The sequence below is a fragment of the Clarias gariepinus genome, chromosome 3, assembly GCF_024256425.1.
Source record: "Clarias gariepinus isolate MV-2021 ecotype Netherlands chromosome 3, CGAR_prim_01v2, whole genome shotgun sequence".
In the NCBI taxonomy this organism is placed as follows: Eukaryota; Metazoa; Chordata; class Actinopteri; order Siluriformes; family Clariidae; genus Clarias; species Clarias gariepinus.
The window spans coordinates 32,479,080-32,699,501 of record NC_071102.1 but is presented as its reverse complement, the minus strand read 5'-3'; the positions used below and the strand labels follow the sequence as shown (position 1 = coordinate 32,699,501).

At 37.8% G+C, this 220,422-nt stretch overlaps 1 protein-coding gene across 2 annotated transcripts; it reads left to right on the top strand.

The window, feature by feature from the left end:
- The first annotated feature begins 57,956 nt into the window (after positions 1 to 57,956).
- On the top strand, positions 57,957 to 200,028 carry olfm2a (olfactomedin 2a). 2 transcript variants are annotated; one of them, XM_053491269.1, is made up of 6 exons: positions 57,957 to 58,431; positions 168,625 to 168,774; positions 176,415 to 176,570; positions 185,472 to 185,691; positions 193,639 to 193,745; positions 198,942 to 200,028. In XM_053491269.1, exons 1-6 carry the CDS (start codon positions 58,375 to 58,377, stop codon positions 199,614 to 199,616), a joined length of 1,365 nt encoding a protein of 454 aa, XP_053347244.1. In that variant the 5' UTR covers positions 57,957 to 58,374; the 3' UTR covers positions 199,617 to 200,028. The 2 variants fall into 2 exon arrangements, with proteins under 2 accessions (XP_053347244.1, XP_053347243.1); XM_053491268.1 differs by lacking the exon at positions 57,957 to 58,431 and adding an exon at positions 140,727 to 141,091.
- The last annotated feature ends 20,394 nt before the right edge of the window (positions 200,029 to 220,422 follow it).

The window sequence follows — 220,422 nt, the reverse complement described above, 5'->3', positions numbered from 1 at the left end:
TTGGATACGATCGAGGTAGAACGTTTTCTCAGTCTGCCGGAGCCTTGACTGGTCTGTATGCTTCGTGTCTGAAACGCTGGTCTTTCAAGAACTCCGTTAATGTCTTTTCCAAACATGTGGAAATGGCTTGGCGTGAGATCAGGACCACCAAGGGCGAAGTGGCGATGACTCCCAGGCGAGTTCCTGTAATGTGCAGGTGGTGGTGGTGGTGGTGAATGATTGTGTGTACAGTTCCCACATGATTCAGGTGTTCCACTCACCAAATGTTCAGTGGAACGACTGCAGTGGTATCCGAGCCACTTTGGTTCGGATCGTCATTCACGGACATTTTTGAAAATGTTTGCACCATTTAAATGTTTTCCTGCAGCTAAGAGACTCATCACCGTACTGTGCTTGTGGTCTCCTGTAAACAACAATCGCGTTTATGTCTTCATTCACTAGAAATTTCATTACAACGCCCCCTCCTGAAACCAAAATAATAGTTAAAGTGAATTTCTTTCAAAGATTAGGAACTTTAGGAGATTAGGAACCGTAATCTATCTAAGTAACACTTACTAGTAGGGAACTGGCGAAATATTATAAATGACTGTGTGGTATGAGTTATTGTCACCCAAAAGTTCATTCTTTTCCAGTAACACATCTTAAAGTGATTTATCCCTCCCTGCAACACAGCGGTCCACCAATTATGCACTTTTATGCTGTAATGAAGAAGCTAAAAACATTCGTTCACTTAGCAGGCTCTCATTTAATCTCTGCTTAAGATAAAAATTTAATTTTTAAATAGCTTATACAGGAAATTTTATGCAAATTGGCAGAAAACTGACTAACATCAAGCACTGACGCTGGAGATTAAATGTAAATTAAACGCTGAAATGGTGCATTAATGTCCCGTGATTTGCCTTGCATCAGAGCTGGGGAAAGGGTTCAACGTTATTAAATAATTTTAGCATGGAAAGTTACAGCACTTGAAAGAATTATGTTTCTCCCTTTTTTTCAGCTCGTCTTGTACACGTTGTAAACGCATCGATTCGGGACGTTTCTGTAATGCGACCCCTTGTTCACGGATCATGCTTGGATTTTTGTTCACATCCTTCGCCAAATGATTGTGTAAAAAAAAAAAAAAAAAAAGTACATTACTGTGGTGCTACACATTTTGTCGTTGTTTTTTGTATTAGTATTACTAGTGTTTTTTTACGAGGGCTGTACCAAAAGTAATGCAAAAGCGACCATAATGTTCATATTAACATAGGCTCTAAAGTTTTCTTAGTATACCTGCTTCATGTCTGAAACGCTGGCCTCCCAGGAACCCCTTTAATGGATCATGTGGAAATAGTGACATAGGTTTTTCACATTGCACATTTTGGTAGAGTAACACAGCGCGGTCTCCATCACGAGCCATGCATTTGCACCGGCATTGAACCCGACTCTCAAATCCTCTTTGAAAATCCCATTAGGCCCAGTTGATGGTCTCCCAGTGCGCTACAGAACGCTTTATAATGATGACACCATCGATGTGCACAGATAGATGAAGACGGGGAAACCAACATCAAAGACAAACCACTTTTGCATTACTTTTAGTACAACCCTTGTAATTTTTACTATTTGTGCCATGTCCTGAGAGGACAAGACGGAGAGACGAGGAAGAAGAGGAGCTCGATGGTGCTCAGCAAACATCTGAGAGCTTATTCTGGTGCTAATCCTTGCTTTAACATAACATTCAGTATCTTATTTGATATCAGTCCGGGGCATGGCATTGGGTGAAGTGGAAGCGTTTAGCCTTTTATGATGACAGCCTTGGATATATTTCCCCAACTCTTCCAGTCTTCATTGTATGTATAGTATGTGGGGTACTAATTTGATATCCTGTACAGTTATTTGAATAAGAAATAATTGCTTTCTAAATGAGAAAAAAATGTGTATGTAAAATGTATTTGTAAAAATCAATAAGTGGAAAATAAACGAAAAAAAAAAAAGTCAGGAAAAAGGAACAGATTTTTTTGGGTGGATGGTTTGGGGAGATAAGGGGGAGAGGTATTTGGAAGAGGATCAGAGACTGTGATATTTTCTCTAAAGACAAGAGACAAGTCTGTGTCTTCATTAACTGCTACCGCACTCGTTTTCTCTTTCTGTTCTTTCCCTCTTCCCTTTTTTTTTTGCTTCTCCGTGTGCTTGTAATCAGCATCACTTCCCACCTTGCAGATGTAATCAACTCTGATTCACTCCCTAGTTTATTTATTTCAATTAACTTTTGTTTCTGTCCCCAGGAGAGCGACAGAGAAGAGAGGGAGTCAGACATACAGACTAGTGTGTGTGTGTGTGTGTGTGTGTGTGTGTCTGAGGAGTATGTGTTCATGCGTGGGTAATGAAAGAGCTCTGGATTAGAAATTGAGCCAGTAAGAATTAACCATACCTGTGGAGAAACATGATGAAATATGGAAGGGAATTAAATCTTCCTCCTACAGCCTGTCTGGCTGTCTCTCTGCCACACACACACTCTCGCACACATGCGCCTGTCTTATCCTTTTGAGGACCTTAACACAATTATTATGTCAGCTTATTAATGCTATTCTGCACCTAAATCTAAATCTAACCTTCAACTCAGCAAGCCAAAGGAAATATTTCAGCTCTTTACAGTTGAACTCTCAGGTAAAAAGCGTGTCCGAGCCTTTCAAGATGTTTGAAGGTGTGAATCAGAGGGAGACTCGATTCGATGCGATTTGATTCAGAAGCACTAAGGTTTATCGTCTGATTTTTCAGCTTTTTGAAATATCACATATTTAACAAACACTGAGATGCTGTGTAACTGGTGTTGCTGATTGTTTAAACGTCATGGCTTGTACAAAGTGATAATGCTCCTCTCCATGCTCCAGTCCAGTTTTTGCATATTGCACCAACCACAAATAAACTCAAAAGAAAAGGACGAAGAAGAAGAAGAAGCCAAGATCATACATCAAACAAGAGTATTTTGCAAGTTATTTGTAAAAGATGAAAATGGTTTGTATTTTTTGCCAAAAACTTTTTTTAAGAATGAGTATTTTTAAGAAATGTATAAATTTTTATAATTAATTGCCATAAATGTACCCAGATAATCATTAAAGTGTGAATTATATCTGTCATTAATTTAACAAATCACATTGACCAACAAAAGACTGATTAAATTGCATAATCACACAACTTTATTAAAAACTAGCATCAGTACCCGTCCTTTACGGTAAATAGTTTGTAGAAATAATAAAAAGGTTAAAGCTAATAATAAGCTGATCAGCATGTGGCACATACTTTAACTGATCATAACCTTCCTTTTACTTAGACTTTTGATTTAATTGGCAATGTTTAGTTTTCATAGTGTACGTGCCATTTTTTGAGTTAAGCCATGTTGTGTCGCGTTTTCGTGTTTGTGTAATGCAGATTGTGGTAGAATAGGTGCATTACATGGTACCATACAGTACATACATGATGAACTCGTTGGGTGACACATACTACCATGACCACCTTTAGCGAAAAATTATATATTTATCCAAAAAAGGGCAAGATGATGTGACATAATCTGGCAAAAAAATTGCTCATAAATTTTCTTCTACTAAATGTTTATTTCATTTATGGTGCAGGTTTAACTTAAGGCAAATACCGAAGGACTGGCAAAGGTTTATAAAATTCTGTTTGGCCAGTTTTGCATGACCCCGTGACAAAATCTGGCTGGACAGACATACAGACATACAGACATAAAAAAAAAATTGTGGTTTGATTGTGGTAGCTTACAGTAGGTGCATTACATGGTACATACATGATGAACTCATTGGGTGACACATACGTACAGCCACGACCACCTTGACTGTGAAGTTTATCATGCAGAGCATGAGTATAATGAACTTCTACAAATGAACTATTTTTTAATGAACTTTAAAAGATACCAATTCAATTTAGCTTATCGAGACTACAGTAGCTTCATTTAAGTCTTAGGGAATGCATTTGTGCAAGAAACGAGGGTTGTCGAAGTTGGCCCAAATTATTCAATTCAATTCAATTCACATTGACATTTATTAATTGACATTGCCGCAAAGCAGCTTTACACAATCAAAAAATTATTTAGGTTTGTATGAAATGTGAATGTGTATAAATCAAAATGATAAGATTGTCCCTTTTCTACAATTATCTACATTGTCCTCGCCTTCTGGGTGTACTTCACTTGTAGGTTTGTGTGTAACCACCACCAGTGGTGTCACTCATCACTTAAGTAGAAGTATAGATACTAGGGTTTAAAATGACTTCTTTAGAAGTTGAAGTATCAACTCAAGCTTTTTACTCAAGTAAAAGTGTAAACGTACTGGTTTCAAAACTACTTAAAGTATAATAGTAAAAGTAATGTGAGGGGAAAAAAGCATTAAGGATAAAAGCTTAGGCTGTGCCACGGGCCTACTGTATATACTGCACTAACACCTCATAAAAAAAAGAAAAATGTGTTGTTGTTTTTTGTTGTGTTTTTTAACGGCCATAGTGATTTGGGATACTGTATATGGCAATTGAAAAATAATGCTTTTTAGTACAATGCAAATACATTAAAGAACCATATATGTGTACTACTGAGCATTAACATGTTTTATGGAGAAGAAGATATTGTGGCGGGGGCGGGGTTTCGCTTGGGAACCATCATGCTTTGCGGGATGGGGCTGTTATGTGTTCACCTTGTTGGGAAAAGGTGTTTGGGTTAGTGGTTTCGGCCAGGGGTGTGTGTGTGTGTGTTAGATATGTGTGTTTTAGTCTTCTCATGTGTTATTGTTGCGAGATTGTGCTACAACATAATAAAGTACTCCCAGCCATTTGCATTGGGCAGCAAATAAGCTCACTCGTCTCTCCACCATCCTTTGCGGCGATAAAAATATGATACAATATGATAACTAGTTGCCATTACTTTTGCATTAAAAGTATTTTAATGGTGCAAAAAGTCAAACTTTAGAGGCATGTCATCGGTAACCTTTATAGGAATGTAAATGTACATCCAAGCTTAGCTGCAGGAATCTGTGAGGGCAACATACAAGAAAATGAGTGTACCCAGGGCAGGCTTAGTAACAATTACCCTTGTGTGGTTGTCTACAATAAACATTAATGCTGTCAGAATGAATGATTAATCCAAGTGATTAATAAAAAAATATATATATTACATAAAACGGAGTTTAAATAAGTTGATTAAATTCATGCACAAATTGGGAAAACACGCCATTGGTTGTGCTCTGCTGTATCCGCATTCGTCACAGATAGGGGGCGGAGCTACACAAACGGCGGCAGTTTTCATACCGACTTTCTGCTGGTAGGACGCGTTGATGATTGCTCTGTTTTATTAACTAGGTTTGGAAAGATTTTTAAGCATAAAACTAAAACTTTATACTATACACGAGTTATTACTTCGGTTTGTGAGCTTCTAGTACATGTTATTTGTAAAAAACAAATTGAGAAGAATGTGTATTAGGCTGCTTGTAAACTTTAAACCACTGTTTATTTCATTTAAGACTGTCATACATCATTAATGATCTGCAATAAAACCAACGTATGGTGCTGTTTATCCCAGGTATGTGTTTGTCATGTCATTTGTACATTGTTAGCCGAACCGAGTTTAGCATTAGCACGTGCTGCAGACTCACATATGCTAATTTAATTGCTAATGTTTTGCATCATTTCAGACATGTGCTTTCCCACTTTTGTCTTTTTTTTTTTACCAGAATATGTAAAATTTGGTCACTTGAGTGCATAGTTTCAATGATGTTTTATATTTTTATTTAGAATCTTGTCCACTATACTGTATGTTCATGACCACTTTGACAAAATAGAATTGCAGCAGTGTTCATACTTGCTCTCTGCTGACTGTCACATCATTAATGATCTGCAATATACCCAACTTATGATGCTGTTTATCCCAGGCCAATAAAGGAAGCATCCACCTGACTCGCAGTGTCGATTAATCCACCATCACCCACACAGTCACATATCTATCTATCTATCTATCTATCATTCCTGGTACCTTCCTTGCTGGTGCTTGGTTGTGACATTTCGCAATGGTATGTTTATACTTCTCATCCAACCACAATCAAATTTGCTCTATCCAGATGGCGCGATTTATCCGGATGTTTGTTTGTTTTTTTGTATGACAAGCTGAAATAAAATAGAAGTAACGAGGCTATTTTTAAAATGTAAGGAGTAGAAGTAAAAAGTCGGCTGAAAAATAATTACTCAGTAAAGTATAGATACCCAAAATTTCTACTTAAGTTAACGAAGTATTTGTACTTCGTTACTTGACACCTCTGACCACCACCCATTGTAATGTACTTACATACACCTCATATAAAAACATGTAGACAGACTTGGCTTAAATCAAAATCCAAATCAAGTTAAAACCATCCCTTTAATTAGAATCAAATTTCCCCTGAACTGCTGATTACCGAAACAGTTATTAAATCCTGCTGGATGGGATATGTGCCTATAGAAAGTGATGCTGTATTCCTGTCATCACCTTCTCATCGGTACACATTGCTTCCAAATCTTTAAGCTAATACCGCCATAAATGTCATCACACTCATCAACTTATAGATCTCCAACTAGCCGAGCAAAGTCTCTTACTCGAGGCTGTATAGCTGCACTCAATTCTGGAACTTATTGTCCAGCAAGTTCATCCTCCTAGATCTACTGTAGGCACAATTTTTAATTAATCTGATGATGTTGACACTGTTTTTCTTTTAAGTTAAGATCACAAATCTTGACACCAGATTTGTAACCTTAACTTGCAGTAAGACAGCCAGCCGCTAAATTTTCATAGAATGCTAGACACATTCGCTCATAAGTGCCAAGATTGCAAAGTGCACCAAATACATTTTAAACTTAATATACTGTATATAATGTGTTCCAGTTTTTTAAAATATATATATTTTTAATTTTGTGTTTAATGTTTCAGATTTTAAAATTAACACGGGGTTCAGAGAGTTCGACAGAAAAGTTCTTAGCCACCCCAGCACACACCCCCACGTTAAACTCCTCAAGGTTAGCGCCTGAGCAAAAAGGTTGCATTTTCCTGCTCTTTTGGCTTTCTTCAACTCAATCAAATTTTTAACTCTACCCTAATCTCGGGGGTTGGAAAGGTCATGGCGCGTGACGGATGCTGAATAGAGATGAAGCTGTAGTGCCTCTCGTTTAAGGGGAACGATACACCTACACACCCAGCCTGAATGAGAAGCAGCGATAGTGTGGATTAACTGCGTCCTTTGACTTATTTTTCTCCTTCTTCTTCTTCTTTAAGTGCTGATTTTGAATTTTAGAGGAGCTTGATGTGCTTGTCGTTGGGGAGGTTTAGGCTCACTGTTCGCTTATGTGCTCTGTTTAGTGAATTTCATTTCCTTTGTTTGGCATTTTCATGCTCTACTTGTAAAGATGTTCTCGCTAATTAGCTCAGGGTTCGATCAAGGAAGGAAGAGTAAACAGTTTTTCAGTTTCCAGAGATGCCATCGCCCCAGGTTTTAACGCGCTGTACTTGGACGGGTCTCGGGCGAGCCGTCTCCACTACACCTACTGTATGCTGAGCTAATGCACTCGAGCCTCTCGTGTTCCTGAAGAGCTCCACTTGCTTTTGTCTCTCTCCATCTACACCTCCGCAGGCTGCGTATACACTCCATCTCCATTCCACCTTCCTTTTCCATCACCTTATTTTCCCTCTGTATATCAGTGACAGTGATCCTAACCGAGCCGAACGTGTTACCATGGCACAAGGAGAAACGGGTGAATTAAACAGACATGCAAGCCAGATAAAAAGAGGGAAGATATCCACAGTCTTTTTTTTTAAACTACAACTTCTTTTCTCTTTTAAGCTGCTACATCGCTATCAATAATGCAGAAGGTTTTTATTTTTTCCCGTTTTGAACCCTGGTTGTATTGTGAACGCAAGTCAGCGCAGTATCTCACAGCCTGTTGGACGGCTGAAGCCTCGGTGGTGCACATTAAACTCACCGCTGCTCATTAACTCCTAACAGGGCTCGCAAATGACTTCATCATTAGTGGTTTTATGGCGTGAGTCTTAAAGCATTTACGAGAAAGGCATAAACTAACCGGAAAACAGGGTCATTATTTATGCAGGTGAGGTTTTTTTTTTTCAATTTAACACAGCATATAAACATAGCAAATGTGTCAAAACTATATGGCATCGCATTAAACCAGAATCATATTAGTGACTTAATAAGCCAAATGGTCTTTTATGTGGATTAGGTGAAAACTACCTAATATGTATGACCAAACTTAATTTAATTTAAATGAAAACAATAATATCTGTTTATTGACTTCGACTTTGCATTGCAATCCATTTTCAGCACTGTGTTGGAGTCGTGTCCAGCTGAATTGCAATCGCTGTCTAATCACAAGCCTTAAGCTGTCACAACTTGAGGTTGGGAATAGTGTATGGCCACGTCATCATCAAAGAAAAACTTCATAGATGTGATAACCTGGTCATTTAGTGCATTCAGATCATCAGCTGACTTTATTTTAATGCCACCTAGACCTGAGCACCTGATGGAACTTTAGATCATAACATGGTTTGCAGAGGCTTGTACAGTGGCCACTATGAATCATGGGTGCATCGCTTCCCTTATTAAAATTACTTACCTAAATTAGATTAATTCAACTGCATAATCGGTTTAATTAAACTGCTTTATTCTATAATATTGTAGCGTTTTTCACCGCTAAGCAGGCACTTGGAGAGACGGGTGAGCTTCCTTGCTGCCCAATGCAAATGGCTGGGAGTAGTTTATTATCCAACATCACGTAATAACAACAATAGCACATTTAATCACTGTATAACCACACATCTAACACACACACACCCCTGGCCGAAACCACTAACCCAAACACCTTTTCCCAAGAGGGTGAACACAAAACAATCCCTCCCGCAAAGCATGATGGTAGCCAATCAAAACCCCGACCACGCCACAATATATTTCAATGTTAACATAAGTACAGGTGAAAGATTGCTACAAGCTACTTGCCTTAAAGAGGAAGTTTTCAAGTCTGTCTTTAATGACAATTATGGTGCACTTAAAATAAATCATAAATCTTGGTTTCAATTAAGAAAAAAAAGTGAGATTTTAAAATTCAAGATTTTAATTATTTATGCGCTTCTTATCCTGACACACCATCGCTTTGGCATAGGGTCAATCCGAACTCATCACATGATCATTTTCCATTGCTAGTATACACAGCTGTTTAGTCCCAGTCCTGTTCTCATTACATTGTGCGTGGAAATTACATTGTGCGTTTCTACTGACGATTTCTTATTTATTTATTTTAACAGCAGCTTCCCTAAGCATTTAAATAATATCCTTTCTTTCGTTCATGATGTTAATGGTTCAGCTCTATCTTTCTAGGTTTAATAATAATTGTTGTTTAATGTTTTCTTTGCTTGATGCAGGCCAATAACTGGGCCCTTCTGAAATGCTAACTTTTAATTTGGCAATACAATACACTGTATGTTTTTTACATTGACTCCACATCATGGGAGAGAGCCTGAGATGAATGCAAGTGCATGTCAGAATTTTAATCAAACTGGTGCAGGTAAACAGAGAGTCCAAAACGTGAGGCAGAGTCAAAATCAGGGCCAGCCGAAGAGTCAGGCGATCTGTGAACAGAGCATCAAAGGCAAACCCGAAATGATAAAAAAAAAAAAAAAAAAATGGAGATATAAAGAGCAAACATGAACGAGAGTATGTAACACAAAATATAAAGCTGGTAAGGCAAGGTGAGGTTAAGGCAAACTGAGTGCTACTTTGCAAAATTGTCTCCTTGGAATTATATGGTTGTATCTGCATTCTGATGAGTTTTGAGATATAGATACAAAGATTTTCATAGCAAAAACTGTTTCATGCCTTTTTATTTTCCAAAAATGCATCGCACTTAAAAGAACATGTCACATTATGTTAAAACATTGTCACAGAGTAAGAAAATGTAAATAACTCTTAAGGTCAGATAGAAACTTATAATTTCAAGGGAATAAAATGGTGAGAGTCTGTACTGTATATAAACAGTGTAAGTGTGATTGGAAATAAGCATGCATTGATTAGTATTTGGGTCTATGTGAATGTGGTGAAGTAGTGGATTCCGATGTGATACTCAACTATGCATGCTACTGTAAATACTCTGCTTTTTTGCTAGAAATGTCAAAGATCATGTATTCAGTAAGTTCCTTAAATCTCATTATGTTTTACTCACATATAAAAAGATTCTCTAATAACTCGACATTCTAAGCTTTGCCTTTTTTTTTACTGCCTCCCACAGCTTTCAAAAAGCATTTCGATCATGTCCAGAAATACTGGAATTTCTGTTACTGAACATTTTAAAATAAGTAAAAAAAAAAAAAAACAAGCAAAAATGAGAACCCAAAATATCCTCACTCGATTATTAGACATTCACATTAAGATAGATCATTCACATTTAATTGAAGCAATTAATGTGTAATTTAATCACCAAGTCATGAAAGATAACAGTGATGATACTACAACTAATATTAGTCTTCTGATTATAAACAAACTGTTTGTAGACTGATGTAAATTAATGTGGAGAGTCCTGAGCGTGATGATCTCCCCCACTGACGGCATTAACGATCCGATCTGAGATCGGCTTAGATACATAATTTACATGTGGGTAATTGGGGTTAAGGTAGGAGCCACAATGCTATCAGAATTATTCCTAAAAAACAAAAAAAAATATTTAAAGAACAAAGAAAAACAAAGGCAATTGAAGCAAATAAAACCAGGGGATACTAGTTAATTATCTGTTCAAAAGGCATTTTCTGTGCTTCATCCCTGCTGGTACTGTAGAGTGTGTATTTTCGAGTTGTTCAATGTTAGCCCGAGTGAGAGAGAGTGAGAGAGATCACTGATGAAGCAAACATTGACTTAATCTATTGGATAAAGTAGTTAGCAGGAAGAGAAGATGTGCTCAGGGAAGCGAGCAGGTAATCATCTCCAACACAAAAGGATTATCAAATTTTATACCTCTGCCATGTTGAATTTTACATTCTGGTTATTAAGAAGGTACTGGATCATTTTTTAAAAATCTTTACCATCAACCTTGGGAATAATCTTTCAGTCTGGTTGAATATGTTCACATGGAGCAATTCCGATTTTTTTTTTTTTTTTTTTTTTTACAGCTGTCTGAATGCACAAATCTGAAGGATTTCAGATCTGAGTCACTTTCGCATGTGCTCCTAGATCGGATAAATATCTGAAATGTAGTCATGTGACTTCAATGAGAACGATTAGATTGGAATTCATGCAACCTTTTGGCTCAGTGCTCGCTGATGTCATCAGTCAGCACCGGGAGCGTGGGGAATAATTCATAGCAGCGCTAGCAACAGCTGCTAAAACAGCTAAAGCAAGGCATTTTTTTTGCAAAAATTGCATCTATTAATTGAAAGAAATAAGCAGTTTCTTAAATGTGTGTTTTAACCCAGATAACGTGAGCAAAGACGCATCGATGTGCGCACGTGCCGTTTCAGAGGACACACTCGTCCACAATAGAGTCAGATAAAAGCCACAAGAGGTGGAAAAAGTAATAAAATTTTGTACTCAAGTGAAGGTACTGTTACTTTAGTGAAATTTTACTGAAGTACAAGTAAAGTTACCAAAGTGCAATTTTTTAAACAAGTTAATTTTTTACTCAGTAACAAATATGATTTAAAATGTAGCAAAGTATAATACTTCAAACCAAACATACTTAAGTAAAAGTAAAATTACATACTTTAAAAACTACTTTAAAGAGCAAAAGTACACAAAAAACTACTCAATTACAGTAACACGAATAAATGTAATTTGTTACTTTCCTAAAAATGCTGTACTGCATCTGGACTGACATGACATGTAAATCTGATCTGACCAAAGACTCAGAACTTAACAATGTCACTTGCAATGTGAACGTGGGCTTAAACTTTCCAGATCATGCTGGTATAGAAAAAAAATCAACTTTACCTGTATAGTATAATATTCCTATAACATCCTATAACAGCACATCCTATCCTAACATCCTACAGTACAGTATGTCCGACACACAGTCTCCTGCTGCACATAATGTACCAGATAATGTTTTGGAGCAGCTATGATATTTTTACACCTTCTATACGGATTTTATACGACTACACTTTCTCGCACTAGGCAGCATTGTTACGAGAAAAGATTTGGACTTTTAACACTCTGCCCTTTGATTTAAGTGAAAGATCTGTGTATTTCTGCACAGCACGAAAACTGCAGCTTGGCCTCAGTGCTCCGTCATCCTGCAGCCCGAAACGCATCACACACATCACTCAAATCAATTTAAACACACGAGGGGATCCCCAGCAGGGATGTCTCGCTGTCTCTGTGTTTTTCTCTCTGTCTCTGTGTGGTTCTTGTCTACTGGACAAGACAACGTGATGAGAATAATGACAGTCGACTTGGCCTTCACTCTTCTGTAGTGGCTCCTTACTGTGCTCTTCCTGTCTTTTTTGGCTGAAATCTTTTTTTTTTTCTGCTGGTGTTTTCCCATCTTTCACTGCTCTGTGTGTAGAAGGGCATAAGGAAGGTAAAAAATTCCCTGCTTAACAACTTCCATATTAATCTTAAATAGTGGTGTAGTGGGATTTCGCTTTTGCTTCATCTTGACCTAAAGCCTTTTTTTAGTGGCACTTTAGTGCTTCGTTTCATCCATCTCTCTGAACTCACCAATAGCATACTTTCTGCTCAGCTTACAGACCTTTAGCTTTCCTGCTAACACCACAGTCCGTACCATGACACTTATCTGCATCGTTTCCTGTAACCCTGTAGCCGTAACATCCCTCTAATTGTGTTAAAGTATGCAAAGGTATGATCAGAAGTGCATGCTGTTACACTGCTGTAGGATTAGCAGGAATTAAAGTGGGATATCGGATACCGATCCATTTGTAAAAACATTAAACATACATCTATTGGGGTTTGTCTCCTTAATTCTAGGGGTTGGATCATTTAATACACAAGATCTGGCACAGGTTTTTACATCGGATGCCCTTCCTGTACTACCCTTCATTTTTTCTAACCAGACTTGGTACCTGCACTGCATTAACAGTAGCAGTTGGGTTGTATGAAGCGTAGGGTTCAGGGTCTTGCCCAGGTGATGCATCGGTGGTGGCACCGCCTGACCCCCCCCGACAAGCAACCCAGAGCCTCAACCACCTAACCTATTACTGCACATCAGTGGTTAGACTGTGGAATTAAAATACTAAGACTGAAATACTGTATGTCCACCTGAGACACTTGCATGTTTTCCTCCATGTTTGACTTATTCAGTTACTCTTACTTGTATCCTAATTGGTCAGCTTGACATCACCCTGCACTTTTCTGATCCAAAAATAGGCTGCACTTTGTTTTACCTTTTTCAAACTTCCTGCTGTGATGGAAAGACCTCGGCGGTGAGGCTTTTAAAACAAAATACATGTACAAACCACGCTGACAGTAAAAGAAAAATGAAAAAATAACCTAGTGTAAAGCGGACATTAGAAAACATTGCAAAAAAAATAAAACCTCTAAAAAACAACGAGTTACAACCTAACTATGCAGTTTTTGTTACACTGTGCCAGGAGCCATAAGGTTGCACAAATAGCATTCGATTATTACACAGATTAAAGTGGGCGGAGCTTAAGCATAGAAAAAAGTTGCACCAAGTCAAGACATAAGACAGGGAAAAGTCTAAAGGAAAATGCTAAAGATAGTAATTATCTGAATTATCAGCACATCTGTGTAAATGCTAAAACTGACAAATTCTACATTTATATATTTACCTGAAGTAGCAAAAGGACCATCATGTGGTTGACTTTTTTATTATTATTATTATGTTCTTCCAAATTGCTTTGGTCTTGCCCCGTCATACTCGATCCTGACTCAGACTCTATTAGCTTTGCTCTTTGTTACAGTGATCTTGAGCTGAATTAGTACTGCATTAGTGTTCAACGTGATAACCAATAATTTCACTAAATATTTTTTTTGTCATTATTTACACATTGAATAAACAAACAACAACAAAAAAAATCCCTGCTTTTTGTCCTTTTTATGTTTTTAGTATATTTGCAAGGGGTTAAATGAGAAAATTCGATTTTTTTTCTCATATAAAAAGACCCCCTTGTTGCTCAGCTCTGCTGGAGGGGTGTGGCTTAGCAGGTTCTCGTTTACATAGACACTGAAACAGTGTGTTGGGAAAAGGAGTGAAACAGAAGGAGGTACAGGAAGTGCATTATCGAGGGGTTATTTCAGCTTGAACACAACTCACACGCGCCACGTACACACACACACACACACACACATTGGTTGAGCTCTTGAACCTGTGTTTGCTTTTTAAAGAAATAGTAAAATATGAGACATTTAAGGCAGAGGTTTTCAATTTCAGAGTCGAGACCCCATGAGGGATCTCTATAGATACAGATTTTAAACCAATCGCTTTTTTAGATCTAAACATAACTTGATTTATGGCATATCTCAAAGGGATAATTAAAACTAAGCTGCCATTAGCCTTCATTTGCATGTTTATTATTGAAATTTCATTTAATTAGGAGCTCCTCTTGTGCTCATTTTACGGAGATGCAACATGTTCAACATGCTGTCATCCAGATCACTTTCTTTATACCAGGCAGTGGCAGCATGCAGAGCAGCCTTTTCAAATAAAAAGAAGTATATTTCTGGATTGGCACAGTAAAGGTTTCAGAGGGTTGGGGGATATGACAATTTATAGACCCGTAAAATGGAATGACTGGATTTAAAAAAAGGCTGAAAACGAAAAAATATTATCTAGGACTTGTCGTAGGAATTGTCGGCTGGGAGTTATTGCTACATCCTTGTACAGTCCTGACCTCGCTCCAAGCCATTTGTACATGTTTGTGCCAATATAGGAGTTCCATTGTTTCAGACATGAAGCCCAGACAGATAGTCCAATCATGGCTTTGGCATACTCTGGCATGTACAGTAAAATAGTAAAACACTTGAAATAGTACATTAGTGTAGCAGGGCTTATATAGAGAAATCAAGTTTTTACTCTTAACATGTATTCTGTTATTTTATATAATAATACAAGTCCGGGTTTGGCTTGAACGCCCGTTGTAGTAACAGACCAATGAATCGACATATAAAGAAAGTGAAAAAAAAAACCTCTAGCAAGCCTGTTATTAGAAATAGTTGTTTTTCTTTGTAGTTATTTATTATATTAAATATTGTACATTACTGTATATCAAGCTTAAAAAATACTGTGCGCTATGCCACTACTGTGAACATTACAGTAAGAAATGTATGTTATATCTTTAACAGTGTGTCATTTCAGTCTAAGAGCAAAGCAGAAGAAAATACTGTTATGCTATCAAAAGCAATGAGAAAATTATTCCATCGATCCCATCTAGTTCTTGATGCGTCTACATTTGTCAGGCACAGATATCCTTCTAGCTCACATTTACTATCAGCTAATCAATAGCTAGTAAAGCTTCACTCAACACCCAACACTCCACACACACACACACACACACACACAGACACACACAGACATGCGCTAATGTGGTGCTTTATACTAGATGCAATTTAACACAGTGGCTTTTCATAAGGGATGTAAAGCACTTTATAACTGCATGGTCACATCATTCAGGATGGAGGTGAAGCCCAAGACACAGAGCAGCAAGGAGGGGAAAAAAAAACAAGCTTCAGCTTTAGGATCCACTGGGAGATTTAAAATACACACAAACTCGTTCGATTTACATGATTCACACAAAGCTCTGTAAGCAGAGAGATTTGCATTGAATGACTACCAAGCTGGATGGTAGAGTTTATTGACGTCCATCGTCAGGATCTCACCAATCTTTACTCCGTTTAAGATGACTCGCTGTATCCTTGTACTCACAGGGATGACCGCTCAAATTATTGAATGGGACTTAAAAAACAAACAAACTACAATCTATGACATCATTGGTTTCAAGGTGGAGCCTAATTTTTTTTTTTTACATCACATTACATTCACGGCATTTGGCAGACACCCTTATCCAGAGCGACTTACATTTTATCTCATTATACACTCAACAAAAAAAGAAACGCCCCTTTTTCAGGACTGTGTTTTTCAACAATAATGTTGTAAAAATCCAAATAACTTTACAGATCTTCATTGTAAAGGGTTTAAACAATGTTTTCCATGCGTAATCAATTAACCATAATCAATTAATTAACATGCACCTGTGGAATGGTCGTTAAGACCTTAACAGCTTACAGAAAGTAGGCATTTAAGGTCACAGATCTAAAAACGCAGGACACTAAAGAGACTTGTCTACCAACTGTGAAAAACACCCAAAGAACTGAGGACTGCTGATGTGGCTAGGGCAATAAATCGCCATGTCCGCACTGTGAGACGCCTAAGACAGCGCTACAGGGAGACAGGAAGGACAGCTGATCATCCTCGCAGTGGAAGACCACGTGTAACAACACCTGCACAGGATCGGTACATCCGAATATCACACCTGCGTGACAGGTACAGGATGGCCACAACAACTGCCCGAGTCACACCAGGAACACACAATCCCTCCATCAGTGTTCAGACTGTCCGCAATAGGCAGTCCATGAGGAGGAGATGCACTGCAGTACTTCAAGCAGCTGGTGGCCACACCAGATACTGACTGGTACTTCTGGAGCCTCCCTTCATTCAGGGACACATTGGGAAACATTTCCAGTTTATGTCTTATGGTGTTGACTCTTTTAGTGTTCATACAAATATTTACACATTAAGTTTACTGAAAGTCAGAGGACGTTTCCTTTTTTGTTGAGTATATATCTGAGCAGTTGAGAGTTAAAGGCCTGGCTCAAGGGCCCAATAGTGGCAACTTGGTGGTTCCGGAGTTTGAACCTGGAACTTTCTGATCTAGAGTCCAATGCACTTCTTACTACTTATGTAGTTTTGTTTTTTTTAGTCCCATTTAATGCCTTAACCATTGAGCTATCCCTGACCCTTATAGCACTGGGCCTCATCATAGAGCAGAGACTTGTTTTAGGTAACTAGGTTTAATTGGGGCGGCACAATGGTGTAGCGGTTAGCAATGTCGACCTGCGATGGACTGGCACCCTGTCCAAGTTTTTACACAAAGCAGCTCATACAAATGTCCTTAGGGACATTATTTACAAATAACAAACAAAAAGGTTATTTGGTTGCTGCCCATGCTACCCACCCCAATTCTTACCTAAGCATAAAAGAGTAGGTCACAGATAGAACTGGATTTTTTAACTGAACTGGATCTTAATGTAAACTATATAATCATACAACATTAGAATGTAAAAATAATGATAATATTTTAAATCAGCAATGATGGTTTTGACTTTAGGAACATAACTGTAAGGTTTTACGATAATGTATTATGTAAATTTCCCCATGCCTCTATGTCCATAAAACAACTGCTCATTGCACTCTTATTTTTTATATAATAATACTTCCTATAGCCTGTTTGCAGATGAATATACATACAAATAGCTGGAAAATGCAAATGTATTTCCTATCGTCTGTCTGTCTGTCCCTGGGTCTCTCTGTGACTTACATGTTAATGACTGGTTCTTTTGATGTACTGGATGTACTGGATGTACTATACATGACACAAGGCACCTGGGCAGAATCTTAAATATTCTCTCTCTCGTCAGCGCTACCCAAAACACTAGTGCAGCTGATGAAAAAAGTTAGATTTCTCTGGATGTCAATGTTAACAATTCACAGATTTTAAATATAGTTTAGCAGAAGTACATCAGTTCTGTCCACTTAGGTGTTTCTGTATGTTGCCTATGCTACGGCCCAGCCTGGTACAACAGACATCTTTGATAAAAGAAAATATCAAAAATTTGGTGCACAGGTTTTAATTTATTTGGGGTTTTCCCAAATCAACACAAGGTCAAAATTATACATACTTCATACATACTCTCACCTTTAGCAAATCCTTTTGGTAAACCCTTGTTAGTTTTTTGGCACAGACCTGACGTTTACACATGCCCCATAGATACTGTTATGTCCTGAACACTCACTTTTGTCCACAATTCAATCATCTAGTTGTCAATTTAAGTTACTCCTCTTCCTCCTTCTTCAGAATCATTCCATCCACTTTGTGCAATGGCCCAGATCCAGTTTCAGCAAAGCAGCCCCAAAGCATGATAATACCACCACCATGCTCAACAGCTGGTGCAGTGTTCTTGGGGTTAAATACCTCACCTTCACACCTCTAAACATACCTTTAATCAAAACTTTAGTCCAGAATTTGGCTTTTTCCTTTGCCCATGTGGTCAGCTGCAAACAGTCAAGCTAAGGCAGGGGCTTCTTTCTTGAACAGCAGGCTTTTAGTCTATGGCAATGTTGGTTGACTATAGTCAGTGACAGTGGTGCTGCAGCAGCTTCCAGTTCATGTCAGGGTGGTGCCTTGGGGGTTCCTGTAGTAACAGTGCTTTGCAAAATTATTCATACCCCACATGGTCACGCTAAAACCACAATTGTAAATTTATTTAATTGAGATTTTATGTAATTCACCAACACAGATTGGCACATGATTGAAGCAGAAAGAAAATGATAAATGCTTTCCCAATTTTTTTACAAAAAAAAAAAAAAAAAGTCTGGTATGCATTTGTATTCAGCCCCTTTAACTTTAATACCCCTAACTAAAATCTAATGGAACCAATTGCCTTCAGAAGACTCCTAATTAGTAAATAGAGTCCACCTGTGTGTAATTCATTCTTAGTATAAATACAGCTGGTCTGTGAAGCCTTCAGAGGTTTGTTAGAGAAGGGTAGTGAACAAACAGCATCATAAAGCCCAAGGAACACATCAGGCAGGTTAGCAGAATGTTGTAGAGAAGTTAAAAGCAAGGTTAGGTTATAAAAAAATATTTCAAGCTTTGGATTGTTGAATCCATTATCCCAAAATCGAATGAATGTGGCATAGCTTCAAACCTCCTAAGATGGCCAGCTACCTAAACTGACAGGCCGAGCAAGGAGAGCATGAATCAGAGAAGCCACCAAGAGGTCCATGATGCTGTAATTCTGGAGGATTTGGAGAGATCCACAGCTCAGGTGGAAGAATCTGTTCACAGGACAATTATTAGTCGTGCAATCCACAAATCTGGTCTTTATGGAGGAGTTGCAAGATACAAGCTATTGTTTAAACTAACACTGCATGGTGGTGGCAGCATCATGTTGTGGGGATGTACAATGCTGGTAGAGACATACCCCAAAAGATTTGCAGCTGTAGTAGTGATTCGGAGGCCTGAACACAAATGCATACAGTAGGTAGACAACAAGAACGCCTATTACCGTCGTGCTCACCGCTATGGGAAAACGGATCAACCAAAATAAATCAGTTGCATTTTAAAGTCATTAGTGAAATGACCGCAAGGTGGCGCAAAGTGACATTTTTCACTCTACGCAGTTTTAAATATAATTAAGTCATAAAAAAAGTCTTCACAATATGTTGTATCGAAGAAATACTGAGAATTTGAGAACTTTATACAAAAAAAATTAAAAATCTGACCCGGAGATATTAATATTTATTGTATTATAATGAGCCAAAAAATCAAACATTAGTTAAATGTTGTTTGAACAGACAATCAAGTTCACTAGCTGATAATTTTATTTCTACAAAGAATGAACTGTTATATAGCCTATCTCTGTTTGTATCTGTTTATTGTTATTTTAAAAAATACATTCAAAAATACATCAAACTTTAAATATAGAAATAACTGGTAAAATAGACTTTCAGAATAAAACATTACAATAACTCAAAAAAGATGCCGTGTCGTTTCTGTAAACACATTGTTGCGTTGCTCATGTTGGGTCAAATGAGATGTAGTGAGTCATTTACAAATGAACACCTGGTTGGGTTATTTTGACCCAACAACTGGTTTATTCTTTATTCTCTGGTTTCTCCAAATGGCAGCCTGCAAAATGTTTAAAATATTACTGTTATTGTGTCACAAGAGTAGTCTTTGGGGATTTGAGCTTCAGGAAATCTCCCGGCGCTCTGCGCACAACACTGGCACAACGCAGCCTTGGAAAGAATTTCTAAACATGGGCTATAATTTAATTTAAATGATGTTTGGGTTCGGGATTTGGTACAGTATCTGTAACGGGTTCAAATCTATTTGCACGGGTGGCACCATGTACAGTAGCATATTTTTCAGATATTTATTTGTGAAATAAATGTAAAAACCATTTACAGTGGGCCAAAAAGTGTTTAGTTAGCCACCAATTGTGCAAGTTCTACAAAAATCTAGAAAATCACATTGTAGGATTTAAAATATATATATATACTGTACTTGCAAATTATGGTGGAAAATAAATATTTGGTCAATAACAAAATTTTATCTCAATACTTTGGTATATATGCTTTGTTGGCAACAACAGAGGTCAAATGTTTTCACAAGTTTTTCACACTGTTGCTGGTATTTTGGCCCATTCCTCCACACAGATCTCCTCCAGTGCAGTGATGTTTTGAGGCTGTAGCTGAGCAACATAGACTTTCAACTTTCTTCAAAGATTTTCTATGGGGTTGAGATCTGGAGACTGGCTGGGCCACTCTAGGACCTTGAAATGCTTCTTATGAAGACACTCCTTCGTTGCCTGGTGCGTTTGGGATCATGGTCATGCTGAAAGACCCAGCCATGGTTCATCTTCAATGCCCTTACTGATGGCAGGAGGTTTTCACTCAAAACCTCATGATACATGGCCCCATTCATTCTTTTCTTTACATGGTCCCGGTCCCTTTACAGAAAAACACCCTCAAAGCACGATGTTTCCACCCCCATGCTTCGCAGTAGGTAAGGTGTTTTTTGGATGCAACTCTGCATTCTTTCTCCTCCAAACACGAAGTTCTATTTTGGTTTCATCTGAGCATATGACATTCTCCCAATCCTCTTCTGCATAATCCAAATGCTCTCTAGCAAACTTTAGACGGGCCTGGACATGTACTGGCTTAAACCAGGGGACACGTCTGGCACTGCAGGATTTAAGGCCCTGGCGGCGCAGTGTGGTACTGATGGTAGCCTTTACAGTATTACTTTGGTCCCAGCTCTCTGCAGGTCCTTCACTACAGTAGGTCCCCCCGTGTGGTTCTGGGATTTTTGCTCAAAGTTCTTGTGATCATTTTGACCCCACAAGGTGAGATCTTGCATGGAGCCCCAGATCGAGGGAGATTATCAGTGGTCTGGTATGTCTTCCATTTTCTAATAATTGCTCCCACAGTTTTCTTCATACCAAGCTGCTTACCTATTGCAGATTCAGTCTTCCCAGTCTGGTGCAGGTCTACAGTTTTGTTTCTGGTGTCCTTTGACAGCTCTTTGGTCTTGGCCATAGTGGAGTTTGCAGTGTGACTGTTTGAGGTTGTAGACAGGTGTCTTGTATACTGATAAGTTTAAACAGATGGCACTAATACAGGTACTGTAACAAGTGGAGGATGGAGGAGTCTCTTAAGGAAAAAGTTACAGGTCTGTGGAGGTCAGAAATCTTGCTTGTTTGTAGGTGACCAAATACTTATTTCATCAAGGAATTTACCAATTTATTCATTCAAAATCCTACAGTGTGATTTAAAAAAAAATTTTTTTTTTCTTATTTTGTCTCTCATAGTTGAGGTATACCTATGATGAAAATTACAGGCCTCTCATCTTTTTAACTGGGAGAACTTGCACAATTGGTGGCTGACTAAATACTTTTTCGCCCCACTGTGTTGTTTTGCCACGTTGTAAATACATTTACTTTTGTGGTTGTAATGTGACAAAATGTGGGAAAGTTTAAGGGGTATGAATACTTTCGCTTGGCACTGTATATGTAATGAAGTTATATTTAACACAGTTGTTACCATAGGAAGGATAATTTAGTCAAAACCTGTCATTTGTCTTGGATCAAAAGGATTACGTAAAGGACTTTGTATTTTTTTTTTTTTTTGTCATCTCATCTTTTTAAAGACTGTATGATTCATATAGCCGCCAAAATAATGATGTACTTTTGATAGAACAGCTGTCTATGCCATATGGTTGAGAGCTGGTAAAAAGGAAGCTCTTCCTACGTGATCATGACAGACAAGTATTTTGAATTTCTGAACCTCTTTAGCTGAATGTCATATATAATGAAAGGATTAGGGCAGCTGTTTTAGGAGCAACAATTGTGAAAGATCATGCTGCATTCAAGAAAGCAAAATTGGCCATGTTCTTTTGTGTAGGATAGATGGCACTACCCTTGCCTTTTTCCTGTCAATCAGAGAGAAACCTGTCAATCATGGGTTTCTGTGAGCTAGTATAAGAACGTTGAACAGCTTTTTCCTGATCAATTAGCATGTATGAACACTTCTAAAAGAAGTATATATAGCACAAAGAATATTGTTATAGACAACTCCGTGTGCCTGCAGGCAATAACTGTGACTCAACTCTATAAAAACTCAGCTAATACCATTCTTTATGATTCACTGTTATTTACTTAAGTCATATGTAGAATTGCAAAAAAAAAAAAAAGACTTTAGATGTTTTCACAGTCACAATTTGGCAAAATGTGTGAAATTCAGACAATGGCATTTATCTCATTTTGCTATAAAAATATACCAACAAAAGTCATTCTTTATTCCATTATGAGTTTGCAGCAAACTAATCTCAAGAAATGATGGTACATACTAACTACTCTAAAACACCGTTGTATTTCTTTGCCATGCTAACTCAAGTGACTCTGTAGGGGGTTATAATCAGTACTACAACAAAAACATGACCAGACTTTAATCCACCTTTTACAGATAATGCAAACCTAAGTTTTGTAGTCGAGCATCATTATGACACCACTGTGTTTGCGTTGCATTTATTTATATTCATGCTGCTCCATTCTACATAGTTGCTAAAATTCCTCATTTATAATTCTTCTTCATTTGTATTAGTGATTATGTTAAATTTGTGTGCACACTGTGCAGAGAGAAAATAAAAAAGTTTTTAAAAAATGTAAGCACTGGGAACGGAGCCAGTATGAAGGATTGTGAGTGCTACAGCAAAGATGTGATAGTTTTACTGAGTTGTTTACCTCAGCGATGTGGAGTGTTGTGGTGGCTAGGGTTCATGGAGATGGTGGAGAACCTGGAGGAGGTGTGCTGCTCAGGATTCACAAATAGGCTTTATGCATAATAATGAACTTATGTTTTTGTTGTTGTGATTTTTAGTTTCCTACTCTGTATTCTGTTTTTTTTTTAATCCTGTCTTTCCTGCATTTCAAATTTTCCAAAGTTTCTAGTCACACACTTCCATGAAAATACAATATTATAATATTATAATACAATATACAATATTTTGCCATTTTAATATTTTAAATTAATTATAATACAGGGCCCGTATTCACAAAGCTTCTTAAGCCTAAAAGTTGTTCCTAGTGACAAAATTCTAAGAAAATTCTTAGAATTATGACATTTTCTTAGAATTTTCCCTTAAATTTAGAATTAAATCTTGGTTAAGATAAAAATGATTCACGAAACATCTTAGCCCTAAAAACAGCTCCTACGGTAAAAATTGTTAAGAGTAATAATAATAATAATAATAGATTTTATAGAGTAGAGAGGAGGACTTTTAAGAGTCTTAAGAGTTTCTGTAGCAGAGGACAAAATGGTGGAAAGAAGAAATATTCTCCAAATACTGAACATAAAGATAAAAGAAAACCCTGCTTTTTTGTCCAATTTGATTTTCTTGTTGTTTTACTTCCTTACATCTCTCTTGGATTGTTCGCTACATAATCTCCGAAAGCGCAACTTAAAACATGCAATCATGTAAAATGGTAAAAGGTCCGCCATGTTGCTCCCATCAATCTGAAATAATAAAATAATAATAAAACCAGTTTGGTAAATAAATGTAAGAACTTTAATATAGTAACTACTGTGTGGAAATTAGTTGCTTCTAAAGTAGACATATTTTCAACATATGGCTGTTTTAATTAACTTTAATATATTTAGTCTATACAAACATTATGATATCATGTATTTTATTTTCACAAAGAGTGTACTGTATTTCAAGACCTTTGCAGAGGTCAGAGGTTATTTTTTTTATCAACCAATCACAGTCCTTGAATTGCTGCATCATCCCTAGCAACGGGGTTAACCACACCCCCTCACTAAGGGGGTATAAAAATAAAGGTTTTTGTACTTTCCTTACTCAAAGTTGCTTTAAGAAGTTTTCTAAATCACTTTTAGTCTAAGACTCCCAGCTAGGACATTTTAGGCTAAGATAGGAGCTCTCTGAAAGAATTCTAAGAAGCTTTGTGAATACGGGCCCAGATTTACTTTTTCAAAAAAATACAGATTATATTTACTTACAACCTTATCATTAGAATTCATATAAAATTTGCTTTGTAAAGTAATGTAGCAAACAGCTTAGTAAAATGAGATCTCCATTTTGTCAGTTTTGAGGAAAAAAGTATTTTTTATAGTATAGCCTTTTGAAATACCCAACCCTTATTTACCAATTCCACACAATCATTATTTTTCTATTATTATTATTATTATTATTATTATTTTATCATTAAGTGTTTTCCTCCTCTTGTACCACAGCGATTGATCGGTGCTTGTGTCTCTGACCAACCTAAAAAGTCTCAAAGCATGCAAAACGTGGCACTTGTTACAGCATTCTAATGAATGTTTATTCTATGTAAATATGCACTGTATGTCCACTGGAGAAAGTTCACAGAAAAATTACTACAAATAAGTTACATCTGACTGTTTTTTTCCCCTTTTTATTTCTGCTGAAGTGTGGAATTACCTGGAAACGTCTGAAGTGAGCAAGACTTTCACACACCTCCAGGACCTATCTTTACCTATGCCTGTTCTTGACATACCTCAGTTTTCCATTTAACATAAAAAAAAACACAAACAGAAACACATACGCCGAGCTGCTGGAGGGCTCTGCCGGACTGCACGCAATCGATCGATAGAGAAGAGAAGGTTTCCGATGCATAATAACATCCGAGTCTGATTTCTGATTGAAGCATTCACCAGGTCTCAGAGACCCGCGGCACAGAATCAGCTGCCAATATCCATCCTGCTGATCAGACGCTGCGCTATTTAAAGACACAGTCTGATAGCAGATTAGTCTGGCTCTACTCAGACCTTTTCTCACATCCAGTTTTTGTGTACTCCTGTTTCTTAGATGATGCGTTTCTTTCAAACAGATTCCAGTCACAGAGGGAGGCAGAACATGAATAGACACGGCCATAGAAATATTCACATATGTGAACGTCAGAGGAATAATTGGAGAAGATGTTTTGTTTTGTATGTAAAAGACAGTGAGAGAGAAAGAGAGATGAGATTCAAGCGGAATTAAATCTCAGAGAAAATGAGGCACGAGGTGTTTCTCGAGAGACTGACTCACAAAAGCCTCAGCTATGTTTGAGGAAAATAGAAGATAATTACAGTGGTCAGTGCCACTTTCACCGGTCTCTCTACATACACATCATATTCTGGGCACATACACACTCGTACATACACACACACACACACACACACACTGATAAACCTAAATTGCTTGGATTTTTGAGCAGTTGTTTCTAGCCTGTGAGCGGTGAATATGCATCACTCAGGACAATGCAAACGAGCAAGACGAATCACTTTCCCATCCCTTTATCATGCAGGAACTCGTTCTCTTTGAGTGCAGATTGCAGCCCATTTGGCCCGAGAACAACTTCGCTTGTTGTTGTCTTTGTTATGCTGCAGAGAAACTTGAAATGAGTTTGCAGAGCCTCATTTTAAAATGTCAGACTAGACATTTGCAGCAGGGATCGTGTATGTATCATTTTCGCATAGCGGTGTAAGGGGTGGGAGTGCAAGATTGGCGGTTCAAAAAGTTTTAGTGCGAATAACAGTTTTTTCGTGAATTAAAAGCGTGAAGAAATCCGAGATAAGTCATTTATTCTGTTAGTATAGCGCTTTTAATGATGGACGTTATTGCAAACGCAATCCGCTCACCAGTGTGTTAGTTAGAGGTTAAAGGCAACAGTGATGAAGGAAATCTCATTATGACATGAGATGACATGGAAAGAAACGTAGTATAAACAGACAGGAAGCAGACAAGATGGACCCCATCCACTTATGGTTGACATCAGATAAGAATATTTGAAATTATTAGCCCTCTAATTTGCTGTTCAAACACACTGCCTGGCCTAAGAACAGTTATTTCAGAAGGGTAAAATTTTTGGCTGGCATTATGAAAAGAAAACAACTAACATGATTTAAAATGGCTGGAAATGGGTTATGAACTGTCTAACACATTAGGACTGTACTGAACCGACATCTTGATGGAAGAAATGCAGGCTGAAAAATGTGATAAAAAAAGAGATGGTAAAAATCATAAAGTTATGTCTGAAAAAATAGTACAATGTATATTATATTAATGTAATATTATAAATATTAGCATATTATTATCATACATATAATGATATGCATGATATGTATACATTAGATTAGATAAGATTTAACTTTATTGTCATTGTGCAAAGAGCATGTACTGTATATAGTCAATGAAATGGAGTTAGCACCTATACTGGAAGTGCATACGTGGACTATTTACAATAAACAACAAATGTAGTAAATGAGGGTATGAAAGTGCACAAGTGCAGTAGGTAATAAGGATATGGTATATACATAAATTGTACAGCAGATAAGATATGTGTAGGAGATAATGTGCTCAAATAACATGATATACACATACATTGTATGTAAATATACAGTATGAAAGTCTGTATGGTACTGTATATACGGAATAAAGATGGTAGTGGAATATACAGTAGTGCAACAATAAACATAATTGATGCATGGTGCAAAGATGCATAGGGAATAAAGCAGTGCAATATAGATAGACGTAAGTGACAGAGCAGTGCAAAAGTTGTGAACCTGCCATTTCTTTATATGCTATCAAACTGTGAACATACAATTGAAAAACACATGCATTGCCTAAAGGTACTGCTTAAAAATGTATTGTTTGTGTAACAACCTCAGCAGCAACCTCATTTCCTCTCTCGTCTGCCCCATCTACTCAGCATTTAGCATCACTAGTATACTAATCCCCGGCCTGATCATCTATCATCATCTCACTGGTTTATGCTTCAAATTAGGAGCCTTATAGTTTAAGAAATAACAAGTTTAAGTTATTCCCCAAACTACATAAAAAAATTTAAGAAAGCCTGGCTCTTTAAAGGTAAAATGTGAAGAAATGAGCGGTGTCTCGAAACTTTTGCATAGTACTGCATCATTTGGAACAAATTAGTAAAATGTTGCAAAAGTTACTACCAGCCAGTCAGAGCTGCAGTTTTTACTTAACGTATGGGAACCTGTTTATATTTTGGGAATTTAATAACAACCGTGTGTACATATTAAAAAGAAACCCTTACTGTATATGCACATCTCTTATTGCTCCCATCTCTTACGGCTTTTGAGGACTACAAAATATGCATACTGGACATACTGTACTGCACTGTAACGTATATGTTGTGTTCAAGTTACCAATCTGTCATAAATTAAATACTAAGATGTGTAGACATTTAAAACATTAAACTGTTACACATGGTAAGATTGTCATACAGCTCTATGTTTATGAATACAGTTGTTAGAAAGCGCAAGTCTACAGTATGCAGATGAGATTATCCCCTGAAGCATTTGAAATGTTCACTGCTCAAGTTTGGACAGTTTGGAAAAAAGCCAGACTTCTAGGTATTGCTGGAGAGTCAGATACATTTACAAGAAGAAAGTCAGACTAGGCTGACATTCAAATGAACAACCACAGACCACAGGCTTCAGCATACAATGGATGCCTTGAAGTTGCTGTGAATAGCTCTTGAAAAGCTTATCGTGTCACAACGCTGCCAAGTTTGTTTTTCAGTCAGAAATCCTTCAAATGTAAGGTTATGTGGTTGCATTGTGGGTGATGGATGTTTTGGAGACCGTTAAAGCCATAACAATGAAAACATTTACCACATTCAAGCATAAATTTATGAGGTTGTGCTCATGATGTAGTACTGTACAGTGGGTAGGGAAAGGATTCTGACCCCCCCTAAATTTTTCACTTTTTGTTATATTGTAGCCATTTGCTAAATCATTTAAGTTTCCTTTTTTTCCTCATTAATGTACACACCCTATTTACACAGAAAAACACAGAATTGTTGACATTTTTGCAGATTTATTAAAATAGAAAAACTGAAATATCACATGGGCCTACTGTAAGTGTTCAGACCCTTTGCTGTGACACTCATATATTTAACTTCATTTGAGTCCAGCTGTGTTTAATTATACTGATTGGACTTGATTAGGAAAGCCACACACCTATATAAGACCTTACAGCTCACAATGCATGTCAGAGCAATTAAGAGTCATGAGATCCAAGGAACTGACTGAAGAGCTTAGAGACAGAATTATGGCAAGGCACAGATCTGGCCAAGGTTACAAAAACATTTCTGCTGCACTTATGGTTCCTAAGAGCACAGTGACCTCCATAATCCTTAAATGGAAGACGTTTGGGACGACCAGAACCCTTCCTAGAGCTGTCTGTCCCAACCATACTGAGCTATCGGGGAAGAAGAGCCTTGGTGAAAAAGGTAAAGGAGAACCCAAAGATCACTGTGGCTGAGCTCTCGGGATGCAGTCAGGAGATGGGAGAAAGCTGTAGAAAGTCAACCATCACTGCAGCCCTCCACCTGTTGGGGCTTCATGGCAGAGTGGCCAAACAGAAGCCTCTCCTACTTATTTAATGACATTAAGGACAGATGCAATTTTGTCAAACAGATTGAAAGCATTCTGAATAGAGATTCTGACTAAACTGTTTACACGGACAGTGTAAGTGCAAGACACATTACCAAACACCTGAAGGACTCCAAGATGGTGTGAAATAAGATTCTATGGTCTGATGAGACCAAGATAAAACTTTGTGGCTTTAATTCCAGCGGGATGTGTAGAGAAAACCAGGCACTGTCCCAGTAGTGAAGCATAGTGGTGGCAGCATCATGCTGTGGGGGTGTTTTTCAGCTGCAGGGACAGGACGACTGGTTGCAATCGCGGGAAAAATGAACGCGGCCAAGTGCAGAGAAATCCTGGACGAAAAACTTCTTTGAAGTGCTCAGGAGCACCATCCTTACCATCCAACCTGACAGAACTGCAGAGGATCTGCAAGGAGGAATGGCAGAGGATCCCTAAATGGGGTTTGTGTCCAAACTGGAAGTAGTCATGTATTGCAGGAAATTGTTTAAAAATTGCATCAGGGTAATTTCATTATTAGACATTAATGTAAACGTGTGTGTCAAAGTTCATCTACAGGAACATGAAGGCTGTTAAGGGGAACGGAACCTTGTGCGAATCGATCTAATGACGCTGTACAACGTGATCGAACAAGCAAGGTAAGTGAGGAGTATGATGTAGAATGAAAAAAAAAAACAAATCTGAAAACTCTCCCTTCTGATCGTCTATTGATCCCTCCGTCAGTCCGCGCCAACCTGACTGTGCGACAGCAGCCGGTCTCCATGACAACAGCCTTTCAGGCATACGTCCTGCTTCTCTTGTGTGCTCATGTTTATGCTAACCTTTATTTTAACACCTCCTTTTCTCCCTAAAGAGAGGGCTAGCATTTATTCAGCAAACACCCATATGGCTTCATCTCAGTAATAATTTACATTTTTTTTTGTTCCTCCAGAGATTCTATGCCTGCTTTAGGTGTGGACATAAAAGAAAGCATAACTAGACAGCACGTTCCGCAAACATGTTCCAGATTGCATTGCACAGTCGCAACATTCATCTCTCTTTGACTACCTCTCTGCTGTAACTCTCTCAACTGTCCAGTAATCCTCTTACACACACACACACACACACACACACACACACACACACACGAAGTAATCAGCAGCATGACAGCGGGTAACTGCAGATATCGCTCATGCTTTGTTTGCCAATAGAGACGTTGCGTGTAAATAAAGCCCATGCCACAGCTCCTCTCTTCATCCCCTCTCTATTTTGCTCTCGCACCCAATTTTTTTATCTCCTCATCTTTTCCACCTCATCCCCTCTCTCTACATCCCTCTTGTTATCGCTCCTTTTCCTCCTTGATGATTTCTACACCATCTCTCGGACTCTAAAACCCGCCATATTGATCGACCTGGGAAGCAGAGGTAGGAGATAAATAGAACTCTCTGGCCATGAAAAGGTTTTTTTTTACTCATATGGATAGATAGAGGGATAGAGAGTCATTTTCTCGGTCTGACAGCCTTGCTCAAGTTTTATTCCCACTAGACTGATGTGCTCAGGTCGGTTCAGTGTACCTACACCTGGTGATTAACTGGAATGGAGAGTCAACACAGAGGAAAGGTTACCAAAACTCTACCCTTTGACAAAATGCAAGAATTTTAATGCGTGTTAGATGTTGCACCACGTTTAAGTTGTAATTCTCTATGCAAGTGTCTATGGAGTGTGACATGGCAAAAAAAAAAAAAAAAAAAAGTCCAGCCAACCTTAATTCACTTTGCAAACAAAATGCAAAATGATTTTGTGGCGCGCTCAAACATAGCCCAAGTTACACCCGACAAACTTTTCTAATATCATAAAATGACAGATGAACCAACTGACGATTACACAAGCATTGTAGATGCTACCTGACACTCTCTGGAAGCCCCGCCTTCATTTTCCAGCTCACCTTAATAATGACTTGCCTGTTTGTTTTTTCTTTTATTAAGCTGAAAGGTGAAATAAACCAGGCACTGTGAAGTACAAGGGGTCCACATCAAAGCAGGACTTTTGATTGCGCAGAATAACAGAACACAGTTGTTGTTGCTTTCTCGACAAGGTGTCACCAAAGCGGACCATACGGTCCACACATACAAGCTTGGAACAGGTTTTGGCACCTAAGCCTGGCATCCTTCCTGACTGCATCCAGTGGCTGGGGTTTGGACACTGGCTGGGAATCGAACCCGGGCCTTCCACATGGCTGGTGGCCTACCACTGAGTCACAAGTGCCCTTGGATAACAGAGCACAGTCATAAGAGTAAAAACTCCCAGCACTTCACTAGTGCTTGGATAGCATCATGGTAGAAAGTTTTCTCAATATACCAGGACCATGATCAGACCGTCTGCTTCACATTTGAAACGCTGGCCTCCCAGGAACTCTTTTAGTGGCCTAATTAGGTGTAAATGGCTAGGACTGAGGTCAGAACTGTATGGAGGATGTGGCAATAACAGACACGCGTTGGCACAAATTATACAGTGAAGAATCAGGCATTGAATTGAGCCACCTTGTTCAGGATCATCATTAATAGACATACTGTAGCGTCTTCTTTAAAACCGTTGCACCAGTTAAATGGGAGTCTCATCACCATACTGTGCTTTCTGTAAATGTCAAATTCACCAGAAATTTCATCACAAGTCTGAGCTTGACTTGAACATATTCGTATATTGAACATTTGGTTCTTGGATTTTTAATCCATGCTGTTGATCTAATTATATATGGAACCTTATTAAATTGCGCCCCTACTCTCTTTCTCCCTGTTGTAACCTACTTTGCATTTGTATTGCTCTTCTTTGAGCATTGTGTTTTGTCTGACTGCTGTAAGAAAACCATTAAAGGTTAATTGAAATATCTCTGTATCAATGTTCCATCCATCCATTCATCCATCCATTCACTTATTTATCCATCCATCTCTCAGACAATGGTGGCTGAAACCAACAAAAGCTTCATTGGGGTTTAAACTGCCGCACTGCCAAGTTGCCCCTGTGCAGCCTTGAGCAAGCTCTTCAAGAGGCACTGTATCATACCTGACCCTGGCTTTTACCCCAGCTTCCTACCACTCGGCGAAATGTGAAGAAAAGACTTTCACTGGTATTTGTGACAAGTAAAGGTATTTGTGACAAGTAAAGGTATTTGTGACAAGTAAAGACTTCTTTGTCTTTTCCATCCAATGATATGGAGCAGAAGCTCTGCAGAGCTGTCACCCAAATTTCAATCCCAGTTCTTACAGAATAATTTAATGGTTTGTTTTCAGAATAGCACAAGAAACATTCACCCATCTTTTACAGGAGAGCCCTTTAAATTGTTTTTATATAAAACATTTAAAAGTAAACCAGGGAATGAACCTGCTAAAGAAAGATCACACACAAAACCTTGCATGTATGCATATACCCTAATGTACAGTATATGCAAACCAATTTTTGTTGTTATTGAAAATACTCTTTCCATTTGGATTGAACACCATCTCATATATCTGTGCTTCTCAAAATGGGGTTTGTGATGCATAGCCAGGGAGTCCACTAATTAGTGTGTTCACAGTGGTCACAAATCGTTAGCTAAATGAGTATGGTTATTATTGAGTTCTTAGACTTGCTTGTCCCTTTAAACTGAACAGCTTTAATCCAGGTTTCCTCATCTCCAGTTGCCTTGCCTTGCACAATTTGTAGTTATCCCCACTGCTAACACACCTGCTCGATGTAATCAACTTGATTCTAATCCCATATTGAGTTAGGGTGCTGTTACGAACCTTTGGTGTAATCTAAAACTCTAATACATGTGGGGCTAAGTTGTATCAATGTTTTGCATCAGCTCAGGGATAGAAACCTTTATTACTCCAATAAATAGGGAAAATGTTCAGCTTTCGTTACTACATCCTTAACATTTGTTATATTCTCTTATTTACAATCATTCACCTTAAAACACCATTTTTAGTAATTTAATGAAAAAAACAAAAAAAACAAATACATCAATTGCATTAATCTTCCATCACCGATTTGATGACTCGAAGAACCTCCATTCCTGTTTCTTCTTTCAAAAAGATCAAAGTTTTGAATATCAGATGACATCTCTTACAGACATTTTTCACTCGAACGGTGGTAAAAGCTGTTTAAAAGCCTTTGCGGTATGGATGCCCCATTTGCCATTATTTTCTTTCCGTTAATGATGAGCCAGAGATGGAGATAATGATCCTCACAGAGCTACTTTGCATAAAAAGACGAAGTACATACAGGATCTTCATTCTAATTGACCCAAAAGCCCAGACTGATTCTTTTACAAATAAAAGGAAAGGTTGTTTCTTTAACCTGAATAACTTATGGTTTGCAATATTGTGGTACAGGTCATCCGGATAGTTTCTTCATATAGTTTCTAGTTGCTGCACTCCTCTTCATTTCTGTCAAAATCACAGCCGGGTTGATATTCAGTACAACAGTACTCATGTGATATTGCTTAACCATACAAGAATTATTATGGTTTATTAAGTGACTGCACTGAAAGTAATAGTAACAAATGCATTTATGGCAGCAATACTTAATCAATAAAAACACTGGGAGATTTACTGTTTGTCACAACCTCAGATCCATTCCTAAAAAAGAAAAAAAAATGGATTCTTTAATGATTCTTTGGTAAAGACAACTTAAATAGTAAGATAATAGGTTGGGTTCCCACCTTGCCCTTGTGGACGTGACAAGCAGGAATTTTTTACCACCATTATTTTTAATTAAGGTTTTATTACTATTAATTGTAATATTTTGTAATATAATTGTAATTATTGTAATAAATAAACCTAGAGGTGTCATGCATCAAATTTCTTGATTGCACAATTCCATGGCATTGTTATATAGTTTTCTTTTTTATACTAATTTATTAAATCCACAGAGGGGTATGTGAATTTATTTGCCAATTTCAATATATAAATCTATTACATGCCTGGAAATAGTTTAGTGCTGTAGTGTTTATTTTATTTGACAAATAAAATAACTTAAAGATAGCAAAATACACTAATGTTACATACATACATACATACATAGTTTGTGACTACACACTGTATATCTTGCATATACTCAGTAGACACAGGGTAATGTAAGAGCTGACCAAAAGTTACTTGTGAAATGTTAAGGACAAAAACTACAGGATATTTAGAAAGAATATAAATAAAGCATATAAATCACAAGTATTATTATGAAGGAAAATCTACGATGCTAAAAATACTTTACAAATGAAAACTCTGAAGATGTACATGATTTACACATTTATTACATTCATACTGTTGATATGTCGTGAACTGAGACTGATTATTCATAGCTCACTCTGCGGTTAACATGGCCACAGGTGTGTATCAGCTCGTACCATCTCTGCTTGACTTCTACAGCCACTCCGGTGGTCTACTCTTTCAGCTGATACTACACAGCGCTCTTCATTTGGAATGAACCAAATACCCCAAACAGAGAGGGATGTCTGTGTGCACCATTCTGACTTCTAATGTGAATATAAAATAAAGCACCTTTGGCTTCAAAATGCTATTTTTAAAGCTAATTAAACTCGCCTACTGTGGAATTATAATTTACCAATTTCTACAGCATTTTAATCTATTATATACTGTATATATAATCTGTTAATAGATAATATTATAGATAGATAAAGATAATATATAATAATATTGTAATGCAATCTAATAAGCCTTCATTCAATTTATGCTCATATCACACTTGACCATAATGACACAGTGTTAAACATCTGGGTTGAAAATAAGTCTTATCAGTCTCACTTAAGATATTGAATATAAAAAAAAAAAAAAAAAGCATTATTATAACATGGTAAGATTGTGGTCTCAAGCGAGAAACACTGATAAATACAATGTCCATGTCATAATTTAGAAGATATTTCAGTCTGTAGCCTGCTACAGGAATGCACCCTGTGTCATCAGAAATTTTGTGACCTGTAGAAATGAAAGTCTCGCTGGATGGTGCAGCACAAAACAACTTCAACCAAAACACCAGAGATTGTCTTTGATTTTAGAAGGACAGTAACTCCACAGTGAAAAAGAGTAAAGGTAGTTTTTTTTTTCTTTCTCGTAACTATGTTGTGTTATTCTGCGCAAATCAAAAATCCTGGTTTGACTCGACTACTTGTTAATTATTAATAAACAAAAGATCACTGATGAGTGAAAGACAATGCTGTTTTTTTTTTTTTTACTTTAAAATGAGTGTGCAGCCGAGGATAAAGAAATGCAGCTAAAATTCACAGGTTAAATACATGTTCTGCAGTGTGATACTTGTTTTTATAATATGTGACTGATCTTTTAACAAAACCAAATGAGACCATGCCCACACCCAGACTCTAATCCAAATAAAGATAGGCAAGCAGATATTTAAGGCAATAAACAGATAGATGTTCATAAATCAAAATCCAAACACGCTGTCACTATCCATTTTTATTTCCGCGAATTTCATCAGCTTTAACGTTTTTACTCTGAGAAGCTTCCCAGACGCTAATCAGACACGTTCTCACCAGACCTGGATTAGACTGTGATCTGTGGCCTGCTGTGCAGTGTGAGGGCAGAGGGAAAGGTGTGATGTGCAGTCAGTCTGCTCCCACCCTTTTCTATAAGTGAAGTAAATCATGGCTGATAGCCCTTGGAGTGCTGCGGGCACTGAAGCGGCGCGTTCTCACGCTCACTCTCTTTCTCTTTCGCTCAGATTTTCAAACCCATATCTGTATTGGGAAAAACAAACCGGAAAAGCAATTTGCTTTTGTCACACAAATGCACGCTTGGCTACGCTAAACAAGCACTGCAGCTTTGGCAGACAGAGCTTGTGTCTCTTTTGTCTAATGCAGGACTTAAAGAAACGGTGAGGTTTGTGGACGGCAGAGGTGCCAACTTTTACAGGTTATCTGTAGACTTTGCTGTAGTAGTGTGGAACGTGGTATCCTGCTACAGTATCATTGTGGACGGACCAAACACCTGATGGAAAAGCTGATTTACTTAAGGGGAATAGAGCACAGGATGTGAAAGACACACATTTGCATTTGGTGTAATTAGGTAATATTTGTCAATTCACAAGCAACAAACATAAAGCAAGAAGGAGGAACTTCTCTGTTTGCAAAAGAAAATGAAAGAACTGCTCTATAACAGGCAAAAAAATGATATCTTAGGAAGTAAAAATATTTTAAATATGGATATACTGTACAGTATGTAACTGCTGATTAAGATTAGATATGATCACAACAAACCAGATATGAAATTATTAATATTATTTCTAATCAGATTTTACCAAAAATTATAAGCAGAAAGCTTTTTTTATTGTGTATTTTCATTTCGTACAGTTTTAGTGGCATACAGTATACAGCAAGAGTTTATTTTTCATATGTATTTTTTCCTTTCTTTCTTTTATTATCAATTTTTTACTACTTTTTATTGTGTTAATACAATAATAACAGGTGCAATAACATTTTTGATCCATCACAAAATTACAGAAAAATATTTGCATGCCCAAAAAGAAAGAAATACATTGTATAGGAAAAAAAACCCCAGACAAAAACAATGAGTTTTGCGTGCAAAAAAGAAGCAGAGGCAAAACAGTCAAAGTCCTCAGATGAACTGTGTGTGGTTTCTAAAGGATGCTCAGTAAAACTTAGCTAATCTCCTTATAAAAAACTGCACAAATTGTACCGGACACTAAAGGGTCCTCAAAGTCTTGTCACACCACATATTGACTTTGTTACTTTAATCACTGTTTCCTGGGCGTTAGAGTAATTTTGCACTTTTGCACAGTACTATATGGAAAGAAATTAGCCATACTTAAGATATATAACCTGTCACAGATACACCGCCGAGCCAAATAATGATGAATCACTAGCTAAATGTTCCAGATCAGGGTGAATGTAGGGAAACTTCTGTCATTAGATATTACCGACTTTTATCCAGCGCCAGCTGTTCTCTAGCACTTTCAAGGACAATGAACTGGCAGAATTGCGATAAGGTGACACTTAAATAGATCACATCATGTAAGATTTAATGTTAAAAGCTATTATTTATAAAACAGAAACATTGTTTAAGCAGAATATCGAACATATAGTTTATGTTGGGTTATTTAACATGTCAGTTTCAGAAAGATTTTTCTTCTTACCTTGCCATCTTGTGACTTGTCACTCTGCTATCTGTGCAATGATTGGAGTCGCTATGCACGCTATGCATGCCCGGTTTAACCTTGGCATGTACAGTACCAGAACTACTACATCATGTACAATATGTTGAATATTTCTCGTGTTAAATTTACTGAAAACATTCTTAAAGATTATGCTACCTGAGATAAAATGGTCGATACACAAGCAGCAGTGATCACCAGCAAGAGCTCATCTTTGATCAGGATTAGTCTCGTGTCCATGCTGGGTGCAAATCTCTTTTCTATTTGTGAGTGGGTTACAGTATTCCTGTGCAAAACAACTGTTTGGCAGTGGAAAGCCATAGACAAAATGGCAGCTGGTGTGGTTTGGGTCTGATGTCACAGACGAGAGCTCTATGGAGAAGGTGAGAACACGTTGTGCTTTGCTGCATATAGCAACAGGGGTGCCATCTTGTGAGGTATGTGGTCCATGTGCCTGTGTTTAGTGTGCTACGGTGTGCACCTGGATACCTGCTGTTTTGTTTTGGCTTAAAATCCATTTTAATTACACACAGTGTAAATTATCTCACTTTTTGGACTGAGTGTGTACACCTTGCGTGTGTTTAAAAGGTATAAATCCAAACCTAAAACCTAGTGGATGCACAATCTGCTCTTTCACATGCTAGAAAACAGAAAGCACACACACACACACACACACACACACACACACACAGAGGTAAGATGGTGCTCCTGTTCCTGGCCCAAACATTTAACATTGTGCTTACTGTACTCATAGTGAGTCATAAGCAGTGGGTCTTATCAGTCACATTAGTGACAAAAAAACAACAATTACTTAAAGCTTGGATTAAAAAACCTTTGGTTAGAGTGAAAAAAAACAACAACAACATATTCCATTCATTTTAAATGTTGCTGTGACCTACAGTAATTTAGCAGTTTTTGAAACAGCAGCATTGACCTACAGGTATCAACGTGATCAGCATGGCATGTAAACACAATGCTACCCAAAATTCAACACAGTATGGCGAGAACGTCACTTTCTTTATTCAGGAGTTCAGCTACTGTACATAAAGTTTTTTGCATATTAAGGACCGGGTGATTTATTTAAGCTTATTAAATACTTAGCACTTCTATGTTAATGTGACCGCAAGTTGACATATATACTTTGTAGATGTTCTTGCATCTCAAACTTTTAAACCTCTAATCCACGGCAGGGAGGAATAACAAAGTAGAAAGTCATCAGCAGAATGGGGAACATACTTCTTTCTTCGGGTTTAATTTGTATGTAGCGCCTGTATCAGGGCCGCATGGAACAGTGCGTAATGTTAGCATGTTAATTTCGAACGCACGTGCCTGTAGGCCAGGAATGCTTTATGCTGTCATATTTGATTAGCACCATGAACTCTGAATTGATGCAGTAAACTTGGTGATCTCTCGCCGTTCTGAGCTGATGTCTCTCGCCTTGTAGCTACTTAGCATCTGTTAGGATGAGATGCCTATAGCTAAATAATCAATCAATAAATGTAATGGGATAATCCACAGAGGTCCAATACAGAAGCTCTTCAGCAACCCAAATGTGCAACTTGATGTTTTTGGTTTAGACTGACATGGAGTTTTTTTTTTTTTTTTCATGGTTTGAGGTCCCCTTTGTCTTGTCATTGGTTTGAGCCGTATTGGCTTAAACCATACTTAAAAAATGTTCTTGTGACTAAACTTCCTGGTTTGAATCGACACCTGTAGGATCATGAAATAGCTTTTCTGTTCTCAAACACTTGTCTGGATTATTATAAGAACCTTACGTTTCTAAGTACTAACGTATGTACTACTGTTATATATGTTTGTTTTTTTTGAATCAGTACAAAAAAAATTCTGATTTTTACGCGACAAAATTAAATGTTACAGAAAAATATTTGTAGCACATTTTAGTAGCGACCACTTTTTAAAATGGAAGCTGCCGGGTTTTGCATGCAAAAAAGAAACAGGTGCAGCAATCAAAGTCCTCAGAAGAACTGAGCGTGGTTTTTCAGGATGCTCAGTAAAACTTGGTAGTTAATTTTTGTATAAAACTACATAATTTTTTATATATATATATATATAATTTTGAGGAAAATAAAGGTTTCTTAAAGCAATGCCACACTAAATATACTCACTTTCTTTAATTAGTATCTATTGGGCTCCTTGTTTTGAAGGCATCTTTGCTCTGCAGCTTTTATTTGCATGTGTGTAAGACCTTTGCACAGTACTGTATATTAATGCACCATGATACTGTACAGATTTGTCTTTTGCAAGTATTTTTTTTTTCTATTTATTGCTGGGTCTGAACAATCCACCAGTTGTTGAATAGCGGTCTCTCTCTCTCTCTCTCTCTCGTCTTGCTAGGATTATCTTGTTAGCTATGCTGGCAGCTCCGAGACAGAGATCTTGGAGTTCATGTGTGTTTGTGTGTGTGTTTGATAAAATCTCTCTTGGCTGTGTTGTAAAATATCGAGCTGTTGAATGACTGGACCTCTGTGTTTAGTAAACCAGGATCGTGTGAGTGACTTTTTAAAGCATGTGAGAGAAGAAATTGTGAAGGGATGTAGCAGGGGCAGCTACAGTCTGCAGAGAGAGAGAGAGAGAGAGAGAGAGAGAGAGAGAGAGAGAGACTAAAATGATAGAAATTATATAAAAAAAAAGACAGCTGAGGAGAATGTCAATGAGACTCTGTGTGTGTGTGTGTGTGTGTGTGTGGCATGTGTGAAAATGTTCTCCATGATGCTCTCCATTTCTCTCAGCCAGCAGGGGGAAAGCATCGTAATGACTCTTTAATTACCACAGCTTTATCTCTGGGGTAAAAGAGAAACTAAAAAAAAAAAAAAACTGAGCACATCATCCTTTTTTCCCTTTTCTTCCTTTTTTCAGAGGGCTAATTCTGTGCGTTTAGAAGCAGGTCTGTGGATTGTGCCGACGGATCTAAAGTGATTGTTCTGCTGCAGAGCCGTAATTAAGCCGTCAGTGACAGTTCGGAGTATTTAACTTCATAATGAGGCAGAATGTTTGCAGTTCAGTGCTGAGCAGCTAAGCTTCTGTAATCACTCCTATCTGCCTAATTATGTAAAACTATTCCTTTATCCTATGGCCCTGGTCCCTTCTCTGGCTCAAACCACACGCAGACACACACACACACACACACACACACACACGCACACACACACACATGCGTTGGCCATTAAAAAAAATGCTTCCATATAAATTTAATTTTGGGGGATTTTCATTTCGAATTTAAATAAATTTTAAAAATCCATGAACTTTCACTAGTTTTTCATTTAGACTTTCTATTTACTCATACTGTATATATTTAACTGTGATGTTTTTTTTTTCATTTTTATTGATTTCATTTGTCCTTTATATATATATTTAATGTTCATATTTTTTAGTTATACTTACAATAAAAAACAGCTTCTTTTATTATTTATCATTTTTGCTCACTATTATTTATATAAAGATTATTTATAAATTTATTAAAAAAAAAAAAAAAGAAGTGTTTGATCTAATGAACTAGACTGATATGGTTGGATTTCATGTCACTGTGCTCGATGAAATCGTTAAAGCCAGCTCCTAATTAAAAACTTCAGAACTTTCAATATTGGTTAAGTCGTGGCAAATCTGCTGAAGTGAGACTGTGTGAGATAAAAAGGTCCTAGTTCAATTTTCCTGTAATTACTTTTACATGTTTTTCAGTACTGTGCAAAAGTCTGGAGACCTCTTATTTTTCATATTTTGTTTCCAAAAAAAACCAAAAAACAGTCTTTTATTTTCAGTCATCTGACCTATTTATTCTCAGGTGTAGATGTACACTGGTGATGTTGAATGCTGAGTGGTTGGAACAGACGGGAGTATCTCGTATCTTTTGTAAGATTGTATCTTTAGACACTTTGAATCCTGTCAGTAAAAAATATGTTCTCATTTCTTTAATTTAATCTCAATCATTTAATGAAATTAAATATGAAAAGTTGAAGGGGCTAAAGACTTTCACACAGTACCGTGTGCAAAACACTTTTAGGAGCTGTGATTGATTATATGAATGATTGCATTTTTGGTAATGTATCTTTTTGTCTATCAAAGTACCATACATTTCTGTTTTTGTCTTCGTTCCTTGAACCAGGGTGGAGCACTGGTGTGGAACAAGCACACACATACTCAACACGCACATGCACGGCTGCTCTGTCTAGTCTCAATAGGTTATAAATGGCATTGCCTGGCTGACCCGAACAGCTTTTCAGCGAAACAGCTCAATATCAGCTAAAAAATGAACAACTGGAAGCATGCGAGTGGAGCTTTGCAGCAGAACGAGCTCGAGTCACTTCAGGGGATTTCAGGTCTCAGAGACTCAGTGCTGCATTTATGAATTTTACACACAGTGACTTACAAATGAAGCAGAATATTGTCCATAGCATTGCTGGCGGAACTATTCTCTGGATAGTCTCAGTTTTCCCCTTTCACCATCTGATCATTTTTATCACTTTAACTGGACACCCACTGAACGCGTAGTCTTCTCAACCATCCCAAAGTTATGCCCTTCTTTTACCAAGAACTCTCACCAAGTGTTAAGGAATATTTTAACAGCCTAATATCCTTGTATCCATTTTGCTCATCCTGTGCATGATAGGAGGGAGGGGTTGGTGCCCAAACCAGAGAACTCAGGGGACACCCTGCACGGGCTGATAACCAATCATACACTAGAGGCAATTAACAAATGACAAATCATCTTAAATGTATGTGTTTGGATTGTGAATAAACTTAAGCACAGGGAGCACATGCAAACTACACAAACACACACACACACATACACGAGGTAAAACATGACCTTGCTAACATCAAAGCTACAGTGCTGCTAAATATACACGAAAAAAGTATAAAAAAAAAAGAAAAACAAAAACAAATAGGCTAAAAATTAAAATCACATCCCAGTCAGTGATTAAAGTATTAGAATTATTATTAATATTACATTGACACCATCAGTCAAGTTAAATTTAATATTTATGTTTTTATGATTTCCGGGAAATTCCCTTTAAAAATATCAGCTATGTAAATGTCCAGATTTTGTGTCTAGTGCATTATGTAGGGTGTACAATCCCTTGTTCCACACACCAAGTAGTGCCCTTTATCAGTGGTTACAGAGGGATTTGTGAGTCAGCCGTACATTAGTAAGAATAATTAACATTTATTAGGACACCTATGATGCTAAGTAATACATACAGTATGGTCAAAAGTCCCAGTGCTGTTACTGTCCATTATCACCACTAATGAAGAGCCTCTCGTCCATCACGTTACTCGGTCGGAACTGAATAAAACCTGTTGTATAATGGGTTTTATACACTTTATAATATTCTGAAAATGTAAAAAGCAGAAAACTTGCTGGAGAACAAAAATGAGAGTTCAAGATATTTATCAGTTATATCCATAAATGCTGTTATGTTACATGTGTTTCATAATTTCCACACTTTTTATACACATTTGTAAATGTTTTTAGCAGAGCACAAAATCATTAGATTCGCCCTTATGTTCGCCCAGATTCGCCCTTCTAACACTAGAATCAACACTAGAGTCATAAAAAACCCAAGCTGGTTCTAAACCCTTACACAGAGAGCAAAAAAAAAAAAAAACAGTCCAGAGTATGGGTTCTCCTACAGTATATAAAGGCATAAATCAGGCAACAAGCAATATAAAAAATAGATGAATACATCTCTGTAGGTATATCATAATTTAGCTGTAATGTAATTGCGAGAGGACGGTTCGGGTTGCATCTGCTGGGAAATTTAAGCTCTGCATTAAATGTAACCTTTTGCCTGGGGGGAGACATTTAAAAAGAAGAAGCACTTCAGGAAAAAAAAAATATATATTTGTATACATCCTCTTTTCTGGTATACTTTTGCTTGTCACTTACACACAATGAAGCTTGCAGTACTGCATAAGTTATTAAAGCTACAGGCTGTACATCAACATTGGTGAATCCCTGCGAAACATTTTAAGAAACGTTTTAAAGCTTAACACTCAACGCTGATTGCCCTGATTTGTCACTGAACTACCATCAGCCTGTAGAGTTTCACATTTCCACTGCTGTTAAGTTGCTGGTTCAGTGCATGAGCTAATCATCAGGCTCTTCATGAGGGTAATTAGGAGCGTAGAGCAGAAGGAACCGAGCCAGCAGGGCACATTTTCAAGAAATAACCGCGCAATACAGGTACATTTTGTAGAACAAGGTACCAACAATGCAAATGTACCTTCAAGAGGTCCAATTATGCAGCTTGAATGATTTGTTTTTCTGCTTGTCTAATGTAAAAAAAAAGAAAAATGAAAAGCAGAACCCTGGGAGTATAACCTTAGTAATAAGTCTTATAAACTGGATGGAAACAGAAAAATATATTCTCTATTACAATGAAATAATTGTAAATAAAATATGACAATGCGGTTGTATTCTTAAATCAGATTGGTTAAAAGATGATTTTTTTTTTCTCTCTGTCACTATCCAGTTTAGGGATGGTTCGCACAGAAACAGGATGCAATGCTCTATACAGATAACATACGTACAGTCCACTGTCTGGCCAAAAACAGTCACCATTTCAAAAGAGTCAAATTATTGGGTTGCATCAAGCAAAGAAAACAACTAAGGAGATTTAAAACAACCCTTCAATACATTATTAAGCGAGTGCTGAACTCTACTTTGTGGAAGAAATGGGGTCAGAAAAGAAATGTGAATGGAGCTCACTTAAACACTTAGTTAAGTTGAATGTAAAAAAACAACAGTAAAAGCCATAGCTAATGAAAGTAAGAGCATTTTCATGCAAACACAATATCGTGAGAACTTACAGTACAGGATTGGGACTAAAAAGCTCAGTGTCCATAAGAAAACTACTTGTTAGTAATACTCATCAGGAAAAGACTCCAGTTTGCTAGGGAGCATAAAGATTAGACATTGAAGCAATGGAAAAAGGCCATGTGGCCAGATTGACCCTATTCCAGAGCGAAGGGTGCGTGCATAAAGCGATCATGCATAGTGGCCAGCCTCTAAGTGTTATTATCTGCGATTGCTTTAGTTGGTCAGGTCCAGACTCAGAAACGTTATGAGGCAATAAAATAAAGTCAGCTGACTACCTGAATGTACGAACTGAGTTTTTCTTCCATGATTGCACAGGCATCTTTGAGGACTCAAAATTTGTTCTGGGAGCATGAGGACAACCAAAGTTGTGTGCGGACCACATGGACTGCTTTGGCGACCCCTCGAAGGGAAGTAAAAGACTAACAACAACAACAAGTGTATAATATTCACCAATGGACACTGTACAATGTAAGAAACAAACAAACAGACAAAACTCCAGAGGATAATTTCAGGGTGGACCCAGGCCAAAAAAAAAACTGTTTTAGGAAACTAAATTCCGCAGCAGAAACATAAAAAAAATCCCCCCAAAACAAAGCAAATGTACCTCACATACTGTATATCCATAACCACAACCTGAGACCAGAAATGCCACACCCAAAATAAATGCCAGCCACACCCGCAGTACAACTGATATTTAAGAATGTAATATATCCAAAGTATAAACAGTGTAACTGTTCACAATTCACAGCAACCAGGCAGCCAACGGAGAGAGACGATCTCAGATAAAGTCATAGTCTAACACAGGCCCAATTTAAAAAACCAAAGATCACACAAAAAATACAGAACAAATCCAAACAAGCAGGTATAATATTATATGTGCTCTCTATCAGTTTATTAACTACTGTATGTTTGATTCTGTGGAACATCCATGAGACAGGTTTTTTCCTGTCAACATTTATAAGACTAAAAAAAAATGTTATGTCATGTTACTGAGGACGTTATGTCATGAGTTGAGGTTTTCTTATGCTGGATAAATAACAGCCACCACCTACACCTGCCACTTTTTTTTTTTTTTATCTGTTTACTATTTATTTTTCCTGTTGAAAATGATGATCTTCAAGGTTCATTGGTTTATGTATTCTGAGATGCTCCTCTGTTTATCACTGTCTTTCCGTTTGGCTGTTCTCCTTTAAACCCTAACAACAACAAGGTGTTTCAGGCTGCAGAACTTCTGCTCACTGGATGTTTCTTTCTGAAAGAACTCTAACATTTTTTCAAAGGGTAAATCCCAGGAGATCAGCAGTTCCTGAACTAGTCAAACCAATGCATCCGGTCCTAACAACCATGCCACGGTTAAAGTCACTAAAGTTACATGTTTCTCTCTACATGATATTTGATATAAACTGAAGCTCTGGAGGTGATTTTACACAGTGTGCTACTGCTACATGATTAGATGCTTAGATAATTACATAAATGAGCAGGGTGGACAGTTTGACAGCAAAATGTTGACAAAATTTTTATTTTGAAACCTGTCATATAACCGTATTTTAGAAGCTTAAACTTCCAGGTTTTAAGCAAACAATGAGACATAGCCATCACTTTTTTTTTTTTTTTTTAGCAAAAGCCGGTTAATAGCATCACTTCTTTCTATGCTTTTTTCCCTCTTGCCGCTACTAATACAGTACCAGCACCGGCTTTGCTGCATTTGGGAGTCATCATGACACACTTTAAAAAATATATATTTTCATTATTTCAATATAATTAAGCAGAGAAATAAAGCTTATTATACCACTTAAAAGATGCATGAGCGATTTGTGTACAAGATGCATGCAGTATGTGGAAAGCTGTCACATCCTCTTTGTTTGCTGCTGTCTGTTCTATTCTCTTGTTATAACCTTAACCCCTGATGGATATGAGGGTGATTAATGCACAAATAATGTAAAGAGAAGTTTTTGCATTGCTCTTAATGTTTCTGATGATCTTCATCAATCTTTGTAATTAAAAGGGTTTTGTGTGCAACAAGACTCAACAGTTTTCCCCTTGATCTAATTTGCTGCTGCTGCAAAATCGCAAAGAATGAGTTTGAGTATATTTTGTATCAAAACTTAAACAACAAATTGTTAATACGAAATTGCATACTGTACTTGCATGACTATACACACAACTGCAGGCAGATTTTTACTGCGACAAAACTGTGGAAGATGTAGTTATAGAGTTTTTGCTTTTTTAAATATATAACCAAAACTATTTTGACATAAATTAGGGCAATTGTATTTTAAGCACCCTTGTGATTAAAAAAAATAAAATACTCAGTTTAAAATACAAAAAAAAAAAAAAAAAATTGTTTTTCTCAAAATGAAAAAAATGGAATTATCTCATTATGCCATCAAACTGTTTAAATGTTCCAAGAGTTTTACCATCGGTTACAGAGGGATTTGAGATTCAGCCTCGTGTTAGAAGCTAGTTAAGTTTTTATCTTTGTATTTAGCCATAAATAAAACACAGAGGCCATTCTGAACGACTAAGTTCTTTAAGTTGCAGGAAAATATGCTGTACTGTATGTGAATATATGCTTGACTACAGTGATAAAGTCAGGATCATCAGCATCTTTGCAGTAATTTCATAATCTATAAAACATTTCATTGTGGCAGATCTAATTACATGCATTTACATTAGTTAAATAAGATCAATTTATCTAATCATGCAATTACTGTATGTCTATACAGTAAACTGTATAATTATGTACTTAATGTACAATATCCACCTGAGAAAGGTTAAATGATTGTATGAAAACATCAGAACTATTTTTCATTCAAGGCAATAAAACATATATCTGCTTAGAATTCAAGTTATGCTCACTTCTTCTGTAGATTTTCTTTGGAAAACAGATTTCATTTTATCTCAGCGGGATTCTGCTGATAAAATAAAGTCAGATAAATTTATGGATGTTTGCAGTGTTGGTGATAGAATCTAGACGGTGATCCTGACTTTCCCTGATTGTATTTATTGTTAATGTCAGTTCAGAAAAAAAATACTTTTAATAATTTATATCAGCTAAAAGTTTCTTTAATTCAGGGACTAAAAACATAATTATGATAATTATTAATTATGAGAACAAAACTTTGCATTCCTTAAGGTTTCTATTAGAAAAAAAAAAGATTCTTGTAATATTAAAAGTTTCAAATCTTGATATACAATTAACATTAAAAAACATTACTTGGACTAAAAAGAGGAAATTAGAAATGTGGCAGTAATTAAACCAAAATTTTTTTTTTAGTTTTTATAAAAACTCCGACAGTTTAGGCACATTTTTTTTGTCCAGTAACAGCATAAGACAGTCATAATGGTCATTGCTGTCATTTGCTGTCACAGTGTATCTTAGGATAAATTGACGGAATTTGACCATGTTAATTTCTACTTATGATAATAAATGAGCATTTTGTTAAATTTTTGGTTGCTAGGAACATAACCCAATTTATTATGTTTTCATTAAGCGAATTCAAACAATATTTAACATTTTCCTCAATAGCACAAGCACTGAACCTTCCTGGACTGCATCTGACCATGCACTACATGTGCAAGCTCCCAAAGGTGTTTGATTCCGTTCTAATGCCGGCCATCAAGCAACCACTCTTTCATAGCTTGTCTTCCTGGCACTCACACTCAGGACTGTCGTCATGGCAATGCATTCCTCCTCACCAATCCTCCACCCCCCCCACAATGCCCCTCAAAGGGGCTAGTGCCAGCGCTGCATGTGTCTGAACAGGACACAAAACCCCAATCAGACCCCTGCTGCATGGCACCATTGAGATGTCCTTCTTAAAATAGCCTGCAGAGAGAAAGAAGGGATGGAAGGATGCAGGAAGGAAGGGAAAAAAAGACATTTAGTGACCTTAAGTCCTGTATCTGTTAACCTGTTTAACATTCCTGATAATGCGCATGAGATTTTATTATGGCAATAGTCTGTGTTCTTTGTTACGTGCGGTTGATTTGTGAGATTGTGATATCACGAGAGGGGAATAATGGGAGTTTAAGTAATCTATAGTGCAGTACTCGAATGAGAACCAGCTAAACGATGTCATCAAGAGCACTTCATGACCTTGGCATCATAAAACTATATCTGGGTGAAGAGCTTTTATGAAATATGAGGCATCTCACTCTTCTGGTGAAGAAAGCTCTCGGGGTACTGTAATCCACTTTTATGCTGTAGTTATACTAGGGCTGCATGTCAAGCAAACAAAAACTTCCTCTATCAACCGTATTTGTTTAAATAAAGCGTAATAATTAAAAGAGGAGATTTCATTAAAAAAAGGATCACATAACAGAAAGCAGGTACATGCTCTCATTAGGAAATTTAGATAACTTAAATTTGCTAATAAAAATCCAACCCAATACCCCAACCATGGTACTCAGTTATACAATTACTGGCCATTTCATTTGGTTCAAATCCCTGTTAACATACATATCTAAACAGGCAATCGTGTAGTAGTAACTAGACATGGTCAATAAAAGCTGCTGGAAATCAAACCAAGCATCAGAATGGGAAAGAAAGGTGATTTAAGTGATTTCTAAAGTGGCATGGTTGTTGGTGCCAGATGGGCTGGTCTAAATAATTCTGAAACTGCTGATCCACTGGGATTTTCACCCGTAACCATCTTTAGGGTTTATGGGGAATAATCTATAAAAGAGAAAATATCCAGTGAGGGCAGTTCCCTGGGTGAAAATGCCTTGTTGATGCCTGAGGACAGCGGGGAATGGGCTCGTTCGAGCTGATAGAAAGGCAACACTCAAGTAACATCTGGTAAGAACATCTTTGAACACTCTGAACAGTAAACTAAGGCTCCATCTCTGAATGCATGGGCTTACCAAAATTGGTGAGTAAAAGAGTGGAAAAATATTGCCTGATCTGATGAGTCTAAATTTCTGCTGCAACATTAAGTTGGTAGGGGCAGAATTTGGCGTAAACAACATGAAAGCATGTTGTATCAATGGTTCATGAAACAATTTGGGCCCCTGACTAATTGGGCATGGTTTAAGTGCCACAGCCTACTGTACTCAATCTGGCACCAGATTCAAATCCTATAAAGCACCTATGGGAAGTGGTAAAACACTGAAGATTCGCATCATACAGTAGGTGTGCAGCATCATGTGATCATGTCACTATGGGCCGAAATCTCCAAGGAATGTTTCCAGCACCTTGATGGATCTATGCCAAGAAGAATTAAGGGGGAAAAAAAAAGTCTAACCCTACTAGCAAGGTATTCCTAATGAAGTGGCTGATGGGGGTATGTGTACTGTATGTACTGTGTAAGTGTACTGTATGTACTGTACATTTTCATTGAAAGTGCATGTACTGAGTAAAAATATGTACTGTACATGTACATTTCATTTCAGCTGGGCATGATCTGTAAAAATAATAACCCCTTGGATTTTGGGTGGATGCCAGACATTAACTAATCATGTTACAGTATATTAAGTGCATTGCTATAAAAGGCCATATGAACGTTCCAGATATAATGGCAAAAAGAAGATGCTCATAATGATGGAAAATCACAGTTTCTATTCTGTAAAATAAAATTTAAACCTCTTTTTTCTTATTCTGTTGTCAGAATGAGGACAAATCGATAAAAAATATAAAGTGAATCAAAAAGGGCAATCATAAAAGCGGCAGAGGTCAGACAATTGGCTGACAATGTTAACTAATCTACACAGGAACAGGAAAAAAAAAGCAGGGTCAAAAACTTAATATCTCAAATATCTCCCCAAGCATTAGGCTTTGTAATGACTGATTGAAACAAACACAGAATTTATAACTTATAACAAAAAAAGAACAGAATAAGTTAAATATACAGACTAATCAGAGGGAAACTTAAAACAGGTGAGTGTGATCCTAGATACATACATGTAAATGTTAATGTGAATGATGTTAGTTGTTGCACTTTGTTTAAGGAGACTATCTGTAACACCTGTGGCACTTTATTGTTGAAAAAAAAAAACATTAGGAATGAGGAAACATCAGGAATGATCCAGTTTTTTTTTTTTTTTTTTTTTTACAAAGACAGCTGATAGACAATAAAATATTAATAACAGACATTCATTTGACATTTGGGCAGATATATTGTTAATCCTAACAACTACCCTACTTTGACTATTAATTGATATATAAGTTCTCCAGCACTTTCAGTAGCCGTTAAGGTCTAGACTCTTTGGTGTCCAGTTTCTGTGTGAAAATTATACCTCATGCTCCCAAAACCACTCTTTTATAATCTGAGTCCTGGAATATGCCATCAGGGAAGAAAAACTTATGTAATAACCTGGTCCTTCCGTACATTCAAGTCATCAGCTGTCTTCATTTTATTACCACATAACGTTGCTGAGCCTAGACCTGACCAACTGAAGCAACCCCAGATCAAAACACTATCTCCAGAGGCTTGTACAGCAGCCACATGCATGATAAGTGCATCGCTTCATACACTTCACTTCTTACTCTGACATGCCTATTGCTCTGGAATAGAATTAATCTGAGCTCATCGGACCACATGACCTTTTCCCATTGTTCCAAAGTTCAATCTTAATGCTTTTCCATTAATTTGATGGTACAGGACTATTCTTAAAATAATGCATTGAACAGTTCTTACCCCAATTCCAGTAATTTCAACTCCTTAGTTGGTTTCTTTGCTTAATGCAGGACAATAATATGACCCTCCTGAAACACAGGAACATCTTTTTAATGACCACAGGACACGGGTTGTTTAAGAAATTAAAAGGTTACTCACTGCACCTAAAAAAAAAAATCTTGGTGGAACATATTAATTACTGCAGCAACGATCAAGTCAAAAGCTCTATTGCATTTCCTGATGTTGACAATTCAAATGTTGACTATTTTTCGACTGGAGTATTCGCAAAGTAACCAAATATCTTTCATATATGATTGGCATGTGTATTATTATTATTATTATTATTATTATTAATAATAATAATTCTTTCTGAATTGAATTGAGGGCATTTATCACTCAGCTACTGTATATGAAAGGAGCATTGACACACCTTACACAAATTTCTTCATTTAATATTGCATGCCATCTGATCTGATTGTAAAATGTAAGCATGAAATTTCCATTAGCTTAAACAATCTTGAAACGCTCACTTTTACACAGTTAGACTGTCAAAATTAATATCAACACTATATACAAGTATAGCATGTACAGTTTGTTAAACAGTAGCAATAGAAATAACAGTGATAATAAATCAATTTTGCCAATCCAGCAACTTTTTATTATGACCAATTTACAGTATACAAATATTTTCATAAAACCGGTACATGTGACTTAGAGGCATAGATAAGGTTCTTTATCAGTTTGTTAGTTTTTTTTTTTTCTTCAAATAATACGAACAGGGGTGAAAGGTAACTTAATACATTTACTTCATCACTGTCCTTAAGTGCATTTTTTATGTATCTTATGTCTAATCTGTATTACTTTGGTAGTTTTATTAAAGGATACTTTTGTGTCTACTCCGCTACATCCTACAGCAAATATCTGTACATACTTTTTATTTTACTACAGTTCTGCATGGTCGCAGGCAGCAATTAAAACAGCATTTTAACAGATGGGAAATGCAGATAGTAATACTTAAAAAAAAATTTTTACAATGACTTAAAGCTACTGAGCTAGAACAAGTTCAGTACTTTTGAAAATAGTCTGAAAGCCTAAGAGTCGCTCTGAATAAGAACATCTGCCAAATGACCCCATAATTAAAATTTTACTTTTGACCGTTTTCACCCACTCACTGTCTATACCGCTTAATCCTGTGTTCAGGGTCGCAGGGGGCCTGGAGCCTATCCCAGAAAACTTGATGACATTCAGTTTTCCACCAGGTTTTAACTTTAATCAGCTTTATTAGACTGTGCTCCCATAACTGTTTTTATTATGCTTACAGTATATGGTGCAATATTTTTCTTTTTATATTTATATATTTTTAGGAAAAACAACAGATAAAAAAAAAATTCAAGTTATCTTACCATGCTTTTCTTTTGCTAAAACTTGTTTAATTGAATTTTATTTTTGCACTAGCTCAAAAATGAGCCCTTCTCCTTAACTCAACTTTCTTCTCTATTAATACTTTTTTTTTTCTTGGAAATTGAATAACGTCGGTCGGCTTAGTTCTGCTTTTTATTAACACCTCATCTGGACACCTGCATAATGTACATCATGATGCTCTTTACAGAAAAATATTATATATGGATGTATACATAAAAATTGGCCAAAAAATTGGGGCGGGGGAGGGGCACAAACAAAATTCAAATTAAACTTATAATAATCGCCTGTAAATAACCATATGAAATGCTGAAAAAGCACTGAGTGTAAGCTCGGCCGCGATCACTTGACTTCTGCTTAATCAGAAGGTCAGGTTGATCTGGTCCAAGCTCTTTAACTTTTTTCTTTCTTCGCCCGATCACCTTGCGAAGGGGTAGTTTAGCAAAGAAATTACAGAGTGTTCTCTCATATTTAGCTTACTTCCACGTCAATCATTATTTATTACATTCATTAACAATAAGCTGACCGTTAATAAGACTCGTTGAGAATGGTCCAATCACATGAGCCCAAATATTTAAAAACAATATTAATTTGCTAAGAACAAAAGTGGGAGGGTTCGGGGCGCACAGTGCTGCGCTGCAGGGATGATTTTAAAAAGTTCAATTCAAGCTTAGCCGCAAATCCCATGTTTTTCAAAATTTTTATGGGCCTACACGAACACAAATGAACGTAATACAGTTTATATTTTATTTTATTGTAAATAAATTATATTAAGAAATACAGCGGAATATTGTGACTGAATGACTTTATTCCATTATTAAAATGAATAATTATTATGTTAAATAATTACAAGTAGCATTCTTCTCTGCCTAACTTTAGGGGGCGGCGCCCCAGCGCCCCTTATTGACTGACCGCCACTGGTCATATGCACATATATGGGAAAAGCTTGTAAAGTATTTTAGGTAGCGATAATTTCAGAGTTCAATTCCACAGCACTTTTTGTATTGCATACACCAAACTGCATAAAAGCATCTGCATAACAAAAAGCTGCAATACTAAATGTAAATATGTATTTTAATGTGCTGCATTCGTCTGTAATTTATCTTGTCACACTATTTGCGCAATCCTTTGGCTCTGTATTGTCTTGCAGGCCTGATATTCAATGCCACTGTATAGAGGTACATGAATTGAATCATAATGAAGTTGACAAGAATCATCTCGAATGCACACAACCACAGAGAGCAAGACCAAGTGAGCAGTGGTGTCTTGCAGTGCTGGCTGTATAAAAGGAGAACAGACTCCACCTTCAGGGAGCTGGAGAAGAAAGAACTGATACTTCATCTCCATGTCCTCTTCAGACGGTGCAGCCAAGTGTGCAAAAACAGAGACAGAGGCAGAGGAGACAGCAGAGGGGGAAAGAGATGGAGAGAATAGAGCCATGCTGTTTGGCTCTGTGCCTAGAAGAATACACAATACTTTTTCTCCAGTTTTTTTTTTCAGCGAGTGAGCCTGTGCGATGAAGCAACAGATCTAAAATATGCAGAATAAGTGAATTCGGTGTGTGTCTGTGTGTGAGTGTGTGTGTGTTCTCTTGTAGGCCTTGACCACTGTGAAAACCCATTTCAGGGATGCGGTAGATTTGTAAAATACTGCAGCTAATCCTAATACATGAATATTTCTGAAGACTTTCCTGTGAGTTCTATCTCTTCCCTTATACGCAGGTTACCAGCCCTGGTCATGAATTACACTCTGCCCTACACATTTTCTTCTGCCCTAACACACATAATCCAATTAATCAGATAATTACCGGGTCTTGATGATTTGAAGTTGGTATGTTAGACCTGGAAAAATACCAAAAATGCAAGACAAAGTGTTCTCCAGGAAAATGGTTGGGAACCTGTGATCTAACCTAATAGTTTATAATAGCTGTTTCTTCAGCAGTCATTTTATCCAAGTGCAGGTTGAAGTGGAACAGTAGACTATCCCAAAATACCAGGTGCAGGGCAGAAATTCATCCTTTTATGAGGAAACTGTCCATCATAAGGCATCACAAACAGTTTAGAGTGGTCTGTCTACCTAAGTGAATGTTTTTGCAAGGTCAGACAAAGAACATCAGTACAGATGTTAGGATCGAACCATGGAGAACCAGAAATCACAGAAAGGATCCACCTCATGGAGATGTGGCTTATGTTGGGGAGGTGGTGGCTCAGTGATCATGGCTTTGGATTACTCCTTGAAGGTTGTGAGATCCATGTTGACGTCTTAAGCTGTAAATGTAAATTGCTTTGGAAAGAAAGATCAAGCAAAGGTCATGACTGGATCTGTGAAATTTCCATTCAATACCAGAGATGCAGGTGTCAGCTGAATAAACAGATTTTATTTAATTACTGATTAATTAGTTTAAACATTTTAGTATTTTAAGCATTTTAAGGCTTTGGCTATTGATCAAAAAGTTGCAATCTCGAATCCCAGAACCAACAAACTTCCACTGTTTAAAAATGTATATTTATAGCATTTGGAAGATGCATTGTAGTCCCCATCCAACCCATACCCTCACACAAGTATGAGTAAGTTATGGTCTAACAATGTTGATACAACAAGTAGAAAACATAATTTAAAGCTTGGGGAAATCACAGTGCTTGTAGAAAAGTGGGTCAAGTGACTCAGCTATTCAGATCACACTAGCAAGTTTATTCCACCACCTGGGCCCACCGGATGCGAGTCTTGTTAGAGGTCTTTCCTTTAGGTTGGAAGAATTTATAAAGCAAGCATTATGGTGTAAAATGGACTTGATTGGAGGGATAGCAGCACAATGTGGGAGAACTTGGGCATACATATTTAAAATAAGTTGTAGTGTAAACCTGCTAGAGGTGAGGTGCAGGACTGTGACAAAGGATTAAACACTGTAAGGTCTTTTAGCTAGTAATTATAATTTTAAGCTACTTAATTTTACGAGCTCACCTTAAATAATGCAATTTTTTATAGTCTTGTACTATCCTGAGTATTAAACCTTTGTGAGTATGTTTTCATGAGTGTTATTTATTTATTCATTCATTCATTCATCTTGTTGTTATTCATTCATTCACTTATCCTGTACCAGGGGTCCGGAGCTAATCCCAGGAAACTTTTGTCACGAGTTGGGAATGCCAGTTAGTCTAATCCGCATGTCTTTGGACTCTGGGAGGAAACCAGAGTGCCTGGAAGAAACCCACCATGCACAGAGAGAACATGCAAACTCTACCTACACAGACCACTGCCACTTCCCTCAACCCTTGAAGTGCAAGGCCACAGTGCTAACCACTACACCATCGTGCCCCTTAGTCATTATATCCTAAACAGAATGCCAATTCAACCCAGGAATTTTGCCATGACCTGTTACAAAATATACAAAACGGGTTGTATTAGTGTTTTGAAACTTAGCTCATGGTTTTCAGAGATTAGTTTTTCTATATTTAAACCCTTTTTCTTAGAATTGAGATAGATTTGGAGAATCTCCTGGAAATAACAGATATAAGGTGGGAATCGGTTTATTTGGACACCAGTCCATCGCAGGAATTTTCTCATTGGCAGGCTTATCAAACTATATTTTCATGTTTTTGATCTTGGCTTATGGTTTTTCACAGTTTGGCTTATTGTCTGTTTACTTCTGAACATTTGAAATAAAACGTGCTCTTAAATCCGGTCTCCATATATACTATTACAGTCATTACTGTACTGTTGTAGGTATTTTAACCATGTCCATTTCATTTACTATTGTACAGCTAATTAAGTAATGTTATTATCTGGCCATTCATTTTAATTAGGGTTTATTAGCTGTTGCCTCACCTTAGAGTACCTTTGCTCCATTGTGCACCCACAAGTCAAAAAAAAACAAAAAAAAAACAGCACAGCCTACTAACTGAATGAAGCTGTTAAATCATTTCAGATTTTGCAGTTATATTAAAAAGATGGCAGGTTGTGCCAAATGTATGAGTCGCACTTAGCATACATGAATGCTTGTGAGGTGAAATTGTAAGGAAGTGAACTCACTACATCAGGTGATAATGCCTGCTGAGCATAATTCAACAGAACGTGCTGGGTGGATAGGGCCAGCTGTTATTTTATTCAGAATTCAGAATGCATTTAGAATGCTCATAAATCCAGATGGTTAAAAAAAAAGGATGATCAGAGACCAACCACAAACAACACACATACACACTCTTGGGTCACTTTTTTTCTGTCTCACTCCCTCTGCATTGCTTGCACACTCAATATTTCTCTCTTCGATATTTCTCTCTCCAGCTCTCCCAGCCCTGATGTGTTTGGTGTTGGCTGAACAAATGTATGTAACAGTAGAGCAATAAATGGCTGAGAGGGAAGTAGGGCAGTCTGTGTGGAGTCATTACCAGCGGACTGATGTCATCTTTATACAAATACCAATGGGATGAAAATTAATTCTCATTTACAAGCATTAAAAAATATGGTACATTTTTATTCTTTTTTGCACAAGTGGGAGAAAAAAACTTACATTTACAACTTACACTTTATTCATTTTTACACACAAATCATCTATGTTCACATGTAATGTTTGGACATCGATCATTTATTTGGATGTTTTATGATTTATGTTTACAAATGATTCATTTGCTTTTGCATTTTTTTAAATAAATGATTCAGTCATGGTTAGGTGTGATTTTTACACATTCATTTATTTTTTGTTTGGTGACTCATGTTTATGTTTATCATGCTTATAAAAGCTGTATGCATTTGATTAATTTATTTTCACACTTTTTGAACACAAATCATGTATCGAGTATGTAAAATTAAGGTTTACAATATGCACACAATTTTTAATTTTTTTTTCATATATGTTTATTCATTTTATTCACATTATAAATACATACATACTTAAACATTATACGTTATACATGATATACAGTATATTTGTGTCTGTGTTTGGGGGGATTCACCTTCTCTGGGTACCCTGGTTTGCCCCAAAGTCCAAAGACATGTGTTGTAGGTTGAATGGAGTTTTTAAGTCACCCACGGGAATATTATTTAGTCTGCAAGTGTATATAGATAGATATACTGTAGATATACACACAAGCAATTGTAAGGAGCAATTAAGAGGAGAGAGTGTGTTGTTTAAGATGGCATAACATTATCAGATATATTGCTTTTCTCACGGAAAGTGCTTCTGTGACAGGTTTTTCAATGCCCCCCCACCAAATAAATAAATAAATAAATTCCCAACAGTGTCTGACTGATGGTACTTACTGTAGTTAATAACCTACTAACCCACTGTAAGGATCTATCCAATGATCTATCCAAGCACTTTTGGAAGTCGCTCTGGGTAAGAGTGTCTGCCAAATGTGTAAATGTGTAACTTTATCCTGTATACAGAATGCCAGGGAGCCTGAAGACTATTCCAGGAGACTTAGGACACAAGATGGGGTACTCTCTGGAGGGGGTACACACACACACACACACACACACATACAAACTCACATACTCATTATGGGCTATTTGGGAACGGCAATTAGCCTAACCTGCATGTCTCTGGCCTGTGGGAGGAAACCGGAGTACCTGGAGAAAACCCACCAAGCATGGGGAGAACATGCAAATTCTGTCCACATAGAGATGGGAATCGAGCCTGGACTGGAATCGAACCCAGAACCTGGAGGTGCTAATCACTAAGCCCTGTGTTAATGCTTATTTTATTCAATTTCATTTAATTACATTTTTGTTTTATATGGATAATTATATATACTGTATATATTTCTTACACTTGGTTGGTCTTTGTGTGTGTGTGTGTGTGTGTGTGTGTGTGTGTCTGTGCCTGTGTGTGAAATTCTTCTGTAATCATTACAAATTTGCAGTTTTGTATGTAGGACAACAATTTATTTGGATTTTCCTGATTTTCTCCCTTAAGTGACAGATGAGACAATCGAGCATGAAGCTTTCACGTGTGACGGGTCATTCATCAAAGTCATCCCTCTCTCTCTCTCTCTCTCTCTCTCACACACACACACACACTCTTTTTACACACACACACACACACACACACATTCGTGTCATGCTATAAGCTCAGTGCTCACCTCTCTTCTGCGACTCCAGTAGTCTATTCCATCTCTCTCTCCCTCTGTCCTCCTCCTCCTCCTCTTATTCATCCTGCGCTTCTCCTTCGTCACACTTCTACTTGACCGTAAAACGGGAAGCGCCTGAAGCGCGCGCGCGCCAGCACTGACCTTTCCGCTGGCGGGCTTCACGTAGAAGACAGAGGGGGAAAAACACACACACACACACACACACACACTTACACACACCACATACTGAGCGAGAGAGTGAGAGAAACAGAGAGAGAGAGAGAGAGAGCGCGCGCATAGAATCGAGAAGGCATCACGCGTCGCGCTAACGAGACGGACTCGAGTCTCGCGCACGCACCGCGCCACCGGTGATGAGGATTGTCGCGCGCCGGATCGTGCACAGAAACCGGGCTGTGTCAGAACCGGGGGCTCGCTGAGGCGATCAGAGGGAGAGGAGGAGAGGAGAGGAAGCAGAGGAAGGAGAGGAGAGAAGAGGAGCGAGCTGCCGCCTGGGGGAAGAATGAACCTCTTCAGTGCCATGTTCCTCCTGCTGATGTTAGCCTCTCTGCCGTGTGAGGTAAATCGCGTGTGCATTCTATTAGTATTATTATCATGGAAAAAATATATATTCTTTAAATAGAAACCAACTTATAGTAATAACCTAATGCATCCTTGCTTTTGATCACTGCACATGTTTTACTCCAGGCTTTTCTTTTCATTATTACGCACGAGCGCATGCGGTTTCTGAGCACAGCCCGCCTTCTCCTCTGCTCCTCAAGGAGATTTGCATGATCACAGTTATTACTCTTCATTATGATTTTGTGCGACATGCGTCTCTCTGACGTGCTGTCCTGCAGGAAGTTACAGCAGGCTGACAAACACAAACAGACGAAGATGTTCTGGTCTGGTTTCGGTCTGGTCTTGGTCTTGCTCTGGTGCTAAAGGTGAAAGAAGTGTGTGCAGAAAGAACTGTGTGGGAGAACATGTGTCTGACCTCATGCACGAGCCGCCATCCTGCTTTTTGTGCTGGTTTATCTTTGTTTTAGAGTGGCTTTGACGGGAATCGATATTTGTGCTTTTTAATTGAAGTGCTGGATTCGTCTACTGGGATTTCATTCATTCATTCATTCATTCATTCATTCATTCATTCAGTCATTCATTCATTCAGTGTTAGACTCTGAGATATGCTCACTGGTGATGCACACCATTCCTCAAAATCAAGGCTCAGTTGATTTAAGGACATTTTGCTGCTTTCCAGTTGCATTAAATATTTATTAGGGACTTTTTGTTTTTTAATGAAATAAAACTCACCTTTAGTTAAAAAAATATTTCTATAGTCTAAGAATGAATCTGTACATTCCTGAATACAAACAAACTGTACTTTTAGTTGTTGGTTGCACCACACGTATGGGTCTGTTCAGTCTGCATTTTTTGTATGATGGTAAATGTGAAATAGCATACCTTTAAAATAATAAGTAAAGTACATTCATCATCCCAAAAATCTGAGAGCACTTAGTGAAAATGCTTCTTTTGTGCATTCTTCTGTAATTGAATGCAACAAATTTTATTACATATGATACTGATTTGATTTAACAACAGCGTGCAGTCAAGCTGGCATGGACGCCACAAGTTTGTGCAAGACCTTGTGATCCATATCAGACCAAATCCATCATAGTGTCTTCTACACACCTGCTACAATAGATGAGATGAGGCATAAAGAAAATCTGATCTTTTGTACAGAGATCACAAATTTGCTTACATTTAAGTATTGACCTATGAATAGTTTAGAGTCTTCAATATTACTTTATCGAATTTTCAATTTTTAATGGGTCAGACATTTCAAAAGCATTCTGTTTGGACCCTAAAAATGCAAAGAATGCTCAGGTTGATAGCACAACCACAACAGTGATTTAATAAAAAATAAAATTTGGAACCTTTAATTCAGCAATATACAGAAAAGAGTGTTTTAATGAAAAGCAGCACAAACCATCCCAAGTGTAGTTATTAAAAATAATAACACATGGCACATCTTTATTTGAAATAGGCAACAGAAAATCCACATTATACTTTGCCAGCTAGGATTTGATTTGCTTCGATTTCAATTGGATTCTGGTGATTATTTAGTAATAATGCCTCTAGCACAAAAACTATAAACTATAAACACTCATTAAATGACCATATGTTACAAGACTACATTTCCATTTCCATTATTTTCAATCATTCATTCTGGCAAACTTTCACTATACTTTTATTTTATACTTCTTGATATCTTTATAATTCCACTCATCTACCAAAGTTAAAATGTCTCATACAACAGTTCTGAGTAATACTGATGATGCATTACATAATACGTATGCATTTCATGATTGGTGATAATAGAGCACAACAGCACTAGGACACCCAACTATATGTATCGTTCCAGGGTGTCGGTTTTCATCTCCACAGAACTGAAAAGAGGTGAGAGCAGCTGCCTGCCAAAACCCACATTCAACACCATTTATAAAATGTTATGTCATCCTAATCAACACTTTTCTTAATAGTTGCTTCTCAGTCCTTCCGTTTTGTCCATGTTGTTGTATTTTTACCTAAGCTGAATCCAAAATCAAGGTCAAGGGCACCACTAGATGTGTGCAATAATGGATTGTACACCCTACACAGCACACTACCCTTTCATTTAACACTTTTTGGGATTTAACCCCAAACCCTAGCAATTCAGACATTCTAAAGAGGAATAAGTGAAAATATAAAGTCAATCTCATATGTTTCTCAGGACCGTCCACCCCCTCCATGGTTTATTCTTCTTATCTTGTGGCTACATACTGTAGTATCAGAAAGAATTTATAACTTCTTTAACCCCTCTTAATTAAACTAACTATGTTCTATAAATGTCAGTCACCAGCTCCACCAGTCGCGTTTAGTTCATGCATTCTCAGAAGCAATTGTGTTGGTGAAGCAAAATAACTGGATAAATAAACAAACAAATTTGAATCTGTTGATATTAAATGGCGTTTGTGAAATTATGGTATAAAAGCAATATGAGGTAGTGCTGTTGTACTGAATATAAGCACGGCTGTGATACAGAAGTACTGAAGATATTACTTATCATGAGATATCCCTCTCATAATATTGCTTAATTATACATCAGTGTTTGGTCAGAAACTGTTGAATAGTTTTCTATAACAGCAGCTCTGACGTATGTTCTGGGTACAACATTTAAATAAATGCACTCATCCTGATTTAATTCTTACAGTAGCATATCTCATCTACATGGACTTGTTTAATGTGCACTTGTCATAATCTAAAACTGATAATAGACAGACATAAGAGGGTACAGTAAGTAAGGAGTCTCCAGCGTCAGCACTTTGTCACAGTCAGAACGTTTTGAGAAAATCTTCAAGACAGGTAAATTTCTGGGTTCTGGTTAACTTTAAAAGCTGCTAAAAAGTGACTACAGGAACTCACTTATCTTATGGCGACATGTGCAACTACAAACGGATAAAATCTATCCATGAATAAAAAAAAATTGTAATTCCATGGGAGATTGTTGTTGTATAAGTGTAAATAGAAGGTGCTATTAAGGACTTGCAGTTAAGGGAAAATAACGCATTTCATAGTTCTGCTTGATCCACACACACTGCCATTGATTATTTTTGTATAAAAGCACACCCTTAAGTGAAATAATAAATGTAGGAAAATGGAATGCATTTATGCATACACTTATACACTAAAGCCACCCAATAGCTCATTTTATAAAATGGCCACAACTGCCAGGTAAATGGAGGAAACAAAACAACAACAACAAAAAAATGAAAATCAATAATAATAATAATAATAATAAACAGGCACAGAATTCTTTGCAATATATACATCAGGGAACAATGACTCATAATTCACTGTAATGGAATCCTTTCTTGTTTAACTGGAATTACAATCTTCATTACAATCCTCTAAAGCACTTTAGATAGTGCTCTCAAAAGCAGTTCTCTGAGTACAAATTTCACGATCAACATTCAGGCCTTTTACTGTTTTGTATATGCAGTACAAAGATCCACAGGTCAGAGATGATGCTCAGGGGGTTTAGAGCTCAGCTTCACAAACTCATCACTAACACCATCATTCCTGTTCCGTTAATAAAATAAACACGACAAGCATTACAGAGAAAAGAAAATTAGGAGATGTTGTTTTCTTTAAACACCAAATGCAAGAATTCAAAAACATAGTCTTTTTAATTTATTTAAACTCTCGCACTTACTTTGTAGAGATAATGAAGTATAAAAATAGTAATTTAAAAGACATTAACAAAAAATAGTATTTTATTTATTTATCTATCAAAATATATTATTTCCCTTTTGTTATAGAAAATATTGAAACATCTTACTTATTCTAACTCTCATATCTGATCCATTGTTTTTCGATGCTGTTTTGTTTTTTTGTAAAACAATGCTGAAGGCATCTAAAATATGCAATAATCTCCTTTTAACAGTTTATATTGGTTAATTTTTGATGCTGGCAACTCTAAATGACACTAAACCTCTCTGTAGCAGAGGTAAGGTTTGGTCTTTCTTTCCTGGGATAGTCTTCATGAGAGCCAGTTTCATTATGGTGCTTGATGGGTTTTGCAGATGCACTTGACAGTACGGTTCTTGGAAGAACAGCTGACCTTCAATTGACTGGTATTGTTGTTGCTTAATTACCATAAGTGAAAATTCATGGTAAATAAAAAATAAAATAAACAACATTGCACAGTATAAAGCCTGGAAAAACAAAGAAAAAAATAAAGCTGAACCTTTTCCCAATATAAATGGATCAGTTTTAAATTTAGTGTTTTTATCTGAAGGTCTGATTTTTCCCCCTTTTTCCCTTCCTGTTCCACTTTCCTTTTGTGTTCCTTTTACTACTTTTAATTTGCTGTACTGGCCATGTACAATTCTTCCCCAGCTCACTAAACTCATTATTTTCCAGCCTGTAAGTGGAAATCCCACTTTGGTCATTTGCTAGTTGAATTAAGTTCCATTCAAATGTGCATTTCTTTTTTTCTGAAACCTGCAAAACCTGCATGTAGCGCTGTTTTAACACGTTTCTATTCTCCCTGTAAAAATGTTCATCAACCAACTGAATGATCTTACTTAGAAATGCTCTTTTAACAGTTAAAAGTAACACACACACACACACTTTATGTATTGGTTCTAGCATGCAGAGACGTGACGGCTGGTGATTTCTGCTTTGACTGAACGGCGTGTGCTTAGTGTTAGGCTTGCGTGTCATGGCTATATTATCGTCCCTACATGATATAACAGTTAATATATCCAGTGACATTTACTCTGACTATATTATTGTACCAGACTTGACAAGCATTATGCACTTGGCACAGTGTGCACTAGTTTAAGCTACACTATATGGCCAACATTATGTGAACACCAGACTATCACATCTACATGTAAGCCTCAAACAGTTACCACGACTTCAGAAGTACACAGTTGTATGGAATGTCTTTGTATGCTGTAGTATTATAATTCTATAATTCTATTAATATTATTCCCGTTGCTGGAACTGGACCCAAACCTGTTCTAGCATGACAGTGCCCCTGTGACCAAACTAGCCCCATGGAGTGTTAAGTTTGGACTGGAAGAGCTCCTGCAGAGAGCCCTAACCAGACCACCTGTAAAAACGCTATATTATTAGCCATAGATTTTGGATACTTCAAGTGTCTACGTACTTTTGACAACATAGTGTATCACACAAAAATATACCAAAATATGAAACACATCTAAATTGTTTAGTTGTGTTTCAAAACCTCCTGATATATTTTACAATACTAAAAACTTTTTTGTTCTTTATCACCTTCTTTATCATTTGTTTGTTTTTTAGGTACAGTACAATCTGCAGTTTAAAACTTAAATTTGGCCATCGTGCCTAGTGTGAAAGTGCCCTTACACTCTTAGGGATTCTCACTTTTAGAGATCAGAGCTGAATGTAGCTTTTACATCAGCGATTGTGTTCACACTTCACCTGTTTTGGAATAAAACAGACTCTGGTGGGGTGGTCCTGTTAGTGCGTTTCACTTAAACAAGTGTAAATGCTGCCAACCCGAACCTCGGTGGCGCACCAAGCATGTGAACTGAGATTGCATCAAACAGTGGATCTCAATCCGCTTCAAAAGGAAATCTGGTGTGGTTCGATTAAAATGTGAATGCATCACGGACCAAATACTGTATATGTAAACGCACTGAGTACAAGTCTGCTTTGCTAGCGTTATCTGATATTGATTACCGTCCTTCAGAACTTTCACTAGTCAATTCTGTATCCGTGACACCCGATGTAGAGGAGGCAGACATTCGGACGGACAGGAAGTGAGGAAAAAGTCCTAGCTACGTTAGTTAGCATGGCGCTGAAGGAGTTTCAAAAGCTGGCGAGATTAAAAAAGAAAATAAATTAAATGCCATTAATAAATTTAGCACTGCCAAATTAAATGTTAAATTTAATGAGCGTCCAAGGACATTCACTATGGACGCAAGAGCACAGGAGCACAGGTGATAGCCCAGCAGGGCTGCGTTCAATAACAAGAGCGTGTGTGAAGTGTTCTGGAATGTATGACAGTTGAAGGGTTTAATGAAATGTCTATTTTTTGAGTGCTCTCGTTATTGAACGCAACCCTGCCATACTATCATGTGAAAGCATGCTGGAGAGGGAGAACCTACTGTATCAAAGGATTAAAGATCACTGTTTGCCTTTCATGTATTTATTTATCGTAAATTTACTGGGGGATAGTCGCCATTGGCACATCAAATGACCCGAACTACAAGATTGTAAATGTACCTTTATATATAGGGAGTAAGACAAAAACCTAAACCTGCCATATTTTACATATTTATATTTGTCAACTTGTTAAAATGTAAACAGTGAAATTATTTGGCTTTAGAGGAAATTCTGGCTGTTGTGTATCCCATCACTCTCTGCACATCACAGCTGCCAGTGATAATTCCTTGTTGCTGTGTGTTTGTTCATGTGACGTGTGCTTTGTTGTGGTACATGACTCGTCTCTGTCTGTTTCGTGCCATTGTTCAGCTCCATGTGTCTCGATTACTCTCAGTTCTTCTCTTTGTGAGTTTTGGTATTTAATCCCTTTTGTCTCTTTGCTCCATTGTGAAGTATATCATTGCTTGACTTTATTTTACTCAGTTCCGGTTTTAAATTTGCTTGCTTTCTGGTTAGACATTGGCGTATAATATTTGCAGATGTGCCTGTTTTAACCTTGCTTCATGTTCTGGATTAAAATCAAAATCAAACCTTTTAGTACGTTGATCTTAATGATAGGAATCAGTAACCATTCCATAATCCATTGTCATGTTGACTAAACCAGTCGCGATCGATTAATAATCGGTTTAACCGCACAGTTTAATGCTTCTTGCACTTGTTCTGTTTCCTGAAAATCAATCCCACCTCCATTCAGTATTACTACTATTACCCAGAGTTCATTGCACACACGTACAGCAGCTAGAATTACTCTCATAAGCATCTATTATCAAATGTATTAACTTTATAAACATGACACAGCTTTCACTGTACCTATATTCCATAATACATACCCTCTTCATGTTAAGATTTTTCTTCATTGGTGGTTTATTTCTATAATTATTCCTAAAAACAAAGTGCACCCACATCCAAAAGAGGCCTTTATTCCAGGAAAATTTTACAACAGGTCACCTTGAGATACATCGTCTGCCTTTTTATCCAATCATGCTGTGAGCACACACAGTTATCCGCATTATGCTGTACACTCCTGCATTCCTTGGAATTTACACGGAAAAAACATGCAATATGGCATTTTAACAATTTTTAACAATTGAAATTTATAGCAATTTTTTTAATAAATGATGTTTTGTTTTATTTTATTTAATTTTGAGGTCACATATAAGCATTGATTTCATGGCCAGAAATTTTTTATGTATTTATTTAGATATTAATTTAGAAATCTTCATGGGATGGGTTTGGCCGAACAGCAGCATCCAAGTCTTACTGTACTCCAAGTGCAATGCAAAGCATCAGATACAGTGGTGTAAAGCACGCTGTCACTGCACTTTAGAGCAGTGAAGATGTGTTCTCTGGAGTGACGAATCATGCTTCTCTGTCTGGCAATCCGATAACTGAGTCTGGGTTTGGCACTTGCCAGGAGAACGGTACTTGTCTGACTTCATTGTGCCAAGAGTAAAATTTGGTGGAGTGGGGATTATGATGTGGGGTTGTGTATCAGGGGTTGGGCACGGCCTGTTGGTTTCAGTGAAAGGAGCTCTTAATGCTTCAGCATACCAAGACATTGTAGACAATTTCATACTCCCAACCTTTTGGAAACAGTTTGGGGATGAACCCTTCCTCTTCCAACATGACCGCGCACCAGTGCACAAAACAAGGTCCATAAAGACATGGATGAGCGAGTTTGGTGTAGAAGCAAATGACTAGGCTGCACAGAATCCTGACCTCAACCCAATAAAAAAACCTTTGGGATGAATTAGAGCAGAGACTGCAAGCCAGGCCTTCTTGTCCAATATCAATGTCTGACCTCACAAATGTGATTCCGAAAAAATGGTCAAAAATTTCTATAAACACGCTCCTAAACTTTGTGGAAAGCCTCCCCAGAAGAGTTGAAGCAGCTGTATCTGCAAAGTTTGGGCCGACATCATATTAAACCTTATGAATTAAGAATTGGATGTTACCCAAGTTCATATGCATGTGAAGGCAGGTTAGTAAGTACCCTTGTCAATATAGTGTATATGTTTGCATTTGAAGTGGTAAAATGTTTCTGTTCCTCTACAACCCTACATCTATTACCAAATAACTGTAATAAATGTAGCAAAGCATCCTGTTGTTGTAGGAGCAAATTATTTGCGAAGTTTGTTTAGAATTGTAAAAAACTCTCTGAAAAAAAAAAAGAGATACTTATAGAATCACATTATAAATGTAATCACGCTTAAGTATTGTGATAATATCGTATTGGGTGGTCCCTGTTGATTCCCATCTCTATGAGTTAGTTATGCTAATGTGTTGTTTCTACAGTAGCATAGTGTTATACTGTAGCTTCTGTGGCTACACTGAGTCTTTGGTCAGTGCTTTCTTTTGCTTGCTTCTGGCTTACAGTCATCATGTGCATACTGATAGCATGCAAATGTATGATTATAGAGGAGATCAAGATCATTGTTTTAATGTTTTGTCATATTTGCAGTAAAATGTGTCCATGTCATTTTGTGCAATAATTAGCATAAAGTGTCGGGGTTAATGTCATGAGTTCAGACATAACCTTATGGTAACTCATACTTTGCATACACTGACTCGTAAAAGTAAATAGTAATTTTTTCAACACCATATAACCTTCCACAAGCACAGTCTAGTGCAGTTCATTATGTTCATTTTTATTTTGGAGAAAGGCCAGCTAGGATTCGACTTCAGATGATTTAGCCAGGGTTTAGAGTTTACAGCAAATGAATTGACTATGGTGCAGTGTTGTGGTCAGTTTGTTTTGGGATTTAGGAGAATTTATAGTTTAATCTGACTATAAATTCAGAAGTAGAAGTAAACCTTGAACCTGGTAGCACTAAATAAAGTGCTGAAGTCTTTCGGAGGTGGAACTGCTTCACAGTTTCCAGTAAAACAGTGTATACAGTGTATTTGGTAGGATGAAGGAACTTTTGGCAAGGCTATCTTTCTCCCATGTCCATGTGGTTGAACTCTTGATCGCTTTAAAATCCCAGAAACTGGCTCAAAATGTGTGTTTCGTGCTTGAGATGGAATGGTTAATCTATCCAGGGTGTATTCCCATCTCTTCCCGGTGATGAGGGTAGAAAAATCTGAGAGTCTTGAAAATCTGGTATTTTTGGCCTTCAGCTAAAATTTAAGTGTGTTTTCTTCATATTTGTGTAATTTTAGATATTTGATTAGTAGGGGTGGGAATCCCCAGGGACCACCCAATACGATATTATCATTATTTCTAGGTGCCGAGTCAATCTGGATTGCAGTTCTGTAAGCATCACAATTTTATAAATACAATAAATCCCCAGCATATAAACGAGTCTTATTCCGAGAGCATGTTCGTAAGTCCAATTTGTTCGTAAGTCTAAAAAACATTGTCCAGGTACTCGGATACTAACACAAATTACTATACACAGTATAAAACTAACATGTTCCATGATCTTGTCCTTGTTTTTTAGAATCGTGCCAAGGGTTGAATTATTTACGTTAAATAACCAGTAATGTTTATCTTTTCACCTCACTCCATTCTCTCAATTATTTTCACTTTGGTCTCCCTCGTTATTGCTTGCCACTTCTTAACAGTACCAGCTTCATCACCGCTTCATTTACGCTCGCTTCCAACCATTTTGGGATGCACGCTGCATGTACCTGTCAATGTACGCCAGACATGTGATCTAACGCGTCCATAACTTGAATGCTTATATGCAGGGGACTTACTGTATACTGTATATAACTCAATGTGTGTGTGTTTTTTTTTTTTTTTTTAAGATTTCGTTACAAATTAATAAACTTAGGAAATTATTTGCTCATACTGCACAGGATTCATACTGCATTCGCACATGTTCAATCATGAAAGTTAGATCACATGTCCGGCGTAGGTTGTCACATGCATGCAGCGTGCATTTCAGGATCTCCGGAAGCAAGCGTAAAAGCAGTGGTGATGAAGTACTGCTAAAAAGCACCAAGAAATAACTATGGAGACAAAAGTGGAAATAATTGAAAGAATGGAGCGAGGTGAAAAGATGTCAGACATTGCTCACTCTTTCAACATGAATCGTTCAATCACTGATTCTAATAAACAAGAACAGAATTATTAAAGATGTTTTTTACAGTTTATAGGCAGTTGTCATATGGAATTTTAAAGAAATTGGACTTACGAATGAGCTTAAGCTGGGGACTTACTGTGTGGAGGAAGTGCAGCATATTACCACCTCAAATGCAAGAATACATAAAAAAAAAAATAATAATAATAATAAATAAAAATAAATATTTTTCCTCTCCCTCTAATGTTTGCTATTCATTTGAATGTAGATTTGGTTGATGTATACCTATAGCAATTTCAGATCATTAAAACTGGACCGTTTTAAACTATGAAGTCTTTAAAAAAAATTTTTTTTCAATGCAGCAATTCACACATATATGTAGACCATTCAGTGATACATCGAATCAATCAGTGCATCCAATGGGCTTTATCAGCATGTGTGTACCGTATTGTTTATTCCCACTCCAGACCATGCTGCTTATGTCAAAAAGACCCCCTATGGGTAGATAATTGTAAATGAAAAAACACTGTCTATGCAGAGATTGCAATGAAACATGCAAGATGTTAATATAAATCCATAGTTATATTTTAAAAATGCACCCAAATATGTTGAGTTTGTTATAATTATTATTTGTGTCTGTATGTTTAGACTGCAAAGCACAGTCTAGTGCAGTTCATTATGTTCATTTTTATTTTGGAGAAAGGCCAGCTAGGATTCGACTTCAGATGATTTAGACAGAGTTTAGAGTTTACAGCAAATGAATTGACTATGGTGCAGTGTTGTGGTCAGTTTGTTTTGGGATTTAGGGAGAATTTACATATTATCATCTTGAAGCATGATAATATGTTGGTCAGTATTGGTCAGACTGAGAGTGGGCTATAAAAGAGACAAATAGATAGGCATGTTAACAAAGTAATAGTAGGTCAAGTTAAAGACGTGGTCAAACCGGGACTTCGTCGTGTTTGATCCTTACCTAGTCATGTTTTTGCTCTTAAACCTGTTAAAATAAATCCTACAAAGTATTTATAATGTATTAACAGCTCTAGCTTTCTTGCTCGAAAGTGTAAAACATGGTTTCTTACATTTTATTATATTATAAAACTCTGGGTGTCTCTTTACTTTTTGGACGTCTGTGTCATGCCTATCATATCAGCAGAACTGAGAGAGTAATTAGATTTCAGAGCAGAGATTGATTTGGATTATGCTTCAGCAGTCTATTTTGTTTTCCCTGTGTAGTTTAAGTTTCCAGCTGGCTTTTAGCTCAGAGAATATTTCCCAGAAAAATCGAACAGGCTACTCTGAATTTTTAAAAGGAACTGTTTTCCATATATGGCAATGTGAGGGTGTTTATTTATGCGAATGAGTGTGGTTATGTACAAGAACATCAAATAAAAAAAAAAATAAAATAAATAAATAAATTCTTTGTCCACACAAATACATGCTGACGAAGCATGCCAAACCTGCAGAAGTCTATCCCATCTAGTGATGGGAAGTTTGGATCATTTTTAGTGACTCGGTTCTTTAAATTTCTTTTTTGGGTCATTTAGTTCATTTTGTTCTTTTGATCAGAAATAAAATACATATATACCCAAATTTTGGCTATAGTTCTAGTAATTTAGATATTACAATGCAGCTAATGACATATTATGATAAGCAGAATGAGCAGCTGACCTTTTATATATTTTGTTCCAAATCGTTAATTTTTTTGTCCACATGACTCGTAGACGCTATGAGGTGCATTAGACAGGAAACACAGGATCCACATCTGCCTTCTGGTGTCCCACAGGGCTCAGTACTTGGTCCTCTTCTGTTCTCCCTCTCTCTTAGTAAGGACATATTATCGCATGGCTTTTCATATTATTGTTATGCAGATGACACACAACTTATTCTCTCCTTTCCACCCGGAGACTCTCAGCATTTCTGGCAAACATCTCACCCTGCATGGCAGCTCATCAGCTGAGTTTACCCAGTCTGAGTAAAACCGAACTGCTGTTCATCCCTGGTCATTCATCCCCCGGTCAAGAACTTGTGAGCTCCCTGGACAACAGTCAGATCACTCTTTCAGCCCCTGCCCCCAATCTTGGGGTAACTGTGGACAATCATCTGTCATTTTCTCCATACATTGCTAACCTTACTTGCTCTTGTTGATTTCTTATTTACAACATCAGAATAATGTATTTGTTCAGTCCCTTGTTATTTCAAGACTGGACTACTGCAACTCACTTCTGGAAGGTCTGCCTCTGTCCACCATTCGCCTTCTGCAGCTGATCGAGAATGCAACTGCACATCTTGCTTTCAACCTTCCCAAGTTCTCCCACGCCACCTCACTCCTCCGTTCCCTGCACTGGCTTCCTGTAGCTGCCCGCATCAAACTTTTTGTAGGCCTGATGCTCGCTAAAAACAGCTCAGTACTTCGTCTCTCTAATCACACCATGCACCACACCTCATTACCTCTAATCCTCGCCTCATCCCACCATCTCTCAGATATTGAGGAAGCCATTCATCCAGACTCTTTTCTGTTCTGGCACCTAGGTGGTGTATGGAACATCCTCTAGATGTCCATATGTAGACATATCTGTTTCTTCAATACTTGGCCTCCCTACCCCACAAAAAGAAAAACTTCTCAACTATGTTTGATGGCATTTAGTAACCTAGTTACCCAGTGTAAGTAGCTATCCAATGACAAAAACATACGTTTTGTAAGTCGCTCTGGATAAGACCATCTGCCGAATGCCTAAATGGCAATGGAAACAGAATTAAACAGTTCTTTTTATGAGTCTTTAGTCCGAGTCATTTGTTCTTTTAAATCTATTGCACTGCATAGCGCCTATGAGAGTCATGTGACAAAAGAACAAACAATTTGGACCAGAACACTCAAAGGTAACTACTCATTTCTGTTTTCTGTATTTACTCTTTGGACATTTTGCAATGCTTTGCAAATGCGGCCCAGTTGAAAATGAGCAAATTATTCTCTGAGACTACTCGTTCTTCTGAGTCATGTCAAAGGCTTGTTCAAAAAGAACTAATCGTTTGTGAACGACTCATCACTAGATACATCTAAATGAGTACAACAACTTTACTTACTAACTGCTAATATTACAACAGGCTACTTGTTGCTATTATATGTGTGTATTCTCTGTATTATATGTGTCTGTTTTATAGTTTTTTTACAGGGATTACACATTTTTATGAACATTATTTAAAACTTTACTATCAATACTGTAGTCAAAAGGGAGATAATATCACTTTATAAGTCAAAACAACAACAACAAAGCTTTAAAGGGAAATAACCGGCTGTGCAGCGCTACTGCTCAAAAGCTCACAAACACTATTCTCTAGGTTCATCTTATTTTGTTCCTTTTAATGGACTAGAGATGGGGAAAAATTCATTGATTTAGTTAGGAATCGCGCAGCTTCTGTGTGCTAATTCATGGTTCACAATACTGAGTACAAAATAGATTTTCAACTGATCTACTTTATTTATATTAGAGAAAAGAAGGTTTTAAAAAAGCCTTAAATTTAATAAAATCAGAACAATGTATTATCGTATTGAGATATTTATAAAATAGTGAAACATAATCGCAATATTATCGTCAGGTGGAGACAAATTATTACCTATTAACTTAATGAAGGGTCTTCAAGTCAAACCGTGCTGTGATTAAATTTCTGGTAAATAAAGCGTAAACCTGAATGACATTTACAAAAGATTTGCACTCATACTGTACAAGCACCGTACGTTGATGAGACTCTTAGCTGCAGGTAAACATTTGAATGATAAACTCTGTGAATGACTGATCCTGGCTGAGGTGGCCAGCGACGGATAACTTGTTGCAAACTAATTCAAACTTATAGCCACACTCCATACGGTCTTAACTCCAAGCCATTTTGACAGTTTTAGATATTTATGTTCATATATTATGAAACACTGGTATAGTGCATTGGTGTAGCCTGGGATTATATACAGTACATATATGTTCTGTTATTCTGCACAATCAAAAGACTCTCTTTGACTTGAACGCCCCTCGCCCTTATCGGTTTCTTGCCCAACGGTGCTATTTAATTCTCAAATTTAATTGGTCAGAAGGTTTTTAACTCTTTTTGTTTTTATTATAACAGCAGCTATGACAGTTGTTCTGACAAATTACATGCTTGTTCCATTGTCGCTATGGAAACGTGTATGGTTGTATGATACTACACATAATCTAAGTCTAATAATAAACAAATTGTTCATTTTATTTTAAAACATTAAACCTGTACATATGATAATTTAGTGATTAGTATTAATGAGAGAGGCTCTAGCTTTTCTAATGTGGGAATATCTTAAGGTGTTTAAACTTCTTTTTTTTGCTTTGTCTTATTAGTAAAAAAATTTTGCAAGTATTTACATTCAACTATTGAAAAGAAGACTGTGTCTAAATAACAGTGCTATAATGCTGACAAAAAATAATAAGGATCTGTATTAGACTGTCTCCTTGACTCACTCAGGAACACATTAAAAATGTGCACAAGCCAAGCCAAGCCAAGCCACTTGGCCCAAAACAAACACACATTCTAACTAACTGTCAAACACACACATGCACTGGCCACAGCCTGTACACCATCCACTATAAAATATTCAATGCACTTTAGCTAGACAGATGCACTTGCTCGTTCCTGACATGTGTTTGTTAAGTACCCACAATGCCCCGAGGTCCTGGCAGCCAGTGATACACACCGGCACATGCTCGACCTTGGCACACCGCTTTGCTAATGGGATTGCATCACATCACGCACCACACATCATCCTTTCTGAAATAGGGTCGTTTGTGTGCGTAATAGGGAATAAGCAATCCCAGATGTGCCTTAAACTTTGATTATTATTAGAAGTCTACTAAAAGAGGATAAGTGAAGGATACACTCGCAATTAAGTGCCCGAAAAACAGCAAGGGAGAAATAAGCGGCTGTAATTACGCTCGGCGAGAACGAAGAGATTAAAGCCAGAACGCGGGCTAGTGACAATAACGGCTCCAGAAATTGAAAGCTTGTTTTTAATTGAAAGCTCATGGCATTGAACTAATTACTGTGATGTACGTTTAGTATGTACCTTAAATATGCTCCGGATTTAATTGTATCACAATACCTTAATAATATTGTGTTCTTGATTCTGATTGGCCATTGAAAAGAAAAGCAAATCTTAGGTTTGTAGTAATTCCCATGCTTTTATCAATTATTACTCTTCCTGTAGAAACAGCGCTGCATAAAAGGATTTAAAAAGGGTGTAGTGACTGACGTTCATGTGTTTATTTAAAATTCTTAGAAGGAGACTCAGTTATTTCAGAATTCTGTACAGAAAACTTAACATTTATTTATTTATTTATTTATTTATTGGAGATTGGGGTAAAAAACTTTACTATCACTGTTCTTTTGTGTGGCAGTTCGGGCATAAACACACTGACTCCAAAATCATTGTTTTGAATTTATGTTTTATTTATTTATTTGCATTTGAGGTGGCACAATGTTGCAGTTCCTCTATAATAAATGAATACCTTCAATATAGGTAGTAATATATCTGTAGATTATAGCTGCACAATTTAATATACATTTAAAAAAAAAAAATCACTTAGCGATTATTTTGACACATCACGATTGTGATTTAAACTGTGATTTATAATTATTAAATGTACTATTTTGTATCCAAATTAAGTTATCTAGTATCTAATATCTATCTATTGACAAACTCTACATAAAATCTTGATTACACGGTTATTACCTGTAATAAATTGCAGCGTTTTGCTATCAATATCCTGTCCATATCTTGACTTGTACTTTTATGCGATTAATTGTGCAGCACTACTGTAAATTGATAAACAGTATGACATTTAGAGGAAATATGAAATTTGTTGCTATAGAAAAAAATATCATTTTCAGAGTGTTATTGTTGATTACTAGTTTCCTGTCACAGCATGTCCTGACTTCTTTCATTCTTACTCACTGTATATAACAGACAAACCTTACCTACAGTCGTGCTGATGGCACGTGCCATTTCCTCAGTTACCTCCGATGAGCCTCTTGATTGATTATCCGAAGAAGCTGTGGTATGTTTTTCATTGCTGAGATGATGTGGCAGATTGTCTCGTGTCTCTGAGAGGTGTTTAACGAGAGAGCATTTCATTGCTTTTATCAAATCCGCTGCTAATGATCAGGATTGGCAAGCAGTCAAAGATGCACGCGTACTCGCGCTAAACAGATACATAACAAGAGGCATTAATCTGAGCTGACACTGTCGGAAACAATGGCAAACGTCAAACGGAAATCTGTGCCTAGTCACCAGCTCCGTCAGCGCAATTAGACGCCGTGTTGGAGGCAAACTCGGCGGCAGAACACAGCATGGGGTGGTTGTGGTGGTGGGGGTGGTGCAGGAGGGTGTTTGAAAAGGGTGCGTACGTTCGCTTCATCCGTCTTGTCACAGCCAAGCCAAACCTTCAACCCAGGAAGTGGAGCGTCTCCTTGGCACTTCCTGCCCGTTCAGATGGTCGAGAGCTCCGATTCAAACACTCTCACATTCAGTTTTCTTTTCACTGACTCACAGAGGGTGTACAAAACGGACCAGGATGCCGCAGAAGCCTAAGGAAGGTGCGGATTCTGGAACATGCGAGGAAACAAAATAATTCCAGCTGTTTACTGAGCCTTTACATTTAATTATCCAACCTTGTGTATGCTGGAGGTGCTAATTGGTTGTCAGCATGAAAACAAAACCTTGTAAATAAAATAAATAAATAAATAATAATACAAAACACTTTTCCTCTTAGCAGAGTTGTAAGTAGGTTGAAATTAAATGGTTTAAAAAGCTCTGTTTAATGAGAATGGTTAAGGCTTATAATAAGAGAACAAGGACAGCAAGGATGTGGGCCTCAGCGGAGACCTCGCTGTTCAAGACAAGGTCACAGCCGTCCTTCACCAGTCACTTTTACCTGGCCCTGTTACAATAGAAGAACCTCAATCCAAAATGAATGCAATGAATTGACAAAAAAGGAAAGTGTAAAATGACTTGAAATTAAAAAAAATCTTTTACATGCACCAAAAAGAAGGGTACTCATGCTGACTCATGATGAATTCTGAACAAGCTGAATGTTTGCTTTGATTAGTGCTTAACATATCGACGTCGAAAAAACGTTGAAATTATTTTACAGAGATCCAGCATGGATGGATTCCGCTTGTTGTCTTTAATTTAAAACAAAAGCAAGCAGGTTTTTGGAAAAATACAAATAAAATGCGGCAAAATTATTGATGAAAACAAGAGAAAAATTGTTAATACTAATACAAGCAAGAAACTTACAGAAAATAATTCGTAACCAGGTAACATACATAACATACTGTACAAATACTGTGCCTAAAGTGCCTAAAGATAGAATTAAAAAAAATTCTTTGCTACCTCATTTCCCCTCTCGTCTGTTCCAATCACTCAGCATTCAGCATTAGCAGTATACTAATCACTGATCATCTGTTATCATCTGTACCAGTTTCTCACTGGTTCATGCTTTATGTTAGATGATTGTTATGCTTGCATGATTCATGTCACTTACCTAACAAAAACATTCCTCTTAAACTGCTCAGTCGAAAAACAAAAAAAGTCCTTCATGAAGCCCGGAGAACTCTTCTTCTTCAAGATTTCATTAACAAATGCAAGAAAGTCTGGCTCTTTACGAGAAAAAAATGAAGACATGATGGGTAGATATGCTCTGCTAGCTTTTAAAAATAACCTGATACAAATTATGTTTCATTGTCCATAATGTTGCCAAATAAATATCTTTACAACATTTTGTCAACAAAAACTTACCTACTGGAGAGGCTTCATAAGCCCAAAATATTTTTTTCCACAACAGGCCTGGATGTGTATTTGAGGTCATTGTCCTGCTTGAACACTCAATTTTGTCCAGCTTTCACCATCTTGCTGATGATTTAGGAATATAATGAAGAATTCTGAGGTAGTTCACCATCTTCTTCTGCGTCATGATTTTATCTGCTTTGTGAAGTGCAGAAAATCCACTGGTAGCAAAACAGCCCCAAGGCATGATGCTACCACCACCATAATTAGCAGCTGGTACAGTGTTCTTGCAGTTTACTCCTCCAAACATACCTCTTTTCAAAATCTTTCTACAAAAAGATTTTTTCCTTGTCTGAGTGTTGCAACCTGTAGTCGAGCTTGAATGTGTTGATTTTGTAAGGCTTGCTTGGCGGGAGTGCCACTGGTGTTTAAGCAGCCTCCAGTTCATGGCAATTCTGTGCCTTGTTGGTTCCTGGGTTGTTCTTGATCATCAGAACCAATTTACTCTCAGCTTGAGGGGACATATTGGATCGTCTTCCAGACAAACACCTTCTAAAAAACTTATATTAACATATATCTTTATGAACTGATCTTGGATGAAATAGCTCCAAGAGATGTTCCTGACTTGTGTATCATCCTCTTTCTCAGATCTGCACTGAACTCCTTTGACCTGCCCATTGTAATTTGTGTTGGTCAATCCAATCAGTGCTGTCAAACAAACCCTTATTCATGTTCACATGGTGAAGCTGAAAAGCTGAGAAGTTCAGAGACCTTGGGCTTGGCAAATTTAAAGACATTTCAAGACTTTCAGCACCACTGCATTAATAATCTACGTGTGTTTACAGTATGTATGTTTTCAACCCTTCGCTCACATATACTGTAACACCCTGAGTTTTCTTCTTTTAAAGATTTATGTTGTACAATCATGTGGCCCCAGAAAATGACAAGTTCAAGGTAATTGTTGAAAGCGCAGTATTGCCATGACATTCATGTTCACAGTGAGTGTATGTAAATAAAGTTTTAGCACAATCCCCCTCTTAAGAGGCGTGTCTCTGGAGCGAACAATCAAGTACAGGATGTGAGAAGGTTTTAATTCATTACCAAGCACATTATAATTTCCCTTTCAGAGCAAAGCGCAGAAAAAAAACTCACTTGGCTGTGAAAGCAGTATACAGTAAGCTCTGCCCATTCTAATTCTGATGAATATTAGAGCCATTTGGACGCCAGTCAGATCAGACCTGTGCAGACTCCTCTGCCGACTCGGACATCAAGGACTCAGCATGTCTGATGACACGGAGCATACTCAGCCGCTCACCAGCTCTCACTTCCAAACAGGAAATTACAGAAGTGAAAAGGTGTAGGACTGAAGGCGTAAATCTCACCGTCACGGCTCAGAGCACGCACCGGAGCTGTCAGACCTGCTGCTGTGCCTCAGCTCTCTCTAAAATACTATGACCTTCCCTTTAGCTTGGGAATGAGTAGATGAGAGAGATTCCTTTTTTAATAGAAGTAGTGCAGAACACTTTGTTGTTTTCCCAGAAAAAAAAGTGTTTCTGGTCAAGGAGCCTCAACTGCTATGGGTTTTCACAAGTTAGTACATTTGAAGTGCTGGGCCCGAGCCTGGATAAATTGGGCAGGGTTGAGTCAGGAAGGGCACACAGCATAAAACCTTTGGCAAGTTAAATATGCAGACCCAGTGATGTGCTGCAGCCTCTCGTAATGGGAGCAGCCGGTAGAAAAATAAATAACAAACAAGAATTAGCAACCTAATCCATCCCTTCCAAAATGTGTTAAAGTAAAATTGCTTAATAATTAACTTTAATTAATTAATAATTTATTTTACTTTAACATAGAGAAAAAAAAACCTTAGGTAAATATTAAATACCTTAACCCATCACAAAAAGCAGATACAAATACTAATTTTATAAAAATGTAAGTTTTTCTCTTTTGGTCTTTCGGCTGCTCCCGGCAAGGGGTCACCACTAGTGATGCGCGGGTCGGGTATTTTTTCAACCCGCGGGTCCCGCTTTTATGAAATTATTTGACCCGCCCCAGCCCGCCCCGCACCACTGTATCTATTTTTACAATGATGTAAATTCCCGACCTCAATTTCTCCTGCACCTCGTCTTCCATCTTCACTTTTATTTCTTTGTTTTTGTTGTGACTGGCAGCGGTAGCTGCTTGGCGCTTTCGTGACTTGTCACGTGACGTAACCTTATTAAAGAACCTAATAAAATAATATGAAAATAATTATTCCCGAATATTTAATATAGGCTATAGGGAATTGCACGCAACATACATGGCTTTTTTATTTAATTTTGTTTTTAATGACTTGCCCCAACCCGCCCCGCAAATAAAGTGACAATTTCTTTACCCGCCCTAAACCGACCTGCGGGTTGCATCACTAGTCACCACAGCAGAACATCCAGTCTGCACAATAACTGCAGAAAATAGTGAGTAATGCTAGCACCAAGATAGCAAGCAGACAATAGTGAGTACTGTTAGCAACAAGCTAGCCAGCAGACAATGGTGAGTTATGCTAGCAACAAGCTAGCAAGCAGACAGTGGTGAGTACTGTTAGCAACAAGCTAGCAAGCAGACAATGGTGAGTTATGCTAGCAACAAGCTAGCAAGCACACAATAGTGAATACTGTTAGCAGCAATTTAGCCAGTAGACAATAGTGAGTAGTGCTAGCAACAAGCTAGCAAGCAGACAATAGTCAGTACTGTTGCAGTGTTCTGTTATTCTGCACAATCAATTTGTTATTGACATTGACACCCTGTAGTTGCATGTGTATCTTTAAACCATATTGGGGGCCAAATAAATAATAATATAATTTTTTGAGCTTAAATAAAGTCCTACTAACAGTGAACATTATCTTTTGTTAATGATAATAATAATAATACAAAAGAAATCCTTTCGTTTATTTTTTCATGCAACTTTTTATTCTTCTTAAAATTCTCAAATTTTAAAAACACAAATTTCATAGTGTAACAAAATAAAAAAAAGCACTTGTGTACCATGCACGCATACACACACTTAATCTTACAATCCCTTGAACATACCCACGAAGACACCCACATTAACACACACACACACTCCAGAATTGGACGGTGAACACTGATGAGCTACAAAATTTTGCAGCTTGAGAACATGGACGGGAATGAGAGTGTGGCCGGTCAGCGGAAGGAAAGCACGGGTGACATTGTAATCATGTCACTGGCAGCACATGAGACAAAATAACGAGCAGCGGGAGATGACTTAGCTCCAGTCGCACCCCCACCGTTCAGGTGTGCCCATTACCATAGAGCTGTAATGCATTCCAATCAATGCGCGGGTAATAAGACGGTTAGATCTATGGCTCAATGATCACAGTGAAAAGCGCAGCAGGCATGGGGACGAGGCTGATTAGAGTCAGCTGATTGGTCTGTATTGTGTGTGTCATGTTAGAGATGGAGATACTGTAGTTGTGTTCATGAAGGGAGAATTGGGTGAGTTGTAGCCGTGTGTGTGTGTGTGTATGCACGTGTGCATGTGTGTGTGCGTGCGTCACAATATTCCTAACAAAATGCTTTACTGACGCATGAAAGTTCATGTAAATTAACTGATGAATTTTTCTGTCTTCAACATCGTATTAATGAGAAACCCAGCATAGAAACAGCATAGTGACATTGGTCCACACATTGGAAAGATCCAGAATGTAACTGAGTTATGTTAGCTTAGGCTAACTTACTAGATTTATTTTAAATATTTTGAATGTCATCTGGCATGATTATGACTCTGGGATCACAAACTAATGATCTAAATGCTGATTGTTAGCTCATTGTTTACAGTACAAACAAAATTCGGCATTTGTGGTGCCTTCCCTTACAAAAAAAAATTGCAGTATATGGGGAAAAACTGCAGTTTTACTGCAGTTTTTGTGAAGTACAATGCAGTACAATGCACTTGGAATGCAGTACAATGCAGCTGGAATGCAGTTCAATGCAGTTGTATTGAAATATGATTCTGTAACGGTATCCATTATAAAACAAATAACTTCAGTTTCTGGGATAAAAAGTGCAGTTATACGGCAGTTTTGTGAAGTACGATAAAGTACTATTTATTCAGTACTAATTCAGTTAAATGCAGTTGGAATACAGTTGTATTAAAATATGATTCTTTAACTTTGTAGTAATTAAACAGTTTATTGCTAAAATAATCTTATATTAAGGTAATTACCTGCAGTAACTGCAGTCATCCTGCAATGAAGTCCTGCAGACCTGTACTGCAGTAGCTGTTGACCTAACTATGTTATTATTATTATCTTTATTTGGTTATTTGGTATTATTTGGTTCATATTTCTTTAACCAAACAATAAACATAATATTGTTATTATTATTATTATTATTATTATTATTATTATTATTATTTGTTTATTGTTTGGTTTAAGAAATATAGGATCCTACTAAATGCCTCAATTCATCTAAAGTGAAGTGATGTGTGTCTCAATCGTTTGTCATTCTGAATCCTTGGTTTATTAAAGAATTCCAGGGTTATCTTATTTTCAGGCACAGGCAAACAGAAAACAGTTGGAAGCAGGTAGAAGCAAATAGAGTGTGTGCAAGGAAAACAATAACGTCTTCCTCTTATACTTTTCCATTGTGAAACTGAGACACATTTGCGACATATCAGAATTAATTCGTGATGACATTTCAAAGTTCATCCAAGAAAACTTGCCCATTTGAAAGAATCTAGAAGTGGGGGGTGTTGTGGAGGAGGAACACAGCCAAACCTGAGCGATGGCCCTGTCACATCATTCAGTTAAAAGGTGAGTGGGACCTTAAGTAACTTTTATTATTTTACAACATGAAATATTATAAATATATATATATATATGTATATATATATATATATATATATATATATATATATATATATAATTTTTTGTTTTAAGTTATTTAGGTAGTTATTGTATTGCATTATCCTAAATGTGTGCATGTTTTCTAATGTTAACTGCTATACCGTTAGCATGCTAGGTTAACCTGAGGTAGCCCGCTGCTAGCATTGGATTTAGTTCATCAGTAAATGTATAGCCTAGTTTAACTATAGACCATATAAGTGAAAGTTGATTTCTTAATGTGCAACACTACAGAATATGAGAGATATCAAGAAGCAAATAAAATGATTTGGCTGTAAACGTTGTGTGTTTGTTTCTGTAGTCGTCCGTCAGCCCTTACTACCGCGATAAAGTTACTTTTGGCATTTGGAAGCGGTCTTTTAGAGAACGTCGACAATTTTCTGTTTAAATGAAAAGTGATACTTGTTAATACTTAAGATACTTACCTGGTTACGTGCCCCAGTTATTCTAATTTCTTATTAAATATACAAATGCTACGCGTCATTACATACTGCTTTTGTTTATTATTAATTAGATAATATAAATTGAGTATTGTGAATTAATTTGTAAGTACTATATATATTTTTTTATTAAATCATTATTTCTTCAATAGCTTTTTGGTCGTGTGACCATGTGACCCCGAACTAGTACCAAAATAATCTCATTAAAGCCCCACACAAAAAAATTAAAAAAAACAACAACAACAACAATGATATTTCTTCATTAGCTTTTAGGTCATGTGACCTAATGACCCCAAACTGGTACCAAAGTATTCAGATCTGAGACCCCCAAAAGTACAACTGATTTTATCCCAAGACATGTGTTTATTTATTTTTATTTAATTTTAATAAAAATAAAAAAAGCTATGTCTTCAATAGCTTCTAGGTCATGTGACCTGGTGACCCCAAACTGGTATCAAAATTATTTTGATAAGTTTATATGTAATAATTGCAAATTAATTCACAATACTCAATTAATATTATCTATTAATTCAACTATTATTAATAAATAAACAAAAACAGCACGCAATGATGCATAGCATATATATATATATATATATATATATATATATATATATATATAGTGGTGTGAAAAACTATTTGCCCCCTTCCTGATTTCTTATTCTTTTGCATGTTTGTCACACTTAAATGTTTCTGATCATCAAACACATTTAACTATTAGTCAAAGATAACACAAGTAAACACAAAATGCAGTTTTTAAATGATGGTTTTCATTATTTAGGGAGAAAAAAAATCCAAACTTACATGGCCCTGTGTGAAAAAGTAATTGCCCCCTGAACCTAATAACTGGTTGGGCCACCCTTAGCAGCAATAACTGCAATCAAGCGTTTGCGATAACTTGCAACGAGTCTTTTACAGCGCTCTGGAGGAATTTTGGCCCACTCATCTTTGCAGAATTGTTGTAATTCAGCTTTATTTGAGAGTTTTCTAGCATGAATCGCCTTTTTAAGGTCATGCCACAACATCTCAATAGGATTCAGGTCAGGACTTTGACTAGGCCACTCCAAAGTCTTCATTTTGTTTTTCTTCAGCCATTCAGAGGTGGATTTGCTGGTGTGTTTTGGGTCATTGTCCTGCTGCAGCACCCAGGATCGCTTCAGCTTGAGTTGACGAACAGATGGCCGGACATTCTCCTTCAGGATTTTTTGGTAGACAGTAGAATTCATGGTTCCATCCATCACAGCAAGCCTTCCAGGTCCTGAAGCAGCAAAACAACCCCAGACCATCACACTACCACCACCATATTTTACTGTTGGTATGATGTTCTTTTTCTGAAATGCTGTGTTACTTTTACGGCAGATGTAACGGGACACGCACCTTCCAAAAAGTTCAACTTTTGTCTCGTCGGTCCACAAGGTATTTTCCCAAAAGTCTTGGCAATTATTAAGATGTTTTTTAGCAAAATTGAGACGAGCCTTAATGTTCTTTTTGCTTAAAAGTGGTTTGCACCTTGGAAATCTGCCATGCAGGCCGTTTTTGCCCAGTCTCTTTCTTATGGTGGAGTCGTGAACACTGACCTTAATTGAGGCAAGTGAGGCCTGCAGTTCTTTAAATGTTGTCCTGGGGTCTTTTGTGGCCTCTCGGATGAGTTGTCTCTGCGTTCTTGGGGTAATTTTGGTCGGCCGGCCACTCCTGGGAAGGTTCACTACTGTTCCATGTTTTTGCCATTTGTGGATAATGGCTCTCACTGTGGTTCGCTGGAGTCCCAAGACTTTGGAAATGGCTTTATAACCTTTACCAGCCTGATAGATCTCAATTACTTTTGTTCTAATTTTTTTCTGAATTTCTTTGGATCTTGGCATAATGTCTAGCTTTTGAGGTGCTTTTGGTCTACTTCTCTGTGTCAGGTAGCTCCTATTTAAGTGATTTCTTGATTGAAACAGGTGTGGCAGTAATCAGGCCTGGGGGTGACTACAGAAATTGAACTCTTAACTGTGATAAACCACAGTTTATTATTTTTTAACAAGGGGGGCAATTACTTCTTCACACAGGGCCATGTAGATTTGGAGTTTTTTTTTCTCCCTTAATAACGTAACCTTCATTTAAAAACTGCATTTTGTGTTCAATTATGTTATCTTTGACTAATAGTTAACGGTTTTTGATGAGCAGAAACATTTAAGTGTGACAAACATGCAAAAGAATAAGAAATCAGGAAGGGGGCAAATAGTTTTTCACACCACTGTATATATATATATATATATATATATATATATATATATATATATATATAATAAGAAATTAGAATAACTGGGGCACATAGCCAGGTAAGTAACAAGTATCACTTTTCATTTGGACAGAAAATTGTCGACGGTCCCTAAAATGCCGCTTCCAAATGTCTGTTGAATGTCTGAATATCAAACTAACTTCACTGCGGTGCCCTTACACAAGAGAGAAGATCGAGAGGAGAGCGGTGTTCCTCTTCAGGTTCTCTTATCACCTCAGAGCAGACTGTGGGAAAAGGGAAGGGGGAGAAGGCCAAGCGGTCAGCATTAGACCCTGGGGAGACTTGACTCCTGGTAGGAAAAATAGTTTTTCTCGTCCCTTTATTTTTCTTCAATAAAAACTAATTTTAAGTTTGCGACAAGGTTTTTAGTCATAAGCATTTGCTTTATTTGTTGTCTTTTGTTAATAGAATCCGCAAAAGCCTTAAACTCTGCACATGACACTAAGGGGACCCGTCCAGCCGAACAAACAGCAGCCGTTATAGGTGAGTAAATTGAATTAATATTTTAATAATATTTTATCATTCCACATATAAGCAACCCGAAGTTCCAGGCCACTGCCTCAGAAAAAAATTATAATAATAAACTTAGGGAGAAATCACAAATATAAGTCTGAATCTCTAAACTAAAGTCCAACGGCAGATTTATTAAATTCACATTACATTCTGAAATCTTAATTAATTAACAGGGTCGCTATCAAAAACAGCAAACTCAAGCCATTATTTAGCAATAGTTTAGGATATGATGACAGAAACAGATCGTTTCTCAGTAAAACATGTAAGATTGAGTATATATAGAATGATTCCGTTTTAATTATTTAACTATGTTTTCTACACAACTCTTAATGGATATTTGTCTTGCTTTCAAGAATGCCTTTAAAGTGAAGGAAGGGGAGGTAAAAGTATTTATTCAAATAAAGTTGAAGAATAAGGAGGCATCAAACCTCTTCTGGCTTCAGGCTGCAGACCTTAAGCCTTGTAATATATTTACATACTCGACCAGTCATACACTGATTGACAGCAGTGTCGCCTAGCAGCAGAACTGTTGAACAGTAATATTGTTACAGTAAGTGTAAAACTGCTTTATGGTCTGTTTTTTTTTTGTTGTTGTTGTTTTTAGCATGTATGTTGTTTTAAGTGTGTTGCTTTATTGATTTTTTTAAACTTAATTAATAAAATGAATTGCAATAATTTTGTTGTAATGCAGTTGTTATACACTAAATTACACATTTTGATTATAGAAATACTCTAAGTAATTCTTCCTCTTCATTTAAATTGTGTATACCCGTATATTTTATTTGCAGTACAATTACTATTTTAACTGCAGTAGCTGTTTAATATTAACTGTAGTATTGCTGTATTGCTGCATTATATTGCAGGATTACTGCAGTAAAAGATACAAAATGAAGTGTTTTCGTGTCTAAATCACTGCATTTCCTGGATATGTACTGCATATGTAGAAATTTGACACATGAAAACTGCAGTTAATTTTTTTGTAAGGGTTGTGAGCACTTTGCCATGAATATCTTAACAAAAGCATGTCTGTGGGGTTTTTACTGTCAGAACCTGTAAAGCTTATAGAAGTTACTTTAACTGAGTGTTTAAAGTAAGAGGTTGTGACTGGCTCCTTTTTAAATCTTTTAATTTTTAATAGTGAACTTCTTACAGAACATTCATAGAATATTTTGGACTGAAACCGCTCTACAGCAACAGCAGCGGAATTGCTTAGCAACAAGCAATAGTGAGTAATGCAAGAAGCTAGCAATCAGACGATGAGTAATGCTTGCAACAAGCTAGCCCGCTGACAATAGTGGGTAATGCTTGCAACAAGCTAGCCAGCAGACAATAGTGGGTAATGCTTGCAACAAGCTAGCCTGCCGACAGTAGTGAGTAATGTTAGCAACAAGCTAACAAGCAGACAATAGTGAGTAATGTTAGCAACAATAGCAAGCATACAATGGCGAGTAATGCTGGCAACAAGCTTACAAGCAAAAAAAAAAAAAGAGTAATGCTGGCAACAAGCTAGCAAGAAGTGAGTACTATAAGCAATAAGCTGTCCTGCAAACACAAGTGAGTTATACTAGCACAAAATTGTGACAATAGTGAATAATGTTAGCTACAGTACAAGCTAACTAGCAAACAATGGTAAGTAATGCTTGCAACAACCTAGCCTGCTGAAAGTAGTGAGTGAAGTTAGCAACAAGCTACCAAGCAGACAATAGTGAGTAATTCTAGCAACATGCTAGCCAGCAGACAATAGTGAGTAATGCTGTCAACATGCTAGCCTACAGACAAAAGTGAGTAGCCTAATGCTAGCAAAAAGTTAGCAAGCAGACAATAGTGAGTACTGTTAGCAACAAGCTATGCCGCAGACAGTAGTGAGTCCTGTTGGCAACAAACTAGCTAGTTACTGTACATTTGGGATAAATCTAATGTTGAAGACTAAACAGAGTTTTTTTTTAAACTTGATTAACTGAGTGTGTTTCTGTATAAACTGATCTAAAGCTTATACTGTTTTAAATTTATTATAAATCAGAGAAGGGGAGTGTGCACTGGTCAGAGTATGAGCACCATGTTAATCTGACATCACTTTAGGGAACAGGGAAAGATCTGGTATTTGCGAAGGCCCTCAGGTTATGGGTTGAAATTTCATGTTGTGGGGTAGGGGTGTCCCAATCAGGGCTTTTGGGGCAAAAATCACAAAGCTCAAATAAATTTAAGATATGAGAAAGTATATAAAATTAATATACAAACATTTATTTATTGGGTGGCAACATATGCAACATATTCAGTTCACGTATTATTTCATGTTGATTAGAAACTGAAATAAAATAAAACTGCCTATGCTTAACTAAAAAGTAAACACTTTCCATTCCTTAACTAGCATCAAGGGGCCCTCACACACACTGAAATGCAAATCAAAAATGTAAGTGTTCTACTGAACTCACTCGTTATAACAACTGCACCGAACGTTTTTTTTTAAACACACACATCAGTAACTTTGTATTCAATAAGCCAATCATGGCTACTCTAAATTAAGCAGTGAGGGCAGGCATTTCTTCATAAATATCAGAATTTCTGCATTTTTAAAATACAGTCTTTTTCTTTTATCCACAATGTGTGCGGCCATGGTGAATAGTCTCTTACTGTCAACCTAGATGCATGGAGCGGTGAGGTAAACCCAGGCTGCCAGCGATGGGAATCGCTTTTAATTTCTCTCATTATTATTTTTGTGGTAATGATTTTATACTTTTTACTCTTGGCAAAGTAAGGCTCTAGCTTTTTCTACAGGTGGTTGAGTGAGGATCGACAAGATTTAGCTGCTGCATTTGTGGATAACATTTCATACTCAAATGATTAAAGCTGTGTTGCTCTTAAGTGGCGAGTAAGGTTTGTTGTGTGAGAGCTTTTGGCAGACGTTCCCCAACATGATGTGCACATTGCAAACGTCTTTTAAAGAGACTCGGTAATATTCCCAGACTGGAGATGTGCCTGTCGACTTGTGAATTTAGCGTAATTTGGTTTATGTGATCGGCATGTTGAGAGACAAACGATCTGTAAAAAAAAAAAAAAAAAAAGAATTGGACAATTATGACTGGAGCATCTTTATTGTATGGTTTTTATTTTTAACAAGTTGTACGTGGGAAACAGCAAAAGTGTACTGCCCCATGAAGAAGTCTGGTGGTGATAGCATTGCTACTCTAATACCTTTTGCTAAATAGTGGGAGGGTGAGCTGGCCATAAAAGGGTCAGTAGGCTGGGATGGGTCGATCATGATGCTGGTGTACTTATAACTGCAGTCTTTGTTCTCGAAGATACCCTTATGATCTTCACATACAGTAAGCCCTGCTTTGTAAGGGAAGAGAGTCAGGTTAGTGGAAAAGCATTCACACCTGAAGAAAATGTGGATAATTACTGACTGTGTATTGCTGTGAGTAAGGTTGTTATTTCCAGTTCCCCTATTTAAATATATTAAAATAATCGTTAATTGCAGCCGTACGTATAAGCTGTTTTCACAATATGATGTGTGGTCCGGTGGTCTGAAATGGTGCTGTTACCATAGCGGACAGTAAGCCAGCAGGTCAGAACGCTCTCTGATGTCCCCATGATGATGAGGGTCGGGGATAGAAGGAGGAAGGTTTGAGGTGAATTATAACAGAAAGTAGTTGTACTTGATTATTTTATCACCATTGCTGATGTATGCATTCATCTGCATAATACTGATAATACTGAGCTACATTATTATATTACTACATTATTTAAAAAATTATCAAGAAGTATCCATGATGCTCTTTTTTGTAATTAAACTATCAGAGAGGACACCCTAGATTCACCTATGCCTCCTACGGGCTCAATGCTGACCATTAAGATGGGACTCACCTGTCACCACCCCACACACTAATATCACAATACCTCAGTGCCAATCTGATTAATATTGGGATTTTGTAAGTATCAATATATTATAAATATCCCAATACAATCTGCCCTTTTTTTTAGATTTTGTTACAATTTTAAGACCTTGAAACCTTAAAAAGTACAAAAAAAGTGGTCATAGCTTGAGTTTTATTTCTTAGTTTTAAAAAAAAAGCTAAACATTTTTTTACTGGGCAGCATGTATTTCTATCATCCGTCATAATTATTATATCTAAACAAACTTAGCATAAAAACTCACTCCTACCACATGGGATGTCAGTGTAAGTAGAGTGTACCAGCTTTAAGATTATAAACAACGGTGACGTTTTGCCGCCTCAAATGCCTCCAATGTCTTGAGCCTGCGTTGAGCAACTGCGAGCACAGCAAAGTCAGCTTTTTGTGAGGGTGTGCAGCTTCTAATGCGGGCACTCGCTACTTCTAAAGCACATGTTTCGAGACTAATTAGCACATGTGGTGTTAAGCGTGTGGGTTTTGAGACTAATTTGTTGAGAGTTTGGAGAAAAAGGCAGATTGGAGGCTTTTTAATGCGCGCAACTTTTAATAATGTAACAATGTAACACCATAAACATGCATCTGTTGCACAGAAGCTTGTGTACTCGGCAAAGAATCGGTTATATCCAACGTGATTAGTCATGGCTGATCAAGCTAAAAACCAGCTAATTTCATTCACTGGCTGATCGATTGCTGCATTTCTGTTATAAATGTAATCAATCATCCAAAATCAATCAAAACGATTTCAACAAAGTCTATGTGGTGATATATGTATCGGCATACAAAACAATTGCGATAACTGAAATTATATTTCCCCATTTCTACTGGCCACAACAGAAAGGCCCCAGAATATCCAGTGCACCACACCTAACCACCCACAGGGCACAGCAGACAAAAATCCAAAGGCCCCTGACCCAGTCTCCAAACTAATCATATTCCGATCACCATGGGATGCACAGACAAACAAATCAGATCAACAAAGACCCCAACTGAAGGAGTTTCTGCCCACGTCCTGGTTCCTGCCCACTCACAATGTCCATGCTGAGACACGCCCAGAGGGGCCTGAACCACCCTGGTGCCACAAGAAGAACCTAAATCCTGGGTGGTTTTAAGGATATTATTATTTTATTATTGTTATAGGTGATCCTGTATAGTTTATGAGTGTGTGTTAGCTATGAGTTGGAATAAGTCATACCAGCTGGAAAAAAGAAAAAAAAAAACAAAGAAGAAGAAGACTTGTAAGGAAAATGTGGAAGTCGAGAATGTTTGGTTGTGTCCAAGTACAAACAGCGTTCAACATGCCTCTGGCGAGGCTGCATGGTGCTTTTTCAGTTAGCGTTCACTGCTAATCTGCTGACAAAGCTAATACAAAGCCTATACAAAAAACAAGTTATTTTCATATTTTCCACCCTGAGTTTATTATTAGAATACATGTAATGTGATGTAAGTTATATATTTGTGATATTACCCTTTCTTTCTTCTTCTAACTGAAAACACTAGAAGGATGCTCCATGCCCACGAGCAAAACTTTGACCAAAATAAGCAGCCTTTTACTTGCTATCAACAAAACAGGGTAGGAATAACATCAAGGAAAAATCAGTATCAGAGGAGGTCAGTACAGCATGACAGAAAACACAAGACATAGATTTTTTTTAATATCATTTGTGTTGATATGTCTGTTTAATGGGTCTGCTTGTCACTGAGTTAAGTATAATATGTCCCTGTTCCTAAAATGAGTTCGACATTTTTCATCTAGTTTATCTTAGATAACTGTCATATCTCCGCTGCCTTACTGGCATTGCACCAGACTTTTTTACAGGTAGTCATCTGTCCATAATGCCCTTTCTGGGGTAAGCCCCGTCCCGATAGATCTGTATCAAATATATCTTGCTTTACATAAACAAACCCCAGGGGACAACCCTGCTGGGAAGGAGGCATATCTGACAGTTGGATAGGGAATTCATGTGGCTACGGATGGAGACTTGGCTGAGATCTGCTTAGGCTCAGCCCCCATCAGCCAAAGTAGAAGGAAAAAGGATGAAAAGAAAAACCCAACTGGACAGAAGCCACAGGCATCGATTACTTCACTCACTCTCACCAATAACTAGCCGCAATAAATGCTGAGATCACTTTGTGTCGAGTTTAAACGTTAAGTGTTATAGACAATATTATCTGAATTCACGCAGTGGACCTCGTTTTATTTCTTGCAGCTGTAGATCTTTAAATTGAAACACGCACTTTAAATTGTACAACCCACATTTTAAAGGATTTTATTTTTTCCCCCTGCCAGTTCTCTATGTGCATATGTGTGTGTGTGTGTGGGGGCGGGGGGTTTGGGAGAAAGATAGTAATATGGAAATTGGAGGAAACGCTCCATTAAAGATCATAAATGTTAATACAATGTTAGAGATGCAGCAAAGTAGCATAGTAGTTAGCCCCGTGGCATCGCACCACCAGGGTCGAGGGTTCGCGTCTCGCCTTTGTGTCTGTGTGCATGGAGTTTGCGTGTTCCTTGCACAGCCCAAAGACATGCAGATTAAATTAATTGCCATTTTCAAATTGATTGTAGTTCATGAGTGAGTGCATGCACCGTCCTAGTGCCCCGAGTCCCCTGTGATTGGCTCCAGGCCTCCTGCGACCCTGTACTGCATAAGCAGTATAGAGAATGAAAGTAAGTGAATGGGCTAGATTGGACATAATCGTATTGTTGCCGTATGTGCTGTAAAATACAGTAATCACACACAGTTGAAGTATTTTAATGCAGACAAAGCAAAAAAAAAAATGCTAGACGGAATAAAATTGCTGTTCTTGGTTTTATTTCATTGTTGCTCTAAAAAAAACAAATGCTTAACGTAAACAGGCATTTTACAGATTACTTGCTTTAGTAACAGAGAGAGAAAAATATATAGTCGAATCCTTTAAGCTTGTTTAATGAATGGATTCCTTCAGATCTGTTCAGTTGCAGCATCACGTCTAAGACGACAATCAGCATAAACAGTCTGAAGAAGCACATAATCGCCGCTATTTTGTGTTATTTGATAAAGTGCTTGCTCGTTCGTGTTTAGAAGAATGATTTTCCGGGTGTTATACAGGAGATCCTGTGCTAGATTGATTAAAACGCAGTTGCATTTGGGGGTGGGGGTGGCGAGGGGTTAAAATATAACACGCAGAGAGTATTGCAACATGCCCTTTTTTCTTGCTTGTTTTGCAACTCTGACTTCATCATGCGCATGCAGTGCAGATGTTCTCTACTCTTAAAGTTTACTCCATGTCCATTAAAAAAAAAAAAACATGCACGCACAGTATGAGTCATTCAATCTTGCTGGAGATAGTTGTGCAAAAAAAAAAAAAATTCTTTCGTGTCAGATATGTAGATAGAAAAAAAAGAGAAGAAAGTGTTTTTCCAATGTTAGTTTTTCTCTCGTATGTATAAATAAGTCGGTGCAAATGTGTTCACTCATCTTTAAATTAACTGTTTCACTTTTCATAAGAGTTGTTTCATAGTAACCATAGTCCATCCAATAGTAATCATAACAAATATTACTTTAAAAAAACAAACAAAAAAAATCAACCAAGCAACAAACAGTACAAATAATCGTTCAATAATCATCAATCAGTTAGAATTCATGTTTCTGCATGCCCACTAGTCATCTACAGTACTGTAATCACAGTATTTTAACAAACTGTATAACGAATATATAAGCCACATAAATGTAAGCAGTCGACAAGGGTCATATGGTCTGATGAGTCCAGATTTACCCTGTTGCAGAGTGATTTATGCATCAGGGTAAGAAGAGAGGCCGATGAAGTGATGCTTCCTTCATACATAGTTCCTACCGTACAAGCCTTTGGTGGCAGTGTTATGATGTCAGGTCTAGGTTCAGCAATGTTATATACCCAAAAAATAAGTCAGCTGAGGACCTGAATGTTCTAAATGACCAGGTTTTTCCATCAGTGGATTTTCCATTTGTGAATCTTTGGGATGTGCTGAAGAAAACTTTATGCAGTGGTCCAACTCTCCCATCATCAATACAAGATGTTGGAGAATATTCATGTGACTCTGGAGGGTTAAACATTGCATAAGATTATCGAAACAATATAACGGCGTAAATCAAACTGTAATCAAACCAAAAGGCGAACCAACTAGATATTAGAGTGGGTGACTTTTTTTTTTTGGTTAGGCAGTGTATTACATAGTCAGTATATTATAGTCTTTATTTAATCGGTTTGGTCCTTGAATATTGGATACTTACTGTGGACAATGTCTTGTTTGTAAACAAATGTACATTGTTTTTATTTATGTGTGTCCTTTGGAATGTCATCAAGAGCTGGAATTAAATCCATTGTGTGTGTGAACATACTTGGCCAATAAACCTGATTCTGATGATAAGCCTTTTTGGAAATAAAAATTTTGGCTTCAGTATGCAGGTATAATTGATTTAAAATGAAGCAAACCAATGCATGTTTTTTTTGTGAAAAATATAGCATCTGTGATTTAAATGATTAATATAATTTAACTTAACATAAATAATGGTAAAAGTGTGTTAGCATTCCCTTATTGTCAACCTGCTGTCCTGTTGAAAGCAATTCTGAGCACATTTCTTAAATTTTTGTGATAATTCTGAAGAGGGTTTGGTACTTACAATAACTACTGAAAATTCTAAGCTTTAAATTGCACTCCATTATTCAGTATAAACATGTTAAGCAAAAGCGTTTACAGTAGGACTCTGATTGGACAGTGATTGCATTTCAATGTGACATGGCTGCAACCCAGTACTGACTGTGAAATACAATGCAAAGCAACAAGGAATTGCATTAAGTTGCCATGCAAAGCTGATGGCAACTTAATGCAAAGCTGATGGTACAATTCTTAAAAAAGGATAACGAAATAATACGGCCCAATGCAAAGGTTTTACTTTTTACTATGGCGCATTATACTCATGTCACAATCCAGCAGGAACCCTAACGTTGCATTGACTGTTGTAATATAGCTGTTGAACTTTTGCGATATATATATCAGGATAGCATTGCTTTTAGAAAATGTGAATGATTTTAATTATCAACAGTGTGATAACATTGAATGAACAACCTGAACACAACATTTCAAATGCAACGTGAGGAGAAACTAATTTTACCCTTTTATCTGGGGCATTCATGCCGATTAACATCTATCTGCACAATGTCTAACCACATCCATGCTCTCTTAGGTTTCGAACAAGGTTAACAGTTCTGATTAGAGATTGGTGCAGATCTCTATGGTGTATCTTATACCTCAAATTTCTTAGTGTTGAACTGTTACTGTACCTCTCTGTTTTATTTTCATTCGGAATTTTTACCATGAGGTACATCTTAGCTTCAAAATTACTCCACAGTAATATATGTTTGTGACACTTGTTATGTTTGTGCATTTGCTAGCATCAACAGCATGCCCCCTAATAGTCCAGTGGCGCTCTCATTACAGTGACTTGAGTTTGTATCTCGCTCAGGCCATGGCTTGGTATTGAGACGTTGTGTTAGAGGCATTCGTTGAATAACTAGATATAATTAAACTAGTTTCTGACATCATTACCTCAAAAACAACTTAATACTCATATTTTCTCAATGTCCATAACGTTGTCAAATTAACATTACAACAATGTTTTGACAGCCAAAAAGTCCTGGTGGCTAATGAAAACCAATCCCTTATACATAAATGCATCCCTGATATGATTGTTTTATTTTATCTGGTCTGAAATCTTCTCCACATATTGCAGATTACTACTAAAGCACTCCCAACACTGGACATCTCTATCTGACCTTCATTGTGCCTGCGTGTTAAATTATTGCTTACTGCTTTTTTCACTCTGCTAGATCTGAAAGCTCTGAGTCATCCAGATAGGGACACTTCAGGATTTGTTTTTGCTCAGCGTTATCAAGAAGATGAATCTACATTTGTACTTGGGTTTATGTTCGCTGAGAAAAAGCATTATACTAAAGCAGTCATTGACTTGGATAGTCATTGATTTTTGTTATGCTGCTATTTACACTACTGTGGTGAAACAACGAATCACGACACAGCTAGTTACCGTAAAATTGTGCCATGTACTTATGTTCTGGTTTCTGTATTTTGTCCTAACTCTACTCCTTCATCTGTGATCAGTTATTTCCTTAACTGTGTTAGCACTTTTTTTGATTCGTTTGCTAACTTACTTTCTGAAGTTTCAATGTCATTTCGCGAGGTCTTGCCAGCTAACCTCGTGCCTTGTTCTTTTGTTTTGTGTTATGTGCTGCAGCAATTGCAGCTTTTTTTTTGCAAAATGTCCCTTGCGCCATGAATGAATTTGAAATTAGACTGAATTATATTGTCCAATGTCGTTTTGCAACATTCTGCTATTCTGGTTGACTACCTACTGCAGTTTGTTTGGACTTGTGATTGTTCATCTGACTTCTAAATAAGCTCATGGGTACTTTGTCTGCCTGCACTCTCACCTTTGCTTTGACATCTGACTATGGCTCCTGGGTGCAAAAAAACATGCACTTTAAATCAGGTATGGAATCACCATTTACTACAACAATATTATCACGATACCTAGGTGCGATTCGATTAATATTACTATTCTGTAAGTATCAAGATTTTATAAATATTCCAATTCAATATTCCAATTCTTTCCAAATTTGCTTTATTTTTCATTTTTCCTTAAAAAAAAAAGCTAATAATACAAATCAAGTCAAGTAGGCTTTTATTGTCATTCCAACCATATACAGTTCAGTACACAGTGAAACGAAACAACGTTCCTCCATGACCAAGGTGATACATACAACATAAATTACCAACACAACATAAATTACCAACACAACATAAATTACCAACGCACTTTACCGGAACCAGCTAGCTAACTAATAGATGTAATTAACTGACTGGCTCAGATACAGTATGACAGATTTACATTTTTAAGTTAACCTAAAACTATCTATTCCTATACAAAAAAGAGACAACAATAGACAACAGACAACAAAGTGCAGATGCAAATGTGCAAACAAAGAGCTACAGAGTGACAAACACAACAATGTAACACTATACAGTACTTTTTTTTAGTGATGAGGTATGAGTTGAGGTAGTGGAAAGAGAAACAGTAAACATTTGACATTCCTGAAGTAGCAGCAACGATTAAAAAAAATATTGTGTGCAAATAGCAAGTAAAATAAAATATTGTGCAAATATTGCAAAGAGCAGATCAGTTAGGTCAGTATGAACAGTTGTGAGATGGTTGTAGATCAGAGTGTTTGTGCATGTGTGTGTTTATCAGTCCAGTCCTGATGTTATTTAGTTTATCTGAATGATTTGTGTGTGTGTGTGTGTGTGTGTGTGTGTTTATCAGTCCATTCCTTTGTATTAAGGAGACGGATGGCTGGTGGGTAAAAACTGTCACATAATCTGGATGTGTGTGCCCGAATGCTTCGCTACCTTTTTCCAGATTTGCAGGAGGGTGAAGAGTGAGTGTGAGGGGTGTGTCCGATCAGCCACAATGCTGGTGGCTTTGCCAATGCGTAGTGTGTGGTGTAGATGTCTTCGATAGAGGGGAGAGAGACGCAGATGATCTTCTCAGCTGTCCTCACATGCGCCATTTGCAGCTTTTAATGCCGGCCTTGAGACTAATTAGCACACAAGGTAGTGCGCAATATGTTTCTGTCCCACTACTCAGAATTTCGTGCCCTCATTTATATCCAAGGCTGATCGGTCATGGCTAATCAAGCTGAAAATTAGCCAGTTCCAGTCACTATTATAAATATATTAAATCATTTAAAAATTCATTTTGGAGTTAATGTAGTGATACATAAATCAGCACACAAAAGAGTCATGATTCATAACTGTATCAATTTACCCCCATTTCTCCTTATAAAATATTGTGTAACCAGTTGAGTACTAACCTAACTTATTCATAATGCCGATTATTAATATATATATATATATATATGGCTTAGATTCCTATTCATGGTATTAGTGTTGTGCAATGTCATGCAAAAATGTCTTTTTAGTAGTTCCTATTATAACTCCCACTTATCCTGTACAGGGGCCTATCCTAGGAGACTTGGGGTCCATTGCGGGGAACACACACACTACAGACAAGTTTTGAACACCAATTACTGTAGCCTAATCTGCATGTCTTTGTACTGTGGAAGGAAACAGGAGTACCCTGAGGAAACCCACCACGCACGGGGAGAACATGCAATCTCCTTCACAGTGTTGCCGTGCTAATCATTATGCCACCTTGTCACCTGATAGTGTAATATTTGAGCAAATTTCCATTAAAAAATTTTATGATCCACTTACATTGGATTACAATCTCATGAAACAAAGATTTTATGATTTTTTTTACCAAGTAAAATAATTTTACTGTGAGCTCTGGATTTATCCAGTCTGCAGAATCTTGCTAATGTGTTCACCCGGAGGCTACTTTGGCCTGAGCCGACATCAGGCACACACCCACACACACACACACACACAAACACATAGATGGGAGTGTCTCTGTCCTGCCCATCCATGCTGAGCTGTGAGTGACCATCAGTGCTGTGCATGTCCGTGTATTTTTTCCCTAAAGGCACCCTAACAGGCTTGCTATCCTCAGCTGACTTTCTCTAAAGATGGTGTTTCGTGGATGTGAGCAGTTTGTAAGTGTCCAGAGTGTTACATTGGAACAGCATTGCTCGTGCTCCCGCGAGACCCAGTGAGTCGAGTCTCTTTGCTTCTCTACACACTCTATATCGTTACAAATGATTACCAGAAATTCGAGCAGGCGATGGGTCGTACCTCACTGGATTCCGTCTCTGATTTCCCAAACCGTGGTTAATCAGAGCGTCTCGTTCAGTCAGCGTGCCTTTCATCGTTTTCTGTCTTTTCCTTTATCTTTCTCAATCTCTTTCTTCTTTTATCTTTCCTTATCTTTTTCTCAGTGGGCCTCATTTATCAGTCATGTAGTAAAGCTGTGTGTGGTTTATTTTTTTTTATTATTTTTTTGAAAACCACACCGAACTAAACATTCCCAGCAGGGTTGATTTATTTCCACATCTGTTCATATTAGCCAGAAATGAGCAAACAGGATTCTTACAGCTGAATTATGATTAGACACACCCACAAAACTCCATAAAATGAAAAACTTTCAGAACAATGAGAACAACAAAAATGAAAAGTAAAACATGAAAAATGCACCTCCTATAGAGCATTGCATTTTTGATATTTGATATCTTGTGTCTTGTCCTTTGCAACGAGGGGAACAGTACAAGTCTGGATAACTTCCCGCAGGCCCCACAACTCCAAAAGCGTTGGATTAAATCCATCCAAGTAACACGAATAACAGGTGGAGTGGTCCTTGCAAGGATAGTGCTGCAAGATCCTATTTGATGTTCTTCTTCCACTTTGAGCTTTATGCTTACCACTTGAACAAGACAGCATACTAAATTGAAAAGGCTTACAACTTCAGCTATTTAACTATATGTGCAACTTTAACGCATTCCTGATGTGCTGAACAATAAAGAGGTTTGTGTGGTATCATATTTCCTGGACGGAATCACTATGTTTTGACAATAATATCCTTCCTCTTAGAAGACTAGGAGCGCTTTGGAGCCATGTTGCACATACAGTATCGGCTCCTAGCAGGCTCCTGATTTTCAAAAAAGTTGGGACATGTTTGCCATGGTGTAGCATCGCCTCTTCTTTTCAAAACAGTTTGAAGATGTCTGGGCATTGAGGTTATGAGTTTCTGGTGTTTAGGTGTTGGAATTTGGTCCCGTTCTTGCCTGATATACTGTAGGTTTCCAGCTGCTAAGGAGTTTGTGGTTGTCTTTGATGTATTTTTCATTCAATGATGTGGCAAATGTTCTCTATACGTGAAAGATCTGGACTGCAGGCAGGCCACTCTTCTACTACGAAGCCATGCTGTTGTAATAGCTGCAGTACGTGGTTTTAGATTGTCCTGCTGAAATACACAAGGCCTTCCCTGAAATAGACATTGTCTAAAATCTTTATATACCTTTCAGCATTTATAGTGCCTTCCAAAACATGCAAGCTGCCCATACTGTATGCACTTATGCACCTCTATAAAATCAGAGATGCTGGCTTTTAAACTGATAACATTCTGGAAGGTCTCCCTCCTCTTTATCCGAGAGGACACGGCATCTGTGATTTCCAACATTCCAAGAATGTCAAATTTGAACTCACCTGACCATAGGACACTTTTCCACTTTGAAACAGTCCATTTTAAATGAGCCTTGGCCCACAGGACACAATGGTGCTTCTGAACCGTGGTTACATATGGTTTCCTTTTTTAACAGGATAGAGCTTTAGTTTGTGTCTGCAGACGGAACGACGGATTGTGTTTAACGACAGTGGATTCTGGAGGTATTCCTGGGCCCATTTTATAATGTCAATGAAACAATCCAACTCATGCCGGTGAGTGATGCAGTGTCATATGAGGGCCCGAAGACCACGGGCATCCAACAAAGGCCTTGTCCCTTACACACAGAGATTTCTCCAGTCACTGAATCTTTTGATGATGTTATGCACTGTAGATAATAAGATTTGCAATTTGACATTGAGGAACTTTTAAAAAGTATTCCAGAAAAGTATTTTTTTTTTAAAGTGTTCCAGAATCTTTTTGCGCACCTCTTTAAAAATCGGAGAGCATTTGCCTATGTTTACTTCTGAGAGATAGCTAATCATGTTACAGATCTGATGCCAGATGTTCTCCCAGCTGAATCTTTTCAAAATTTCTTGCTTTTTTAGTCTTTTGTTGCGCCGTCCTAACCTTTTTTTTTTTTTTTTTAGACCTGTAGCAGACATCAAATATGAACTGAGCTCATTTAGTAAATAAAAATGTCGATTTTCAAAAAAAATGTTCTTTATGTTCCATTTTGAATAAAATATTGGATCATGTGATTTGAAAGTCTTTTAGTCTTCACAGACGCCCATGATTGACCGTACAGCTGTGATTAATGTGAGAGCACCAAGTGCCTCCCATCCCACCCCACTGAGAGAGCTCGTCCAGTCAGCTCTCCCTAGGCCCCCAGCTGCGAGAGGATACAGCATCTTTGAATTGAACTAGCGATAGTAGGGCGAGCACATTACCACTTCGCCACTAATCAGATAAAATAAAAAGTAAAAAATGTTCATAAAGTGGGCTTTTAAAAAAATCCCTCCCTGAATGTTATTACTGACAACACAGAGTAACCTAATAGAGATGCAGTAGGGGGTTTGCTTTTCTGTGTGGCAAGTTTCCTTTATGTCATATGTCACAAAATGAGGGTTTCACTTCTGAGAGTGGCATGTTGCCATTATGCCAGTCATGAAAAACAGTACACGACACTGGTTGCATGTTGTATTCTAAATTCTCCCCTCTTTCAAAAGCCAATCAGCTGTACATTACCCTGCTGGTACATGATTTATAGTTTAGCATGATTAATAGTTTGTGATGCTGAAAAACTCCATCAAAGGATTTATCAAAAACAGCAAAATGGGCAAACAGCAAAAGAGTAGCTCACCCATAGTGACTACAACAGATAGATAAGTAAACTCCTTCGACTTTTATTAATTGTAATTCTTTTATGGAAAAAAATATATAAAACAAACATTTTTCCAAACTAGATTTTTTAGCGATTTGTGATTAAAATGCTCCTCTAAATGCTTCATAAATAAATGAGTTTGTATACAACTTAATAAATGAGCCGCGGTATCAGCTAGTCTTTTTGTCTGCCTTTTGCTGTCACTACAGTACATGTTTTTTTGTTTTTGTGTGTGTGTGTGTGTGTGTGTGTGTGTGTGTGTTTTGGCCTGAATAACAGCCCTACCGTATCAGATTGTCTCGCTGTCTTGCTGCAGGCTGCTGGGTTTCCCCGCTCTGACTCTGAGTGCTGGTGACAGTCGTCTGCCCTGCTGTATGATCCGTGACCTCCTCTGCTCCATTAAAGCTTCAACACAGACACACTGGGCAGATTGCACACGGGGCATTCACAACCCACTGCAATCCCTCCTTAAACAGATAATTGTGCTTTTCCCATAAACTTTTAGCTTCCTGCCTAGTATTTTTTTCTCCTCTACTATAGTGCTGTTGAATTCTGGATTTTTCTGTTTGATCACAAGGTGTTGATTAATTTTATTTTATTATTATTTTTTATACCAACACCTCTGGCTGTAATTTCAGTTACAGGTTTATTTTAATGTGGTTATATAAAGATCATTGAATTTGGTGACAGACTATTTTTGGTGGTTTTATTTGAGCTAAATTGAGTGGCTATTTCTGTTTAATTTGATGTTGTTGGCGATGTTTTGGGTCATTTGATTTAGTTGGGATTACTATACTTGAGTTAATTTGAGATAAAGTAGGTAGCTATATTTGAGGAGTTAGGTTGGGTGGTTATAGTTAAAATAATTTATTGTGTCGTGAGTGGCTATCGTCTGTAATTTAATTAGATTTGGATGACTATTTGAGTTAACTTGGGTGGATATGTTTAGGTTTAATGTGCATGAATATACAGTATTTGAGTTAATTTGAGTTAATGTGGGTGGCTGTATTTAAGTTCATTTGAGTCAGTGTGGATGTTTATATCTAAATTAATTTAAGTAAACATGGATGTATATATTTGAATTAATTCGAGTTTATCTGAGTGGCTATATGTGAAGCAATTTGAGATAATTTTGGTGTCTACCTTTGAGTTAATGTAATTCTAGTTAATGTAAGTGGCTATATTTGGTTGGCTATATCATTTTATTTGGGTGGCTACATTTAAAATTTAAGTAACATTATTTCAGTCACATTGAGTCACATTTAATCAGACTCATCACCTTGTTGGATTTTTGAATAGCAAAAATATGGGAATGGTTGCCTGGTGCTTATTCAAGACTTACATCATCTACATCTGCTATTAAAAAATTGCAACATAATATAGCTAAAAATTCAGTTTGTTTAAACAGACCTCCGTCTCAGCCAAACGCCGCACAGATGAATTGTTCTGAAAGACCCACTGAAGCACTTCTATCACCTGTATTACCATAACCATGAATAACAAATAGGCATTAGCTCCCCAGTGTACAGGGTGGGAAACCTCTGACATGCAGTATTTACACAGAGGTTCCTACACTGTACACAGAGAAAATAATCACAGTGATCAATATGTAGCAAGCTGGAGCTCAGAGGAGCAACAGTGAACACAACTGTGGGAACTGTTCGGGAAAATAACCCGATTTCCACCTAAAATTTCCCACTTTAAGATTTAAACAATGTGATTCATCGTTACAAGTGACATTCATGCATGCTGACATTTCTCTGTAACGTAACAAGCTACTGTATGCTTAAGTACAGTTGAAAGAAAGTCAAGAAGATGCCTTTGTTTCTGGGGATGTTTAAAAAATGTCTTAACAAGACAATGTGATAACAAGATATTTAAATTGGGATTTATGTAATTTTGCATATTTATATTGAAGTGAAATGTGGAATAAATGATAATGCTGAGGATAACTTAAACACGACTTTTTATTTTCTTTTACTACCTTTTGCTTTTCAGCGATTTTATCTTACTATGCTTATGGACACACACACACACACACACACACACATTCTTGGCGCTGTGCTGTTTTTAGCTCTCTTTCTCATCCCTCCTGTCTTTATCCTTTCCGGGGCTCTCTGAAACACAGAACACTCATTAGACAAATCCTGTACAGGTGTAGATCTCTACCCATCACCTTTACCAGCTTCGCCCAACATTCGCTCTGCCACGCCTTTACTGTATCTTCACAAAACATATAAAACAATTTCTGACATGCTCTTTTTGGAAAGCAATTGTTATACAGGCAAATAGAAATACCTATTTCTGAAAACACTTCATAATTATAATACCTAATAACAAGCACAGCCCACTTGTTTTTTTTTTTCTTTTTTTTTTTAAAGGCTCAGGTTACCATTGTTTGCATATTCTTGTTAAAAATCATCTGGATGAATCCTGAAGTAAACAAAATGAAATGAAACCAGACGCAAATTCTTTGCACATTCAACAATTTTATCGGCATTCAAACGAACATATTAATTCATTCCGACTCAGGCTTTACTTTTGTTTATTTAGGGAAACTGTATCAACTGACTTCATTAGAAATTCCAGCTGGTTTCGGTTCCTTTATTTGTAATGAAACTATAATTAACATATCTTACATGCTTGATTATATTGCTGCTATTTGAAAATACTAATGTCTTTGTGTTTTTCCTCAACTGTAACTTCAAGGGCTCCATTCTTTTATGACCTGGTGTGTGTGTGTGTGTGTGTGTGTGTGTGTGTGTGTGTGTTAGAGGAGAGGAAATACTTTCATTTTATGATCGTAGAGGTGCACATGACGGCAGTATGATCACTGAATTGTGATGAGTGTAGCACGGCGATGGAGGGGTCATGCAGGGGTGAGAAGGACTTTCTGGCAAGATAGCGATATAAATACGGTCTGTCTGCCTGATATGTTATTTCAGTATACCCCCCACCAACCCCCCCATCCCCCGGCCCCTACCTTGCCTGGTTTCCTGAACGACCTTGGATAAATCTTTTATGAGCTCAGCAAAGTGGATTTTCTGCATAGGAGATTGGAATGTAAATATGACAGAAGAGCCTACGGTTCTGCGCCCCTTCTTGGGATGCAAAACACGTGTAAACATTCCGAAACAGGGTGTGCAGTCCAAACTTTGTTTGGATGAAACTGCAAATCTAACACAACACACACTCAGATTTTTATTACTTGTTATTATTATTATTATTATTATTCAAAAGAGTTCAGTAGGGGGCTGTTCCCTTTTTCTGCCACAAGATTGTACATTTTAATTTAAATGATGTCACAGCTAGGCATGTGTGGAAGTCTAGCGGGCACAATTAGTCATACAGTATGTCTTAGCGGATGACATATTCTCCCGTCCTTGTCAATCACAGTAAAACTATGCTGGTGTGAGCTCATGCTTGTAGAAGAGGGCAGATAGCACCTTTCTAGAAAAAAAAATCTTAAAGCACCTGTGCTCTGTGGAAACCTAAATCATTGTGTTTGTTAAAAAGGCCCATAGCACCCTTGAAGAACAATTTTAAGAAGCTCTGACATAATTATTCTCTGTAAGGAGAGTGGCTTCTGTGTCAGTCAGTAAATAATTTTATGCTTGCCATGCCCCCATAAACCCTCAAACATACAGGTGTTTAACCTATGTGCATGTGAGACCTAGTAAGGGGTTTGGTTTCTGTCCCTGTTAATCTGAAAGAAGGGATCATGACCTTTGTTTCAGCAAGTCTTAATAGAAGTAGACATAGTCTAAATGCATGTGGGTAATAATGAGGGGCGTGGTCCCAGTCATCACAGTTTATCCCAGTTTCAGGGAAAGAGGCGTGGCCTCGGGAACATGTCAGACCCAGTAGACAAACTGTGGCTGCAAGTGGATCTGTCGGTCATAGTGATGGAGGCGTGGCCACCAGTTTGCTCAGTGCATATCCGCATTCAGGTTGTATTAAAACTTCTGTTGGCCGCGTCTTATCAGCGCTTTTCATTCACGGCTTCTGTCTCCCCAGTCACCGCTGTGCAGGTGTGAATGTGTTACATCAGTTCATCTGTAACTGCAGTGTGAGCAAAAACTGATGCCTCACTTGTGATTTGCACTAAAAAAGAGCAGTGCGCAGTGATTTGTTTTTTCGTGGTCTGAGGGTGTACCTGGTGCAGGAACAATCCACGGAAGAGCGTAAACGGAAGCATCTAGATATCTGCATTCATCATTTGGAAAGTTTCTTAAACAGAATTATTATTGGTGATGAGACATGGAAACATCCCCAGTCGCCCAGCAAGAAAAGGTTTAAAAGTCACCTGCAAAATTCCTCAAGGAAATAAAGACAGCGGTGCATTCATGGCTCGCAGCTCAGCCTAAAACATTTTCAATGAGTCAATACGAAAGCCTGTTGACAGATGATTTATTGAAAAGAAGAGAGAGTATATCGAAAAATGATACGTTTGTGATTTGAAAAAGTTAATTAAAATAAATTGTACAGCCAGAGTAATGATAAGTTTGGACTCATCGTCATAATTTTAGCTACTCATCCTTTTTTGAAGGTTTTTTAAGAACCTTGCGCTACCTGTCTGAAACGAAGTACTTTAATGTTTAATGTATTACCAGACCTTTGAAAAAGAACCACCAATTTAATCAACAAAACTATTGAACAAATGACCTTAGACTCTTTCTACGGCACAAAATAGAGGTCTTTTTTTTTTTTTTTTCTGTACAGAAAACATGTTATAATTCTTGTCCAGTATAATTACACAGAGTGTAAGCTACACATGCAGGTGTGCTGTCATATTTCTTTAACTTCTGCCAGAAGAAATATTGCAATCAAAGCCACAGAGGGTTCACACATTAGCCTTTAAACTAACAGTCTTTTTGACAATCTCTTTCTAATGTCAGAGCGCATTACGTGGCCCACTGCGAATAAACACGGCCATCTGTCGGTGATGAGGTGCGAGCTGTAGCGCTCTCAACAGATCGAGTGTGTGCCGACAGTAAATGAGACAGTCTGCTATCCTGACACGCGGCAAATCGAAAGCGAGCTCCGAGGTGATAGGCTCCACCAGAACAAGGGCACTTAGATTTCCACCTTTTCGTTTACTTACTTATTTATTTATTTATTTATTTATTTGTTTTTTATATCTCCTCGTACCTGTTCTCACCCCGTTTTTATTTCCTGCAGGACATTCCCCCCCCCGAGGAGGTTTAAGTGTGACTGCGGTCCCTCCCCTGCAGTAAAGATAACTCTGGCAAATGTATTTCTTACGCAACTCACGAATAGAGAGGGAGGAAAAAAGCAGGAAAAAAGAGTGGTATACAAAAAACTGAGAGAAGCAAGAAAGATGCATGTATTATCCACATATGCGTGCTGTTATATTTTGTGGCATTTGTGTGCATTTGTGATGGAAAGACAGCTATGGGGAGATGTTATAGCCCCTCAGACAGGTCATTGATGAGTCTCTCTCTCTCTCTCCCTCCTCTTTCTCTCCTCCTCTTTCTCTCCTCCTCTCTCTCTCCGGGTAGCATTCAAAAACAGCCGGCTGAGAGAAGCGCGAAGAGCCTCACAGCAGCGCATATCAAGCGAGCTCACCCTGGGAATGTCATTTAAAAGGCAAATAGGTGCTCTGTCAGTACCAACTGATATTCTCCGAGATAACAAGCTGCTTACATTTTTATTAGGAACACACAGTCCCCAGTGCTACAATAAACATATGCCATGCTCCAATCAACTACATAGATACAGGCGCTTCCGAGATAAAACCTGTCCGATTTGAAAAGGAACTCTCCTCTGAGTTCAGCCTCTGAGTTGTGATCATTATTAAACTACTGTATATATCAATAACTTTACATTTTTTTTTAACAGTGGTGCTTAAATGTCCAACATGCCTCCCTTTTGCATGGCCAAAATCCATTTATTGTTATGCCACTTTATGTTACAGTATGTTATGTTATAATGAATGAAAGGATGAATGAATGTTTAAAAGGATGATTATGCAATACTTTATTTTAATCCCTAAGCAATAAAAAACAATATTGATAATAATTATTTTTATTTATTTATTTGTTAGTAATAAAATCATCATGTTGTTCTGTTCTTGGATTTATTTACTTTCGTATAAAATAGTTTGGCAAAAATTATGCCTGCGAGTGGCAAAGTGCTTGTCCTATCATCTGGAGATTGTGAGTTTGAAACCCGGGTAATGCTGCACTTAGCACTCTCACATCCATCAAGACTCTACAGCCAATCACTGACGTCTGTGAGTTCACGCAAGCGGACACAGTGAATAGGGTGTCTTACGCCGCTGCCAACAGTGCATGAGTAAGCAGTTCAAAATGATGAGGTTGGTGCCTACCTGTAGCTCGGAGGGAACACGTGCTAGACTTTGCCCTTCCTGATCTAGCCTTTGCACTCCCTTATTGGTGGCCTTAATGTGGGAGAGCGGGTGGGAATTGGCTACAACTAAATTGGGAAGAAAATCAGGAAAAATCATAAAAATAATGGTCTGATAATGGGGTGTTGCACAGCCAGCGTTCCCAGGTTAGACTTCATATTCACTGTTATCATCCATGACCAGAATAAAGCAGCTACTGGAAATCCATGAATTAATTAATGAAAGATTCATGCAGTTTTGTCCTTCAATCTGGTAGAATCTGAAATGATTCAGTACAAAGCCCACAGTGAGTGAATTCCTTTGTACATTTTGTTTCAGTATTAATAATGATGTTTTAAAGTGAGCATGCTGTCCTGTCCTTCATTCTGGCAACAACAACATGCCTGTTTTTGTCTCAAGCCTGTAATGCTTCGACCTCTTATTCACTGCCTGGACAAAAGAAGAAGTTGCACACTAACACTTTTTTTTTTTTAAAGCATTTTGCTCTGAGTACGGCATGCAATGTGTGGGTATGGTGTGAATGATTCTTCAGAACCACTCTTTCACAATATGAATCCTGGAATACGCCTGTGCCATCAGGGAAGAAACAGGAATGCATAGATGTGATATCCTGGTCATTCAGTACATTCAGGTCATCGGCTGGCTTCAGGTTATTGCCGCATAACATTACTGAGTCTAGACCTAAACAACTTAAGCAAGTCCAGATCATAACACTCCAGAGGCTTGTACAGTGGCCACCACTTACCCTGATGTGCCTAATGCTCTGAAATGGGGTCAGTCTTAACTTATCAGCACATGACACTTTTCCATTTCTCCAATTCTAAATATTTATGCTACATACCAAACCTTTTTTCTTGATTGGTCTCACTAACAAGTGATTTCCTTATGGACACACACACACACACACACACACAGACACAGACACAGATACACACACACAGTTTCTCATCATATTGTGTGCATATGGAAATGCCCTGACATTCACTATTAAACAATGAATGTTTAAAATGTTTGGAACCCTAACAAGAGTAATTCTTGTAATTTAGCAAACTAAAGTATCTCAATCCTGTTTGTCAGTCAGTCTCGTTCATTTCACTTCATTCCTTTTCACACCATTACTTACAGCTGGCATGCAGCCTGGAGTCCACAGACATAAGCAGTTCTAAGTTATATTGCATAAGGTGCAAATGAACTCTCATAAGAGCAATTATATTAGACAAGTTGGGGATCTGCTTACTAACCAGTTTCTCTGATATTGCTTATACACGCACTTGCATATGCTTCTTCTGGGTGTTCTTCTGAGCAGGAAGAATTAATCAGTGTCATGAGTAAGTCAGGGGTGGCATGATGAAACCACAAAGCGCAGGGTGCAAGCAGTTATTTTTTAAGACTAATGGTAATTTATATACAAATACATAATGCTGGCGACATGCAGTTATGTTCAAGTACTGACAATAAATAGTTCCTAGTATGATAATAAATGTTACAGTATGTGTAGTGTGTGAGAAATATATCAGAGAGAGTGAGTGAGAAAGAGAAAGATTGTTATTGTACCTATCAGTGTCTCACACTAATGAAGAATGGGTGAATAATAAGAACCACATTTCTATATCACTTTGATTTACCTCTCTTTAATGCATGGATTAAAGTTCTCCATCACCACAATGAATTTTCATTACATTTATCTTTTAGAGGTGATTTTTTAAAACATTATTTGCCTTACGATTCTTCCTGGAGGTGGAATTAGTGGTGCTGAAGTTAGAGGTGAAACCAGGAGGTTTCCAGTCAGCAGCCATGGTGCATGATGGTGTCACTCAGACACAGATTGTACAGTACTGATGGATCATTCATGACCGATTCGTTCTTTTTGAATGAGTCTTCAACATGACATAGAAGAACGAGTAGTCTCAGAGTAATTCATTCATTTTCTACTGGGCGCACATGCACAAAGCATCGCAAAACCACCGTAGGTTATGTACAGAAAACCGAAATGAGCGGTTACCTCTCGACTCTTTTGGTCCGAATCATTCGTTCTTTTATCGTGCAACTTCCATAGAAGCTATGCAGTGCAACAGATCCAAAAGACTGAATGACTCGAACAACTTGGACTAGAAGACTCATCATACTTATTATATGTCCTTAGCTGCATTGTAATATATTAATTACTGAAAATATAGCCAACATATGTGTATGTAGACATATTGGGGGTCTGTTTATTGAAAATGTAACATTTTATTTTATTTCTGATCAAAAGAATGAAATGAACTAAATGATTAAAAAAAAAGATTTGTTCTTTTTGATGAATGAGATTCAAAGAACCGAGTAACTAAAATGATCCAAACTTCCCATCACTAACAGATTGCACATGATTTGTTGAGTAATTGCGTGTGCTATGTGTATTATATTCAAAGTGCGGTACAACATAGATTGTGCTGCCTTGTTGATAAGCTACTGTGCAAGTACGAACAGATAGTGTTATGTTTAAAAGACAAAGACAGACAATTTGTGCTGGAAATATGGTGTGTGCAATGTTCTTCAGCAAGGCATTATAAATTTTATAACCTGCAGGAGGAAGAGTGTTATACTATGTCCTGTGAATCTTTCACAGCCTGAAAAGTCTTCTGCCACAAAAGAAAACACGTTCAGTATGCCCCCAATATGTATTCATTCATCTCTTTCGCAACTTTAGGAAACTATAGGAGCTATCTGTAACTACATACCCCAGTCAACCACTAGATACAGACCAATCATGGAAAAACGGTATCACTGCAATACTATAGGTCAAATACACTGCCTGGCTAAAAAAAAAAAGTGTCTTTTATTTTCTGCAGTTAGTTAGTTTTATACTGTGTATAGCCAATTGTGGTTAGTTTCCTAGTAACCATACTGTGTTTGTTGGACTTACGAACAAATTGGAGCTCTCGGAATGAAACTCATGTGTACTGTACTTGTAACGGGAAAGCTTTTGTAAAAATCCACAGACCGATACAAGTTGACAGATAAAGTTGATTATTATAATTATTTTTTTTTTTTTTATTATGACACCTTCTGTTTGTTGCTACCCATTTTTTAAGTGTTTAAAAATATTAGAACATGCGACAGACAGGGTTTTCTTGCTGCTCAGGTACAGTCTAATCAAACTGTTTGATTAATTATTCAAATATTTGAATCTTGGTTTGAGCCCTGAGAATAACCTTTAAAGACTGCATTTGTTGATGATAAAGTTTAACCAGCATAAAGCCTGAAACATACTTAAAAGAATCAGACATCAAACAACAAATCACAATCCAGTTTCAAAAGACAGAAGTGCTGGAACCAATAATAAACTCTAGTTAACTGAAGGAAAGAAAGCCAAAAAAAAAAGAGACTTATGATCCAAATCTCACAGAGGCGGTAGTGTCATGGCTTGGGCTTGCATGGCTGCCTCTGGAATGGGTTCACTAATATTTATTGAGGAAGTAACTTATGATGGTGTGAGCTTGAAAAGGCTCACAAAAGAAAAAGGCAACAACTTAATGATGCAGTTATTGTAAGCAAATTATACGCCACCAGACGCACTTTAGAGATTTAAGATCTGGTTCAATACTTTTGCCAACATGAAAAAAACAAATGGTCCCCCTCAAAAAGTGCTAAATTCTGCATTATTTAACACATCTTGAAACAACTTGTTAGAAAATTAAGCGAAATATCTGATTTCATTAGTGTATGGCCAAAACAATAGATTTGGCCTCGCTGTTCCGAGACAATCAGAGGAGACCCTTGTTATGAAAGCTAGAGTTAGCTCCAGTTGATTCATTTGTTTGTACATGAATCGACCCAAGAGTGCTTATATTTAGTATAACTGCAGTGAGATGATTCACTGTTTGTGTCTCTCTGATCATCAGTGAAAATGAGAGATAAAACATTTTTTTCATGATTATACCTTTTGGCTTAAAATATGAAAGCTTGTCAGACAAACATAAAAAGAAAGAAGCAAACCCAGCAGGAACCTCGCCATTGGTTGATCGTTGTACTGTAGTTGTAATGACTCTGCGTGGATGTCCACGTTGTTTTTGAAAGTTAAAATGACTTTGAGAAAATTACAGTATGTTGAGATCACACTGAATGAACAATTCAAACAATACACAACCAAATTTTAACATTTATTCTGAGCGCTTTTGCCAATTAACACCCATTCGCACAGCATCCGAACACTCCCTTAAGTTTCTAACAAGATTTAAAATTCTGATAAGATATTGAAATGGAGGCAACAGCAATGGTGTTTGTGGCATTTCTTGTAATGGCGCAGATTTACTAGGGTAGGTTTACCAGCGGTAATCACACAGTGCTCTCATTGCTGTGATAGAGTTCCAGTCCTGCTCGGGACATCGATTGTTCACTGTCATGACGGTCATTTTCTATTATCATGCTCACAGACTGATTTATTGAAACCGTTGAGGCCGGCTCATTTCACACGCACACACATACACAATAGCGGATTACAATTTATACATTCACGTACACACTGGAAATATTGTATATAATTGTAAATATTGGCATCTGGTGCACTGCAGTGTTTATTTTTTGTACAATACACGTGAACTACTTTGAATCTGAAGTAGAACTGTTCGTATTTGCGAAAATGTTCATAAATCGGGGACTACCGGTACTCCTGCTTGTCGATATCTAACTAGCTTCCACACAAAACTGTTGTGTGTTACTAGTGTCACCTAGTGAATGTAAAAATCGAAAGAATTAGCTGTATATTAAAATGTCAAGATGTATTTGGTTTTGATTAACTTGAGAAAAAAAAACATGAGATAAAATACATTAGTATTATTGTACTGTACAGTAGTATGATATTGCCATGCAAGTAATCTGAGTGGCTTCTTTGTTTTAGCCTTTTTTTCTGGCCCTGAAATTGGCCTCCACCCACAACTGAAACTGAGAAAAAAAAAAAAAAAAGCAGATGTTTCCACTTTTTTTTTCTCTAAAAAGAAATCTCCTCAGGCAAATATAATTTAAGGACATGGTGTCAGTTGTCAATATTTTGATTGAACTTAAACCACCAAAAGAAAAATCCTCTTTTAATGTTTTTTTTTCCCACAAAAAGGGTGACTCAAGGACACTTTTCTTTTCTGCAATTCACTTACTTTTTTTTTTTACTTTACTGCTTTTACTTTACTTTAATGTAACATCAGTTTAATGCTTTTACTTTACTTTAATGTAACATCAGTAAATGAGTAGGGCCACAGTAGTAGCCAAACAAATAATGGGAATCTGGAGAATGACATGAGACTATGCTTTGTTGCTATAGGTGATGTAATGGCCCAAAAATCAAGAGAGGAGCAACAGAGAGAGAATGTACATCTGTATGTTTATGTGTGTGTGTGTGTGTGTGTGTGTCTGATGGAGAGAGGCAGCGCTAAGGATGAATGACGAGATTGTGATCCAAGCTGACATTTTTTTCCGAGATGGCGCATCGCCTGCATTGTGAGCTCGGTCCTCTGTGGCGTGTGCTTCTGTAAATACATCGCAGAGATGCACAGCGGCTAGGTGAAGGATGGGCTGGGGGAGATGGAGCGATTCCTGAGAGGGACAGAAATAGAGAGAGAGAGAGAGAGAGAGAAAGAGAGAGATAGGGAGAGGGAATAAATATTGGTTTAAATAGCTACTGTATCTTAGCACTGCTGAATATAAACAAAATACATTATGGTGCTGTTTGCATTTTGCAGATGAGCTCTGTGGTAGATTTCATTCAGTGTTACGCACATCAGTATAACAGATGATGCGTCATTATAAATGAATTAATAATAAAAATGGCCAATACAATTTGCTGTGCTTTGGATCTGGGACGGATTCAGCCTGAGAAACAATGCGAGCGCACAGTCAGACTCTGAGACCCACTGTGCAGCATCTGTGCAGACCTTACCTTGCATTTTACAACATGGACCTGTCAGGTGCCAAAACATTCCAGCAACTAGACGTAGAGAGATTATTCCTCACTATGTTTAAATATTTAACTAGAAAAATTCTGGGTAGTGGTGGCCCACGTCGCTAAGGCACTAGGTTGGTGTTTTGGGGATCATACTACCCAGCCACTGCATTCTGGTTGTGTCAGGAAGAGCATCCGGTGTAAAACCCGTGACAAGTTGTGTGTGGAATGGATGATTCACTGTGGCCAATCCTTTCTAGGAGCAGCCGAAAGAAAGTACTGAGTAAAAAACTGCTGAATTCTCAACTGGCCATTAAGGTATTATTGATTAATTTCCCAGAAACAGCAGCTCTGAGGTTAGTCTAGCTGCAAATTACTGGTTCATATTAATGTGTTCATAAAGCTCATCTATATCATCTATTTTAGGACCCAAAATTGAACTCTTTTCATAATGCGGATGAACTCATACAGCCACTCTGATTTGAAGCGTAGCCGTGGAAGCATGGAACTTCCTTAAAGATAGCTGAATAGGGATTGAGTCTGACACAGAATTAATGGAAGGAGTCTCCAGTTTTGGTACTTTGTAACAGTCATAGAGAGCCTGTTTTTGTCCTTTTTTTAATATATGGTGTAAACAATCTTATACGTTTTTAACTGGTTGAATATTTGAATCTGATTAGAAGGTGTGCATAACTTTTTTTATAGCACAATTGGCTGTAACACATTAATGTTAATGTGCTACTTCTAGTCTATTGTCGTATTTATAGTAATGGCTTATAAAGTATGTAAAAAAAAATTTTTACATATGAGAGCGCACAGTGTTAAAGAACCGGGAAGTTTAGTATGCTTTCCAGTGCAGGCTTAGGGGTTAGCGGTTAGCGGTGTGGCAACAGACTGCGAGAGTAATTGTGCACAATTTCGGGAAGACTCTTCCTGTTCAGAAATAAAGCAGTCTTGTGCTGGTCTTACAAAAAAAAAAAAAAAGTATATATAGTACTTAAATTACTTTTTTTCTTTGCAATTAACATACTTTTTCCTTTCAATAAAAACTGCAGGTTAGCAGGTTAGAGAGCCGAGGCATTATGGAAAATTAGGTGAAAAGTGTACAAGAGTTGATGTGGTGATGGTTTTGATCAGGCCAGATATTCCGATATTAGCATTTGCTTAATTTTAGACCAGCCAATCAGAATCTGATGGGGATGTACATTCTGACTTTTTTTGTTTGGCTCCTTTTGATGCTCTCTATGTCCCTCAATGCATATGTGTCATCTGTTCTTGTGTTTAGCAGTGAGTATATTATTACATTTATATATATTATATTTTAATATATTATCATATTCAGCTGTTTATATTGTTATTTTTTTATCAGAATAAGGTAAATGTTGCATGCACACACACACAGACAAAAAAATAGACTACAGTACTGTCTGATTAGAGACAGGCTTGTACAGTTCTAATTGTGATATAGCTTATGTATTACAGTAGTTAATTAAACATGATGCGTTGTTTCTAGCTGTTACACACATGCCAAGAGCACTAAAACCTTAGACAACAATAAATTCTACCCTGTATTTCATTTCAAACTATTTCAACCTATCCAACAAACTCTGTGACATTTACCCTACACTAATAAAATAATAAGGATATAAACTAATGCATGTAATGATTAAATACTGGAGTTGGCTGAGTATCCAAAATGTTTTACTTATTTCATTTATTATTCATAACATTCTGAATACGTGGAACAGCTTTTATGTTATTCCACAGGAAGGCTTCTAAAATAAGGAAGGCTACTTTTTTGTTACAATAGTTGAAAGTCCTGTGTAGGCAGCACTTTTTTTTGCATTTAATTGCATTACATGTCTTGGCTAATGAAATGAGAATGGTGTGAGAGAATCGTGATTTCAGTTCTCATGGAGAAAAATCGCGATTCACATTTTAGCAAGAATCGTGCAGCCCTTCTGCTTTCTATTATTACTGCAGTAACCAGCTTGGATAGTGTTCATGGAAGTGCTGTAAATTAAGTTCTAGGATTAAAACTTTCTCAATGCTGTCGGGCTGTTGAAAGATCAGGGAGATAATGTTCAAGTATTTATCGAGCGATTTGTACTGAAATTGAAGATTTGATTAGTTTCGCCTTCTGCCATACCACAAACCTAACCTGTGTGACTTTAATACCTGACTTGATATGAAAGGTCATGTATTTGGCAGCACGGGAACATACATTAAGCAGTTGATTACTTTTTAATATGTAAAAAGTAAAACAATAAATGTAAAGAAGTAAAGTATACTGTGTAGTACTTGTTCCAATGATTACATCATAAAATTTATTAAAAAATTTGTTTTATCCAGTTCAAGTTTAATATAAACTTGTGGAACATCTGCAAAAACTAATCTCTAATCTCCGAGCTGCTCTTAGAGCTGCTGGTAAATAAATTTCACTTTAACGCTTTTTGACCAGTTGGAATTAAGAATTCAAAAGACCCCATTAATATAATTTAACAACAGCCCTTAGATTTCTATTATTATCCCTTTTCTTTTGACTTCCCGTGCAGGGAAACAGATCAGATGTTTTTGTCTCTGGTAATCAGACACACACACGCGCGCGCACATGCACAGACACACGCACGCACTGGAGATGTGCTTGACAGAGATGAGATTAGAAAAGGTTAGAGTATTCCTTTAACCCGCTGATGAGGAGAGACATGTGATAGCAAGATAGCGAGGAGGATTTTATGGAAAGCAGAGAGAGAGGGAGAGAGAAAACAAGGCGAGGTTGAGAACAGATACCTGTGATAGTGAGAGGAGGAAAGAAGATGTAAGAGGTGATACTGATCAAGAATGATAGGAAGGAGAGAGAATGAGAAAAAAAAGAGATGGAGGGAAAGAAGAGCGAGTGAGGATGAGTGGCTGACAGAACGTGAGAAAGCGAGCTGCTCTTAGACAGAGAGGCCGAGTAACTCACACTTGTCAGACATGTTTTTCTACTCGGCTTGCTGAGGATCGATTGCAGCGCTCGGCCAGGTATGTGTGTCGATGGCGCTGAGACAGTTCCGAACAAGGCTTTATGGGAAGTGAGTGACAGGAACACAGCAGTGCCTCCAAGTCAGAGCTCAGAAGCTGATTGTAGAAGGTGCATGGTTTGAGGTATGATATATATATCAAAGAGAAGATTACGTCCCACTATAGTGCTGTGGAATTCTCAAATCTCATTGGTCAAAAAGTGTTTTTTTTTTCTCAATCAGTCGTTATATAGGATATTAATGCACTCATTGTAATATACTGTATGACTGTTTCTACAGTAGCATCTTATTCACAGGAACTTGCTCAACGTTTCAAATAATCACATACAAAGATGTGTCATTTTTAACAAATGATGTGTGGAAGGAGTCTCCAGTGTCAGTGCTTAGAAATCGTCTTTCACATTGTAACAAGAAGTTTCCACAACTTTAGGGGGAAAAAAAATACTGGGGCTTGTTAAGCAGTGACTCTTAAGGGACGGAACCAAAACACTGCAACCGATAGAGCAATAAATCATATGGGAATCTGCCATATAATCAATAGTAATTATTGATAGTATTAAAAGTATTTTATTTATAGTAATAAAAGTAATGCTATTAATGTTTCATCAATCATGCATCAATATGTGTAATAGTTGAAATTTCTGTTGAAATGTCCTTCATGCATTGCTCGAGGGTTCACTCGCTCATTCTCTACACAGCTCATCCTGTTCAGGGTCACGGGAAGCAGGAAGGAGTCTATCAGCACGCTGGATGGAGCAGAATCACACACACTTACACGCTGTGGGGAGTCTGAAAACACAGTGTAGCCTAATCTGCATGTCATTGAAATGAGGGAGAAAATCATAGTACCAGTATGAACCCCACCAAGCACGGGGAGAGCATGCAAGCTCCACACATAAAGACCTGAGCCAGTACTCAAACCCTCAACCCTAGAGCTACGAGACCCCTGGGCTAACCACTAGGCCACCGTGATGACTGCTTGACAGTTTCACTTAGATAATTATGCATTTTTAGCTTTTGTATAGATTATTCTACTTGGATCACTCTGGGGGATGCTTAATAGCGTCTCATAAAAATAAATACCTGTTCTGCACAAGGAAATAAAAAAGGTCCCAGGAACTCTTACCTAGGAGAACAAATATATATATAAAATAAATGTCTTGTCTAAACATTGTTCAGAACTCGCTCTTTCAATGATATCTTTACATTTCATCCAAATAAGGATGAGCTCCCTGTTGAGTCTGGTTCCACCAAAACAATGTTTTTTTCCTATTACTATTTAAAATATTTTGATGTGTACTGTATATGGATGTATGGTCCCAGGTCCTGTATGCTGTGTGAGTGTGTGCGGGAGTATTGTATTGGCCTTAACAGCTTTATGAGTCAATCCGATAAAAAAACTGTTTTTTAAACATGGTCAGCTGACCTCCTTGCATCACCAGAATTCCCCTCGTGATTTAGATAGCAAAAACAGATTATAAGGTATATAACGCCGTATAAAAAAAACATTATGTGGCAGCGCTACATTTTTTAAAGGATGGTATCATGAAGAAACCAGAGCCACTTTAAGTTTTCATTTATAGCCGCTGGTGCCAAGAGGAATTATAAATTATGGTTAAGTGAGGTGTAATATTTAAATTTGTATGTAAAAACATGTATTTTTTAGATGTATTGGTGGTTTTTATGTGCAAAAATATAAATATAGTGTTGGAAATTGGTAATGTTGGTAATATCTTTTGGGTGGCTAAAATAACTGTGCTGAAGTGGTGTAAGTGAACTTTACCCTGCTTGGGTCATTTTAAGACAAAACTTAATCAGTTTTACAGTACTTCTTCGATTTCTCATGTGTGATTATCGAACAGGGAGTGTAGTGTATTTGACTGATGAAAAAAGGAGAACTTAAAGGCACAAAAATAGGTGTGAGATACGTACAAAATGCTATATATACAGTGGAACCCCGGATTATAAACAATTCGTTCCGGAAGCCGGCTCGTATTCCAAAACACTCAATGAAAGCAAATTTCATTTTTCAATATGAAATAATGGAAACTCTAATTATTTGTTCCACCATCCCCCCCCCCTAAAAAAACCCCATAAAAATAACCAATACAAAATATAAAGTAAAAATAAAACAAATTAACCTGCAGTTTATCTTTAAAATAAATAAATAAATAAATAAAATCCTGATTTCCATTTATGCACGCAGGCGCTGTGTGTGTGTGTGTGTGTGTGTGTGTGTCTTTGTGTATGTGTGTGAATCTATCGTAGGAGGAGACTCTTCTCACACAGTAAACTTTTCTCCTCACACACACATACACAGACATTAATGGAAAGACTGTTTTATCTGAAAAATTTGCAAGGAACATCGCTAATTACATGTGAGTGCGTACTAACAGACTGTAAAGTCACTGCTGTAAAGTAAGACAAGCAAACAAATGGACCTGCACTTTACCTTACAAAAGAATCGTGACAGAGCAGTGTTTCTGTAAAGAGCAAAGAGAGTGTGCACGGGTGGTTAGACACCAAGCCAGTTCACACTCTCTCTCTATCGCCTTTAGTGTGTGTGTGTGTGTGTTTGTGTGTGTAACACCCTATCCCCTCCCCACACTAAGGACGAGAGAGAGAGAGAGAGTGTGTGTGTGAACTGGCAGGGTGTCAAATTATGCACGCGCGCACAGACATAACAAATATATATAAAATATGTTTTACACACACACATGGTCACAAGTATAAAACCTGTGCCAAGTTAGACGACCTCTTGACTGGAGCAGCCAAAGGACTAAAAACAACAACCATGCTGCTTTAATTTATGCAACCATACCTTGTTTGGTTTTATGATTTCTTTCTCTCTCTCTCTCTCTCTCTCATATATTCTTTTTAAAGAAAGCAGATTTAATACTTTAATTAAATAGCTCCCTTAATATCAGAAACTTAAGAGTTTGGCCTTGTCTCCGTCCATGCACATCTATTCAGATTTTAAATATCAAGTACCTGCAGAACGTCTTCTGCTTTGAAACTTGGGCATGAATGTTCTTTCTCTTGTCAATTTCTTTTACATTGAGCTTGTCTATTCATTAAAAAAATTTTTTTAATGAGGTCCAAAAAAACTGAGCTAATTTAGCCACGAGGACTACAGAAGACTGTAGAAGAAGCACTTAGCTAGCGTTTTACCTACAAGGTCACAGTACAATGCTACTTTACAGTATTAATGGTTTTAATTAATTTAGTTTAACCGGTAATTAATATACCTACGTTATTATAATTAAATGGCAAACGAACAGCTTTACATTTACTTTAATACTTTTCCCGCTGCAGTTTGGCCTAGCTACAATTTTTAATCTATTGTGAGGAGGAATGAGGTGCACAATGTACAGTACTGTGCCAAGGTCTACACAGTATTGTACCTCGCATTTCTTCACATTTTGCTCTCAAAGAGAGAGACTGTTTTGTATTTTAAATGTAGTCCAGGCTTCCTGATGGACTTTTTGAAACAGACGAGAGGGGAAATGAGGTTGCTGCTGACGTCGAAAAAATTCTTCTTTGCGGACTTGGCAGCCTGTCACAGTAAACTATTTGCTTTTAATAGGAAAAAATGAGGGGGGTTAAGACTTCTCTTTTTTTCACTTTATTTCTTTGCAATACAGTATTACAAATGCAAATACTGCTGTTACAGTGTACATACACATTACAAACAACAAAAAACCTGAAGCTTTGTTTTCCTACTTATCTTCTTTTTCCGACTGTCTTTATGTACTGTAAGAGGTGTAATGTGTGAAAGCGTTCCGTGTTGTGAGACAGCGCCCCCTGCTGGTGATGATTCATTGTTCATTATATGTCAAAATGCTTGCTTTGTGATATCAGGTTCAGCTTAAGTTCATGCTAACATGGAATAAGAAATAATCGTGTCAAGTAGAGTCTTCTAATAAGAGCGGCATTAAAATACATCAACATCAGCAGACACTACTGTATACACCAGCATTTAACAGCTGTGTCTATGCCTGACGCTTCCACAGCATGTCTCCATGCCCTTTCAGTATGTCAGGTGCATTAATAAAAGAAATATGTCCTTCATTGTTACAGAACAGTGCCCTGATAGTTCTCATCCCGAACAAAAATCCATTTTCATGTTGGTTAGGAAAGATCCGAGCCGTGCACACCGCTAGCACACTGATACGCCGCGTAACAGGACAGACGCTGCCGTTAAATCTGCACGGCCATTAAGAGAACGAGCTGAGCACTGCCCGTGAGATGGCCTGCTGACAGCGATGTCTTAATGAGACGAAGTGGAGTGAATACTTGTGTTCTCTCCTGCATTAATGGAGCAAGCACTTCCTTCAGGGAGGAATCATTTCTTATTTTTCCCCTTGTGCCCTGGTGGACGGAATCGTAATCGTAATTGAAGAAGAAGCTCATTGTTATGGACTGTGCGTCTCCACGTTGACTGACTGAGCTTCGAACAAAGAAGAGGCGGTTAAATTTGTGTCCTTACAAGCGGTTGGTTTCCTTGCCGGTTTGTCCTTTGTGTGTGTCCTTGAGTACAAGATAAAGAAGAAGGACAGAAGATGACAAAACCAGTGTGCATTTGTGACTGTGAAATTATTATTATTATTATTATTATTATTATTACAATTCCTTTGTTTCAACAGCTTACAGTTCATTTTTCCCCAAGCATTCTTTTTGCTTTTCTTCTTTTTTTTTTTAAGTAATCACTGCAGGGATCGTGCCTGAAGGATAAAGAAAAGAGAACTGAAGGGTGAAGGTAGATGTCTTCAATACCTTACTATTCACATTCTCAGGTATCTCATGCAGCCATTTCTACAAGAAAATGATCCTTTTTTCCACTTTTTTCAAAAGAATTTCCAGTTAGCTGTATGCTTTCCGAACATTCCTTTTTCTACTCAGAGCTGCTTTTCCTGTGTTTTTTTTCAGCGTTTGTCATATATTCCTATATAACACTTGCACATGTTTCTATAACATTGCTGCTGCAATGTTTTTGCTTGTAGAAACCTGAAGACCTGAAGAAGGGTTCAGGTCCAGACTCAGGCTGGGACGCTCCAGGACTTTCATAGAATTGTTCTGAAGCCACTCCTGTGTTTTCTTGGTGGTGCGCTTTAGCTCATTACCTAATCCCAGCAGAAAAACGTGCCCACAGGTTTGATTGTAGGGATGGTTTTAATAAGGTCATGTACAGTACCTTTTTTCTTAAGTCCAAAAAGTTCAATCTTTGCGGCATTCGAACAGAAGATTCTGTTTCTCATGGCCTGACCCTCCTTCAGGTGCTTTTTTTTTTTTTTTTTCAGGGGCAAACTCCCAGATGGCTATCAAGTGACTTTTAGTGAGCTTCTGTCTAGCCACTGTATAGGCCTGATTGGTGGAGTAGTGCAGGTTGTCCTTCTGTAAGTCTCTCCCATCTCTAGAACAGAACTCAGGATCCCATTTATAGTGACCTTTGGGTTCTTGGTCTGACCGAGGACCTTCAGTCCTGATTACTGAGTTTGACTGGGCAGCCAGATCTGGGAAGACTGTTTGTTCTAAATCTCTTCCACTGGAAAACAATGGATACTACTTTGCTTTTGGGTACTTTAAATGCTGTAGACATCCTTTTCAGGATCTACATGAATGTCTTGACACAGTCCTGCCTACAACAGGACTACAGGAAGTTCTCTTAACCTTGTGCTTTGTTTTACTATGATATGCACAATGTACTGTAATGTGAGACCTTACACAGACATACAGTAGTATGACTTTCCTAATTACTGTATGTCCACACAGAGGAGCTGTCCAAGGTGCCAAGGTATCCATTCTCCTCATAACAAAGCTGTCCAATGTAAAGATGTGCTGCTTTCAGCCCACCATCACTATATACAGTATAGTCTAATTTAAATTCAAATTTTATTTGTCATACACAGTACGATATGCAGTGAAATGCTTATGGTGGTTATATAGTGTCACTATATACAGTATAGTATATACAGTATAGTATATAAAAAAAGTCATGTGGCCCGCATGTGTTTCTTGTGTCACAGCTGAGCCAATGGTTATTATCCCTCGCACGTTGCGGAATTGTGGGTAATCGTCTCCTATGCGTTTGTATGTGTGTTCGCGCAGGTGTGGGTGTGTGTGTGTGTGTCTGTGTGTGTGTGATCGTTCGTGTGGTGCTTTGCGAGTGTGCTCACTCGCACGGGGCTGTGTATGTGAAAGTCGTCCTACACTACAGCCCCCTCCCCGCCTTCCTTCTTTCTTCTCTCTGGTCTCAATCACTATCCCAGGGCCTTAGTACTATGACATCAGACCTATGTCGTCATAGTGTGTGAAAGGCCTAATTGTTTTCCTAAGGATTTTTTCCTTGGAATGGGGGTTCTAACATGCTCAAAAACTCATAAGAATTGACAGACAGGTTGGAATCTCCTGCCATTATAAAGCCGACCTCACACAAGATTTTGCAGCAGAGCTCAAACACACTTATGGACACAAATGCATGCAAAACCCGGTAGACGTTTAGGCCTTATTGAGTTAAACAACTTTGACATTGCATGTCATGGGCTCAAATCAACAGGAATTCGGTTATTTTATTTGCCAAAACGACCTGAAGGAATTTGATATACTCCTTTTAGGAAATTCATACGATCGCCATCAAACCAGCGGGTGGCGATGGGACAGGGTGCTTGGGCCACTCATCATTGCTTGCAACTATATTTTGTTTTATTCTTACTTCATATTTTGTATTAATAGTTTTTATATGTATATTTTTGGGTTGTAAAAGGAATTATCGGAGTTTCGATCATTTTACTTTGATATACGAGTGTTTTGATATATAAGCACCCTTCTGGAACAAATTATGCTTGCAAAGCAAGGTTCCATTGTATACTGTATATATACAGTATACAATGGAACCTTGCTTTGCAAGCATAATTTGAGTTTATCTCCATTCACCTATGAACTACTGTAGTCCAACTAGGGGCTGTGGAGGCCAATGGTGACCATTGTATTTATTCCCATTTTGTACGTCCGTGGTAGGACCTCCGCCCAACATTTACACACTATAAGCCATTTGGCTGGAAACGGCAATTAGCCTGGTCCGCATGTCTTTAGACTGTGGAAGGAAACAGATAACCGGAAGAAAATCCATCTAGCACGGGAAGAACATGCAAACCCCATGCACACAGACCCGATACGGGAACTGATGCCAGGACCTGGAGTTTTAATGCTACAGTGCGCTAACCATTAAGCCACCGTGCTGCCATTAAGTGAGGAAGAGAGAGAGAGAGAGAGAGAGAAAGAGCAAACAACACATCAGAGTTTTTATCAGTTTATTTAATAACATTTAAAGGTCCCATATTTCACTATTTCTTTATCAAGTTAGCACTGGTCTTAGATGTTCTCTAAAAAATGTTTTGTTAATGCACCAGCTGAAATAACCCTCAGATAATATTTTTTTTTTTTACCTCAACCTTCCTTTATTTCACTTCTCCTCCAAACACATTATGAACTACTCTTGAGCCATGCCCCCAGAGATCAACAGAGCTGAGCCAAATTTCAGGGGAGGGATTTTGAGCCTCATCTGACTGTCTAAAAATGCCTAAAAAGTGCCCTTTAATGTGCTGGAAGATCTTTTAACTTGTGTTATAGATGCTGTAAACATTTGTTCCCTCACTATCCCTCCTTTTTTTCCCCTCTCCTAAAGTTAATAAGGCAATAAAAGCAGTTGTTATGGTACTGAGAAACCAGGAGGCACAAATTCCCCTGTCCTGAAGATCCTGAAGAAAAATCTTAATAAATAAACCCTCTCCATAAATAAACATCACAAAAAAAGATATCATCAATCCTACTGTTCATGCATATTAGCTTTAGATTATACAGAGTCCTGAGTCATGAATGAGTGATTACTACAGTATAGCAGCGGTTCCCATTAATATGCAACATCAAATGCCTTTGGGTCAGCCAAAGTTTGTCTAGATTACTCTTGAAAAGTCATAATGTCACCTAGATGCATACATGTAGTGTTTAAATTCAGCACGGTTAATAAAAGCTTATATCGTTCCAAGATGCTCTAGTTATGTCTGACAGTCTTAGGGCATTTTATTTGTCTGGATTTAATCGAATTATGTCTACACGCATACATTTATCCAGTTCGTGCTTAGCCTAGGGAAAGGCACAGCTTAGTCTCAGCAGGATTCTCCTCCTGCATAAACAAGAGTAAAATTAGAAAAAAATAAAGGAATAAAAATACTCTTACAGCATGTAATCTTGTGTCTCTGCATAACCAGGTAGCTGATGTTATTACTGCCATCAAAATTACACTCTCTCTTTAACATCCTGCTCGACATAAGCCAAATTTGGGTTTAAAATGAATAAACACAGCCTCTACATCCAGAACTTGTAGAAAGTTACTGCAGTGTGCACACGAGTTTTTATGCCGCATCCATTTTTTTTATTCCCTCACAAGCGAATTTCCCGAATTAAGTAGCCACTCTGAGGATGTGTTGTGATGTATCCCTTCCCAAGCCGTGCGAGTAATTATAGCAACCCCGCATTAAATTATACAGCCTGCATCCACATTCATATCCCGCACAAAAGGAGGCAGGCGAAGAAGCTCGACAAGAGAGACAGAGAGCTCGCTTAGAGAAGCAAAGCCGTCTTCTTGTTAGCGCCACGTGCCTTCAGGGGTGTCATTGTGTGTCCTGACATATCACAAGAGCATTAATTAAGAAGGCTTTTTTAATGCACATTTTTTTTTTAAATGTAGTTGTAACTCATTCTTTTTCTGTGTATACCATGCTCTTTTTCTAAGCCTCTTCATGTCTATCTGAGAAATGTAATAATAAAATCACGTCTGTATAAAAATTTAAATGATTAAAATGGCTTTTAACAATCTTTAAAATTTCATGATGGGGATCTAAGGTGAGGCAAGACATATTTTAGTTTTTTATTATATTCCACGGTCAATTTAAAAAAATTAATAAATAAATGTGTGAAAGGATGTGAAAATTTGTCTCTCTGTTTAATTTAGGAGACAACAGCGTAAATAATTCATTGCAGTGAAGGCTGTTTGCTTAGGTGTTTGTTTAATAAATTCGACATCTTTTCATGCCATGCATTAGATACACTATTTTGTAAAGACTTCAATATTATTTAACGGTTTTCAAAATGCCGAGGGTTCTAATCTCACCTCCTGACTGTACGTGTGCAGAGTGCATGCTCTCCCAGGGTTTGGTGGGTTTCCTATGGGTTCTTCAGTTTCCTACTGTACATTACAGTTACACAGTTACCATTTAGTGTTTTATTACTCTTGCACTATGACTAATTATACAGTATGTTTTTTATGTAAAAATTTTAAACTAAGGGTAACCATAGTGGCATAGATTAATTGATCATAGGTCAATTAATCGGTTGATTAAAACAAAGAAAAAAAAACTGCTTATGCGGAAGTGCTGCTGGTGTGTGTCTATGTGAGAGGATTCAGACATCAAACTGTCCATTTGTGTCTGAGTGTGTCTGTGAAGTAGGAGGGGTCTGTGTCTGTGTGTGTGTGTGTCTGTGTCTGTGTGTGTGTGACACAAAAAGCAGGCTGAGCCTTGAGCAAAGAGAAAAAAAAATAATCCTCTAATGAGACTTGCTTTTGCTTTACACGCGCGGTGTACACACACGCATACAGACACAAAATAAAATATGTTTTACGCACACGCACGTGGTCACAGTGTTATAGTAAACTGTACCGCGTGCACAGATGTTGATTATACTGTACCAGTAAGAGACGCGCAGTAAAACCCAGCAGGCGAGATGATTACCCACAATTCTGCAGCTCAAGAGAGAGCAAAACCGTTGGCTCAGTTGTGATCACGTGACGCTCGGCGCCAAAACAGGAAGCGCATGCGTGATACATGATACTCGGTACTCGTTCTTGTTCGTTTTTTAAATAAAAATTTATTTCAAATTGTGCTCGTCTTGCGGAACACTCACAAACCGTGCGAATGAACTCCTGCTATCCGTTATCACCCAAATGAGGATGTGTTTCCTGTTGAGTATGGTTCTTCTCAAGGTTTCTACCTATTGCCATCTGTCATCCTCATTAGCTTATCAAGGACAGTCTGATCAATTTGATTCATGCACATTTACTTACATTTTATACATATTACTGTAATGTTTCTTTGATTGAAAATGATTGAAAATGATTATTGTTAAAAATGCTATACTAATAAACTTGGAGTCTATTTACAGAATGCGGCAAAAAGAAAACTGAAATGAAACGAACAGTATTACCTTTTTGTTTCTCTAAGAAACTAAACTAATTTACCACAGTGTAAGCATTCAAAGTGTGTGTGCACCGTCTTGCTGTAGACAGTGTTCATATCGTTCACGTTCATATTCTCGACGCAGATTCCCAGAACAACGGGTGCTGCAGACTCCTGCAAAAGAAGATGATTTGCTCTCGTAGCGCAGACACAGTTCTTGGCGGATCTTCACAGCTGAACCTTTAACATTTCCCACTATTACTGTAGGTATCAGGTAGTGTAAGAATTGGGGAATGGGACAGGTATAGGATGAAATTTGTTCTACCGGTCTCCATTCACGACGATGTTTGTATAGTTGGTTAAAATTAAATAAAATTCAGTTCATCTTATTGCCTAGTTGGTGCTGAAAAAAGGATATATTTTTAAAATTCTGACCCCATATATACAGTATATTTAACTGCACTCAAATTTAAAAAATGTTCAATGACATCTGTTGAATTTTGAAATAAATCACTATTTTTACGTGATTCTGTGGAATGCGCAGAATGAAGGTGGTAGATCACGTTTATTAAGTAGATTTCAATCGCACACTCATAAGTGTATTAAACCTCCATCTGTTGAATTTTGTTGATTTTATTCAAGGTTGATTTTTTTAATGATCTAAAGGCGTTTTCTTAAAAACCAAAAGTAGGATATCTTCTCTTCCCGTGGGCCGATTGCGATGAAACAACTTACCTCAAGCTTAGCCTAATACACCTGTGAAAACCCTATTAAAATTTGTTCAGTAGTTTTAACATGATGCTTGTACAAACAGACAAAAATTTCAAAGTTAATCTTGATGTGTTCACATTAGCTTACAGTATGTTCCCCCAAATACAATTTATATATAAAACAGAGTTTGTAATATAAAGCTGGATTTAATAGTTAGCGCTTCATAGAATTCAGTCTGGCTCTGTATAATATTCTCTGGTAATTATCTTTTTTTTTTTTTTTTTTTTAGAAATGGACTGCTGGATGATTATGAATGTCAGTTAAAGCTTTATTATCCTAGTTCTCTGGCAAATGTGGACATGTATTAGCTTGTCCATAGTAGTTAGCCCTTTCTTCTAAAGAACTTGAGACTCTTCTGTGTCTCTTATAGTATACTGTACACTACTCCTGACATACTCCTCTTCATGTGCCTAACGACCCAAAGCAGTGATTACTTCAAAAATGCACACCTTTAGGGAGGAATACCTGTAGTCCATAAATGCTGGGATAGATGAAATATTAGTAACTGAAACAAAAGGTCCTTATCTACAGCAAGTAGTTTCACTTCAGTGGTCATGTGACTGAAAGACGTGGCACGATTGGCTTGTCAGGATGCATCGTGTTTTGCTATGTAACACTATGTAACGCTATGTTCCATGTTGTTGTCTGCAAGGTGTTCTAATAACCGTTAATTACGCTAACTGTCTGAATTCCAAATGGCTCTCCAACCCCTAACCAAGGGCCCTACTTTGTGTGTGATGATGGATTCTACACCCTACACTACATAGCATACTAGCATTCCATTTAATGTGATTTGAAAATCAACCCCAGAACATGAAAGCTAATGGAGCGGATATTCAAAAGCAGAATAGGTGAAAATATTAAGAAAAACCTATGAGACTTAACTGGCTATCCATAATAATTACAAAAATACGATTTTAACCTATTATTTATACTGTCTTTACTATTATTTACAGTTTTCATTTAAGCTGTTGGTAACTAAATGTCATTTTCTATCTCTATTAGTCGTTGTTAGTTAGTTCTGCCAGGCGTAGAAGGATATGTGCTGGCGGAGCAAAATAACTGGTTAAATAAAGAAACAAATCATAATTAGTTGGTACTTTAATAAATGGTGATTGCAGATCTGTTCTATAAAAGCAATATCACATGCAAGGTCGTGCTGTAATGCAGGATATACCACGGCTGTGCCCTTGTGCCTACAACCGCATCAAAGCCCTGCTATATCCAGCAATGCAGCACTCCCTCTCGTATGAATCATTATTTATAAAATAAATTAGTAAAATTATTTGCCAAAATGAGCCCTGCAAAGGTTTTGCTGTCAAACTGTTTACGTATTACTTTTCTGAGGCAGAGACTTGCTCAAAAGTTCTACAGTGTCAATTTGGTGGCTAGGGTTTGAACATGAGACTTTCTGATTTGTTGTCCATAACCTTAACCACTAATATATGCCTGCCTCATTACTTGATATTCCCTGACTTTAAACATATACACCTACCTGTTCATTAACTCAAAATTACAGAAAATATACTAAAATTTACGTGTCAATGGTACCATTTTGCCACTTCACACACTGCCTCTCCATCATGTGGCACCCTAGGAGGAATTTTTAGTTATTAAAATTTTGTGGCAGCATTGATTTGGCAGCCTTATGGACAGTGAGACACTACTGGTTTTTGAAAGGTAGAATTACATAGATGAATTGACGTTGGATTGACATTGACTACATGACGTTGGGACAACTAGCTCTTTCCTTTCACTGTGGACCTTTTGCATAAATTATATCAATGACTATAATTTTGTGAGTCAAATTGTTACCGTGAAGTATTTTTAAAATGCAAATGGGGATTGCATAGTCAAGTGCATGTGCAAGTAGGCTGTCTGTATAATTAAACCCTAACACATTAGCAGGTGAAACAGTGCATCAGGATAAATGTATATTATAATTATAAGGAAATAATACATGTATATATATACTTTGGAAAAAAAAAAGTTGAATATAAAACTGTTTAAGATTCTATTTTTTTCAATAAAACATTTCACCTCGGAACAGGAACTACAGTACATCCCTCTGTATAGCTCTGACCTCACTCCAAACCATCCACATGTCTGGGCTGTTAAAGGTGATCCTGGGAGGCCAGTGTTTCAGATGTAACGATGCAAACAGTCTGATCATGGCTCTGATGTACAGAGAAAACTTTCTACCTTAATGTTATCCAAGCACTAGATAAAACCCTGGGATAAGTGCATTAATGTAGCAGTGGGATTATATAGAGAAATAAAGGGAGTTTTTACTCTCATAACTGTGTACAATTATTCTTTAACACCCATTATACTGTAAGTACTTATATAGAATATGCTTAGTAAAGACTGCGTGTTAGTGTTTCAAAGAGTTAAAACAGTTTCGAGTATCCATTTAGAGCTTTCAAACCATACACGGATGGATGAGATATGAAGCCAAAGATGGTGTTTCATAACAACTGTTTTATCCTTGGGAAAAAGAAAAAAAGAAAACATGTTTACACTCGACATAATTACATAATAATCTTATTACGTGTTACTCTGAGTTTATAGCTGTGATTTACACCTCGCTCACACCAGCTTTCACACTTTCTCAGTAATAACACAATATGGGGTTCATTTTCTGCTGTTCATAGTCCAACTACTGTATATAACAGTCCAAAATAAAGGTACACCCCATGAAAGATCCACAAGGCTGTTATGCATTGTGGTGTAAGACTAATCATTTACAAATACAGGTTTCGTATCACCAGCGTGCTGGATTTATAATGGAGCTGCGTTTTTTAAAAGGACCAAATCCATCGCAGCTGATAGCTTTCTCTCCATTTTGAATAGAGAGGTGTGTGTTTTTTACAACCAAAAAATAATCGACCAGGCCAAATCTCCAAGAGTGGAGCAGGAGCCGAGTCATGTCGGGGGGAAAACCAATTAAACAAATGGATTTCTTTTGTATCTGCTTCTCACTTGGGATGAAGACGCACACTTTGCTGTCTAAAGCAGGACTGAATGTGTGTGTGTGTGTGTGTGTGTGTGTTTTTCTGTTTAACACACAAAAGCCTGTTTTATTAAGAAGATTTGGGGAGGTTGGTGTCAGGCGTCACTGTTGAATTAGCTGGGGGATGTAATTAGGTGGTTAGGGTACATAGGGTAATAATAAGTTGTGAGATGAATGTGAGAGTGGTGATTAGTTTCGCGGCAGTGGCACGGTGCGGTTTTGACCGTCTTTGCATCTTCAGAAAAAGACAGAAAAACAGATTGAGGATGTAGTTTGAATCGCTAGTTTGTCTAACCAACCCAAATCTTAACTGACAATATTCTGTAAAAAAGAGCACAGAGGGAAAGACATACTGTATCTTAGATTTAGTTAATTATCTCACCTGAATACTGTAGATTCCCCCACAAGTAACCCTGCTTTAATCAGAACTTATACTGAGCATACTGAACATCCTGTAAACACCCTTATGCAATATCACACAAGAGAGAATGCTGTTGTGCTGGAATATCAGCATGGCAATACAACAACTACTACTACTACTACTACTACTACTACGACTGATAATAATAATAATAATAATAATAATATGACCGTGTGAGATTGAAGCAATTTAAAGGGAAAACATAAAGCTGATGCTGACGCCTGCTTTTTTTAATGAAGTACAGTAAAACCTTCAATTACGAGTAGCCTGGTCTCTAAACGTTTTGCAAGACGAGCAAAATTTTTAAATAATTTTTTACTTGATAAACGAGCGAGGTCTTGAAATACGGAAAGTAGGCGTAATCACCCCACTGGTGGGATTGTGGTTAATCGTCTCCCATGCTCAGTCATCCTACACAGTAGCTCTCCTTCTTCTCTCCTCTGATTGTCCTACACCAGCCACAACTTTTTCAAGGGTAAAGTGCAAGTTAATGTGTTTAATTTTTACATTATATTTTGTATTAATCATTTTTATATGAATATTTTTGAGTTGTGGGGAACAAATCATCTAAGTTTCCATTATTTCTTATGGGGAAATTTGCTTTGATATATATGTGCTTTGGATTGTACGCACACTTCATGAAAAAATTATGATCGCAATCCAAGCTTTAACTGTAATACATTAATGTGCAAAAGTCTCGAGCTCCAACCTCATTGCATTAAATTAATGTAGAATTAAATAAATGAGAACAAATGTTTTACTGCTACAGGCCGCGAAGTGCCTTAAGATACAATTTCAAAATTGTTTGTTTATGTAACAACCTCAACAGAAACCTCATTTCCCCTCTTGTCTGTTTCAACCATTCAGCATCACCAGTATACTAAACACCGGCCTGATCATTTGTCATCCATTCTCACTGGTTAAAGCCATCTAAAGTTAGATGGGTTTTAAGCTTTAATGATTTATAGGTCACTGTGCGGCTTAACAAACAAAAAACATTCCTCCGTAACAGGAACTGAACTGAAAATGAGACTGTAAGTACTTCAGGAAGTCTGGAGAACTATTCCTCAAGACTACATTAAAATATAAAAATATGATAAATGAATATAAAATGTCATGCAACTTAATTGCAAAAATATACTATAAATAATGATTTCATATTTCCATTAATGTAAATATTGGAATCACATTTAACACAGCAGCTTAAACAATTTGATTTATTTGTATTGGTTTTCCTTCATGGCATACTATTTACTGATGTTTAAATGAATTTCAACCACATGTGAATATTTTTTCACATCATTCAGAGAAAAAAAGAGGGCTGATGTGATGTGGCAGCAGTACACCTCTACCTCAAAGTGTTTTCATCCTCACATACAGTATCACGCATGGCCACCCAGAAATCCCGCAGCTGCTTTGCTTGTGTGACAGTGGTTGAATTGCATTGTGGGTGATCCCTACAGGAATATCGAGTAGCAGCTGTGTGCTGCGCGGACTGTTTTTATCGAGAGCAGCAGTCTGCAAAAATCACTGGCTAAGAGCTGGAGTTAAAAGATAGCAACGTGTGTGTGTGCGTGTGTGTGTGTGTGTGTGTGTGTGTGTGTGTGTGAGATGAAAAATCCCCTACTGTTCGCTCTACTTTATATATAAAGCACTGGCTATTATAAAAAAGAACGAAAGCTGTCAGGAGTCTGAGTCGGTGGTTCATGCTAGCTTAGATTCTTGCTAGCTTTTCTTCTTCAGCTAAATTAGCATGTGTGATGTGGTGCAGTGGAAACTGAACGATTCTTAATAATCTATAATAATATTGTTCTATATTTCTTCATACATTCTTCAAATATTTTCTATATTGTGTATTTTTGTTGTACAGTTATTTTTTTTTACTTTAGTTTTTATATTTTATTTTATTCTTTCCTAGTTTTATTTACCCTATATTTTAATTTTCATATTTATTTCCTTTACTATTCATAGTCTTCTATTTAAGGTCACGAGCAGTTGTCTAAGCATTTCACTGCATATCGTACTGTGTATGACTGTGTATGGGACAAAAAAAAATTGAATTTGATTTTGAATTTGATTTGATTTAATAGAAAAATAGGAAAAAAGTTTTCTGTATATCTGAAAAAGAAAAGACAGCAACTTCATCCACCTAGGAACCTCAGTAGTCCAATGGTGACCACTGTATTTATTCTCTTGCACCTCCAGTTCCTGGGTTTGATTCCCATGTCAGGTCTGTGTGCATGGAGATTCCATGTTCTCCCTGTGCTTGGTGGGTTTTTTTCAGTTTCCCTCCAACAGTCCAAAAACAGATTAGGCCAGTTGGTGTTTCCAAATAGCCTGTAGTGTGGGAATGTTCACAGGAGATCCTGCCATTGTTTTTGGGATGTGGGAGGAACCTGAAGAAAACCCACCAGGCACAGGGAAACCATGCAAACACCAAGCACACAGCCCTGACACAGGAATCGAACCCAGGACCTGGAGAGGCAAGGCGACAGTGCTAACCACTAAGTCACCATACCACCATAAAGAGCAACTACTGTACCTAAGCAATAGATGGCTCCAGGATGCACTATGGAAATAAGGCAAAGACAGTGTGATGCTCTGGGCAATGTTTTCATGAATAAACCCCGGAGCCTGGCATTCATCTGGATATTATTTTGTATAACCAAGTTAAACCAAAAATTGTTGCAGACTAGGTATGCGCTCTGCAAAATCATTCAGGAATGTTGATGAGGAACAAGACAAAGAATTAAGTTGACAAAAGGTGCTGACTCGGCCTTCAGATTCCAGAGATCTCAATCTGATCGAGCATCTGTGGAATGTGCTGGAATAACAAGTCTGATCTATGGAGGCCCCAGCTCGCATCTTACAGGACTTAAAGGATCTGGACACTTGACCTAAAGGATGCCTTTAGATGTCTTGTGTGTTCCATGCCTGGATGGTTTAGAGAGGAACCTACACAATAGTAGACAGGTGATTTTATTGTTATGGCTGTTCGTGTAATTCTGCAGTCAAGAATGAAATACGTGTCTTTGCGAAGTCGTCGGAATAAAAATGACATGAAACAAGCATAAGTCTTGGAAAGCAAGGAAAAAAAAGTGATGAAAGAAAGTGACCAAAAGGCCAAAACAAGCAAGTTTGTTTTTCACCTGTGAAAGTGAGTTGTCAGGACGTATCTGAGCTGTTAGGAAGAAAACCCACTGTAGTACCTGCAGTCGTCCAATCGAAGATGACGGAGATGTCAAAACACAAACTCAAAGACTGATCTCATATTTTGACAGTCTCAGGTTACAATATAAAGAACTCTCTCCCTCTCTCTTTCTCTCTGTCTCTTTCTCTCTCTCTCACACACACACACAAACACACACACACACACACACACACTCCCTCTGGGATCTGAATGGAGGAAATTAAAAGGGGGGGGGGGGTAAACAAAAACAAATAAATAGACAAATACATGTAGTTGACTGTTAAACTATATCAGTGGATTGCAGTGTTGGCTCCAAATGAATAAATGATGGCATAAACACCATCTGCTTGTCCTAAAGCCTTTTTATTTCTCCAACCTGCCCGCTGCGGTCACAAGTTTGCATTGGAACTATCCATGTATGCATGTTTTTTTTGTTGTTGTTGTTGTTTTTTTACCACCATGGAAGGACATGTCTAGCAAATATGGATAAAGACAAAATAAACAAAACAAATAAATCCTACTTATACAATCGGTTATTAAAATAATCCAAGTTGTTAATATGCAAAGTGACAAAGTGACATTTCACTTAAGATTTGATCATTTATTCATTTTTCTATACCACTTATTTTGGACATGGGGGTTCTGGAGTCTATCCCAGGTGACTTATAGAACGAAATGGGGTACACCCTGGACGGTGTGACAATCCATTACCGTGAACACGTACACACACTTAGGCGCTTATTCACACACTACGGGCAGTTTGGGAACACTGGTTATCCTAATCTGCATGTCTTTGGACTATAGGAGGAAACCGGAGTATCTGGAGGAAACCAACCAATCACGGGTAGTACATGCAAACTACATGCACACAGACTCAAGGAAGGAATCAATCTTAGACCCTGGAGGTGCAAGGCAACAATGCTAACGACTTAAACCACTGTGCCACCAAGATATGATTACATGTATCATACTGTACCATAAAGAGACAAATCTAAACTGAAAAATTAATGCTTCCTTCAAGATGTGTTGGGGGGAAAAAAATTGGTAATTAAGCCTGAGCTCTATCATATTGTTGTCATTAAACAACAATTTTTAATGTTCTTATTGTAGCATGAACTCTGGCTGTTCAATCTGTAAAAGCGCCCAACAAACACCAATGCGCTGCCCACAGCAGATACAAGATTTAAAAATGTATTTAGCGTATCTTACTGAATTTTTTTTGACCCGCTTTAACATTTTTTAAATATAATTGAAATACTTTTGCTTGTGCAGAATAACAGAACAGAGTCATGAGTGTAAAACCCCCCTTTATTTTTCTATATCATTCCCTGCTACACTAATGCACTCATCCCAGTATCTCAGCTGACCATGATCAGACTGCGTCCATCATGTCTGAAACGCTGGCCTCCCAGGAACTCCTTTAATGGCCCAAACATGTGAAAATGACATGAAGTGTGGGGAGAACTATATGGATTATGTGGCAATAACTTCCAGCTGAGTCTCTGTAACATGCAAGTGGTGTTGGTGAATGATTGTGTGTACGGTTCCCATAGACAGATGCGTCATTTAAGGACGAACTGACTTCTTTAAAACGTTTGGACCATTCAAAATGCATATTTTTAATCACCAGTTAAACACTCAGCCATTTAAATGATTATACTGTACATTTATTATTGTGGTTCTTTTGGGGGGGGGGGGAAACTTGCTGAATAGTTCTTTAAGTGGTAATTTAATTGTAAAAAGAATTGCAAAGACAAAAATAAACGAAAAATATTTTCACAGCATCAGTCGAAATAGTTTTGGTACGTGATCGTTTCAAGGCTAGAGACATGTTTAAAAGATACAAAGCGCATCTTTAATTCTAATGCAACATAAACATTAATCAATAGCACCAAGGTCTTTTCATCGCTTTAGGCAGACCTGACGAGTAACGTGTAGAGATTGAACGTGACTGACGTAGACGGTGTTTGTCCGGGGCGTGTCCGTAATGACAACATATCCATGTCTGTTTGTTGTAGAATCGTATTGCTCTTTGCTGCCACCTAGAGGTTACTGTGTGTGGTGTTCTCAGGTCGGTTGAAGTTCATCCAATAGAAACTGATTAAAAATGCATTTTAAAGCCGAAGCCCTGGAGACCTGCACCACAATTGAATCTTTAATAGATGCTTATGATTAAGTGGATGAGCACTTGGTGAAACAGAACATTCGATCATTTCGGGCCTTAAACTGTACTTGGATCTGTGTGTTTGTATGTTACAATTAGCATGTGAGTAAATGAATATGCGATGACTGTAGCTTGAAATAGCAGATTGAAGGGCCTGCAGGGTGTGTGCACGTGTGTGTGTGTGTGTGTGTGTGTGGGACACAATCTGCCATTTTGCCATGGCTACAGCTCACACAGCCAAGCCGAGCCGAGCGTGGTGGAGCACACAGCCGTGGCTCTGCATACAGATGTAGCTACAACACACCCACCATGCGGCTCGTCGCTCAGATCAGCCCTCCAGCACACACTCCGCCGCTTAATGAAGTATAGACAGCTATAATTACACCCCGTTCGCTCAGAACCGGGACAGTTATTTATTTATTTCTTTTTTTTTTTTTTTTACGAATGCGTATTTGATCAGTGCTGAGGCTGATCATGTTTACAGACTGCATGGTTTTCCATAAGGGTGTGTATTTGCTCTTTAATATGTATTTGTTGCACATGAGTGCCCTCTGGTGGATAGAGAAGGAACATCTGCTTTGCACCTTTACAATGTGAAACCTCATTACCTTTAACAACCTTGTAATAAATTCAGCACAAAAGAGAACAAGTTTTACAGCCATTTCATGAGTTATTATAAAGGAAATGTCGTTTACTTCTTGTAAAATAGGGGGTTGGTCATTAAACCATGTATGAGGAACACTATCCCTATCAGGGATACAAACCCAATTAAGGGCTTTAATTAAGGTGTTTAGACAGAGATTAGGAGCAAATTAATTATCATTTTGGTTTCCTGTCTGTGCATTCCACACCTCTTTCTTTGACAAAGATGTTACTATATTTTAAAAGGGAAAAACAAACAAAACAAAAGAAAGAAACCAAGGTGATTGCTGACACTACCTACATTTGGTTAGGAACTGTGCAATTAATTGTCCATTATTAAAATCTAAAAACAAAGTGGTGAACCCTCTTGAAAAGATGTGGTCAGATATATATATATATATTTTTTTTTTTTTGAATGATCATAATTGCCGATCAATTATACATTTGGTGAAATACATAAACTGTGAAAAAAACCTACAGCAGAACTAAATGGCTATGTGTAATAGAAAATGTCAGAGCATTTGCACATGCATAGAGAACTGAAGGGATTGGGGGATTCTGAAAACAAAAAAAATCCAATCTTCGTCTTTCCAGTTTGGTCCTGAGTGGATCTTGATGTGTTCTTATGCTGTTATAGATCGTCCACCTTACCACATTTGTAACTACAGAGTGCTTGAGTCCCGTGAGCCTTTCTGTCAGCTCAAACGAGTCTAGCCATTTTCCTCTGACCTCCCTGATCAACACAGCATTCACGCCCACTGCTATGTGAGAAAATCCCCGAAGATCAGCCGATACTGAAATACTCAAACATCCTGTCTGGCAAAAACACTACTGAACAGTAAAGGTCGCTTAGATCACATATTTCTTACACTGATATTTGATGTGAATAATTACTTAAATTCTTAATCTGTATCTGCATGATGTTATGCATTGTGTTCCTTTTATAAAAGGTAATTTCTACCTTTGTCTTGGCTAACAGTTAAATAAAAACAAATCCAAATGCAGGTTAAATATGGCTAAAGCCTTAATAGCTAAGTGAGACTTGCTGGATAGCTACAGTACATGTCTATGAGAAATGGACCACAGAATAAAGGACTGAGTTTGTAAGAAAGCAGCTGCCACAAAATGTCTGCTGTGCTCAGTCGAAAGTTTTCTGTGGTAACCGATCATGTTTGTTTTGCATAATATTACTCTGTAGCTTACGTGTCTGTAACTACACTACAAGAAGGTGCGCTTGCAATTTAGGTAGTTTGCGAATAACAGACAGTAGCCTTGCTTTTACATGAGGAGAGAAAGAGAGGAGCAGTATCTTCGTGGCTTTATTTTTTGTTTTATTTTTGGTGTAACTTAAACTAAGATTTTTTTTATCATTAATTAATGGTTAATCGATTATTGACATTGTTAACATGTTCGACTATCAGTTAGGAAAAATATACAAAAAAATGCGGTTTTAATGACAAAAAAAAGAAATGAATAACAGGAAAGAGAAGGTAAGAACAACAGAAGTAAGGCCTGAAACATGGTGCACATGAGAACACAAATGATAAAAATTGGCTCAGTCAGCAACAATGTGCGTCTCAGGGAAATATACTTAACTGTTGCGTTCTGTTGGAGGTGATCAAACTCAGTCCACAAGGTGGCGATATAAACAACTATTATTATTATTATTATTATTATTATTATTATTATATTGTATAGTTATTATAAACAATCAGATTGTTTTCAAAGTTAGGGAAGTTAACCCAAGCAGTTGGAGTCAGTGTTCTTGTGTTGTTTCATGCTATATCGCCCCTAGTGGCAACAGTGAGACTGCAGCTTGTGATTGCATCGTGTTAGGATTTCTCAGGTGACAAACTCATGAGTGCAATGACGCGCATACCCGGCCTCGTGTAGTTTGAAATGTATGCGTTTACATACTTGTAGGAACCATGTTTTAGGCATAAGTAATTAACCCAGTGATTATTCCCTGGGGGTTCATGTTACCATTTGATTTTACCTCAGGTGACGAGTCTGAGACAAAATTATGTGATGCTGATAATCATTTTTGTTTTCCCTAAAAATAGATTGACTATTACATTATAATGCAATTTTAATTATACATGGTTGTTTGAAAGGCAAAGCTCTGTCTAGACTAGCTCTTTCTTTAAATAAGTTTAGACACCCCTAACGTACAGTTTCTTAATCTGCATTGCTGTAAAATTCTATAAAATCTACAGATTATTTGTGATGTGCTTTAGTAGGTTTTCCATCAGCGATATTATTTACTTTTCAGAATAAGAAATGCATGCTGTGCTGTGATGCTTTTGGAAATCCTGTTTGCTGCCAAGCAACAGTTGCTGAGACATAACTTATTGAGGGTATCTGTTGATAGCAGCAGTACTGCATTCTTGCCACTGGATGGCAATGTCACTCCAGATCACAGAAGAAAAATAGACAATCAGTCTAATCCTCAACATTAGATCCATCTCAGCTTCTGAAGGAACCTGCAATACAAGACTTTTTCCCCCTCCGTCTCATCCTCAGGGACTAGAGTATTGTAAGACTGGATGAGTATCAGTTGTCGGCTTTGAGTTCATCTTGATTGCGAACGATGTCAAATCATAAGTAAGAACCATCAGGAGAGAAACGTCATTCATCATCTGACGAGAATAATAACTGGCAAACACAAAGCCTTTAATTTTAGGCTTTTAAAAAATGTCCAAGAGCAGAAGAAAATTAGATCTGTTCAGGCATTGATTAATAATTCACTGTTGTTCATCACAGCAGTGTGCCAAAAGAGCTAGAAAGAGTGTTGATTTATGCGAAAATTATCTGCTCATTATATAGCAGCAAGAATACTTAAAAAAAAAAAATCAAAGTTAATTATTCTGACCAAGTTGCTGAACTTCGAGACGAAAGTTTAGCCATTTGAGACAATTTCTTAAGAAACCTCAATGATACACTGAAGGTGACTATAGCATGGTTTATTATTATTATTATTATTATTATTATTATTACTAGTAGTATTAGTAGTAGTAGTAGTATTAATGCCAGGCACTTCAGATTGGGACAAAAACAAAGACAAAAAAGGACGTACATTTTATCCACAAGCACTATATATACAGTGTATTTTTTAACAAAGTGATTAAGTAAAGAAATTATGATAATTTTTGGGGCTAGATTGCTGTCTGATTGGATGATGTTTCCGAAAGCTCTTGTTTGCCTGGAATGAAAAAAAGCTGAAAGCCACGCTAATAATTAGAAAACCCAGTTGATTAAACGAGTGTAAACAGGTGCGGCTTCTGGCTGGCTTTACACAAAATTGCTGCGTTTTGCCCTGCAACATCTCTTTTCTTTTTTTACATTACTTTGTCAGTGATTGCTAGTGTGATTCACTCCACCTGTGTCAATGAAAAAACTTTTAGAATTTGCACCATTAAAAAAATAGCCAGTTTGGGACTTGTTAGACAGGACGTGTAAAACTCTTCCCAGGGATTAGGCTGAGCTCAGGATCGAACCCTGGAGCTTTGAGGCAGGGTGCTCATCATATCCCCCTAATTTGCACGGTATCCTGATTTCATTGTGTTATTGCTGGTCTAACACAACTACATCACAAACTATTATGATTTTCTACTGCTTTATAAAATATTTGTACGATTAATCAAATATAGAAGAAGCACTAGAGTTCAGATTTTCTAATTAAGCAAACATGTTACCACTCAAGCGCTACTGCTATTGAGATACTTCTCAGTTGTTGAACTTGGATTATGATGTAAAGCATTATATACTGTACAGTTATGACCATGACTCGATGTTATACCTGTTAGAAAAGCAAATCTTTTTTCGCCATATTTGTAGTGCGAGCACTTTATACATTACTATGTAGTACCATAAAAATTCTTCTTGTGGAATAAAACACTAGTGATTTAATTATGGTAAAATAGACTTTTGAACAACTCTGCCCAACTGAAAAACGTGCCCTTGATCCTTTCTTGATTCCCTAAATCTAAAGAAATTCACAGTTATACCAAATAGCTAGAAACAACCGAGTGCTTATAAAGAGCCAATAACATCACCTACCAATTGAAGAGGAAGCATGGCTCTTAGTTAAATTCTTATATTGATATTGATATGTAGTTGTTAAACTCCGCCCCATGGACACGCCCCCTGATTAGATCAGCCTGTAGTCCCTTTTCACTTTACCTGATTCTGAACATAGTAAATAGAATTAGCGCTTAATTGAGGTTTGTTAAGTATTCCAGTGTTTTATCCGTCACGCTCGGTTCCATTTAAATGAACACGTCTGGAGTCACTCATGCGAGCGTGACAGTCTGTTTCCTGTGAGAGACCGACCCGAATGTGTGAGCCAGATCAGGTGAAGGGAGAAAGCGGAGAAGAGGGCAGGATGCTCATACCAAGGCTTCTGCACCGCACTGCTTCTCCGGATTATGGAATAATTACAGAGTTGTCAGGTGCGAGTGTATGATGGATAAACTGTCCAGAGGGAGTGAAGCGCACGTGCGTTAATACTCAGAGGGATATCTATCTATCTATCTATCTATCTATCTATCTATCTATCTATACTCTTAACTCTGATACACATTAAAATACAGATGTTGCTCATGACAAGCTAAATACAGCAGTAGCCCTAATTCCACTCTATACAGCTGTGAGTGAGACATATCCAGGCTTAAATCAGGCCTAATTGTTGCTGAAGATCCGAGAGATGCGTTTCTCTCTCAGACTCCTTGCTAAAAAAAAAATAACAGAATGAGATGAGTATAGGATGTGTGCATGAAGCGGCTAGAGAGAGCGGAGAAAGAAGGGAGGGAGGGGATGAGAGCGAGGGAGCGAGATAGGGAGGCAGCCAATGCGCAGCTCTGCATCTTGAAAGAGAGAGAAAGGGAGAGAGGGTGGAGGAGAGAGAGAGAGAGAAAGGCATTCACTCTTAGACATCAGGAGCTGGCTGGACTGACCGAGTGTGATGCCACTGGATCTCGCTGCTGCATTTGCGCGACCAGCCTGTTGTTGAGAGGTCGTCCGGCAAGTGTGCGAGTGTATCGTGCGCACGAGTGTATCGAGTCACTCCCGAGAGTGTGTGTGCGTGAGTGTGTGTGAGCCCCCTGGAGAGGGGCTCGGAAGGTTGGGCTGGGGGGCGGTAAGGCCAGGTGGCTGTGAGCACCATGAGCGTGCCACTGCTGAAGATCGGAGCGGTGCTCAGCACCATGGCCATGGTCACCAACTGGATGTCTCAGACGCTGCCATCGCTCGTAGGACTCAACGGCACCACCGTGTCCCGCGCTGGAACCTCGGAGAGGATCGTCAGCGTGCGTAACCTTACCCTTTCCTCACACACCTCCTCTCCATCTGTTGAGCTTAAGTTAAGTGTTTTAGAGCTTAGGGCTGATTAGAGATGTGTATAATTTTTGCTTAAGAGAGATTAAGCTATGAGACCAGAGCTGGTTAGATGTGGCTGATTGCCAGTGATGCTCAGGTGGAGATGATTTCAGGCGAACAGATGCTACAGATCTCTGGAGATCCTGCTGAGAGGGGATCCTATCACTTTGTTTGTTAGTAGAGATGTATCGTAAAGGCTTGTGCAATTTCTGACACATTGCCATGATGTCTGGTCACATCATTTACTTTGAATAATATAAATGTAGGTTTGCATTGACAAACTCCTTTTTCCTTAACTCTTTAATGTACTTTTTGTAAACGATAATAATGAGGCACTACTCTCCTTGTTTTTTTTTACTTGATTTTGCATTTCTAGTGAAACAATTTGTTAAAACATGCCCCGTGATGTCATTGTCTACCCAAGTCATTGCTAGCTGCGAGTAACATTTAGGGGCGGGGCTTATAGCTGCATCGTTATACTAGTGATGAAAACAATAAGAAATGAAACAGGGTGAGAATGCCTGACTTTGCTCAAAAGAAAACTCCAATCTAGCATTTCTTATAGATTCATATCAAAAAGGTCAACAACTTAAGTGTCTACCAATGTCTGTAACATGCAACGTCATAACTGATAGTAAGAGTTTTTTCATACCTGCATTGTTGAATCTGGTTGAATCGACCATGGGGCCAGTTTTCTCCCATGGTGCCGGTTGACTTGGCAGGTGTTAATGCAGCTATCAAACTCAGGGGGCGGACCAAAACAACCCACACAGCGATACTGTAGGTGTAGCAAATCATCTCTGGCGTGGTTCGTTTTTGGTGGAAATTTGATCTGACCGCGATTCAGACCGGCTACGAGGAGTACCCCGAGAGTTTGAAAAGGCAGGTGCACTTTGCATGTCTTGTGTGCTTATAGAACATGTCTTTGGGTAAACAAGTTGAAGTTTATCATGTCCTTTTACGTGCTCAATAGTCACTCTCTTGTTCTGCTCAAGCACGTACCTTTTTCACGCACAGTTATAAGCAAATGCCATTGTACCATTGTTCTTCATGTTGCAGAATCTTTGTCCCATAGTTACTTACTCATTACCCAGACTCATTTCACCAATGAGCAGAAAGATGTCATTACATCACTACTGGAGAAGCATTTTGGTGAAAAAAATTAACTTATAATACATATAATACATACATATAATAACGTTACATTACAGAAGGCTTTGTTTGTCCTACGTTTTCCTGCTCTGCACACTAAGCATGAAGTTTGTCACCTCAAATGTAGGTACAATAATTGGGGCCAAATTCCACAACCATCGTTCCGTGCAGAAATGCATTCCAAATTCAGCTGAGACTCATATGATGCTACTGCAAGTCCACTGAACTAAATCAAGTTGGTGTCTTTCAAGGTTATACCATATTTAGTATAAATCAAAAAAAAAAATTTCTCTTCCTGGAACTAGCTGTATGGATTACCAGAACTTGATTTAGCTTGGTGGGACTGAAGAAGCTTAATATGAGTCTCAGCGGAATTTGGAATGAATTTTTGCCTGATTACTTCACGCTCAGTGCGCAGAACAAGAAAATTTATAACAACCAAACCATGTAGTAATTTTAAACCAGTTGTTTAAATTCTCAATGGCAGTATGAGAGGCACTACAGAAACTTGGTGACCATGGGACCATGGTGATGTTATAGTTTCCAAGTAACTCTTATGGAAGCACCACTCTGCTGTTTTATGTAAATTTATGTTTTATAAAACCTTTATACGTGCATAATTTTCATTTTTGAATTCAAATTTTATTTGTTACACCCAACCATACATACTATTATATGCAGTGAAATGCTTATCATAAATATCCGTGACACGAAAAAACAGAAAAATGACACTTAAAATTAATATATTGATCTAAAAAATACAATTAAACTAACAAAAAAAATTAAGATGAAAATTAAGTTACAAAATAAAATAGAATTTAAATAGAAATTTAAATTATACATGAGAAAAATGTAGAAAATAAATGTAAAAAATTTGAAAAGTATAAAAATGTAACAAAGTAGTGTGGGTATATCAGCCGCGTTGTGATTTGAACCACGATGTAGGAGATGATAAGAGGTGTCTGTTATCAGTAGTGTCATTTTAATGTCATTTTTAAAGGGATGATTGTGTTGTTTTGCTTTTTTCTATCACAATCAAAGAACCTTAAATGCACCCTGCTCTGTATTTCTGTTCATTTATGTATTTAGCCTCAATATGGTGCCTTTAAAGGAGAAAGAAAAGAAAAGACAGAAGAAGAATTGTGTCCTGGGGTTACTCGGGCTGACTGGCATCTCCCGGTCAGCCTCAATCAAATTAAAGAAAGAGGCTGCAGTGCTGGAAATGTAAGCAAATTTTCTGAGAGCTCAGAATATCCTAAAAGGTTCTTAAGTGGATGCTGGCTACAGACTCACCAGCACAAAGTGCACAAGTGTGTAGAAGGGTGCGTCTGCGTGTATGTGTGCGTCTGTGTGTCTGTGAAAGAGCGAGACACGCACAATGTAAAGTCAGTGTGAGCGAGGTGAGTGCCTTTGACATTTCCAGGATCATTAAAGGTGAGTCATGGTGTTTGGTGTCTATGGTAAAGAGTGCTTTCTGTGAGCATCTGCCCCTCTCTAAATGCCCCCGGCTTATGAGAGGAGCAGCTAGATAAGGGGGGGAAATTGACTATTAATCTAGGAGTCCATCACAGTCCATTTCCCTTTCTCATCCATCAGGGGGAAGGAACACCATCCTTGTATCTCTTAACATCATCACAAGATCAAGCCAAGAATTTCGACACTGACTGATTATGAAAGTGGATAAATTATGACCATGAACAAAATATACGATTCCTTTTGACTCGTTCTTGAATCTGATTGTGCGGAAGGTGTTATGATGTTTATTTAGCATTTATGAACGGATGGGCCAGTTTAGCAAACTAAGAACTGTCATCTTTAGATTTCACAGGAGTTTATGCTTTTTATTATTAACATTACGAGAAAATCACTGATGATCATGTGACAAGGCAATAGGTGGCTGTTTGTTTTCTGTGTAAGCTGCGTGACTCAGAGCTACAATTACGGTGTCAGCTGTAAACGACACTGAGACACAACAACAACAAGTGACATTTAGATTAAGATTTTTTTTTCTTGTTGTGATATGCAAATTAGAAATGATAAAACACAAAGTAAAATAGAACTATTAGTTCGGGTTAACATCCCAGACTAATCCTACTGCATGGGTTGTTCATCATCCCAGGAAATGTCTACTCTCACAACTTCACTTCCTGCCTGTGTTTAGCTGCCTTGTTAGCCAACACAGAGTCCAATGTTCCTTTTAGAACAACTGGATTGCACAATCCTCAAGATCATAGTCGCTTGCTATTGTTTATGCATGCCCAATTAACCCAGTCCTGGATATTAAAATGCCAGCAAACAAGCAAGTTAAACCGTAACTATGCTAATCAGAATAAGGAATGAATGAATAAACATATCAGATCTTTGTCCAAGCTTCATATCTGACCATCTCCTCCATCGACGTTTCAATACTTCAGTCCTACTGGACACGTCTTATAATATCTCACATCTTTAAAAAAAAGCCTGACAGGCCACGTCCACAAGCTTTGATGTCAGCAATCACTACATAGGCTCGCAAGAGATCGCTTGCTGCTAGCTTGGAAGTCTTACTAATGAGACAGATTACGAGATTAAGTCATACCAAATCAGGAGTTTTATGTAACATTCCAACACCAAAACGATTTGCATCGACCTCGTGCTTCACTTTCAGCTACACTGACTGCATACATAGCGCAGAACTCCAAATCCTTGTCTTATCTCGGAAAGAATAAATTGGACACTTAAAAAAAAAAAAAAATGTTTATTGACTGCCTTAAGAATTGCCTTTCGGGAACATTCATAATGCACTGAATCGAAGCTGTTTCTTTTCCCACAGTTACCCACTTTGGGGTTGTTCAAAAAAGCAAAGGATTGAATTACATATGGGTATTAATTGCTTTTGGATATGTTTCATCATATTTCCAATAAAAAACATTAAAATTAGTTCTTCCTTTTGGGTTTTCCTTGTGCCACCAGGGCAGTTTTGGCCCTTTATGGTGTGACACCTGTCGGTGGATCCTTTATATGCTGTGGGTTGTGGGGTGAAGCCTCCATGGATTGTGTCTGATCAAATTAAGAGATAGATGGGTAGTTTGGAGACCAGGTTGGCAGCCTTGGGCTTTTTGCGTACATGGCAGTCTCTGGTGTGCCGGGTGTTCTGGTGTCTTTCACTGGTGACCAATATTTCGCAATTTGGGCTGCATTGGCTTTCCTGTGGGATCAGATCAGACAAGCTAGCTTTTGGTGAGCATGGGTGAGCCTTGGGTGCCTATGATCTTGTGACCAGTTGACTGTGATATAATTAATAATCAATGTTATTGTTTTAATGTTAACTTTATGACTGATCAATGTATATTTAGTAGTATAGTTGCTACAGTATGTTGCTGTTGTGTCTGTCTCTGCCAAATTACTCTCATAGCAACACTAACGGTGACTTGGCTGTGAACACGGGTAATACCCATGATGGAAATCTGATCTGCTGATATTCCTTTTTCATTTGCATAAAGTTAAGAAATCCTTGACTTTTTGTACCTGTTTCTTCAGAAAAGCTGATTTTCTTCATATCCCCCTTTTTTTTAGCTCACACTGTCACACTTTAATGATGAATAAATTTTGGTGTTTTCACCTCAGTATAGGGAAATGTGTTGAGGTATGTGTTGTAATCGCACATTCTCGAGGTGATGCACAACAACACAATGTCTGTATCGTCTTCGTGTTACTGGTCCAGATATTTATATCTCTATCTTTAGTTAAACATGAAGTAGGCATCACCTAAACCAGCAAGGGTTCCCATTTCTTTGCTTTCATTCATTGAACAGAATTAAAAGAACCATACCACTATCTCCCCCCCCCCAAAAAAAACAGTCACACTTCCTCAACCTTAGATGCAATACCTGAGATCGAAATTGGCATTAAATAAAAATAAGTTTGTGACTGATTTGTTTTTACTTCATAGTCCAGCTTGAACAGATATCCATACTATACCCACCTCACTCCCCCAAATAAATCACCAACCAGCCCATCTCAGCCTATCATACAACACCTAGCAACAACTAAAGAGAAACACAACAGAGAAAACGGTATCTGCCCTCTTCTGTATACATGAGTTTACAGATTGCATACGATTGGCAAATGTCACTGTGATTGACAGGGGAGACAAAGCATGTCATCTCTCTCACCAAAGAAAGGGACAATTTTGCTGTGTTGGAGTCCACCGTCTACCCATCTTCCTGTTACACGACAGAATACTTTGCCTACAAAATGGGAGCGGGAAAAATTAAAGGACACCAACCTAGGAGTTGCATGTAGGACTCAAAATGTTTTCCCCAAAATTGTTTCATCAATCCCACAACCCCATACAACCCCAAATTCCTACAAGTCATTTTTTTTTGTCAATTTTATTCAGCCAATCCTTCCCTTTCCCTAGCAGGAAGGGAGAACTGAAAGATTAGTGGACTATGGAGGGCTTCCCTAATGTGTCTCAATCCTAGGAAAATAAGGAGACCTCACCTGCCTAATCTTAAGGCCAAAAAACAGACCTCCCTGCTGAGCTTCAACCTGAGGCAAGTAAAGCAGCCTCATCTGCCAAGGTACAACCCTTTAACCCAAGTTCCTTGCCAGGCAAATGACTTTTAACCACCCACCCTACTATTGTTGACACTGTGCTCCCTTTACCTCCAGGAAATGATGACACTTTGCTTACTCTGCCTACTTGACTTAATGTTCATTAACCCTCCTGGCTTCAGAAATAACTGTTACTACACCTCCATCATAGATGACACCGTCACTCTCATGCCTCTTTGCTTAGCTGATGATAGTCCCCCAGCAACCAGCTTGCCTGAGAACACTCTGCCTCCAAGCTCAGCTGACAATGTTGATGATGATGATGATGATGATGATGATGATGTTCGTCTGCCTTCCTGTTTGACAGAATGTTGCTCCACCTGCCTGCTCAGTTTGGACATTGCTCCACCTCCCTTTTGGCTGAGCAAGTCTGCTAAATAATGAGGCAAAAGACACGTTGAACTGATGTACATGTTGGAATTAGGTTATTTTTCCCCATTACAATGTTTTGTTGTGTTATGCAGGATTGTAATCACTTTTCGTAACTTTGCATTTATCATGCATGGGCTAAGAATGTAGCATTAGTCATAACTGTTGTCATGTTCCCTTAAGAGCCTTCTGAGCTCCTTCTACAAGTTCCTCCAGCACTTTCACACCCTCCTCCAGAAGGTGCTACTACCATTCACTCCTCACAGTGCTACACTTAATCCAGGGACACTCCTGTATCCTGTGGCTTTTTTTTTTTCCCCTATCAGTTACAATTTCCATCGCTCAGGATGATCAGAAGTACATCCCTACACCCACATGGTCTATGTTTTATTTATGAGACTGGAGCACGTGGGTACAGTAATTTCTAAGCACAGGTTTACTCGGTGTGGACAGACACATCTCAGTGAGGTAATAACGCTCAATCTGTTTAAATAGCACAAGCCAAATACAGTCATCTGTCTGGGGATAAAAAATCGTGACTGTATGGATGTTTTGTTTAATTTTCTAATCTCCAAAATGTTGATTGTCCAGATCTAAAATTTTTTAAGGGTGCACCTGCTTTATGAGAGCAAAAGTTAGTATTCCCTTTGATTGTTCTAGGAAGAAAAGTACTTGACATTTATTTTAATTCTTCATCACAACGAAGTGATATTATCCAAATTAAAACATACACACACAAAACATAGACACATTTTTTCTTCTGACCTTCTCAGTCTAAGGACCTGATCTGACCTTGTAGAAGTGTTTAACATCTACAGCGGTAAGAAAGGAAATTTTATGAAGAAATGTGGGTGGTGTGGTACTAGGGGTCTAAATATTGCAACTGAGAAGATCTAACAGCTACTCTGAGGATATTAAAGTCATAGTAGATGTAATGAGGGCAAGTTGTGGGTGTATATGTCATTAAAGAACATTTATAATCATAGCACAAAGACAGCTGCAAACTTTTGAACTAATATTGTCTTATTACATAACAGTCTTTATATACACACAACTCTCTCTCTTTCTCTCTCTCTCTCTCTCTCTATTCTGTATGGAATTACTGGAGGCTTTGAGCCTATCCCAGGGGACTCGGAAGGGATACACCCTAGACCGGTGCCAATCCATCTCAGGGCACAAACATATACACACCCACACACTAGTGGAAATATGGAAATTTCACTTAGCCTGATCTGCATGTTTTCGGACTGTGGGAGGAAACTGGAGTACCAGGAGGAAACCCACTAAACACAGAGAGACCATGCAAAGTCCATACACACAGAATAATTTCGAATACTTGACCATGGAGGTGCTAACCATTACAGCAGCATGCCACATACATACACAACAATTATGACTATTGTCATATCAAGGCCAGACTCATTTTCCCATGCTGCATCGCAGGCTACTAACATGGCCACTCCCACACTTTTCTGTCTGTCTTGAAGTAAATGGACTCCAACCTGCTTCTCACTGTAAAGTACTGTTCAGTGTGGCTTTTCTCGATAGGTTAAGCTCTTGTCATTGTGACAAGACATTTTTGACTTAGTCTTTATTTAGTGTTTTTTTTTTTTTGTAATTATGGGTTTCCTATTGGTTTTATTTGCCATTGCCCAAAGTTCTGCCTGTTTGTCCGTCTACTGACATTTTGTCACATGGCAACAATTTAAAGTGTAAGGATGGGGGACTTGGTGATTTGAAGAAATAATCCAATGGCTACCAAAAATATGTAGTGTTTTAAACATTTGCCCATGAAATAACAATAGTGTGTGCAAAAAAAGCATGAACATGGGTACTGTACTGGTCACCACAAAGTAAATACTTAGAAATATTCTCCTGTCCATGGTCACATCAGGATCTGGATTAATTGAACCTAATGAAACTACACTGTGTTTATATGGGAAGTTTTCCCATGTCGTATTTCATGATATGAACCAGCATGTACCAAGTACCCATAATGCACTTCAGTGTTTGTGTGGAACAGTGATTAGGGCACGGTTTTGGATGCAGATGATGCACAGCAGAGCAGCGGAGCCAGACTATCAAAGAAATGGGCTTTCGAGCTCAATATTCTTTCAGTGTTTTGCTAATGTATAAAAGTCCACAATATAAATCAGAAGAAACAACATTTTTCTTTCAGTTGCAGTCAAAATGTTTACTGTTCATCCTAATCCATTTTAATCCGATCCGATTCAATAAACTGCAATTTGCACCTTAAATCGAAATCTCGATCTGTGAAACGGGACTCAGAAAGCTGTGTGAGCATCAACAACTTTCTTATGAAGTGGGAGAAATGAACAGCAAATTGAATTAAAAAAAATAGCATTTTATTTTTATTTTTATTTTTTTTTTCGATTAAGGGGTTGCTGGGACATCTTGGTAACCATTTCAGGAAAACTCCAAGCTTACCGGCAAACTAAAAAATTGATCTTCTTTTAAAGTTTTAGTTTCATACGGTGCATATTTGGTGGTTTTCAGCACTAAAGATCCTCTCTAGAGAGTCTAATTGAGTTTCTTCTTCAGCTTCAGAGAAGCCAGCAGGTGGCTGAGGATGCAGAAATAATGCTGGAGTAAATATAACGATTTTTTATATGAGAGAGCAGCACAGTAAGTGAAGAACAAAACATTGGTGTGTTATGGTACAGTAGGTAAGTAATCATTGACTGGGTGTCAATGACAAGTATTGGTGAAGTCCATGCCGAGGAGGATTAAAGCCGTGCCAGATAACAATGGTGCTCACACAAAGTATTGACATTTTGGACACAGTTTTGACATGTTCACTAAGGGTGTACTCATTTTTTCTTTGCCAGTTATTTAGACAATAAAGTCTGCATGTTGAGTTATTGTTGGAGGACAGTAAAGCTGTACTGCTATACAAGCTGCACATTGACTATTAAGTATATTAAGTATATCCAATTTTCATTTCTATATTGTCTCTTGAGAACATATGATAAAGTGGTTGCTGAAATGTGTGGGGTGTAGTCACTTTTGTGAGATATTGTAAGTGCAGGTTATAAAATCATTTATTTGGGTTACACAATGGCAATTTAGCTGATTGCAATTTTTTGGTTAATTGTTAAGGAATGACATGTTGACCATTTTCAGTGACAGTTTCATATAATTTTGCAGTTTTAGATAATGTCTAATCATGTCAACTCTTTTATTTCCTTCCACTTTAGTCTCATAATCAGACATTACATTGCATTGCAACAAATAACAATAATAAAAAAAATAAAAAAAAAACTGTTTATGAAGAATCTAATTCTATGGAGAGCCTTTTTGAATTTTTACCAATACTGGAGACTCTTCGACGAGAGTCATTGTGTGTGTATGGACCTAATCAATATTAATATATATATTATATATATTATATATAATATATATTAATTATAAATAATATATTAATATGGACCAAATAATATTAAAATATAATAATAAAATAAATGCATTATATAACTGTGATATGCCTTTCAGCCAGAACCACTGTCCAAGCTGCTGATAAGGAAAATTAATCAACATCCTTTGATCAGTCAGACCTGGGAATTCAATAGCTATAATTTCTTGCAATTATGTTGTTGTTTGTGTTATGTAACACCCTTTTTTTTGGCTCATATAAAGATGCTCATCACTACATACACGGCTCCATTTTGAGCGTCTAACCTTATTCGCCTCACTCTCAAGACAACAATAGACAATTTAGGGATTTGTTTTGAGGGTTGGCGTATTACAGCCTCTCCTAGTTACAATTACCAAATGATACAGTATATCGTGCAGCTCTCAAGTGTGTAGTGTGACAGATTCGGTGCTGAAGCATATCCTGCAAATGTTGGCTGCTTGGCATTATCTTTAAATGTGCAGTAATAGAAAATGTGCCTCGGTGAACGTGCTCTGAGCGTGCTGCTTGGAAACCGAGCTATTTCTGAGAACATTTTATTTTCGCACAAGTTTACGGCACTGTTTTTTTCGTTTCTATCAGACATTCTCTCTTTTCACCCTGATAGATGCTTCTGTGCTAAAAACTAACTGAAGAGCTCTCGTTGGCAGCTAGTCACAGAGGAGCGCATGCAGTGGAAGGTGATATTTATATGGGAACTAAAAGCAAAAGAAATAAAATTTTGCTACAAGACAGACAGTTGAAGTGAGGAATCATTATTATGTGCAAGAGGGCAAGAAAAGCTGCTAGCATTTCAACAGCTATTCAAGCTTCAACGCTCAAGTTCACCCCAAAGCTTGAGGCTTTTATAGCAAATGTCAATCTGACCTTGACAGCTGGATTGTTAAAGCTACTCTTAAAAACAAAATGTCCAAAAACCCATCAACACTGGAAAACAACACTGCCCTCGACACTGTGTCCCGATTGGAGTTTTTTGGCAACAAGCTTTTAAGCTTTGCTAATGCATTTGACTGTACACCTTGCAGCCATAACATTAAAACCATTAACAATAAATACCCTTGGGGTATGTCTCCACAAGCTCTCCAAAAATATGCTGTAGTGCCTGGCACCAGAACATTGGCAGCAGATCCTTTTCGTGTTGTGGAGGTGGGTCCTTGGTCGATCAGACTTGTTTGTCTGGTGTATGTCATGGATGCTTGATCGGGTTTGGAACTGTGCAGTTTGGAGGCCGATTCAATGGCCTTGAGCTCTTTTGTCTGCTTGGGGCCCTCTGATGCTCTTGGTGTTCTGGTGCCTTTCTCACAGAGAGTTCTGGTGCCTACAGGACGGTTTTAACAATGCCATTCTACATTTTGTTGACCTATTATGCGGAACTCACTTTTAAGTCATTTTTAGACATACAGTAAATATTTTCTCTAATGCCATATAAGAAGCTGCTAAGCTCTGGCTTTAGATGTGCCTTGACCCTACTGTACCTAATATAGCTACTGTAACTTGGACAGTACCTTGGAGTCCAATCCAAACTCATTACAGAGGTCAAAATATGGCAGATGAATACCATCAGCCTAGGAAAAAATCCTAGACATACTACAGTCATTCTTTAGGCAATGAAGACATCAAGCTGTACTATAAGTCACACTTGAGTTATATCGAGGTACCAAAAAAAAAAAAATGCTTCTGTTGCTTCTGTGTTTTAATGATGGTTATATAATAAACACACAGGTATTATTTTGTATGGTGATGACACTAACATGCAGAGGGGCCCAAAAATGTATACATACTTCAACATAAAAAAAAAAAAAATATATATATATATATATATATATATATATATATATATATATATGTACAAAAAATCATGGTCATCTGATCAACATCAACAATGGTGCAACTACTGAAATCTTTAAAGGAAACATAATACTAAAAATTAATTCAATTAAAGTTTTTAGAGGCATAGATAACTGTTGGAGTGTGCATACATTTTTGGGCCCCTCTGTAGTTTACAAAATTTACCAGGGCTAAAGACACAAATTAAAATAGTCCTTAATCTACTACATTTTTAAGTTTGGGATCAATTACGCAATAATAAAAAAGATACCTTAGCAAGTGAAAATATTTTGATTATCATAAAGAATATCCCTGTCTTATTTTGACACTGTTATCAATTATCATTATTGTTAATGAGGGTTGGATTCCTGAGTGCATTTTCTCCCAATGGTTGGTGTTCTTTTTCCCCCACAGTGCAAATAAATGCTGAGTAGGCTTATCAACGTTTACAAAGTACACATAGTGACCAGGGTAAACCTTGGTGCACATCAGATGCACCTTCTGTCTTAAATTTCTTACAATAGGCACCAGGCGGCCCCTGACTCTATACAGGACAAAATTAATAAAAAAAAACAAAATATTAGCCTTTTAGTCATTTATTCTAAACATTTTACTGATAATGTAGTTACTTTCCAGATGTAAATGCTTAAAGTTAAAAACAAAAAGATTTCAAACGATGATGATTCAATGACTTAAATACTTATCACATGTACCTTATTGGACAGTAAAATTAGTAATATTTTTAAGAAGCTGGGGTCAGAGTGCAGGGTCAGCCAGGATACAGTACCCCTAAACAGATAGGGTTCAGGTGCTTGCTCACGGGCTCAACAGTGGCAACTTTAGCTGTGCTGGGGCTGGAACCCCTAAACGTCCAATCAGTAACTCAAAAACCCACAGCTTTAACGGTTGAGAAGTAAGTTTATTAATTATATACATTTTGTTTATTTCAGTCTTATAACTTAAGACTAAGTTATAAGACTAAGACTAAGTTACTTAACGTAAAGCAAAATTTTATAGTTGTACCCTATGAAAAGCAAGCTTTGCTGAAATAAAATCCTCTAAAGTTCAGCAGTACTCCTTTAAATTGTTTTCCATGGTTTGATTTGAAGAACATAAATGTGATCCACCCAGAAGAGAAGGATTAGTTTCATCTTAGGGTTTCTTCCTCTCGCTGAGCTTTTTCCTTCTGCTGCCGACTCCAGATTGTTCAACAGGGACGAGCAATCAGATTTCTGTAAAGCTGCTCTGTGGCAACGTCTGTCACTAAAATCACTATACAAATAAAATGTAATTTAATACTATCTACTGCAAGATTTCCAGATCTGTGGATCTATTGGATTTTTAAAATTTAATTTAAGATAGAAGTAAGATAAAGGTGTGATCAAAGATAGGGCAATGAAGCAGGTCCACCCAATTGGCATTTTTAACAAAGTAATTTAAACAATAGTATCAAATCAAAAGCTGACTAAAATCCAATTTTCTGTGCTTTTTTATAAACGGCCTGGATATTATCACAACTCTGTATAAGATCTCATATTCTAATGGATTTCCTGATAATATCTCTTGAGGGGGGAAAAGTATAGACTTGAAATATCTTTTGATTAATAAAATGTATCACACAGATGAATATGTTTTATTCATTTAAAAGCTTTATTCAGTGGGTATCTTTTTTAAGTTCAGCCACAGAGAAAACTTTTTTCTCTGATCTTTTTTTTAGTTTAGTGAAAACTTTGGAAAGTTATATACTGTACAGTACCAGTCAAAAGTTTGAATAATTTTTTTAAATTAAATTTGATTTGTATAGCGCTTTTAACAGTTGTCATTGTTGCAAAGCAGCTTTACACGATCAAAAGACAATACAATTTCTGTCTGTATGTCTGTATATCTGTATGTCTGTCCAGCTGATTTTGTCACAGCATCTCACAAAACTGGCTCAAAATACTCTCACAGAAGGCATCGTTTTTTAGCGCTTTTGCCCTCAAAGTGAGCGTGGCTTAACGTGCTACTCAACAAAGCCAATCAACTCGATAGTTTATCGTAAATATACACAGAGTATGTGGAAGACACAGAAATGACCGCAATGTGTTGGTGAATGATTGTGTGTACGGTTCCCACAGGCATCACTTCTGCATGTTGGCTACAAGTTATCTGTCGAACTTTAAGGATCAGGTGTGAGCAGATTGCACACAGGAACAACTGCAGTGGGCTCTGAGCAACCTAGAAGTATGGCATTTGCACCATTCAGATAATTTACTAAGAATATAATAAATTTCTTATTAGTTAATGATCATGTCGCAAGTGCAAAATATTTTATACAACAGCACTAATGTACTACCAGAAATGGGCTAAAATATTTCCTTTGATATCTTGCCACATATTTATTTCCTTATACTGTATAATTTTTTCTTCATCTTTGTATGCCCATATAATAAATTATTTTGTTTATTTATTATATTCAATTAGTCTTATTTGAGATCTTTTTGGCCAGGCAGTGTTCAGGCGGTACATGTGAGACCTGTAAGGCCTAAGGTAGTTTTAAAGTCATCACCTGGGTTTTGTCAAAGTATCCACTGAGCATGATTCACCTGTGTCTGATTTAAGGAAGCCTATTTCAAATGATCCTGGATTTTATGAGCAGGCTTTGTCGAGTAACCACAACCGCATACTGTGTGTGGTTGTATAGAAAGACACATCAGCTTTGTCGCTAGCTTGGGTGTGAGTGTGTGGGTGGATGCTGGGTGTGCGTTCCTAGTTCAAAGGCCAATACCAAGGCACACTATCTCTTTGATTCTAGTCTAATAAGAGAGCAATGAGGCACAGGCCTGAGGAGAATCACGTCTGCTTCAAAAGAGCAAGCCCAACAAAAGCTGGATCCTCACGCACAACCGCAGCACGGCCTCATTAGACCCAGAGATGGAGCGTTAATATTATGTGTGTGGACGGATCCAGTGCCTTAGGGAGACGATTACGGTACCAAACATGGAAAAATAATGTGAGAAATTCCCCTTTACTGGCTAAACTAGTAGCTCAGTGGGAATTAGAGCCATGTTGTTGTGGTGATGTGCCTCCTGCCTGTATCTGCCTGTAAAGAGAGCACCATATGGCCAGAACACAAGCTGGGCTGAGTCAGAGCGTGCAGTCTGCTTAGCAGGGACCTCAGCATGGGATGAAGCCAGAGCCAGAAGCATCGCCTGTGCCAAACCCACCAACGCACCAAACTGGCACGCCAACGCATACACACGCCAGTGCACAAACATGAACTTATTTAGAGAGTGGTTCTGGTCGTAAAGTGAGGTTATTGTGGGTAATGAACATGTTATCACGTGAGAATACAAACACACATCAGAGGACAACATTTGTTAAACACACTGGTACACCAGTACACTAGCATCCCAATTAAACAATTCATGCTGCTATAAAAACGTACTGAATGCAGTGGTGAAGTTACTATTAGCATTTTAAAGGGTTTCAGTTTTTTTTTTATTTAGAACAATCGTGATGGAATGTACTGTTTGTTCATCAATGAATTTATAAAATGTTGACAGATGCCCAAGAAACAATTAAGTTACGATTTGGCCATTGTAAAACAGAACATTCCTTTCCAATCGTTTTTTTTTTGTTAAAAGGAAAGAAATATGCAGATTGGTATTTCATAAAGAAAAAAAAAATCAAAGAAGTTCTCCATCCTGAAAAGCTTTACTGTCAATCAGGATTTTATTGCTTAACCAGCAAGGTCCTAAATCAGATTTATTTATCAGGTTTATTGTCAAGAAGGTTTTTGCATACAGGAACATTGTCTTTGGTAATGTGGTTAAGAATTACAGGTAGTTAATGTTCTGTTAAGAACATTCAAGTGCTTGAAGTGTATGCATACAGTACCAGTCAGATTTGGATTTATTTCTCAACATAATGCAACAAAACTACAATACAACAACTACGAAAATAACTCATATGGCATTAGGTAGTGAAGTAACCGTAGAATAAGAAGGTTTCCAACCTTTTGACTTGATGATTAAATAACATGTCCAATGCAAAGGCAACCTTTATTTAGAGGATTTATGGCGACTTACATCTATTTGCACTATGTCCAACCACATCTTTGCTCCCTTAAGTTACTGACAGGGTTTAGAATTCTGTTTGAGACGGACATAAATATGAGTTTATTTCTCCTGAAAGAAACTAACATACATACTATTAGCATGTTGATTTACTACAGTATGCGTAATGTAAGTGTTCAAAGTGTGTGTATAGACAGTGTTCGTATTGTTGACGCAGATTCTCTACTCAGATTTCCGGATCAAAGGTTGCTGAAGACTCCTGCAAAAGGAGACGATTTGCTCGCATAATGCAGGCATGGTACGTGACGGATCTTCACAGTTGAACACACTCTCCTTTAACATTCCCCAGAAATAGGCAGCAGGTAGTGTAAGATCAGTGGACCGGATTTTATCGTATGGGAAGGAATTGTTCTGGCACGTTTTTAAAACTTGATCCACGTTCCAGACCACTTCCGTATGAATGGAAATAATACTTAACTATGAATACTTTTTCCTTTGTCAAGACAACAACAGATGCACAACAAGAGATGCACAACACAACTTCCTTTTTATTACTGGAAACAAGTGTTCCTAGAGCTACAGTATGCCCTGTTGACAAACACAAATGCACAAGGTTTTGCATGATGCACAAGGTTGCACAAGGTTCAGTACTGTATATTTTGGCACATATCGTATTACCAAGGGTTGCATCTCCCAAATTATTTTACTGTAATATAGTGTTAAATATTCTTTAGTGATCCGGTCATAGGCAAGTAGTGCTAAAAATGCAGCAACCGGAGAGCGAGTCCAGTCATGCTCTATGATAACAGCCACTGTTAGGTGTAATGCGTTACAAAGTAGAGTACTTGGATTACTTTTTTGATGTAATGAGTAATCTAACACGTCAGGTCCGCCATTTAAGTACTCAGTTATTTAGTTATTAAAAAAAAATGTAACCAGTTATGCAGACAATTTATGTAATCCGTGAGCCAGACAGCAGTCATTCCCAATCCGTTAGTGTGTGTGTATGTGTGAAAGTCATCCTACAAGCCCCGCCCCGATAACCCGCCCCCTCTGTTATTCTTCCTGTTATACCCCTATCTCACCTATGCGGGTGGACTATGCGAGGACCGACGCACAGAAAGATGGAAAACTAATCACAGCGTCAAAAACTCGCAGTAAATAATGATGAACCGTACTTACGGCCACCCCGCGAAACTATGTAGGTGAGATAGGGGTATTAGTTGTTAACAGATTATGGGCCAAACTTTGCTGAGTGATAATGGTAGAATAATTATAAAGGTCTTGAGGTTTCGCAAAGGAGTTTTTTTTCTGCAATGGAAAAGTACTCTAACTAGTTACTTTTGTCAGAAAGTAACGCTGTAATGTAACTGATTACTTTTTAATGACAGTAAATTTGTAATGTAATTAGTTACTTTAAAAAGTAACGTCCCCAACACTGATAACAGCTAATAGCTATAAGGTTTTAACAGTACACTTAAACTTAATAAGTACAGCAGGTATACACACAGCTAGCTAACCATGCCACAAGAAATATTAGCAATATTAACCTGAATAATAATATATTCACGATAATAAGGAAATGAATCACTTATAACTAAATCTTTGTCTGAAAAATAAAGTAAACCAGATAGCAAAGCTAGCTGAACAGTTTTAGCCTGTGCTTTCAAAAAGATAGCTACCATGGGTCAAGGTTATGTTAGCATAAATGACTAGCCAACCATGCGATATAATGAAACATTATAAATAACAAAGCTAGCTTGTTATCATTAAACCTGTCAGATTAGGACAATGAAGCGTCATAAGAGTGAGAAAGAAAACTAAAGATGGCTAAATGGGTAACCATTTAGTCGACCACAATAGCATATAAAGGACAAGGGAAGGGGACTCAGGAAAGGAAAGGACAATAGAGGAGAGAAAAAGAGAGAGCGTGACAGGTTTTTCTGCTACCCTTAGGCTAGTGCACTGCAATCAGGATGTGACTGCGTGAAAGGCATCATGATGGAAGAGAGAGCAAGAGAGCTGAAAAGATCATGAATAGAATATAACACCTAAGACCTGGAGCTAAGAGGGAAAACTTAAAGATACAGTCTCTTTTGAAAGCATTGGAAGGGAAAATGCAATTCTTGTTGACATTTGAGTTTGAGGTTAAGAGATGAACGTGAGATAATTGATCAAAATTTCAGTTTTCAATTCTTGACATTTACAATTAATTGACATTTGGTCACGCAGATGACTGCCTGCTATCATTAAATTGTTTTCTTTTGTTGTGAAGATTTGCCAGGCTTGTTCTTTTATTTTATTTTATTCTATTCAATCCCCCTTCTAGAGGTACCTGAAATGCACTTGGTTTCGTTAAGCTCTGCTGATTGACTTGGCTAATCTAAAACCTTCTACCTGTTATTCCAAAGGTAGTGTGAAGTCCTTAGTTGGGCTAGCAGTGCGTTTTGGGACGCGTTTTGCGTCCTTGTCTTGCTGTATGATAGTAGTAAGGTGAGAGTGGTTTAGATGGGGGTGTCAGGTTGACTTAGTGATTTGTAGTTTGCATGCATCTACTGATTTGTGGAGGTGTTATGGCTTTTAATGGTTCGTAGGTCCACTGTATCTTTCCATACGTTTATCTGTAACTATTCATAGCCTTCCTTAGCCAAACTTAGGTAGCTGTAGAGGTTCTTATATAAAACATACATGCTCATAGAAGACCTTATGTGCATAAGGTCAGTAGACATGACATAAATGTGAGAGATGACCAAAGTTACTAGCACAATGCTTAACCTAAAGAATATATAAATAAAAGTGCATATGCATAAGGCGGCATGGTTAGCATTAGCACTGTTGCTCTGTACCTCCAGGCTCCATGTTTGGTAGGTTTTCTCCGGGTACTCCGGTTTCCTCCCACAGTCCAAAGACACGCAGGTTAGGCTAATTGACATTCCCAAATGACCTGTAGTATGTAAATAACAATTGGGCATTGAGCTGGAAACCCGAATCCTTAAGTAACTGTCATAGAAACAACATAGGATGGCGGTACCCGTTGCCCAATGTGCCAGATAGCCTTACCATATTTAGCCTTTCTGCTCCATAGCTAATGATGTCGGAGTGCATTGGAAACATAGCAGGCTACCATTTTGAAACCATAGTTATTCGTACCCATGCAATTGAAATGAAAGCTAAAATGCTGATCTAATTTCACATTTCTTTCTTAATCTAAACCCAATTGATTCATTGTACAGCATAAACAAATTAAATTTTCTTTGCCATTGGAATACTTTTAGAGGGGACTGTACACCCCCCGTTTTTGTCCTCCTGCCCGCCCCAGCCTTCTGAAACTTCTAATAGACTTCCCGTCATGCTCGTAAACTTGGGCACAGCCGATTTACGACCTCGTTTTATCCCCTGACTTTATAGTCACAAGCCCTTAGGGTCGGGCTAATGAAATGAGCTTGCGACTCCATCTTGCCTGCAGCTCGCACACGTCTCTAATTGGTTAATCTCACCCTCGCTCTGCTGGAAACCAAGAGCTGGCAGAAGCGCCAGGTCACCCTGAATTGTAGCTCTCAGGGCTATCGAGCTGCACATTGATTGCTCAATTGAATGCCGATATGGTGATTGACTCAGGAGAGACAACGAGAGAGAGAGAGAGAGAGACAGTGGGAGAGAGAGAGAGAGAGTGGGAGGATGGTGGTGGATGAAAGAGGGGTGAGGGGGAGGGCACATGTGGCGTTTGCCAGCCGAGTAGAACAAAGGGACATGATTGCAAAAGGAGGACCAGTAAAGGTCATTCAGACAGAGACAGAAAGAGAGATTGGAGGATGTGAGTACACGAGTGAGAGAGTGGATATTTGTTTTATATGGAGTGTCGAATCTGTTATTGTAATATTGATGCTTTCTGGTTTGGCAGCAGCGCGATGATGGAATGCTTGTGGAACTTGAAAATGAAATCCTGCATAAAATAGACAGCAAAAGATGGACAGATTGCTGCAGCAGGTCCTCATGGGTAATGGCTGTAATAGAACTGGTGTCACTGTTTGGCAAAGGATAGGCTGAGTGTGGGAGAAAGTGCCAAGCGCCCCTTAAAATCAAAGCTTGCCATCACCCTCCGCAGCTCTCCACTTTCATTCCGCCCCATGTCAGTCTTTCTTTTCGTTTTCATTCTCACATCCTTTTAGCCTGATACTCTAAACCTGCTACCGCTCGGTTTCTTTCTCTTGACCTCCCAGGCCATCTTCCACCATCCCCCCCACCACCATCCTTACCTGCCAGCTCCATTCCTCTTCTGTGTCTTGTGCTGCTTGATAAAGCCATTAGTGTGTCCTGTTTTCTACGTTTAGCCTGACATTTCTGTGTGTCGGAAGACAGAGGGGCAGCGTCGTGTTAACTGGACATGTGGGATTAAATGTGCTGCTCCTGACAGAAATCTCTAACCATTTCAAGAATCTCATCGCTTCCGATGAATTTGCCATCTTGTCCATCATTTCCTCAACACCTCGGCTTTACGCTTTGCCATTATCCATGTGAAATATAATCACTTTTTAAATAAGGTGTTTTTCCTATAACAATCTGTGGTGACTGAATCTGCATGGAAACCTTGGTGACGCTTTTATTGACTGGAGGGAGACTTCACGTCCTTATCTAGCGCCAGTGCTCGATAATGTCTATAATGTGTTTCTAACACTACTGCCTTGTTGCACACACCCACCTGTCAGCTTTGTGCTTCACGCTCACTGGCTTTACATACCTGCAGGGTTTAAAATGAACACCCGCCCACTTGGCAACAAAGGGTACGATTTTGGACACTCCTGGGAAACTGGTTATTTACTCATTTATTTATTTATCGTCTTCTTATTTTAAAAGCTCTAGGACTCTTATACGCTTCTTTTAGCACACCGTATGTAGCTTGAACTTATTTTTTTATAACCTGATACAGAAATTTTTGCAATCTGGAATCTAATTTCTGAAACATTATGGACATTTGGAACACATTTACAGGGAAAAGTATGCACTGTTTTAGCTTTATAGGCATTTCCTTGAGACAGGCTTTTATTTCCTGTACTAACACACCTTCTTCAATACGTATCGTTGTTTTTTTGTTAAAAATAGCAGAAAAGCTGAACTTATACTTTGGAAGAGTGTTGCACAGGGTTGGAAGTGTTTCCTGTTGAAAGAGCAAGTACTCCAAGTTAGACATTTCCCTATTTCTTATCTGCAGATGCTTTTCTAGAACAAACACGATTTAATTGTATTCAATTTAATTTTATTTGTATAGCGCTTTTATCAATTGACATTGTCGCAGAGTTTCATGTTCCACTTATACCACAGCAATCAACCAAGGCTAACACTTTGTCCTCATTTCTGTAGCCTTTGTGTGTCCCATAAGCATCATATCTGACAATATTCTCCTATATACAGTACTCTGCAAACTTTTTGAGCCACTCTAATTTTTTCATATTAGTATAAAAATAAAATGTAGAATATAATTAAATGATTCAGATTAAAAGGAAATAAATGGAAGCAAATCTTTTACTGTAACAGGCTAAAGATACAATAAAAACGACCTCAGCAGCAACCTCATTTCCCCGCTTGTCTGTTCCAACCAGAGCATTCAGCATCACCAGTATAGTAACCACCCGCCTGATCGTCTCTCATCATCTGCACCTGTTTCTCACTGGTTCATGCCTTAAGTTAGAGAACATGACTCTAAGCCTGTTCAGGTACAGGGACTGAAGAGATGAAAAGGCCCTCAGAAAGTCTGGTGAAATATTCTTTAAGACTACATTAAATACAAGAAAGTCTGTCTCTTTGGAAGCAAAAAATGATGAAATGAAAAGCCTTTTGCACAGTACTATACTGTATATAAAGTTAAGAAATAAAGCTATACATGTAGCTCTATCATAATCTGAACAACTGGAGATGGACATGGAGGTTCACGTGGTCCACATGGGAGTAAGCTCAAGAATTTACACACAAAACTGTACGGACATGTCCATCATCTCAAGCATGTTAATCATCTTGAAGATGAACATGTCTGATGCTCTGAAAACCCTTAGCCGGTGTGCAGATTCAAACACACACACACATACAATCAATGAAACCTTAACCTATAATTTGGACCTAAGACATGACATCTTATTAAAAAAAAACTTTACCTTGCGTAGCAGAAAATATTCTCCACCATAGCTGCACACACATGATCACAAATCTATACACAGTGGCCCAGAGAAACGGCTCCTAAATTCGAATATGAGTCATTCCCGGGCATACAGGTGTTTAAAGTGGCATATGCTGCCAGTTAGGGATAAAACTCAGTGTGAATACAGTAGTGAAATTGATCAGATAATCTGTTTAAAATGAATACAAATGCACATACCAACAGGTGGCAGACTATTTGTTGTGTTTGTTTTACAGGACAGAAAGTTTCTCAGGGCATTTGATTAAGACTGGAAGTGTGTATCGGGGCTGAGATCCTGCAGAACACACGAAAAAAAAAAAAAAAAAACTCAAACAAAGATGACCTTCATTAACATGAATGTGAAGCAGTCCTTATTAGCTGCTTTGCTTGGATCAGTGCATTAAATTAGGCTACTTGTTTGTTTATATATTGGAAATAGAGCCAATTAAATTTGTGAGAAAATATTACAAGCATGTAGAAAGGAACAATAACTGTTTAAAAAAAGCTGTCCTGATACCAATTAAAAAATAACTGACAGACCTTGCTGATTGACTGGGGTAGGCCACGCCCACTTTAGATTCAAATTTAATTCCAGATATGCATATATGGAGCACTAAACAGATTTTAGATATTTGCATGAAACCAGTTCTGCCCATGCGCCTTGGTCACCTCTGCCTTATTCACAGCATTAGTCGAGTGTTTTTTATCGAAATTAATAGGGAAGCAAAATAATTCCAGTGGACTCCCCGCTAGCTGCAGTTCCTCTCCATCTTGCTCTATTCCGTGCCTGTCACATGCAGCGCTTCCTCCTGCCTCGTGTGATGAACACATGCTGCTCAGGTGACTGATGGGACATGATATTGTACTGAGAGGTTGCAGGCTGCTTGGGGCTATGGACGGGACCTCAAATCTGAAGCTAAAATGCATCTGACAGGAAGCTGCAGGAGCAACGGGTTAAGACGAAACAGAGTTTAGGGCAAGGCTGCAGTGTTCCACTGCTAGGAGAAATTGGAGAAGATAAGATTAGATGTGCTCGTGGGCTGAAGGGAGAGGTGTTTTGTCTCGTCTGGAGATAGCCCGCAAATACCCCAGTAATAAAGGAGCAGCCGCGGCTAAGCTCAGATGTCTTGGTTGTCTGGATGGATCGCTCAAAGGACAGTGGGCTTGCGTATGTTTTTTTTTTTTTTTTTAGATACTGATGTAAAAACTGTCTAGGATTTTAAGCTGAGACCTGTGTTTTGTACCTTTTTTAATACTCATCGTGTTCTGAGATTTTACATATGATTATATTTTAGTGATTAAAAAAATAATGAAACTTATGATGAAATTATATAAAGAATGCATAATAAAGTATTTTAACACAGTAATTACACTATCTTGTAAAAAAAAAAAAAAAAAAAGAAAATCCAGAATTACATTCCACCAAGTGGTCAGTTCATGAGTGAAAATCAATCCCTATGCTCCCACTCTTACACAATCTGTAACAGACCTGGAACATGCCATCAGGAACGAAAGCAACAACAACAACAACAACAATGCATATACAGTATGTGATAACCTGGTCATTACATTGAGGTCATCAGCTGACTTTTTGACATTTTATTGCCACATAACATGGCTGAGCCTAAACCTGACCAACTGAAGCGAACCCAGATCATAACACTGTCTTCAGGGCTTGTACAGTTTCCACTATGTATGATGGGTGCATCATGTTACCCTGACACACCCATTCCTCTGGAATAGAGTCACCCTGGACTCATCAGACCACAAGACGGCTTTTTTCTAATTAGTCTCACTAACAAGTAGATTCTTATGGACACACAGCTGTTTAGTCCCAATCCTGTGAGTTCCCACTTTTACTATTAATCATAGCAATTAAGTATAATGATACTAAGACATGATTTTTTTCCTTCACATATTTCCTGTGAAGTTGACAGTCTCACTATCCTTCTAATCAGTAATAGGATGTTGTAGTGGATGAAAATCATAATCCTGAAGTGTTTTATTAATTTTCCTCCCAAATGTTGAATCACATTATACTTTTTCATATTTGCTAGTTCATTGCAACAGTAACTTTCTTAATGAACAATCAGATTTTCTCTAAATTACTTTCAAGACTTTTTCTCTTCTTGGTTTATGTAGTCATTTATTTGTCCACCTTCACTTAGCTCTTTATATAAGGATAAGAATTGCTATGAATCCTGGGTACACCGAACATGGGTTGTGTATGGGATGTGATGGCAGCCCATTTCAGGTCACCATGCATGCAAACATTCCTGCACACCCAGGGGTTAATATGGGTAACCAAACCGGTTCTTTTGGAGGTTAGAGGACACCAGTGGAACACAGATGAAACCCACATGGGACAGCTTTGCAGGAAGCATTAGTGACCCTGAAGCACTGATAAATTGATTATGAAAAAGATCTAATATCTGATATCACCCAAATGAGGATGGGTTCCCTGTTTTAGGAGAATCTGGTTCTTCTCAGGGTTTCTTTCTATTGTCTCAGGGAGGTTTTCCTTGCCACCGTCGCCCTCAGCTTGATCATCAGGGACAAAATTGCATTGTTTCCATGCATTTGTAATTTTTTAAAGCTGCTTTGTGACAAGGATCATTGTAAATAAACTTTGTATAAATAAAAACATACTTTTATTTAATTATGAGACACTCTATTCCTTGTGTTCCAAATGTTGTTTGGTTGGTGGTATATGTATGATGGTGTTTAGGTGGCGTATCGAGTTTCAATTCTCAATTTGTAGGCCTACTATATACGATATGTCCATATTAGGTAATCATTTACTGCTTGGAAGAATGCCCTGATTATCGTTTGTCATATAATTTTGGATGTGTGTTAGCTCATGTATACACCATATACACTATGTGTACAGCTGCTATGTGGCTAGTTTTTTTTTTGTGTGTTAGCTCAGTTCTAACCTTGTCTGGTTGGTAGCTAATGTGTGACAGGAAGAGATATAGATATTGTCGTGGGAATTGGCAACAACTCGCACAAATGGAATTAGTTTAAAATTGGGTAAAAAAAAGGTCCCGTCTCATGCTTGCCACTTCCTCTGTAGAAAAAGCCATCAACCAAATGGCTGCAGCAGAATCCCTGCTTACAGCTGGGCTTCGGACAAAAGCATCAGCTAAATGAGAAAATGTTTGGCCGGGTCGCTGCATCTAGTGCGTAATATCTATTCCCTGTTCCATTATTGTATAATTATTCATAAGAAACCTACTGTAAAGTGCACACACAGGAAAAGGAAGACCTCAGTGCTGAATTCAAAAGGTACAAACCTGTAATTTTTAAAAGAGTCTAAAGGGGCAGGGGGAAGATCATTTTAACCCCTTACATAACTGGATCACTTATGGGATAATAGACTGCATGCAGCAACATTTGCTTAAATTTCTCTTAATTTTCTGTCATGAGATGAGAAATTAAGAGCACTCAATGCCAGATGCATCCAATGTTCTTCACCAGCCCAATCTGCTCTTACTCAGGTGAGCGGATTGATGAATCCCATTTGATCTTACATTGGGGGCGCTTAGGATTAGCAGAGAATTAGTAAGTAATTGGCATTAGTAATGCCCCTAAACACAATATAAAGGCAGGTGCATGTCTTGCCGTGTGCAAATCCGGTGTTAGAGCTGGAGAGGTGTTAAGCAGAAGAAGAAATAGTGAAGTTTTTCATCAGTAGTGAAATAAAAGTACTTTGTGATAAACGTAATGATCTTCCAGAGCCTAATCCCTGGTGTTACAGGAAAATAAAAAATCTGGCATTTGGCAAAAGAACTGTAGTGCTGTGATTGACGTGTCAGTTGAGCGACGCAAAGAATTTTTTAAAAAGGTGCTTTGCTGGGACATGGATTGAGTTTTCTAAAGTTGTGTATTTTTTAAATACAGTATATAATCATGTTGTTTTATAGTGCTTGTAGCAATTTATTCTTCTGTCTCATGTGTGCAATCTTTAAAAACGTCTGATCTGTGTAAACCTGGAATGGACAATGCGTCCTGCAGCAATCTGTAAGCCATTCAGAAGCTTGGTTTTATAGTCTTAATTGAAATCTGTTGACCAATATTATCTCTTTAGTCCACAGATTATACAATACAATCATTATAATTCCTCTAAAACCATATCATAATCTAAATTTGATTATATGAACCAATTCTTTGTTTCTTCATTTTAAAACTGTTTCTGAGCATTGAAGGAACAATTTGCAAACTGTGAAAATGTTACTTTTTATTTCTTGTCTTGGTAAGAGTGCTCTCTAATACTCGTGAAATTTCTTCTTGCACAGGAGAAAATTAAAAAAGAGATTTTTCTTTAAAAAGTAAGAAAAAAAATAACAGACATCAAAAATAAGAGAAGATTTTTATGAATATTAGTTCTCTCAGAAGGCCAAATGTTTAATTGTTGAGCATCTTTGTAGAAAAAAAAAAACCTACAGTATAATATAAAAAAATCACATTTTTAAACTTGTTTTCACAATTAAAGTCCCTATGTAAGAGTAACTGTAGAAGTGATGACATTGGTGTTGAATAATATTAATCTAAACCCAAGTTAATCAATACCTTTCTAATCTGAATCAAGTAAACAACAATGACATGGTATAAATGATAGTAATCGTTTATTTGTTTTTTCATGGGTCCCTTTCTAATCAAAGCTCTTTATAATTTGACAATCATCAATTTACAGTTTTCTTGCTAGTTAAACTATTTCTACTTGGAACTCTTTCATATAGAAAAGGGCTCTTTTTTAAAGTTCTTTAATATCTGAACCCTTAAGGGTTCGTCCAGAGAAACAAAATGTCCTGGAGTTCATTAAAAAAAAAAAAAAAAAAAACATACTTAAAGAATATGAGGATAATTTACATCAAATTGGCTGGCATTGGCTCACACTCTGCGTCCTCCCACTTGGTCACACCCTGGGAATTCTGGGAAAAAAGAACCAAAGAGAAAAGCGTCTAGCATATCCTCAAGCACTGCAGGAAGCCTAAATAGAAAAAGATAAATAGCTGTATACATGTGTGTGGTAGTCTAGCAGGGCACTGAATGTGCTTGCACTGTATTTTTAGATAGTTAAGCTCTCGTGTCAGTTTAGGTGAAGTTTATTTTTGGGGGTGGAGAATTTGCTGCTGAAAATAGGGATCCCCGAGTGCACAGATAAAACTGCTCTTGAATAGATGAGTAGGGTAAAGCCACGGGGGATGGAAATGGAGACAGAATGAAGACAGCAAGGGTGGAAGAGGACACTGAGATAATAAACGATGGCAAAAAATTGTGGGAGTAAGGTGAAAACTGAAGGGAGGTTAGAGAAAGAGAGGGAGGGGGTGCGGAGGACGCTGATGAAGTTTGTGGGGTCAGTGGTGGTAATAAGATGTGGCAGAAAGCTTTGCTAGCACACAGGGAGGTAGCTAGTTTACACTCTTATCACATAGCACCCTGTCCACCAAGACATTTTAATCCAATGTTGTGCGTGTATTGGGGGAAGAGTGGAGTCGAGCACAGTACACCTTCTGAGTAGAGACAAGGGAGGAAGAGATATTCTGATGCATTATTTCAATCCATTTTATTCTATTTTTACCTCTTTTTGTCGTGTATAGCTTTGTGTGTATGTGTATATATGCTGGCAAGCATTTCTAATAGGGCTAAAAGAGATGCATTTATTCTCACACACTCCCGTCCAGATAGCAGCTTCATCGATTTCAAGCATCTCCCTTTCCACCGAGTGTCCAACCTGATTAGGGGTAATGCCGCTCACAAACAGATGCATCCATACTTCGTCCCTTTCCATCTCTCACCGTTTCCCTTTTATGCTCCTGATTACATTCCCTCTCTCCATCTCTTTCTCTCCAGGCCTTATACCCAAGCCCGGAGGAAGGCTGGCAGATCTACAGCTCGGCACAGGATGCGGATGGAAAGTGTATCTGCACGGTGGTGGCTCCGGCCCAGAACATGTGTAATCGAGACCCACGCAGTCGCCAGCTCCGCCAGCTCATGGAGAAGGTGTGTGTTTTCTAACACGCTGCACAGCTAGCCATCGCTCGCCAGCTGACATGCACTAAATCAACAAAATACACATCTACAAGTACATATGGACTGCTGTTGATGTGGTACTACAACAAATACTAGAGAAATCTGATCTCTAAATCTCTCTACAGTTACAATTTTAACCCCTAAGAAATTTTTACCTTGGTATATGCACAGTGGTACTTATTTCTCATGGTATTTATGACACTATCATGGCACTTACAGTATTTGCCGATATGGTATATACTATGGTACACGGTTCTGCCATGATACAACGGTACATGTACTGTAGAATGATAATATCGAACACTTACCAGGATACTGACAAAAATATGTTAAACATGTATATATGTCCTATAAAAGTATTGATCTGGTAACATCTAGCAGTGCTCTACTGATGTTAATACTTAGTACTTTGGTAAATACCATGGTACTTATTGGGTAGCACAGTGGCTACATGACCAAACTTTAACAGGTTATCTAATATAGATAACTATTTTACCATATTACTGTATATACCTGGTGGTACTGTAATATTTATTTAGTAATTTATTTAGTATAGTGGTACTGTACATACCACAGTACTATTGTGAGCACAGTACCATACAGTAGTACCTACCCTGGCACTTTGTAAAGTACGAAATGTCAATGTTAATTATATGGTATATCATGGGATAAACTATAGTTTTATAAATTTTGGTATTTTGGTCCATTTCCATACCACATGGCACATCGGGTGACATATGCTCCCTACCCTGGAGATATATTTGTCGTTTCTGTGGCCGTTACTTAAGGGATCAGGGTTGCCAGCTCAACACCAGTCATTCAAACACAACGGGTGAATTGAACCCAACCCTGGAGGAGCAGTCCTAACCACTATGTTACCGTTCCACCGAGCTACAGTATAGTTTACCATAATAAAATGTCTAATAAGGGACGCAACAAGCAAAAGTGTTTCTTGGCAAATTGCCGAGGTATAAGAGGAAGAAAACGTGACAAGACAAGCAGTTTCCGTCACTGGAAAAATATTGATTATTTTCCTATAGCAACATTTTCTTCATATTTTACTCCTTTATATTTATAGCTACATTCACAGCCTTTTAATAACTAATGTAGAACAGCTTTTAACACCCCCCACACACATGCATGCACACACACACAAACACACACACACAAAGATGCAAAGGTATTTGAATTTATACCAAAGCTCACCTCCACACCTACACACAGGTTCAACTAATAGATCTTAGTCGACTAGGTCAAACGATTAGTTCTCCATTAATTCTCATGTTCTCCATTAGTGAAGGTTTGTAAGTACATGAGGTAGGTGTGCTTCAAAAAGAGGGCATGTCCTAAATACCGCTGTGAAATTAGATTGATTTAGTCGTCCCCTTGAATTCTTTCTCCCCACCAGACTAAGAGTAAGAAAAAGACATAATAAAAAAGTTAAAAATAATCCAAGAAAGCAGAAAATGGAGCACACAGACACACATACTTACAATCTCGCACAGTGTCTGAACTGCCTTGACAACACACACAATGTCACAAAAGTCTTACTTGCTGGTGAACACACAATAAGCTTAACATTCAAGTTTTTAAAGTCATGAGAACACTGTTGCTAAGCAACAGCAATGTATGGGAGCTGCACAAGAAAGAGCCCGAATGACACAGGCTTATGAGTTAGCTAGCTAGCATGTAGCTGAAATCCTGCGTTATAATAGACAATGTAAAGAGTGATGGTGGAAACAAGACCAAATTGTTTAAAATATCAACATTTCCCTCAGATGCGTTGATAAATTACTGAAATCAAAACTCTAGGACTAAAAATTCACTCTACTGGATTTATTTTTTAGCATCTTAGCCTAAGAGACAGAAATTGATATTGCTTTGCAAATAAAATCGGACAGAATTGTCAAGAAAATCAACATTTCCCCTCAAGTGCGTTGTTAAATTACTTTAAAAAAAAAAGACAGTATGACTTAAATTTCATTGTAGCGTAAGATAAGTTTCACCTAGCATGTTAGCATCAGAGATTTGGAAAAACAAGCAGAAATGACAATTTGACTAAAACAACAACATTTTCCTTTAGATATGATGTTAAATCTTTCTTTTCAAACAGAATGCATAAATAAAATTTTACTTGGACTTCTTCGCATTGAAGACTGAAACAAGTTAATGTTTTGTGACTTCCATAGCAAATGGGAAACAGAATTTTGGCACTCATGTTTACACCGCATGAAATCAAAGTTTTAAGAATATAAATTGATTTTTGACTAAATTATTTTGATTAGTTGACTAGTTGATTATCTCAAAAAACATAATGTTATGCAAATGTAGGTAAATATTAGGCTCTGCCACTGCATCATAACTCAAGCTACTGAAAAATACAGTACATCCACTGACATTCATATTCATGGATAGGGTTTATGTGAAATCAAATGAACAGGTAAACATGACATGATTTTAAACCATTAAATACTTTGGAATGAAATATTAATTCTCCATTATTATAAATGCAGTAAATTTGAATATGTTATTTAGATTGAACAGATAATACAACGTAAATAAACAAAAATCCACATATGAACACTAGGTGAGGTATTCTGATTATTTATTTATTCATTTCTTCCTGAAATCTTGCAAAAAAGCTCCAGGCTAGGTTTGTGTGTCAGGACCGTCATCCCACAGGATGCAACAAAAACACCTTAAAAATTCTATGGTTTTTACTGCCATTAAATGACAGTTTTTTGACTGTTGGAAGTTTGTAGAATGGGTTGCCAGATTTCATCAAGGTTCCCACTCAAAGACTGATAAAAACATAGTTTCCCACCTTTTTTCAGTCTATTTATTTTATTGTTATTTTGTTTTTCCTTCTGTGAATTGCTCTTATAACCTGATCTAACCATTGCCTTACTGAGCTGTAAAAATACAAAAAACCTGTATGTTTCTATACATTAAGCCACACAGATACTAGATAATACTATTGTGTTCCAATCCAAACATACACAGATTTCATTACTTTAATGATGGCCTGGGTAGCTGATTACAGTGAAAAGGAAATTACAGCTTAAAGTCTAAGTCTAAATTTTTCTCATGAGGAGATAAAATATAAACAAATATGCCATTATTTAAACTAATTTCAAGCTTAGACTGTTTTAATTTTGCGTATCAAGGTGATGCCTTGCTGTATCATATCTCCAGTAATGTTGCACATAAAAAATCTAAATTGTGATAGAGTCTGTGCAATTATTTAATCACTGAAGACTGCAACGTATTACATAAGGTCACAAATTTATTTAGGGATTGTCAATAATTTTGTTAAAAGAATTTTGAGTTATAAATACTGGCAAACATGATCTTCAATAATTTAATTAATATCTTAATAATCATTTGTCCAATTATTTGCTGTTAGTCTAAATAACTAGGTTTGGATACATTTAATAATTACATATCACAGTTTAAATCGCAGTCATGATATGTGTCAAAATAATCGTGATTTTTTTTTCCATCAAATTGTCCAATTCTGAGCTTGTGTTACTGCCCGAGGAATGTATGCTACAACAGAGTGCATTGAAGGACAATAGTTTACTGACCACAACAGTGAATCTCAACACTAATTAGGACATGTTGGCGTTTGTGCTGAAGAAAAGAAATCTATATGGGAGGATCACCCGAGGTTGTTTTTTTTTTATATGCCATACAACAAGACCTGAGATGGTGGGGGAGAAAGAGAAAGAAAAATAGGCCAATGTGAAATTGGAGGGATAGATAAAAAGAAAGAGAAGAGGTAATGCTATGGAAGAGGTGCGTTTTTGCCTCAACATATCTGCAGTTTAATCAATGGGGTGCCTATGAGAATGAATATTAAACTCTGCTCCCTTTATCTCCTAATTCATCTCCCTCCTGCCTCGTCTATCTGATTTTCTACTCCATCAACGTTTCCATCTTCTCTGCTTTATCTCTTCATCTCCAAGTCTATATTCCTCTCCATGTAACCTGACTGCGGTCAAACACTTTATCTTCGAACTGCTGCCATTAAAATTCCACACATGCCGCAAGTACGTCATGTGAAAGCATGAGAGAAGCACAACAATACAGATGGCTGACCAACTCCTTAGACTGACAGGAAGAGAGAAAAAAAAGGCAGAGGGTGTGCAGGGTATCTAGATATTGATATCACGCTCAAGTGGAAGGGTTTATCCTGGGAGCTGAAAGGAGACGGTGAAAAGTCAAGGGAGTCTGAAGAAATCAATGAGTACCTGAATCCGCCTCTTTTTCAGACTGGTAGCCATTTACCATAAACACTTAGTCACTCTCTGTTAGCCAGTAAAAACCTGTCTAGCATGTGTACGATGAAATTCCCTGAAACCTGCCAACACGAGTGAAGAATAATGAGCAGTGCTGGGAAAAGGCCATAATGTAAAACGCATATAACACAGTGCATATTGAATATATTACTGAATTATTGATCACTGTAACCAGGACTGTGACTTAATACCAGGTACAGCTGACATTTTTACTCTTGATCAGCTGCTGCTCAGGGGCTTCAAGCACTCTTTCTAAATGACATTATCAAAAAAGAAAGTTGTACTGTAGATTCACTCTATATACGTTCCTGGTTTTCAATTTGTTCTTTACTTGCGTCGGTTGTGTTTTTTAGAGCATAAAACAATTTTTATACTATATCTGATTATTTTTTTGTTTGGAAAAAGAATGTACTCCCTCCTGTAATTTTTCAAAACAAGCATTTTTGGATTCATGTTTTGCAGGCACAATTAGTGTGTTTCCCTTAGCATTATTGTGTCTAAAATTATGACAATTACTCACAGAGTGCCACTACACTGGGCGTGAGGTGGGAATACTTACCAGTCTATCGCAGGGCACTACCCGCACACACACACACACACACACACACACACACACACACACACACACACACACACACACACACACACACACACATTAACAAACTCATTCACACCTAAAGGCAAATTAGCACAGTCATGCAAGTAGTTTGTAGACAAATACTAAATTTGTTGTCATGCCAGTATGGCTAGTGTTTTGTCCTCCATGTTTTCACATTATAAATAGAAATCTCTTTAACCAGGCCCTGAAGGTGGACTGTCCCACAGGCAAACAGCTAAGAATCTTGAAATGAAGATCTGTTAAGAACAGCCCCCTGATTCTATACAGCTGTAAGTGCTGTTAGAGCCAATTACATTGGTTCCTAATGTAAGAAAAATATAAATGATCATTTGTGAGGTGTATACCAGCTCATATATATATATATATATATATATATATATATATATATATATATATATATATATTTCCCCCCATATTCCTATATTCTATTTTTGTGATATTTTTACATGCCCTTATTTGTACAGTTGTTAATTTTACTAGTTACATTTATTTTCCTTTGTATTTTATTTCTTTTATTAATATTTATTCCTTAGATAGTTTTTTATTTTCTTTTTAAGGTCACCGGCGGTCGTATAAGCATTTCACTGCATATCGTACTGTGTATGACTGTGTATGTGTCAAATAAAATTTGAATTTGAGATAGATAGATATATAACTTTAGTAATCTCAGATATTTTAACATAACAGCAGCAAGTTCACAGATTATACAAGCAAATACAAGCAACAAGATATACTGTAGAAGAATATTTAAGCAAGCTTAAAATCACAATGAGAAAAAGAATAAAAAAACAAATAGAAAAAAAACTATGATACACTGATTATAGTAGTACAGTCATGTGGAAACATCAGAACTGCAAATTAAGGTGTACTATTGTGCAAAATAAAATAAAAAAATGTAAATGAAGATTCAAGGAACTTAAATACCTATTCACCAGCAAGATCCACTATCAAGTTGTACTATTAATAATAAGAGAATGAAAGTATGTGATCATTTTGGTGCAATTAAGTGGACACCCAAAGACTGTAAATTAATATGTATTGATGGGATTGTAACAGTTAACACTATGGTTAATAAATAGAGAATTAGAACAGAATGTACAGTATGATCCTTTTTACTGTATAGTCATGTCAGAAAAGGAGATCCCTCACTTGACACAGAGAAAGAAAAAAAAGAAAAGTTTAATAATCTAATTTGTTTATAATAACTGAAAAAAGAATAAGAAATGCCACAATAATCTGCAGAGTTTCTACTGTAACTGGTTAATCAAAACAGAGCAATGATTTTATAATAATAATTATAATAATATTATACAATAATATATAATAACAATATTTAAAAAAATAAATAATTTTAGCTTTAGACACTATTTACATATCCTGGTGCCCTGCTTCTGTTTGGAGATCTCTCCACCTTGCATGGAGGCCCCGTGTGGTCTGCTTGGGGTGAATGCAGTGACTGTTCCATTTTACCATAAAATTCCTACAGTACAAACTGTTTTTTACCTGGACTCCATATATACTTCAACACTTCTCCTGTTATACTGAACTTCCAGCCTCCTAACACACAGTATGACTGCAAATCAATCCCTATCTGATATCACCCAAATGAGGATGGGTTCCCTGTTGAGTCTGGTTCCTCTCATGGTTTCTTTCTATGGCCATCCCAGGGAGGTTTTCCTTGCCACCATCTGATGATTCTGATTTATACATATTTTCTTACACATTTTAAACTCATTTTCTTAATTTTCTTTTGATTCTGTAAACCTTCAGTATATAGTACTACAGTTTGTAGTGCTATATACAGTGCTATATATAAAATTGAACTGAATTATATAGAAGTAGATGTAAATGTATAATCTTAAATCAAATCTGGATTATATTTCACACTGATGAACTGAAGCCATTCTCCATTTACCTCGACAGAAAGCGAGTGTGCCACATTAGTGCATCTTTCAAACAGCAAAGGCGAGTTGAGATGAGGGCACCAGCTGAAAGGTTACTAATGTGATAGGGGAAGAATAGGGTGGGGCAAGTTAATGCTGGAAACTTCCAACAGCTTATGCAATCAGTCTGGGTTCATCTTCTATATATATATTTTTTTTTATGGAAACAAATGAAGACACGTTTTTGACTTATTTTAGAGTGATGACTTCAGCGCTAAAGTATAGAACTCCTGCACCAAATGTGTGAACTTTATCAGGTCTGAAACTCTCTCTCTCTCTCTCTCTCTCTCTCTCTCTCTCTCTCTCTCTTTCTCGCTCTCTCTCTCTCCTTTTTTCTATTTCACACACATTCACATAGCTACCCTCAATGAAATCAGATAAAGTGTGTGTGGGGAGCTCAGGCAGCAACTGTGAGACCCGTACACCTCTGTCTTATAAAACACACTAATGAGGACACCTGGGGTCAGTCCCTCTCAACATGACATCTCGAGGCTTTCTTCAGAATGTAACAACTTCTACTGGCTCCTTTTATAATAACACTCCATGCTGTGTGCTTGTCTGCGTGTATGTGTGTGTGTCTGTGTGTCTGTGTTTGTGTGTGTGTTTGTGTGTGTTGAACTAATAGAGGCTTGAGGTAGAGGCCATGCGATCCTTTCAGACCCAAACAAACTCAAAGGCTTAACTTGCAGTAACCTTGGTGTGTGTGTGTGTGTGTGTGTTTGTCTGTTTGTGTGTGTATATCGACAGGTCCAGAATATTACCCAGTCTATGGAAGTTCTGGATTTAAGGACATACCGGGATTTGCAATACGTCAGGGATACGGAGAACCTAATGAAAACGGTGGACGGCAAATTGAAGACGGCTTCTGAGAACCCTCGCAGCCTTAACCCCAAGAGCTTTCAGGTATCAAGTCTCTAGTTATTGTAATCTCATTCATACTGCATATACACAGACACACAATATGTGGATAACAATATACAGTGAGTTAAAAATATCCAACCTCTAGTATCACATGATAACCTGAATTGCCATAAAATTGTGGAAGGAAAAATACAAGCGACAGCAAATTGTATGTATAAAAAAAGCCCACAATATATAAATATAAAACAAAAATAATTCCATAAGCCTAAAGTAATATGCAGTAGAATATTGCTACAGGGTTATTTTTGTATATTAACATACATAAACAGTAGGGAATGTACCAGTGCGTGTAATCGAATTTGTAGCGCTCGGAACAGGACGTTCGGTTCGGTGTGTGCCGTGATTGGAGCAAATTCAGTCTAGATTTAACTGGTGCTGGGCGAAAGAAGAGCTTACGTAGTTGTGCGAATACAGTAACATCAGCATCACTAGTAGCAAATGGTGCAAATAATAATGTTTTAAAAAATATTTTAATTGGTTATCCCTTATTAAAAAGGTATTATTAAAATTAGTATTTGTTATTTGGTATAACTTGTGCTTTTACTATTCTTAAAAATCTTAGTGCACCTACTAGATACCTAGAGCTTTTTATAATTTTTATTTTTAAATGTAATCTTGGAATTATGGCCTGTTCGTCCGTGCTACAAGCTTGTATACAATTCTATGTTTATTCAGGGGTAGCTCAGTGGTTAAGGCATTGGACTACGGTTCAGAAGATCCCAGGTTCAAACCCCACAACCACCAAGTTGCCACTGTTAGGCCCTTGAGCAAGGCCCTTAACCCTCAATTGCTCAGATGTATAATGAGATAAAAATGTAAGTCGCTCTGGATAAGAGCGTATGCCGAAATGAAAATAAATGGTTTTATCCTTTCACTGTACTTACTGTGGAACTGTAAACTGTAAAAGCAGGAGAAATTAGCAAGTTAGAGCACCTCCCTTCAACTGCAGGTCTTCTATTGTGTTCCTGGGATGCAGAGGTTAGTACCTACCAAATGTAGTCCAAGGGAAGACAACCGGTGAAGTGGTGACAGAGTTATTGGTCTCCAAGGCTCATGTATCCACATGAGAAGCAAGGGCTAGCCTGTTCTGTCCAATCCCATAGAAGAGATACTGGTTAGCTAAAAAAGTTATTTCTGCCAATGACAGAAAGGCTTCAGAACCCACAGTGCATCACAGCTAGGTGTGTAAGGGGCTGAGTAACCACAGACTTGTCAGAGTGCCCATGCTGACCCCTGCTTCACTATGGAAAGTAGGCATGCCGGTAACGACAGTGTGATGCTCTGGGCAATGTTGTGCTGAAAAACCTTGTGTCCTGGCAATCATGTGGATTTTTCTTTGACACATACGACATACCAAAAATTGTTCCAGTCCAAGTATTCCCTGAGGGCAGTCGCCTCTTTCAGCAGGATAATGCGCCCTGCCACCCTGCAAAATCATTTAGGAACGGTTTGAGGAACATGACAAAGAGTATAAGGTCTTCAAATTCTCCAGATCGGACTGAGCATTTGTGGGATGTGCTGGACAAGTCTGATCCATGGATGCCCCACCTCTTAACTTAGATGACTTAAAGGTGTTGCTGCTAACATCTTGGGAACAGATACAGTACCACAGCACACCTTCAGAGTTCTTTTGGAGACCATGCCTTGGTGGTTCAGATTTATTTTGGGCGCACAAGACAGACCTAAACAATTGATTTCATTGTTACAGCTGATGACATGTGCATACTGTACAAAGCATATAACATTAATCTTAATCCGCTGTAAGATTTTCCTCCTGGTGGTTAGTAAAATGTTAATATAGTTAAGCTCAGAGCGGTTAGCTCCATGACAGCTAGCATTCAAATCACTGTCCTCCACAGCACTAGCTTTATCATTTGAAATTCACTTATTTGATCCATTATAAGCCTTTAAAATATTTGGTTCTTTCATGGAATGGAAAGTTCAAGTATTGTTTTAGTAACAAAAAAAGGAATAGCTAAAAAATTTATAACAAAGAACAAAACTGACCTTCAGGTAATAACGTATTTTTTTATTATTTTTTTTATATCATACCAAAATTAGGAATGAGTCAGGCACTATATTGGGTGTATTTCCTTCCTGATGAGTCACTCAGGTGTTCGAAAGCTACTCAGAAAACCCACAGAATCGCAGTAGTTTGACTCAATCTTACACACGCACATCACACACACACACACATACTGTACGCACACAGAGAGACAAAAAAAGAAATAAGTAAGTTAATGATATCTTTCTATATAGTGAAGTGCTTTAGATATGTCAGAAAATGTACCTACAACATGCCATGTATTTGTATATCATCTGGCTTCATGTCTCGGGGTCTCTCAGTCAGTCGAGACTTTGGAAGTTTAGAAGTTATTGCATAATACACTTTAAGATGAATAACTAATATGAATAACAATGCAGGACTTGAGGAGGTTGAAAAGCTGCAATGAATAAAGGTCAATGAATTAAGTGAAATGCTGTGGTAATATTTATGCACATATTTGATTTTCTGCGCTCTTCGTTCAGATTATACAAACGGCCTGCGTCTAGTTCATGCCTCGAGGTTGTCAGATGTTTTCACAACACACTGTCTTTGTGAAAGTCCTTTTCAGAGGAATATACCTCTTAGTTATAAAACAGATCACCAATCAGCCATAACAGCAACACCATATGAACATTAACACATTAACTTTATCAAATATATACACCAGTACACTGATGACATGATCATGGACCCAAGGCTCACCCATGTCCGCCGGGACTAAAGACCAATCTGTCTGATCTGATCCCACAGAAAAGCCAATGCAGCATAAATTGCCAAAAAACGTCAATGATGATCATGATAGAAAGCCACTAGAACTCCCAGTCTGCTGCACATGGAGCCCAGCAGACAAAGAAGCCAAGGCCTCCAATCAGGCCTCCAATCTCCCCAGATTCCCATCTGCACCACACAAGTCTGATCAATGGAGGTCCCGCTTCACAACCAACAGCAAAGGTTCCACCAAGGTTCTGAAGACACTGCAGCACGTTTCCAGAGGCCCTGCAGAGCCACGCCCTGAGAGGCCAAAGCCACCCCAGTAAACAGTATATAGAAAACATGGTAAAAAAAAAAAAGGTTAAATAAAATCATGATAAACTGGGTGTAATAAATACTCTATGCAAAGCTGTGTGATTTTACAGTGAGGCTTTTTAATTCTTTTTCACCCAGAACAGCTCAGCCTCGCTCCCATCCTACAGCAGTATCTTAGAAGCCGAACCTGAACACATGCCTGATTAAGCTGATGTAAGCTTTGGTAACTAGCTGATTAGCCGTAACTGGTTAAAGGCCAAATCGTGCAGGCACTGAGGCACTGAGTCCCTGTGGTTCATGCACAGCTCTTTGGAGAGATACATCAGAAATGCAAACACTAAAGCACACATCTGATTTCTGTGTTTAATCAAACCCTTTAGCACAACTCCTTAGAGGAATTCAAAGTCATTTAAATGAGGACCTAAAGCCAGATTTAGGGTTTATTTCTTTAATAAGCAAGCACACATGCAGGAGTGTGTGTTGGTGTGGATAAAAGCCTTTCTCTGCTTTTGCATCCTTTTAAGTGATAAGCTACAAATATTAACAGTTATGGTCTACTTATCTCCCAAAGACTTAGCACGGCTTGTGATTAGTCCTCTTTTTTTATCTTTTTAAGTTCATGCGTTTGGTGACCCACTCATCCTAGAGGATCTGGGATTAGCCTGAGCTCTTACATGTATGATAAAGCAGGCTTTAATATTCCGACTGTCGTTCTTGCCTAATGATAGGAGGAAAGACTGGGATAGTATGTCCGCCTCAGGGGTCCAGTCATCTAGGAGTCTAAACTTAATCATGTCACCCGACCTCTCTCACCATCATTCCAAAGAGAATTATTTAAAGCGCATCCTCAAAATCATAGTTCATCTCTCAATAAGTTTTCAATGAATAAAGAATAAAAGTCTTTCTTTCTTTTCTTTTTTTTTGTTGAGGAAAGGCTCGCTGTGGTGCTGTGCATCAGTTCAAAAAGCCAGGCTGCAGAAGGCAGGCTTTATTTTACCATGAGCAAATGATGAATATAGGGAGCTCAAAGTCGCCTGTGGCAGGCCAGCAGATTAATGAGACCAAATTTTCATGACTCAAAATGGGAAAATGAGATTTATGATGCAGCGCTGCTGGTCTGAGAGGCCCTCCATCACCAGATTTACAACAAACCTTAACAAGGAAGAAGCAGCCTCACATCCTGTGGCTACCATTAGTACCAGTACACACCTGATTCTTTTAGATCAGGGTGTCATACTACTGTAGATCCAAAAAGGCTTTTATTCCAACCAAGCAGAAGCCACGCCTTTTTAATTAGTCGCTCTTGGCTCCAGATATAACTTTTGCTTGGTTAGAATGAGAGCCTGCACCCACATGGCCCTTTCTGCATGCATTTTATTAATGATGAACCATGTATATACTGTATCACCAGCAGGACCTTTTACATTGGGGTGGTCATCTTAGACTGACACCTGACTTTTTTTTTCTCCTATTTTTATGAAATGATTTTATGTATGGCTAAAGTAGACGAAAAGCCACAAAACTTACCAACAATATTATTTTATTTTACCAGGTACTAAACGCAGCTATGTCTTAATTTAGGGCAAGTGGTCTACGTGGTCCTTGTCTGCTTGTTGCCTTTGCTGCTGAAGCGAAATGAGATGGTTGAATCTATGGAGGGTTTCCTACTTGCATCAGCTGTTTCCGCCCTTACTGTCACATCTTAAAGCGCTGCTCCTGTCATCTACTGTAGCAACCTTCACAGCTGTAGTTGGACTTGTTATGGAAAAAAAGATATATTTAAAATCTTGTCATGGGATTTGGTACTCTAGGTTCCTCACCCGCCAAGTGGAAATCCAGGGTTTAATTCCCAGTTGGCCCCAAAAATGGATAAAATGGGAGCGCTACATCGGGAGGGGCATCCTGTGTAAAACCAGTGCCAAGTTGTGTGCAGATTGGATGGTCCGCTGTGGCGACCCCTTGATGGGAAGAGCCTAAAAACAACAACATTTAATATATTTTAATATTTAGTAATATTGTTAGCTATTTAATTGATTTAAGTTGAGTCTTCTGGTCCTGCATCTGGTGTCATCTTTTCCCCATTTTGCAAAAGATTTTGGAAGAGGTTGGGTCACAAAGAACGCGCCATTGTAGCCTTCGTTGTCAGAGGAAAGAAGGCAGCTTATGTCTGCTACAATGTGGAGGAGCCCTCAAAATGTGACAGTCTTAGTCATGAAGCTGATGAAATCTGTCTTTAAATGTGTCCTTTAAAGGTTTTGGGACTAGAATTGAGATACAGTTTACAGTATGTCTTATTAAGTATGACATACTAGCATTTAGAAGTAACTATGATGAGCTAACTGTAGCTAAATTGGGTGTTATGCCTACAAAGAATAGATGTTACTGTACATGAAGCCACAAAAAATTATAATAATAAGTTTGAAGTGTCAAATACCACTTGTTAACAATGCTTCCCAGATATGCGGGAGTCACCCCATTTATTATTAAACTATAATTTAAATATTTAACTATAATTGTTGAAAATTAACTATAATTTGCCCTTTACCAGCAAAATGTAGTTTTTAGTTTAGTCCTATAGTTTACATCATATAACAACAACAACAGTATGCTACAGTACAACGCTACAATGGCCTGGGCCACCCCTTAGCCACACTCATGATGACGCTCCACAATTCCAGACGGAAAGAGCTGACAGAGTGTGACATGAAGAGCCCAGACCCTGGCGCCTTTAAAGAGAAATAATGTGCAGCTGAATAAGCAGATACATTTTGATCAAAAGAGGTCAAATCAGGGGTTCGGTGGAGATGCAAGGCTGGCACCACTCTGAGATGAAAAGGAAAATGGGATTTTGAGCAAAGTGAAAAGCTGAGGAGGGAAAGAGATCATCTTGAGTTCACTGAGTGCCACTAATCACTGATTAGAGAAATCATCAAGCGGACTGATGCTCTTCAGTTATTTCTTCAACATGCTGAGTAATTGTAGGCATTTGGAAACGTGTCCTCTGATGTTTTGCACTTTTTTCCCCCTGCGTGCTAGAATGTTTACACCTCTAGTTTGTTATGACTGCTCAGTGTTAAATCAGTTTTTGAACCCAGATGTGGAGCATAGCCATCCTCATGAAACCTCATGAGTATTGCACTTACAGATCAAGGAGAGGATGATTTCCTGTGTAAGGTAACACAAAGAAGAATTAGATCGTGTTAACCACCTCACAGCTCTCCAGTTCACGGTCACTTGTTTCTGAGTTAGATTTTCACAATTTTTCATGGTGCATGCACTTTTTTGTGGGGGTCTCTCTAGTAGACCTGTGTCCAGTCCAGGGTTTATTCCCATCTTGGGTCAGGATATGCTTCAGATCTGCTGCATTATCGACCTGGATAATGCATTTACTGGAGATTATATATATAATTTTTAAAAGTAGCTTGTTTGTTCAAATACCGTATGTATGTATGGATCAAAGAAGACATTCAAATGCAAATGACATTTTTTTGCTGTTTGAACTTGAACTGTTAGCCAATGGTAAGCAAACGTAATGGCACGTTGAACAACATATGAACCTCATTTTCAGAATTGCTCTTGCGTTAAGAATTGAGTACGAATTCATGGGACAGATTGGACAGAAGCATTTAACCGCAACAGGTTATAACACCATGCCGGAGCAACACAAACCAGTGTAAAAAATTGCAGGACTTAACATGTCTATGTTGAAATGCCAGGAGCTCTACCATGCTATCCAGTTAAACGCCCTGAGGCACACACAGATCCCTCTCTCCCAAAGCCTGCCTTCTCCGACTGCATGCTGTTATGCACATCCACTCTCGCTTTTAATTATTAATCCGATCTACTGCTCCATCTGTTCCCAAGTCCTTTCTCAATGTCACAGATGCCACATGTGGATTTTTCCATGAGGGCTTACTAACTACTAACATTTTTCTACCAAGACAGATACCAAATAAGTCTGTAGTGAGGACATCTTTTCAACAGATGTGCGAAATCCACACGGACGGTTATCAATCTGAGATGAGTCAGCGTTGTGAAGGCTTATGCCTCAGTGTGCGCTAAAGTCATAAAAACATACCATGACATGATAGTAAAAGCAGAAACAGGACCATGAGCCCTCATGACACTTTTTTTTTTAAAATAAATTTACAGCAGACTGTTGAACATGACTACATGTTGCTTGTTGATGTAGTTCAGCAAAAATGTAATTTTGGGGTAAGAGCAATTTACAAACTATTAATTTACATAGTTTTAACATAGTATGTACAAGGGATGTACGAGTCAAACCTGGACTTTTGATGTGCAGAATAACAGAACACAAATATAAGGGTAAAAACTCACATAATTTTTTTTTATATATAATAACCTGCTACAATAATGCATTTTTTCCAGATTGGATAGTGCTTGGATACCATCAAGGTAGAAAGTTTTCTCAGTATGCCACAACCAGGATCGAATTAACTGCTTTATGTCCGAAGTGTTGGCCTCACAGTTGTCAAAACTGTGTTTTTTGGTTGTCAAAAGGTTGTGTTAGTGTTAATTTGGCAATGTAACAGACATTGAGACAACATTAGTATTCGTTTTTTGGAAAGTTACAATTCCTTTGATGAAATGATGAAATGAAATGAAGATTGACTGAGACGTTGATGATGGAATATTGTTGGACGTTGTGTAAATAGATGTTTTTAAAGATTACAGTATCATTGTTTTAAGGGTGTTTGCAGCTCTGTGTTTCAGGTGTTCATTCACAGTTATCTCAGCATCATTTCATTCAAGTCAATCTTACTTTCAAAAACAATGTTGTTCTGATGGTGAATGTCATCACCACATTGTTACAACTATATTAAAACATTCATCCAACGTTAGGGTTCCTGCTGCATATGCATATAATTCAGCATTCATATTCACTTCAGCATTTGGTTATTTCTCTCCTTTACCCTGCCACATGGTACAGTAATTGTCACGTTGTTAAGTCATCTATACCATTGCTTTTGTACTTTGATCACACCGCCATGCATGCCTTGTGGAATTTGTTAAATTCTGTACACAAGAACCCTAAATTAAACACTTCAAGTCAAGAAGCTTAAATAGCTTTGCACACTTTGTTTCCAAGCACAATCCATTTTATCCATTCATCCATCAAGCCAACAATGGTTGGCTGCAATGACCCATGCCCACATGCCAGCTGGCACTGCTGTAGGGGAAGTACATTGCTAAGGACCCAACCTCTAACAACCCAGACACTCTCTCTCATACACACAGACAGTCATATACTGTTAACAATATGGAAATGCCTATCAGGTCACAATGCATGACTGTGGACGAAATTCCACCAAGAAGGAAAGAACTTGCAAACTCCAAAACAGTGGTGCTAATTTCCTGTAAAGCAGGATGCACAGATATGTTCTGTTTGTTTATTCATTCATTTTGTAGATAAAGTATCATACTGGTGTCCATAAGACTAAGGAACAGGTGCAAAAAGTTCTGAAACATCTATTCAGATTACAGGGGCACTTTAATGTTCAGGTGTACATCTTTTAGTTGAACTTGATATTTTAGCATACGTAATGGAAATAAAATCAGACAAACACTTTAAGCATGACTAGCTATTCCTTGTTTTGCATCATTGCTTGTGATATTGAAGAGCATGTATATCTTCCCTACCCTTTCTAGGCTGCTTGGGATTGGACACAGCCGGTGAACTGCAGCCAATTTTCCGTTTGGTTTCTTATCTTTCCCGAAGAACCCAAACCAATAACAGCAGTGGAATGAGATGAAGCCTGACTTTTTCATCTCTGTCTGTCTACTAGGACCTAAAGGACAAGGTGACTCAGCTGCTTCCCCTTCTGCCGGTGCTGGAGCAGTACAAGACGGATGCGCAGATGATCCTGCGGCTCCGAGATGAGGTGAGGAACCTGTCGCTGGTGCTGATGGCCATCCAGGAGGAGATGGGAGCCTACGACTATGAGGAGCTCCGGCAGAGAGTCCTGTTACTGGAGACTCGGCTGCACTCCTGCATGCAGAAACTGGGTGAGAACGAGGGAGAGTGTTTTTGTGTGGGTGCCGAGTGAGTGCGATCACATTATTAACACTTATATTCACACTGATAACTGAGAGGAAAGCCCTAATGCTAAATAGAGAACCGATTATCTTCAAATTATGCAACTTTACAGCTTTGCATATGACTGTAATTACCTGAAGATGAACATAACCTTTTGCGGCAATTGCCTCGCAGTGTTAATCCAAGCCATTTGCCGTTGTCTCATTTGCCTCAAGCTGCAGAACTTCAAAGCTTTAATCAATGAGAAAATTATAAAAGGGACATATAATAATATAAATCTGCTTATTGCTTTCCATTGTTAAATGAGTCCATTTCCTTTCCTCATTTATCGCCTAAGACTATGCATCAAGTGTGAGAGGCCTGTGACAAACGTCTAAACTTTTGACATTTGAGACTATTTGTTTTGTTAGTTTAAAGTTTGAAACCCCATATAACCCTATATAAATGTCCTTAATGTCTGCGTGTACAATTGCATGTAAAGGGTGAACACTTCAAATCTGGTTAAAGCACAGGCATGCACCGTATTTAACAGCTTGCGGACATCAGCTGGCAATGTTCAGGACCCTGTAGCGTGGTGGTAGCGGGACAGTCTCCCCATACTGTCTGCACTTTCAACACATACAGTAGCTGTGTGTATAGTCCTCATTAACACCAACTAAGAGGGTTGTATCTTGTGTCGGACATGCAATAAGTCAGGAGAGATGTCTTTTGCCAGATAAATAATATATATTTTTTGTTTATATTTCAGCAAAAGAATTGCGCAAATGTGAAGCTGGTTTGTACTGTAGCATACCAAGAACACCAAACATTGTTATTCATGTTACAGTAAATTATTGTAGCTGTGTTAGGTAGTGTGTAAAATTTGTTGTGTTTTGTATTAAGTTATATTTATTTATACTTAAAACTTTTAATATATTGTTAATTTATTTTTTTCCAGTAAAAAGCTGTTCTTTAATGTTCTCTAACATTTTTTGTGGCTCTTTGTTTTTGGTTCAGGCACCAGTACGTTTAAAAGTACCGAATTGGCAGCAGTATCATAAAAAACGCAAATTATACCCAACCCCAAAAACAAGCGTGTGAAATTGGATGAAAAAGTTAATAAGGAGATTGCAGTGATTACCTCAGGTGGTGTACACATAGGTGATTCCTTCAAAATTTGGTTACGCATTATAACGATAGCGTTTACTCATTTGTTGCTTCTTTAGCAAATGAGACGGAATACGCTGTGCTTTGTACTGCTTAAAATGATGTGCAGGTAACTAGCTGTTCCAAACAAAGCTGGTGTGCTACAGTATGTGGGGTGTACAGTTACTTGTTCCAAACACCAAGTAGTACTTTGATCTGGGGTTAGAGAGGGATTTGGGATTAGGCCTTGTGTTAGAAGATTAACAAAATTAATGTGTTTTGGCCGTGAACAAAACAACAACTTGGACGGTTTAGAGGTATTTCAGAATGACTTGGAAGCACTTACTTGTGTGTTGTTTAAGATTTCATGACGCGTCAGTGGTTTTGCATGTGGAATTTGATGTACAGAAATTGGCGGGATCAGCACAGAGAGACGGGAAGATATCAGGTGCAAAAGATCTGTTGTTCCAAGACTCAAGCTCAAAGCTCGTGTCTTAATATGGGTTCTACAGTGCATGTTCTTTGATTCAGACCTACACCCACCGCAATTTTAATGTACCTACTGTGACCTTCGCTAAGATCTACCCATATAAAATCCCTCTCTTTCAATATCCTGCTATCTCAGTGGCAGGCTCGTCTTTCAGCCAGAATACTGTAGCTCGCTCACAAAAGTCTAAAGAACAACGTAGTCAGATGTGATGTACAATGACATTTATTTCTATGTCACCCCCATGACATTTAACATTTATAGATTTGCTTCAACTGGAATCTGTCCCTTTACGTTACTGACTAGACAGCTCTAGCACTTGTTTGAACCAGCATTAATCTATAATCACATTTTCTAGTTACCCTGGATTAGGGCCTTTGCCAAAAGATTAGACAGGGCTAAGCCCATCTGTCTCTCTGTCTTTCAAACATAAAAAATTACATCAAAATAATGTTGCATTTTTGGGATCAGCCAGAATCTGATTACAAGCGGAACTGATTTACCTCGTGTCTGTTTCACTCTGGCATATAACTATTAAAGCCTGACATTTCTAAAAGTTAAGATGTCAAAGTATGCTAAAGGCTAAAAAAAAAAAATTTTGTCCAAAACTTGATTTTTCATCTTTTTTTTTCTTTTCTTTTTCCTGCAAGATCAGGTTTCCCCATTAGAGAGGGCTTTAAGTGTAACACTTTCAGGACATTTAACTGTTCAAAGAACCCCTTAGGGAACTCCTTATCTAAGAGCCTAGACATTAAAGAAGACTTGCATATTTGTACTGTGATGTATCATTACTATATCCTTGGGATCCCTGAAAGGCAATTATATGTTTAAATTACTGTGTTATTATTATTATTATTATTATTATTATTATTATTATTATTTGTTAATAATAAAATGACTTGTTTTTATCATATACAAAAACAGACATAAAAAAAGCTATGCACATTTTATGGTAAACTTATTTTTTACCATATTTTAAAGATTGAAGAGTTCTTTACTTATTATAAAAAATTAAAAAATACAATAAAATAATAAAATATTTAAGTCAAAATGCTAAAATTAGACAGAGAAGTGAACATTTAAAACTCTAAGTACATACAGATATGCTATTAAAATTATATTAATAATAATAATAATAATAATAATAATAATAATAATAATAAGTATTATTATTATTATTATTATTATTATTATTATTATTTACTACATAAATGTTTCCACCTAAATGTTTGTGGAATAGAATCTTCTGGCACAGCGCCTTTTGATTTTTGTTTGTGGTTTTCTCTCTGTGTTTTTTTGTTTTAATGAATAAAAGTTTGAAATCCTTTTTAACTTGCATACTGTATAGACAGAAATAACTTGCTTCCAGCTATTATACACCCATGCACAGCATCTTGGTCTTCCTCTGCTAGTTGTCATTCCAAAACGTTATGACATCATACTCTACCACCCTGTGACCTCATCTAGTAATTTTCTAGGCTTTATCTACTTACTGTTGAAAATACTTGGCAACACTGGAGGAGACACAGCATAAGCCAAAGCATGATGGACTGAATTAGAAATGAAATTATTAGCAGCCTAAAAGTTTTCTAGTATTCTTTTATATTAGTTCGTCTCACATCATTCTTTTCAAGTCATTAGTGAGACCTTATTTCAATTCATTGCTCAAGCCTACAGTAAGAGCTTCATTGTCAAGATACTGATAGATATTTGTTTTTTATTTTTTTTACTCCCGCATCTGATATCATGACCAGCCATAACTGCAAAAGGAATCCTATGCTTGAAGGAGTAAGTGACCTTTGAAATATTTGACAACCAAGCAAAAATGTCATAATATGAGACACCAGCCTGGCTATACTTACAGACGTTTGCTGCTGATAAAGTCCAAACAGAAAACTTGCGCTAGGTTAAAAGTGCTGTCTTTGGCAGCATAGCTTCTGCTGCTTCAGCAGAACCCCATGGAACTATCTAAAGGTCTTCAGTTAATGAACAGCGCTGAGTTTAAATCAAACAGAAATGTACATATACTGTAGATTGGAATGAAAGATGGTGACCTGGAATTCTGCAAAGTTCACATATACAATAAGAATTATGCAAATCCAAGCCGGCACAATTAGAATTAAGCAGATCAGTGCTTACTCGTTTTTTTTTTTTTTTTTATCAGTCATTTAGCTTGAATATTACATCCAGGTTTCTTTTAATGCCCAATCGAACTTTATCATAAATCAATTACAGACATACACTGTACAAACACAAACACTGAGTCATCGTAGCTCGGCTAATCGCGCCAGAACTGACTTCTTCCGAAACCCGCACTGGCATGTGACAAATTATGTCGGTGTATTTTTATCATAAAAGCCCTGCGCTTACAGATTATCTAAGAAAAGGTAATTTGTCCTCGCTCAGGCATAAATAAGCTTGTATTATCAGAAGCAGACACTGATTCTGGATGCAGGAGCCGTGTACCTTCCGTGTCGTTCAATCTCATTTGGATATTTTATTGTTTAACCCTGTCAGACCTGCCATGTTGTTTTGAGAGAATGACGGCTTCTTGATTCTTCCAGTAAGATGGATATCAGACTAACCAGCCAGCACAATGTGGTCAAGATTTTCTATTCTCTCTCTGTTACTATCATTTCGCTTCAGGGTCTGCTTACTCACTCTCGGTATTACATATTATGCCAATTATGACCCAGTTGCCGCTTTCATGTTGTTCTTTTCAGAAGTTTTACTATATGCATCGTTTGTTATAAATACAATTGCACATCAAATGTTGTGATGCATTGTATCATTATTTGTGAATTATATGGTTTTATATAAATTTCTTTATTATTGTAGTCATAGCATTACACTAGTAACTTTGGTCTGCATTCGGCACAAGGAAATCATTTCAGGCTTCATTCCCATTGACATAATCTTATAAAGAGTGTAACATCTAATTGTGAAGTATTTCCAGACACATTAATGGGATCTAATGATATACAACCAGAATCTGATGGCTACTGTATGATAATAACCAGAGCTTGTTTCTGCTGAACTAATGGATGTGTCCAAGGAAACGCAGAAAGCAGGAACCTATTTTTTTTTTATCTCCTGTAGGTATAACTGCCAAACCCCTTTAGTCAAATCACAACAGTTCTGTTTATTACACAGTGAATATATTTTCAGGCCAAGCACTTTAGGATGTGAAGGTTATGTGTTCCTGGAATAGGTTTCAGATCCAAAGCACATCTAATCATGTTATTAACATCAATTAACATCAGCTATTATAGCTGAACTGCCTCCCACCCTACACACTGTATAAATGCAGATCTTTTACTGCTTTTTGTTTCACCCAAATGAGGATGGGTTCCCTGTTGAGTCTGGTTCCTCTCAAGGTTTCTTCCTCTTACCATCTCAGGGAGTTTTTCCTTGCCACTGTCGCCCTCGGCTTGCTCACCAGGGACAAACTGACCATTTTGATTCATACAAATTCACATTTCATACAAACCTAAATAATTCTTTTGACTATGTAAAGCTGCTTTGCGGCAATGAAAATTGCTAAAAGCGCTATACAAATAAAATTGAATTGAATTGAATTAATCATGTTAGATCAGTTACTGAAGATGACCAAATGAATGAGTTATCTTATTCTGGAACTGTGTCCGAATCAAAAGGAAACGAAAGCATTAAATCAATGAGATATTCGACAAAACAAATCAGAGCTGTAAGATTTGGGCAGGAAGCAAGAGTAAATTCTTTAATAAGGACAAACCGCAAATTATTGTGATCATTATAGTGAAGAGGATAGGCTGAAAATCATGACTGAAAATTAATCAATTCTTGCAATTAGAAAATGACTCAGGAAGTGATAAATAGACAGATTACTCGTTAAAACTCAACTTAACAAAAGAAGGCAATTTAAATTAGATGCAGTTCTGGGACAAGTGCTATAGAGCCATAAACCTGTATTTAGTTTGTGCTTCTGGTGAAACCTGTAATTATAGAGTGCGCTACAGTAAATTCTGTATGGTGGCCTGGGAAATCCCTTCACCTGGTCAAATTTCAACATTTGGTGCACTCTGCATTTTAGAAAACTACAAGCTTTCTTAAAGGTCCCATAATTTGCCCTTTATGTAACAAATTAACGAAGATCTCCCCAAACGTATGTGGGTTAATGCTCCAGCTAAAATACCTAATTCGGAGTTGGGGGGGCCTGGAGCCTATCCCAGAAGGCTTAGGGCATGAGGCGAGTACACCCTGGACAGGGTGCCAATCCATCATACTGTAGCGTGCACACACACACGCACCCTGAAGGTGCAAGGCGACAGTGCTAACCACTACACCACCGTGCCGCCGAAATACCCATCAGATAATGCATTTTTCTTTTACTTTAAACTGCCTTCGTTTCACTTCTTTTTTAAATGTGACATCATATTGCCTAGGTCGTGCTGAAAAAAAGAATGTCATTCTTTTTTTCAGGGGCCAGGGGTAGCTCAGTGGTTTAGGCATTGGACTACGGTTTGGAAGATCCCAGGTTCAAACCCCACAACCACCAAGTTGCCACTGTTGGGCCCTTGAGCAAGGCCCTTAACCCTCAACTGCTCAGATGTATAATGAGATAAAAATGTAAGTCGCTCTGGATAAGAGCGTCTGCCAAATGCCTAAATGTAAATGTAAATGTCTATATTGCAAAAACATGGTAATGCAAAAAAATCTCAGCCACGTCGTTTTTAGACATACCCTGGAGACCTATGTAAATGTCAAAAAATGACAAAAAAAAAACATCCATTTTACAAAACAGGCCCCTTAAACTAAGACGGGGTGCTACTTTGAACTTATTTTAATTCATTTTTATTTCTGCAAGACAGATTTCTCAATCAGAGACGGATTTAAGTGTAAGACTTTTGTTCAAAGAACCTTTGAGGAACTTGTTAACCAAGAGTTTTTTTTTTTTTTTTTAAGATCTTATTGCCTTGCATATTACAGTACTCTCCCATGTTGTATACAGTAGTGCTTAAATCATTAAGACAAAAGTGAAATACTGTGTCTTAATGATGTTTTTCAAGTGTTTAAAATAATAACACTCCAAGATAATATGAATAATTTGTCATTTCATGCAATGAGCCTGCTTTACACTTGCTTTATTCTTCTAAACTTGCTGGATCTGGCTGGATGTCGAGTCACGAAAATGTCTTCTTGGGTCACTTGCTCAATCCATGCCTGCTTGATTGCTTCCTGAAGATCATGCACAGAAATGTATCACAGATGTTTGTAATTGAAGCTCTATTAAAAACTCTTAGTAGTTCTAGTTTAATAAATTGTTAACATTAATGAGGCCTTAACATACTATAATAATACTGGGCTTATATATGGGCTGGTTAGAGATTGCAAGCTTGCATAAGAGTCGGCAACCTCACTGGAATCACAGGCAGTATACAGTCTCATAACTTTGGTGCTGTATGTGCTTTCATCAGTAATTTTTTGTCAAGTCCAGGAAAAGAGAAGCACCATTCCTTCCCTACCCCACAGTTTTTTCAGGAACTGTAACTTAGTTAACACATTAAAACTAATGATCAATTATATACCTGTGAACTGATGACAGAATCGTAGGCACCCAAATGTCAACTTGTCTAGTCCAATCTCACACAGAGGCCAATGCAGCACTTGCTGAAAAAAAGTCAATGCTAACCCTGATAGAAAGGCACCAGAGCACCCAGTGCACCACAGCCTGTTCCCAGCTTGCAAAGAGCCCAAGACCAGCAACCCAACCTCTAAACCCCCAACTGATCAAGCATCCATTGGATTCTGAAGTCTGATCCATGAATCCACCCCACAACCCACAGCACCCAAAACACCTGGTGCCAGAAACCACAGCACACCTCCCAGATGTCTTGTAAAGTCATGCTTCGATGGGCCGAAGCCACCTCAGGGGCACCAAGGCAAACCTACAGTAATCGATATCGAGCTTAATGTTTAGTGTCGTGATGTTATGGATGATAGGTGTATCATTATTGTTTTTTTTTTTATTATGTAAATATGATTCAGTATTCATCCGCCATCTTTGCTCTTTCTCAGTTACACTACAAATTTTAGTAAATACAAAAATGTGTTTGTGTACTGTTATGGTTATAATGTTTTGTTTACCGTTTTGTGTGGTAGAGGTCCTGATAAATCAAGAAAGAAGACTTTGAATAAAAATCAGACATTAGCCGAAAAGCGCAAAGGGTTAACCAGCTAACATTTAAAGTGTTATAAGAAAAGCACAAAGGGTTAACAGTTTAACATGTCTATGTGTGTGTATGTGTGTGTGTTACAAATCCAGGCTGCGGGAAGCTTACTGGCGTCAGTAACCCCATCACCATCCGCGCCTCAGGCTCTAGGTTTGGTTCCTGGATGACGGACACGATGATTCCCAGCTCTGATAACAGGGTAAGACCGACCAAGCCATCCTCCATCCTGCAAAGCACACAACCACTGTTCAGAATCTCTGAAAGAGAGCACTTACACTCACGTGCGCTTACACACAAATACACACACACACACACACACATAGGCACATGCCCACATACGCTCTTACTCACACACACACACATAATGAGTCTCCCACAGAGCCTGAGTCACGAGCACTGGAAAGCTGTTCTCCAGCATGAAGAGAGCTGAGTCACTGTTAGATAGCCATCTCTCCTCCTCTCCTCCACTCACTCCACACTCACTCAACTCAGTCTTCTTCCTCCATCCCTCACCATTTTTTCCCCGTTATACTCCCCCTCCTCCCCCTTCCCTCCCTCTCTCTCTCTCTCTCTCTCTCTCTCTCTCTCGCTCCGTAGCCCCCTCCTGTCCTTGCCTGATTAATCGCTCCATCACTGAGCTGGATATTAACAACTTGTTTAGGCTAAAGTTGGCCATAATTAGCAGCAGCTCCACTGCAGCCTGACACAGCATAGATGATGTAGTAAAGCTTTCCCTTACCGGCCATCGCACCTAACAAACAACCCAAAATAACTACTGCATGGGAGATGAGAACAAAGACAGGGGTAATAGATGAAGGGGGAAAATGCGAGGCAGAGAAGAGAAAAATAGGGCAGGAAAATTAAATCGAGTGCGGAAAGGAACAAAGAAATATTGTGTTCAAGATACAGCCTTTTTTTCCCTTCTAAATAGAATAAAATTTGATGAAATATGCAAAGGAAGAGTAATCATACACAAAGCCAGCAGTATAACAAGCTACTCTAACCTCGATACTCGACGATCAGGACATAAATACAGCGATTGTGGATTGTAAATAAAATGCTCTATTCTCTCACATATCAGTCTTAACTCTAGGCTTAATTAACTATTATTATTTATTATTCATCTAACACAGCTATCTCAGGTTGTCCTGTACTGTATTATGTAAAATATTAGGAGAGGTTTTGGTTTTTTAAGATGCATGCACACCTTTTGTCTAAAAAAGGGGAAAAAAAGAGTGGCGTTTGGATTTAAGTAAGCAAACACTTACAGAGAGGCTTTGATTGGAAAATTAATCTGCTGGTAGTTATTTTTTTTTCACCCGAACTGATGCAGCATGCGCCTTCTTACACTTCTTTCACAACGAGTTGGAGAACTTACACTCAATAATTCATCTGCATTAAGCAGCCAAACAAAGAAAACAACTAAGGAGATATCTCTAATGACTGGAATTGGGTTAAGACCTCTCCAGCGCATTTTTAAAATCTGGAAGGAACTGTCAATGATCTGAAAAAATCTAGAATGACAACGATTGGGATCATGGCATGGACAAAAAATGGACATTAGAGATCAGAGATATGTTTATTATTAATGAAATGAAGAGCAGAATAAGATGAGAACTCACAGAATCAGGACTAGACAGCTGTGTGTCCATATAAAAACCACATGTTGGTAAGAACGGTTTAGCTTGCTAGGGAGTGTAAGGATTGGGATTTGGAGCAGTAAAAACAGGTCATGTGGTCTTATGAGTCCAGATTCCAGAGTGATGGGCGTGTGAGGGTAAGAAGAAAAAGCCCACTGTACAAGTCTCTGGAGGCCGTGTTACAGTATGATCTGGGGTTGCTTCAGTTGGCCAGGTCTAGACTTAACAACACTATGCAGTAAAAAATGAAGTCAGCTGACGACCTGAATGTACTAAATGACCGGGTTATTACATCTACATTCTACATATTCCAGGACTCAGATTGTAAAAGAGTGGTTTTAAGAGCATTAGAAATCTTTTTGGCACGTGAGTTTCTGACTTTAATCTTAGTAAAAGTTTTCTATACTTGCTGAAGAAGACTTTACAGACGGGTTTGAAATTGTGTGCCCAGGCGATGTGTTTATTTTTGCATAAAATAACCTCAGACCGCAATCTCATTTGATGCAGCTAATCCCTATCCAGATATCATCTTGGCATTCAAGATGCGCAAAATTCAGGTGTAGACAGGAGGGGACGTATAGGGAAATTATAGCATTATGTATCATCCTCCGCCTTTGCCATCTGATAGACTTGCGTTCCGGATGTGGATCCAGGCAAGATAATACAGCAGACTGAATTAAAAAAAAAAAAAAAAAAAATGACGAGTTTGAGATATCTACACTTTTCTTGTTCACTTCCTGTAGAATATCTGGAATTGCAATTTATCTAATCGCATGCATGTACTGTATGTAAAATGATCATTATACCAGAGACTAATGACAAATATTTAGCCTGAAAGAAAAAAGGTTTTTACAGACAGTCATTACTCAGAGAGTTTCATTTTATGTTGTCTTTATGGTTTGATTACAGAAATGACAAATTTTTTTTAAATGAAGTTCACACCTCAAGCTGTGTTTAAAACTAATTAGACGGGAAAGCGTGTTTATTTTACGCATGTTAATTTCAAATTATGTTTCAGAGCCATAAAGTAAATAAAAAAAAAATTTTATTCCATCATTGCGTTATCATCACAGTCATCTTTCTGGTCATTTGTAAGCAGTAATATTTAAGGAACTGGACTTTTTAGCTGGATGATTTGATGGATCCAAATTATGTTTGCAGATAGTCAAACGCTTCTGCTTTTCCGTGTTCCTTTAGCTGGACAACAGAGATCGCGCAATGAGGTCGTTTATCCCTGCATCTAAAGATGGCATAAATGTTTTAAAAACACATTAGCTCTTGGATCAAATGCGTTAATCATTACATCATTAATCATCACATTAATCAACATATAAATCAAGACCATCTTCCTAATCGCAGTATCGATTCACCCGATCTCAAAAGACATCGAGTCTATGCTGTCACCTGCCACGGCGCAGCTGAAGAGTAACAAATGGTCCTCTCTGGGTCAGACGGTGACGGATGAGCCCGCAGGCTGGCCACTGGACTCGTTCCACATTAAACAAGCTACACATGACATACTAGCTCAAACATACATGACGCCTGGTACGACGGTGCAAATATGGTGCTCACTCTCTGCCTGGAGGATTAGAAAACTAGAGAAGAGGGGGAGAAAAAAAGAGCAAGCAAGGGAAATGGAAAGTAAGAGAGATGAAATGAAAGTGGGGCCGATTTCTCAGAGGGATCTTATTATAGCGTGAAGGACGAAAACGAACAGCAAACAGTCGCTGTCTCCGTCGTCTTGCACCAAGAGCCCGGTCAAAGGCAGCATGAATATGAAAAGATGGAGATCTGTGCTGCGCGGTCTGTGGGAACCTCAGGTTGTGCACAGAGAGAGGGAGAGAGATAGGAAGCATGGAGCGTAAGGAAGAGAGCGATGCTAACAGGATTGATTTGCTGCTGTGAGCTGGTAAAGGTCATGGCGCAACAGTGGCAGTGGAGTGCAGAGCACAGGAATATACACACTGAGAGGGAGAGAAAGAAGATCTTTGCATGTGGCACCACACACACACACACACTCACACACACTCACACACTGCACAGTTAGAGCCACCACAGGTGATAAACCGCACTTCTATTAAAATCAGTAGAGGGTGCCTCTGGACTTTTTTTTTTTTCAATCCTGCCTCCTTCTGTCCTATTTTTCCAGACGGAGTTCTGGCACACAGCCAGCCAACATTAGACAAAACACCCTAGCTGAGAGGAAGAGGAACCCTTCATTTCCAACACCATTTATTTACTTTACACCACAGCAATGTGGGGCAATTTTACATAGTTATTTATTTCTGAGTGACAGTGATAGTATGCATCCATTTATAGTTATGAGGGCAAGTCAAAAATTATCCACACTCTGGTTATATGGAAGATCAGCATGAAGTGATTCGTTTTTTTGTGGTCTGAGGGTGTGCCTGGTGCCTGAAACAACTCACGGAAAGGCAGAAATGGTTGGATATCTGCAAACATAATTTGAATAGATACTCCAAGGAAAGTAAAAGTTTCTTAAGAAGAATCATTTCTGGTGAGGCATGGATTCATCACTACAAGCCTGAAAGTAAACGGCAGAGTACGGAACTAAAACATCCTCAATCACTGACGAAGAAAAAGTTTAAAATTTAACCATCAGCTGGAAAATTGATGCTTGCAGTTTTCTGGGATTCTCAAGGACCAGTATTGGAACTTTATCAGAAAAAAGGTTCAACAATTAACAGTGTTTGTTACAGATTATTGTAATTATTGAAGCGCTGAAGGTGTTGTGATCTTGCGTGATGATGCATGCCCGTACACTTCTGCCCATACTGTCGACACTTTGCAAAAAACTTTGTTTTGAGGTTTTAAAGAATGCTCCCTATAATCTTGATCTGGCTCAATCAGACTTTCACCTGTTTGGTCCCTAAAGGCAGCCCTACAGGGACAAACACTCACTGATGAAGAAGTGAAGACAGCGGCGCATTCGTGACTTACAGCTCAGCATAAAACATCGTTTAGTGGGGGAATACGAAATATTTTTGACAAATAAACAAAGTATATTGAAAAGCAAGGAGATTATGATGATAAATTATATATTTGTCTTTTTCTGAAAGTTATTACAAATTTATTCTACAGCAAGAGTACAGATCATTTTTTTACTCACCCTCGTATAATCTTAGTTAGTTCCTGTTTTCACCTACATCATAGTCATGATAAAGAATCCTTCATTAGTTTCTGCTTTATATTTTTTTCATCAAAGTTACAAAAGAAAAAAACTCTTCCTATCTGGAACACTTTGCTGTATTACAAAACGTAAAAGTTTTTTATCAATTTTACTCTCCTACAAAGCACTGGCACTGGAGACTCCTTTCAAAAATGTAAAGTACATATTACTAAAATTTTATAAAGAATTTTAAAAAATACTAAAAAATTTTTGAAACGAGCAGTTAGTATACACAATTCAATCACCTTTATTGGAATAAGTGGATTAGTTTAAATCTCCTTATTATATTATTTGACCGCTGTCACACTGCTGTCATCTAAAGCATGAAGATAAAAAATAACATGCATGTCTAAGTTTAGCTCATCTCAACTAATCAACCTAATGACTCCTTTACTGAAACTGTTCTGGGCCACAGAGGAGGACATAAAACTCCCGCTTTCGCTTCGATCACATAACTCTGCCCTTTCATTCATTTTAATAGCCCCGTCCTTACTTTTACTGTTGTCCTTCTCTCCACTCATGGCTCCTCTCTGTGTTTCTTTTGTGTGTGTTTTGCTTTCACAAGGTGTGGTCAATGGATGGTTACTTTAAGGGGCGACGCGTGCTTGAATACCGCACTCTGAACGACTTCATGAAGGGTCAGAACTTCGTTCAGCACCTCCTGCCTCACCCCTGGGCAGGGACAGGTCACGTGGTCTACAACGGCTCCCTCTACTACAACAAATACCAGAGCAACATCCTGATCAAGTACCACTTTCGTTCGCGCAGCGTCCTGGTCCAGCGGAGTCTGAGCGGCGCCGGCTACAACAACACCTTCCCGTACTCGTGGGGCGGCTCGTCCGATATCGACCTGATGGCTGACGAGAGCGGACTGTGGGTCGTGTACACCACCATCGCCAACGCGGGCAACATCGTCATCAGCCGCCTCCAGCCTGAGAGCCTGGAAATCCTGCAGACGTGGGACACGGGCTTTCCCAAACGCAGCGCTGGCGAGTCCTTCATGATCTGCGGTACGCTCTATGTCACCAACTCGCATCTCGCCGGAGCCAAGATCTACTTCGCCTACTATACCAACACATCCACCTACGAGTACACGGACATTCCATTCCATAACCAGTACTCACACATCTCCATGATGGACTACAACCCACGTGAGCGTGTGCTCTACACCTGGAACAACGGCCACCAGGTGCTCTACAACGTCACACTGTTCCAGGTCATCAAGACCTCCGGGGACTGAGGGTGTCATTTACACACACACACACACACACACACACACACACACACACACACACACACACACACAAAACACACCTGTGCATTACATATTTACCATACAAGTGCGTGTATATACAGTATGTATACAGTAAACCCACAAACTGACAAGAAGGACATGACCATGGCTGGAGCATAACTTTTCTTTTAACTTTCTTTTTTTTCTTTCCTAAATTTTCCATTTCTATCTTTATAGAGTGCTATTATTCACATATTGTACTGAGAAAAGCCCACGGGCAGAAAGGTCAATGCTGATTACCGAACTGAGCTTTTTTTTTTTTCGTTTTTTTTTTTTCTTCTTCTTTGTGACAAGTAAGCATGACATGTTTTTGATTTGTGGCCAAAAAAATAAATAAATGTCTGCCTTTAACATTTCATACTTTGTCTCTTTATTTTTCACATTGTTTAAAGAAAAGGTGAGAACCACTGGGTTTTTCAATTTTTGCTTTTAGCATTAAGGCAACCCCACTTTCTCTCTCTCTCTCTCTCTCTCTACACCACCAGGTCCCTCCGGGTTGTCCATGCAGAAATTAGAGTAACACGATCGGCCTGTAGAAGAACAGTCGGCGTACCTGACGAGGCTCCCTGACGAAAGCTGTCAGTGTTTTGGGGGATTTTATGGGCCATGAAGGGCAGAGTGGAGAGGCGCTAAATGAGGGCAGATGGAGAGATGGAGAGGAAAGAATAGAGGAATGATGATGAAGGCATTAAAATGCAGCTGTAGTGATGAGGTCGGGGACTGTGCCAATACCCGCTGCAATGGCAGTGTTTGCTGCAAACTGCTTGTTTTGTGGGCTTTTTTTTTAGCATCTAAAGGAGCTGATCCTCTCTTTTTTTGTAGTAGTAGTAGTAGTAGAAAGAAAGTGGAACTGAAAAAAAGAATATATTTGTCAGACTGAGCAGATAATGTATTCTGAAGACATAAAAATACAAACACAGATTTTTTTTTTTTTGTAAGAAAGCTTGACATAAGGTTTCAGGGGGCATCATGTTTGGCAAAATATCTACTGAGATCCCTCCTGAGTGAGTTAGTGAGGTTGAGAGAAGATCAGATCCAGTATTTACACACTACTGTATGTTGACCCTACTGACATTTTATCTTATTTTTCGCCAATGTTTTTTTGAGATACAGAGGTTCATATTCTATTTATTCTTTTAAAAATACTACTCAAAAGATACTCAATTATTAATTCCTATCCCAGGGGACTCGTGGCACGTAGCGGGGTACAATCCATCACAGTGCACTATGGACAATTTGGAGCCCACCACCGCGAGGGCTCAGCCATCGTCTGTTCACTTTGTATCTGAACTCTTGTTTCTTTATGCGAAACTCAGAGGAAGGAAAGAAAGTGTGTGGTTTTTCGTTCTGTCAGTTTCTTGTGCTTTTGTGTCAGAGCTTGAATGAATGAAGGACAACTAAGGGCAAAAAAAAAAAAAAAAAAAAAACTGTCATTATACTGTATGTATCAGACATATTCAGATTTTATTACATTTTTAAGTTCTCCATAAAGGAAAAAAATCTTGTTTTACAAAACAATGATTATAGAGACTCTTAAAAAAAAAATGTAAAATATCTCCATACTGATAACTTTACCATATTTTACACATAATCCAAGGTAGGGTAACTGAGGATGGTTCCAAAAGTCCAAGGGTTCCCTTGAAAATGTTATCACAATCGAAAAGGCTTGGCTTTGTCAAGGTTGAGGGCCAGTATATTAGGTTTTTATGGTGCCAGGAGGAAGTGAACCAAGCATTGGGGAGAAAATGGAAACTCCAACATGTGGGACTCAAACCCTCAACAGTGGAGGTGTAAGAGCACAGTGCTAACCACCATGGTACAGGATTGCAGGACACAAACTCGGCCAATATGGATGTACGGTGTAAATCTCTCAACTGTGGGAGAAACCAGGAGCACCTTGCGGAAATTCCATGCACGGATTCATAGGCGAGATTTGATCCTCCAATGACTAAAAATACACAGAGGCACGATTGACTGGATTAGTAGCAATTCAAAAGCATTAAACAAGGAACAATAGGGAAAAACAAGCAGTAAGTGCACCGGGGATAATTAGAAGCCTTTATTTGTTACATATACATTATAGCACAGATAAAATGATACCGTACCCCTGGCATAGAAAGAGTTAAGGGCCTTACACAAGGGCCCAACAGCGGTAACTTGGTGGAGCTGGTACTTAAACCTTAGATCTTTAGATCAATAAACCAGGGCCTTAAACTGCTGAGTCACCCCTGCCTCAAAAGCCTATCTGTTGGCCCTTATCATTTAGGCCCTTATCAGTATATTCTAGTCAGGTGTTCCTTCAATCTCCCTACAATTTTACTAATTCTTTTTTTTTTTTAAAGTCAACATTTTGTTGAAGGTCTCATAAAAGTGAGACCTTCACCGAGGCTATGAAGAGGGAAGGAATAATAAACCAGGAGCAAAGGCAAGCGAATGACACACTTAATCACAAAGTGGCTTCAGGTGCTGTAAAAGAACGACTCGAGTAAAATCAGAAATGACCCGTAACGGATCTGTCTGCCGGTTATCTGACTCATGGGAAAGGTCCACCTAATTGTTACTTCATTGGTGTTTAAGTGTGTGCGGAATTAGAGCTTTGATTCACATGAAACGAGGCAGAAATGGGAGCAGGTGTCGCTGGGAAGGAAGATCTGCGTGCACTGCCTCCGAGTTAAAATATTCCTCTTCGCTCGACTGAAACATGCAGAGACAGGATTCAGGAAGCTACAATTCGATAACATTAGCTTCTGTGTGTGACTGTGTGTCTAAAAGAGGCTCTAAACTCAGCAGGGCAGGTATCTGTGTTGAATAAAAGATGAGCCTGTAACAGCCTCTGTTGCTCCATATTGTCTCTTTGTCTTATGTGCAGAGAGAGACAGAGAGAGAGAGAGAGAGAGAGAGAGAGAGAGAGAGAGAGGGAAGTTAAAATAGGGAAAAAAAACTCTCTAACAGATTTCTATCCATTCAGGGGGTGTGCTTATGTATACCTGTTAAAGACAGCTATGGGTGTGTGGTGGTGTCCAAGAGGACAAGATAGCATTTGAGAGAAAAAGAGCTAGAGAGACAGAGCGAGATCCATGGCGTGCAAGCAGCCCAGCATGCGACGGCGTTTAATTAAGACTTAGAGCCGAGGAGCCAATCTGACAGCTGCTTCATACGCAGCCAATTAAGGGAAGCAACAGCCCTCCCTTCCACTGCAGCTAGACCTGTTACAACAACATCTATTATCGTAACACACGTCCACATTCTGCACCCGTCCCCTACGTCTCCCTCCCGCGGGAGGGCACGGCTCACTCTGCGCTCTCGAGAACTCGCTACACGACTGAACACTCAACTACTCTGCAAATGCCACACATTCTTACCTGAATACAAATCTCACATCTGATGCTTGTTCTGAAGGTGTTCATTAATTTCCTGTAACTGACAGAAGTTGCAGCTGCAAGGTTAAAGCACTCCTACTACAAAGCGATTGTTTCTATAGTAACAGCTCAAACACTCTGACATGTATCAAAGACCCGCTAATGCGCACCGATCCAACGATAGAACAGATTAAAATGTGTTGTTCATTTATATCAGTGATCATGAACCTTCCCACCCAAACGGACCCGTCTGATTCATCCTGATGGTTGGAGTTCTCGACACATGGGGACCACTCAGTGCTGCCTCGTCTGGTCTGGTTAAATCTTTTTACTTAATATTTGTGAAAATGGCTATCCTGGAATAGGCTCCAGGCCCCCCGCAACTTTATATACAGGATTTAGCGGTTAAGACAATAAATGAGTCAGTTTTCGCGTGCAATCGTTTAAATAGTTTTAGGACTGAAACTGCCACAAACTATTTTGTACCCAAGTCTCCATTTATAAACAGTTAGTAGCCTCAACAAAAATGGAATTTATTTTAACTGAAACAGTTTTCTGTTATACAATTTCACAATCAAAGTCATAGTACGAAGTTAAAGAAGGGATTTTCAAAGAAATTAGGTTGTGTTCCACACATTTTTTTCTTAATTTTTTTCTTCCTCATGACATCTCGGGGAGTTTTCCCCTCACCATTATAACCTCCAGCTTCTTCTGAATATATAACGCTGCTTTGTGACATGTCCATAGTTAAAAGTGCTATACAAATTTATAAAAGAAACAATAAACAATTAATAATATCATTAAGCTTCCTTCAAAGATCCCTGTTTAACTTTTTATGGAAGGAGTCTCCAGTGTCAGCATTACAGCAGTATGTGCATTTCTTTTTCTCATCTAATTAATCTTAAGAGAAAAAAAATAATGAGGGTTTGGTGAAAGAAAAGCTTTTTGGAGCTGCTGAAAATCAAGTGCTTACAGGTACATTTTTTCTTTTTCATGAAAGATCCAGAGAATAAAATGTAATATTATATGGTATAAAATGCACACAGTTTCAATTTGGGGCAAATTGCACCATAAAAAATTATTAACTTAATGGTGGTAAAAGTAAGCCAGGTGAATGATAGCGCACATCTCATCTCTTTTTATTACTTTAAATATATTATGTGTATAATTGAATATTAATTTCTTATCATCATCTTATTGACGACTATAGCATAGCGTCCTCTTGTACACCATCTGTGATTAATAACAAACACTGATTTTAACTAGGACATCTCTCCAGTTGACGACTCCATCTACTGTAGATTACTTACCGTAGTCTATGTCTTGTCCAAACCTATTACAAATAGCACAGTATTATGGGATATGTAGGACACCAAAGTATGCTATGATGGAAAAAGAAAAAGAGTAATAAAATAGTATAAGAAAGTATTCTTGGCTATAAGTGTTAGGTTATTTAAATTTTAAGTAAGACACATTGTTTTTAATAAAGCTGACAACAGATCCTGACTTTAAAACCACTATCTGCAGAAGGTCACATGACGTTACAAACTAGCACGGATATTTAAGGCACAATCGTTTGTATAACACGGTTGTTATAATGTTTAGTGATCATAGTGATCATTTCTGTAGCAATACAGCCATAATGATTAAAGACTAGTACATAGTGAGGAGACCATCTCTAATTTGGGTTTTATTAAACAAAGACCCTAATTAACCCCTAACTGCAATGTGTGCTCCTTACAAAAGAAAAATGCTTTTAATTCAGACATCAGGACTGGATTCCTGCCTGCCTCGAAACTCAGGCAGGGAGAGTTGATTAGGCCAGGAATATACGGATCCAATTAAAATGGGTCCCAATTAAAGTGTTTGAATTAAAACGACCTGAGTTAGCCTGAGCTTTACTCAAACTTCTTGTAGATTTTAATTAATTACGATCATTACAAATTGGTTAGAATTGAGAGAGATTTTATGAAGTCTGCTGTAGCACGAGTACAGCACACGCAGGGTACGTGTTAATCAAGGCCTCAGTCTGGTAAAGTGGAGGATAGATGGAAGGGGGGAGGGAAGTAAGATTTTACTAAATACATTTCTTGTTGTTATTCATAGAGTGTAATACATATTGCACTTTTTATCAAATATTTTTCTATGATTAAACTTTAAAGGAAAAGGAAATAGAAGAAATAGAAAGAAAGAAAGAAAGAAAGAAAGAAAGAAAGAAAGAAAGAAAGAAAGAAAGGAGAATTGGAATGAACTGAAGGAAGCAAGGAAGGAAAAAAAAGGAAGAAGGGAAGAATGGAAAGAAGAGAAGGAAGGAAGAAAAGGACGGAAGGTGAGAAGAAAAGAAAGGGAGGTAGGGAAGGAAGGTCAAGGAAATAACGAAAAGGAAAAATGGAAGGAGGAAGAACTACTGTATGTGAAGTGCAATACTATTTTTATCACATAAATTTATCTTCTATAAATAAATATATATTTATAAACTTACATTTATGAAAATTATTGATAACATCACATTTTGACAACTAAATTCACAGTCTTAAACAATTTTACATTTTGGAAATGCTGTATTCTTCAATATACATAGGAGGAAACGAAGAAAAAAAAGAGGAAGGAAGTGAGGAAAGAAGGAAAGAAAGAAAAGACATAAGGAAGGAAGGTAATTAAATCACTGCAAAACCACTTGCTGGATCCGTGCCATGTGATGGTACCAGGTGATGGCCATGGTTTAAAATTATTTTTTACGTTAGACTTTTCACGTAGTGTGCTGAGGTTACTAAAATGAAAAAAAAAAAATTGTGAGTCACTGATGACATCACTAAGTCAGGATCATGCCCCAATGCATCTGAAACAAAAGATATTTTAATAAGACTATTTCTGCATTCTACAGAAGAGCAACAGGTGGAAATGGCAGCAGAGGCAAAAGAGAGTGCTGAAAGTGACTGTAGATATGGAATGAGCCAATGAGATGAACAGCGCTAAGGAGACAAATGTGTAATTTTAAAAGCTGGTTTTTAGAGGAGTGGTTTTTGAGCTTAAGTCATTGAAAATGGAAATGCTTCTATCTAGAAAGCCTTTTAGTGTTTTGATAAGCCAGGATGCAAAAGCAAAGAGAGATAGATGCGTTGCAGCTTTTAAAGAAGTGACTTTACAAAGTGATGATGATTCTATTCACTCATTGGCGAGGATTTATACTGTTTTTCCGCTTGACTGTTTGCCGTTAATGCCACAGATACGCCATCTACATTTGTGATTGGGTTCATAGCAACGAGACATCCAAAAAAACACCCTTCAAAAAGGTGCCTTAAAAAGTGGAAAACATTGCAGGACAGAGAGTGCACAAAGCCATTAATGCTGGAACTGTTGCCTTGATGAAAATGGAGAGAAACATGTGCAGGAACAGATTGCGCTGGTTGCTTGATATCACATTGTTTCTTGCCAAGCAGGATCAGACATATTGTGGGCACAAAGAAGACGAATAACGAATAAAGAGAATTTTCTTGAGATGGTTGAGATGTTGAAAAAGCACCTAATGAAATGAAATCCTCCCTCCTCACTCCGCTGCTGGCCAGCCATCACATTATAATTATTATTATTGCCTTTCATGGGCACACTTCTGTATTTACAATGTCTGATACATCAGATGGCAATGTGCAAAAAGTTTGCTTGGGAGCCACCAAGAAACGGAAGCCAAGAACCAAGAAAAAGGAAGAGGACAAGGGAGTCAAGCTTCATGCTATGCATATTTTTAATAATTGGGAAAAAAAACATCTGGAACAACACTCTTACATGCCTTCCTACTTTATCAACTAAGCTGTGTAGGTCATAAGATGAAGAATAAGATTGGCGCTTCTGTGCAATTTAAAGATGGTGATGTTGTGATCTAAACAAGGGTTAAAGTTGGATGAAATGTTCCAGAACTGTGTCCCAGCACTTTAAATAAATATGTACACAATCAGATTGGCAGTTCATAGTCTACCAGATATTCTGATCTTTGGTTCATACTAATGTTAAGCAAACTGTTAATTTAACTTTTGGTGTGTTGCTTCAGGCTTATACCATCGAGATAAAACAAATCAGAATGTAATACAGGGTAAATTAAAAAGAATGGACCAATATCATGACTAATTGCTTCAGTTCTCCAGCATGATTATAGAATAAGTCAGTGACCATTTGAAAAAGGAGTTATCTAAGTTTTAAATGGCTGCCACAGGGGGGCAATTACAGGATAAACCTCGATATGTTCCAACTTCTCTTTCCTTCACTGTAAGAAAATTCGCATAAATTAATTTTTCAACAAGATGGAGCTCCGCCCCATTGGCACATGATGGTTCAAGCTTTTTTAAATAATAAAGTGCCCCAGTGATGGATTGGTTACAGTATATGTAAAAAATCAGGTTCCACCGCTGCTCACTAACCTCGATGACCCTAAACATCAAATAACATCGTTGATCAACCCAGTGGGTCGTGATCAGCTGATACGCACCTGGGAGGAATTCTCTTATTGCACTGATGTTGCCTTGCTGCAGGTGGTGGTGGTCACATTAAACACTTGTAAGACAGGAAATAAAAGTTGATTGTAAGGAGAATACTTGTGACTTGGCTGAAGTTTTGTGTATTACTTTGCCTTAATAAAATATTGCGTAGTAAATCGGTTCATTCTTTTTGAATTACCCTGTATATGGCAAACACATGACAAAATAAAAAGCTACATATGTACAGTGTCTGAGTTATTTTGTGGTAAGGTTCCCCACCTGATAAATCAAACTTTAGCCCATGGGTATACGGTTGGCTTTCATGTTTGATTCGAACCATACCGAGAACATTGTACAGTACTATGTTCGACCTTTTCAACTCAATGCTGGCAACACTGCATTGCTCAATGACCATTAAAATGCCGTGCTGCTGGTGTGTGGTGACGGTGGATGCTACAGACATCAAAATGTGCATTTGGGGTTTGTATGTGTCATGTAGATCTAAAATGATCACAACTTTAAAAATATATCAATTTTATTAACTAAAGGAATATTTATGTCCCAAAATGTTGAACTCACCAAAGGCTTGTATTAAGTTTTGGTCATAAAAACAACTGAAGATTAAAATGAAAACACATAAATGCTAAATTAATAATATAATAATAAAATCTATTTAAATAATATTTTATTGCTACTTTATGAATGTACAGTTATCCCACATTCTTTCATTTTACATATTTCTTAGTGTTTTTTCTCTTTTCTTAAAATCTTTCTCTCTTTCTATTCTATCCTATGTTTCCATTTTGGGGTTATACATAGCCATAAATCTGCATATTATTTAGTACTGTGTGAGTGTGTATGTAACAAATAAAATGTTTATTTGATTTTATTTCTTTGTGACGCATTTTCATATTTTTTGCTCAGTCATGTTAAAATCAAATCAAATTCTGTTCATCCTGTTGCCTCAGTTGTGCTAAAAAGAAAAAGGATATGCCACTCCATACTGCACAATCCTGACCCCAAGGTATATCTATTAAAATATAGTAAAGCAAAAATGGCTAAAAATGCTCTGGATTTTAAGGGCCACAGGGAATCAAGGTCATGAACGGAACAAAATGTTCGCATTAAGCAAACTTACCGAACTTTGAGGTCAAGTATCCCGGGATCTGTGCCTCGGCCCATAATTTAAAAACACTCTGAATGAAAATGAGTTTGTTTACTGGCAAACCATGTGAGGGAGGAGCTTGCCATGGACAGAATGTCTGAATGAAGTCCTATATCATATACTGAGAAGCTGTTATGGCGCAGGGGCGGCTCAGTGGGTAGGGTGTTGGTGTACAGTACTGCTCAGAAGGTCTCAGGTTTAAACCTCAGCACCAACACGCTGAACATGGCCTTAAACACTCAACTGCTCATATGTGAAAAGTCTGTCTGGATAAGGGAGTGAAAGAAATATTTTTAACATTTTTTTTCCTCTTTAAGCAGGTGAAAAAAAATCTGCTGAACGCAGTCCTGAAACTCTTTAAAAAATAAAACAAAAAAAGGGAAGTGATGGACTGGATATAATGATGTGCTGCACTCATGGCTGGAATCCATGGAGGTGTACAAGCCATTCTTAAATAGAAAAAACAACAAAGCTATCTTTAACTGATGTTTGGACCATTGGCTTAACTCGTGTAATCGGCACACTTTTGCTGAAATTGCGATGTGTGTGACACTTATTAGACCCCTTTGAGATAAAGTTTTCTTTCTTTTCTGCTTCCTCTCATTGGTGCGATGTGTTAACGACCACAGTGAAGTGTCAGGAAAACAGTGATCAACAACACACCACTGTGCTCATCATAATCAAACATTTCATAGGTTTGTGGAAGCTCTTTGTGATCCAGATGAAAAGTAAGTCACAAGAGAAGCGTTCCTGCTGTCTGTGATTTCAGTTCTCTGTGCTACCTGTACTTCTGGTGTGATGTACTTCAGGAAGTTAATCTTACACAGCAGTAGCTGCAGACTAAAGGCTTAACTCTCAGCGAGGTGGTGACAAAGCGAGAGGCGCTAAGACTTTTAATCCATGAGGAGCGCAGTCAGTTCAGGGAGAATACCATGGAATAGGCACTTTTGAAATGAGAGGAATATATGAAGCAAGTAAGAGGGTGATGAACGAGTGTATTGATAGCCTTCATGCTGTACTTCAGATCAGAACCAGAGCCATCAAGAAGCCAAAAGCAGCCAGGTTTGAGGCTGTTCAAACAAAGAGTCTGATATCTGCCACTGAAGAACGGTTAAAGACGTCTGGTCCAAAAGTGACTGCTTTTAAAGATGAGGTTTCTGACAAGGAGGTTTTAATGGAAAAACCCAGGCTAGGAAAAGCACCCGATAGCAGAAGAGATTGATCTGGAAGAAACCACAGAATGGGCAACATTAGACACTTGGCTACTGTAAGTGGGGTTTCATAGAAGACTTCCCTACGCTTTTACTACGCTAAGCTAAGCTAAGCTAAGCACTAAGAAAGGCAGAAGGAAGCAAAGGGCAAAGACAATTTAATAGAAGGGAAGGAGAAAAAAAGGAAGGAACGATGAAAAAAAAAGGAAACAAAGAGAAGGAAGGAGGGGAAGAAGAAGTGAAAGCTTGTATTAAGGAGAAAGTAAAGGAAGGAGAGAGAGAAAGTAGGAAAGAAGAGAAATAAAGAGAAAATGGAAGAAGAATAAAGAAGGAGGGAAGAAAGATGGGACGTAAGTAAGGAAGGAGAGAGGGAAAGAAGAAATTAATGTATTAAAGAAGGGAAGGATGAAAGGAGGAGAAAAAGGAATGAAAGCTCAAAGCAAGTAAGGTAGAAAAAAAGAAATGAAGAAAAGAAGAGAAGAAGGAGGAAAAAGGCAAAGTAAGAATTGACAGCGGGGAGAAATTTTCAGCCCTGTGTTCGAAATTTCTCTTCCTCCACCTATATCTACTGTATGACTAGCACTCCCTCTACTTTCTCTTCAACCTAAATCCTCCCATGTCCTTCTCTTTATCTCAGGCTGGAAATGTCTCTTAGCCGGAGACAGAGGTGTGTGGAACCAAGAGAGGCAGAGCGTCATTATGTTTTCCCTTCTCTCATTATGTCGGTGGAAATGAGGCACACTAAATGGCTCTTTAATTATGTTTCTTAAACTCTTGTTGATTTGCTTCTCCGCACTAAGCTTATTAACTCCCTGATTTGTGAAGGACGGTAAGAAATGAAATCTCCCGCTCTGCATCCGAGGGTCATTTGCTTTCACAGCAGCACCTTCCTGATGTACATACGAGATCCACAGAGCAGGGCTGATTTCACACGCACGAATCCGAACGCATTCACAGGCATGGTAATGACGTTAATGCACATGTATGAGATCGGCTGCTACCAGAATATTCAAGTAGACATGATAAAGATGATTTCTTGTCCCTTTAGCCACATTTATTCTTCGATTCATTCTTTAGTTAAAGACTCATCTTTAGGGATGTCTTGGATCCAATGTATAACAACGAGACACACTTGGAATTAAAAAAAACAAACAAAAAAAAATAGTACCAGCATGCTTTTGGGAAACACGAAGGAAACCAGAAACCCCAGAGAAACCCACACAGAAGCATGTTTTTGTATTATTTTGCTAAAAATATAACTAATAGCATAAAAAATATATATAAAGAAAAAAAATAGTTCTTCAAACACACTTAATCTCACACTAATCCCAAGCCATCATAAAATCTTTTACAAAGCAAAAATTAGTCAGATGTTTTGCAGACAAATTAAATCCTATTTGTTTTGTTTGGTTGCATACTATTTATTGGGAATTTAACATTCTACATTAACTGTTCACTCATAAAGATGTTGTGATCAAGTGATGGACAAAAATGTGAAGTCATATTACAAATTTAAGCTGTAAATCTTTTTAAGCTTTTAGATAAAATGTTTTTGTCATCCATATTTTCCCCCATATTCTTCTGAATTGGTCTTCTGCCTCTCTCCACCCATCAGCCAGCTCGACCCTATGACATGGTAGTACTGACTGGGGAGGATGACAGCTAGCACGGACTTCCTCTGAGACAATATGCCAATACAATGCTGTCACAAAGCAATGTGAAGAAAAGCACCGTCCACCCTCTCCTGAAAACATGAGCTCACTTACCACCCTCTACCTCTGCACCCTTTAAAGGAGAGAACAGCCAGTCTATTGGTCCAGGACTCTTGGCTGTTACATCATCAAAATTGGAATTTAAAACCATTAGATGATTTGGGAATTTGGGATTTTTTAGGGGCTCAGACAATTATCTCAGCACACAGGATACAGTCTACCGTGAAAACACATGAGAAGTCTTTTTCAAACCTGCTACTCTACACTAAGGAAGGAAATTATTGGATAAAAAAGAGGAATAAAGATAAAAGGAAGAACATTTAATTTAAATAATTTAAGAGAAAAAGAAGGGAGGGATGAAGGATGGAAGAACGAATGTAAAAAAAAAAATAGAAGGATGAAATGAAATAAAAGAAAGGAAGGAAAAGAAGGCGAAGGCAGGAAAGGAATAACATAAAGAAGAAGGGAAGAAAGTGCAAGAAAAAGGGAAAAAGAAAGAAATAAAGAGAAAAGGGAAAAGAATGGAAAAGGGAGTTCATCCTTTCTTAAGTAAATTTTAAGACCTACTTCTTGACATTAAGGCAGGAAGAAAGGGAGAAGTTAAAGAAGGAAATGGAGGAAAGAAGGTCTGTAAATAAAGATATACTGGAAGGCAGGAAGAGAGGAAGAATATAAGAAAAAGAGAAGTAAAAAAGTGAGAAAGGAAGGGAGAGAGAAAGTGAAGAAGAAAAAATGAAAGTGGAAGGAAGAAAGGAGGGAAGAAGGGAAATAATTAAAGAAAGAGGAAGGAAGGAGAAAGCAAAGAATAAGGTAAGAAACCGAAAAAAAGAAGCGAAAAAAGAAATAAAAGGCAAAAAAAAAACAAAAGAGTAGATGAAAGAAAAGAAGAATTGAAAGAAGTCATTTATTTCTTTCTTGAGTCATTTTAAGACCTACCACTTGACATTAGGGCAGGAAGAAGGGAATAATTAAAAAAAGGAATGGGAGTTAAGAAGGAAAGGAAGAATGTAAGAAGGAATGAAAAGAATTGAAGTTAGAAGTGAAGGAAAAGAGGGACATTTTAAGGAGAAAAAAGAAGAGAGGATGCAAAGAAGAAAAAAAATGGAAGGAAGGAAGAAGGCAGGAAAGGTAAAAAAAGAGCAAAAAAAGAGGGAAGAATGGAAGGAAAAGAAGGAAAGAAGGAGATCAAAAGAACAAAAGAAGAAAGGAAGAAAGGGTAGAAGAAGGGAATGAAGTTTCTGTAGAAAAGAGGAAATTTTTTGATTTTCAACATAGTTGGGATTTGTGATGTAAAATGATTATTCCCTTTATTATCTATTTGCATAACTGAATCACCAAATCATATGCATGTTTCAGCACGTGTGAAACAAAAATCATTTATCAGTCACTCACTGGCAGTGAATAAAATCCATCAGGGAAAGAAGTGAAAGTGGAACTCGCATACTGATAAGCAGCCGAGAAATGTTCATACACAGACCGGTTAGATTTTATACACTGATAATCTAATACATTTATACAATAGAAAACTCAGTGTTTGGAAACTCTGTTAATGAGATGCCAACTCATCACAGGGCACAGGTGCAAGCCTACGCACACACTACAGGAAATTTGGAAACACCAATCAGCCTATAGTGCATGTCGTTAGTCTGTGGGAGAAAACCCACCCAAGCACAGTGAGAACATGCCCACTCCACACACAGAACACGAGGCGAGATTCGAACCCCCACCCTGGAAGTGCGAGGCAACAGCAATAAAAGCAGATTCATTTACTCCTTATTTACTCCATCTTTGTATGAATGGTTGTTAATAATCATATCTTCAGTAACTGACAAATTAATACAACAGGCAGTCAAGTCAAACCAGGTAATTGTGATGAAATTTCTGGTGAATGAAGTGACATTTACAGAAGATGAGACAGTGATGAGACTCATAGCTGCAGTAAAGAACGTTAAATGGTGCAAATGTTTTTAAAAAGCCAGTATGTCCATAAATGATGAGGGGACTCCTGGAGAGGAAACCCACCAAGCAAGGGGAGAACATGCAACTCCACGCTCATACAGTAGACGTGCGGTGTGAATCGAACTCTCGGGGCCCTGGAGGTGCGAGGCCATGGTGCCAACTGTGCCATCCAACGTCGCTGGTTAAAAACAAAACCTTACATGTTAATTTATTAAATTATTGAATAATCCTAATCAACACACTTCCCAACTTTGATAGCTTGATATGTGCAGTGATCATTTAGTTAGAAACTAAATGCAAAGAATAATAGCTTTAGTTATGTGTATTCCTATTAGATGACTAGAAAAAATGAGATGGATTACTTCCCCAGTTTTTTTGTTCACAATTTCACATTGTTATTATTTTGTACACAAAAACACAATATGGCAATATCCACCAGAGAATGGTGGATTAAAATAAGTACCTTTCTATTTTTCCTTTATTATACTTATTTATTTATTTATTTATTTATTTACTTACTTACTTATTTTTTGGTAGGAGGCACAGACTTAATGAAGCTCTTGGTTAAAAGAAAGAAAGCCTGACAAGTAGCAATAATAAAATTTCGCCTGCTCACTCTTGCGGCTCAATCAATAACATTTCAACGAGACTTTAGCACTGTCTGGAACATTAATAATACCTACTGTGAATGCACACACACACACACACACACACAATGACATTCAGATTCTGCTCACTACCTGATCTGGACCTGAGGCTTAATGGTTTCGGGTTGTATTCCCGTGCCCTAATACATTTCTAACTCCCTCCGCCACTCGGCCTCCCGCTGCCTTCCTCTCGCTGGTTACGTCCCGGGAGACAGAGAGAGAAATCTGTATTCAGACACACTGACTCCTTCAGTACATCTAGAAGGTGCCATCTGTGTGTGTGTGCACTGTAGAAAGCTGGGCAGGTGTGTGGAGGCTGCGGCACGACAATATATCTACCCACACAAACAGCAAATGCATCTCCTTATCTACACATCAAACAGCACAAAGTGTCAGGAAAACAAAAAGACACACAGAACAGGGGGGGGGGGGATCAGGACTATTTTAGGGGAATAAATCGCTATGGGGTGTGCAGTTGAATACTGTAGGAAAATATGAACCATTTAGGTGGTAGTTGTGTTTACATGGACAATATTTCTTCAATATGATTGAAATCATTCTGATTGAAGATTCTGCCTTTACTGTTTGCATATACAAAAAAGATAAGATGTGTGTTTACACACTTAATGCATTTAATCAGAATAGTACTATATGACGTGTGCAAAGAGCTTCTGCCCTCTGTGTTTAATCTGTTGGAATTTATTTATAAGACAAAGAAGAGAAATTCATATTTTTCATGTCTTTTAATGCTACTCCTACATGGAACAAACTTACTCAAAAAGAATATATTTATTCTGACAAGAGAGAAATGATCAGATCAAATGTTTACATGACTAATATTTACCAAATAAACAAACTATCGAACGATTACACCCCCACGTTCTGATTGAAAAATTCATGCCCGCTCGTCTGGATCCATGCGTGTTTATTCTGATTGGGATATTAACCTGATCCTTAGTGGAATATTAGGGTCCATGTAAACACCCCAAAATGCACATAATAAGTTGAAGCAGAGTACTATCATCACCGTGTAGCAGATTATTTTCCATTAGATAAGTTATTCTGTTCATATCAGAAGAACTTGCTAACACATTTTTTTTTTCATTAAAAGTAAAGTTTTTGTTTGTTTATGGATACCCTTACCAGAAAGCAGCCCTGTAAAATAAGAAAACTTCATTTAAAATGATTATTATTATTACAGTACATGTATGTAAGAGTGGTGGCACGGTGGCTTAGTGGTTAGCACCTCCAGGTTCTAGGTTTGATTCCCACCTCGGGGTCTGTGTGCATGGAGATTACATGTTCTTCCTGGTGGGTTTCCTTCCATATGTTTTCCATCAAACATGTACTGTAGATTAGGCTAATTGAGCATTTATATGTTTGTGCCCTGCAATGGATTGGCATGCTATCCAGGATGCCCACGCCTGATCCCTGGGATAGGCTTCAGACCCCCCCGACCCTGTATACAGGATGAGTATGTACTGTATGTAAGAGATTTTTGATATGATATGTGTTAATTCTACTCACTTTCTCTTGGGTCTAACTAATGTGCTAACTCTCCCACGCTCTCTTCCTAATTCCCTATTTATGTCTCTTTCCCTCCCTCCTCTTCCCTTGAGCCTCCCCTTCCTGGTTTTTCTCCACACGGATATCTGTACAGCTTCCACTCTTTGTTTTTCAGGATTTCACCCGGACATTGTAAAAATGGTTTATGTTTTTGTAGTAACGGATGTATTAGACACTAGACGTTTGGCCAAATATATACTATATATACTGTTATTAAATAGAGAACTTTTTGACAGACAAAAAGTGTCCGTGTCTGTGCGCTTGTCTGCGCCGCTCCTGGCATCAGCAAGCTTATCAAAGCACAGTGGACAGACCAAGCAAAGCATTTATTCATCTACAAAACTTTAACTCTTTACAATGTGCAAACCAGCAATACTGGAAACAAAATCCATAAAAAATTTTATCTCACATGGAATGACACACAAAAATAGTTGAATAGTAACACTTTTTAAATGCACTTATTAGACTTAGATCATGTGACGTATCCATCATACAAGTCTGTGAATTAATTCATCTTATAAAAACAATAAGATTCGTGTTAGAATGAATCTATTAATATAAATGCATGATTTGCTTAAGCTGCTTTAATAGAAAGAAATAGTGTATATAGTGGTAACAGGTACTGTCGGCCATGTCATACTGATTAATTGTTTTTCCCGTATTAAACCCTACTCCAGACATTTAATTACTCCATGACATGACATGCATGTTATTTATTACATCTGAATTACACTATTTAGACACACTTAAACTCTTTTCTTAGGCTGAGGAAACTATTACAGATGGTTGGTGCTCAAATCTCACGGCGAGGCGTGAAGCCATGTAATGACAAATATAAGGCTTTCTTTCTACATGAGCTGCTCTGTGCATTACGAAGAGCAGTGGAGCGGTGGAGAAGAAATCTCCATTCTCACTCCAAACCAGAGATAAATGAGGACTCTGTCTGAAAGGGAATGAGACATGGAGAGCCAGGCTTAAAAGCATAGAGAGAGAGAGAGAGAGAGAGAGAGAGAGAGAGAGAGAGAGAGAAGGAGAGGGTTGGGGCGAGCAAGACAATGTGAGAACAGGAATAAATTATGAAGAAAGAGGAAACACAACAGAGAGTAGGCTAAAAACAGGTCATATTAATACCTAATAGTAACATCTGTCTCATGACTGAGCTGATCCCAAGTGGACAAGTGGGTAAAATGGATAAATGCATACACCTGAGTTCCCTGACGGAAACTTTTACACATTCCAGCATTCATTTTCATGCTAATTTCTAAATCATGTTAAAGCTGCTTTCACACTTACTTCCCATGCAGCGCACGTGCTATGGAATGTCGCCTGGTGGAATGAGGCCACTTTTAAAAATAAAATGTCACTTCTTAAGATTTTGGGCCACTGCAGAGCTTCTAGAGTTGAACCTTGTATTGAGTGCAGATTATTTTTTTTTACCTACTTCCAACCCCCCCCCCCCCCAAAAAAAAAAAAAAAAAAATTTAACAAGTTAACAAATAATAATAATAATCATAATTATCATAATAATTAATACTGATACTAGTTAAATATTAACTCATTCAATTAATTAATTCTCTTAATGATCATATTGTCCTTTTTCCTAGTACAAAAAAATAAAACACCATTTTAAAAACAGAAGATTAAAAGTGTATTACAGTATGTTATTTAGAAAACACATTAGGAAAAAAAGTCTGCAATGTTTGTTTTTGTTTGTCGTTGGCCCCTTGTCAGTCATTTTATACACTCTACTGTTTTAGCTTGTACCAAAGTATAGGAGTCAGAATATCTCATTACAAAGAAAAAAGGGGAGCAGCACCACCCCGGAACATACAGTACTCAGGAATCAACCCGAGCCAGATTCTGCCTGTTCATGACCGTATATACAGTAGCTTGGCTTTCAAGCAGCTTTACTTTTCTTTCTTTTTAACTAGTGATGCTAAAATGCTAATACTCAGTTTTAAAGATTTCTTTTTTTTTTTTTTTTTTTTTTTTAAGACAGCATTGACACCCATGGACAATCATTAGGATGCAATCTTGTGTTTATAGTAGAGCTTTTAAAAAATAAATAAATATATATATATATATATATATATATATATATATATATATATATATATATATATATATATTTGTAAATATATACAAAATAATTTGTTCTCGAGTTTGATGTCATTACAAACCTTGCTAATGCTAACTCTAGTCAGCATGCTAACGGTCGCTGTAAATCTTTGGCTTGTTCAGCTGCACCTTCTTAATATTAAAGACCTAGTCTTGCCAAATTTGGGGAAATCTTGCTTAATTAATTTTTTATGACCTAATTCAAACTAATACTTGTACTCATTATTACGTATTTAGTACTACTAAGTACTAAATAAAATACAGATTTAAAGTATCAATCTATATATTAAAACCAGTCCATCATTTGACTTACCTTACCCCACTAAAACAAAATCTTCTATTTTGTTAAATGGAAGTGGGTGTTTGAGAGAAAGAGAGAGCAAAAGAGAGAGAGAGAGAGAGAGTGAGAGAGAGAAAGAAAAAGAAAGAGAAATAAAGAAAGAAAGAAAGAAAGAAAGAAAGAAAGAAAGAAAGAAAGAAAGAAAGAAGACAAAAAAGCAGAGCTAATTGAGTGTTCAGAAATTGTGGATTCAAAGTAAGATCCCGAAGGACTGCTCATCTGCCGTACACAAACATCAAAGCCATTAGAATTCATACACTAGGTCTATTTCTCCCTCGATGCCATACTGCGGCATAATGCAGGCTTGTTGAATACAGATTCCTTCCCCGATTCCCTTTAAATCTTCATTTATTTTAGTGAGTTGGGACACCAATTCACCGTACATACATAATAAATCAAGACTATGGTTTGTAGACAAGCTCAAAATTGCCACACAATCATTTAACTGTTAAAAAACAAAACTCGTACAGGCAACCAGTTAGTGGGAAAAACGCTGCCAGTCATTTACTTAATAGTCTAACTGTTCTGTGATGGATGTAGGGACTATTAAGTCTGATTGCATTTCATTTTATTTGTTTAGCACTATTACCCAAAGCCATTTTCATAAAGTAGCATTAAAGAATTAAGCAGCAATGTGAGGAAGACGGCTTAAAGAAGAAAAGACTCAAAATTCTGTTCTGGGCAGGTGTGGATATTTGGATGTAAACCATTATAGTATACAGGTGTAGAAAGGTAAAGACGCATAATGTTAGTTAAGTGTGTTATAAGTTCTGACCAAAAAGAACAAGAAGATTCATCTCACATTTGCCAAAAAAGTCTTGATTATCGCCAACCCTCACCGTAACCCTAACTTTTTGGAAAGTGTGCATTTGGTTATATCTGGCGTAAAAACTGACACAGCATTTTATAAAAAAAAAAAAAAAACATCATACCAACAAACATGGTGATTTTAGTGTTAGGATCTGTGGCTGCTTTGCAGCTTCAGGATTTGGATGACCATGGCACTTTATCAGAAAATCTAAAGGAGAATGCCTGGCCATCAGTTTGTGAACTCAAGCTAGAACAGGATCCGAAACGCACCCGCAAGTCCACCTCTGAATAGCTAAAAAATAATAATTATAAATTAAGGTTTTGGAGTGGCCTAGTCAAAGTCTGTACTTAAACCCATTGAGATGACCTTAAACAAGCTGTTCATGCTTGTTGACTTCAAGTCAATGCCAGTTATTAAACGCTTGATTGCAATTGTTGCTGCTAAGGGTGTCACAACCAGTAATTAGGTTTAGGGGCAATTACCGTTATACAGTCAGGTTTGGACAGCTTTTCCCTAATAAATCTTTCCCTAATAAATTTTAAAAACTGCATTTAGTATTATCTTTGTAATATATAAATGTTTTGTGCATGTAAGCACAAAAATGAAGGACTTTCATCAGATTAAAGAAATATTGTCCATGTAAAGGAGGCAGAATGAGGCAGAACTACTGATGCAGTTTTTACAAATCTACAGAATCCTGGTAAGATCATTCACTGTGTTTTAGGGATATAATATTTAAGTGATAAGTGTGGGCCCAACCAGCGCAGCAGGATGTGAGTAATAACTACATAAGCTCAAAGCAGAAGTCAAGGATGAACCAGGCAGGCCTGCAGGGCAGAGAGAAACCACAGTAGTGTATGTACGTGTGTCCAGATCAGGCAACTTGTGTACAGAGAAAAAGAACAGTGGTTTAAAATGGTGTATATTTCATATTCAAGTACACACGAAGGTCTGGATATAAGAGCAAGTAAAGTCAAGTCAAGTTGGCTTTTATTGTCGTTTCAACCACATACAGTTCAATACGCAGTGAAACGAAATGGTGTTCCTCCAGGACCAAGGTGCTACATACATGCAACATAAATGAACAAAAACTAACTAGCTAACTAGAACACCTAATTAGCTGACTATTTAGGACAAATCCAATTTACACCATTAATTATTAAAATCTATTCTAAAGTACTGTACAAAAGACATTACTATATAAAAGATAAATATAAGTTACGCAAACAAGAGCAGCAACACAAAAACATGACAGAATGCAATAAACTGTGATATACTGAGATAGTGGGTTGAGGTAGTGCAAGTTAATGGCATGATAGATAAAAAACAGTAAACATGTCTTGTGAGTAGCAGCATAGTCGAGAAAGAGTCTTTGTACAAATAGCAGCTGATAAT

Coding starts and splice junctions, on each gene's coding strand:
- olfm2a (XM_053491268.1), top strand. CDS start 140,948: ATGAGCGTGCCACTGCTGAAGATCGGAGCGGTGCTCAGCACCATGGCC. Junction 185,692..193,638: donor CTCCTGCATGCAGAAACTGG/GTGAGAACGAGG, acceptor TTACAAATCCAG/GCTGCGGGAAGCTTACTGGC. Junction 193,746..198,941: donor TTCCCAGCTCTGATAACAGG/GTAAGACCGACC, acceptor TGCTTTCACAAG/GTGTGGTCAATGGATGGTTA.